General features: G+C 46.1%; 2 protein-coding genes and 2 long non-coding RNA genes across 5 annotated transcripts; 3 read left to right on the top strand and 1 right to left on the bottom strand.

The window, feature by feature from the left end:
* Positions 1–120,014: 120,014 nt before the first annotated feature.
* Positions 120,015–137,478, bottom strand: LOC134511034 (uncharacterized). 2 transcript variants are annotated; one of them, XR_010069773.1, is made up of 5 exons: positions 137,381–137,478; positions 128,944–129,086; positions 126,500–126,739; positions 125,407–125,655; positions 120,015–124,459 (listed from the first exon to the last, which is right to left on the bottom strand). It is a non-coding gene; the product is annotated as an uncharacterized LOC134511034 (long non-coding RNA). The 2 variants fall into 2 exon arrangements; XR_010069772.1 differs by having other exon boundaries at positions 120,015–125,655.
* A 3,297-nt stretch (positions 137,479–140,775) lies between these two features.
* On the top strand, positions 140,776–244,734 carry ACVR2B (activin A receptor type 2B). Its single transcript, XM_063324353.1, has 12 exons — positions 140,776–140,900; positions 141,326–141,523; positions 225,616–225,823; positions 229,545–229,654; positions 231,000–231,151; positions 232,627–232,770; positions 233,875–234,018; positions 234,925–235,073; positions 238,771–238,885; positions 240,418–240,556; positions 243,250–243,380; positions 244,520–244,734. The coding sequence occupies exons 2-12, from the start codon at positions 141,472–141,474 to the stop codon at positions 244,712–244,714; spliced, it is 1,539 nt and encodes a 512-aa protein (XP_063180423.1). The 5' UTR covers positions 140,776–140,900; positions 141,326–141,471; the 3' UTR covers positions 244,715–244,734.
* Positions 244,735–255,217: 10,483 nt separating this feature from the next.
* On the top strand, positions 255,218–277,478 carry EXOG (exo/endonuclease G). The gene is made up of 6 exons (XM_063324352.1): positions 255,218–255,402; positions 256,655–256,804; positions 259,404–259,543; positions 261,326–261,402; positions 265,404–265,518; positions 276,889–277,478. Exons 1-6 carry the CDS (start codon positions 255,258–255,260, stop codon positions 277,348–277,350), a joined length of 1,089 nt encoding a protein of 362 aa, XP_063180422.1. The 5' UTR covers positions 255,218–255,257; the 3' UTR covers positions 277,351–277,478.
* Positions 277,479–281,924: 4,446 nt separating this feature from the next.
* On the top strand, positions 281,925–286,417 carry LOC134511032 (uncharacterized). The gene is made up of 3 exons (XR_010069771.1): positions 281,925–284,048; positions 284,392–284,512; positions 285,833–286,417. It is a non-coding gene; the product is annotated as an uncharacterized LOC134511032 (long non-coding RNA).
* Positions 286,418–286,789: the final 372 nt, after the last annotated feature.

Genomic DNA, 286,789 nt, shown 5'->3' with positions numbered 1-286,789 from the left:
AGAAGGGCAAGTGCTCCAAAAGGTGGGTAAATATTCCCAGTACTTTCATCAGTGCTTGTCTCACACTAGTCAGAAAACAGCAAAACGATACCCATGACTGCAGAAATACCAGGCATCCCTGGAGTTCCCTGTAGCCTTTCAGAAAGACAGTCTAGCCAGGAAAGGAGAAGTCACAAGTTATTTTCCCTTATAAAGATACAGAACGGTTGGGTCTCACATAGTTTGTATCCAGCTCTGAAGCTCTGTTTGTGCTGATGACTCAGTTTGCTGCAGTGATACTCACTGGGAAAATGAAAAAAAAAAAGCCCTCTCAGAATATAATTTCTGAGAAGAAGAGGTGGGCTCACCTGAAAATCAGCTGTTGGTTGATAAAACTTGATCTGCTGAATCATGTCTTTGTGCAGGGTGGGCTGATCTGCTGTGACCTAGGGAGGTTTTTTGGATCTGAACGCAGAAAGCTTTGGCATCCCTGATCTGCTACAGAATCCTTAAACACAAGTTTCATCGAGAGCGGTTGTTACTGCAAAAAACTCTGCCTTGCTTGCAGTATGTTTCATGCAGTCAAGGTCTAGGAGAAAGTTATATAGCAGACAGTAAATCCCACCTACACTTCTTTCTTTTTTTTTTTTCTTTTTACAGACAGATGTCAGTGCCTTTGAGTGTATGCTACTTTTCAAAGTGGCTTTGTAAGCTGATAACACATTCTTCCGAGGCTACACAATACTTAGCACTGCTCTAACAATTTTTATCTTCAAAGTGCTCTCCCCTGTGCAAAAGGAAAGTCAGTCTCTTCCCTGAAGAATTTCAAATCTAAAAAGACAAAAAGGGGTTAGTGGAGAATGGAGCTACATGAAGCAAGTTCTTAGACAGTAGCTGACTTGCCATAAACAAGTCATTTTTGGCTAACCTGGAGCTTGGCAAAATCATGCCACATTTTCAAGGTTTTTCACTCCCAAAGAACAAAAATGTTTTCAAACATTTTTGAAAATACTGCAGTCTTGCACCTTGCTGTTTGCAAAACGAAAGCTTTACATCTCAAATCAGTATTTTGCTTGGAAATTTAACTAATTATTTTTTTTTTAAAGTGTAAAAATAAATAAAAAAAACCAAACAGAGAATGAAACAGATCTTTCATTTTGGATAAAATGAAATAATCTTTATGTTTCCTGGTTCAGCCACTGAATCAAGAAAAATAAAATCAATGCTAGGAAGAACCTTTATAAGAGAAAAACGTTATAGCCCCTCCCGTAAAATGGAGAAAGTAAATGGTAGTGGGTATCAGTGCGCTGATTTTTATGGTCGACCTGCTGGCTACCCTTGCCCTTCCCAGACCTATGTCATGCATCAAAGTCAGCTATGCTATACTCATGATTTCTTAAGCATGGCGCTGAGATGCAGCTGCATTCCTTCATTTTGTATACACCAGGACCCTCGCAGGAATGGCTCTGCAGAGCACTTGTGTTTCTGAGCTTCTCTTGGTTAAAGATCAGCAGGCAGCAGAAGGAATACAGGAGCTCCTGTAGACAGTAAAAAATACAGTGCAATGGGTGCTGCAGATCATTTTTGTGGTATGACCCTGCCGGGTAAGTACCAAAGCCCTTAGAAGGTGTGCTGGGCAGTGCTGAGATGTGAAACATCAGCCTTCACTACAGGAGACCTCTCAGGTTTGGGCTGGGCAGCCACCGAGTTGAGAGTTTTAGGTAGCTGGTTGCCAGACGTGAGCTTGAAACTCATCTTAAGTGTCAGTGGAGACACAGTAAACAGCTGCGTTGGTTGGAGGGAGCGCTTGGACCCTGGTCAGCATTCCAGTCTATTGGGATATGGTTGATAACTACATGAGCTGTTTTCTGTAAATGAGTTTGGCAATGACCAGGGAAAAAAGCTCCTTTGTGAGGAGGATGAAGCATGTTCCTTGCTGGAGGAGCGTGGAGAAGGTGAAGTGTGCTCTCAGCTGCATTGACCCAGGAACATGCAGTCTCCTTGCTTGCTTTGAGATGGCACTGGTGTTCAGTTTGTGGACCTCAAACTCCTTTGTCTCCTCTTTTGTAGTTGAGGCTGCTTGAAGGGACCATGAGGTCCTCTCCTTGTCTCCTAAAGCAAAGAGCCTAAACATGGTTCTATCCTTGAAGGAGGGGACCTTTTGTGATTCTCCCATCCCACAAAGGACCCGTAGTATGAAATGCATCCTCCACCAGTGTTTGTATGCCCTGCTGCAGGCAGAGGTTGTACAAGGGTGCTTGCGAGCATGGTGAGACTAAGTAGTGGGACCTTCCTTTGCCTTACAGCATCCTTGCTCTGCACACCATGATAACCGCTCACACTGCAAATTTACGAAAGAAGCAATAAAAGATCACCATGAGTACTCCGAGAAGCCCCAGCATAAGGCCTCAACCTTAAAATAATTAGTATTGATTTGCTCCAATAACTCGGGCTCAATGTGATAGTTCCACAAGCTACATCTGCCTAGAGGCTTTGTGCTCAAAATAGCTTCCTTTTCCGCTCTCCTTCAGCTCCCGCTTCCTTCGCTCCTCCAAATCACTGCAGAGTAGTGTTCTGCAGGGAGCTATGGGGAAAATCCCATTATAGACTGTGTGGGAGCTCATAAGATATTCAAAAACGTGAGCCAGGTTAGGTTAGGTTTGAGTATTAGAAGACAAATTACTGAAAACCAGGCCACGCTCCCGCGGTGTCTCACGGCAAACAACCAAAATCAGTGCTGACAAAATCAGCTCTGTTAAAACTCTGTTTCAGAAGAGTAAACACCCTGTTTTCTGCAGACGCTACAAAACTGGCTGGAAGTGTTGGCGAATAACTTTTTAAAAATCCCCGTTGCTCACCATTGCTGCGCTAATGGGAGAATAATACTCCTTGGTCTTACCTTTTCAGGATATAATCCCTGCGGTGTGAGGATATCTGTTTGCATTTTCCCATTAGTGGCTAGCACAGTGGGTGCAACGAAAAGTTTAATTACGATTGGGCTGAGGGAGACAAGAGAGCCACAAAGGGGAGAAAAGGTTCTGTAACCAGCCACGGTTTCTCCTCCTCCTCCTCCTCCTCCTCCTCTGGTTTCTCAGAAAACCTCAGGCAAGTTCCTCGTACTTCTCCCCAGACTGAAGGGAAAGGCTTTTAAAGAAAAATTTGGGGGAGGTTAGAAGAAAATTGGTTCAACCTGTTCTGTCAGTTGGTCTCCTTATGCAGCCATTACCCTCTACATTGCTTACCTTAAAGGTTTTCTGACGTGCATGATTACTGGCCTCCAGAGAGACTGAAATAACACATTGCACAGTGTGATGCTGGGGCTGTCCCTGGGCTCCAACTCCTTCCTCCCGTAGCTGGGCACTCCTCATCCCCCACATACATTAATACACTCCAGAGTGTCCCATAGCAAAGATTTGGGGATTTTTTCCCTTCTATTTGCCTACTTGCAAAGCCAAAAGAAATGAAATAAAATAAATAAAGGCTCAAAGCTTCCAGTATAATGCTATAAATCATTCGGCTGTTATGTAGTAAAATAGTCAAGTCCTGAAAAACATGCTTATACCGTTCGTATGCTCTTTTGGGAAACTGTCCCACTCTGCAGTAGGAAAAAGGTCTCTTCCCAGAGGCTTCCAGAGATGCATGCCCCCAAAAGGGAGAGGAAATCCTCCCAGGCAGCTAAGGAGAAGCAAAATTCGGGATTACCATTTAAAAGAATAAATGTTATGGCAGCAATATTTACCATGCAAATGAGAACTCAGATGTGAGGTTGTAGGGGATGAAACTGCACCAGCATCCAGATCCAAACAACAAAATAAGGGAAAGTGGGATCCAAGTATGAGATTAACACACCAAACTCCCTGGTTTGGGCCTTTCAGGTTTTCAGATCTGTCTTCAGATTCAATTTTACCTCCATTTTTAAACTGAGTCGTTGGGGCCTGAGGAGGCGGAAGAGCAGGTACACTTCACCTGCTCGGTCCCTGTCTTGTTCAGAGGGAGCCAGCCTTGCTTTTGATCACACCTGAAAGTTTGGCAGCTGAACGGATGCCAAAATAGGAGCTGTTGTCTTGAAAATCTGGCCTCTAGTGACCAGCTTTAGTGAAAATGAGGAGACTTTGACATTTTTGGGTGGGATTCAGCTCACAGATTAAGGCACACAAGTTTAAATGTCCATCTGTCCAAATTCCCGCTATAGCCAATGCAGGTCAAGGATGTCATACAGTTTCTTTGTGAAAGGCATCATCTAGTGCAATTTTAAATGTCCCTTGGTATCTGAGATATCTCCTTGGGGCTGGCAAACATTGCCCAAAATCTATGGTAAACTTGGAGCTGTCTGGAGCAGCAGCTGGGAACCAACCAGGACACCCCAGAGCCTTTAATGGTGCCAGATGCTTCTTTTATGTAAAAGAATTTCTCCCCTGATCAATATTACATAGATCCAAGAGAAACGGACTTCTACAGATGATCAGCGTTGATTAGATCTCCATTGGCTATAAAAGAAATTAAGCTCATAACACACCTACATTTAAGAGTCAGTCTGACTCCTGATCCCATAAATAAGAGCTAATTTTTGTGGTCTACACATTCATAATCCAAGTGGAGCAGCCCTGGACTCCAGCCTGGTGGCCCTTGTCCCAGACCCCAATGCATTGCAGCAGAGCAGATGGGAAACCTATCGGGTCTGGTTCTTCTGGGAGATCCTGGCTAGTTCACGAGGAGACAGTAACGAAGACATGGCCTAGGTGGCTCCAAAGGGACCAGTGGCACGGTGGACCAGCCCAGTGGCCAAAACCCCAAATGGCTCTGGCTCACAAAGCTCTGGAGCAGCCAATGCCCAGCTCTCTATGTATATCCTTGTCCTGGCGTTTCTCTTCTGCTATGGTCTGTTTCCATCATGTTCTTATTATCCAGGTTTCAGGTGGTGGTCATGGTGCTTTCTTTCCCTTGGAAGTAAGTTTTTTGCTTAATTTTAAGGCTTACATAAATTAAAGAGCTAAGAAAGTGTATATGAATATGACCTCATTTTTCCCTCCTACCTCCCCCCACACACTTCCCCAGTTGACATGTTTGTGCAAATGTTGGAGATGAATAACGTAAATAGACTTCTTTAACAGTGATAGCTTATTAAAATAGCATGGGTGTGTGAATTTCTACAGCTAACCGGGAACCCTGCTGCTTACCAGTTGCAACGCCATACATGCATTATTCAGCAGCTGAAAAAGCCCATTGTTCCTGTGTTCTGGAATTAATCAGTTGAGTATGAAAATTACCTGTCACCAAAATATCATGTTTACTCAGTCCATCAAAACAGCCTGCTCTGACAGCAGTTGGATTTCCTCCGTAGAGTGTTACGTGTTAAAATACATGTTTATAAATGCGATAGGGACCTAGTGGTGTTAAGGAGAATGCAAGGGAGCAATCTTTTTCATCTGTCTTGCGTGCTGGAGTTTAAAAGCCTGTTGTGGAGGGAAGAGGGATGAAATGCATCGGGCAAGGAGCACCTGCGAGTTATAATTCAATCAATCTGAAATGCAAAGAGTTATTGTGACAGATCTAAATCCGACTTTCAGACTTAAGCATTTTCCAGCTGCAGCAGAAGCATGTGAGGTCCTTGACTTCATTATTTTGCTTCCATGCAGTTTCTCAGCTCTGGTGCTTTTCTTTACTGAAAGCTGTGTCCTTTCTTCCGTTTCTCTCCTCCTGGCCCTTGACCTCTTCACTACGTTTGCTCCTCTTGTTGCCAAAGTGAAAGTATTTGAACACCTGGCCTTGCCTATTTTCACCACTCTGCTGTATCAGATTAAGGAGGCACAACGTTGAACTATGCTGTGGCACACCTCAAAAGACTATCGTGGACAGTCTGACTGAACCGAGCCCTGACCGAACACCGACAAAACAACAACAACAACAACAAAGTATGTAAGAGAGGCCTACGTAGCTTTTTTTTGGCTTCTGAGTGTCCAGGATGTTTGAAATAGGCAGGAATGTTGCTTGCACAAAGTATCCCTCTTTTTTTTTCATTTATACACAATTTTTCCCCAACACATACATACAAAAATATCCATAAAATAGGATCCTACACCTTCAGACACATGTGCGGTTGCACAGTCTCATCTAGAAACAAGTGCCTTTCTGAGAGGTGATGAAGGAGGCGGATGGAGTTGTCCCTGTTGTGTCTCCGGGTCCTTGCAGAGCCCCCGCGGGGCAGAGGCAGATGTGCAGCAGCAAGGCGCCGCCTGCCTCTTCGTCTGCAGAGGCACCGGTTTCAGCCTCTCTCCTTTAATTTGCCCAGATGCTGCTTTTAATTAAGCTCCAAAAATTTCATGGTCGTTGAGACCTCTTTCACTCCGTCAATTTTTGTTGAAGCTGTCAGGCAGCGTGATCACAGACCTGCTTCCTCTTAGATTCAGGCTGAGGTTTGTGAGTAGATGCGGCAGTTTCCAAGCAGGGTTAATGCATTCACCTGGGGTGTGAAATATCAGCAATGTTGCATGTTTCCCATATGACCTTGAGTCTGAGAGTGACTTGCCATATGCTCACTTAAGCTGGTTGCAATTTTTTTCCCCCCTCATTGACTTCAGTGGGTGTCTAATCAGGGTCCTAATCTCTGTGTGCCTGTAATCCCAATCAGTAAATGAGGACGCGCTATGCTTTATTTAAAATACAAGCTCCCCACCATCACCATTTGTACACCTTCCAGGACGACGATGTGGGGGCCGGTGTCTCCTTCTGGATCACCTGTACTCAATAATAAACACCAAGCCTTGCTACCCACCCCCGAGGGATGCTCTCCCGTGGCCATGCTCCTCTCAGGGTCTTTCGTAGTGTGTCACTGTCCACCTCTTACAAATGTATATCAAATGTGACCATGGCAAGGAGTCTAAAGCGGAGAACAGGTTGGCCTTGTTCAGCGGGGGGTATGTCCCCTTGCAGAAAGGCAACGGTCTCCATGTCTGTTTGCTCTTAACCAGATCAAGTCTGTTTGCTTTGAAAGGATGTTTTAAGGATGCTCTGCCATTCTTTAAAATTCCCAAGGAGAAAACCAGATAATTTTAATGGAGAAAACCCAAAGAAAGGTAATGGTTTTAAAAAGTATTGTGGAAAAAAAAAATATAATGATGCTGCTGTCAAATTTTCCAATTAACGCTTTCAGAAAAACAGCTGTCCTCCTCACAAGCGGTTCTTTGGTCTTTTGACTGACTGAGACCCATTTTGTTGGTCCGAATGCTGGTATCTCTGCTCTTACGATATAGAGCATGTCCCTGGCCTGGCCATTTGAATTCCCTAAGCTAGAAACAGCTTCATTCATTGCAAGTATGTAAGCTCTGCTCCAGGCTCTGTAATAATAACTCTTTCACTTCAGCTGATGAGATCTAGATATCAATCTTGCTGAGGTCACCAAAGGAAAAAAAAGAGCTTGGTCACTTCTCCATTGACAATTCAACACAAACCATATATCTACGCCTAGGGGGCCTCACACTTCTTCCTTGTTTTAACCGAATTGCACAAAAAAAGCACAACTGAGATTTCACTGAGTTTAAAAAAAAAAGCCCCTCCGTGACACTGTTCATTTTTGGTACCTACAATGTCATAGGGACAAGTGACAAAAGGCTTCTCGTTTTATTAATGCCAACCGTCCCTATTCCAAAGAAGCTGTGAGGCTGACCTAAGCTCTTCTCGAACGCAAAGCACAAAACTCCCTGTACCCACAGACATTACACAAAGCCAGTAACAGCCTTTTCTCTGGTGCTCGCTACTACTGAGTAGAGAAAAGGGAGCAAATGAATTCAAGTCTATTTATCCCCATCTGGTTAGATGATGTGTTATTGGCAGGCCTGGCTGAATTTGCTTTGTGTGGCACCTTATACAAGACACCTAAGGCATATGTCTTCCAGATAAAAGCCAAGTCCCCTGATTAAAGGGTCAAAGCAGAGTGCTGACAGTAGGAAGATGAAGCAAGCTGTTACTGAGCTCTGCAGAGGGAAGGGAGTGGAGATTTCAGAGCAAGACAGTGAAAAGCTGAGAAAAGACGTATTTCATCCCGGCAGAGATACCAGCACGGAACGGGCTGCACGAGGTGCAAAAAATGTACCTGCTGTTCACCTCCGAAACGCAAACTGGAAAGAAATGCCCCCCCTCTGCCAGGGTCCGAACCTGGGCAGTGGGGAGTGATGTGTGAAGGAGACCTGGGAAAGGGCAAGCTGCTGCGACGTGCTCCTGGAGCAGCTCCAGTGTTGGTGGCCTTCACATCCCTCCTTCCACCACCCGCCCCCGCTGCCACCTCCCCCTCCCTCTTCACCCACTGCTTGGAGCTAGTGATAGGGACCCCAGGCTTGTGAGCATGCGGGATTTGGGCTGACCCAACAAAAGGCACTGACCTTTATTAGATGGCTTCAGGTCACCAAGCTGGACCACCACCGGGGTGTAAGAGCAGTTAGCATCACCACCATTTGTCCCTCTCTTGCCTATATTGCCCATACCTGCAGGATTTTGCTGTTTCACATCTCCCCTGGGGACAGAAAGGCAAGTCTCGGTACATCCTAGAAGTGGGGAGCTGAATTTCCCCGTGGGGGCAGTTTGCATCTCCACGGGCAGCCACCAGCGGCTGGCATGCCCCGGCAAGCATGGCCCCACTCCCGGGGACCGGCTCTTGGTACCCTGTGGAAGAGACTGCCGTACAGCATCCCCGAAGCAAAGATTAATTAATGAGTGTTTGCACAGCACTTTAAAGGTGTGAAGAGCCATATAGACGCTGCTAAGTATCATTGTTAATTATGATTAGGTGTAATATTGTAATATATCAATATTGCACAGTAAATAGTGTGAAGAGCATGCGAGAGAATTTCTCATCAGCCACGGATATTTTATCTTCATACCTGGAGACGCGTCTACCCATTGGACATAAACCTGGTCTGGGAATTTAAAGAGTACAAGCAGTGGGGGACAGAAGCCAAAAAGTTATTTTAGTGGTAGACTACCTTGTGTGGACTTTTGTGGGGAGGAGGCAGAACAAAGCGGCATTTTAAAACAAAACAGAACAAAACATAACATTGGAAAAACTGACTGTTGAATGAACGTAGTTTCTCCAGCCCATTTTAAGGAAACCACCACCTTGCCAGCCTTCACACCTCACCAACAGCAATGTTTTTGCCAAGATGTATTTTTTCCAAAGGCAGGTTTTATACTGCTGAGCACTAAAAAGGGTGACTACAGCCCAGGGATGGTCCCCAGGGTGGTCCACACAGCCACTTGCAGCGTTTCCCTCCCTGTTATGGGAGCTTTGGTGGCTGCAGGGGGGCTTCTGTCTGCACCTCTGGGTCTCTGTGCCAAGCATTCAGGCCTCCATCTGGGCAGGCAGTGATACATTCATAACGTCTGTTCTCAGCTCCCTGGGTTTGGGGTTGCCTGCGAGCACTGGGGTTTGTGTGTCCACCCACCAATCACCCAGAAGGACCTGGGTGGATGGAAACCACCCCCATTCTCATTGCCTCTGGCTGCCTCTGTGCTCAGGACGAGCAAAGGGGCTGTAAATCTGAGCGTTAAGCTCTTGAGACAACACACCTGACAGTCTTGCAGTTTTAGGTGAAATCCCGTTAAAATCAGACACCTGAGTATCCCTGAGGCTGGGGCCCTCATTTCTCTGTTGCTCACTTTCCTCACCTGTAAGGCTGAGGACAACAGTTTTGTTTATGAAACAGGCTGAGATGTACGGCCAAAGGGCCTGAAGCCACGGGAAGTTAACTTTTATTAGGTGGATTCTGAAGGCCAGGAGAACCGTTGTGATCGAAAGGTCTTGTCCGTATAACCTTCTTCTGCCCATTCTTTGTACTGATCCTTTAGCCTCTATTTTAGTGCTGGTGTGTTGTTATCCTGTGCCTTCACCCATCCCTGGGACCTCAGCCTGCCTCCCCCAGTGCCACCCCAGAAAATGGATCTGGAACCTGCTGCTTTTGATAAAAGGGTTTCCGCGAGGATGAATTTGCTAATATTTGTAGGGGGTTATAATGTGATGGCTGAGGGGTAGGTATATTAATCAGTGGCATGTGAATGCTATTGAAGACCAAATTTGCCAGAGAGAAAAGAAAAGAAGTGGGTAGAGCAGGGAATTAGTACATGATAAATCTACTTAATATACAGAGAGAAAAACTTGTAGGGAGTGAGCTGCTCTGCTTCCTCTCTTCTTTCTGTTGTTCATGCCTTATTAATAATGCTTGTGATGTTAATTTTCATCTCACACAAATGACAAATAAAAAGGCCTGATTTATATTGTTCTTGAAATACAAAGATTCATACACAGCCTTGGAGAGAAACTCTGATCATTCGTTCCGCCGCCCCCCCCCCCCCCCGTAAACATAAATATTCAATAATTAATATTGAATTTTTGGAAGGCTGATCTGTTCTTTTGATCTCTACAGCAGCCTGTTGACCCTGTCATATGTTATAGGCAGCACGATATTGGAAACTGAGCCTCATCCGTATCTGCACGTACCCAGTGAATCTATTCAGTCCCAGTTAGAAGGTGATATATTAACCGTCTCTGACCTGCTGTCACTGTGTTACTGCCTTGCTGAAGACGCAGCCCCCTGACTACACCTTTCATGCAATCCTTTGGAAATTGTTTGTCCTGTATTTGCTCAAGAGAGTCCTTGATTTCTGAACCGTTCCAGCACGCAGAGAGAGCTCTGCTTCACAACAGAGCCAGAGTGGGATGGCAGGAGAGCCTGGTTTTCCCGGGACATGCCCACTCTTACCCCAAAGATCCTGGGTGCCTTTGAGGTTCACTGCAACTCTCTATCTTAAATTTTTGTCTATACCACATGGGGGACATCTATGCTTTCTCCAACCCTCTACAGAGTGCCCAAGCACACCCTTGAGGGAGGGACATACCCTGGAGGAGAAAGAAAAGAAGCATCTGGTTCAGTCCTGCAGGGAATTTGGACCCGACTGATTCCTTGGTGCTGGTGGGCAGGGACCAGCCTTCCCGGGAGCACAGGAAGGAGAGCAGGGAGTTGACTCTACAACTACCTGAAAGGAGGGTGTAGTGGGGTGGGGGTTGGTCACTTGTCCAAGTGACAGGCGATAGGACAAGAGGAAACGGCCTCAAGTTGCACTAAGGGAGGTTTAGACTTGATATTAGGAAAAATTTTTACACTGAAAGGGTTATGAAGCATTGGGACAGGCTGCCCAGGGAAGTGGTTGAGGCACCATCCCTGGAGGTATTTAAAAGATGGGTAGATACAGCGCTTAGAGATGTGGTTTAGTGATGGTTTTTGTCAGAGTTAGGTTGATGGTTGGTCTTGATGATCTGAAAGGTCCCTTCCAACCTAGGCGATTCAATGATTCTGTGGTATTTTGGGCTGGTAACAACTGCTTCCTCCAGCCACGAGGACAGTGGCGAGCAAAAGCCCGCCCATAAATTCTCCCAGCTCAGCACAGCTCATTGCTTCTGTGATTGCAGTTTTTTAGATCAGCTACTCTTGACGGCAGGACGTCAGCACTTCTCGAGGCTGAGTCCGGAGTGAGTCCTCTCTCAGCCAGAGGACCATTGCTGTTAACTCACCAAGACCCACCGACACAGAAACCTCACGCGACCTGCCGTGTCGGCTCAGAGAAGAGGCTTCAGCATTCACTCTTTTCCAGAGCATCACTGCCAAAACAGCCACAGAGGAGGAACATGGAGAAATCAAAGGAAGGAATAGCTTCCAAAACATGTTATTTTGGAAATGAATGCTATAAAAAAAAACAACCAAACAAAAAAACCCCATGAAATCAACCCCAAAAACACCCTCAGCACAACAAAATTCCTCTCTGGACTCCCTGGTGGTTTCATCAGAATTTCTTCCTCCTTGCTTGACCTCTCATAACACTGCTGAACTATAAATAAACTTGCGATAGTTATGACACGAGCCAGGCTGCCAAAGCAGGCGTGGAAGGTGGATGGAGATGCTATGAATGATCTCTACTATTTGAAGTGTTACTTTACTGTATTTCTTCCCAGAGACCAAAAGAAGAGAGCAAAGCAGTTGAAAAATGTCCTCTTATTTTGCACTTTCAAAATCGTTCCCTTTTTAAAAAAATGCTTTCAAATGTATAGGCAGTTTTCTGCCTGTAAATAAATGGCTCTTTTGTGCAATAAACATGTAAATTGGACTATCGAGCATTTCAGATACAAGATATTTCCTTTCGGGTATCATAAATACCACAGTGTAGCCCCTGCCTCTGTTAGCAAAGTTTCTGTCTCACAGTCAAGACCTAGGAAGAATCATTCTCACAAAAAATACCTTCTTCCCTGAAAACGGTTTCTTGTAGGTTACCAATCAATCCTTTAAGAGTCTGTAGGCAGACCCTTTCTTGCTTTAAATTGGTGTCACTCCACTGAAGTCAATGGAGATTATATAATTCGAGGGTCTGACTCCATGTGTGTGTCTCCCACTCCCTTATGCATGGTGCGTTTTAATCATCCGAAGTAGTGAGCTTGCTGTATAACCTATTTGAGGAAGGAGAAAAAATAACATTAGAGAAGTGATCTTCTTTATCTAGGGCATGGATTTTCTGTTTGAAGCTTGGGCTTGTGGTGATGACTGGGAAACAGCTTGTTGGTGAATGTTTGCAGGTCTGTATGCGACTGAGAAGAGCACTCTTTTAAATATTCTAAACAAATTTTCAGGGGTTCCTTGTTTATAAAGTGTACTTCTGCTGGTGGCATCTCTGACCGCAGGAACATTACTTGTCCGAGGCTGCGCTCCCGAGTTCTGTTTGCTGACCCATTACTGCATCAAAACTAAAGAGATTGAATTTAGTTCCAATAAAATTGCATTAAGTTTGCAATAGACGTCTTCTCTTTCCAATTGGATATGGCAGCTCCCTTCTACGAGAAAGAACCAAGTACAGCATTTCCAACAAAAACCTCTGGAGGTCTTACCTGTGACCTTCTCTCCAGAACTTTTAGCAAAGTCCTATTGAATTAGGTACCTATTTTGTTATGAAACGTACCTTTGAACTAGTATCCATAAATAATTCTGGGCTGACAACACTTAGAAACTTACTCTTGCAACGTAGCTAGTCTCCTAGGCCTGCCTGGAATACCACTGAGATGATCTTTTTTTCGTGGATTAAGGAGACCATGTACAATAGGGTGTGTGATACCTATTTCCATAAGTATCTATGGGAAAGGGGGGCAGTTTGAACGCGTTCTTGCTCTTGTATCTGAGGATCATCATTACAACTAGACATGACCCAAATGTCTCCACAAGTCTTTGATATCCAGTGTACAACAAGTTTTTAGAAAACAATTGTCAGTTGTTTAGTTTTTAAACTGTTCTGTACATCCATTACTTCCACTGGGTGATTGGGTGATATCTGATTAAATGAGTGCTCTAAACGGGAAAATAATAGGATAGTGAATTGTGCATTACTGAGTAATGAATATTATTATTATATCCTGGCACAATTTGGAAACATTCTGGGCATTGTGTTTATTTTTTTGAATGCCCAAAGTCGTAGCTCTACTTGTTTGCAAAGAACAAGCAAAGCAATTCCACAAAATACCAGGAATCAAATTCAAGCTGTTTTGTTTATACTTATTTACCAAATCTGTTTCCATTCTCTGACTAGCTCTCATTGTAACTAGAGTTTATCAACATTTTTCAAATGCCAACATTTCAGTGAAACAGATTTGTTTGGGGGGAGGGAGAGGAAATGTTCATTTCATTCCAAAAAAGAAGACTACTTATGAGTCAAATTGTTCCATTTGATTTTTAAAAAGTCCTATTTTCAATTATCATTCCACTCATCTTGCGGGTTTCTGGGGTGAATTAGATAGTTTTCAAGACATTTCCAAAAGACCCCTAAAGCTGCTGAATGACAATTGCAAATTTCACTTTTTTCTATTCAGTGAGAGTGATGTTTCTGAGAATCCCTGTGTAGGACAAGTATTTCATTTCTCTTCACATCACCGGTGCTTCAAAGTTTAATTATTATTTATTATGAAATTATCTAGAGCTGTGAGTGTACATAGACGCCCTGCGGACTTTACAGAAACAATACAGAAGGGATCAGAGCTAAGAGGGAAAAAATCAATATGTTCTTGTCATTGCTTAGAAGGTGATACATGTCACGTTATTGGCTTCACCCCTTATCCTGACCTGTTTCCCTACCTGATTGCAATCGCTGATGTACATGGTATGAGTAATCTGTGGCATAGACTTGTCTATAATTCCTCATTCTTACTTGATCCAGTAAACCCAAAAGATTGTGCAGTGGCTTTGGTGAAGTGGAGCCTGAATTATAGTTGTGGTAAGAGCAGAACGTGGTAAGAGCAGAACTGAGCCCGACATTTATGGTTGGGACTGCTGATCTCTAGCATTACTGATTATTTAATATCAAACATTTTGTGTCTGAAATAAGTTTCCTGGTAGTTTGACTTAACAAGTACGGTCTGTACAGCCCACATACTTTTAAAATAATTATTTTCCTCCCACAGCTATTAGTGAAAACTGTGACATCTTCCCCTTGTTCGCAGTGATATGTCATCTCTGCTTCAGCACCAGATGGTCCAGGAAAATGAGCAGGAGAAATAAGCGTGTCTATTTTCCCCTTCCCTAACATGGCAAGAAAATAAATGCGAAATAAAGAATGTGTTACCTGTGCTAGGATAAAGCCTCTGGGTGTGATGGCTCTCTCTGCCAGTTTCCTCCTCTGCTGTTTCCTCCCTGACACCTCCACCAGTGCAGTCACTGCTGGTAACTGGACCTTATGCATGGACTGGTCGGTCCTTCCCCAGGCCCTCCTCCTGGAGCTTTGGGTGCAGGAAACACTCCAGCTGTCTTTTTTATCAAAGACTGTTGCACATCATGTGTCTACCTGACCCATCCCATGATTAAGGCTCTCTGTTGGAAGAACTAACTTTGGTTCCTGACTCTGCTATGGGGATCCCCAATGACCTTAAACATCGTTCATACTATGCGTTCCCCAGTTGTCAAGAGTTGACAGTGATTCTTGCTTTTTCTCCTGCCTATTTAGAGACAGGGCTTGTCTATGACTCCCAAGTTGGGCAATCAGATTAGGGATTTGCTCCCCTGTATAGAAAGGTGTTTCTTAGACTCACACCTGTGAAGCAAAACTCAGAAATGTGAACTGAACATACTGGAGGAAAGAACATCCATATACGTGGGTAGGCAACTGACACAATAGTTTTGAAGACCATGACTAGGGATTCATCACCCCACCACCAGACTCAGAAGCCACAACGTCCTGCCATCCATGCCATAGCTTTGCCTAAAAACTGAAGATGGCAGTAAGTCCCAGCAAATATGCTCTGGTTACTGGATTAATAGGAGAGGGCCTTTTATTGGCCCTCAGTACCTTGCCTTAAGGGTTAAAGAAGACCTCTTTTTCCAGGGGGGCCGGACAACCATTCTCCAGGCTGGTGTCCCAGCTGTCTAGGAGGGTTTGGAGCTGTGGTGTCCCCCTGTTGTGTTGTTCCCAGGCCTGTATTTACATTTACCCAGTCTCAGTGTTCAGAGATGAGGGAGAAAAGAAAGAGGAGTTGAGGATGGCCTTCCCAGTTCCCCTGCAGCCAGGATTCCTTATACATTGAAGCTGTTTTCACACATCTGCTGTACAAGAAGTTCTTCACTCAGGCTGGAATAAGAGCAAAGGGAAGGTAACTTGGACATTAGATCTACTTAGCATCCAGAGCTCCATCTTCCCTTTTAGCTCGAGCTGGAGCTGCTAAACCAGCTTAAAATCCAAACTGTCCTACCATTTCTGCCGTAACCTGCAATGTCATGTTACCAAACCATGCAAGGGACAGCCACTTTTTTTACTGAAGGCACGTCCTTCATGCCCTGGTGGAGGATCTGATCTCCCACTCTAATCTGCTTGCATGGGAGGTAACAGCATTCGTGAGGATGTGGACATGAAATTCAACTGTGAATTGTCTGGCCGCTTGTTTTATTTTGCTGCCTGCTCATCACAATGTTTGTTAATCTTCATATTCCCTTTGACTTCTGCACCAGTGATTACACGTCTCAGAGTTTCCTAATACACATTTCTTGTTCTCTTTCTTGGAAGCCCTGTCATTTATCAGATAATAGAAACAGTATGACTGAGATGAACCACAACCCAATAAGGAAATAAAATATTCTGAGTGAGCATCTTGTGAAGAAAGAGGTCCTGAACTTCCTTCAGCAATAACTTGACAAAAACACAGGAATGAAGAGTATCTTTGCAAAAGCATAGATTGGGTCATAAGTATTTTCTGGCCCAATTTACAGCTGTTTATCTCTTATAGCCATCCGTCACAAATGGTTTGAGCAGCCCCCCATAGTTCTTATTCTTGGCAACATGCCATGCTTCCATTTTCTTTTCATTACTGACCTACAATGAATTGTACTGATGTCCCAAAAGCAAAAGTCTCTCCCGTCCATTACCATTCCCTAGAGCCATCTTTTCAAATGTAGTTAAACCTGGATCTCTCTTGCCTCTGAGGCCTCTCTCTGTTCCAGACCATTTTCCATTCGGATTGGCTGAAGCTCTAAAAGGTTGAATGACTTGGCCAGGGTCATACAGCGAGTCCGTGGCTGAGCAAGAGAGAGCCCCTGCACATGACGACGACTGCAACCTTCTTCCCTACCCAAGCCCCCAACCCCAAGCCCTCAAGCAGTATAAAAGGATTTTATAGGCAAAACTTCAGCTTGGAAAATTGCAGGCTCTTAAACAGCAGAGCTTATAATGAAAATACGAAGAGAAACCTGTCTGTAGCTGTGGAATAGTAGTAATGCATTACTTATTCCATTAATGACTGTGTTCTTAATAGAAACAGGTTCATTACATGGTAAGAAGCAAAGTTTGCATTAAATAGAAACATCATTTGGTGTTTTATTGATTAAAAGGAGATTAGATTTCCATGATGTTCTTTAGCAAATAGGATGCCTCGGAGGAAATGTATATATTTATATTATAAGGAGGAGGGTTTTATTACAGCATAATGGAAAGAAAATGTATCTCATAATGATAGTTTATATCACACAAGGGATCTGATAACTAAAAGTTTAACTCTTAACCTAACAGTGAAGTCCAGAATTCTGTATTAATGTATTAACGCAAAACCAAGGTTTTTCATTTGGATAGCTTATTGTTACATGCTGCACGTGACAGCAAGGTTAGACCCTCTCAGCTCAACTAGAAGACCCAATCAAACCTCTCCCTGTGGACTGCAACGGTGAGGGCAAATTATTATGCTGCAATATCAGCATCAGCAGAAATATAATAATCTCCAATCGGTGAATACGTGGCACACCCTTGTTTTGCTTCTCCCTGGATCCTTAACGGTAAAAATATCAGCAATGCTAATTACCCACCAACTATATTATTGCACATGTGGCTGTGAAAGTGCATTTTTTCTAAGCTTCAGGTCTGTGGGTGACTGCCTGAATTTCAGCTGTGTAAGGGCCACCTTTCCATCTGTCCCACCATTGCAGATGAGTCGATCCCTGATATCCCAAAATCACCACAGAAGCTTTTGTTAGCAGATCAGAAGCGTATCAGCTTCATCTGGAGAACATCCCGCTGAAGGTCAGGGTGGGCTGGGGCACCTTGCAGGCTGCTCTGACTTGCACCTTGGGCCAGCCTCCAAATGCTGCGATTCATCCTACCCTAGGATTGCACTGAATTCAGGCTGATGGGTTTAAAAACTAAATCTTTAAAACACAGCATGGATCCCTGTGCTGATGTGAGCATCGGGATGTGTAAGCTGACTTGGAAGCAAGCACCTCAATGCCCCAGTGTGTGTTTCCCGTTCAAGCAGAGAAGACGAGCCAGGTGAACACTTCTTCAGGGGTGGATAAGATTTTACTGAGTACTCCAAAGTGGTTGGATTTGTCTGAAATACTCCCTCACTGTGCAACTTCTGCAGGACCATGTCCCTGTAGCAGATGTCTCCATTCATGTGTATATGGATTGAACAGAAACCCATCAATTTTCTATCTGCCATGAGTCAAATCCATCAGGTCAGTCAAGAGTTAATTGAAAAGCTCCCATTAACTTCAATGGGGCCAGACTTTTCTCCTAAATAATTCTGAGGAGTTCAATTAATGTTAATGGACGCCTAATGCCGGTAACTAACAATCTACCTTTAACAACCTAATTATTTCTTGACAGATGTTGGACTAGTAAATAATCTAGTGGTCTTTGGTGATAGCTGTTAGACAGCTTTGGAAAAATGCCTCTCAAGGCAAAGTAAAAATGGTTTTCCACCAGACGCCCTGCAGATGGTCAGATTTTACAACTTGGCTGTGTTTTGATGCCCTTTTTTTCTTTTTTTACTATGGCTGAAATATGCATGATAGGAAGGAAATACTGTAATGGTGCTTGGTTGGCTCTACCGTTCAGCCAGAGCACAAGATTATAGTTCCTAAGTGCTTACTGGCAAGTAAGACCCGATCATTTGTAGCCTCGTTTCTCTCTAAATGTCCTTAAAATGGGGCTGAGGACTCCTGTGCCTGACTATGAGCTTTACCCAGCGAGCAGGCAACAGCCCTGTCACCAAGTGATGCATGTAAGGATGTGGTTGTTTGGAGATAACAGTAGTTCAGTGTTACCAGACAGGTGCAAGGAGTGAGGTGGGAAGAAAGACCTTCTTAGAGGTCTCCCCAATCCTTCCTTTCTTACCATAAGAAGTGCCTCTTTCTTGCAAATAGCCATGCACAAAACCACTGTCATAAAAGTAAAAACATGTTTATTTGGAAAATGTGTTGGAGAGACTTGAGGGAATTACAGTTGACTTCATCCACCGCTCTCTATGGCCCAAGTCCCTGTTGTGTTGTCCTTTTGTGCTGCAAACAAGGGTTCCCTAAAGGTAGCTCACATTTGTCACACAGGATGTGATCCAGCTGGTCTGTAGGTAATGGTGACAGTGATAGGAGCATGGAATAAATCAAAGACAGCTCCAGAAGACGCTGCAGCATTTCCAGGTGAAAAATGACAAATTTCTGAAGGGTTTATGGAATATCTAAATTTCTGCTGAAAAATCAAGACTCTTCTACAAATGAGGATAGGGAGGCATAAAGCTGATGTTTATTGTGACTTCCCTCGTTTTCACCAAAGAACCATAGAGTTTGCACCCGTAACACACTCGAGCTGTGAGATCAGTGCAGAATTCAGCCTCCCTTTGCATTTGCCTGCCTTTGAGGTGTAACCTGTATGGGAAACCTCCTTCACTCACAGAAACCTTTTTCACCAGTCTCAGAGGCTGGATCTGGAAAAGGCCATTTCTGTAACCATGTCCCCCTCCTGCCTGGCAGCCTGCCTTGTGCTATCTGGCATGGGCTTTACCTCCTGGGCAAACAACAAAGCTCTCAATACTTATTGTTTTTATAGGAACAAGGCATAACGACGATATTTATATAGTCCAGTATGGGTCTGATTCAACTTAAACTGTGTGAGGACCTTTATTAAGGAAATAATTTCCTTTTGGATGGTATTGAAAGTCTGCTCAGTTTGTTTAATGGTGCTAGACCTGGACAGGAAAAAGGCAAATTCGATACGTCTATGAATTCTGTGTGTTCAAGAGCCTACTGGGGAAATGCCAAATAACTTCCCGACACAGACCTACCTGAAGATAAATGATAGGGTGCTTGTTCCAGAGTGTGCTTGAAGGCAACAATCCCGTATTTTGGGGGGTTTGCCTGGCATGGGAGTTAGCGAGGTGATCAGACGCAGAGGTTGTCACTGCGGGTTGCATCGCTTGTGCTTCCTTGCTGGCACCCTGGAGCAACCACCACTGTGGCAGCATCTGTGACCCAGGCTGTTATGGCAGTTTTTCACCAAAGGAGTGGAGTTTGTGCTGATGGGGATCAGGCAGAAGAGAAATGTGCAGCTCACCCAGCAAGATAGGGGTCTGTGGCTGAGCTGGTCACCCATGGCTTCCTTTATAGCCAAAGTAGAGAAGTGGGCGTGATTTATCCGACCCTGAAGCTGTCTCGTTTAGGATGAACTGAACTGTACCATAAAAGTGTCTGCTTCTCTGCGCGGATATGGAGGAGTCAGGCCATTCAGCTCTGATGGAGACATTCACACCATCAGTGCTAATGCTGGGTCAGATGAATCTCTCCCACCAGGCTTTGGCCACTGATGTCACTCAGATGACTGTTATGCAGTGGCTGGACCAAACAATGTTAGCCCAGGCCAAAGATGACGATTTACAGTTTGTCACTGTGGTGGATTGACCTTGACTGGACGCCAGGTGCCCACGAAGCTGCTCTATCACTCCTTTCCTCAGCAGGACCAGAGAGGGAATAAGATGGAAATAAGATGAAAAAAACCCTCCTGGGTCAAAATAAAGGCAGTTTAATGAAGGAAAAGCAAAAGCAAAAGCAAAAGCTGTGCGTGAAGGCAAAGAAAACAAAAAGATTTATTCTCTGCTTCCCATCGGCAGGCGATGTCCTGCCACTTCTTGGGAAGCAGGGCTTCAGTACACATGGTGGTTGCTCTGGAAGACAAACATAATAACGAACGTCCCCCTCCCCCTCCTTTCTCTTAGCTTTTATTACTGAGCAGACGTCATTCCGTATGGTATGGAATATCCCTGTGGTCCACTGGGCTCAGCTGTCCTGGCTATGTCCCCTCACAAGATCTTACACACCCTCAGCCTACTGGTGAGGGGGGAATGTAGGAGAGTCAGCCTTTGTGCTGTGGAGCACTGCTCAGCAGTAGCCAAAACACCGGTGTGTCACCAACACCTTTCCAGCTACCAATACAAAGCACAGCACTAGGAGGGCTGCTATGGGGAAAATAACTCCATCCCAGCCAGACCCAATAGTCACTCACTTCTCTGAGGGCTGTGATCTTCGCAATACGATTGCAAAAGAGATGATTCCTGTGAATTAATTCTTTCACTTGTTGACTTCTATTGCTTCAGTAACTTGGTAAAACACTACTTTCACTTAGTGTCTTTTGATGCAGCATCAAGTGTAAGTAGTTACAGTGCAAGACATTGCTGAGAGCAATCCTGGGACACAGAGCAGATGAGGAATATTGGGTGGGATTGGCTGAGATGCAGAGAAGAAAAAAACATTATGATCAAAGACATAATGCTTATGCCTATCCTCATAAATAAAGCAGGCCAGGGCCTGTGATCTGGTCCTAGAAGCCACTGGCATCTCAAGGCTTGTGTCCATGCATCTAAACTCTTATACTCACAATTAGGCTATGAAGTGCCCAGACTAGATTGAACGACCTAAAAATCTTTTTTTGGTAGATCAGCTGTGGATGCTGATGATTTCCTTTGATTCATATAGGGATGAAGAAAACACGAAGCTGTGATCTATGAAATTCAGGAGTAGATAACAGGGGGCAGAAAGACTATACCTCTCTTGTCAGACATGGGAAGGTAGGTATTGTTGGTGGCAGAGGAGGAGCCCATATGAGGTTTTAGGCATGCTGTTATCTGCTGGTACAGGGTTATGTCTCTGGGTGAACTTCCCATTTTTTTATCCAGGCTTTCCTGAACAGTCACAAGCACTGGGGACTGTCCTCCCGGTGACAATTTTGTGATTCTGCAAGAGTGCAGAACTTCATGGTTTCACAGAATCACAGAATGGCAGAGGTTGGAAGGGCCCTCTGGAGATCATCTAGTCCAACCCCCTGCCAGAGCAGGGTCACCCAGAGCAGGTGGCACAGGAACGCGTCCAGGCGGGTTTGGAATGTCTCCAGAGACGGAGACTCCACCACCTCTCTGGGCAGCCTGTGCCAGGGCTCTGCCACCCTCAAAGTAAAGAAGTTCCTCCTCATGTTTAGGTGGAACTTCCTATGCTCAAGTTTGTGCCTGTTACCTCTTGTCCTGTCCCCGGGCACCACTGAAAAGAGCCTGGCGCCATCCTCCTGACACCCACCCTTTCAGTATTTATAAGCTTTGATAAGATCCCCCTTCAGCCATCTTTATTATTTATGATTTATGATTTATGTTGTGACAATGTGTCAATCTACATCTGTGAAGCTTCACATCTGCACACTGGCTGGTATTTTGAAGAACATCATTTTATGGCCATGTTTGACTGCAGATGAGGATTAGTCCATTTCCAAAGTAAGAACAACTCTAAGAATGAGAAGCAGACATGGGAGAAGAGGATGGAGGCACCTGGAACTTGTCAATGCTGAAAAAAGTAAGGAGAGATTGTTTGAAGAAGTGAGATTTAAAGACAGATTTGGATGTGTGAAGATAGAGGCCCAGATTCTCAACTGTTCCCAGCTGCTCTTGAGATACAGCACAGCAATAAAATTAGGATTTGAAGCTCTGGGTGGCACAGAACTGGCACATCCCTGGGGGTTTTTTATGCCATTCACTTCAGGAAGAAAAAGTAGGAAATCCTCCTTGCTGGAGCAGTTCCTGAAAATCACATCTATAAGTTAGAGAAACTCTACTTCTCATGGATTTGGGTTGTAGTTGGAGTAACTCAAAGCCATTAATGCTTTCTTTTGATCATCTACTAGAAATACTTCAGTGGTCTACAAGAATGTGGCCCAGGGAACGTACTACTGAAGAAGGTTGGATTGCAGAGCAAAACAAAAACGAGAATAGGAAAATGTAGCGATAGAATTAAGACGACCAAAATAATCACGGAAGAGTGTGGAAAAGGGACAGATGAGGTCAGAGACGTTACAGAAGGAACAAACTGTATTTCCCTGTCCCCTTACGGCGTCTGCTAACTAACACATTCTCTCTCTCCTTTTCTCACTTTCATTTTCTGCACAACTCAAAGATGAAACTGCTCAAGACTTTATTTTTGGCTTTTCAATGTCTGTGTCCGTATGAATTTTACTCATCTGTATATCTCAAATGAAGAAGATATGAAATGTAATTAACCAAGTAAATTAAATTAGTATGATTTGTCCTGTCCTTGTTCTTTGCCTCAAGTCCATCTCTTACATGTTACCATGAATTATGGTTTCTGTGGGGAACGAGATTGAAGGCCTAAAAAGAATAATGTGTTGAAATTAGCGTGGTGCCAAGATAGGATCCTTGATTTAGGCTCATCGCACATTAACGACATTAAAAGGTCAAGTTCCACCCCCTCACCCCCTGCTTTTGAGGAGTGGCTGTTTCCTAGGGTATATTTATTTATGATGGGACACAAATGAGGAAAGATGAAGGTATACGGTATACCTACCCATACTCCTGCAAGAGATGCTCTCACAGTTCAGCCCTGTGGTATAACCACGAGGTTAATGGTAAGGTTGAGTGGGTAAAGCAGACGAATGGTGGCAGAAGTCAAGAAGCCCTGTGGGTTTTGAAGCGAGGAAAAAACTTTAGGTGAATTTTGCATTTTCATCACACTCAGAGTAGCCTGGGCCCCTGGAAAGCTTTTCCCTTGTATTTCCCCCCAGTGTTTAGAGCTGGTGACATGACTGCTTTGTATTTTGCATTTTTCTTTATTTTTTGTTTTCTTTATGACAATGTAGTACCTTAAAACGTCAGGAGCCCCTTGTTCCCATATCCTTTTCATCTCAACATCGTGCACTTCTTCAGGCTGACAGGTGATTTGTCTCAGCATTATGGCACTACAGTGTTACGAAAACATGAACCTATGGGACAAATCTGCTTTCCAGGTTTCTTCTTAAAAGTCCCACTTGGCCTCTGGCTCATGGTCCCTTGTGCCTGTCCCCAGTGGTGCTGTTTTCTGTTTTATTATTGGGGTTTATACACATGGGGGAATGATGGCGAAAAGAGGCTCTAGCAGCCTAGGAGAGCAGTCAGTGGCCACCAGCAGGCATTGCAGGGGACAGTCAAAGAACCCTGTGGCAGCCAGAAGACGACCCATCCCCTAGCCAGGTTCACACCTCAGTTTCCCTGGTTGGACATGGCCTGATGCCCTGTCTGGTGCAGGTTCATGTCCTTCGCTTTATTTCATCTGGGAAACAGTTATTTTTCTTTCTAGTGATTGTTGTGAAAGGAATGTCAATAATACCTATTGTTTTTAGTTGTTGCTAAGTGATGTTTATACTATTCAAGGACTTTTTTCAGCTTCACATAGAAACATAGGCAGAACGGTGGAATGCCCAATGAAATATTCCATACCACAGATGTCATGCTCAGTATATAAATGGGGGTTAACCAGGGGGTGGGAATTCACAATCACTGCTCAGGACGGTGCCAATTCACCGGGCGGTGAAAGTGACCCTTGTGATTATAATTATTATTTTTTCTTTTCCGTTATTGTTTCTATTAAACTGTCCTTATCTCAACCATGAGTTGGGTTTTTTTCTCCCTTTCCCCTCCTTTTTTTCTTTCTTCCCCCCACCCTTCTGGGGGGAAAAAGGGAGGGTGTGAGTGAGTGGTTGTGTGTCTCTAGTTGCCGTCTGGGGTTAAACCACGACACACTTCCACTCTGCTCACTTCCAAAATCTGTGCTTTAATTAAATTTATGGCAAGTCTGGATAGTCTGAGCTCTGTTTAAATTGCTTTTCCCTTTTCTGCATCCTTCTGAGCTCTCAGCCTCGGTCAAGACGTCATGGTTTCTTGCGGTGTGGCGTGCCGTCTCTGAATTACACATGGTGCCAAGTACCATTCTCCTGCAGATTTTGAATTTATCCTGTAAGCTATGTGATATCTATTAGAAGTTGTACCGTCCTTGCCGACCAGTTACTATTAAGGGAATACTGTTACCTCAATCTAGGCTGCCTAAAAGAAGAATGGAGAGCTCTTTCTGATTCACCACCTCCTCCTACTGCCAAAGCTGATTTTTGTCTTTTACAGCCCCATTTGCCTGTTCTTTAGGGCTGTTTTTTTTATTCACGATGTTTTGGGAGAGACCACAGAAGGACCACGGTGAATTGCCTGACCCTGCAGAGGGAGGTGGAACAGGTCCTGGGGCTTTTCTCCTCCTGCTGCCCCTAAGTACTGTGTCCAGCTCTGGAACCTTCAGCACAAGAAGAACATGGACCTGTTGGAGCGGGTCCAGAGGAGGGCCACAAAGATGATCAGAGGGCTGGAGCACCTCTCCTATGAGGACAGGCTGAGAGAGTTGGGGTTGTTCAGCCTGGAGAAGTGAAAGCCCCTGAAGGGGGCTACAGGAAAGCTGTGGAGGGGCGGTTTGCAAGGGCATGTTGCGATAGGACGAGGGGCGATGGTTTTAAACTAGAGCAGGGCAGGTTTAGATTCGACATTAGGAAGAAGTTCTTTGCAATGAGGGTGGTGAGACACTGGGAACAGGTTGCCCAGAGAGGTGGTGGAGGCCCCATCCCTGGAGACATTCAAGGCCAGGCTTGATGGCGCTCTGAGCAACCTGATCTAGTTGAAGATGTCCCTGCTTAGTGCAGACTAGATGACCTTTAAAGCTCCCTTCCAACCCAACACATTCTATGATTCTAAGTGTTCAGGGTAATTGCTTCAGTGGTCCAGCTTGCCTCTGGGCTATGAGATGTGATCTTCCCTTTGTCCCTTCCTGCTGTCAGTGCTCCTGGCCCTGGGGCACAGACAGGCTTTAAGGTGCTTGCTGCTGGAGGAGTGTTTGCTTGGCTCTGGCCACTTCTGGTAGTGGTAACGCGATGCAGTGCTGTCTGTGACAAGCTCATTAACCGCTTTACATATTGGCTCTTACCTCCTCCTGAAGAACTTCCTGCTAGGACTCTCGCTGTGCATTAGCTTGAGTGCTGCTTGTGTGATGGGAATAAAGTGTCTCAGACAGAAACGTGAAGTGTCCTCTTGTGGAGTGCTTTAAACAAGACACGAAACTGAATTGTGGCCTAAATGTGGTTCCCCTTTTGTCTGACACAGGAGGGGGACAGGAGCAACTGGGTAATGGCCACCATGAACACAGCCAGCCTGGGTAGTGGAGAGCAATTAACTTGCATGGTTAAAGAAAGATGCTTTCAGTCAGAGTTGTTTGCAAGACATGGGCAATGCCAGAACAGAGAGGAAAGTCTTCCCAGCAGCACTGGGTTATGGAGGAAGCATAAGCATAAGCAATTAATACCCTCTGCAGGCAACCCCATTGTCTCCTTCATCATCCTGTCAAGAGAAATGATGCCTCAGAGAACTTACCTTGGGATCCTTTGGTTAGTGCTCATGGGTTCTTGCACACATGGGACATGTCTTACACAGCAGCTGAATGATGACGAAGAATGCAGAACTCTTAACTGTGTGGAAACACAACCAACAAAACTCCTTCTCGGAGGGAAATAGGACCAACTGTCACAGTATTGGCTCCCTCAAAGCTCCTGGCGGCACTGGTCCAAGTCATCCCCTCTGTAGTGCTTTCACCGGACACAGCAACAGTGATAAGCCCCTGTCAGGTCTTCTGACACTGAGATTTGCTCCTGCCTCACCAAGGACGCAGCAGTCCATTCACTTCTCATCCCAGCTGCCTGTCACAGGGACCGATCACTGTGGTGGGTCTGTTGTGTTCCCCCATATCAGAGGGATCTTCAGGTTGACTTTCCACCCCAAAGGAGCACAGTGGGCCTTTTGGGAGTGTAATGATAGGACACGGGGTAACGGCCTCAAACTGAACGAGGGTAGATTTAGATTGGATAACAGGAAGAAATTCTTTACTGTAAGGGTGGTGAGGAACAGGTTGCCCAGGGAAGTTTTCAATGTCCGATTCCTGGAAGTGTTCAAGGCCAGGGCAGATGAGGCTTTGGGCAGCCTGGTCTAGTGGGAGGTGTCCCTGCCCATGGCAGAGGGTTGGAACTAGATGATCTTCAAGGTCCCTTCCAAGATGAACCATTCTGTGATTCTGTGTGTGCTGACACCTCCATAGCACTTCCTCTACTGCGACTAAATCCCAGTAGGACTCTCTGGGTTTTTGTACATGGAGCAATGAGTTTTATGACCACAGAGTCATAAGTCTTTGCCTGGGTCTTTGGATGCTTCCCTGTGAGAAATATGTGGATGGGATGCATTTGCACTGTTGCTGGGGAAGCCTGTACAACTTCAGAGCCACTTCCCACATGCGAGGACTGTGTCTCACACCAGCTGGTGCTAATGGCTGGGTGGGTGCTGCTCTCTGGGTCAATCCCAGTACCTTGCTTCGGCACCGTTGCCAAACTGGGATCACTGGAGATTGGAAATCTATAATACTGTGATGGGCTGAATGTAGGAAAGACAGGACTCGCCATGGAGATCTTTTGTAAAAGAACACAATGTGCACAAACCTGGCTCAGGACCCTTTGACTCCCAGTTGTCTGAGCAGGTTTGATGATGCATGTAATCTGGCTCAGACACTTTACCGAAAAAAGTTGAGTCACGGCAGCAGACTCCAGCACAGCTTGCACTGCGAGGATGCTGATGCCTTTAAGCCGTGTGCTTTACAGTTCTCTCGTCTCTGCATAACTCTGCTCACAGTATGCGTAAGGATTGGGGTCACACGTGAGCCTTCATTAATTACAGATGGCAACGTTGTTACGGGAGTGGTAGGTTTTGTTTTCAGTTTTCTGGGGAGAAGCTTTGCCTTGCTTTCACCTTCACACCGCATCAATTCATCCCGATGTTCTCCTGATCCCCCCTCCCTCCACCCCGCCTCGTTAAAATAGTTGCACAATAATTGTAAATTTTATGGCGCTCAAATTAGATTATTTCCCTTGACACAGAAACAAACAGACTGCTAGGAAATGACCATTTCAGATTACTGGAAGAGTCACACAACGCTCCCGAGCCCAGGCCAACTGCTGTTCTCAGTCGCACATGTGCAATCCCACGGATATCATTTAGGGCTGCGCACATGAAACGAGAGTGCGCATCGTGCCCCAATGTGCATAAATAGCAGTGGACCCCATCCTGTGTGCTGCTGTCATCGAGTCCAGACCGCTGTGCTTATAAACCAAACACAGTAAATTTAATTAAAGGATGATCCCACAATGCTAATCAGATACATGTGCAGACCACAACCGCGGGATCGGGCCCAGGTCTCTTGAGGGCTGAGCCCCATCCGCCGCCACGGGCTCGTTTAGTAATTTTGGGGCTGATGAACCACAGAATTGGGCTTTGGGTTGTTTTGCCGCTGAACCAAAGCCCGTGCCAAGAAATGGCACCCAGAGGTTTTTGCCTCCGTCCCCGCGACGTGGTGCGAGGCTGGCAGCAGCAGCGAACAGAGCTCCTTCCAACCACGCCAGGCAGGCAGCTTGCCCAGAGCAGTGCCAGGATGCCAACTGCTTTGATCCAGCACCAGGCTACGCCTGGGATGAATTTCGCTCAGACCGGTGCTGGATTCGCCATGCCACACAGCAGCAAGGTTCTGTTCAGCTCCCAGCAGCTGCCGACACTTCAAAAGGAATATCAACCTGGCATGAAGCCTGCTTGATGCTGCACAGGGTCATCACTGCTATGGCCATGCTATACTTTGAAGCCTGATATGCACTTGGCTCCTGGCTTGGAAACGATGAAAATGAGCGCGATGGGAACAGTTTTACCATTATCCGTTGGTGAGCATCATCCTCATAGGAACCGTGACAAGAGGAGGACATCGTTTGCTTGCATGTGGAGACAACACATTCATTCGCATGGGTTAGGGGCATCTCAAGAGACATGGGAGAGGTTTGCATGACTCTTACCTGCGCTGGGATTAGCCTGCAACCTCTGCACTGAGCCCCTGCTGTATCTGCATCTGCTGCGCTGATCCCTGTGCGACGCTCTTCGGTGGAGGAGGAGAGGAGTTCGGTCTGCTTTATTCAGCACCTTTCCTCCTTTGACAGGAGGATGAAAAGCCCTGCCCCGAGTCCTCGTTGTGCAAACACGAGCAGGGAACCCCGTTTTCCACGCGTGGTGCACCGCAATGCTGCCGTGAGCTGCTGCGAGGAGGGATCCAAGCTAATGATAGCAGTTATTCCAACAACGTTAATGATTTGTAGAAAGATGAATTAAGCAAAGAGGGAGAGCTGCACAAGTCTATTATTACCCTGTGCCTAACTCTATTAAAAAGAGCTGAGCTGTTCATCCATTTATGAGCCATTGACAGGGAGGCATATATCTCCATGAAAAAGGTCAGATTGCTCCAAAATGGTCATGGGCACATTTCTTTTCAAGGAGGAGCTTTCTGTGACAGAAAGTCTGTGTTTGGCAGAGGGTTTCCAAATGCAAGGCTACCTGAAAGACTTCTTTCCTGCCTGCTGTGTGCACAAGGACTTCAGCTTTTGAGGTGCTGGGACAAGAAACCCAATTCAGCCTTGACTGCTTGCTTGTACCTTCACATGGCAAAGGCTCCCGCGCGCTGGGAGAGGAACGCTCTGCATCTCTGGGGCTGAGACGGAGGCAAGGCGCCCTTGAGGAAAAAGCTGGGTGTTTTGGATGAGTGTCATTCTCCTGCCCCGCTCCAATCTAACCCATGGATTTTGCCTCGTCTATCTATCTCGGAGTATTTTAGGAAGCTGTCATTGCGGTATTGAAGTGCCACTTGTTTAGTGCAGTCGGGATGAGACAGACCTGAAGTTCCCTATTGATCTGAAGAAGAAAAACAGCCTCATCAGCAACAGGGATAGCATCGCCGGCAGCGGTGCGGGGCTGCCTGGGAGGCGCAGGCAGCTGGCTGCCAGGCTTCCCCCAGAGCAGGAGCTGCGGTGCTGGCTCCTCACCCCCGTAGGGTGCATGCACATCAGAGAGGACCCGGGTAAAGGGCAAGACAGATTTGGAAGAAACACCACTGAGCTCACTCTGAGTCTGTTTTCATCTAGCTGTTTGCAGCACTGAGAGCAGGTTGGCCATGACCACCCCAGTGTGGATGCACCAGGGTCTATCTGTCCTGCCCTGCGGTTCTCCCTCAAGCATGCAATTGCACTTCTCTGGCGGCTGCAAAGTCTACTGTTGTTTCAATCCACACTGACAGTCAGGTGTCAATGGCCCTGCTGGAAACAGTGACCTAGAAGTAAAGCACTTCATAGAATCATAGAATCATAGAACGGTTCGGTTCGGAAGGGACCTTAAAGACCACCCAGTTCCAACCGCCCTGCCATAGGCAGGGACACCTCCCACTAGACCAGGCTGCTCAAAGCCCCATCCAACCTGGCCTTGAACACCTCCAGGGATGGGGCAACCACAGCCTCCCTGGGCAACCTGTGCCAGTGTCTCACCACGCTCATAATGAAAAATTTCTTCCTGTTATCTAATCTAAATCTACCCAGTTTCATTTTAAAACCACTACCTCTCATGCCATTGCTCCACTCCCTGATAAAGAGTCCCTCCCCATCTTTCCTGTAGGCCCCCTTTAGGTACTGGAAGGCTGCTGTAAGGTCTCCCCGGAGTCTTCTCTTCACCAGGCATATCTCCTTCTGTTTAACGACCTGACGTCTGGTGCAGTTCTGTTCCTCAGAGGAGCTTAGCGATGACGGCAAAACCCAGCCAAGCTGCAGGTTCGGCTGGTTTGTCTGTTGGAGGCTGTGAAACTTGTGCAACGTGTGATGCGCTTCGCAGGGTCTACGCCTGTCTTTCCCTGCCAACTGAAAAGAGGTTCAGGAGCGGCTGCGTGTGCGCCTTGAATTTTTATCATGTCTTGATTTCAGCATGTTGTGTCACTTCTGTTATGTCGGGCCATGGTGTGTCATCCCTGATGCCATGACATTATTTGCTGACATCTAAGGAAATAAGATGGAAGAGGGCTTTCAGCTGTCAGTGCTGCTTAATATTTGCACTATGGTCATGTCTGGACAGCTGAAGTGAGACAGGGCTCTTCAATGATGGCAGCACAGCAAAGACGAGGTAAGAAGTAGACCATTGCCTGAAGAGCTTTAAGCTGAACATGAAAGACAAGGCATCGGAGGAAGGAAATAGCCTGTATTTTCTGATGGCAGCCTGGGCCACAGAGAAAAAATGTCACTTATCAGGATCACAGAAGCCCTCAGCAGGGGAGCGGGACGGACCCTGCTCTGCCTGATCCCACTTCCACGCTTCATTAAATCTGTCCATCCTTGTCTGGCAGTAAAAATAGAGGCTGTACCAAAAAGGGACTCCGGCACCACACTTTACCCTCTAAACCTTTAAGAGTATTCTGCTGTCTAGGTTAGGCACGCAGGGATGAATATTTCCTCTGATATTTCCTCTTATTGATAATGACGGGCAATGCAGGGTAAGTCGCTGCTGAAGACCAAGTGTTTTTCATGACACACAACCGAATTTGCCCACTTCCTGCTGCCAGCTGCAGCCATGACGTTGGAGCTGCTTCATGCAAGGTGGGAAAGTTGCTTGTGAAGCTCCTTTCAAGGGACATTGCTTCCAAACCAAACCAGTATGTAGGTTATGGAAGGTTGTTCTCTGAAACCAGTGATGGGTGAACAGGTTTGAGTAAAATAAAAGTCAGCCCAAACCTCTCCTATCGCTCAGACTTCACCTCACCCAAGCAACAACCACCTCTTTACTAAGCAAGTTCTGAACTCTATCTGCAGGATTGGCAAAACTCTATTCAAAAGCTTGTATTCAAAGTCTGTATTATCTGATTTCTTGTGGGGTTTTTCTGGGTGGGTGGGAAGGGCATATCTCTCCATCGTGTTAGCTCCATCGTGTTCACTTAACAGGTTTGACAAAGTCCTGTTAAAATCCAGTAGTGTTGTGGGGAAGAGACTAGATTTTGTCACGTAGCTCCAGATCTTATCGTGGTGTTTCATCCCTCATCAATTACTGCAGTTCAGACAAATGTCTTTTTTGCTAATTCAAACCAAATGATCCTAGAAGACACTCAGTTGATATCCTAAATAACACATGCCATCTGTCCATTACTCATTGCACACTGTGGTGTGGCTGTAGTTCCCCAAAATCGATGCGCCTCTGCCCCCATGGTACTAAAGGGCTCAATTCTACTTCCACACATTTACGAGTTACTAAAATCACTGCACTAGATCTCTGGGGATAACAGTGAAGGTTATATTAATGAAGATAAAAAGGTTTAAGCGGGGTTGCTTGATGCTTTTGGGATCCAGCCCTATTTCCCCTTGACACATGACTTTCTGTTTTGTGAGTAGGAGTTCATAAAGCAGTTAAACAAATTAAACAAAGCAACAGGTTGAACAAAGCAGCAGGTTCCCAGCTTGAGTAAAGAGTTTGCTGTGACCTGAGAAGTCCTTTCATATGACTGGAACTGGAATCTTCTGGGGTAAATGAAGGTCCTTAATGAAGAAAATGAGGATTGCCAGCAAATATAGTTGGGCCGCTATTTTCTTTCAGAGCAGATTATAGATAAGAACTAACAGACACCAAGCAAAATTGATTTCTGTAACAATTAAACCTACTCACCTTTAAGGAGTTTGTTACAACCTCAGAAAAGAGGAGATAAATGCTTAGGAGAGCTGTAGAAGGTGTAACAGAGTATTGTGCACCACAGCCAAGCAATTTTGTCGGCTTCTTTGAGTTTCATAGTAGGATGAGGAGACGATGTAGCTGAATATGTGGCAGAGCTGGAGGGGCTAATTGAATGTTGTTTGATTAGCAACCTCCTGAGGGATCTGCTGTGAGACAGATGGAATTTCATCATTACGAGTGTCATAAACTATTGCTGATTGCTGGTGGAGGAGAACTTCACCTGGCCCAGAACAGCACTGTCAGCAGCAGCGAAGGAGGAAACTGTGAAAGGCTGAAAAGACGGGTGTTTAGAAATACCTGTAGAAATACCCAAACAACTGAGCTGATCAACCATAAAATGGGAAACCTTGACGAGCTTTTTTTCTACTGGAAAAGAGCAGCTTATTTTGTAGCAAAATCTATGTATGAAGTAGTCCAGGGTCATATATGCCTCAAGATGGGATACGCAGACAAAAAAAAAAAGCAATGTCAGCTCTCAAAAACAACTTCTCAAATCCACTATTTCATCCAGAGGTAAAGGAAGGGAGCAGGGGGCTTTTGATTTTGATGAGGTGGAAGATGCAAGAAATAGATGCCTTCTAAAAGGCAATGACGGACTTTATGGCGTAAATGTAGAGTTAAACTGCCTGTCAGCTTCCACAGAAGCACAACAATGAATATATACCCCGAAGGGCAAGAGAGGACTGAATCCACTGCTGAGTGCCACTTTGATATGTGGGCTTGCTTTGGAGGACTCCTTCCGGTGACAGTCTCTTGGTTAGTTTCTCTAAAACATAAATGGGGAGATAAAATATGTATTAGTCCTAGATACCTGGGACAAACCCAAAAGCTGTCAGGTAGAGATTGCTTGCAAGTATTAGAAGGCAAATGTCAAACTAGACCCCATAGATATACTACTTGTCTGTGAAAATACATGCAAGCATTTATAAAGGGTTAGGACATTTAGAAGGGAGAATAACAGGGATTTATGTGAGGATGGGCTCACACCGAAATAGCTCCAAGTAGGGTTAGCTCCTCACACCCTCAGAGGAAGGATTGAGGAGGGGTGGGGAAGGAGGACATCATTCACAGCTCCTCTTGTCTGCCTGGATTGCACTTCGAGTCTCTGTGTTTGAAGCAGAAAAAACCAGTTTCCTCTGCAGTGACTGTGCACAAAGCCACAGTGAATCAAGTCTCCGGAGCAGGCAAACATCCCATCCCTTGGACACAGACCGTCAGGGCAAGGCGAGGTGGGGGGTGAAAGCTTAGTGGAGTGGGTACATAGCAGGGGTCTCAGAAGGCTGGGCTGGGTGAGCACGGTGAGAATCTGATTACCAGGAGAGTAAAACAGGCAATGAGGAGCCTTGGAGATCCTCAAAGAGCAAATGCAACATCACTGAAAGGGACCCTGTGTTTTACAGTGAGACGCCCTCAAGTGCAAGAGAAGATATTTCAATCTCTGGGGACAGCAGGACTTCATAACCAAAATCTGCTCTCTTGTGAAACCAGAAGTGTTGTAAAATCAGAAGTGTAGAACATGGGATACGCGGCAGGCAGGGAAAGGATTTGCCCTATGGCTGTTCACTTGTGGCCTTTAAATAGGCCAGCCGTCTGGGAGGCAACTGATTTATGATACACACTTAAGTTGGTTAAAAATTATTACTGGAGTGGCTATCAAATATTTAAATTCCTTTAGAGTCATTACATGAAAACCTGAGGTGACTTGGTACCAGTGGAAAAAGGCAAAAGGGGGATTATGAGAAATCTAAAAAGCTATGAGGTCATGGGAAGTGCTTTCCATTTTGACCCTCGCAAAGATCATCAGTGTCATGTCCCGTGACATTTTGGTATGCAACGTGAAGGCTACTGGAGGGTGGACAGATGGCTTCGTCTTCAGGTCAGTGACTAGGGCAGAAAAGACTAAATTAGCTGATGAAAGAAAGGCAAGTTGTTGTTCTGGGAATAAAACATCTCCATCACTGCCTAGATGGGAAGTACTTTATCCTTCTGTCAGATCATAGCCTACTTAAAGGATTCTTCCATGGAAACAAAGGCGGGCTGACCAACACGCCCGGCCAGCTGCTCTGCCGGGTGTTATCCTTTCCCATGTAGGAAATAGTTTGTAAGGTGAACGCTAACGTAGAGGTCCTCCCTCTGGCAATGGCTGGTACTGCAGAGATGGAGTCACCCAAAAAAAGAGAGGACACATCCTTGCCCAGCAAAGGGAAGGGGTAACTTGGACGCAACACATGCTGCATGCACAATATACACTATTGTACACTCAGAGGCAAAGAATTACATCAAATGCACAGGGCATTTTTTGCCTAAAATCTTTGTGGAGGTGAGGAGGACCTGAGAAGTCCATCAGCACGGTTTCTTGCAAAGAGCTGTCTCCTCCTACCCCTCCCCGGGATCACTGGCTTGCTCAGCATGTAGCGTTGACCTCTCCTGATTTAAAAATTCATACAATAGGACATATACATCTGAAAAAACAGGGATGTCCCTGGGAACCTCAGTGACCTCCATGGCTGTCCCCAGAAAGAGTAAGCCAGCTGTGGCTACTCAGACACAACCCCTAGGGATTGCGGGGGCTGAGATGTACTGAAGACTTTCTGAGCAAGAATTGACTTAAATGTTCTCAAGCATTTTAATACAATCCAGCTTCAAATGGTGTATCGGAGAGCTGCTGGAAAGGGGGTGTGAAGGAGATGATTAATGGGAGCTTGGAAAAAGATCTGGATAGATTTCTTTTGAACTATGCCTCAAATTACAATGGATGTGAGCCTGGCCTAGCTGTTGATGAGCAGGAAGATAACACTCATTTGGCCTTAATCTATCCTGTCCCGGGAGAAGAAATAAAGCTAGCCTCTTAAATACAAACCACTCGCTTTCATGCAAAGGATGAGCACTGTGTAAAGACCATCCACATAAAAATGCCAGTAGTTGACATTCTGCATTATCTCTGGGTATTGCCTTAAAGTAATTGGACTCTTTCTATTTAAGTAGCAGCTGAGGCTTAAGATTGTATCAGGACAGTGTGTCTACGGGGTGACGTTTAAATATTGGAGCTCGAGCCCCTCTTGTGTGAAGGAGCTGAGGCCAGGAGATGTGTGTGTGCGCTGCTTGGGCCAAGATAGAGGCACCTTCTCAGTTCCTTGGCTCGAAAAGGGGGATACCTCTGCCATGCGCAGGAGAGGACGAGAGTGCTATGGCGAACAGGTACGAAATAGGGGACAGGAAAGAGCCTCTGATTTTTGACGTCATGCACATGAGCTCTAGTTAACAACCTTGGTTGTTAATGCAATGGAGGGATGGAATAAAGATGTCACAGAAGTGTTAATGTCTTATCCGGGGCATTATGGGATGCAACACCCTCATTTTCTGTTTTCTGCAGCTCTGATAAATAAGGCAGCAGGTTCCCATCTGCAGTGCTGTGAGCAGAGTGTTTGGTTTTCTTCAACCAACCAGTCACTTTACTCAAGGAATTGGTTTTTTCCCCACCTTGATCGAAGCCCTGAGGAGTCTGATCCTTCTCGGGTAAACTTGTTCCTTGGATGTATGAAGTTATTTCTTTTTACTCTCTTCTCTTTGTCTCAAGGAGAGCAAATGAGAAAGGCTGGCCCGAAACCTGGGCTAGTCTGGAAGACTTTTATCTGCTCCCTGGAGGGACATCAGTCGGTGCAGTAGCCCTGGGGAAATGTTTGCGATTGCGTGGGTGCCAGATGCATGCCACAACCCCATCTGCCCTGGTTCTGAGCCTCCAAGTGCTGTTGGGGGAAGATATAAGGACCCACGCAGGGAAGCTGAGCTAACCTGCCGATGGAGACGGGGAACCCAGTGGAGCCTCCTCCTGCCTCCACCCCAACGTCTGCACCAGCCCCTACCAGCGGGCAGGAAGAAGACCATGCAATGGAAAAGTTTGAGACCAAACTCGCATTGAGCTGATTTATGTTTTCAGCAGCAGTAAAGAACCCCCCCCCAGCCCAGCGCGTTGTGTGGTTGTGGGTGTGCAGCGAGGAGCGTGCTTGTGCGCGGGCAGGGGCAGCGCGGGACCGCAACCTCCTCCCTGCCACCTTGTGAACGTGAAAGAGCGCGGTTTGTCTTAGCAGCTGCTTTTTGGAGTTGTCTCTGGCTGTCGCTTTTGGGGATGGACGGGGGCAGGGAAATTGGGTTGGGTGGCAGATGGTGTTAAACAGGAAGGGAGGCAGTGTTTGTTTGCAAACATGGCGAGGTGTCGTTCCATTATTGCCCGGCGCTCTTGACAAAAATCAGTGTGGGAGCGTTCTGCCAGCTACCGCGGCCCTGCAACGCTGCGCGGCAGATGAATCAACGCCAACCAGGGATCAGGTCCCTGCCCCAAAAGTCCTCCCTTGGGAGTGCGACAGGCAGGAGCAAACGTGGCAGGAGATGCGCTGCCAGGCACGAACGAGGACGGCGGTGCCCTGTATTTCAAGGCTAGCATGGGGCGCCTGGGGAGTGCCTTCAGCCAGCCTGCGTCTCTAACTGCTTGTTTCTCCCCCTCGCCATCCTCAGAGATGGAGTGATAGATGCAGGGAGACAGAAATGCCGCCCGCCGACGTGCTGGGAGGCGGCGAGCGTGTGTCTCGCTGCGCCCACACGGTGGGTTTCAGGGGTTTGGGAGCAGCCCTCAGTTCCTGCGTTTCACCCCATCCCCGTTACAGGGTTGTGGGGGGATGTCACAGCCCTCCAGTGGTGGCACAAAGGGGCAGAGCTGATGTCCGCAGCCGTGGCGGGTCGCCAGCAGCAGGGATGTGGATGCTCATGGAGACCCCACCTGCATGGGGAGCATCCCTGCACCCTTAGCACCCGTTTCGGCATGCAGCTGCTGAAACCTCTGCGTCCTTTGCACAGAAGGTATAGCTATCGGCAGCTCCTACAGACGGAGGCTGGAGTCTGGGGAGTCTGGCATGTTTAGGAAAGTCAGCTTTGCCATGATCACAAGCTTACTGACAGTGGGGTTGGGAAGGACGCCAAGGGTTTTAACCTCTCCTATCGGCCCCTGGGTGGCACTCGCCCTGGTGCCGTGCCGATGGGTTTCGAGTTGCCATCCCCGGCGCCAGATGTGGGCAGCACGAAGGACCCAGCAGTGCTCGGCTGAGCCTGGGGCAGTTGGCGTCTCCCCGCCTGCCACCCCATGGCACGGGGGGCGCTGGGGAGTTAACACCCTGCTGAGCCTGGGGCTGCAGCCAAGGCTGCCTCCACGGGGGCCGAGCGGGTTACGGATTAAAGAAGAGATGGCAGCTTTTATGAGGATCCTCCTAAGCCACCACAGGCCCTCCTCTTTTTTTCTTTTTTTTAAATTTTTTTTCCTAAAAACATGGTGGTTTAGGACATTGCTGCTTGTGCTTCTCCTTTCTTCTCCTGCCGAGAGAGCCAGGATTGATGACTCAGAAATTGCTAAAAACATCACGCTCAGCACTGCCACAATCAGGAGACTGGCATAAAAATCATGAGATTTCTACCAAACAGAAATCAATTCTTTTCCCTTGTCCCTCTGGTGTTTTTGACTCTGAGGTCATTCTTCAGTCCTTAGCTCTGAGGAATGCATTATTTTACTTCGTTTGATGTTTAATGGAAAATGGGGTTCCCGTCTTGTCTCTGGAAAGGAGGGCTTGAGCAAAGTACCAGGCCTCGTGCCTCTCCCATGGAAAACGTGAGCGCTGCCCACATCCAAGTGTAGGAAATACCAGGAAGGACGAATGCAAACACCCAACTCTGCACCATTAGCTCTTATATGAATATTAATGACCAAGGCACCACTGCAGTGAGTCAAGATCCGGGGAGCCAGGTTGTCTCCAGATCCTGTGACCACTTGCCAACAGGAAAAATGAGTGAACTTTCACTGGCTGTTTTTCAGGGCTGGATATTGTACTTTAATGAACAATCAGAAGGCAACTAGCTGGAAAATAACTGGACCTTTAACAGCCTTGGTGCTTAATTTACCATGTACTTTTTCTTGCGTTCTCCCCCTCATTGCTGATATTATATCAGCATGGCCGCCTCTCCGACACCGGTTTTATTCAAATATTGCTGTTTCATCTCGCCTCTGCTCCTCACCCTGCTTCCCTGGGCTATTTCGCTGTGTCTGCCTCACCTGTCAGAGCAGCCCATCACTGCCTCCTCAATCACAGCCCATTAGGAAAGGCTGCACGCCGGACACCCCCATCCCCATGCTCACGCTCCAAACACCATCTCCTCCATCGGATTTGGGGCTGGTTACAACGCCGCCCAGCCCACCCTGCCTCGGCGGAAGGGGGGCCGTGCGTGGCGGCTGTTTGGATGGAGTCATTTAAATCCGTGATTTATGTGTTCTTCACACTTTAATTGCATCGAGGAATCTCTCACTCTGGCGGTGTCTAATCTCTCGACATTTCACATGCTCTGCCTGCGCGGCGTCAGAAGATGAATAGCCCATTCATATGGGGAGTGCTTCACATCCAGATATGCTGACTTACAATGCTGATAGACTGGAGCAAGAGATGAAGGATAGCAGCAGGGACTGGGTAACTTGTTGTGCCTAGCAAACCTCATTGGTTCAAAAATAAAACGCACTCGGTGTTTACCTGGAAATGATGGCATTTTTACTCGCTTGGCTTTTTCCTCGCATCTTCCAGCAGATCTCCTCCCTGTTTGCTTGTCTCTAAAGGAGCTGCAAAGCGTGTCTTTGCCTTTAGGGTTTGCAGGGTGGTGCTCCCAGAGCCAGCTTTGGCAGAACAGGCTATTGAGGAAACCTGAAAGCTCTCTTTAGAATATGTATGTGAGTATTGTTACTATTTGGCACTGAATCTGTCACCTGAAATGCCTGAGATTTTCTTAATGGTGCACGCACATTTTGCTGGCTCCTTTTCTCCGCTCTCCTTAAAATACGTTTGTTCTTGAATACTGTAGGGCTGAGGTCCTGGATTTATTTTTTTGGCATTGTAACAAATAGGAAGAGACCACAGCATACCATCAGACAGAGTGGGAGGAAAGAGGTGACTTTATCCTCATCTGCGGAACGAGCAGATTAAATAATTTGCCCAAGGTCATACAGAAAGTCTGTATCATCAGATCAGGGAACTGAAACCAGGTCTTTTTTCAGAGTTTTGATCATAGGACAGGTTTTATCATCCCGATCTGCTATATTTTCACTCTGAAATATATTACTTACCTTCTAGAACAAAGACTATTTGTAAGGAACGTGTCCTCATCCAGTCAGCAGATCCACTGTGGGTGACTCCCGGTTTTCTTCTGTAATTTGTGTATCTGCACTGAAGAGTTTAGAATAAATGAAGGAGTTCATCTGTATTGAGATGTGATACAGCACTGGCAAGAACAGTCATATCAGACAAGTTTAAGTTAATAAATAGACAGATAGAAGCACAAATCAGAAGCTGGCTGATCTGAAATCCCGGTGCTTATAAACCAACAAACGTGAAGGTCCAGCCGAGGAAGGAGTAGAAGGGAATGTGTCTCTTACACTGAAATCGTAATGTCCTGTTTATTCCGACCACCCAAATGATAGCTAGTAAATCTTATTTGATTGCCTAATAAATGCTAAGTTACTTGTACAAAAGAGAAGCAGCTTTGGCAGAGTTTGAGGCTTAGCCTAGAGCAGTCCCCAGTCTGGCTGGGACTGGTTAGAGGAGTCTCCTGCACGACTACTCCTTGGTGATTGAGTATCTCCATAATTTTCAGTCTGGAGCCTTTCTGTCATGCTCATGTGAAAATTTTTGGAATTTTGGAAACATTCCTGAGAGAGGAAAATCATTTTGGCCCACATCTATTCTTGAAGTCTGAGGTCAGGAAACAGCACAGCGATGACATCAGAAGGGAGGGATGGTTCTTGCATTTCAGTTGCAGTCTTATGAAGCGCTTATAGCATGAAAAAGTGATGTAATTGCGTATGTTTGAGCAGCCATAACAGTGAAAGGCAGGATGAGCGGCCTGTTTGCTGTAACACAGGCATGGACCAGGGAAGGATGCGTGTATTCAGCTGTCAGAGATGCAAAAGACTCTCCACTCAAACCCACTGGCTGCAATTAAGTTCCCAATGTTCATTTTCTGGGCTGAAGTTTCCTGGCCATATCTCTCTGCCACTGCATAAACTGCCTTAGAAATGTTGACCAAATATAGCTTAAATGATATCTCTTTCTTCTTCTAAGAACATATGAAAATATGAAAATCTGGATTTATTTTTTTTTAACATGGAAGTCGCAGTTGGAAATGTTGGCCTGTGTTTGAATAGACCAGCAAACAACTGCCTTTAAAAGGGGGGATGGGGTTTGGAAATGGATCTAACAGTAAGATTGCTTGTTTATCATTGCAACAACTAACATGATGAGATGCTGTCTACTTTAATTTCCACTAATTTGGCAAGCGACTGGAGTAACTCTAGGTCCAGATTTTCAGAAGATCTTGGAGGCTTCTGAGTGTGTCTGAAAATCTGGCTCTTATTTTAGGTGTCTAAATGGGAATCAAACACTTGTAAAATAATCTAGCCCAGTTGTGGGTGCTGAGCACTTAGAAGTCTGGCCTTCAGTTCTCAGGAAAATGTGGCTGCTAACATGTTTTAAGACAGAGAAAAGCATGGCTGGAACATCAAGCCAAAGGAAACAATTTGTCTTGTAATGACAGGGTTGAGAGGTAGATGATATTCTTTTAAATAAGTACAGTACCTAGGTCTGGATGATCTCTGCTTCCAACTAGATGAGGATATAAAGACACTGGTAATGAGATTCATTACAGCAGCTTTCTAATCTCTTTCGCTACAAAATACATTACATTTGGAATTTAACTGTGTGTGCAGCACACCAGGTGGCCAAGCTGCTTTTACTGGGAGAAAATAAAGAAGCTGAAATGCACTGCTATATAGTGCTCTTAATGCCTAATAATGTCATGGAGGAAGAAGTATGTTCTTGCTCTCTGTTGCTGATGACTGCCGAGCGAAGCACATGTTATACAAAGTCACATATGCTGGAGAATAACGCTGCTGTGGGAGCCCTTAGCTCACTGGTATGTGACACTGCAATGTGATTAGGATAGAAATTACATACTGGCAAAGAGCTTTCCCCCATTTTGGGAGTGAGAGAGAAGAATTACCCCCTTGGAAATGTTATATCTGAGTGAATTTACTTTTCCACGGGCTGATATTCTTCTAAAGAAGAAGGATGTTCTAGCTGTTGCTCAGCAGAAAGGACTTTTTTTTACTTTATTGGCCCGAGGTGGTCACGGGGTCGTGGACCAAATTTCACCTTGGGTGAAGCGGGGAGCGTTTCACCAGTTTCAGGGTAATTTGAGTCTGAGGTTTGAGTTACGCTGAATTTGAATACGGAGACTTAAAAATAGGGCTTCTAGTTCACATCCCAGTCTCTGAGGTGTTCTTGCTAACGGTGGAGGTGTGTTGACATGGCAACTCCCTAAATCTAGCCCGGAATGCTGTAAGCTCTAGCTCCTGGCCTACCAGGACTCGAAACTCTCCTGAATGAAAGACTAAGTCAAGGCTTTCTGTCCACTGAGGGTGACACTTCATCACACAGGTGAAGTTGGCCTATGTGGGTTTTTCTCCTAACCTCATAAAAGCCCTCAGAAATTTTGCGTTTTCATTTAATAAGGACAGAGCTGGGCTGCCCACCTGTAGTATTTGGTCGTAATAAAGCTGTGGCAAACACCATTTCTCCTCTTCTAGTACCTAAGCTTGCTTTGATGCAAAATTACCTTTCCCCGTCACCCCACCCCCCTTCTCCTTCTTTTTGGTGCTGAGCAGCAGTTCTGGTTGGTTTTGGTAGGAAGCTGCGGACGGGCTGTGAAGCACAGTGCGACTATTGAATGTTCTTCCCAGCTGCTTGTCGTGGATCAGATTTGCTCTTTGTCATGGGCTGGGATCCAGTTGCAGGACAGATGCTTTACAGTTTTGTTTATTGGATTTGCCACACAAAGGGTTGTGCTCCGCATTGACAGGGAGCAGGTGGCTTGTAGAAAGAAAAAAAAACCCCACCATGTTTTTGTATTTTTTTGACTGTTTACAGATTCTTGTGACGTGAGATACTGATTGCAGCTGGGTGTGCAAAAAGGCAGGGCTGGAGGTATCCATGCAGCCTGCCATCCTGTATCACTCAGACACAAACACTGATGCACCGGGACTTGTGCTTTCTCCAGAGCTCAGGGATGCTCATGCCATGGCCCATGGGTGAGCTTGGCTGGCTCATAACTTCCTTTCACCTTACCCTCCTCCCATGACTTCTTACTCCTCTTAAAGCTGTGGACCATGTGGGTGTCTACCACGTCAGGTGCCAGCAACGCTGGAGAACCCCCTGTGAGTGACCAAAATGCACCCAACCCTCACCATGTACTACCTACGTACACACGTGTGTCAGGTCGTGTAGCAGGTCTGCTTCCACCTTTGTCATGTACAGGGGGCCTGACTGTCATTGCATGGAGGAACCTTTCATTTTCTTGGCAATTATTTTGCATGTCTCCTTAGTCTGTCTTCACTGATGTCATGGACGTTGGGAAAAAAAATTATCAAACTAGGTAGGTAAATGAAGGATTGATTCACGTGAAAAGACAGCGGGAAACTGAATAGAGCACTAAAGCCTGACTTTTGGTTTTGGCCCCAAATAGAGCTGAGCGGTGGCCATGGTCCCTTCGTGACCTTCTGTTTCCTCCATCATGTAACCTTGTGTGGCCAAAATTTAGGTGTCTCCCAATCCTTGCTGGATCCCTGACCATAACAGTCATATAAAGGTACCTGCAAGAAGTTCCCCTTATGGGACTGAGGGATACCTACGTGAGGTCCATGTGAAACCCCACTTCCCCAGGGACTCCAAAGGAAAGAGAAACAGCAGCAAAACCAGACTGCTTTGGGTAGCAATCCATGGAATGCCTTCGCCATATAATTTTAAGGCAAAATCCAGGGGGGATATGGAGGGCTGTCAAAAAATAACCATATGAAAGGCCGAGGAGTCATTGCTGTCAGGACGTTTCCATGTCTGCGTGATTTCTCCACGCTACGGTGGCTGTGCAGAGCACAACTGGTGATCTCTCAGGGACTTTTTCCAGCGGTGCTAGCTGGTTATAGAGAAATGCTTGGACAGTGGGACAGGCATTCAGTCAGACCCTTGCTCATATAAACAGAAGCTGGAAAACCACACTACCATGTAGTATGACTGCCATGCTGGTGTGCTTAGCAGTGCAATTATTTCTACATATCAAAGCGTGGATAAGAGCACTTTCACTCGTGTATTTGTGCAAGAAGCACTGGTGAAGCCACTTGAAAATCTCCACACCCTGTTCCCAGCTTATGCAGCTGAAGGGTAGGACGGGACACGTGGTCCCGGCAGCACGGAGAGCAGACGAGGAGCCAGGATCCTCCTATTCATAGCTGCGATGATCAGTGTGTGAGCAACCCTGATGTCAGCATAGGTTTGTATAAACCAGTTGAGGTAATTAAGTGTGACTAGGTGCGGATTTGGGAAAGATCAGCCTCTACCAGCGGCAAAATCACAAACAGGAAAAGGAGCTGACTTTGTGAGACTGCTCACAGCCAGCAGGTTGCTTGGCTCTGGGCATGACTGAAGAGCTTCTGCGGAAATTTAGGAACTAAGGAGAGAAATTGCTTTCCTTTAATATACAGGGAGGTTAACAGGCTCCCACTGGAACACTTTTAATTGGCAAGTAGTCCCGTGGAGGCCGGGACACGTTAAACAATCGTCCTGGTAACCCAAAGCACAGCTAGGCTGAAAGCGTTCACATCTATCTTGTGAATTCCTTAAATAATAAACACTGGACAAAGTTCAATAAACAACCAGATCAAATCTCGCTGAGGAGGCACTAGGAAAGCAGCTAGACAGGAGCGTCTATGGGGCAATGCGCTGCAAAGAGGAGAAAATCACACAGAGACACAGGCTGGAACCGATGTCTGCTCTGAAAGGATTCGCTGGCAACGTGAGGTGAAGGGTTTGGGGCAGGCAGGTGCTTTTTATTCACGTTTTGAAGCAGGAGTTAGAAAACTTTTCCAAGGGCTGAATCAGCCTTTCAGACTCATTTGGTAGACCAGAAATGAACGTCAGTCCATAATAATGCCAAAACCCAATGTGTCCGTGAGCTGTATGAAATGGAATTGCAGCTTGAGGAAGGACCACAAGTTCTCCATTCCCATGTCTAAAGTATGTGGGATTCAGTGCAACAAACCTCTTTTCTACAGCTTTCTTCTCTTTGGTGGGGAAAAGTTTAGTGTCCCTAAACCGCCATCAACTCAACGCCCTCCCTGAAGCATGATTACAGTTCCTTGCTAATTAAAGCAATTTTCTAAGCTCCTGGCATGCATCTACCATATCATGCCTTCAAGAAACCCCATAGCTGGGATGACTGGACCAGCCAGCTCAGTCCCAGCTGAGTGGTAGGGATTAGATGCTGGGGCAGGATGAGCCCAAGCAGAGGCAGCTTGGGGGTACCCACAGGAAGCAGCTGTAACCCATCCCATCCCTCTCTCCTGCTGAATCCCAGTCCAGGCCTGGTGGATAAGGTTTATGGGATGATAGGTAGCGCTGGGAGGAGGTGGGCTGTGGTGTTGTGGAGCTGGGCGTAGGAGTGGGTGGGCTTTTGGGGGCATGTGGGGGATGTAGACCATGGTGGGGTCTGTGGGGTCACGCACAGGAGGGCAGGGGTGCCGTGCGTGGGGCTGAGGGAGGTGGGTAGTGCATAGGGGAGGGCTGTGGAGCTGTGTGGAGGGGTTCACTTACAGACATTGTATTGAGGTTGCTGACGTATTCTAGATAAATATCACTGTGACATTACTGTCCTTGAAAAGGAAAATGTTTCAGTATATCTTTTTTAGCCGAAATGGAGATCTTTGAGCCTTGTGGGTATAACACCCTTGTCATGTTTAACGAGATGCGTGTGAACTGTTGGCTTTCCTGCAGCCTACCTGCGCTTTTGCCTAAGCCGTTATGCCAGGCCCCTTATCATGCAACACTTTGCTGTTTGCACCTTGCTGATGAGTTGTCAAGACAGTGCACGGGAATGTCACCGCGCAGTTTGTCACCGTGCTGTCAGAGTGGCAGCAGGCGGCGGTGACATGCAGGTCTCCTTCCCTGCCCACCTCCTCCCTGCTCTGCTGCTCATGGCAACATCCCCATGGCTCCTTCCAGCTCCTTCTCTCCCCTTGCAGCAGGCAGACTTGACTGGGAAGGTGTCTCTGAGTGCTCCAGGTCTCTCCCGTGGGATGGAGGATGGCGTTCAGCCTTTCCCTGCCATGGCACTGCGATTCCCAACCACAGGGCAGCGGCACGTGGAGGAGCGCCTTGTCCACACCGTGAGCACTGGAGCGGAGACAGCCCACCCAAACCCACTGTGGATTTGGGTATTGATTTCTGCAGGGAAAAAAAGGAGAAAAATCTTCTCTCACAGTCTCATTCTCTGCCATTGTGCCCAAGCGCAAAACCAGTTAAAGAAGGAAATAATATTGCTGCCCTCGTGGCAAGTCGATATTTGGGCCTTGCAAGGTTGTTTCTGCTAGGATGAGCAAGCAGCAATGTGGGCCAGGTACCAGACTGATACTATTTTATTTATTCACCAAAAAATGCCAAAAAAATCCTGTTTCCCTAAATGCAATGGAGGCAGCAAACAGGCAGCCCCTTTGATCTAAGAAGCTCTGAGTGCAAGCAGCTTCTCTTTTTGTCCCTTCTTAAGACCCTGCTTTCATAAGACCTTGTGTCACCAGCATAAATCCTTGGCTAAGCATGGCCAAAAGCAGGGAATTATTCCTTTAGGAGGCTTCAGACGCAGGCAGGTGGAGCTGATGTAGGCTGAGTCCATGGGCAGCACTGCACGATCAACACAACTCGACCAAAGTCGAGTCCTGGCGGAGTTCTTGGTACAATCGGGTCAAGTTTGATAACTCATCCAAATCCTCCATATCTTGGTGAGTTGCTCCCAGGTGCCTGCTAGTGTTGTTACGGCAAATGGCAAGTGAGTCCCCGGAAGAGCTGGGAATTGACCCTGTGTGTCCTGCTGCCATTCATCCCCTCGCCCAAAGCACCTGATATGAGCAAGGAGGACCCTGACTCTGCAGATAAGCTCTGGAAGGTGAAGCAGTGGTGAGCTGTAGTTATTTACGCATGGAGCCTAAATGGAGAAGCAGCACTCATCAAATCAGCCAGGTTGCTGGCAGGGCTGGTTGTAAACAAGCTAATGCTGAATTGCCATCAAGTCTCAAAAGGACAATAGCGTGAGTAAAACACCAGTTTATGGTAGTGGTGGGCTTTGAATGAAGTGACCTCTACACTGGGCCTCCAGGAAATGAGACAGGGGAAGCCAGATGGGAGCTGGATCAGACAGGTTTCAGTTATGCCTCTTGAACATAGAGAGCACGCCAAAATATTGCTTAGAAAGGTGAAAGGGAACACTTGCCATGACCTGAAACACTCTGTTCCCCACCTCAAAGCTATTTTTAAAACAAAAGGAGAATATCAGACCTTTGTCTTGCATGAAGAATGAGTTAATTTCCTATAAAAGTAAGAACATTTTGCACGACCAGCAGAGCCAGCCTGGAAAGCACAGACTTATCTGTGCAACAGTGGGTAATATGTACACTTTGCTGTATGCAGTTGGTCCTCCAAAAATGTTGTCACTTCCCAAATCTTGGTCGTAGGAAAGTCACTGGGATCCCTCCTCCTGCATTCAAGGGGTGAAGATTCATGGTGCGGAATTCTCTCTGGATCTAGCTCTGCAGAGTGTGTTGGGTTGCCCTATGGAGGTGGAAGAGTGGTCACTTGTAGAAAAGCCTCCTGCTGCTGCCCCTCTGGGACTGATGTTCCCAGAGAGGGGACCAAGTTCCTACGTGAAATGGAGTGGAGGATTTACAGCCATATAACTTCAGATGAAATTAATCGGTCCTAGTTTATGCATCTAAAAGACAGTTTTAGATGTAAACTAAAAGTATGAGTTTGAAGCAGTCAGTCTGGGCTTCCTTTATAGGCAAGTGAAGGGGGAAAGGGAATTCGGCTCCTCCATGAGTTCCCACAGAGCCCTTGTACCATTTGAGCGCACGTCTGACCACCATAAAGAGAAAGCTCTGGCCCAGATGTCTAATTTACAGAAGTATTTGTGATCAGATCCAAATCAGCCTGATCAGGTCTGTTCTCCTTTTGTCTTAACGGTACAAATCTGAGGAGGAAGCAATGTGTTGCTGCAAGAATAATGCCAGCAGGATTTCTTCATTTCCTATGTTTCCTAGCTCCAGGGGGGAACAACGAACTGCATGGGTGATGAGTCAAGGTTCCTGATGCTACCTCCCTGTGTCAGCATGGATCCAGTCAAGTGCAGATTTGGATCAGCTTGCTGGGAGGGTGAGAGGGACCTGAAGTGGACCTTGCTTAAACAAGATAGAATGACCCTGGGGTGGAGCAGCACCTAGAAGCCCCTTCATTTTGTTTTTTTACCTAAATCTGACCATCTGGAAACACTGACTTGTTGCGTTACTGCAGGTAGAGCCCGTCTCTTTACACAGCACAGCTCAGCTGGTCCTTCTCAGAGCTCTCAGCATCTCTTGTGGGCTGGTCCAGTGTACGCATGTAAAAGTTTTGGCCTCTGTGGGATTGTGTAAATGTGTCTTTCTCAAGTTGCCCTTGAAAATCGACCAGATCCCTGGATTCAATTTGCCTGGACCTAGCAGACAATGGGATGACAACAGGAGGGATTTATGGCATGTGCATTGAACATCTCTGAAGTCAGCATCCTCACAATACAGGGACAAAATCTGGTCCTGGCTGCAGTAACCTCGGGCTTGTCGCTGTATCTTGTAGCACCATCAGAGCCACACAATGTAAATGTTTATTGCCTTCTTTTCACGGGCCTGTGGCTTGTGTTTTGAGTTTCATGCAATGCAGTGAGGAGGGCCTCCAGAGTGCGGTGTTATAAAAGAACCAGAGGCCAGATGCGTATGAGACTCCAGCCCAGAGAAAAGTCCCCGCAGTTGGACTCCGTCAGGGCAGCAGGGTATTGAGAACAAGGGAAAACTGAGTCGGCCGTAGGATGCCATCCGGTCTTTAGGGCGGACAAATGCATGTAATCTTGGTCGGGGCTGTAAAAGCAGCATTGCTAGGCTGGAGGAGAGGAATGCGTGGCCGGGGAGCTGCAATAATGGAAGGAGGAGCTCAGAAGAAAGAGGAGAGGAGCGGCGTTCGCTTTCCCTATCTGTGAACTTGATGCAGAGAGACATTCACAGTTTCCAATAAGCAGTTCATTTATCTTAACTTAATACCTTTTTACTCCATCGCTAGAAGAGTGATCCCAATTAAGGCAGCACAGCAGGGCTTCCTGTATAAACCTCCTAACACCGCCAGTTATGTTATTTGCTACAACCAGCCAGAGTTATGATCACCAGTGAAAAATAAGCTTCCTCTCTGGCAGCTGGCCAGATTCATCCTAGCGAAGCGGCAGAGTAGAAGGAGAACTGGGAGAGGGAATGCATTGAAATGTAAAACAGTTAACATTTCTACAATATATGTCAGCATCCACCAAGCAGTGTGGGCAATTAAGTAATGTTACATTGTACACTTCACCTTGGAAGAAAAGCTCATTTTGATGGAATAAAATACCCAAATGCCACAGACTCTACTGCCGATTTCACATCTAAAGCAGTGTTTTCCCTTCTATGCACAACGCTTAGCACAGAATTAAGAGGGAAAAAAAAAGCAGCATGATTTTAGACTTAGAAGATAAGTAAAAGTGTGGGCCCTCTGCCAAGTTTCTCACCATTTAGCAGCGCTGAGATGGGATAAAGAGCAGATTTCTGACTGCTTCCCACAGCCACTTTTCTAGTTTTGCAGGGCTGTTTTATATTAGAAAACTGTTGAAGATCTTTCAGTGCGTCTTTTCTTTCCTCTGATTTAAGGGATCTTCGTGTCTCCTCCTCCCCCTGCTTTCCAGGGGAAGTGGCCGCTATAGGGGCCCTGACCCCGCACTGCATGGGAGCGGTTTGCTTGCAGGAATGATAACGCTCTTCGGCAGAGTGACCGGGGAAATTGGTTGTGGCTGCATATGTCAGTCCTGCTGCACTATTTTTTATTTTATTTTTTTTAAGGTGGAGGTGTCCCAAAATTTAGCGTGATAGGACTGCTGGAGATCTTCCACATCACCCTATGGACAGACGTGAAACTGGGCGGTGACTTCACCGAAAAATAAAAGAGTGTATGTGCACCTGGGCCATTAGTCTGAATAGCTGAACCCGAGAGATGAATGGAAATTGCCTGTTGCTTGGGTTCACCAGAAGGGAAAACCTGTCTTTCAAAAAAAAAAAAAAAAAAAAAAAAGAGAGAGAGGAAAAAAGGGATATAAGCAAAAAAATGTAGTCTCTAAATTCCTGTGGGTTCTATTAAAATTCTTCTTCTGCTGGCATGTTATTGGAGAGCCTTTAGCTTTGAGAACTGATTGTCCAGTGCTGCTGGCTTGTCTTTTTTAAAACCTGGATGCTGACTGGAACCAGATGAAAAATTTTAACTGAAATGTCTACTAGGGAACTAATTCTAAGAGGAATTCAACAGTCTTTCAGTCTCATTTCTGATACACTCAGATGCCAAATTGGTAAGGAGATACTGCACACGCTGCAGAGCAATAGAAGGAGAGGAATAGGGAGGGAGAGAACAAAAACAAAGTGACGAAAGTATATGCCATGCTATGAGGTGGAGGGGGAACACTTTAACCAGGTCTTCTTTTACCTTTGGTCCATGGATCTCACGAATGTTACTGTTAGTTCAGTGATTAAACATAATAAGACCATGGGATTCAAGGAGGAAAGTTCCTATTTGCAGCTACGCAGAAGTTTCTGAGAAGGATTTTGGATACACAAACTGTTGTTATGCAAATATAAAATGGCTTTTTCTTTTTTTTCTAAACCTCCCTGTTTGGGGCATTGGAGCTGCATCTTCCTTTGGTGAGGTATTTTGGAAATTTGTTGGGCTCAAATTCTGAATGCAGGCTCTGCTCTCAACACTTTGAGGGTGTAGGAGGCTGGCTTTGATATTTTGCATAGGTTCTGCTGAACCTATTTCAGGCTGCAGTTTGATGGTTTACACAAGAAAATATCCTGAAGAAAGTGACATTTAAAACCTTATTTTCATGAACCACCAAAGCCAGGAGAAACTTTGTGTAATGGGGGAGCTGGGAATCCCAATGTTGTAGATTCCTTGCTGGTCATGAATTTTGAGCCTCTGAATAGTCACTGGTCATTCATACTAGCCAAGAAATTCTTTTCTCAGACCTCTCAGAATACCCTGAAGAGCAAAACTGGGTTTCTCAGGCAGCCAGGACCAAATTACTCACAACAACACCATGTCTAGCAGTGGGACAATTACTCAAATAGCAACAGAAAGTCCCCCTAGAAAGCACCCGTGTGACATTAGGAACGTCTGAGCCGCAGGGACTCCAATGGATTTAACTGGCGAACACAAAACGTCCTTCTGCCACCGCTTCACCATGGGATATGTTGCCTCAACCTGTTAATGCCTTGCTGTTACGGACATGGGTGCAAATTGTTTTCTGGGCTTTGTCTTACCATTTATCTAGAGTTTTTCTGATAGCACAAAGCCTTCTGTTCTTTGTTTGAGGTACAGCTCAGACAGACAAAATGTCCAGAAGGTCTAAGGCACCGATCCTGCAAGGACTTAGCCCTCCAAACACATTGATTTAATTGGGACTACCCAAGCTTATTGTTAAGCGTACACCCAAGCCTTTCCTAGGCTGAAGCCTTGATTAGAAACCAAGACAATAAACTGCTGGTGGTGGCTTAGAATACCAAGTAGCAGGTTTAAATATTTAGATGTCCGGGACCTGAATCCAAGGAAAATGGATCCTATATTTCCATATTCTGAACTGACCTGTATGACATGGGGTCTTTTTTAATGTTTCTGCAGCACTCTCTTAGTCCCTATTCCTTGTATTAACTGAAAAATGAAAGTAGTGCCTGTGGTAGCAGCTTGGTTCATCTTCATGGCATGGCTCCGGTTGCACACTGTCTCGAGCAATAAGCTAGCAAAATCTATGTTTTTCCTGGGTTATTTTCTGCTGTTTTCACTACTATCTTATTTATTTCTTTGCCCGTTTAGCAGTAGTCACGTTAGTTTACAACAACATTCAAAGACGATTATGTGTTTTCAAAAATCTTTGGATATAAATCACTCAATTAATTGAATGCTGCAGTTGTCAATGTGCCCTGCTACACCCAAATCATGAACGTTATAACTCTTATATCCTTCTTCCAGACTTCTCTGTGTTCAGCTAATACCCTTCTAATGCCTTAATCATCTGAGGCTGTTAATGGTGGCAACTCCAAGCACCTTCTCATAGAATCATAGAATCATAGAATGTGTAGGGTTGGAAGGGCCTTTAAAGGTCATCTAGTCCAACCCCCCTGCAGTAAGCAGGGACATCTTCAACTAGATCAGGTTGCTCAGAGCCCCATCAAGCCTGATCTTGAATGTCTCCAGGGATGGAGCCTCCATGACTTCCCTGGGCAACCTCTTCCAGTATTTCACCAGCTTCATTGTAAAGAACTTCTTCCTAATGTCTAATCTAAACCTACCCTGCTCTGATTTAAAACCATCGCCCCTCATCCTATCGCTTCATAGCCTTGCAAGCAGCCCCTCCCCAGCTTTCTTGTAGGCCTCCTTCAGGTACTGAAAGGCTGCTACAAGGTCTCCCCGGAGCCTTCTCTTCTCCAGGCTGAAAAACACCACCTCTCTCAGCCTGCTGTTGTTTCCCATATGGCTTCCGAAACAGGATCCAGGAGCTTGAATGGTGTCTAGCTATGGAAAATCCCTCCCACAGACAATGGGAGTTGTTCTGTGAAGGAGAGTGGGTGATGGATCATCCCAAATCAACCAGTCACTCACGTTTATAAACACAAATGTGGCAGATTGAGGGACACATGGTCAACTCCTGCAACGGTGCTTGTGAGGATTTAGTCTGCTCCCTTAAAAAGTAATTCACATGCTGTTCCTCAGTAAGATTCTTGGTCTGTTTAACAGGACAAACTCGTCCTCTGCCTGACCTCGGTGAGTTTTGTAGCAGCACTGCGTGTAGGTCCCTGTGCTCAGCCGCGATAGCTCTGGGTAAAGCCAGCAGTGGGAAGAGCTGCTCTGTCATTTGCTTAAGGATCAGTGCTACAGGCAGAAAATACTATCAGCAAAATGTCCCTAAATATGAAATCCTATTACATGTTCTGGAGAATGAATACAGAAAATAGCTCTATGTAAGCTGAGATGCCCAATACCGCAATACCCTGAGTTCTAGTTCCATGTGTGATGTGCCGGTGTTATTTTAGTCCGAAATAATTCACAAAGACTTCTATGAGCAAGGGGCTCTTCTGTGTACAAAAAGCCCGCGTTAATCTGTGATACGGAGAGAAAATTCGGCCCATGGCCCCAATGCACTATGCAATCTCTGGGTTTCCTTAGCCCCTGTGAAATTAGGTGAACCAAAGCCCTGGCAGCCCCAGCACACAGTGGTCACCCACCAAGCAGCTCATATTGCCCTCGATAGAGCAGGGCTCTACCCAAGATATGGGAAGTTCCCATTCCTTCTTGTCCCAGTTTCAGCAAGGGGGGAAATGAGGCTTAAAGCCTGTCGTTGCTCTCACTAATTCTAGTTCTCTTGGCTAGATGGGTAAAATTCATCTCCACTATAAACATCTTCAAATATTTACATACAATAACAATTATGGGCATTTTGATTTAAATGATTAAAACACCAGGCTTGACTAGACACTAATTGCTATTGATTGTTTAATGATATTGTGGAATGGTAATGCAGGCTTCATATTGACAGTCAAAAGCAATTGACCGAAAAGTCATTATCCATTTTTAGCCTTACAAGTAAACTGCCTGAATTTTGATTGAAAAATATTGTACTAAATGTAGAAAACCTCCTAAAGAAAAAAGGATGAAAACTCTAACCTCCGTATTATTGAAAGCATTTAAATTACTCTTCTGACCACACAGAGGGAATACAAGAAGAAATTTAACCTTCATTTCCAGAAGGAAGCTTTGACTACAGTCAGTGGTTAGAGCACTAATCTTTTGGTTCTGGGACTGGGATTTAAGTTCCTTCTCTGAATTTTATGTGCAGTATGTTTATGGCCTCATCTCACTCCTATAATTGGCATTGCATTTCATCACAAAACCATTATACATAATTTAGCTGTGTTCTTCATAGGTCAGACCTGAGTAGAAGGTCACATTGGAGCTACCTAAACCATATGCATTCTGGAGATAAACACTGAATCTTGATTTTCATTTTGCTGCCAATTCCTTTTTTTTTTTTTTTATGGGAAAGGGGGAAGGGAGGATGCAAGGAAAATCCTGAAAAATGTTCTATTTTATCAGTAGCAGTATACTTTTAGTGTTCTCTGTGTGTATCATTATTCATGCAGCTTGCAACATAATATAGAAACCTACGGGGTAAGATCAAGGGTCCACAAACTCACTATCTTCTCTTTGATCATGATGAGTATGGGAATTGTGATGATATTATTGAAGATAATGTTCCTCAAAGGTGTACGAATTAAGGCAGAATCAAAACAGAACCACAGACCTACAGGACGCTAAGCCATTGGGAGGATCAGAGCTGGCCCAGGGCTTGTACAGAGCTAACCAGTTCCAAAATAATCACCCTGAAGTTTGTCAAGCCCAACTTCCCAATCTCATGTCTCCCGCTCCTGTCAGTGGTTGTCCAGGTTTCAATCCAGATCCAAACTCAGGAAGCAGAGTATTCGTTTCCAGAGAACTGACTTCACTGGATTTCAGTTCAAAAGTTGAATTCTGTTCCTCCTAGAAATAGGAAGACGTAGCTATTGTGAAACAGGAATGAACCTTGAATTAAAGGAAGGATTTGACGAAATGAGCATTTTATTTGACCTGGTAATTGTAGGGTAGGCATCAGCTAAAGGATCTGAATGTCCAGAATCCTCCAGCAGTTTCCCACATGGGTGTTTTCCAGGACTTCTATGAAGGCGTCAGAACGTGGCTGGGTGACTTGCAGTGGTAAGACTGGTGGGCAGAGCCACGAGAAAATCCAGCCACGCACACAACGTGTAGCCTGGCACCCAGAAATATCCTGAATATTTCTTTGTCTTTTAGCTGTTTGCACCGGGATGAGTCCGTCTCCCATGCTTAGACGGACTTGGTCACAGTCAACAGGAAAAACACAACGGCTCTGCCAATAAACTCAGGGCAGAGAAGCACAATTTGTGCACTTAAATTAATTAAGAAAAACATATCTTTTCTGTATCATTTATTGGGATGCTCAGGAATCTTTCCTAAGAAACTGAACAGAGTCAGCATTGTAATTAGGACACTGAAGTCTCATCTTCTCTCCTTGTTCGAAGTACGAAGCCATTTCGTTCCAACTCCGAGAGGCTGGGCTGCTAAATGGGATGCCTCAGCCAATATTAAATCACAACAGCTTTTCAGGGCTTTAAGAACAAAAATACACACTTTGATAATTGCGCTGTGACCCAATTATATGACAGGTATAAACCACTGCTGCTAATGACTTGTCATAAAATAATATGAAAGCAACCAAATCAACTTATAAATAGTAATTTTGTTTTGAAACAATTCTGAATATATTTTCCTAATTGGAATATTCAAAAATTACTTTTAAATACCTTTCTTCAGGAAATGTGGAAAATATTTGCATACGCTACAATTTAGAATATTAACAGGTTTTACCTGCCCATCAGGCACAAATCGTGACCTTCCAGCCTAGGAATGCTGTGAGGTTTGCTTCAAGGTAAGAGCAACATTTTCAAATATCTGTTTTCACTGGCAGACCCCTAAAATCTAAACACACTCAACTAAAAGTAGCCTGATTTTTATAAGACTGTGGAACCTTCAGAGGCTGTAGAAGCTGAGAACAAATGCTATTAATTTTTAAGGCTAGAAAACCTTCAGAACAGTTCAGGAAAAAAAAAAATCACATAGTTACCATTCCAGTCCTAGTGGTATATCCAGCTAAAAATTCTCTTCCAAAAAGAAATCTAGTTTTGGCTGGGGTAACTCAATCAATGGAGAAGCTTTCTTCATCCTTGGTATTCTGCTAAATTTCTGCATTAGTTGTCTTTTAGGAAAGGAAAGGAGAAGAGGCATTTTTCTATTTAAAAGAAGTTGAACTTCCAGGTGCTGAATCCAAACAATAAAGTTTCTTTGCTAAAAAGCCCTTTAAGGTTCATAGTGAGGGAACACCAGGACCTGGTCTTCTCTCGCTATGAAGATACTTGGTGATGCGTAATTATCATTGGGATTGCTCAGTTTTAGGCTCAAATATAAGGAAACGTCAGTCCTTTCTTGCAACCTTGCGGAGACTACTGCCCTATTTGGGAAATGAAGGGAGAAATCATTTCCTCCAGTGGTCAGTGGCAGTGAGAAGCTGGGAGTCAGTTACTCTGCGCCCTGCTTTTGGATGATAAAGGAGATGAGCCTAATATGGGATGACGGCTGCTCTGATGTGTGCAGCTCTTCTCTAACACCGTGTTCATTCCTTGTGCTGTTGTTCTTACATGAAGAACAGGCGCGAAGCAGATGGGCTTGTCCTCTCTGCGAGCATTTAATGGTAGGGTGGAAAGTCACTGGCCAAGCTTGACTGCTTGATTTAGATGCTATTTCATTGGAATTTTGGGTGCTTTATCTTGAGGAATAAGAGAGGTGACATAGACCTAACGTACCTAAGTACCTCTTCTTATAGTAGAGTCTGACCCTTCTGAACAATTGCAGAATAGAGTCCAGCCTGCCTAATTTTGAAGCTTTCTTCCTCCATGCTTAAGAGATCTTTTCTATCCAGAGGACAATTAAATCTGCTTTTGCCTCTTTGCCTGGCAGTACTGGGAGGCAGCGGGAAGCCCTGGATGGCACCACTCAGCGGGGAATCTGGTCTGCCACACTAAAAAAAAAAAAGAGTGTGTGGTGCTATTTTGTACAGTAGCATATCCAGCCAGGAAGAAGACCCTGGCCTCTAAGCTGTGCTCAGCAGGAGGGGGATGGCACCCCTTCCATCCACCCCAGTGTGTGCCCAGTAGTGTTGGGACTATTTCTGTCTTCATCCCTCTCCTAGGGCTGCAGAGCAGCCAGGACTGGCAGAGTCTTAGGGCTGGACAGAAAGAAAGAGAGGAGGAATCTAACTTTAGCCTAACCGTAAGGAGTCTTGGCTGGAGGAAATCAAAACTGGGCTCCAGGCCCAGCTTCCTGGTAATCCTGTGCAATTTTCTTTAACTCATCAGTGGGGTAACAGTGAAGAAGAAAAAGAAGAAACCTGTAGCAGAGAACTGAAGCCTAGGTCTTTTCCCTTGACCACCAGCTACTCCTTTCCCCATTTTTTGTCTAGTCCTTGGGGAACGTCTTTCGCCCTCTTTTTTCTCCTGGAAATTTTTGCATTCCTTCCTGCAGAAATAGCCCAGCTGCAAGAGAAGAGTGCAAGAGCAGGCACTTCTGGACTATCTTATCTCCTAGTGGTTAACGACCTCTCAGGAGATAAGAAACGGGGAGATTAGTCTCCCCTGGGCTGAGCAGACATAAACTACGGCATCCCTCTGTGGATGAGCATTTAATGGCCAGAGAAATGGACTAGAGGCTGGTGACACCTCCAGCATCATGTACTGCCATTTTCACTGCAGCCCTAATGACATGTAAGGGCTCAGGTACCACCTACCTGCACCTCTATCAAAATATGAGACAGCAACCATCCACCAGATTAAGGCCATCTGGTGACGGGTAGGTGACCACAGCTACGCAGCCAGTGATCCTTCAGGCTTAGTGCGTTTAGACATCTTCAGGGCAAGGCAGACTTGGTGTACACACAGGCTGTTTGAGACTTTTGATGAATTTAAAGTGCTTGGGTCTCATTTGAAGCAGGATTTGAGCTAGCTAGACCCCTAAATGCCTAAAATTGGTTTATAGGTTTGTGCCTTAATATGTGATCTTTTGATAGGATTTGCAAGTATTGGTCTGGGAAATAAAATACTTTTGAAACGTCCGGCTAGGAAAATGCAGTGGCTTTAATTCAAGTCACAGAGACTTTCTCTGTTTATACTAGGACACTCAGTCACCACTTCTGGTATAATCCTATGCGCACTGGAATTAGAGATGGAGATAAGAGCTTTATGTGTTTCTTTCCAAGATCTCTTTTTCTTAAGTGATTGGTTCTTTCCCCTTAAATTGAAAAGTTTCTATTCGAAGTGCGAAACTTCAGTTATGGGTAGTGGCGTCTTCTGTGTACGCATTCCATCTATCTTTATATCTGACTTTTCTGGTGTTAACAAGAGACTTACTAAGCATCTAATAGGTAAAGCACTCTGAAAAAAAAGCATGTAGGCACTTTTACTACAGCTTTGTTTTTACTGTGGATGGAATAAGCTGGAATGCAATGCAGATATTAATTACAATCCCTTTTGCTGTGTAATCAGAATAATATAGGAAATATTTTCCTGACAGTGGCCCTGATCCAGCAAAGCACTTAGATGTAGGAATTGTCCCATTTAAACAGGCAGGAATTTTATAGGATCAGAGTCGAAACATATGTGAAAGGGATTTTTTTGTATGTGTGTGAAGGCGCATATGCACACACATATATAATCCAGATGATTTTTTTTTTTTTGTTAAATTCTTAAAAGGCAATTCTTTAATTTCTGAATATTATGGACAGATCTAAAAGGAGGGAAACGTTACTGTTCATTTCACAGCTGTTGCTGTGAGGCCTCCGTCTGTTTGATAGTGCTCTTACTAACCCACATGCAACGCCATGCCAAGGTGGCCACATGGCCCCTGGAAAAGAGCTGGCTGGTGGGATGAGTGGAAAGAAGTTGTTCGTCCATCCATGTAGCCATGCCCTTAGTCATGCTGAGTGAATCATATTTTAAGGAAAAAGCTGAATTCCTGGATGAGAACGTCCAGTTCTTTTGGATTTATGATAGCACAGTCTGCAGTTAGATCCAAAATTCATGGCTGACTCTTCCCTCCAACGATCCAAGCCAAAATTCTGGACAGGAATAAATATCCTGTAGCTCTTGGAGAGTTTGAGATCCAGATCAAAATTCTGCAACTCACATCCCTCTCCAAGGGATTGCAAGGTATTTTTTAATTGAATGGTTGTTTTCTTTAAATAACACAAGGCTTCAGAATTTGTCCTTTTGCCTCCAACTCCGCTGTGTCACTTGCGAGCAATCTATACTAACACGTCCAGGTCAGGCATCCAAGGCTTACAAATCTGGCTTTGCATACCTCTCCCTCTTTCCTTGTCCCATCTTGAAATAGTAATAAAAGCTCTGCTTGCTAGTAAAGTGCAGGGAGCTGATGCTTGCAGCAGGGCTCATAGCACATGGGTTTCGTTGTTTCCTTTGTTTTTTCAACTAAGAATGAAAAAGAAAACAAGCCTAGGACTTGTATCTGTTAAGGTCTGTTTGGGCACCACCACCAAAACAGGGAGCAATCATGGGTGATTAGGGGGCCAGCACTTTGGCTTCCTCCCTAGACCTCTTCTGATTAACTACGTAGACATTCTCTTGCAGTCTTAAGGCCTCAATCCTTCAACAATACACAGCTTTGCTTAATTTTGCATGCAGAAACTTGATATATGAAGAAATCTGGGCAGGGTCAGGGCCCCAGTGAACAAGGCATAGACTGAGAGAAGTGCAGCGACGGAGCAGATTGCTCATGGCCAAAACCAACTGGGAATCGCACCAGGAACAGAATTCTGTTCTCCTTAGCACCAGGCCAACAAACCCTCCCAAGTGACTCCTTCAATAAAGAAGTGTTGTCGTCCTCTCTGGTGGACACTGTGTTGTTCTGCCACAGGTGGTTCTTTACACCTGGAAATGTGCAAAGCCAAGCTCTGGAGTGGGACAGCCAGATTAACTCAAAGAACATCTAGAGGTCAAGTGCAGCTGATTAGACTAGAAAGCAGGAACATTGCCTTCTCACCTCTCCAGAAGAAAACCCTGCAAGACCCTCTGGACTCCCCTGATTCTGTAACGCCTGGCAAAGGGTTAAGCACTACGGAGGCTCCAGCCTAACAGCCATACTCGCTGTGAGTAGTTAGGAGCTCTTTGGCCCATTCCTCACACTTTAGGAGGCCCCTCTCAAGGCAAACATACGTCAATAGTTTAGAGGCAGAAACTATCAAGTCATGCTGTGTTACTCAGAAACAGAGAGAAGAAACTGGTATAATGGGAAAAAGAAATGATCTCACCTGCCTGGTGGTAGAGAGACATTTCTCACAACATTTAATCTAAGAACTAGTCTTAGCCGCTGGCCATATCTATCATTCATCCTGACTTAATGAGAGAGGAATTGTCTCGCATTGGGTGCAGAGCTGTTCGACGGCAACAACAATAAACATTTTTGCACTTATAGTGGAATTTTCTTATCTTTCTTTTTTCTTTCTTTTGACATATTCAGCACCACGCAGTGGGGAATAGCTTTGCTTTATATAGAGCTGTACGCTGGCTGTGTGCTTTGCAAAGTAATGGATTGGTATAGTAACAACGATACAGTTGTGCTGCTTGGACTGTCAGCTCAGCAAGGGCTCACTGGTGGATGTGGAGCCTATGGAGATGCGGAGTGCCGGTCAGGGCATGAGAGATATCCTTCTCCTTCATGCTTTTCAGCGGTAATTTACCAGCAGGATAAAAATATGAGTTGCAAAAATCCCACTGAACCTTTGTAATCCTTTGCATTTGAGTGCTGTTCCTGAGACTGGGGCGCAATGGACAGACCACTGGTTTTCAAACAAGCAAGTTGGGATACTGGATTCATTTTCGCTAGAGTAGCATTGCGGTCCATGCAGACTCGTAACTATCTGCCTCTCCATTGTAGTCCTATGGCAGAGCATGTGTCTCTGAAGGGTCCCCGTTTTTCTGATGCCCTACTTACTTGGGGAATGAGGTGAAATGACATCCTTTGGTCACTTCTTGTTTTCCCTATGCCTCCTGCTCGTATCAAGTGAACATGGAGGTATCACCTCATGTCCGAGCATGCTTGCAACGAGTGCCTTCCAAAATTCTCTCTCTGTCCAGCCCACTGTGTGGTACAGGACAACGTGCAGTCATGGCTAAACCTACAGAAGTGAAGGTCTGATACAAGAAAGGCAACGGCAGCCGAGTTATCATGAAAACATACAGAAAAATAGTACCCCACGGGTGTACAGAGCAGAACCAAAGAGGTATCAAAATATGTTGTTAGTTTTTTAGTGATGTCAAACCCAGCTCTCCAGACATTTTGCTTTCTGGCACACAACTGGAGTCGGAGGAATGACAGCCTCAGATTTTGGTAGAAAAACACATGGCAAAACAGCAACAAGGTGAGTGCTTCTCAAAAGGTACAGCACACCCTGGGAAGGGAAGGGGACTCAAAACACTCATAGGCTCTTTAAGAAGATGGCCTTACCTGCCATGTAGCCCATGCTGTCCCTCCAGGGTACAGGGATCACAGTGTTTGCCAGATCTGTGGTCCACCTAGACCAAAATACAAAGCAGCACTTAAATGAACAAAGTGTGAAGTGAAAAAGGTTTCTCATCTGAGTAAATGGTGCTTTCTCTCTATCCCAAAATCTATAGTTCTCTAGGCAGAGATCGGAACAGAGGATGAAGAAACAAGAGGACATCTAAAAGTCACAAGCAATTATAAAGTAGAAAAGAGGGTCTCAAAAATTCCACCCTTCCTCCTAAATGTGAAGCCTCTCATCCCAAGGAAAGGGGCGGTGGGGAGTCTTGGAATAAAAGGATATCAATATCTAATATTAGCAAACTGGACTTTTTCCCCCCTCTTTTCCCCCAAGAGTGTTGTCAGAAAAGTCTGGACTGCTTTTGATTATACTGAAAAGAATTGACCTGAGGCAAACACCCAGTGTGGAAACCCTTTTCTTATACCACCAAAAGTTTGCAGAGTTACAAGAAATGGAAAGGAGAACATTTTAATGAAAAGCATTGGGTTAGATTAGTAGTACGCAGCGTTAGCTTCCCTAACAACGATATTGTTTATCCACGGATGAGATTACAAATAACCACATTTCTAAGTACAAATCATGGCATGTGCATAGGAGCTGCTCCAAAACCCCTTGAAGTCCATGAAAGTCTTTCCACCGATTTCACGGGATTTTCACTTGGATCAAGCCCAAGGGGTTGAATTTGTTAAAACAGCTTAAAACAGGAGAGTGTTACTTTGAGCAAAAATTTGCAAGGTAATTATAAAAATAGTTGGCCGTTGAAGTAATGTACAGGGAAACCACTGTTTGTTAATGAGAATAGCAATGGGCTTAATATGTCTAACTGGAGGTAATAAATAAATCAGTCTCCAATTGGGAGTCTGGGTAGTTACCTGATGCCGGGGCAAAAGAAGTTCTAATGTTCTTATATGTGCTATACAATAGGGACTGGATTTGATGTGGATTTTGGAGATTTGTGTAGAGACAATGGAGCTTTAATAGTCGAGTGCTTTTTTATAACCCTTCTTAAACTAATGTTACTTGAATATATTACTGGATTACATGCACCAGCTATAGATACATTTGCAAAGAAAATACTGGATTTAAAAAACGAAATTCTGTCAAGACTCCAGTCTCACATTGTTTGGCACAAAGCATCAAAACTCAGATCTTTGTAACTCCTGTTCCTATCCATCTTGTATGTACAACCCATTTGAACTTTTAGGTGACTTTGATCCAATTCAAATAGCTTGCTTCCTTCAGCCTATAAATTTCAATCTGTTTCAATATACTAGTGGAATAGTACAGGTTTCTTCCAGCAGATAAAACAACTCCTTTAAATTCCTGTGGGTGTTAAATGTCTACTACCCCAGTGGTAGTTGTTATAAAAACTAATTCTAAGCTATGTTCCACCTTGAAAAGCTTTCATTTGAAATTTCTTTAAGACTTATTACAGTGAGCAGGTTATTTGGAAGTTTTCCCTTTTCATTGCCTGTATAAATTCATAGACTGTGCGTCTAATTCCTGTCTGAAGGAAGGCACAGGTCTCACCCTAACGGTGTCTGGAACTGATTCTTCAGAGCATCAGCCAAGGCTTGGTTTGCTTGTACTGGGCTTAGCAGAGGGAGTCCTTCACCATGACTAATGCAGTGTCCGACTCCTCCTGTACATTTTTGTACAGCTTGGCAAAAATAGAATTAAGTAGCGGAGAAAATATTGAGCAGGTCTGGGTAACAGTTCAGTGCTCTGTGTGGTCACAGACACTGGTGAGGACCCGACCTGCAAGTGTGGGTTGAGCTTCATGAATACTGGGGTGGAGAACACAGATCCATACTACATGCACATGTATCCGGTGTGGTCAGTGGGCTGGATGCAGCACCCGTGGCATCCCCTATCTATCTCTTTACTTGCCAGATATGAATGAGGACAGTCTTTCTGGAACATCCCTACATTGCAAGCTTGGGTAGGATTTACTGGCTGCTGCTGCTTGGTTTGTCCTTTGGGAGGACAAGCAAGACTGCTTGGAGCTAAGGCAAGGGACATGAGGGACTGGAGACAATCTGTCTTTCGGCAAAATCAAAGCAAGCTCTGTGTATTCAACAGGTGCTGCAGCCCTTGTCATGAACAGGAGATAAATTCAGACCTGTCTGCTCCCAGCTGAACCTGAAGCCAACACTCCTTCCTTCTCCTCTGGCAGTCTTGGCCCGAAAACAGAGGAGATGTATGAGTACTCATGTCCTGGAGTTGTCCTTTCCTTTTATGAGCCCTAAACACACTCCCACAGGCAGAAACACGGAGATTGCTAAATCAGGAATGTTCTCTCTTTGTAGGTGGGAGAAAGAAACGGGAAGGAAGAAGATGTACCTGGAGACAGGGTGGGGAAAAGCTACAGAGCTAATTTAGGAAAGATGTCTTACTTAGCACAGCATACAAACACTCAAAGGGACAGCATGCGGAAACACTTACCACCCTGGGGTGGAAGAGAGAGCTCATTCAAAAGAGCATTTCTAGAATAGGACTGCAAGTGAGGACACAGAGATGTCCTTCTTCCTCTGTATCTTATCTAGAGTAGTTCCTTCTCAGCCATCTTCCACCTTCTCCCCCGCTGTTTTTTTTTTTTTTTAAGGGTAATAATTAAGGAGAGTGAGGGAGAAAAAACCCTAGCAGTTAGGATGGGTCAGGGAGGTAAAAGATGTGCTTCTCCCATTCTTCTCTTTAGAGCAACGAGTCAATGTTGAGACAGGTTGAGGTTGGTGGTGGAAAAGGATGACCTTTCTGCACCTGTCCCAAGCCAGGGAGAGGGGATGTGACGCTTCTTGGGAGGAAGGGATCTTGAGGCAATTTGAGGCATTAACTGATGGGAGATGACATAGGATTTAGTAGTTGCAGGTGAGGACACAGGGTTAAGGTGAGTGATGGCAGAAGGTCTAGCTGCTAGGCAAGGAGACAGGCAGAACTGCGGGTGAGCAGAATGACGGAAACTGTGGGTTTTTCTGGGCTTTCCAGATGACTCTGAAGGCATGTGGAACAAGAAGAGTTGCTTACTAGAGGTGTCAGAATGACCTTTGCGTCTTGGCCAGTCTTTCCCTTGCAGACCGGCCCATCCCACTGCATATCTAGGACATTTGAAAGGAAATAGGTAAAATCCACAGCTGTTGAGGGGGCGCTTGGCACAGCATGATGAGCAGCACAGCCACAGCAAGGACAGCCCTAAAGCTTGCTGTGATCCTTCTTCTGAGGAAGCATGCTGCTACTGAAAGATCTGCAGCTTCTCAGATGGGCAGGGCTGTTGGGAAAACAGCAATGAAGTGGTTGAGCCAAAGATTTGAAGCAATAGGAGTTGGGAGAAAGACATCTTAGGAAGACGGGTCTGATTTGAATATCGCTGAGCAGCTGAAGTGCAGAGGCACCAGCATAAACAGAGCATCTCTGAACACCCAGCTTTCCCCTCTCTCCTCCAAGCTACACGAGCACGGTTCACATGTAGAGCAGAGAGGAAGCCCTTCCAGCTGTCTGCCTGGCACGTTCACAGCAAAACAGAAATCGTTTTGGCTTTCAATTTCTAGAAAACCCTCATACTTCTTAAAAAAAATAAGAAAAGATCCTTTTTTAGCTGAGCAACGTGGGCACAAATTCTGAGTCTTTTCATTGTCTCAGTCATCTTTATTAATAAGTAAAAATGCTAATGGCCTAAATGTATGTGTTGTGGAGATGCCTAGTGCCATTCTGGTCCATCATCTTGCTGATGCTAAAAGGACGCAGTAAGGGACAGCGATGCAATACTGCATTCAGCATACTCTGGCATTATTAATATTGCATTGTGAAAGGCCTTTATCAGCTAGATTAGAGCAGCAGTGGCGGTAACACTAGGAAATGCCTGCGTATTATCAGTACAATAATAATTATATAATTGTGCCCCAGAACTATGCTGTCATTAAAGAGAACTCTGAGATATAGAAAAATCCAGCAGCTGAATTCTAAAGAAACTCATTTGGCCGAAGTCCCTCTCATCAGTAACCTATTTTTCTGACTATTGAGGAAAGAGGCTGATGATTTCCCTGCTCTGCTCATTTAAGGATCACCTCCAAAATAATGCCCTTTATGAAAAATTTCAATCAGGTTTCAGACCTTATCATAATGCGGAGGCAGCTCTTCTCAGGGTCAGCAACGATTTACATATGTATAGTGTGCTGATCGCAACTTACTGTCAGCTGTTTTATTTTTGGATTTCTCATCTACTTTTCACAGGACAGACCACACAATCTTGAGCTCAGCTTGAGGAAAAGAGACTGTACGATTTCCAGCATGGCTTTCGGTGGGTTCAGCCCTTACATTACCACATCCACCAACTGATTTAGCAAACAAGATGGGATTTTTTTTTTTTTATTATTCCTCCCACAGCTTTGCCTACCAATTTCCTGAAAATCAAAGCTTTGGGTTCATGCTTTAGTAGAGATAATATCTTTTGTATTGGCAATTAAGCAGCAGTAGGACTGAGGTGCGTGTGAAGTTCAGCTGTGTGTCTCAGACCATTGACACCGATGCTAACGTATCACTGAAATACCTCTCCTACCGACACAAAGCCACGTACTCCTTGAATCTTCCGCAGAAACGGCATAGAAATGGGGATGAATTTTCCTCTTTGCTCCATCACTTTTATATTGCTTCTCTCCTTTTCCTCCTTTTGCACAATTCAGTTGGAAAAATAGGATCATACCACTGAAGCTTGTGTTCCTGTTCATGAAGTCATTGTGTGTTGTTATGAAATACCATTTGATACCAAGTGCAAAACCAGGACTGGAAGCAGGCTAGGACCTCAAAACACCTTATTGCTGCCTGAGTATCCTAACCAACAGGCTGCAGAACAAGGTCCCTTTTCTGAGTCATGAAACTTGCATTCATGAAAAGCGGTCATTTTCAAGTCGTTTACTTGAAGCACGTGGACCCATATCCTGGCACTCCAAGGAGGGAACACGGCTCCCATTTAGGGCCTTAACCCCGCTGCTGTCACTGTCTTTGAGAGAAAATAGTTACAAATTGCCTTATTTTTAAGGGTTTGTGTCTTGTTAATGTGAATTAGGAATGCTCAGACCTACAAAGCAGGGTCAGGTGGGTATCCAGCAGTATGCAGTAGGTGTGCATAGGACAGTGCTTGTTGACATGAGTGGAGCTGGGACAGGTATCTGCTATTAAGATGTCTTTTCTGGGTCCGGGTCTTTTTTTTGCCTCATTTACACTTCCGTAAAAGGGAGGTGATGACTGTGAAAGGCACTTCAGGGACTGAGCAAGTCAAGGGCAGTGGTTTTTCCTCTTTGCTGCACCAAAAAGAAACCTGTTGGACAATGGAAATGTTTTCCCTCAGAAAGCCTCATCTTCGTGAAACTTCACTGTGATATCAAGCAAGACATGCCCTGCATTGCCCAGTGTACACAGCCTTTGATTAATCCCATTAACTTCAGGATCCTGCTCACATGCTTAAATCTAAACACGTGCTCGAGTATTATTCTAAACTGGGATGGTGGTGTCCTGCTTCTCTACTCATAAAGCCAGATTGGTTTTACGGCAAATTCACGTGAGCTTCCTGAATCCATTTGGAAAACAGCAGCCTAACCTGGAGTACTTTACTTTGCTTTTTGTTTCCTCTGTCTCCTTGAGCTGGGTAAGGATACAAGGCAGCAAAGCGTTTCTGACCATGCAGCATCCAAACGTGACATGTCAGAGACTTTAACGTTGTAATTAAACAAAAAACCCATAAAACCAGTTGCCTGATTTTTACTTTCCCTTGTTAAACCTCGCTTCTCCTCCTGTTTCTTCTTCTTGTGTCTCATGATAGCACCTCAGGGCTTCTGTCACGGCAGAGGTCTCTCCTGCTTACACAAATGCTAAGAGAGGATTCCTGCTTTGAAGTGATTGCGTCTCACGGAAGATGATGCAGGAAAGACACTGCAAAGAAAGAAGGAAAGGGAAAAAAGCAGCACTGAGAGGATGAGGAGGACACATGATGGTTTAGCTGGACAATTAGACATTTTAAAAAAGCAATAACCAAATAGCGTAAGAGCTGATGGGTCTGTTACACCTTTTTAATTTCTTTCAATATTTGTTCCCTTACTTTAAAAAGGGTTGAAGCTAGGTTTGGAGGATGTAATAGGCTGAGTTTTGTCCTTTTTTTGAAGAGAAGAATGTTGTTGTTCTTTTTTTTTTTTACCCTTTCATCTTTTTAACACCTCGCCAGGTGTCCAGAATTTCTAAAAAAATAAGTCAGTAGGACAGCAAATTCATCAGTAAAGCTCCCTTTGATCTCCTCAGAATGGATGTCTGCAGATATTCCCTCAAGTCCCCTGTCCACTTCTTATTGACAGATTTGACTGCAACTAAACCGTAGGAGGCCAGAAATAATCTGTCAAAACTCCTTTTTTTTTTTTGCATGTTTCAGTAAACACAGCTCTTCAGGGATAACATCTGCTTCCTGAAGAAGACTTCCACTTTGGAAGAAAGGCGCAGGCATTTACAGGCAAATTCCCTCTCCCTTCCCTTTTCCTCCCTTGCCCTGCCTTGCCTTGTCTTCCCTTTATGAATTTTTCTCTTGCCATCCTCATGGAGTCGATGTTGTTGCCCATTACCCGTAACTCCATCCTTGCACTAGAGTTCCTTGGCAAGTGAAGCAATCCAGAGGAGGCTACAGCTCCAGCTGCTCTGACCTTATGATGGAATAAAAGGCAGCGGGAGAATGAAATTGACTGTGATACAGTCTCTCAAATGGAAAAATATGCAAAGTTTGGGGTCTATGACTCTTCCCTTATTTTAAAATCAGTAACCCTTGCTTTCTGTGCATTTATTCTAAAAAGTATGTTTTCAAGGTAGGCTGTTATACCTTGTGTTCATCTGACTAACTGGATCTCAGCTGGTCGCCCTCAGCTCCCTCTGCAGTCCGTGGGGATCTAGTCCAGGGAGACAGTGATTCATTGTCATCCTGAGTTAGATACTTAAAATGAATGAGAAAATCGTTCCTTAGGTGCCTGTTTGTCTCCATTGACTATGAGGGAATGACTGTCCGAGTGACTAAGTCACCTGCAGCCATCTACTCATAGATGTCTGAAGGCTGGTAAGGCCGGCCCTGCCTTCTCTGACTGATTTGTAAGGTTTAATTTAATTCTATCTGGTTTTGTGCCACTTCATTCATTCTTTGTTAACTAATGAACCTAAATTCTGTCTTCAGATGCTGCGAGATGGGCCTTGGAGGGTTGGATTTAATTATTGCGAAAGTTGCAAATATTTACATTTCTACTAGTGTATACTGGCAGGTGTGCCTTTTCTTGTGGAAATACATCATTGCATTTGTGATATAGACATCAAAAAATCTGTTTCATATCCAAGTGGTTTTATTTATACCAACTATTGAGAAAATAATTATTTACCGGAGAAATAGTTTCTATTAATATTCATTATCATATGCCTTGAAAACCCATACACAAACTGTAATCACAGCCTGTATTAGTTCTGTAATTTGTGCACCTGACATGCAGTTATTTGAGAACCACACTGGTAGTAGCATTGACAGAAACTCTCCACTTGCAATGTTTGACAGTATTTGGATGGAAAAGGAAAAAATGGTAGAAAGATGCGGGTTATTTCCATCGCAGAGAAGGCAGCCAGGTCAAGCAGTCTGCAATAACGGAGAGCTTAAAAAGCTTTACACGGAAACTGGAGGAGCAAGAAGGTCCTAATGCACTGCCGAGGTACATATATACTGAAAGGTTTGACTGAAACTGAGGAAGGGTTGGAAGATTTTGAGTTTGACTCCAGTTTGGAAAAGGAATTTGGAAAATAAACACCAAAATGTATTAGTTTATGATGGTTCAGTTGTAGATGGAGGAAAAGTGAAGTAATAGCTAACTCAAGCAACTGATTTAGTGTTATAGCACGTTGGAAACTTAGCAGCAGATACAAAAAGGAGGAAAAAGACTTAAGGGTGAGATTCATCTCTCCTAACTTCAGGGATAGGCTCCATCTCACTGAAACGTGGGCGTATAGAGAGTGATTCACTGACCAAACGTAGGAGTCTGCTTTACAGTGAGACAAATCGCTTCCTAGGCTCCGCCGACCACGTTGACTAGATCCCCAGCGCCGGCAGTGGGAGTGCAGACTTCCAGCTCACATGTAGACTCTTGCATTGCACCATCCTACACTACCTCCTACCCAGGCTGGCTTTAGGGATGGGATTCACTTCGTCTAATTTCAGACATCTCCACAGCACACAACTACATCAAGCTGGTCACCCCGGGCTCCCTGCACAGTCAATGGAGAGACACAGGTATTTTTAGGGAATGAGTCATGACAATGCAGATCTGTCCCTCCCAACTTTTGGGCTACAAAACCAAAGCCCCTCTTGCTTGATCCTGTGGTTCCTGTACACTCGCCTATATTTAAAAGAAGGAAAAGGAGAGGCCATCACCCCAGTCTTGCTGTAAGGGAGATGCAGGTTCAATTTTGCCGAACAAAGCTTGGAAGCCAGTTTTTCTCCCAGTTCCCTTTCCCAAGCTGCAGGTCCTCCTCAGCTCAGTCTCTGTGTCTACAGCCAGCTCTAGACATACAGTCCAGAAGGTGGCATTGGTGTTGCCTTGTCCTCAGCCCTGATTCAGGCACCAACGTCTGCAGCCCAGTGCAATTCCAGACCTCCTTTCGAATGCCCCGCTCTGTCGGTTCAGAGCTTGAAGTACCTCTGGGCTCTACCTAAGCGATGCTGGAGCCCAGCTCTGTACTGTGGCTCCCTCACCATGGCCAGGTACCCAGAAGTGTGTCACCATACACTTCAGTTGTGGGCATGCACATCCTTTATGGGACTCAGAGCTCATCTAGGTCCTAGTCTTGCTGAAACTATTATTTCAGGAAGGTATTTGCTGGAGGGAATTGGTTATGGAAAAGTTCCTTGTGATTTTGGCTTTGTTTTCATAGCATTATTAGTTTGGGGAAACTCTGCTTTACCTGTTCTCAGCTTCTAAGATCATGTGCCAACAGTGCTCCCAGATGCGAGACCAATAAAAAAGAAAACAAAACCCATGATTTTCGTATTGCTTCTCTCCTTTCCCCAGTTCATAAGGTCCTGAGGAGCCTTGTAAATGGCATATACATGTGCACAGAGGAGACGTTTAGCCATCATTCAAAGGACGGTGACTATTCAGCAGCCAGTTGGACTGTTAAACTGCTGTTTTGGACAGGAAGGGAAGAAAATTGCTAAAGGCCAGGGAAAATTGAGGAAGAAATTTAGATAAGTGGGACATAATTACCTGAGCTGGGACTAAGCCAGGACACTGGAGCAAAATATCTTCATTGTTTGGATTCACCAGCGCCATCAAATCTTCCTGGATCAGGACTTTGGTCTTTTGCTATGCATGAAAGGGTTGGTTTCTCCCTGAGCAATGGCACCGTTGGTGGGCTACGATCTGAGCCAAGAGCCCCAAAATGTTTCCTCGTAGGACTTTATCCCTTCCACCTCCCCGAGCCCAAATTTGCTCAGCTCAAATAGATGCTTGGAGTCACTTTTTCTTGAACAAGCAACTGTTAATTTAGTACTAAGCCACAGTTTTTCCAAGTGCAAAACACAAAATAGAACAAGCTACACATCTGTCTCTGCATGGAGGGATGCAGCCCAAATCCACTGGAGACAGGAAGAGCTAATTCAGCACTCTCGCTGAGCTCCATTAATCCACATATTTAATACAAACACAACATTAGAACTAATTCTGGCTCTGATGTAGAAAGCAGATGTAAAGGGTATATGTGTGTCAGAAAATCCAGCTTTTCAGATTACCCATCATTTGTGGTTTGGATGTTAATGTGGTAGTCAAACCTCTTAGGATTATCTACCTGTCAAGAAGAGAAAAGTAGTAGCATTTTCTGTCAGGCAAATGTTAAACCACATAAATGAAGCTAGTCCATTGCCAGCTGCCTTAGAGGATTGTCTAAGGATCCACTGTGGTTATCCTGTTTCAGAACTAAAACTTGTTTATCTAGTTAAGTGAATTTAATTATTTGGATTATGTATGGAGGGCAAGATCGTGAAAGGTGACTCCATTTTCTGTGCTTCAACGTCTGGGTGCTCAGCGAGGTAACACCAGAGGAGGCCAAAATTTGGAAGCTGGCGGCATACCCAGGAGCTCAACTGCGCCGAGTGCTCTACGGGCTCAAACGCTCGGGCAGGTACCTGAAAAAAAAGCTTCAGTTCCTGAGCCAAAGGCACGCAGAAATGTGTAGGGCAGCGAACGAGCTGTGAACACCTATAAATTTCTTTCCCATCCTTCAGGACCTGACCTCTTGAATTCCCTTTGTGTCTCGACTGGCAGGTCCTCGCTGCCACTGAGTGCAGTTTGCCCTTGAAGAGACGTATGCGACAGCGAGCGGGGAGGGAGGCGACTGCTGGGAGCAAAGCTGGGACCGGTACAAGCGGCGGTGGGGAGGAGGTGGGATGAAAAATACAGCTGGAGTATTCAAAGGTGGCCGGCGCACAGCTTCCTGAAAAGTCAGTGGAAAAGGTTTTCCTTTCCTCTAAGCCAAAATCTAGGAACCCCTCCTCGTGTGGAGGCAACCGCCCCGGTGCAGAGTAGCCGGGGCAAGAGATTAGTCCCCGCGCTCTGCAACGCGTGCCTCTGCTCCTGGGAAAGACAAGGAAAACAAAGAGCAACATTACCATAAGGTAAAAACTCTTCAGTGGGGGAGGGATATTTAGTGCTGGTTCTTGTGATCTTTACCATCTGTAGAACAGATGGAGCTTCATTATGAGGAAGGGAACACCTTGAGAAGCATTATAATCTCACACCAGCCCGGAGAGAAGCAAAACCTGACTGTAGTCAAGATCTCTCTCAGGGAGGATTTCGGCTTGTGTTTATGAAGGTTTAGGGAGCAGGGAAAAGAGGCTAAGGAATGATTGGCCAAAAAAAAATATGCTGCCATTAATTTCGTTAGCATCTGAGATGAGAAGAGCAGGAGGGGCTTTATTTAGTTCCCTGTCTGAAATAGCAGAGTGTATATTTTTTTTTAATCCTGGAAGCAAGCCTCACGCTTGCACCTCTGAGCTGAAGTTAGCTGGGTGGTTTTTGTTTGCAGGGTTTGGCGCAAATGTTTTTATTTTTGTTTGTTTAACCTTTGTGCCTTCGCCCTCCGTCTGCCCTTCAGAGCATCTCTAAATCTGGCACGCTTGCAAATCCCAAACTCGCAGCAAATCTCAGCTCTACCCTCTGTGGGTTTTTTTTTCCTGCGTTGGCATGCAAATACCAGGAAACCGCAGGATTCGCCCAGCTCACAAGCGATGGATGCAGCACAGACCTTCAAGAAGGCTGTGCGGCCATTCCTGCCTCGCACGGCCCGGCGACAGGGGGCTGCAGCAAGCCCCATGACGGGGGGCAAGTCCCTTTCCCCCTGGCAAGTCAGCACCTGGCTTCTGCCCCGCAAAGCCATAAATCAGCTGCGGGATGCACCGGTGGCCCGTGGGTTCCACCACCCTCCTGACAAAACACAGCTGAGCTTCAAGTGTGAAATGAAACCCAGGTGAGTTAGAGGGCTGCAGAAACAACCCAGTGAAACTCCAGATCCCTCAGGGTGAAGAAATGCTGCTTTGCTCTTCGTGATTTCCTAATTTCCTAAATTTAATAAAATTTCCTAAAACTCCCCTCCGCTAGATCCCATGGTCAGGTTTTGTTTTGTGGGAAACTGAGCCTGAGAAGTGTAGCCGCCCAGATAACTTGGCCTATTCTTGTCACCCTCCAGCGATTGCTGTGTTTGCCTACTAGAGGTCTGAGAAGCTTTACGACGGAAGAGCCTGGCCCACGAGATACAGAGCGCGGGGCAGGGCAGCAGGAGCCCAGCTACAGTCTTTCTCCGGCTTCTCCATACGGCTTATTTTCCTTTACCGCTCTTCAGCTGTCTTGTCTCTTCCTCGGTGTTTATGCAGTGCCTGGCACCACAGGGCCGGGGTCTCAGCCGAGCCTCTAGCAAGCAGCACCATACTACAATAAAGACATGATCCTTTAGAAACTCTACCACCTTCCGTGAATAGCTGCAAGTTTGGTTCCAATCCAAGCAACCTTATCCACAAAGTACAGAGAGAACCTGTCATGGTGTGAAATACTGAACTCTGCCTCTATTTGGAGGAAAGCCACAATTTATCAAGCTGAACACCACTAGGAGCGGATCCGTCTGCCTACCTAAATCTTCCTTGCTAGTTAATAGCTAGGCAGGGAGTTTTTTCTCTCTCTTTTTTTTTTTTTTTTTATTTTTTAAAACTCAGAAGATCATTTATTCAAAGTGTAATGACTGCAGTAGATGGGACTTGTAACAGATTCAGAATTAACATAATGATATTTGATAATAATCATAACATTTCATAATATTGATTGCCGGAGAGAACTGACAGCAAAAGAATGTACCAGCTGTCTGTACGTGTAACATCTCCCAGCTTTTTAACTTTTTGTCTCCTGATGAAAAGTATCAGACGGAAGCTTTATTTATTTATTTATTTATTGGGGTTTGTTCATTCATAGAGAGGGAAAAAAGAGACGGCAGAAATGTGAACTTTAAAGTACCTTCCCAGGAAGGTGAAGACCTTAAAACCATTATCTTGGCCCAGATGGCAAGTGCAAGGTCCTGCACCTGGGTCGGGGCAATGCCAAGCACAAATACAGGTTGGGTGGAGAATGGATTGAGAACAGCCCTAAGAAGAAGGACTTGGGAGTGTTGGTGGATGAGAAGCTCAACGTGAGCCAGCAAAGTGCACTCGCAGCCCAGAAAGCCAACCGCATCCTGGGCTGCATCAAAAAAAACATGGCCAGCAGGTCGAGGGAGGGGATTCTGCCCCTCTGCTCCGCTCCCATGAGACCCCACCTGGAGTACTGCGTCCAGCTCTGGGGTCTTCAGCACAGGAAGGACATGTGCCTGTTGGATTGCGTTCAGAGGAGGCCATGAAGATGATGAGAGGGCTGGAGCACCTCTCCTAGGAGGACAGATTGAGAGAGTTGGGGTTGCTCAGCCTGGAGAAGAGAAGGCTCCGGAGAGAGGTTATAGCCCCTTCTAGTACCTGAAGGGGGCCTATAGGAGAGATGGGGAGGACTCTTTATCAGGGAGTGTAGTGACAGAAAGAGGGTTAATGGTTTTAAATTGAAAGAGGGGAGATTTAGATTAGATAACAGGAAGAAATTCTCTACTGTGAGGGTGGTGAGACACTGTCCCAGGTTGCCCAGAGAAGCTGTGGATGCCCCATCCCTGGAGGTGTTCAAGGCCAGGCTGGATGGGGCTTTGAGCAGCCTGGTCTAGTGGGAGGTGTCCCTGCCCATGGCAGGGGGTTGGGACTAGATGATCTTTAAGGTCCCTTCCAACTCTAACCATTCTATGTATTTCCTGAGCTCATTGCCTTTTGCTCAGCCGTGCATGAGCACTCTGAGGAAAAAGCCCTGATGCAGCCCCTCTAGATGCCCTTTGGGACCCCATGGCCTCCAGGAAGCTGTGCCCAAGCCCACGGATGGTGCCTGTGGCTGAGGCTGATTTTGAGAAGGAACTGCTCCCTCACCCTGAAACCAAGTGGGATGGCATACTTTATACCTGAATTGCTAAAAGCTTTTTTTCTCTTTTCTCCTTCCAGGCTGTGGCTGTGTCCAAGCTGCCTCCTACCCAAAGCCGGGTGCACAAACCCCTGAACCGTGCCGAGGACAGAGCCAGAGAGCACCAGCCAAAAACCACCCCAGGGACGGTGCGGCCGCGCGGGTCACTGCAGGCCAGCCCAGTGCATGAAGCCATGATTTTATTTATGGGTACACATGGAGCCTGCATGCTTCACGGGTCCTAATTCAATGGCACATTTAATCCTTTGCTAGACAGGGCTGCTGCGGTGGTGGTGTGGCTTTTCCAGTGGCTAGATGCTTTGAACTTCTTCATTTTTATTGTAGTAGATGCCTGCAGATGCCAAGCAGGGATTTAACTTTCCAGGTGCTTAGCAGTTTCTGAAAAGCTACGTATGTCAAGAGGAACATTCAAAATCACTAGTCATATCAGCTAGCATTGTGTGGAAAAAGTGAAGTGTTTCCTGAGACTATGCAAGTTTGAAGGAGGGAAATCAGCCTACCTCTCTCAAACCTTACTCCAGCTCTTTAATTATAAAATCTTACAATTGGCGAGCTTCTTTTGACCACTCGAAGGAGAATGAATTGCTAAATTTGTACTGTGGGGAATTTGTATTGTGGGAAATTATTGCCACTCCTACCGCAACGTAGAGGTACAAGTGCTTTTCCGTGCTAAGAAACAACTCAGAGGGTCTGTGCACAGGGACGTACGCGTATCAGAGAGCCCACTTGAGCTGCCAGCCCCCTGCTATAATTCTTTACCTACATTCTCTGATAAATTGTATTGCAACCCTGGAAGTTTTTGGTGAGGAATTTGTTATGTGCATGCAATGTAACGAGGCCGTGGCAGCATCTGCGGCTGGCATTTTCGGTCACGCAATGGAGTTTAACAGCAATGTGAAATCAGGGCTGAGAGGCATTATCTGAGAGAGATGGGGAAGGAAGGAAAAGAGAGAGAGTCTGTTGACTTAAGAATCCCTCCAAAGAGCATGGGATAAGAAAATAAGGAGACCAGTGGAACAGTCAGTCCCTGTTTGGCTGGCTGGCTGCAGATTGAAAAGATCAAATATTTACCGGTGCTCCCAGTGCAGAAGAATAGCTGGATCTCTGGCTGATTGGAAGCAAAGCGATACTGAGTGCTGTTAAAATAACATAATGCTTAATGCATAATGCAGCTTTTCAGCCAGTACTCTGGTATTCAGCTGTACCTGTGCTTGGGAAAACTGTTCATCACTGCAATAATTTTCTCCTTGGAGAAAGGTGAGTTAGGGAAGAAAATACACATTAGGATTGGGGAGATGAGTGATTTTGTAAGGAAAAAAAACCAGAAAGCTGCTGATGTGAATGGAAAGGAACCCTCCCAGAGAAGAGTTCATCTGATGCTGGCAATGCAATCCCTTCTGTAGCAGCTGGCTGTACTACGGTCAGGAGAAGATGGACAGACTCACTCAGCACCCGTCCTCTGCCTGGTCCCCACTGCAACGCCCACGGCTCCGGGGCTGCCACCAGCCTACGTGAAAACCCGCTTTTTGCAGGGGATACTGGAGAGCTTTGACTGGTTTTCATTACTGAACTATCCAAACCCATGAAAATGAAGGGCTGGTGAATGAGAACGTGCCCCAAGCAACCGCACTTGTTTTAGGGGCACCTGGTTTAGGAGGCGGCAGCGGTGCCAAGGTACCAACCTGCGAGTTGTGAGCGGTGCATAACGCGGGAGATGTTACGTGTCTGAAGGTCCTCTTTCTAGTAATCAGGGAAACAAGAGGAAGTAATAAAAGGCACACCCTGAATTTCAGAGTTGCTAAGATCCTCTGGTCCAATGACTTCAGATGGATTCGCAAACATTTGGCACCTCTACGGGATCAAGCTTTGCTTCTTGGGATGGTGGATATAAAACCAGGAGGACTGCATTAAGCGTGGTAGGTGAAAGGAGAATGAGGCTCAAAAGACACATGTTCTTTAGCTTGGCATTCTCCAGCCTTTTAAAGCCTCGGCAAAATCCTGAAGCTTTTACCTAACGTTCATTCGTCCTTGCTCAAGGAAAACATTCTCTTGTTGCAGTGGATAAGTTGCCAGAGGAAATTCTTAAGGATTTGTCTGATAATGAAAAGATGATCGGAATGGCCGTGTAAAAAGCCTAAAATGGTGAGAAAGTAGCAGCAGAGTGGTTTGAGAACAATACATTTGCTTCTCTGTGTGTATAGCTCCACTGCATCTTTTGTGTAAATTCTCGGCATTCCTGGAAAAGAAGAATATCAACCAAAGGTGGCATTTTCCAGGAAACTCTTTGAAAAGAATCATCCTCATATTCATTCACTGGAGACCACCAATACACTTGTGGTGTATTGTGGTGTGAAATTGTGAAGCCTTTTGAGAAAGCAATGGAATTAAAGTTTGAGGTTGTTGATCTGTGAGACAGAATTTTTCCCAAATATATTGTGCTATAATCCCCTCCTTTTCCCTGTTGGTCCAAAAGTCGATCAATGATAAAATGGATGATTATAAGTAATTAGTCTGCCCAGCACAGTTTCTTCTACGAACTAGAGTTGAACCAATTCCTAAACATAAAAAATGGAAAATATTGGAGCAGAAGGACTTAAAACGTTGTTCAGAGATCATACACCAAAATTTAATGCAGTGGTTCTTTCAGATGCTGAAAGGTGAAAATTAGTATGTTAAACATTTCTTATGGTTAATTATCTGTGGATCCAATAACCCAATAATTGACTTCGTGGTGGCAGAGCATGAAAACGAAGGAGCCGTGAATGAGAATGAGAGAGTGGTCCGCTCTGCAACAAACTGCTATGCTTAAATTCCTATAGCAGATCATCAAGTCAGGGTCCCTGCTAATGAGCTACAGCCTGCAGTTTTCACCCAGCATGCTTTTAATGCCCACGTGTTTCATTTCTCTTGAGGGACTATGGAAGAGCCAGGTGAGAAGTTCTGCTGCCATTCAGCCTGCATGCAGCTGCAGACTTCAGTCTGAATCAGCCCGTCCAGGAGACACTGATTTATTGAAGAGGATTGAACGCATTAGAGATGGTCTGCTGAAGAGGCAAGAATATATCAAAACACTGGGAGAAAATCCAGGGTCAACAAGATTCAAAATGGAAATCACAGCTGATCTTCGTTAATAAAGTATTGGGAGAATGGCAGGGGAAAAGATGATTTTTGATCTTGCCAAGCATGTAGACTTGTTGGTAGGATGGCCAAAGCGCCTCAGATGCTCTCCATAAATGTCAGAGAGAAAAAATGCACCTGCTGGGGAAAAATTTGATGTACGTGAGATCTGAATGCCTCGCTGGAGAGTCCTGCCTCCCTCAGCTACAGAAACAGCCTGAGGTGATTAAGTTTCCAACTTAGACGCCCTAATGAGATACCCAGTGAAGAATCCTGATACTGCCACGTCCACAGCTGGTTCCTGGGGAGGGTGAACTTAGCTCATTGCTTTTCCGTGCCGCGAAGGATGGCTCCTTGGGAGAGGGAGGAGGAAGGCTAACGCGATGCAAAGGGAAGGGAGGTTTAGAGAGCTGCTGAATGCACCCTGGTCGCTGCTTCTCATGCTAAGAAGCAATTGAAATATTAAAGGTAATAAAACTTGATTTAGTTCATGCTGTGAACTTCAGTTATTTACTCCAGTTCACGCTTTGCATTTTATCTGCTGGGCCTCAGACTGTCTATGTTGATAAATCACCATGTTCCAAGTACAGAAGGGGGGGAAGAACACTTTATTTCATAACTATTCAATTATGAAAGCAGGGGAGGAGGGAAAAATGCATGAATCAATATCACTTTTTCCACAGTTATCAATATCTCTAGTGTCATCCTTATTTTACCCTTTCTCAACCAGGGATCCTCATCCCCATTTTAAGGACGGGAGTAGTGACTTGTCCAAGAAGCCAGGGATAAAAATGAGGTTTCCAACTATGGTTAACTTTTTCCACTCTACGAAACTGCACAATAACACTGTGCTACGGCTGAAAAACATCCCCTCCACTCCAGGGAGCGTCTGGACCCAGATCCTCCCTGCTGAAAACCCCAAGCCACACTCAGAACCTGCAGCATGAGGAGGTTGTCAACAGCAGCACAGCGACGCTCAGAGAGGAGCTGTTGTTGCAGCTTTAGGCGCCTACCCTTAAAATGACGAATTGTGACACTAATTGACGGAGTCCCCGATAATTAAATGGAAGGTTGAAAGTGATTTCCTTTTTTTTCTTGCATTTCTATCCTTTTGCTACCCCCAACAAAGGACAAAACGTCAGTTATAACTGGGACTCAGCAGAGCTTTGTCACTTTATCTCCACTGTAAATGTTATTTGAATGTTAGCCTTTTACATTTGCTTTCCTTTATTTGACAAAAAAGGCAAAGCGCTCATAATAGGCATAAAACCATCATGAGAAGGTCATAAAATGCATATTGCTTACTGAAATGAAGGGGTCATCTCCCATCCTACCTGGTAAATAAATGCTGAAGGAGGTTTCTCTATCTTGCTGTTGTTTATACGTTTTTAAGTGTACTCCGAGCTGGTATAAAGTGCCAGATTGACAACTCTGCTTGTTGCCAGAATAGTGACAGCATAGACTGCAGGCAGGGTGAGACACCGTCATGCTAACATGTTTCAAGCCTGTTTTGGACCAGACTGGGATGAAAGAAAATATGTGGAGTGAAAGATCCAGTGTGTGGCCCATGTAATCTTTTGTCTCTATAGTCTAACATAGATGGTGGCGGTATGTGCCAGATTACAGAAGAAAAAAAAAAAGCAGGGGTCAGGGAGGGGAAGGGGAAGAGCTTGTCTTAAAATAATTACTAAGCAAAGACTTGGCCAAGATTTACAAATACAGTGATTTCAGTGTGGTTGGGTGCCATCATTTCTGGGTGTGCAAAGTGAAACACCTTAGAGAGCTGATTTTTGCAAAGTATGGAGCACTCCTCCTCCATGAAAACCGCGCTTCTTAAAGAGCATACCTCTCCCTCAAAACCTAAATAACACTTCTGAGTACCCAGCTTACATACAAACAGGACATGAAAATGCCAATAGCTTGTGGCAAGTAGGAAGTTTCTCTCTGTAAATTGCCTTTGGATTCTACCCAACCAAACATTCATTAAAAAGGAAAGAAATCCCTAGACCCACAGGTTGCTAGGAAGTCCTTTTGAAACCTGAACAATTACTTGGTACCAGATAACATTCCCAGCCCACGAGGCAAATAAGTGTTTTGGGGACCTTTCCTGCTGCTCCTGGTTTTGTCAAAGTGGGGGAGATTTAAAACTGTCTAGCGCCTCATCAGTTTTCACTGATCCAGCGTGTAACAGGGAGCCAAAAATCAGGTCATGTCCATGCTGCTGCTGCTGAAGATTGCACAGAAAAGTACATGTATGCATCTATCCATCTATCTATGCATTATAGCTACCAGTGGGAACAGCAGAAAGGGAAAATTTCCTTCACCTCCACCCTCAATTTGGGAAGAAAAAGGATGAAAAGTACTTTTTTAAACAGAAAGGTTACATGACTTACTGGAAAATTGTTATTTAGAGGTCTGATGAGAATATCTTCTTTAAATACAAGATGTGGTAAGCTAAACCAATTCTTCCATTTTTTAAACCCACAGGCGGCACATCTGATAGACAAAGCGGTAACATGGGTGTTTTTCACCTTGCCTAGGTGGCAGTTCACGGGCCAGGAGATGTCAGGTCAGCTTTTGGGAGCCCAGTTTCATAATAAACTTCAATCTGTTGCTAGAAAACCTGTAAGCCCTCCATTTATCACCTCCACAAGAGTTGCTCTCAGGGCAGAAACATCTCAGCAGAGGTGGGTGTATGCACAAAGGCTGGTGCTGGTGTGCTCCCGCAAGGTCTGTACCGACCGACGCAGCTGCGGGAAGGGGGAACCCAACTGTGTTGCTTCTTCAGCTCTTGCAATTAGTTGCATCTAATCGCAGGACCAAACAATAGCAATTGATGAATTAATGAGTCGGCAAGAGATGATCAAGAGAACATAATGTGGCTTTCAGAGCCTTATGACTGACGTTGCGATGCGAAAAAGAAGGAAAGAAAAGAAGGAAAGAATTAATGTTCCCACCCACGCACCTTACCTTCCTGTCCTCGCGAACTGGAAAGGTTACTGGGCGAAGAGGAGAGCTCCTACAAGAGTTAAGACACATCATGGGAAAGAAACCTTGCACTGAAGAACCTGCAGTAGATAAAGGAGCAGAGATGGATGGGATGGGAGAAGCGCCGTATCATTTTCCCCATAGCTCACTGAACCCCCAGTCGGATGCACTAACTTGCACTTCTTTGTGCAGGAGATCCATGGCAGAGCCTTGAATTGAACCCACAGCTCCACATTTAGGACAACTTGTAGACAAGTGCTTAACTTTACACGTGTGCTGAAGTTCCCTTCAAATGCTTAAGAGCTACCCTAGGAACCCAGAAACAGCAAATGTAGTTCCCTGCCTTTTTAAGTGACCACACCTCTTTCAGAAATTGGTTTTCCGCCATCTTTGGCCCACTGGATATTTTGCTTAATTGCATTCTTGGCCACCACTGACCAGTTGCTTTTATATCAGGAATGTCCAGATTACCCTGGACAACGATACTGCCCTGAGTTGAGACTATGTGATCTTTATCATAAAATCTTCTCTCTGATTCATTTTTGTCCTTTTCTTTTACATATTGTTTTTATTCCCATTATTTCTAAGCTTACACTGCTGGGAAGCGCTCTGGGCTAGGACACCAAACACATTCACATGCTGTTACACATCTCCTTCCTTCTTTGTGGTGGAAGGAGTCAGGGAAATTTGTGTCCATGAGTGGCAATCCATTGACCAGTTTGGAAGAGGAACCGTAGACAAAATGTTAGCCTTCGAAAAGCCATGAGCTTTGCAGACCCCACAAGGCTTCCCATCTTACAAATCACATGCTCTTTGGGGAGGGCAAAGTTTTGGTGCCGTTCTTGGCATATATTCCAGTTCAGATGTTGTGTTAGTACCCACTGGACACTTAGTCAGGATCCAGTGAGCCAAGGAAGCGCTTGGCTGAGCAAAGGAGTCATTAGGGGCTTGAGTCACGGTGGAAATGAACCTCCCTGAACCTCGAGGCCCCAGCCAGGATTGTGAAATCGCTGTGTGTCTGAAGATCTCTCCTCTTCCGTGAATAACAGCTTTGCCTAGTTGACTTTTGGAATCCATCTTTTTTGTCCTAATAATTCTACAACAACATCTTGGGGGAATTGGTCTTAATCCACAACATGCTCATGTTTCTGTTCATCATAATCTAAATTTAGCCAAAGAGAAAAACTACAGTCCACTTATCCTCCCTACTGAAAGAGAGGCTAAGAGGGAGCTTTTACTATTTGCACAAGCTAATGGAGATACATCTCCTAATTCCCTCTTTGCTTCACAGACTTGAAGCTGCTTCTTGCTTGCTGTTAAAGCTGGTAACTGATAACAAAGGTGGCATTTATTTTTACATTACAAGATGCCCAGTACAGTGGCAATGCAGCAGCCTCATTACTAAACAGTACTCAATATTTATTCATGTATGTAAATTCCACTGGTCAAAATCTTGACATATTCACAGCATCACATATTTCATTCAGTTTATCCTCTGTAATTGTCCCCAACTGCTCAGCGGCTCTGAACGATGAGTCCCATTGAGAGCAGGAGGTACAATGAGTGTAGTGGCTGTTGCTTCATAAGTAATCTCAGAAGCTTGAGGACTGCAAACGACCTTGTTGTGTTTGAGCTTGGAGCAAGGAGAGCACTGCTGAAGAGCTGTTCAGTGGTTTTGACTTTTATACCCTGCATTTACATATGTGTTTCATTAGTCTGTCTTCTTGAGGAGAAGATGGATGGCACAAAGGGATATAGAGAATGCGAGGTGCAAGAGGTCTGTGAGAGTCATCGCTGTAAATAATAAATTTGGTATTTTGACTCTGGTTTAGGGTTTTTTGAGTATTTATGATACAGAATCACATTGTGCAGTTGGTGGGAGCTGATCTAGTGAACTACGTGCATATCATCTATTTTGGGAACAAAAATGTTAAAGAGGATGCACCACAAGAAGGGGTGGAGATTGAAGAGCAACAGGTTAACATATGTTACGGATGATTCTCCGTCTCTGTCTGGAAATCATTTTGGCATGATTCTGACTACATTCAGAAGGACTAGTTCAATGCAATTTCAAGATCCTGTTGGTTCAGAGTCTGAAAAGGTGGGCATAGCAACACCCGGATTTTTTCTTAAAACTGTGCTCACATTAATGGCACTGGCATAATTAGAAATGCTTGGTAACTATTCCTGAGATGCCTGGCATTTGCGCTGCAGAGCAAGTAATGCTTTGCAGTGGTGCAGTCAAAGATAAGCCGGAGAAAATGGAGTTCTCACATGTTATTTGGGCAACGTGTTGTTTACTTACTTCTTGGATACATCAATGCTGAAATTTCACTCTGTCCTCACTGCTGTGCCCCAGGGCACTGCCTGCCTCCTAAAGCATCAGCTAGTTCAGACGAGGGAGAGAGACCCCTCTGAGAGATCTGAGCATTAATGAGACACAGATTATTCCTTCCACCTTCACACAGGGAAATTTGGAAGACGCCACTGAACATGTTGAAAGACGAAATCAAGAGACTAATATTTTCAGAAGGCAAATCAACACCAGCACAAGGAAAGAAGAACAAAACACCCAAGGTTTCTTAACATATCTGCAGCTTGTTTGTTGCTTTAAGCAAGACTTGGGCATTGAAATGAAGCCCAAAGAGGAGGTGGAAGAACACAAACATTGTTATTACTATGTGTAAATGTGGATGTTTTTGAAGGGAGACTTGCCACAAGTAATCACAGACTAGAAACTTGCAGTGGGGAACCAAAAAGTGAATGGCTGGAGTCCCAAGCCCAGACAAGTGAAAGGTAATCAGCAGGCTCGATCTCGTAGAAGGAAAAGAGTGAGGAGACTTGCACTCCCATTTGAAAACAAACAAAACTGATCTTGGCACAAAACTGATCTTGGCCTTATTATTACCGCCTAAAGTTTAAGAACTGCATGGTAGTGATTATCGTTTCATCATGGAAGGAGAAGGAGACTGCTCCAGGCTCTGGCTGAAATTACAGCATCTTGTCTTCCACGTACCACTGCTCTGCGTTTCCAAGATCGCTGCCTATGTGGCAAGAGGCTGTCGTTGAAACCTTGGCACGGCCACTGCCTGCTGCAGACAAGACACACTTGCTGAGCTGATGTTCACGGTCCTTTGACATTTGTTCTTTTTTTATTGTTTTCTTTGAACTAGGTGATGTTAGACTGAAAGCATATGTTGGCTGTTTGTATAAAGAAAATCATGACCAACCAGCACACATAAATTACAGCTGGTCTTGTTACTTCTTATTAGCAGGAACAAATTTGAGGGGATGTGGTTTGCACTCACCCTGACAAGGTTCTTGCGTCGCGTCTGTCTCCAGAGCAGGCTTCAGAGCTAAAGAGTTTTGTGTTTCTGCTCTTCCATGATGTAACCTGGCCCATCCGCTGAGTTCAGGCTGCGTCACAAGCTTAGCAGGAGTTACAGTGAAGAGAGGAGAGTATGAATGATTAAAAGGAGCCTTGACCAGCTAAACTGCGAAGGCATTTGACAGAAAAAAAGTCTATGTCGCTGTCACAGTAATTAATGCTGAAGAGCATTTTGGTGCCATGAATATTGTACTCAAGGAATTATATCAGCACGTTAAAAATGCAACATGAGAGGGCACATTTAATTTGACTTAGTTTCAAAAAGGAACAACTAATAATACAAAGACATAAAACCATGCCAGCAGGGAAAATCATCCTTTCTTCTCTTAGGTTGCTGTAACCAGACTCCCTCAATTACAGAGATCCTGAGAATGTTCCCAGTTATTGAATTTAAGCTTATCAAGATTCCAGCAATACTGCCCGGTGTTGCCAACAGCTTACCAGGTGTCTCAGATGGGCGCGCTCGACAGAAAAATCAAAGCTTTCCAAAAATTGCGTGCTGAAGCAAAGGTGTTTGACCGCTTCGTTTACAGTGTGCAGCTCTGGTCCTCCAACCCCCCCATGTCCAGAAGGGTCCCTTAGTGCTGCAAAGAAATGGTTCTAAAAAGGTGAGAAGGTTGGTTACAAATATAAAAAAGCTGCATTACAAGGAGGCTGCGTCTGTGCTAGTAAATTAAATGGTCTGGGACCCTGAGGACAGGTAGTCCAGCACTGCTTTCACGTGTATAGCTAAACCCTTCTTCTGCAACAAAACAGGTGGGTCTGCTCCCTGCCGCCTCTTGGCAATCCCTGTCTTGATCTGTCCTGGGGAAGAAGTAGCATCTTCATTATTGGAGAGCTTAAAGAACAGGTTAAAAAAAGTCAGGAACAGTTAAGCTCTACCTGAGCCTGCCTTGGGGCTGGGACTCAGTATCTTCCTTCCAGCCCCGGTGGTTTCAGCTCTGGCAGTTTATAAATATATCACTTCTTGCCCTAAGATGTACTACAATTTTGCTAGGCATTTTTCAAGTCTTACTTTTACCTCACTTCTGAAGGGGCTGCAGGAGGTGGTGAAGTAATCCTTGTTCATAACAATCTTTGTATTGTATGTCTGCACACAATGTCCCTTGGGATCCAGCCCCAGTACTGGACGTGTACTAGACATGACTATTTTAGCCATCACTTTTCTATTCAAGCTGTAGGATGCTGCTCTGCTCTTCCTTTCATTTGATGACGTCACCTGTCACCTGCCCTATTTTTATTCCAGCTTTTTGTTTGTTTTGTGTTTGAGGAATGTTCCTTGATTCTGAACTGAATAGAGAGGTCACTAATGGAAACCCTGCATCCGAAACACTGGGAGTTTTGGAGTTTTTCTCTCACTTGAAAAACTCTGCCCGGGTTTGAGGGACAACTTCTGGTTGTTAGGATGCGTTATGAAATTGGCCTTCATTTTCGGGCCTGTGGCATGGGAGACGACCTTGGAAGCATGGGGACAGAGACTAGTCTAATCTATGTATGTCAGGTTCGTGGATTAATTTCCCGATGACCCGTACCTTGAGCAGTTATTTGCATCAGGGTGTACCAGCATCCGCCCCACATGGCTATTGATCTTCATGGGGCAAAGAGCAGCAGCCTTCTGGAACAGGCTGCCCAGAGAGGTGGTGGAGTCTCCAACTCTGCAAACATTCCAAACCCGCCTGGACGCGTTCCTGTGCAACCTGCTGTGGGTGACCCTGCTTTTGCAGTGGGGTTGGACTAGGTGATCTCCAGAGGTCCCTTCCAACCCTATGATTCTATGATTCTGCTCCCTTATTCTATAGGAAGATGGGTGGAGAGGACGAGTGACACAAGGGGACAAAGCTGCCATCTGGGGAATGAGGTCCCAAGAGAATAAATGTTCCAGCTGAGTTTTGTGCTCTTCCCCATTAAGTGTTAGATGCTAAGTCTGATTAGTACAGCCTTCTCTTGCCTTGTCATCGAAACCTTTGGTGTTGTCTAAATTCATGAAAAACATGTTTCTTTTACCAACAAATTGATTTGATTTTCTTTGATAAATTATGAGTTATCATAAAAGAAGAAGCACTTTGTGTGCCTGGTGACAACTTCCTTTGAGGTAGAGCATATTAATCTACATACCACGTTTGCTTTGAAGTCAGAACAAAATCCTGAATCGTGATGTGTGTGCATGAAAAAGAGACAGACGGCAAGCTCAGCTCTGCTCTGCTACATCCGTGTAAATCCGGATCAATGCCAAGGCTGCAACAGAGATAAGGATTGGGCCCAGTATGTTATCTCCATGCATAGCCTGTGCTTGGTTGGAAGCAAGAGACAGGCAAGAGAGAAGTGAAAATTCCCTATTTTAGCTGTATATCATCTCCCCAGTGAATGACGCATTGACTGGAGGATGATCTTGCACATTAAAGGTAATATTGTGTATCTATACAGAACAGCTTAAAGTGAACTAGAAATAAAAAAAGTCAAAGGAAGCAGTTATGATGGTAAATATCAGTGCGACACAGACAAAATAACTCAAAGTGCTTTTTACTGACACAGCGTCAGCAAGATGTAGAGCCTGTTTCTCCACTCGTACCAGTTTTACAGCGACATAACTCACCCCATGGCAACAGAATAATCCTTGATTTGTGCTGGTTCAAGAGGGTCAAGCAGTTACCCAAATTTCTTAGTCCAGCCCTCTCATTTCCGTTTGCCATAATCTAACCTCTTCCTTACCAAAGCTGCTGTTGCTGAAGCCCGTGGGGCTCCTGCTCCGACAGCTCCAGTGCTGCAGGACCAGCTGCTGGCGGGAAGGTCCTCCTGCACTACGTTAGCATCCCTGAGAAAGGAGGCAGACCCCATGTGTGGTTGCCAGCATCCCATTTGCAACAATCTTGTTCAAAGGCAATGTGTACAACGCTGAATATAACGCTGCGGTCCATGGAAACCTAAGTGAAGGAAGCGTTACAGTGGAAGGGAGATGTCTTACCTGTTGTTCACCGTTCATCACTTTTCTTGCTCTGATCTCCTCTCACTTTTACTCCTTTGCCTGAAGTATGGACCTAAATGTCACCCTTGACTTTGGCTATCTTATAATTTGGCTTATGATTTTTACTTCCCACTTGTCGCCAAGCGCACCTTGGTAAAGGAAAGCTGCTGGGTGGGAGGAGGTTAACGCAGAGAAGATAATGCAGCGGGAAAAGCAATCACAGGCATCTGTGCTTGGATAACATGGGAAAACCACAGAATAAAATAAAGAGGTGGTGAAATCATTGGAAAGGACTGGTTTTATTATCGTCATTGTTGGAGTCTGTACCACAGCCTGTAACGCCCAAAACCACAGAAGCAGCTGGTCCACTTCTAGCGAGAGAGCTCCCTGCATCCAGTGTGGTGGAGATGTGCTCCACGATGGATGGAGATATTGTACCCCCACCCAGCACAGAATCGCTGAGGCGCTGCAGCTGGAAGGTGCCTCTGGGGACCGCCTGGTCCAACCCCCCTGCTCAGAGCAGGATCAGCAAGAGCAGGTTGTCCAGGACCTGTTCTAGCTCGGTTGTTAATAACTCCGAAAGAGATGCCACAAACCCTCTGGGCAACTTGTTTCGGTGTTTGACCACCTTCACCGTAAAAAAGGTTTTTTTGAGTTTAAATTAATTAACTTGAGTTTGAATTTAAATTAATGGAATTATCTGTATTTCAGTTTATGCCCATTGCCTCTTGGCCTGTCACTGCATAGCTCTGAGAAGAACATGGCTCCATCTTCTTTACACCCCCATCAAGTATTTATGCACATTGGTAAGAACTTCCTGCGTCTTCTCTCCTCCAAGCTGAAGTGGGAGGTGTCCCGGCCCAGGGCAGGGGGAGTGGAACTAGGTGATCTTTAAGGTCCCTTCCAACTCTAACCATTCCACTAGACCAGGTTGCTCAAAGCCTCATCCAGCCTGGCCTTGAACACTTCCAGGGATGGGACATCCGCAACTTCTCTGGGCAGCCTGTTCCAGTGTCTCAGAGTAAATAATTTCTTCCTAATATCTAATCTAAATCTTCCCTCTTTCAGTTTAAAAATATTACTCCTTGCCCTATTGCTCCACTCCCTGATAGAGTCCCTCCCCATCTTTCCTGTAGATCCCCTACAGTACTGGAAGGGGCTATAAGGTCTCCCCAGAGCCAACATCCACTGCTCTCCCCTCATCCACCAAACCAGTCACCTCATCGTAAATGGCTGTCAAGTTAGTCAGGCATGATTTCCCCTTCAGAATTCCATGCTGATTACTCTCAATCACTTTCTTGCCCTTCACACATTTGGAAAAGGCTTCCAGAAGGATTTGCTCCATCTTCAATCCAAGGATCAATGTAAGGCTGACTGGCCTACAGGTCCCCAAATCCTCCTTCTTGAAGACCACGGTGACATTTACTTTCTTCCAGTTCTCAGGAACCATTCCCAGTTGCCATGACCTTTCACAAATAATTGAGGGTGGCTTCACAGTGCCATTGGCCAGGTCCTTCAGCACTCGTGGGTGCATCCCATGAGGTCCCATGGACTTCTGTATATTCAGCTTTTTAAAATGTTCCCTAACCTGATCGTACTGTATCAAGAGCAAGTCTCCTTACTCCATACTTGGATAAAGGTCTCAAGGTCCTGGGATTCCTGAAGGCAAGACTTATCAGTAAAGACAAGTAAAAAGCAGCACGACATCTGGCAACAAATAACAAGGCAGCCTGCCATCTTTTTTTCCTTGTCAATAATTACAAGAAATGCTGTATAAACTGAGATGAAACTAACTAGCATGTGGAGGCCAATCTGAAGAAGATACTAATGCAGCTCAGTCCTCCCTAGTGGTCATGTGATTGCCAAATAACTGCTTTTTTACTAGAATAGCAGCCTCTTTGACCTATCAAGAATGTTACAACCACTAATGCCACAGCTTAGCCTTGTGCATTTTCCTTACAAGCCTATAAATACTGTAGACTCTTGCTTATAAATACTGTAGAATCTTGCCTATAAATACGCTAGAGTCTTACTTACACAGAAGGCAATTGGGGTCTTCAAATGGCTTCCCTTTAAACATACCTCGCTGTAGTATTTGGGGTGCTTCTCAGCATGCGGTAGTAAGTGAAACAACCAGAAAGGGAAAGATGCAATCTGGATGGTGTTGGATCTATTTCAACATTTCTTTGGTTTGCGTTATACGGAAGAGATCATTTGCATCTGCACCATTTTTGGCTTTTCTTTTTAGAAAGGAAAAAAAAAAAAAAAGAAAGGCTCTTTTTTAGTAGAGGGAGGGTGAGAGGGGAAAGAATTGTTTCTGAATCTTATCAAGAAATAAAATAACACAAAGTACATCTTACGAAAGAAGAGGCATACTGTGCCTTTTTTTTTTTTCCACTGGCCTACTGCCTAAGGGAAACATTCACTGGCAAATCCAAAACTTGTTCAAAACCCTTTGGAGAAGCAGACTATTATTAAATTATTTATTTTATCTTTGAAGTGTTTCCATTTTTATACTGTTAAGGATTTCTCTGTAAAAGCCGGGGTGCCTGAGAATATTTGGCCTGTAGTGATCTTTGAAACACAAGCCTCTTTTTTTTTTTTTTTTTTTTTTCCTCTCTGTCTTTTCTTCTCCCCCACTCTCTCCCTCCCAGTTTCTTCCCAAAATGAATGAGGATCTGTCTGATGCGGAGAGGCTCTACTCGTTGGGCAGATGTAAGGAGATCTTTAGTAGCGGGAAGTGACTACAGCCTGGTTTGCACTGTGTTTGCTTAATTATTTTTTTTTGAGAGAAACAAACCTGGCAGAATCAGAAAGGGTGGGAGACATATTCAAACGCTCTCAAGCGCTTATTAAAATGTTATGTAATTAAATGTTAAGATCACGCCTGTAGCAGTGGCCTTTGAAATAACAGCACTAGCTGGGCCTTCTGAAACCAGCACAGGAAAGAAATTCATTTGCAAGGTTATCGGCCATTGAGGCATATGCCTTGGGGACCTAATTTAATGGGAGAACTCCCATTGACTTGCGTGGGCTTGGACAGGGCCTGAGGAGAGCCCTGCTGTTGTTTCCCAACGTGGTCCTTGCAGACTGTGAGGATGAAAAATTGCGTAGCCGTATGACGAGCTCAGTGCTTCACGTCGGGGTGAGGGGTTGGTGTGACCCTGAAGGGGGCGGGTAGCAGCAGGGAGGGCTGAGCCCTCCATGGGTGGCGGGTACAGGGCACAGGAAGGATGCTCTGCTGGATGCTGGATGAGGGAGCTGCACTACTAGAAGACGCAGGGACCATCACTGTCTCTGCCGGATTTCTTACTGGATAACAGAAAGAGGGGATACAACACACGGGGCTAGCACGTGAGGCTGGTAGAAATGTGCCTTTTAAAATAGCATTTTTGGGCTTTCCTTTCCAGTGGTGGCTTCCCAGTTACCAAAAGGAGAGTACCTCTATTGATGCTTCAGGATGAGGGAACAGAAAGGGTCCGAGTGTTGGGTGAACTGGGTGTAAAGGTGCAACCAGAGCATCCATGTGCCAGGGAATCCGTCCCCCAGTGTGGGAGGTCCCACGCTAAGAGGGTGGGTTGTGGGGAGTTGCATATGTGGAGGAGTTAGATAGTAAAAAGGATGGGTTCTCCCGTCAGTGGGATTAGGACCGTGTGCGGAAGGGAGAGTTTCTGTGCAGCTGGGCTGAAGCTGAGCTCAGCAGTGAGGAGTTAGCACAGTGGCAACGGGAGGGGTAGGGCAGGTCCCAGTGCAAAGGGGCTGATGAGGCTGTTGGTGCTGCTTCTTGAAGCAGCTGACGTGCCATCTAGTACTAACCCATAATGCTCCATGAGCATCCTGGGGAATTCCTAGCTCCCAAGATTACTGGTAGTGAGATGTTTTCCCTTTTAGCTAGCTCACTGATTGAAGGGCACAGCTAAAACGCACTGAAAGCCTGTACACAACGCTCCATTTATGTTGCTGAACTTTATTCCACAAGGGAGGGCTTCCGTGTTGGTCTGTTTTGTCTTGTGCAACCTCCTTCTTGCTGTCTTAACTGCATACGATGATTAGGTAAATGAGTCTTTTTTTTCCGGGAAGTAATGGGCATCTTCACTGCTCGGTGCAGTCTGGGTCGCAGTGGATCATCTCACACTTTTTCACTCAGCATATTGCCTGTCATTAGAAATCTGCTCATCCTTCCGTCATTTCTAAGGCCAGTTAAGCGCACATGGCTGCAAATGCCTTCAGGTGCTGCCTCTGCTCCCACACCTCTCCTTTTACAAAATATTTGAGACTTAGCATGCCGAAAGTGCAGCTTGTGAAGGGACACTCTGCTGCCACAAATTTAAAACCACGCTTCCACGATCCCTGGTGTCAGGTCTCTGCAATGCCAGATCAGCCACCTCTACAGACCTGAGTCTGAGCAACCACGTATCTGCACTTCCATGAACTGGCGGGAATGGGACAGGGTAGAAATTACCCTCCCAGCTGTGGGAAGATGAAACACATGATCTGGCAATACAATTCCTGCTGTGGGGTGAACCTGTGAATAGTTTTGGACAACTACTGAGCCTCTACCACACCAATGCTGGATGCCGCGTGGTCTTTCAGATCCAGCACTTTGATCCCAAAGCCAGAAGCGAGTCATCAAACCATGGCTTAAGCTTGCTGCAGGATCCATATTATGATGGGAAAGCATAAGTCTGTAATGCCAGGCAGTCCACTTTATATTTTTTGTGAAATAACCTAAGTGAGTGCAAATAATGATTGTGGGACCCAAAAGCAATATCAAAATATTAATAATTGAGAGGTTTGCGTTATCCTGGGTCGCCAGGACAATGGGTCAGCTTGTGGTTCCAGGGAAATCAGTGGAAGCCAGTGAAGCCACATTTCAGCCCTCAAAAAGGCCAAGTTTGGAAGGGCCCCGGTAAAATCAAGGGAATTGTGGGGTGCCTGGCAGTGTCCCTGAGGCAACTGCTTCTGCTGGACTGAAGGGTTTGCAGAACAGGGTACAAGGAGAGAAGGAAAGCCTTTTTCCTTGTGTACAACATAAAAACCAGATCCAATAAACAACATTATTTTTATATCCCCTGAATAACATTGGGTGTTTTTTTCAGGCTTTTAACATTTTCATCTACTGCTTGCAAAGCCCTACACTCTAGCTCCCTCTTAGCAGATGGAAATTGGAGGAAAAAAAAAAAAAAAAAAAAAAGACTGTATGTGCTGGCATATCCATATGGCATTCAAGTGAGAAATCACTTGGAACATGGGGCCTCGTGTGGGGTCACAGCCTCCATACGTTCTTTGATGGGTGCAAAGGGTCCCGAAACTTGTTGCTGCTCTAACAGCGGGGGAATGGGGTTGGTGTAGCACAGGCTGAAAATCCCTGACAGAGAAGGAGGGGAAGGCGAGAGGTATGAACAGCCCCCAAGGTGTTTAGTTACCTGGCTGCCCCTGAAATCTCAGGCGCTGTTGAGAAGCCAGGCCCGAGTGCTTTCGAGTGATTTGCAGCCTTTTGCTGTAAAACGATAATTACATCAGAGCAAATATATGCCAGCTTTATCATGCATAATAAACTCCATCTGAGTGAAACCCTCTCCAGCAGGGAGGATCTGCAGAGGATGCTACGCGATGTGTGGGGAGGGTTTAAGGGATGCTGGAGCCTCGTGTGGGCTCTCTGCCTTACTCAGAAGGACATGGGTGGACACGGGTACGGCAGGAGCACAAGCGGATAAAGGAGATGTCTGTGCGTTGTTCTGAGCGGCTCAGTCGTCTGCTTGAGTCGTCTGAGCAGCTACTCGAATGCCAAAGGCTGACTTTCAGCGAGATCTTTTATCCCTTGCACTATCTAAACCTGTTCTGGAGTCATGCAGTACATCCATCTTTGGCTTTTCATTGACTTCGGCGAGTTTGGCATCAGCCCTGTGTACACGTGTATCTGTCTCTGTAATTCTCCTAGCTGTTTACATATCTGTCTTAGGTATTTATTTTCCCCAGTACCCACCACTGCAATATATAAGGCAGGAATCATCCTCCACAATGCCAGTTTCTTTTGGCTTCTTTCCTGTGCGTGTTTGGCTTTGCACTTTTCCTCTAAAGTTACGGCTGGGATTCTCAGTTATCCTGCGATGTTGCTCTAACTCTGCTCAGACGAAGGGTCTACCGACAGCTTCAACAGTAGACTCACAGCAGGGCTGAGTTTTTCTAGGTACCCTGCCCTCCGTGTACGACAGAAATAGCCTGGAGTTGCAGTGTATCCTCCCACAAGCAAAAGGCAGTGGACTATGACTTTCCCAGAAAATCAGAAGGGCTTCAGAGACCCCGCAGATCATTTCCCACCTGGGCAGGCTTAAATGTCAGTTGTTGCGTCTCTAGTATGGAGTTTAAATAGCTAAAAGGGACATATTTTTTGAGAACAGAATATCATGTCTAAAAAGGAAACTAGCTGTATTCAAAACTTTATTCAGAATCATACCCGCAGCCCCAAACTCCCATGTATATGAGTAAGTCAAGGGAACAATCCATTTGTTCACATTCAGAGTGCCAAGAGGAGTCTATGGAAAAGTCTCGAGACTGCAGCGCTCGCAGACCTCGGGATGTCCCAAGACTAGCTCTGGTTTAGCCTGTGTTCAGCCTCTTGCCAGCCGGTCGCTGTGATCCTTCCCAAGCTCCTTCACAGGGAAAAACACACAACCGACGCTCCGAGACCCACTGAAGCGATGGGGAGTCTTGGGCTGAAATCCAGCTCTGTGCAAGACTTTCATCTAACCAGAGCCAGCCATTCAGCTCCAGGCCGACAGATAGACATTAGCTTTGTGGCCCTCAGCGCACTTTCCCGAAAAGCTGCTAGTTTACATGCCCTTATATTAAAGACTAATCTCAGTTACAAGCTCTGACATGGCCTCCTCATTAGTAACCACCTATGAACTTGAACTGCGTCAGGTCGAGTCAGTTGTTACTTCTAATTTTTCAAAAGGAAAGAGCTTTGTGGAACATCACCCTTCTCTTCATTTCTTTGCTCGTGCCTAACCGGCCCTTAAAGAGCCTTATAAGGGGTGCGCACCTGTAAGGATGTGTTCGTTTAGCAATGAAACAAAAGACAACCAAGTCCAAACGCAGCTAACACTTGTTAATCTATTGGAAGTACAAAGAGCCAGTCATTACGTATGGACAGCTTTATACCAGACATAAGTATTGCTTGGCATGGGTCCTTCTTTAATTGCATTATACAAACATAACAGAAAATTGACCCAAAGGGGGAAAACAATTTTATCCTTAGAACACTCTTCTGACTAAGTACAGAGCTTTTAATTAAATTCTCTATACAAAGTGACTGCCTGTCTCTCATGTTGAGCCTAATTGATATCAAAGCCATCCTTAAAATCAATATTTTTTTCTGGAAAAAAAGAGCAAATACCCTCTCCACCCCAACAGAATTCAATAAATAATTTGATAGTACTTGACTCCTAACTGTAATCTTTGTCTCATTTGAGCAGAATATAAAGTGAAAATTTGTCCCCACCGCCCCCCAGCATTCCCATTGCATCACAAATCAGGCACCACAAAATGTCAGTATTCCTCCTCAGCAGGTCTGCCGGTTCCATTTATTTCAGCGAACCACGCCGAGCAAGGGAGGAATTCGAAATCTTCAAGTGGCAACACATTTACGCGGCTGTTGTTACCTATTTCATATTTTTCGCTTATTTGTGATTACGGTTGCAATTGGATCCCATTAGCAGTCTCAGTAAGATCAAAGGCTCGTTAGAGCGGGCAGTAGACAAACCCATGCTCTTTCAAAGCCGCTCAAGAGGGTTTGCAGTCCACCCTACCCCTGCCGCAAACCCGCGAGCAGGCGCTTCGCTCTACTACTTGGAAAAAAGGCGTGCAGGTCCCTGCCAGACGGGGCCCTGCTTTGATAAGACAAACACACAAATCAAAGGAGCGGGCCTCGGTCGTTACCTTTGCTTTCTAAACAGTCTCCTTCATCTGTCCTTCTTGCTTTGCGCAGGAACCCTGTCAATCCATCCCGTCAGAGCTGGCAAGGGAGCCGGTCCTCTTTGCCAGGAGCAGCTTAGAAAACCGAAGGAAAAAGAGCAAGAACAAAAATGAAGTTGATCGTTAGGGTGGTTGGGGTATTTTTTTATAATTATTCGGCCAGATTTAGCGAAGCGGGGAGCTGGAAGTCTGGCATTGGTTACTGCCCCATCAAAAAGATGGTCTGACCGTAAGTCAGAGCACAGTTAGCACGTGCGGTCCTTTTGCATCGCCTGTTCCTGATAAAAGCAGGAATAATCTCTGCGGAGACCCCTGCCTAGCGAGGGAGCACGGACTTGAAAGCGCAGCCCTGATCTTCGGTTTCTGCTCTGTAATGTCTCTCTGTTGATATTGGCCCTCGGGGACTCTTGCTACAAGCACAATTTTCTTTCAAGAGCGTATGCTAATTGTGGCATTAGGGGTGTATTTATGATCTTTAGCTGACTGTGGCAGGTAAGATTGGGAGGGAAGTGATACTGAATCTGCAGACAAATCACACTCATAAAGCATGATTTTGTGCTTCCCGTGCGCTGTGACACCCTGAAGCAGGAGGGATTAGCATAAAGAGAAACCTGCCTCGGCGTCACTGGAATAAAAATTCATCCACGATTTAGGGAGCTGAGCCAGCTCCGTGGACCTCGCAGCACGCTTGTGCACCGGGATAACGACCTGAGACCTGGTTTTCACAGGCAGCCAGCAAAGCAGGCTGCCGTCCCGGGCTTTGGCGAAGAGGAGAGGCTGGGGGAAGGCTGGGGGCTTGGAAAGATGATGATATTTTATGATGTTATGCCTGGTCCTTTATTTCAAAAAGCATCATTCATTTTAGTCCTGAAAATTAGTTAGCTTCCAGAGTGGTCCCGTGCCTTCACACCTACCCTGCGGCCCACCTCAGAGGCAAAAACCTGGTGGCTGCAGAAAGGTCACCTTCAGGAGGGGTTTCTCATTTGGGGTCTGCATCCCATGCATCCTTTCAGTGTCTTGTTGCTGGCTTTGGCAGAGGGTTGGTTTAGATTAGATATAAGAAGAAATTCTCTACTGTGAGGGTGGTGAGACACTGGAACAGGTTTCCAAAAGAAGTTGTGGATGCCCCATCCCTGGAGGTGTCCAAGGCCAGGCTGGATGGGGCTTTGAGCAACCTGGTCTGGTGGGAGGTGTCCCTGCCCATGGCAGAGGGTTGCAACTAGGTGATCTTTAAGGTCCCTTCCAACCCGAACCATTCTATGATTTTACGTGATCAAAGCACTGTGTGAGTGTGTTTGTGCACACCTAAGTTGCTTCCTTAGCTGTGATTGCAGCCGGCAGTGGGGAGCCGAGACAGCACCCGCCGTGGAGCACAGAAGGCCCTTGTAGATGGCGTGTGTTCAAATACGCCACCATTTCTCACCTAACATAAACTTGTTTCAGCTACATGCAATACAAATAAAATATTTAGCAGAGGCTGGCCGTACATCTGAATGCCAGCGGAAAAGTGAGAAGGGCTGGAAATAAATATTGACGTGAAGGCGCCAAGGCTCGCAGTAAGTCAGTCCAGGTGTATGTGTCGCTATTTTATAGGCTCTGCTAAATGGTCAGAGCCTGACTCTGCTCCCAGCTGCAGCGGTGTAAATCTGAAATAACTCCGCCGAAGTTAGAGTTACACCACCTCAAAACTGGTGCGTATGAGCCTTTGTCCAAAGGGGCTGAGCGTTTCAATGCAGTCAGGAAGACGCAGACCTCCCTTCCTATCAATATTCACGCAGGACTCCTTAGGCGTCTTTGGAAGAGTCACCATAAAATTTCTGTTGCTGCAGGGAGGGCCCTGAAAGAACAATTTGCAGGCAGTTATCATCATTATTAGACATGGTAATTGAATTAGTAGTTATTTTATTATTATTATTAGTGTAATAAATAGTTCTTGGCCTCCTTGGTCCTGCAAAATGCAGCCTGAGGAAATGCCAGGAAGAGGGAAGAGCCCCATTTGGAAACAGCTATTAGAGAAAGGCTGCAGTGAGGGCAGAACCAGAGGAAATATCCATACCCACCCGGCAGGCAATTTTTGCAGTCTTAAATATTGCAGAAGACGCCACTTCCAGAGGTGTATTTTGGTTCAGGGAGGAGTTACACTGGGAGCTGAAGCTGTTGATTTATACGTACATCTATATGTTGGGTTTCGCTTCGTCAAATATGTGGCATAGAGGCCCCCGGTGCAACTGGTTAACTTTTCCATGGATAAGTTGCTTTGAGTGGTGAGAAACATTTACTTACTGATGGAGAATGTGTGGTGACAACACAGCCTGTGAGGCAAAGCAGGTGGAAGGAAGGGCCCGTCTTGGCCAGTCTGTAGCACGAGCCCAAGAGATAAGTGTTTCCAATACAGCATGCCAAAGCGATGCAGGGAGATTTGTCTCCTACCCAAGCTAATGATGGAGCCATGTCACCATATGTGTGGTTAGTTTCCAGCAGCTCCTCACTTTTTCAGCACGAATGGAGGATGACAGATTGTATATTAGACAAATTACTCTTCTCTCGAAAGCAGCAGTCACAGTGATATCCAAGAGCCTTCTTCACTCTCCCCTCACTGAACAATTTCTGCACCATCATTCAAAGCTCTTTGCAATAAAAAGGTGGTCGGTAAGCAAGAATTACAGTGCGGCTCCTTAGCTCCCAGCCAGCGCTTCCCGAGGCTATGCCTGTACCAGCGACCGCAGCAGGCTGCCGTCCATCCTCTGATCTTCCTGCCAACTGGCACGGCCATGCTGGCACCCACATGGACAAACCCTCTTCTTCTGAAAAAACAGGGTGGCCACATCCCAGCTGCCCACTGAGAGCAGCCCTGCAGGCTCCAGCCAAATCCCCGCCAGGGAGGATGTTCACGGGGACAGTGACGATGTCGCCAGGCTGTGGACCTGTGTCCACCCTGGGATGGGTGGCAGGGGAGTTCTCCAGGTGTTAGCAGGTGAATTGAGCCCCTGACCTCAGGGCTGCTCCCAGGAAAGTCTCCAGAGAACGAGATCCATCAGCACCGTGGGAAGGAGACGGGGAATTGTGTCCTCAGGGGAAGCCTTAGCGATTGCCTCAGACAGCAAAGCCAGTAGTTGCCTTAGGGGCAAAAACTGGAAAACAAATGTGCTCCTTAAAAATACCATGTCCCTGGTTACGCTTTGGTAGAGATTGACTTTTCTTCACCATGTTTGCATCTTTCAGGGATAGATGGTGATTCCCCATGCAAGCTCAAATTTTTAAGGCATTTCTGACATTAAAGGCTCACCTCAGTTATCAGTTGAACCCCAAGTTCCCACTGGTCATTGCCTAAGGATACTGTGTGCAGGGTCACCCAGCTGGTGAAGACAACTGGTCTGTGTAGAAGTACCCTCTTGGCCTACCCTCCTGTGAGGACAGACCTATAGATACCATCAGCCATGTGCTGTTAATGGTCTGGTGCTCCACGTTACTCTCCATTTGCCTGCGTTCGCTTTTGCCTCGCATCACTCACATTCCAGCACATCTTCCAGGCACCACCTGAATCACAGATCTAATTCTTGCATTTGCTCTTCGGCTATCCCTTCTGCCCTTCTCTTTGCCCCCTCCTCAAACTCCTGCTGCTGCTCCCTGTCTCCAGGACATCCCTATGGATAGTGCCTTGCCCTCTAATGGATAGATTTCAAACTGAGCTCCTCCACCGACCAGAACTGTTGGTAGGATCCTTTGACGCACTAATGAGGCAGAAGACTTGTTATCCACATCCAGGCCACTTTCTATCCCCTGCTTCCCTTGAATCAAAATAAAATACTTTTTTTTTTTTTTTAATAGCACAGACATTGAACTGAATGTTGCAGCTACTTTTAAGAAGAGGCAGAGGAAGTCTGTGCCAGTATGAACCCTGGATCCTTCATGTCCATGAATGCTTTAATTGGCTTCAGAGTTAGGAAAGCATTAACAAAGCTGATTTCTGTGATTCCACGCATCTGGATTTCAGGGTGGTTTTTTTTTAGCTTGCCTAATCCTGCTTAAAGTCTTAAGATTTGTTTGTATGTTTATAAGATGCTGCTTTTCTCATTATATGTACATTCTAGTCACCGTTAAAATAATACAAACAAAGGGAAAAACAGAATGGACTTGCAAGCAGCTGATAATTAATTACGGAGAACTTTTGAAAGGGTGGCTTAGCATCTTAAGCAATTCCTTTTGCTGCCAGATACATGGGCTTGTTTTATAAACTACAATCAATCTGCCATTGGGGGGAAAACTGCAAAATGAACTTAGTCATCTGAGCTCATTTTCAGTTTCAAAAACCGAAAGGCTTTGGAGTATAAAGCACCCTCTTCTTTTAATGTCAGTAAATAAGTTGATCTGTTTATATGGTTTTCAATACAAGTAAACTGCTTGCCATTTAAACAGGTTCAATCAGCTGTGAAAATTGACATTTTTAACCATAAAATCAGACTTCATCCTACCATGATATTAAATATTAAGGAATCATTTAAAGGACGGTATACATTTCAGAAACCTGCCTGGAGAGATGAATGCCAATTTCTGCCATTCACAAATAACATACCAAAAAAATGGCCCCTTGGCTTGGGGCCTGCTGCTCTGCAAAAGCCACTTTACAGACTTATTCCAACATGGCAAATCATCGTTGCTCTGAGAAGACATTCAAGCTTCACATTCAGCCCTTGTGTGGCAAAAACACGTCTTCGAAGAGGATGGATGGAAAAAGGGCATCGTATGGTGATGTTCTCCTTGGTGTTGGCATGTCCGGGTCTGTGGGAGGCTGCGGGAGGCTGCGGGAGGGCTCAGCATCCTCTGGTCCCTGCAGCCTGGGAGGCGTCTGCCCGGCCGTACCCTGCCCGTGGAGGCGAGCGGTGGGATTTCCAGCTCCCCTTGCTTATACGCATGGCTGCGCTCGCAAGTGGCACTTGGGAATGGGGCATTCCTACCATCATCGAGACTTCAGGAGGTCTGCACATACTCCTCTGGCCCCTGCCTTCTTTTCTTTTTTTTTTTTTTTTTTTATTTTTTGCTTTTCCTTCCTTTTTTCCCCTGTTTCTATCCAATTTTGGGGACAAAAAAACCCACGCCGCTTCTGACCGGGACTATAAATGACGCGGCTCTTCACAGCTCAGCACCCCCGGTGTTTTGCCAGTGCCAAAGGGGTCTCATTGTGTAAGGGGTTTCCTTCTGAATAGGACAAAGCAAAACAGCGAAGCAGTGGGATTACTGGGCTGCTGAAGGGAGACAATGGGGAAACAAAACTCGGGCCGGAGAGACATTTATTTTTCGGAGGGGCATGGCTGCCCTTACACAATCCCTTTTAAAGCGCTGTGAAGTTTCTCTAACACAATCCAGTCCTGCAGCCAGGCAGAAATCCAGCGCATTTGAAACCTTTTCATTCCATCTTTAATTTAAAAAATGTGCACCCATTTACTGCCATAAACTGCAGGGGTATTAAGGTATAGGGAGATCTGACAACAGGCTTTGGGGTTTCTCTGCTCGAGCACCTCTGCACGTTCCGAGCACCAAACGATGACGGCGGTCGGTCTTTTCCGTGCTGAGTAGCTGATGTGGAAATCCAAGGGGGTGCAGGTTTCGGTGATCTGTTGCCTGCTGACCGAGCACATCTCTATCGTTCCCTGTCCTGGACTGGCTCACGTTTGGCTTCCAGCCTGAATTTTAGCTCTAAGTCCCCTCAAATAGCCTGAGGCTTTTCTGCCTGGGGGCAAGGAGGAGGCGCAGCCCTCTATGTGTGGCCGTGACAGTGATCCGCATCCACGGTGGGGTGAGATTGAACAGGGGGTCTTAAATCTGGGGGTGATGGGGTGCTGGTAGGCTCCAGGTTTGCTCCTTGTTGGGGATTCAAGGCTATGACTGTGGTTCTTTCCCTTGAAGAAATTTTCTCTGGAGCCCCTCCAATGCTGGGAGTTGACCTTACCCATACAGGACCACTCCATGCTGTCTCACTTGTCACAAGTGCCCCCCAGATCAGCCCGAGGGATTCATTTCCTCTCAGTTTCCTACAGGCCAAGCTGTGGCTCTCTCCCTGCCCTGGGCGTATTTGGGAAAATGCTGGCAAGAGAGCGCTACCACAACCCACGGGGCCGCCTGCTATAGGGCTAGCTCTTGGCGCTCCTTTGTTCCCCTACAAAGGCATGTGGGATGGGGAGAAGCCAGTCCCATCATAAGTAAACAAATGCGCTGAGTTAAATTTTTTAAATGGAGTCATAAATAAAGAACTATCATTGGAGAAGTCCCTAAAGACACTGTTTTTGCGAGGGTTTTTTTAATGTTGGCAGCTTCAGCAACTTTTACGGAGATGTCAGAGTAAATAGCCTGCGATCCTACAGCATCTTATAAAAGTCTTTAACAACAAGAAGATTTTTATGCTTTCCTATTAGATGGGTTCCTAATAGACATTCTGTTCATGTCTCCTTGTTTTATGTAGTATAGAAAAAAATAATAATCCCTGTCTGCAGCATATCTTAAAATGTACATCTTTAGCGATTTCTGACTTAAGGAAGAAAGAACTAGATGCCTTTTGGACAGAAGACGATCAGAGTTTTCCGGGATTTGGAACATCCTGTAGCTTCTGCACCAGCCATAAAGGGGGAGGGAGGGGAAGAAATGTTTATTCTGTTTAACTTAACAAACTGAAATTTAAGTGAGACTTAATCACACTGCGCAGGTAGATTTCCTGATATGCTATTAGAAGGCTCTTTCATCTTGCAGATTAAAGGCTACCTGGGGAAGCTATTGCACAGAGAGGTAAAGGGTGCATTAACTCTCCTGGCTCAGTAAGTACAAGGTGGGCCATTTCACTTTCAAAGCGGAGTAAATTTTCTTTCATGAGGAGAGTTACTACAAGAAGCATTAGTACAGCGTGCTGTATGTTTACAACTTGCGTTTGGGATAGGGTTGATTTCCCCCTATAGAAGAGGTCAAAAAACATGATGAGATACAGTAGCTGAAAGCTGAATCTCTCAAAATTCAACCTAAAAATGAGCATACACTCTTACCCATAGGCATTTTTAGCTCCTGGAACAATTTAACTAAATTCCCCATCATCTGACAGCTTTAAATTAAGTCTGGATGCATTCCTAGAAAATATATCCTAAATCAGTTGAGAGTCGAGAGCCTGACGCGTGATTCCTGCAGGGAGGGTCTACAGCCTACGTTATGAGGGAGGTGAGACCAAGCGAGCAGAACGGTCTTACAGCATGTCCCACACCACTCTCAACCAACTGCATCTGCCTGCAGAGCGAGTACCTTCAATAAATCACAGGGTATTTTTTTCTTTCTGTATCAACCACCTGTTTCAACTCTGGAGCATTCTCAAAGGGAAAGTTATAGAGGCCCAAAATCTCCACCCATGGCTGAAGTGCAAACATGATGACAGGGTTTTAAAACATGGAGCTGGTTTTAGTAAAGTCTCCTTTCTTCCTTGTGCCTGGAACTTATCCCTAAAACCTTCAGGCTCCATCCTTTCCTAAATCTACTTCCAAGATGACAGATAAGACAGATAAGGTGAAGCCCACCCAGACTACCTTTGGAGTTGTCTACATTCCTGATGTCCACCTGACACAGTCTACTACCTATAGTGGAAGGAGAGAAAAAAGCCTTGTAAAGAGTGAGTCTTCTGAACAACATTTGGGCAAGGTGAAGAGTGCCCTGGACTCCTTTGGATCTGCCAACTGGACTGGCAGTGAGCGTATGAGGACCTGAGGGTGATGAGCTCGGATAGACATAGAGCCACGAGGGCTTGCATCTTGGAACAATCATCAAAGCAGAATTCAGCACAGCCCAGTTGGAAGGGGGAGGTGGTGGTGACAATTTTTTGTTAGACCTACCGATATCTCTAGGGGAAACCCCAGATAAGCTTCTTGGAGTTGTGCTCCTTCACCAGGCCTGGCAAGAAACAGGCTCCAAGGCAAACACCAGCTAGCTAAAACTGCTAATCCAATTCTCTACACAGGTCCATCTTGAAGACTAGGTGCTGAGGGCTGTCAAGAGGTGCCAACTTCCTAGGAGCACAGTTCCCTGCATTTGCAGGAGCTGGACTGGCTGTGTCTATGGGCGACTCAAGCCTTGCCTGTAGTACCTAACTACAATCTTCTCTGGAAATTGGCTTTCTCTTTTCCTTTTCGTATGTGTAAACCATCATCAGAAGCTCAGTGTTCCCTTTAATGTTGTAAATAGACAGCCTGCTAGTTCCATGACCGTGTTTTTAGCCTATATAGTAAACATTGTTCTCATGGATCTCTATTCTCTTTATTTCAGGCAGTTATCAAATCAGCATGAACCGAAGATACTTACAACACTTTATAACGAGGTAGGAATCTTTTAAGGCGCAATCGCATCTGGTTTTGCTGCAAAGGTATGTCCTTTGTACTGCCTCTACGCTGATAACCTCGGAGACTTTGTTAAGGCAGAGTGGAAGTTTGGAAGGAAGAAGAGTGCCTATACCAAATCTGGAGATGTGACTGCAGCCGAGAAGGAGGCCTAACTAGCTTGGGCAGACCACCACGCTCCGGTGAGTACTGTAAGCTTCATTCAAGCTGGTGCACCAGCGTTATGTTGCACTGTGCTATATAGTCAAGCCAGACTATTCAGTAGATCGGGCATCTCACATTACCCAATTTGGTCATACTATAGTTTTTATAAGACTCTCTAAAGAGGACTAAGGCTGGGCCAAAGGAATGGCATCCTAGAAACTGGGATAATTTCTTAACAAGCAAATCTGTTACACTATGGAATGATTTCTGTTGGCAGCCCTATTGCTTGGGACATTTAAATCTAGATCTGGAAACAATAAAAATCAGCAATAGGATATGACCATCCAAAAGGCGTCTTCCAGTTCCACTTCCATTGAAAACACGAATGGAAAAATGGGGATGGATTTACCATCCTGAGTAATTCTGAGGCCATTCCTGACAGATGGCACTGGACCTGATCTGCAAGGCTACCCAGAAATCACTCTCCCCGCTCCACTACAGGACTTTAGCTTATGGCTGCTACCAGCTAGTAGGTGAATCTCATTTCTTAAGCAAGGTGAACGATGCTGTTCAAATCTTCTGAGCCAAGAGGAAGTCATTGTTCCACCAGGATGTAACAAGGGATGCTTTAGATTATCTTGTGCATATCTGTGTTGGCCCTGCTACTGTGACATCCGAGGGCGCTTCAGCATTAAGAGGGGTTTTTTTTTTAGGCAAACAGCAGGGTAATAGACAGGTTTTATTAAGTGCTTCTAAAATCTCTGCAGACAAATTTAATTCTTCAGCACACAGAGCTTCAAGAATTATCTTGGTGGTTATTGTGTCTTTGAAGCGCAGAACAGCCTGGATACCAAGCGCAAAAAGGCAAGTACCAACTGGAAGTAGACGGAATTAGGGTTGCTTAGTTGTGTGGAGATGTGAAGTGAGGCTGGGTTCAGACAAGGACCTTCTTGTTGTCGGATTGTGGTTTTCTTGTTTACACTGCTCTGCATTACCTCTTTCTGATCCAGCAGATCTGTTGTAGCCAGGCCACATGTGCGCCTGCTTATAATAATTGGTAAAAAACAGAATAGAGAGAGTTCAGCAGTAACCGAAGGCACCGGTATCCCTTGGCTGCACCTAGAACTTCTATAGCTGAGGAATATGCAGCCGGAGCAATACACTGGGGACCCATCTTATGTTCCCTGGACAAAGCAACTTTTGTACATCTTAGAAGTTACAGTCTGCAGATCATGGCAACTCCAGTGGGTCTATAAAATCACAGATCTTCTTAAAACAGAGAAGGGCCTTTGAAGAAAGCAGAAACAAATAGGCTGAATATGGGTTGACTTCCTGATGTGTGTCTCTCCTGTTTATCAGGGCCCACACCCTGTCTCATTCCCTCTATGCTCTTTATACATCAAATGGCTGAATAGCTACTGTGAGTAAATCTGTCATCACGGCCTTACTTAGCATTCAGACCAACTTTCCTGTTGGATGCAACCTGTGGGATCCTGACTTTGCAGACCGAAGACAACTTGCACAATTTGTGTTCGTATGAACAGAAGCTGGTGCGTTTTGAAATGTTACAATCAAATGATCCCATCTGTACTCGGGAGTCTGTAGCAGGCTGACTTACAGTTGCCTTTTTACAGCAATTATGGAACTTCCTTGGTAGGAAGCGTTTCGGCTGAGCGAAACCTCAGTCCTCTCGGCTTTCGGCTTCCTTGCAAGAGGAGATTTGTAAACCCAGTGGAAAATTCAGCATTTTGCATTTTAACAATCTCTAGGAAGACTGACCACTTAGTGACAGCATCTCCTACCCTCTTCAAAACATCTTCAATCATCTCCTATACTTCAAAATCCCTGTGAGCTTCCAAGGTGACAGGAAAGTATTTTTATCTCTAGCCTTTCCCTGACTTTCGGGCATTTCAATGTTTTCATTAAGTACAGTGAAGACCCAGAGAAGATTGCTCTCATCTTCCAATGCGAGCTTTGCCCATCCTCCTGATAATGAAATACGCTGTTGTCTGTTTTTTCCCTGCACAGCATTTTTCTGGCCAGAGGTGGGATATGACAAAGTCTTCATCGACGTGAACAATTAAAATAAAATTTCCCTGCTGCTTATTTGTACTGTATTTTGAAATCAGAGGTGAAGATTTTTTTACAAACTGGGTTTTCAAGGGTCTGTCTTTGAGGTCTGAATACGGGTTAATAAGCGTTTCCCAAATGCCAGTCTCCTCCTCCTGTCACTGGTGGGGGTTGCTTAGTAATTCTGAAAAATCAGATCCATTGCTAAAATGTGCTGCCAGACAGAATTTGATATCTATTGTTAAAGTTCATTAGACTGAAGCCAAAAAAAATCCCCGTCTGGTTTGGTGCAAAGCTCTTTTTCCCCTGAGTGCCTTTGGCTACGAATTCTGCATATTCTAATTTTAAAGTATCGTTCATTTTCTATTTGGTGATAAATGCTTTCCTGTGTAAGAGTCTTTTGATTGCTCTGCTAATTAAAGTGGATAGTTTCCTTTTATGTTGGGTGACTGGGCTTCTGGGTAACTGCAGTTTGCAGGGAACAGCCAAGGTTACGTGGCGGTGTTTATCACTTTCACTCTCATCACCAGCGGGTACGTGTTCCGGGGCTCCAAATTCTCAGGAAGGAAATGAATTAACAAAATGAGGAATTTGTCATTTTTGGATGCTTTTTGGTCCCCTGCTTTCCTAGGAGTGGCTTTTTATCCATTTGCTCTCCCCGATTCATTACACCGTGAGAAAGTTTTGATGACGTACAGGGCAGGGAGACAGAAGTAGGAATGGAACTTCCACGTTGTCCCTTTTTATTCCCCTCTGAGCCTATTTTGGTCAGCAGAGATATTTGTGGTAGTGGCACATAAGTGTGTGCTGGGAAACTCACTCTTTTTGTGAATGCCGTTTCAATTGCCAAATGACACTCCGCCTTCACTTCTGCAAAAATGCCTCCCTTTTGATCTGAACTGCTCTGGCAAGTGCGGGGGACTTGACCTGAAATATTAGAAAAAACACAGGAGAATACCCTGAACAGAACAGAAAGTGAATAACCAAAGCCTGTCAGGGCAATTTATTCAGAGGTAAACCTCTGCGGGTGCAGATCTAGCTACCACCCAGGGGACCACTCTTCTTCCAGGCTGGACTTCTCCGGTGATGGGTGTCAGCGACAAGCTACCAAAGAAGGGCCTTGAAATATCTTGAGTATCTGGTAAACGGCACTACTATAAGCAAAGAGAACTACTATATAAGCAAAACTCTTTCCAGTGAATGGTATTTACAGAAGGCATAACAAAAGGTCCAGGGGAAGATGTGGAAGTGTCCTTCTCTCTGGAAGGACATTCCTCACACCTTCAGGATGCTCCTGCCTGTAGCATGTGTTCCTGCAGGTCTGTAACTATCATGGTGTGTCTGTCACAAGTGTGCACGTGGCTTAGGAGTGTTTTTAAAATGCGACATTAGGATCTCCAGCTGTTTTCACACTGTCAAGGTGACCAGGAGCTCTGCTGGCGGTACGCGAGTGTTTCTGGTGAGGGGGAAGGTTCCTGTTGTTTCTAAAGTCTGCAGAAGCTGGTCTTCAGAGCTCACATGGAGCAGGAAGGGGTGCAAGCCTTAAAGGCCACTTGCAGAGCTACCATCTAGAGATCTTAGACTCAACAGGATGAAAACTCATAGACCAAAGTTTAGGTTTAATATGACATCATGATGACAGTTCTCAAGGAAGCTCTGCCAATCGTCTTACTTCAGGTGAAATTTGGAGATATCTGGAAACCCAGTCGGACTGGTCTTCTCTGAATGTTAAATACCGCTTTCAGAACCCAGTATCCCCTGTCCCGAGCAGCAGCAGGAATCATGAGCCTTGTAGGTCGCATCAGTGTGGGAAAGCAACTATGGTTGCTGCGTCTGTGTACAGGGTAGCTTGTTTCAGTCAGAACCCTGAAGCAGCAGGACCCATAAACTGAAAACTTTGTAACAGCACCGTTTTCAGACTCCACAGGAATAGAGAACACCCAAACTGAAAGTCTTCAGGCTTGAATACTTTGATCCTCACAGGACTTTACGTCACCTGAGCTGGGAGCATTTAAATCATCCTCCCAAACAGAAAAGACCTTTGAGGTTAAGAAGAGCTTGGAAAACAACACGTGCTGATAACCATAACCATGTCTGCTGAGTATCATGTGAGGGGAAAAAAAAATGAAAAAAAAATTTATATGTGCCCGATTGTTGCAGATGTAGGTCTCTGCCTGCCCTGGTTAAGGTGCCAGCTGAGATGAGTCCTACCCCACATGCAACCTTCCGCTTTGCACCTGGAGCAGCAGACTGCATGGCATGCTGCGTTATGTATAAAACTACACTGTGCTCACTACTTTGACTCGTTTATTGAAACCAGGATTTTCCAGGTTTCCAGACAGTACATATTGTCTATATGATTTCCCCAGAACCATCTCTCCTGTTGTCTATGAGGCAGAGCCACTGGGTGAATCAGCAGGAAGATTACAGAAGCTGCTATAGTCTTCTTGTTCTTCATTTCCACAGATGTACCCCTTCCTTATAAGCGGTAACAGAAACGAAGAGCCCAGACCTCAGGAAGCCACATGGTGCAGCCTCTGGGATTTTGTTTACACATCATTCCCCATTTCTAGGAGCCGGTGACCTGCAAGAAAGCCATCACCTCCACCTGCAGGGATGCTCCGGTCTGGAAAGCAGAGCACATTTATACAGGGGGAATCATGGCTTTCCTAGTCCATAGCCCTAGTACTTGCATTTGCAATGATAGATGAGCATTGCCACATCTTCAAATCATAGAATCATCGAATCGCCTAGGCTGGAAGGCACCTTTCAGGTCATGGAGTCCAACCATCAACATAACTCTGACAAAAACCATCACTCAACCATATCTCTAAGCACCACATCTACCCATCTTTTAAATACCTCCAGGGATGGTGCCTCAACCACTTCCCTGGGCAGCCTGTCCCAATGCTTCATAACCCCTTCAGTGTAAAAGTTTTCCTAATATCCATTCTAAACCTCCCCTGGCTCAACTTGAGGCCGTTTCCTCTTGTCCTATCGCCTGTTACCTGGGAAAAGAGACCAACCTCCACTTCGCTACAATCTCCTTTCAGGCAGTTGTAGAGAGCGAGAAGGTCTCCCCTCAGCCTCCTTTTCTCCAGGCTGAACACCCCCAGCTCCCTCAGCTGCTCCTCATCAGACTTATTCTCCAGACCCCTCACCAGCTTCGTGGCTGTTCTCCGGACACGCTCCAGCACCTCAATGCCTTTTTTGTGGTGAGGGGCCCAAAACTAAAGTCTCAGGCAGGTACCTTCAAAAATCCCTTCCTTACACTTCAGGGGCTGGTTCCCAGGATTTTGCCTTTGGACCATCCATAGACAGCACCTGCATTGCGATTGCTGAACAGTGAGTCCAACTTTTGCGACACTGTTCTGAAGCCTCCCTTAAAACGTGGAGGGAACCAAGGGAAAAAAAGACTCTGCAATAGACAGGCGAGTCCAACACTCGGCCACTCTGGGCCGTAATGGCTGTAACAAGTTGTCATTCGTTACCAGCCAGTCTTAACATGTGAAACAAATGTTGTTCACCTTCCAGGTATACCCTTGTGGGCACGATGCCGACTGCCCTGTGGAGGTTAATTGGCTATTTAGAAGTGCCACTTTAGGGTAATACTCTGCTAATCGGTAACCCACAGGTCCTGAAAAGTAAATATTCAGCCCAATAATTCTAGAAAGCAGAATTTCGCTGGGTGTTATGGAGTCACCATGAATCCTCTTAATAATGCACTTTAAGCCTGGCTGCATTGGTTCACTGCAGTTGTAATTCCAGAGCGCCTGTAGAGCTGATGTGGATCTGGGGAGCTGTTTAACAGATGGTTTCTTTTGGAAGCTGCATAAGAAAAGCTGCCTGTTAGGTACAGGACGAGCAGCTGTGTGAGAGTATTTTGAGTGTTCAGGTAGCCTTCCAGCTCAGCACCTCTCTCTCTGAGGCAGCAAGGTTAGGAACGGGACAAGAGACTCAAGCCAAAACTCTGCCACCAAGATGTAGATTAGAGGCAGTTCCAGGCCCTGGGGACAGTGGTGTCCTCTAAACCCTCAGTCAGGGTTAGAAGTTCCTTTCTGTGATTCCCTGATCTTATCATGGGATGAGCATTGTAAAGTTGAGGAAAAACACTGTATCATTGCCCATTTCTTTTTAATATAGCACAGATCTGCATCCTGGTGTGTTTATTCTGAATGACTGAGTCCCAAGGTCATTGGGGAGAGCCATTACAGTCACCTGCAGTTCTGCTAAAACCAGAAAAGGGGGGCTTGCTCAAACCAGGTTCAAAATTTCTTGGTCTTGTAATGACCGAGAGGATGCGAGCCCCCATGGTAATTGTACCATCCATCACCGATGGTTGGTGGTGATTTTCACCACCGAGATTTTCAACAGAGCCTGTGTGAAGACTTTTGGTCTATTCCTGCCTTGTGAAGTCCTGGAGTTGATCTTACCTTCATACAGCTGTGCCCTTATCTCCTCCAGTTCTTGCAACCACAACTCATTGGCAAGGAAAGCCGCCTGCTGTGGTGGGCTTTTTGCCTTCTCTGTGAGAAGACAAACTCAATGGCAAGAACCAGAGCTGTGTGGGTTTGTGATTAAGGGGAAAGAGTTCTCATCGGCTTTGATGGACATTGGTTTGTGTTTCATATCATGCAGTCCAAGAGGGGAAAAACTAGTTCTGGAAGAAACAATGTTTGCTGTTCATATCACGTCAGGCATTTCTGGTTATGGCACACATAACCACGTGAGTTGGGTGCCTCTCATCGATGTGAACACTTTTTCTATAGGATGCTTTGTGACACCCTAGTCAAAGATCAGACAGACCCCTTAAACCCATTGCTAGCGCTGTGAACAGCATCATGAGGAGCAGGGGAAGTTTTGCTGCACTAGGAGTGTAATTGTAAAGAAATTCAAATCAATATAGGTCTAATCTAAGTTAAACTGAGCTTTAGGGATTAATCAAATCTTAATTACAGACCAAACCACACAGCCACAGTTATTTCTAAATTCACTGGCTGAGCATTCATGCGGGTGCTAGAAACTAAATATCACCTTTTTGCATTACTATTATTAAACATCACACATTCATAACCTTTTCGGTTGTAAATTATTAATGTGTGTAGTTTTACTTTTAATTAAGACAAACTCTTAGGGACAGATTCTACTACTGTTATTTATCTTGTGCCTTTTCCCACCAGGAGTTCCCTTAACTTCAATGGGATGGTGTATGTGATAAGATACTATTAATTTGTATTTATTTTTGGAAGAGTAATAGCGTATTAGACCATATATTCAACGAGGGAACATTCATGGCCAAAACAACTTGAAACCTAAGATGAACAAGCAAGAAAACACAAACTAAAAGAGAAGAAAGAGTGCTACAGAAAAAGGATGGACAAGCAAGATGGTAAAATTTATAGCTAACATCACTCCTGTGTCCAGAATAGGTGATAAAGAATTTCTGAAGGTCATAACTGAATTAGGCGACTGGACAGCGTGAAGGTACATGACAAGTTAGTATTCGCAGCAGTATTATTCTGTGGGCTTACCTGTGGATCAAGGTCTTACATTGCTAGGCACCATATAAACCCAGATCAAGGTAAGAGTCCTTGCCCTGTTATCCCTCAGTTAAACCGTTGTTTGTGAATGTAAAATAATCCATATGAAAAGAGTGGAAAGGAATTTGAGTCCACTTATTAGTTGCAGATGCCGCGCTATTGCAAGGCTGTTGCAATGATAGATGGCAGGAGATCTCAGGGTAATTTAAAGGGACTTCAAAAGGTTTACAAAAATCTTCTATTAATTAAAAAAATACTAATTAAGGCAAACCAAACTGAGTTATGTTGGCTCAATACAAGTCCTCTGTGGGGGCTAGTGAGTATTTATCTCTGCAGCCACTAATTACAGGTGCCTCTGGAGGACCTGGAGGACCTGAGCTGCTGTCAGCAGTGAAAGGTAGTTAGCAGCTCCCTGTCCGGAGTATTGCACAAGGAAAGATGAGCTCCAAAGGGGGATGCACTTGCAGAAGGCTTGAGAAACAATGAAGCGCCTCAGTAACAGCACTGACCAGCTGAAAATATCTCTGAATCATTATTGCACCCTTCTCACTTAAGTTTTCAGCTCAGGGTACAGCTTCTGTCAAAGAGGCAAACAAAAGGTTAGGGTGTGTAAGAAATGGGATGGAGTAAATTTCAGCGTGGTATAAAACCAAGGCTTCTCTCTCATCTGGAATGCTATATGTCACTGCCAAGGGAATTAAAGGATGTTCAGATAAGGATGACAAGAATAATTTGAGACCTGGGGAAAAAAAAGTCTTATATGGAGAGAGATTGAAAAGATAAGTGGTGTTTACGGTGGAAGCGAGCTAAATAAGAAGGGCTGTGATAAAAGCTCGTGCTGTCAGGGCTGTGGCAAGGGAAAGAGGGGGAATGGTGAAAAGGAACCCAGGAGGTGTGAGCGTGCCTGAGCCTGCGGGCAGGGGTGCTGCCGAGCCCGCTCGGGAAGACATCAGGCAGGGTGGCAGGAGAGCCGGGGGCATCGGGAAGGAGCCAGAAATCCTGCTAGGGCTGAGGACGTGACTTGGGCTCCGAAGGGAAGGGACACAAGCTGGCTGCCAAAACTTCCCGCCCTAACTCTATGCACTAGCAGAAACAGTGAAAAGGACGCTGGCTCAGCATTTACTTTTTTTTTTCCATGTTTCCCAACACAAGGCATAAAATAAAAGAGTAGAAGGCAGGAAATTCAAGATTAGTACAAATTGCCACTGTGGAAAACATGATGGGTTTGTGGAGCTTAGTTCCACTGGAGGTTGTAGTGGCTGAGGACTTGAAGAGATCCCAAGCGGGACTGACCGTTCTCATGAGGAACTAAAACCCAGTACTGCCATAGTGAGCATGAACAGACTATTTGGAGCAAACAGGCATTCTCCAGCTCCAGGGGTTACACCATCTCCTAACTACCAGGAGGTGAGATGAGGCTTTCATGCAGAACGTGGTCTCCAGAGGGTTTCCTCCGACACAGCCTGAGACAAGGTCCAGGGCAGGATGGAAGCAGGTTGGTTTTGCTGTCACCAGCTGCCTGTTTCTGAGATACAGGCTGTGTGAGAGAGGCTGTCCTCCGAGAAGGTCAGCTCTCATGCAGTTATAGTTTTCCTCATGGCTTGGGGAAAGCTCAGCGGCTTGGCCCCGCAGCTCTGAATGAAGAAGAGGAGCCCTGGTCTGCGCTTGCACCTTCACCACCAGTTCCTTGGGTGCTCTTCTCCACACCATCATTTCCTCACATATAAAATGGCATTAATGATAGTGACTGCACTTGAAAGTTTGATGATCTGCTGCTAAAAGGTGCCACACAAGTGCTAATAACATATATTTTTTGGTCACATAATGTGTGCTTATCTCCACAGCAGGAATTTGTTCCCAGCAAGAAGCTCTAGTTGTCTTCAGTGTCACCATCTTTAAACATTTCCTCTCCCTCACCTCATTCTGGAAACCATTCCAGCAAGAAGCTAAATCAAGTTTACCCAAAAGCATTTAATTTAGCTTCGCTAAGACAGTTATCCTATATTAGATAAATACCCACTGGGTTTTAAGAGCATATTTATTTGAAGATTAACTACAAGGCAGAGTTATTTATCCAGCGGGGCAACTGGATTAACGAGGTGAAAACTAAAGCACCTATCCTATTATACTACAACTGATGACATAGTTTTGATACTTTGGTGTTTTTGATTTATTCTAAATCACTTCACCTTGTGCTTCTCCTGCTCCTCCTGTCTAGGCAAAGCTGCTGACCTCAGTCTGTCCAGCTTCAGAATGGGGAACTCAGTTAAAAATGGCTCAGTGGGGTCAATGATATTAAAGGAGTCTTTGGGATGCAATCTGGGGTCTTTCTCACTCTTCCTCCTTCTTGCCCTGCTCCCAGGACCTCCTCCTCCTCCCATCTTTCTGCATTACAGGCTCTCTGCAGATCTCAGATCTCTTCAGCTTCTTCTGACACTTCAGTCTTTCTTTTGCAGGAGGTTTGTATAAATTGGGTCAATGATGTTCCTCCAAAACAAATTCTTTCCATTAGCCAGAGGAATTGACTCATGGCTGTGTTGAGCGTGCTTCAGTTGCCTGAAGATAGGTGTCTAGTGCCACCTGAGATGGTCTAGCATCTCCCACTTGCTGCTGCAGAAGAGCACAAGTAGATTTTAAATCATACCTAACTGCCTCAGATGTCCTGGATATCCCTACATCCATTTACCACATACCTATTTTTTGGCAACTAAGTCCTGCATTTTTGTGCCTAATTGGATGCCTCCTCCTTCATTTTGGGATACGAGAAAAAGAAATGAGGATGTGAAAGCATTATGGCTGCAAATTTAGACTTTCAAAGCAAAGGAGCTAAGTGTTGGCTCCTGTTGATTTTCAGTATATTCTATGAGTTTGTTTGAAAATACCAGCCGTGCTCCTTACAAGGCCACAGGCAGCAGCGCTACCCATAGCATCAACAGCTTGGCATCCCCAACAAGCCATGACAGTCTTGCCTGAGCCAGTCTTGAAGAGCTGCTTTAATCACAAATCCAGCAAAAAAAGTTCACCTCTCCAAAGCAGTGATAAGGAAATAAAAATCTCTAACCTACCTCTAATCAGGAAGACCTGAGGTTTTTTGTTGTTGTTTTCACAGAAGAAAACTGATATTCTAGACCAAGGATGTGCAGCAGACTAGTCCTTATGGGCATGAGTGGATCTAACTCCAAATTTAATGCCAGTATGAGTGGGGTTTTGATCAGAGGGCTTCCAGCATTCCCCATCAACCTAAACAGTTCTCTCATCTTGTTTTTCATGCAATGACACATGGGAAATGATGAGGTAGTTGGAGGAAACATGAATGAGCAGTAGACTATAAGAAGGACAAGGAACTAGCTTGAGGAGAGATGACATCAGTTGTGCTGAGCAGTGACCTCTTCCATGGGACAAAAGATACAGATAGAGCTTGGCACCAAAGGTAGAAGTAGGGGGAAAAGAAAATGTGCTGGTGATACCAAGTTGAGACGCATTGCCAGTTCCAAAGGAGCTCCAGATATCCCACAGGGAAGCCTGGAGGAGCTCACAGATTGAAACAGCAGAAACGGGATGAAACTGTAAAATCCTGAATGCGTGACCTTGCACTTTGCATCAGTTCCTGCCATAATCAGAAATTCTGTGGATTCTCTGCGATTGCGGAGGAGAAAGACCCAGATGTATTGGTTAATCACGAGATGCCTGAGCTACCAACGTCATGTCACGTCATGTCCGACTAATGCAACCCCGAGATGCATCAAGAGACATTTCTAGCAAAGACACAGCTGTATTAACGCCATCGTACAGGCGGCTGATGAGGCCTCTTCTGGAACAGCGTGTACAATTCCCGTCACTGGTGTTCAAAACTGATGAATTCAGATTGAAACAGGAAGGACCACTGATCAGGGAAACGAACAAACTGCTTTGCAAGAGGAGATTACAAATTCGACTCCTTCAGCCTGGGAAAGACCAACGTATATAATGACTGCTTAGAAACGTAGCGGGGAGCTAAACATCAAGGTGGGGATAGACCTATTAACATGAAGGACAACATTGGCACAAGAATAAACAAGAATGAATCGGCCATAAATTTAAGCTAGTAAGTAGGAAGAAGTGTGCAAGTGACAGGAGAAGTGTCTGTAGCAGCCTCTTCTCCGAACCATGGAGGGGAAAAACCTCGTTAAGCTTTAAGTTGGAGCACAAGAATTTCTGAAAGGGAAAGTGTGGAATTTGCCTGTAGGGACTTGTCAAAAAACAAGACAAAAAAACATCAAAAATGCAACAGAGGCACCTTTTAACCTGGAATCACCTCTTTTTTGTTGTTGTTTTTTTTGTTTTGTTTTTTTTTTGCAAGGCCTCTGCCCCCAATAATGTTGCATGGGTATGAAAGGGGATGTCAGCTCTAGGATGCCTTCTACGCAGAACTCTAGCATCCATACTAAGAGAAAATCCTCACAGACATGTGGGCATGTGGTGTTGCTGTTGCTTAACTATTCTTCATACGCTGAACCCCAAAGCCCCATTTCTCCAGGCATTCTGCAAGTGAATAGGTGCAGTCCCTGCCCAAAAAGCTTCCAAACTAAGGTAGGACTTCTTGCTTTGTTAAAAACGTTTTATGATGTCTCAGGATACTTTCCAAAGGAGGCCAAACCATTGAAATAAATTCACAATATGCTTTTAGTGTTTGACTGATATATTAAACTGGATTATAGACTTGTATCATAGGAAATTATACTTGCGCTTTAGTTCCATTAGCCTACTTTAAACATTGGTATTAAAAGCGGATACTTACTTAAATACCAAACTGTGCCTGGGTTATAATCTGTTTCTCTGATATCATAGATCATTTGCAAACCACAAAGCCCCTTTGATCTTGCAGAATGCTCAACTGAACTTAAAAGGAAATTAAATGCAGAGCTCAATTTTTCATTAAATTGTCACCCACTGTTTTAGAGTTATGACTCTTCAGATCTGTTTCTTCTAACAGGTGGACAAACAGAATGTTAATACCGTGGTATCTGTGGAGTTATAAAATCTGCACTGAGCAAGAGATTTTCTAATTATCATTGCTTCTTTATTAGCAAGGCTAAAATCTCATTTTTCCAAAAAGTCTCAGGACGCTCTAACACACGACTGAAAAATCAGGGCTTTAAAAAACCGGGGACAATTCTGTAGCCTCAGATGGTTTAAGGCAATAAAAGCTGAACAGATTTTAGAAAATTGGAGCTGCAAAGATCAGGGCTTACATGCAATTAAATAAGTCCTCGATGGGCGTTTTGCCTTTATAAAACCAGATATATATACACTCCTCAAGATCTGCAACACGGTCGCAGATTTTGATTATGAACCTAAAACTGCAGCATTAAATATTGTGGAGGCTTTTGCCAGGGACACCAACGGGTGCAGAACCAGCCTCCGGGAGAAATCCCCGAGTCACTGTATCTCACCAACCAGGATGGCAGCAATCCTTTGGCACCTTAGAACTTCATCTCCAGCTCCCCGAAACACCGGCTGCGCAATGCCTCGAAGAGGCTGGAGCAGGAAGCCGGGTGTTAGAAGCCATAGGTGTGTGTTGCATGATTCTCTTGCTATCTCATTCTCTGAGAAAAGATCTATCGCAGCTCCATCCAGACAGCCTTTGGTGTCTTTAATCCAAACTGTGGCAGCTCACCATTTTAGGCTTGAAAGCCTCCAGGTTTGGCAAAGGCTGTGGTCGTAATAGATAGACTTATCATGCTTCCTGTTAAGGTCACAGTCTGATGCTGCAGCTCCAGCAAAGACTGGCTGGAGGGAAAGAAGGAGATTAGGAAGCTGCCTGTTGAATGCATCCATTCGAAACATCCATTCTTTTGGATCAGGGTTCGGGTCGAGTTAGGCTGAGAGCTAAGCAGAATTAAAAGCTGACGCGAATACGTGAATTACCCGTGCTCCAAACTCCAATTTATTCATATCGGAAAGCTGCCGGTGAAGGGGAATGACTGCGGTGAGTGAGGCTTGTAGAGCTTCGTCTGGATCAGGCACATTTCTCTGCTTCTTATTTCTTTGTTTTGTAGCTGGACTTTGCTTACAACTGGGATTTTAATTTTTTTTTATTTTTTTAACTTTTTAATTACAGCAATTTTTTAATTGGAGGAAATTTGGGGTGGGTTCTGTCAGGTCCAACAAGCCCTGTTGTTGGAAATCTGGTTTTTTTGGCAGGGTTTTGTATAAATCTCGCTCTGGTTTCAGAAAACTTTCTCTTTCGAGAAGTTGGCTGAGCGTTTGTTTGTTCGCACAGTTATCCCTCTCTCCCAGGAAATGCGTTCGGATCTAACGTCTTCTGTGAACAGCCTGGTTGGCTCACCGGGCTGTTCGGAACAGCGTGCTGGCTGCATTCACTGCTTTTATACCAGAGCCTTAATACTCTGACAAGTTGAGAAATGAAGAGCAGAAGATGTTTTCGAACTGTGGAAGGAAAGAAATGGTGAGGGCGTCTGGGCCTAGGTGGGGAGACAGACACCCCTTTTCATCCTGAATTTCAATGAGACTGTGAAAGCACAGCTATTATTTCCCCAAAGAGGAGTTTGGAAATACTGGGCAGATGCTTTTATTATAGCAATACAGTCAGCGCTAGTACGATAAAAATTAAAAGCAACCGTTCCCTCTGAGGCAGGGAGAGAGAGAAGACACTCTTTGCGTGCCCTCTTTCCCCAAACACTGGTGGAAGGAGCAGTACTTCACGACGCTTTGAAAAGCAATGGATTAAAACACAAGTGTATGAATTTCCACGTCCAAGACCTATTGCAAAGCACTGTTAGTATTACAAAAGATTGCAACTGCGGTCTGTCAGCCCAGGCTTGTTTTACCCCAGCACTGCAGAAACTGGGGGTTTTAACTGTGGCCTAGTGGAAAAAAGCCCAAAGAGTTGCCTTTTCCAGGTATACATCTTCAAGATCATAGCTCTCCTGAAAAAAAATTCCAAACCAGAGGGTTGTAAGTGGATCACCTCTGAAAAAAAGCCCTCTCCACACTCTCGACACCTGAGTGAGAACAATTCTACTGACGTAGACTCGGTTGATCCTGAAAGAGTTCTGTCTGATTAGTTTGGAAATCTTTCCTTAATTGGTAAATGAGTGCATAAAGGAATAGCTGCACAGAATCACAGAACGGTTCAGGTTGGAAGGGACCTTAAAGATGATCTTGTTCCAACCCCCTGCCATGGGCAGGGACACCTCCCACTAGACCAGGCTGCTCAAAGCCCATCCAGCCTGGCCTTGAACACCTCCAGGGATGGGGCATCCACGGCTTCTCTGGGCAACCTGTGCCAGTGCCTCACCACCCTCACAGTAAAGAATTTCTTCCTGATATCCAACCTAAATCTACCCTCTTCCAGTTTGAAGCCATTATGCTGTGTCCTACCATAACACTCCCTGATAAAGAGTCCCTCCCCATCCTTCCTGTAGGCCCCCTTTAGGTACTGAAAGGCCGCTATAAGGTCTCTCCAGAGCCTTCTCCAGGCTGAACAATCCCAACTCTCTCAGCCTGTCCTCACAGCAGAGGTGCTCCAGCCCTCTGATCATCTTCATGGCCCTCCACTGGACCCATTCCAACAAGTCCATGTCCTTCTTGTGGTGAGGACTCCAGAGCTGGACGCAGTACTCCAGGTGGGGTCTCATGGGAGCAGAGCAGAGGGGCAGAATCCCCTCCCTCGCCCTGCTGGCCATGCTTCTTTTGATGCAGCCCAGGATGTGGTTGGCTTTCTGGGCTGCAAGCACGTATTGCCTGCTCATGTTGAGCTTCTCATCCACCAGCACCCCCAAGTCCTTCTCCTCAGGGGTGCTCTCGAGCCATTCTCCGCCCAAGCTGTATTTGTGCCTGGGATTGCCCTGACCCAGGTGCAGGACCTTGCATTTGGCCTGGTTGAACTTTATGAGGTTATCACAGGCCCACCTCTCAAGCCTGTCAAAGTCCCTCTGGATGGTATCCCTTCCCTCCAGTGTGTCGACCGTGCCACGCAGCCTGGTATCATCGGCAAACTTGCTGAGGGTGAAGGTCCAAACTCCTTTTGAGATTGTTATGGCTTGGGTCATGCTCCCATCCACATTCTTCTCCAGTAGTAGTAAAGATGCGGCAAGACTAGGAGAAAGGTCTTGAGGTGGTGCTTGAGGTCTTGCTCATCGACCATCCATTGAGCCTCATCATGCTGTGCACATGTATACATACAAAGAGAACATCCCTGGCTAGAAGGTAACTATAGAAGGAGGCTAAAAAAACCCAGATGGGTGGAAACAGCAGGGAAGGAGGAGGCAACAGCAAGATAGCTAAAACTAGCTTGAAAATACCTTGGACCTCTTGACCCCTACCACATCCCCACTGTGGTCTTTTAGCTATTGCATGCAAAGAAAGAGTAGGGAAGAGAAGCTTTAAAAATGGCACTGCAGTCAAAGAACTTTTTAAAAATTCTTTATGCTTAGCCTCTATTAGGCTTGTAATGTTAATTAGGTCTCCTGGGAAGTAAATGTTCTTACAGGACAGCCTTTTGCTGGGAGGCAGAGTATGGATTGGAGGGAAGATGATAATTCTTTGGGAACAGAAGGCTCAAAAATCCCCTTTGATAACTGGCAGGTCTGGCTAATTTGCAGATTCCCCATGATAATACCTGTCTATCTGGGTGGGAGAACCAAAATCCAGGAAAACCAATAGCGAGGGTTAAGTCTTCCTTTGTGTGGTCATAATTTTTTACCTTCAGAAAATGATGGGCCCTTACAAACTAGCCCTTAGCCTCTAGCAGTTTGCTGTTGAGGGCTCCTTTGGGCTCTGACTATCATCGATGATGTGTTTGATATGTTTAATGCTTAGATTCCACTAGTTAACTACCAATAACTAGCCCTTAACCAGCATTACTTGGCCTTTGAAAGTGAGAGAGGAGGAGATACACGGTACTTTGGTCTCGGTGCTTCAAAACCTGTGATAGCAGGAAAGGCTCCATCCAAGAGGATGACCATTTGTATCATGGTGCTTACAGGGTCTTGATGCATTTGAGCATTTCCAAGGAGCAGCTTACTGACAAGTGAAAAAACTTTTCCCCATCTTCCAGGCATAGGAGAGCAAAGCTACCAGTATATTATATGACTACATCACATAACCTCCAGACAGAATACGTTATTAGGATTTATTAGGGTATAATCCTTTTTTGATTAAAAATTATAAATCAGCTCATGTTTGATGTTAACCCATAAATGCATAGCACATGTCAAGCAAAGCGTAGTATATGTGGCCCCTGGGCATGCATGGAGGAGCCCACCCTGCTGTTTCCATTGCTTTGCAGAAAATAATGGACCCGATCAAAGGAGTGTGGCCCGCGCCGTGTCGGGGACATGGCTTTCAAGAGGTTAACTCTCAGAGATGGAGCATGCTAAGCTGTTGCGTTTGATTTATTGTCCCTCCTTTCTTCTTGTTTCTCCTTGAAACATAAAAGCTTGCAGCCCACAGACTCTTGACATTTCTTTTAAATGCTCTTGTCATTCAGAAATTGCCACAGTCATCTCCCGTAACTTTGCACTTAGTGTTCCCAGCCTGTTTGGGGTTACTTGCAGAAGTTGAAAAGGAAATACAAATAGATTACAGGGCTCAATCCTGCAAGGTGGAGAGTCTTCTAGCTCCGAACCAATAAAGCACTTAACCATTTACTTAACTTCAAGGGTAGGAGTAGGATGACAGAACTGTGTTACCAGTAACTGAATTATAATCTTGAGAATGAAATTGTGAAGATGTCTGCAAAATAAACAGCCACTCCAGCTACTGAGGGCAGGTGACACTGTGTGGGATTTTTAAAGGATCTTCTTGATTTATGAGCACAATTATGGCTTGCACTGGAAATCGTCACTTAAATGCTTTTCTAAAAATCTGCCTGCCTGCAATTTGGGGTTAGGTCCCTGGGCTCCTTTGACACAGCAGGACTGTTTTTTCTGCTCATCTTGACTGTACCACGCAGGTCTCCCCCTCTCTAATGCATACTAATGAAGGATGGAGAGTCTTTCAACATGCAAGACAGTTCAAGAGGTTTGCAACTTATCATCCCAGACCCAAACATCTCCACGGGAAACTCAGTCTCTGGCCTTTGTAGCCATCTCAGGTTCTGAATAAAAGTTGAGGGTTAAGAATAAAAGTTAAGAAAATCCTGGGCTTTGGAGAAAGCACCTTTTTTTACTTCAACACCATGCAGGAACGTCAGGCGGAGCTTTCACCCATTTATGAGCCATTGAACTTACAGCACGGTTTTTAGCTCTATTAGCTACCCATATGAACAGGGATAATCACCTTGTAAATGGCGCCGCATTCCATATGAAAACAAGCATAATACCACCTTCAGTATCACCTTCTGAAAGGCAGCCAAACAGTGAAGACACCTACCAGGACTTTCACCGATCTCTGATTGATAGGAAAGGTCCTACGGTTCTGACCTGGGTGGTGCTGTTGATCACAGATAATGCATGGGTCTGGTTTCTTACCTGTTGTGAACTTCATCCTCCACCTAGTGCACATCTCCAGGAAACGTTCCCTGTGATCTAGTCCCTGTATAGAATATCTTCTTTCTTCCCTTAGAAATGTTCTTGATTTATCCTCTCTGGTAGAATTTATTTTTTTGGTGACTAATGCTTCCAAAATCCTTTCCTTTCAGCCCTGAGCACTAGGGAACCTGAACACTAGCCAGCTCTTCCAAGGACACGTGGAACTCGTATTTCCTAGCTGAATCCTGACAGTTCACTGGGCAAGAAATCTTTTTTTTTTTTGTCTCACACATGTTGTAAATTGGAATAAAAATCTTAACTTTTTCAAGTTGCTTGTGGCTGAATGTAGCAGTTGTTTCAATGAAAAGGTCACGCAAGAAAAGTATGACAGGGTGGTGGCAGATGAGGGTTTCAGACCTCCTCAGAGGAAGGAAACAGACCCAAGTTTTCAACTTCTTGGGTAAGTGCTTGAAGATGAAGTTACTATGGAAAAAGAAATCCCTTCTCTTTTCACTTTACCCTTTCAAATGCAGTGCTGCTGGAGTCCAGAGAACACCTTGCCTTCTGGCTAGGGCATCCTGGGCATTTCGGGCAAGCAGCAGTGCTTGTGGACACCAGAGTGCGGGTATGGGACCTGGAGGGGCTTAGTGAACACGGGGACATCCCCTGGCACGGGGAACTGCAAAACTTCAAAGAGTCTCCTCGGAAGCTTTTGCCAGGGAAATGGAGACACTTACAAACTTTGCAGGCACCCAAGTGGGATGGCATTATTTTTTCCACAGATCTCTCAGCGCAGCCGAGGTGTCTATACTCTGTGCGACTGTTTTAAATGTTGCCCTTTGTGATTTGCAAGATGAGGCCTCAGGTGGCTTCAGGAAGCCGTGCTGCACTGAAGAGGCACAGCTTTCGCTCAGTAATCCTAGGTAAGATAGCAGCGACGAGTGACATGAAAGGTGCATTTTTCATGACGTATGTGGAAAAGCCAATTACGTGTAATTAATGTTGGTTAAATGCTTTGAAGATGAAAAGCTTTTATATAAGTGTGATTAACATCTATTCTGTCAAAATGATTGTCTTTCTAATGTTTTAAGAAGCTTAATAGCAGGCTTCAGCTTTTCAGTGTTTATCTGGGAGATGTGATGACCCCATGTAAAGCATTCACGGGAAAACTATATAAGAAAGGCCTTCAGTGGGAGTTGATGTTGGCCACAAACCAAGAGTAAAGACTGAGACGCTGTGGGACAGAGATGATTCACCTGTCAACAGCTCAGTCTCTTACAAAGGTTCCTAATCAGCAAACCAGTTGAGCGATGCTAAAGTATTGTCCTGATACAAGGCCTTAAATTGCGAGCGCTCGCTGCAGGATGGCTCACGGAGCCCATCAAAAGATGGTCTGTGCACGCTGGATCCAGTTTTAGAAGGTGTATGGTAAGGCGCACCAGCTTACGCTTAGCAGGCGCCTCGGACCTGGCACGGGAGTCAACAGACACCTCCAAATGGGAATTTTGCCACCGATTTCAACGAACGCAAGAAATGTCTACGTTTTAGCATGCACAAAAATAAGCTGTTATTGACTGAAGGCTTATAGTCGATTGTCTTGCTCCGACATATTTTGCCTTCCACTGTAAATAAAGTGGATTTCATTGTAAACCACTCACAGGAGATGAGAAACAATAAGGGCCGGACACTGAACAATAGGCGTTCTGAGAAAATAGTGAGTTCATACATTGGCAGTTGTTGTTATTTTCTGAAAATGAGTGCAGATGTTTTAGTATGCTGAAATCACTCAAGACTTTTATGGCAGAAAGAGGCCATGGAGTAAATAAACTGGTGACAGGTATAATGAAAGGCACTCAGTTTATTCCCTTGTTCAGAGTTATTTTATTCAAGGGAGCCCTGTTTTGCCTACCACAGGCAAATCCTCGCGACGGTCTTGCAAGAAGCATCTCCCTGGAAAAAAGAATCGTGCAAGATCATGTAGCAAGCCCAGGGCTTCTGGATGACAATCAACTGGGTTACTTAATTCTTTGTAAGCAATTCCTAGAAAGCACCAGTTCCCAGAAGAGATATATACGAAGGCTCCGCTCTTTTATTTGCTGGTGGGGAAACACAAGGGCTGTACCTCCAGTAGTGAGAGGAACGCCATTTGAATCGTTCGTGGTGCCGCTGCCAAGAAAAGTATCCAGATATCACCAAACATCACGCTATTAAATGAGACAGCTATAGGTCAGGGAGGTCTGCAGGGCTATAGGAATGGGCAGAGACAACGCTCTTTCCCTCCACCAGTTAGCCCCCTGGATAAGTCGATCACCTGGTGGGTTAGGACCCGGTTTTCCCTGTATGGTGGAGGTTGCAAGATAGCTCTGAGGGGTTGCTGGGATCACCTTTTTCTCCACTATTCAGCCAACCTAGCAAAACCCTTCCCCGCAGTGCCCTCCCGGCAGCGGGTGTGGGGGTCAGTAGCAGCATCACTTGCAGCTGTGTTTGCTATTGAGCACCGGGGCAGGGTCACTCTGAGCTGCCGTCCTTTAGGAACCCTCTCTTGAGGTTCAACACATCCCTCCGAAGCGCCAGTGACGTGGCAGCGGGGGGTATTCGGGGGTCACAAAGTGCCACCTCTACCCAGCCACAAGGTCTGTGCTTACCGTGTCAGTCTACACGTGGCAAACCAGGTGAGACAACCCGAGCTTCGCTTGGACCTGCTAACACACATGGGAGATGGCTGAGGTCCTTAGGGCTTATCTCTGTCAGTTCACATGTTATTAATACTTTAGCTGCTTTGCTTTCACTGGGATTTTACCTCAGGTTAATTACTCTGTATTTGTTGATGCCATGTAGGAACAGGCATTTTTTCCCCCCTGGTGAAGAGGAGCTGGATCCAGAGAAGCGCTCACCTTTAGTGCAGCTCGCCGGAGCCTTGGCAGCTTCCTCTTTCGAAAATGCAATTGGTAAAAATGTCAAAACCGTTTCCACGAGGCTGTTGCCGCAGGTGGGGATTCGCGCGCGCTCTCCCACCGGGCACCGAGGTGTGCTGCTGGAAAACGGGCACCGCTCAGGCTGTCCCCCTCCCTGGCATTTACCGTGCATCAGGTTTTCAAGTCCACCACCTTTCATAAACACCAAATGCCCTGAAAAAGAGTTTTAGAGGAGAGAGCTGCAAGGCGACCAACCTTTCCCTCAAAGGGAGGCGTATGATAACTTCAGCTTTTGTTCCTGTGACCTGCCCTTGCAGGACTGAAAAGAGCTTTGAGCACACACCCAGGAGAGCAGGAAATCTCTCCTACGGATCACTTGCAAAAAGGCCCGGTTTGAAAAAACACGCTGCAGAAAGAATGAAGCCTGACTGCAAAGGAGAGTGGTGGGTTTTTTTTTTTTTGCCCGTGAATAGGATTTCAAACTAGCAGCCAAAGTGAATCATTATACATCCTTGCCATATGCCACTTTCAATCAATAAGGCCTTATGCTCTGCTAACAATCATCCTAAACTACACCTATTAACAAGAATGCACATTTTCATAGTAATATTCCACGCACGTCACTGCGCACAGACTGCAAACAGTCGAGAGCGATCACAGCCGAAGGGAGACGGAGTTCCTGAAACAACGGGCTAAGTGTGTGGACGTACACCACACTGTAGAGGCTGCCGCTCTTACACGTGTAGGCTGGTTTTTGCTTTTAATGGCATACGCTCCTACAGACTGACGTGGGTTGTTTCTCTCTTCCAAGCGTACGCTTTCTTGATGACCCAGCCAGTTTCTCGCCTGGTGACCCAAGGCTTTCTCAGAAGCGGCTGATGCGCTGAGGATAGATAGAGCAGCAACAGCCAGAGGGGGATGAGATGTGACTTCAGCAGGACCCCTTCAGTTTGGAGGGAGAGAGATGACAGCAATCATCATGACCTAACCACCAGAATGATTATTTCATACCTGAACTAATCTCTCTGTGAAGACATGGAGACCTGCTGTAAGGGATGCAGGGTTGGAGGGACGTGGTGCAGGAGCAGGAGGCGTAGACTCTATTTCCTACTAATCACAGGGCACCTGCCTCCCACTCGCCATTTCTTTTGTCTACTTACATTGCAAACTCCTCCTGACGGGTGTCGCTTCTCCCAAAATACTGTGCTTACTGCAGAAGTTATTGACTGAAATGCCACAGTCTGAGCTGCTCAGAGCAGCCAAGTCTTACACCTTGGGCGCGAAGCTCTCGGTGGATTCACCCAACTAAAGCAGAAATCTGCACTTGAGGTAGTCACCCGTGGCTCCCCTGCTAGTCAATGGAGAGCCAGTCAATACAGTCGATGGAGTCTACGGTGATTCATCTCTTCCTAAAGTAGATGGTTAAAACAGAGCGGATGAATTGCATAATAAAAACACTTATTTCTTCTTGCTGCCTGGAAAGCCCAGTGCGACAGCTCGCATTTAGAAATCTACTCTGTAAATATCTGAAATGAGGGGAGTCTAATCCCACCACCGCCCTCACGACCTCCCCCTGCCCTGATGCGGTCACCTGCTGGTGCATCCGGCCCCGCATCCTGCAGCGCAAAGAGGGTTACGGCTGGGCGGAGGGATGCCAGAGCAGGGTGGTACTCCCACCTTCAGGTAGCTGAAACGTCCCACCCCTGACCAAGAGCCCACAGCCCCAGGCCCTCCCGTGTGTCCCCAGTCCCAGACACGACTCAAAATCGCGTACGTGAGCTGCGCCTCGGGATTGCATCAGCCCTGGGGGTCTGGTTGCGCAGGAGCTCGGGCTAGACTATACAAAGTTCTCCCGTCTTTGGATCCTGGATTAGTAGAGCATGTACAGTATGGCATGTCCCAATACAACGGCCTTCAGGCGCTACCACATGAAAAACCCTTTCTGTCTTTCCCTCAAAGGGCGAATTTAATCTTTGCTTATTTCTATGTTTTATAACTAAAGGCTGTTTTTGCAATCCTTGGGTAGATACTTACACGTGGTCTATGTGATACTCTTCATGAGTAATCCTTGCGTGTTTTGCAAGGTTCAACATAAAAATTCTTTGCTAATCAAAAGGCATTACTGCTCGGATGTTTCTGTGCTGCAAAATAACCCCCGGTCAATCACAAACCCTTTGAACAACCCCTGCCTATGCTTGCTGCTTTGGAACCTTGTTTTCTACAGGTGAAGGCGGGAAAGGAGAAGGTGCTTACCTTTGAGCAAAAAGCCGCGCAACTCTGGGCATCAGTAACACCGCCGAAATACAGCCAAGGTGCTGCCGTGCCCTTTTGCTGGCTTTCTGTGCCAGCACGTATCCGTAATAGCACCGTTTGTTGCAAAGATTTCGCTCAGTTTCTTCCTCTCTGGCACAGTATGCACTCATTGAATCTTGAAGTCCTTATTCCTCAGACAATTCCTCTTGCCTTTGATGAAGATTTGTAACGCTGGAAGGGCTGTGCAAAATTTATACCACTAATTTTTCATATTTGGAGATATTAATGATGTACGAGTTACTGGATGATGTACAAGATAACCGGCCAAACCGCTGTAGTCTATTTTATATGTGGAGTAAATATAAGTGATCAAAGGATAACTTCTGGCTTGAAAAGGCATTCATACTACCAAAATCAGCTGAAGTAATTAAACTGCTTGTATTTGTTTAAACACTTAGTGTAGCTGTTGACCCTATGGCATCCTCTCCCTTGTTTTTAACATCCATAGACATTTCGACATCAGTGGGATCTTTAGGAATGAGGGCGGTAAAGCTGGGCAGAAAATGAGTTTTCCCATCACAAGGATGCGCAAGATCATGAAATAAACACCCTCTTATTCCAAACTGGGATGAAAGCTCAAAATCACAGCCCCAGAATCCAGCCCCGGCGATGACAAAAACACACAGGGTCCCGTCTAGTTTCACATCTGGAAAAGATAGTCAAACGCCTCCGAACATTTTTGGCCGCCGTTTCTGGCCGATGGAAGATGCACCTGCTCCCAAAGCAGCCCTGCGTCCCTGAGGATCCCGTGAAGGCACGCGATGTGGAGGACAGGTGCTCCCTTATGGAGGGTACTTGGGGATGAAGTCAAAAGATGACCTTAGCTGGGTCTGGGCAAACAAGGTGGGTGGGTATTTCACATGGAAAGGTTCCTTTTAAATTATTTTAAAGGTCTGTGGCTAATTGAAAGGTAGATCTGCATCTGCCCATGGCAATTCATCCCGACCGTGTCCCCAGGCATGACGTATTGCATGGTTTGGGCCACAGGGCTGCTTTCTTACACATGTCCTCTGTGCCTTTTTAGGAAGGATGGGAACTATGAAGATAATTATTTCGTTCCCTCGTACTACATCCAGAGATGCAGGGCAATCACGTGCTCTTGGCCTGGTGTTTCAGACGCAGCCAGTGGGGCCGGCTCTGCATGGACATGTCGAGCTGAATTTAGAGCCAACTCAACTCCCTGTGCTGCAGCTAATTAGAAGGTGCTTCCAGTGGGTGAGATGCTGGAGAAGAGCTTTAGCCACAGCAAACCGCGATCTCCAGCCAGATTCAAATCTACACTCCCCCCAGCAAGTGCAGAGGTGTGTTTTCTACGCTGAGCAGACCACATTTATTAATATTGGCGGGTCTTCAGTTTTTTCATCCTTCATTTCCCTTTCCATAGTTTTATTTTTCCCAGTCAATAAGAATGATTTTATTCTTCTTAATTAGATTTTTTTTTTTTTTAGGTTTCCCATAGTAATTAATGCACTCTTCTTCAGCAGTATAACCTATTACAGCAGTTAAAATATTAAATCATGACTGCTGCCAGATATAAGGGACCAAGAAACGTAGGTTTTTCAATAGCCACTTTGTCTTAGTCTTTCGAATTAGTTTGCAGCCTGCTTTTCATTTTTTGGGTAAGTAATAAGATTTGTTGATTTGAATGAAGAACGATATAAAAATAAATTGCATTGTACTTTTAATTACACAGTCTTAATTTTTGTGGTGACACTCCAGGCTCTCATATAACGTTGCTTAATGTTTACATCTCTTTATTGATTTGATAATTTAAATACAAAAATGTCATTTAATTTGCAAATTTAGTGCTGTACTCGTTAAGGAATCAGGAGAATTCTGTCTTTTCCCCCATCTCTTTCATGCACAGGCAGGAACGTATGTTCCATATTTGCCTTTTCTTAGCCATCAAATCCCAGCTACAGAGATGCTTTTCTTCTCCACCGCTGTGAGACCATGATGATCCCTACGCTCAACATTTCGAGCCAGGGGACTTGGTGTGAAACAGGATGCTGCTCCAGGGAGCCCTTTTTTTTGGGACTCCATAGAGGTGTCCATTGAAGATAGTGGTGGGTAGGTCAAGAGGCACCACTGGACACGCTAGCATTGGTGGGCTCTTTCTTCACCTGGGAAGTCAAACACCCTCACAGCGCTGAGAGTGGTTTGAGTCCACCCACCCCCTGCAGAGGACATGGGGGAAGCAGATCCTGAAAAAGTCCCCAGAAACCGTAGGATGAGCCCAGTTAGGTCTCCCTTGGTTTAGGGTGAGGATGATGTCCTTACCGCCCTCCAGATATAGCTATGAGAATCCAACCAACCAACAGTAAACCTTCAAACCTTCCTTCCTCCATCAAAACCAACATCTCTAACCTACCTCTTCCACTTACCTCAGCTCTCTTGGAGAGGAGCCACGGACATTGCTCCATCCTACCCCAGGCAGTGTTAGTCACTTGGCTAAATTCCATCTTTGTGGACTGTTTTTGAAGTGTTTATCTTTTAGTTTTAGAGCTCCGGGCATATTTCAGAGTTTCTAGAAGTTAAGCAAAATTAAACTTTTCTTTCAAAAATTCATCACCATAAAACTGTTTTCCCCCCGCTCTTCATTAATGATTTACTTTCTGTGGAATAAATGCACCAACTGAGGACAGAATCATTATTAAAATCTCAGTTAACAACACAATATTACTTTGGTCCTTTCATTTCCTCCACTATTATAAAATTCAAGATTCATTTCATCTATTAATATTAGCAATCTATTTTTTTTTAATTTTGACCAGGCACAAATTAAAGGGGGAATGATATTATGGAAGCGGCGCTAGAACTTATTCCTTTTTTTTTTTGGTAAAATCTATTTTTTCCCTTCCATCGGTTCTTTCTTTGCATCTAATATTGGCTTCTTTTGCATTGATATTCCCACCGACTTCATTTGATACCTGGCATTGCTCCCATGGAAGTCAACTGGAAGAGGCCAACAGACTTCCTTGGAAGGTGATTAAAATTAAGGGTCATTGAAGAGCCGAAGGCTGGCACGCGGGTTTGGGAGCAGGGGAGCTGGGTTCTGGTCCTGGCCCTGCCACAAAATTGCTCTGTGACCCTGAGCAAGTCATTTTATTTCTCCGTACTGCAGTTTCCGTGTGTTTAAAATAGGAACAAGAGCGTTTGCTGCTCATCGTTCAAGTCTCCTAGCAAATAAAACGTGAGGTGTAAGAGCTAACCGAGCGAGAAGGCACAGACCCTTCTCTCAAGAAATCTGTCCTAGAGACGTGGCAGACAGTGAGGACAGGGGCAGAAGAGAGATGCTCTCTATTTTTCCGAGAGCTCACGAATCGCTCCTATTCCCTGTAAAACAGATCACTGTCAGGGGCTTCTAACGACATTTCCTTTGTGCCTCTCTAACGCTGCACAGAACTGCGGTTTCTTTGCAGTATTTCCCACGGAAAAGCTCCGCTCATGTGCAGCGTTTCCTTGTCAAAGAAAGGCTGGATTTTTAATGCTCTAGAACAACCGGCTTCTGCAGTTACGGCACACTTATTTCTATCTTGTTTCTGCACCCCTACAATCCCAGGAGCTGCCGACCAGCTAAGTATGCAGGGGAGAGCTCTTGCAATCTCCTTGATTGCAAACAGGGGATTGCTATTGTGGCAGGTCTTCCCAAACGCTGAAGTGCTGAATTCCAATGATTTCAGTGGCAACTGGAGGAAAGAGGAAAAGAAAGCTGGATAAAGCCTTCTAAGAGCCCCCCCGGTACAAGCAACAATACCTCGGGCCATCCCTGCAAGATCTTTCCCTAATGCCTTCCTGCAGTGACAATTCCACAACAGCCTGTGGGAATATCCCTGTGTGCTGAGCTATCCATAGCACTGGGAAGTTTTTCCTGGTCTTTTCCTTACGTCTTTCCTGCTGGAGCTGAAGCCCATTCCTGGCCCTACTTGCAGAAGGTACGAGGACAGGTTGTGCCGCTTCTCTTTTGCATCATCCTTGCAAGTATTTGGCAACTCGTTTTGTCCCAGCTTGGTCCCCTCTTCAGACCACACACTTCTCTCTCTCAGCCTTTCCTCAAAGGCAGGTTTTCTCCACCTCCAATCACTCTTTTTGCACCTCTTTGGGCTTTTCCCAGCTGAGCCGTATCTTTCCCGAGGTGTGGAAACTGTTCTCGAGCCAAGACCCTGCCACTGCCAAGCTGAATGGAAAGATCATCCCATGCCTTCTGCGGTGTGCCCCTCTGAACAGGCATCCCGGGAGGACTGCCGGGTTTTTGCGGGGCTGGCTTTCTGCTCTGCTCCCAAGCATCACAGCCCCGCATTTTTTTCCGCACGGCAGCAGCCTGGCCCATTGCTCCTCATCTTGTATTTGAGAAATTGATTTTAACTCCCCTGCCAGGGAGTGCAACATTTTAATTACTTCTGTGGATAAAGCCCGTTGCTCCCGTTCTGATCAGGACTTAAGAGATAAGTAAAGCAAAGCCTATCAGAGATCCTGCAGAAGCTTGAGCTGGAACCCAGGCTACCGGAATACCCCCAACCAGTGCCTCTGTCATATGTCCTTCACCTTTCTCATCCTTGTCCCACGCCGTGCTTGGTATTTTTTAAAAATCTCTCTTCTCCCTCCATTATTATTGAATTATTTTTAAACCTGGTGTTAGCAGTCACTTGCAACGAGTTAAACCTATGGTAGGTGAATAATTAAGGGTCTGTGCACTATCCCACAGCACGGATAGGCCACGAGAAATGGGAAACAGATTGTGTGCTTGCTGGATTATTGATAATTTCCCTGCTGACAGTTCCCGCTTCTCAACACACACGAGTGGCATTTGGTGGCAAAAATAAAAGGGACAAGATCAGTGAGCAAGAGACGGCTGGGTGGATACAGAGCCAGGAAAGTCAAGACATGAAGTGCGGTCTTCCTGCCAAAGGATCTAATCCCAATTTAGAGGACACAAAGACACCTACAAATAGATAAAAACTTGAGGCTGGCTACAAAAATATTTCTGTCTCGTTCTTCTGAAATCCATGGAAAGACACTGCCCATGCCAGGAACGCGCAATACCCTGGCACAGCGGCCTGCAGGGCTGGCTGCTCTCATTTGCGAATACATTTATCACTGATAATATGCCAAAATGTCCAAGAGTTGAACGCCGGGGAGCTCTGGGAAGGAAAGCAGGTTCCTCTCACTGGCATGACCGAGCGTTGCGGGACCTGCATCCGTATTGGCAATGTGTCACTCCTGTCTCTCTACAAAACTGATGGACCAGTGGCGGATTCTTAACAGAATAGTTTTTATACTTTGTACTTTTTATGACATGTGGTATGTCCTATGCTAAGAAGCTAAGCAAACAGTCTGACGAAGGGCATTAGGGCAGCTAGGCAAGAAGCAGAAGGGTAAAGAGGTAAGACCAAGGTGGAAGCCCATGAAGCCCAGAAATTGCTTGAATGAACCCAAAAGGGATCGCATCCCAAAGACCTGCAGCGTAACTGGGAGGGCTGAAAAGAGAGAAGTCCCCCAAAGCTGAGGAGCGCATGCCGGAGATGGTGGAGTCTAGGACTATGTGGTGGCTATGGTGAATGTCATGAGGCCCAAGGGCCTGGAGCAGTAGGGCAAGGGGTAACGGTTTTAAAGTAAAAAAGAGTAGTTTCCGCCCAGATATAACGAAGAAATTTTTTTACGATGAGGGTGGTGAGACACTGGAACAGGTTGCCCAGAGAGGTGGTAGATGCCCCATCCCTGCAAACATTCCAGGTCAGGTTGGACGGGGCTCTGAGCAACCTGATCTAGTTGAAGATGTCCCTGCTCATTGCGGGGGGGGGGTCGACTAGATGATCCTTAAAGGTCCCTTCCAACCTAACACATTCTATGATACAGGTCGAATAAACACTGCCAAAGGAAGGAAGATGGACTGGATGACACCTGGAGATCCCTTCCAACATTAGCTCCCCACTTGCACATTGCCAGCTGCCAGAATGTGGGATGAGTTTCCTCCAGGCAATTTGTACCAGCTCTTCCCCACGGTGAGCAGCAGGGAAAAACACTTTACGGTGTAAAAACAAACTCTGGTCCCAATAAACACAAAAGGAAAACTACCTGGCTAGTGATGCCCAATTCATTACTCAATCCCACGTAACACAATAATATTGCACTTCAAACTTAGTGCATCTGCCCCGCTCTATTTATGCTGTGGTCTTGAGTGTTTATCACCTCCTGCTAATGGCAGTAGAGTATTTGCCACAAAAACTTAATTATTTGCCTTCTTTGAAAGGGTATTTTTCCTGATTAAAGCCTTCCTGAGAGCAATGCAGGAAGCATTCAGCCTCACTGGGCATTCTTATACCCTAACCACTGAAATCTGGGACAAAGGCCAATAATCTGGGACAAACTCTAAAAATACAGGACGTATTTTACTGGTCCTTCCACACATGCCTTGAGCGTGTCGGGAGGCACGAGGCCACAGGTAAGAGCAGCGAAAGCAAACCCTCCAGCGCGGTCCAGCTGGCTGCAGGAGGGATACAGATGCTTTTCTCAGGCTGAGCCATTTCAGAGAGAGACGCGGCACCTCCGCACGAACCTTCCCGTTGTTAAAGCTCAATCGCAACCGGTTTAAAACCCCCGAGTCTAGCTTTTTAAATAAAAAATTGGAATTTGAAAGACGTTCTTCTGCCAACCAAACACCTTGGGGAGGGAGGGAGGAAGGCGACGGAGCTGGAGAGATGACAAGCCTTGGCTCTGGGCTGCTGTAGCCACCATATGCACTTTAAAACACCTGCGTTGCATTTGCAGGTAAAACATCAACAGCTGAAGACAACGTGGGTAAATACCTACCATCTTCTTTTGGAGGATGGTAACTTAAATGGATAGGGTTAGGGAAGAGTCTAAGGGCAGTGACTGAACGTGCTGTTCTCACTCCGTAGATTTAAGGGCTGTTGTATTCCCCGACTCTTTTTTAGGTGTTGCAAAACCCCAGGGGATCTGCTGGCAGCCACCCAAAAGAGCGCGGCACTTAAGGCTGCCCCAACCTGGTCCGAACACGCTCCAAGCACAGAGCAGGTTTTAACACCTTGCCCTTCGCCTGCCACCCCCAGCCGGTGCCAGTAATGCCGGCTGTCGCACAAAGCAAAGCAGGACGACCAGGGTGACTCGTCAGCTCCTGAGCCCCCAGCTCTCAGCTCTGTCCCCTGGCTAGCCTCACCTCCAGGGTGGGACCCTTTTCTTCTGCCCTTCTGCTTGTCCATCTCACATAGAGGGTTTGTGGATAACACAGAATCACAGAATGGCAGGGGCTGGATGGGACCTTCGGAGATCATCTCCTCCAACCCCCTGCCAGAGCAGGGTCACCCAGAGCAGGTGGCACAGGAATGCCTCCAGGCGGGTTTGGAATGTCTCCAGAGACGGAGACCCCACCACCTCTCTGGGCAGCCTGTGCCAGGGCTCTGCCACCCTCACAGGAAAGAAATTCCTCCTCGTGTTGAGATGGAGTTTCCTGTGTTCCAGTTTGTGCCCGTTGCCCCTTGTACTGCTGCTGGGCACCAGTGGAAAGAGTCTGGCCCCATCCTCTTGACATCCACCCTTTAGATATTGATGAGCATTGATGAGATCCCCTCTCAGTCTTCTCTTCTCCAGGCTAAACAGCCCCAGGTCTCTCAGCCTTTTCCCATCAGAGAGGTGCTCCAGTCCCCTGATCATCTTCATAGCCACCACTGGACGCTCTCCAGCAGTTCTCTGTCTGCCTTGAACCGGGGAGCCCAGAACTGGACACAGTGCTCCAGATGTGGCCTCACCAGGGCAGAGTAGAGGGGGAGGACGACCTCCCTCCACCTGCTGGCCACACTCTTTTTAATGCACCCCAGGAGACCATCGGCCTTCTTGGCCACAAGGGCACGTTGCTGCCTCATGGGCAACTTGTTGTCCACCAGGACTCACAGATCCCCCTCTGCAGAGCTGCCTTCCAGCAGGTCAGCTCCTAACCTGTACTGGTTATTCCTCTCTAGATGCAGGACCCTGCCCTTCCCCTTGTTGAACTACGCACGCAAAAGGATCTGATGATGGGACCTGTATTTATTTACCTTCAGCTTTTAACGCAAGGAGGACAGAATGTTTTATGGGCACAGAGCAAGAGATTAATAGACTCCCGTTACTGGAGGCTGTCACAGTTACAGGATTGTCACCAAGAAGCGATTCCAGTGCTGCTACCACCAATTTGGGAGCACATTTTCCTGACAGGCATCGAGGCAGTCTCAAACATTTCAAGCAGAAGGGATTTTGCTGCCGTGGCAGTTGGTAATCTGTTCGAATGGTTAAAGTACCATCGGCTGGTAGAAACATCTTCCTTCCACCAAATTTAAGATGCATTGACTTCAACTTGCTGCAACATGCACTCCTGGAAGTTAGAGAGATACTTAATTTTTTTTTTTTTAGGAGCTAAGCACCACCGATAGTGAAATGACTGTAGTTGTATTTCACAGGGACACTGAGGCAGAGAGCTTGAAAGCAGGACATTAAAATGAACGTCTGCGAGCCGGCACCCCAGCCCGCTCACTCTGCTTTTCCTGACTCCTGGCCACCAGCTTTTGCAACGGCCAGAGCTTTTGTACCAGAGGTTCAGGGAAATCCCTGTGTGAGCGGAGAGAGCAGCACAGATTGGTGTTTCCGGGGAATCTGAATGCTGGTTTCTCGTCACTAAAAAGCACAGTAGCGCTCAAGGGCATAAGACAAAGCCGGTGGCCACAGTATCCTTAAGTACAGTGAACCTCAATGAAGAAAATACCTGAAAGGAACCTCAAGCATCAGGCAGACCTTTGACGCTACGTCCTGGGTTAAAAAAAGATAGAAAATGCAGTCCTTTACCAATTAAGCATATACCGTCATTGCAGAATTAGTCATATGATGGCCGTAATCCTCCTTGTCTGAGCACAGAAGTCTCCAACTCGAGCGTGGGCGTGCTTTGGTTCCCGGCGAGCTGGCATGACTTGGGGGCATGGATTAGAGCCTGGATTCTCCCTTACTTTTTTTTTTTTGGCCGGGGGAGGTAACACGCTAATGATACAGCTGCCGTCCAGCACCGAGCATCCTCTGGACCCTTCTTGCAATTAAGTTTCCCGCCCCATAGGCCTGAGAAGTTCTCCCGGATTTAAAGGGAAATAATTATACGACAGCTCTGCTGGTTACAGCGGTAAAAATAATGAGCTGCGCCCCAGAAGTCCGAACAAAATTCACGGACGAGTAAAACGACGCTAAAGATCCAACCTGAACAAAGCTTTGGCATGCGGCTCTGACACTGAGCGACACGTGCCGGTTGCTGGGATTTACACCTTAATCAAAATACAACCAGAAAACAAGGGAAGAGTTGAAATTCTAGAGGACAACAAAACTGCGGGTTTACGGCATCTCGGTAACGGATCCCTTTGCCTGGTATATTCCCCCCTATCTGTCAACATCTGATGCTTTGCTCTTTAGTCTGGAGCTAAGAAAAGCTACCAAAAAATACCTTCGGACAGTTTAGGGCCCATTCTGTCTGCCATATCACCCGCTATTTTTACCGGCCGCGCTGAAGCCAGACCGCAAAGGGCAAATTTGTCAACGTGGGTGGGCTTTTTTAGCGCAAAAACCCAAGGGCTCGTACAGCCAGTAGCAAAGACCATCTGCATCCACGTCTGGAAGTTCGGGCTCTAATTTAAAGCTGCTTCAAATAGAGAAATTCCAGCAAGGTTAATTGTAGCTGCGTTATGGAGAGGTGACAGCAGCGAGTCCTTAGAAAGCCGGGGAAGGTTTAAATCTGCCTGGGCTCTCTTCCCTTCCGAGTCAGGGAAAGCCACCGGGAGCAGAGTCAGGCTAATACTGGGTATAAATCCCACTGGGAAATTCTGCAGGTGAGACACCCACCGCACGGCAATGGGATTTCTTGGAAATAAGGATAAAGTTCTTCAGCAAAACCACCACGCTCTCCACATGTTAAGACCCGTGCAACACCGCCCTGCCGTATTAACTGGTCTGTGCTTTTAAAAGCTTCCCTAATTCGGCTCACAACCCAGAACTTCGCTTACCGTTATATTAAGAAACCGCTTCATAGTGTGGGTTGGTTATTACTGGGAAGCACTTAATTACAATAAAATGCGTAGTTAAAGTGACAATTTATTTACTCAAGGTTATGAATATAAATTGTTTGGTTTTGTTTTTTCTTACCCAGGCATTTTGAAGCGGGAAGGTTAGAGGCTGGGGATGCCAGGGGTTTCTTTAGGCTGAGCGATTTCCTACGAGCAGCTTTAGGAACCGGTGTGGGAACTGCAGCCTGTGAGCCAGTTTGCGTCTTGGGGCCGCAGCACACACCTTACAGAATCATAGAACCATAGGGTTGGAAGGGACCTCTGGAGATCATCCAGTCCAACCCCCTGCCAGAGCAGGGTCACCCAGAGCAGGTGGCACAGGAACGCGTCCAGGCGGGTTTGGAATGTCTCCAGAGATGGAGACTCCACCACCTCTCTGGGCAGCCTGTGCCAGGGCTCTGCCACCCTCACAGGAAAGAGTTCCTCCTCATGTTCAGGTGGAACTTCCTATGCTCACGTTTGTGCCCGTTACCTCTTGTCCTGTCCCCGAGCACCACTGAAAAGAGCCTGGCCCCATCCTCCTGACACCCACCCTTTCAGTATTTGTAAGCGTTGATAAGGTTCCCCCTCAGCCGTCTTTTTTCCAGACTGGAAAGACCCAAATCCCTCAGCCTTTCTTCATGAGAGAGGTGTTCCAGTCCCCTCAGCATCTCGGTAGCCCTTTGCTGCACCTTCTCCAGCAGTTCCCTGTCCCTCTTGGACCGGGGAGCCCACAACCGGACACAGTGCTCACCTGTTGCAGATAATGCAAGTTTTGCTGAAGACGACTGGAAACGGGTCCCTTCAACTGCACCAGAGCTCCGTAACCTGCAACCAACCGACGCCGCGCTGAAAAATAAATCCCCGTTAGTGAATACTTGACGAGATAAAGGAAACGCTGGGTCCCCTTCCCCCCGTATTTTCCATGTTTTATAACACCTCTGTCAGTATAAATTTCCATTCACTGAAGAAATTACATTTCACGAGAGCTACAATAGGATTTTAAGATAAATGACATGCGAGGACTGCAGTTTTGTACCGGCTTAAGTGATCCAAGTATCTTTATCACGTGCGGGGTATCAAAATACATGAATTTGACTTGTTCCAACAGTCACGCGAGAAAGATTGAGTGTCATATGAGGCTGCAAAGCATAAACCCATCTCAGCTAGAATTTATTTTAGCGCGGGAGGGCTTTTTAACTGGGGAGTATAATTATTTAAAAAGGGTCTGAGCCGTGCAGCTCTAATGATAACTGGAAACGGGAAAAAGCTCTTGAAAACACCGCTTGTAAGGGCACTTCTTGCCAGCACTGCCTGCTCGTAGCACTTGCTACCTCCGCTCGTTGCTATTCCCAAAATTCTTGGAGGGTGACGAAGTTTTTAAGTGTCATCTTGGTAAGGCTGTAACATTACCTCCAGGGACAATACCCCACTCCCCGGCTTTTATGTTGCAAGCAGGGAAAACATTTTAGCTTTCCAGGAGGGTGAACGTCCCCCTGTGAAACAATGTAAGCAAGAGGGGGCGGCAATTTAATAAATGAATATTCAGCGTATCATTTATCCCTGGGTCAAAATCCCCCCCCGCCCCGGGCGGCCAGCTCTCCCTGGGACATCGCCGGTGCCACGCAGCGGCACGTTGTCCAAGTGCCAAAGGCCACCCTACGCCCGGCTTATTGGGCGGCTTTACGACGACATCCCAAGCGCCCCGGGCCCGTTTCCTCAAAAGCGCTGACAGCCGCCTGATAAACGTGCTCCCAGGTTCTCTCTGCCTGTAAAGCACAAACCCGGGTGCCGTGAAACGGGGCTTTTCCTGGCGCAGCGAATTAAAAATAGGAGCCAGGGAGCGTTTCAGCCTAAGCAGGGACGCAGCCCGAGCCCGCGCTGCCCGCTCCCGAGGGCTGCTCTCTTCTCGGTGTGAACTAAATGTCTCGTTGTAGCTAATCATGGGGAATGCCACTAGAGTGGAACACTGCGTCGTATTCTATCGCCCTACACATTTCTCCGTACTTCAGCCACTCGGTAGCTGTTTAAGAACTTACTCCTCAAACGAAATAAGCAGAAACATTGACGCGTTGTTTGCTTTTGAATGAAATAAGCAGCCTCATAGTAATATTGACCCATTATGTGTGTCTCCTCTTGAGGCTCTGAATGCACCTGAGCTGCTGCAGCCCACAGCCAGGACATTTACTTCTCCTTTGACCACAGTTTTATATTCCTTTTTGCACCCTCCGGGGCCTTCAAGGCCAGGCTGGACGGGGCTTTGAGCAGCCTGGTCTGGTGGGAGGTGTCCCTGCCCAGGGCAGGGGGGTTGGAACTGGATGATCTTTGAGGTCCCTCCCAACCCGAACCATTCTGTGATTCTCAGTGATTTGTCCCCCAGTGACAAAATCAGTCCTTGCTGCCTCCAGATGAAAAACCCAAACCCTGCTTGTGAGTGCTTGTTTCTGAATAAACAGGGATCATCCCTGACCCGTCCCTTTGACAGACACGTCTCCTTATTTTCCGTCTGTGGTTTGACCAGCTGGGTGACGCTACCCACCTCGCTTTTTCCGCGCCACAAACGTGCCCAGCGCTAGCTCTTCGCGGGCTGTTTTTTGCTGCTTTTTGCTCCAAAAATTATTTTCTCGAGTGTTTTTGGTAGCTTTACCAATGGCATTGCCTGTCGGCGCGCACACTAGCTGTTAACTTTGCCCCGAAGAGTATCATTTTTAAAGTCGCAACCACTACATTCCTGCCCCTGTATTCCTCTTTACTTATAGTAAACATATGAATGAGGTATGATACCATGAATGATACTCTTAATCAGTTTATTGCATCTCCACCTAGGAATCCCATTCACAGTTAAGACCTTGTTGTGCAAGTGCTATACATATATAAAGAAAGTCTCCAGCTTCAAAGAGGTTACAAGCCCTTATAAAAGCCTCCTGAAGTTTCCTGCGAGCTTCTTACTGTAAAATAAATATAAACATTTCTTCTCCGAACGTAACGCTTCTCCAACTTTTAAAAGAACGATACATATTTACTCTTATCTCCCTCCAGAGGAAAAAAGCAAATGGTTTTTGGAAACATTTTCAGCCTTACTCCCCATCGGACAAATGAGAGGACGCAGGACCGTGCGCGGGAGCTCTGCCGGAACGCAGCGTCCCTGCCGCGGCCCTTTCTCCCCATGAGTCCATGGACCCGTCAGACCCAAAGTCTTGGGAATGACCCAGCTTCAGCATCTTCCCTTCCCCTTAAGATTCCTTTGGCGCTCCCTAATGCCGTATTATTTAGTTATAATTAAAATAAATTGCGGAGAGAGTTCAATTCCTGTAACCCTGGCAATAGAGAAAAACCTTATTAACCCTGAAACTGCCTGAAAATTGATGCTGATGAGGTGCCCCTTCAGCCCCGGACACTATCCCGGACACAATCCCTGCAAGATATTGGGGACGAGGGACTTTTTTGGGTGCAGGGGGCTGCGGGGCAGGCGGGACACCAGCAGGGAAAACACATTCCACCAGCCTGGAAGAGGAGGAATGTGTTTGGTGGTTTGGTTTTTTTTTTTTTTTTCTGCAGGGACCCGGTTTTCCTGCCCCCGGGGGGGCCGCGCTGCCCGCTCCCCAGGGACAGGCGGCGGGCACGGGGGGGGGGTGTGTGTGGGGCTTCCCGGCGGCCACCAACAGGCCGCGGTGGCTTCGCCCTGAGCCCCTCCATCCCTCCTCCTCCTCCTCCCTCCTCTCCGCCCCCCCGGGCGGTGCGGTGCGGTGCGCGGCGCTCCGCGGGGCGCGGCCGTGACGGGCAGCGCCGCTCCCCACTCAGCGCCCGCGGAGCCCCCGCGCCGCTCCGCCCCCCGCCAGCCTCTTTGTATCAAACATCCGGGTTTCCCCCGCTGGCTCCGCTTCGGCTTCTCCCTTTTTTTAGAAGCCATTTTGGACTCGGTTCAGGTTTTTTTTTTTTTTTTTAAATTATTAAAAAAAATAAATTAAAAAAAACCCACCCAAACCTCCCCTTCCCCCCCCCCGCTTTTTTTTTTTTTTACGCCTTTTTCAGTTACCCCCCCCCTCCTTTCCCCTCCCCTGTACATGGCAACTCCCGACCCAGCCTCCGCTCCCGCCGCCCCCTCGCTCCGCGCCCCGCGCAGCCCGCGATGCCGCCAGCCCCCCGCCGCCGCTCCGCGCCCGCTCCGCGCCTCCTCCGCGGGCTCTTGCCTGCCGCTCCGCAGCCCCCCTGGATGCGGGGTCGGTAACCTTGCAAAGTTTCCGCTGCTGCCGGGAGCGCCTGTGCGTTGTCGTGTGAGTGTGCGTGTGTGAGTGTGTTGCACGCCTTGCGCACGGCTGCGCGGGTATTGCGCGGGGAGGGGAGGGGAAAGGGGAAAGGGGAAGGGGGGGGGGGGCTGCGCGCAGGCGGGCGTGTGCGCTCGCCCCTGCTGCTGGGGGAGCCGGAGGGGCTGGGTTGGGAGGAGGAGGAGGAGGAGGAGGAGGAGGAGGAGGAGGAGGGGGAGTCGGTGTGTGGTGCACGCCGCGCTCCCAGCACAAAAGCCCAGGGAAAGAAACTCTTGGAAAGCTCGGAGCAAACGCCGGGGCCAGGCAGGAGCAGGTCGAACCGTCCGGGGCTGTTCCTTCTCCGCTGGATACATTTTGCAACTGCGAAGGAATTAAATCCGATTTTCTTCCTTTTTCTTTTTTTTTTTCTTTTTTTTTTTTTTTCCCCCCCGCAGGATTTTTTTCTTCTTTTTTCTTTTTAAGAGAGAGAGAGGGCAGAGCCTCGCTTCTCCCCCCTTCTTTCGCTCTCTCTCGCTTTTTATTTTTATTTTTGTTTCCCTTGGGGATAGAAGGGCACGCGAGGGAAAAAAAGTAAAGGAATATGATTGCTTCGTGGCTGACTTTCGCCTTGCTTTGTGGAACTTTCTGTGCAGGTAAGTGCATTTCTGCCTGTTTACCTCCCGCTCGGGCTTGCGGTCGCTTCTCCAAATGCAGAATTGAATGGGCCGTGCAATTACTTGCAGCCACCCTCCGAAACAGCAGAGCGGCCAGCGAGCCTGCAAACCGGGGGATAACCCCGCCGCTGCCATCTGCTTCATTTTTCTTTATTATTATTATTATTTTTTTTTTTCCTCCCGCTTTTCACCCCTTCACACCCTCCCCCCCCGCCTCCGTTTTCTCCCTGCTCGCAGGACGAGCCTTTCCGTGCTGCTTTTTGTTCCCTTCGGGCAGCCTGTGGGAATTAATGGCAATGTAAACACGGCGCGATATCGAGGAAACTTTACAAAAATGGGCATTTACTTCTGGGGCGGGTGCTGCCGGAGCGTGTGTGTGTGTGTGTGTACTGGGGGGGGGAAGGAAGCCGGGGACGTTACGGGGGTGATGGTGGTGGTGGGGAGGGAGAAGTTGGGAGGAGACCCGGGGGTCGCTCCGAAATGGTGCGGAGCCGCTCAGGTAGTGGCCATGTGTGTGCCCCGCTCCTGCCGGGCTGCGGTTGTGTGACCCTGGCGGGGGTGGGTGTGTAAAGGACCCCCCTGCCCCGAGGGGGACAGCCCCCCCCCCCCCCCCCCACCCCGGTCCCTCCTTCACCCCCTCGGGACGCTCTTAGCACGAAACGAGCCGTTCGGGGCTGGCTGGCGCTGCGGGGAGAAAGTTGGGAAAAAAGGGGGTGTGCGGGGCGCGGGGGGTGTGTGTGTGTGTGTGTTCCTGGGGGAGCATCCCCCCCGGTAGGAGGCTTTTGTAGCGGGGAGGGGGTGTGTGTGTGTGTGTGGTGGTGGTTATTTTCTGTGTTCTTCATCCCATTTCTTTTATGGAACCGGGCTGGCCCCCAAACTTCCACGCCGCGGGGTGCGCGTTGTGCCGAGGGGCGCGGGGTGGAAGTTAACCGACACCCGGGGGGGGGGGGGAAACCGGTCAGCGCTCCGCGGGCCGGGGGGGGGGGACGGACGGGGAGGGGGGACGAGGGACAGGACCAGGGGGTGCCCCATCCCGTAGCCATGGGGTGGGCGGGAGGGGTCAGCCCCCCCTGTGCCCTCCCCCAGCACTGAAAACGCGGGCACGCTTGAAATCCCCACGCTCCCCGCTCGCCCTCCTCGTTTTTATTTTTTTTAGTTAATGTTGTTATTTATTTTTTTTTTCCCCCCTCCAATTCCATTTAATTATGGCTGCATGTTCTCCAAGAGAAACTGGGGCGGCAGCAATTTTGACACCCCCCACCACCCCCCCTTCCTTTTGCCTGGTTACCACGACCCCCCCCCCCCCCCCACCACCTCAGAAGGGGCTGAGCCAGCCGCCCCCCGCCCCGGCACCGGGCAGTAACTTATTCCCTCACCCCCATTCCCCAGCCAGGGGGGAGCGGTGTGGAGGGGGGGGGTGTGTTTGTGGCCCGGGGGGGGGGGGGAGTGCAGCGATGCTGCAGCCGTGCCCTTTCCCCGCTCCGCGCTGGGCAGCGGGGGAGTTCCCGGTGGTTTGGCCATCGTTGGATTGCAAAGCGGGTGGGAGCGGGGGTTGAGATGAGGGGGGGTTTCCCCGCGTGTTCTCCTCCCCCCCCCCCCCCCCCTCCATCCCCGGGAAGGGGCGGCCCGGCGGGGCCGGGGCACGGGGGGGAGCGGGCGGCGGAGCCGGCCCCGGGGCGCTCCTGCAGCCGGGCTTCCTTTGTTCCGAGTGCCCATTAAATATGCACTGCCACCGCCTGCCTTTGGCATTATAAACAGTGCCATCGCTTAATTATTTGTATTATTTTTTTTTTTTTTTGAAGTCACGCCGAAAGTGTGTGTGTGTGTTTGGGGGGGGGGGTGTGTGTGCGCGCGGTGGAAAGCAATGAAAAGGGAGCGGGCAATAAATAATAATAATTTAAAAAAGAAATTATTAATTTGATGGTGAGCCAAGCCAGCTTGGGCTTTTTTATCTCGGCGCTGGGACACTTGTACGCAGCTTTGTTTCCATGTGTTAGGAAAGGGGGGGGGTGTGTGTGTTGGGGGGGGGGTGCGGGATGTATTGACATAGCAGTGCTGAGGGAGAGCAGGTATTTGGGAAGAAGCAGGGGATGTGTGTGTGTGTGCCATCAGTATTCCTGGGGCTCGGCGTTGCTATCATCACAACAGCTCTCTTGGCTGGAAAATTCTATTATGTGCATAAAGGAGATTTATGGTCAATGTATTTTCTTTCCATATATCTTGGAATCCTTTTATCTCGGGTGATTCAATAAAAGAGATGGCTTCCGGGTTTGGGGGTTGGGTGGTTTGTGTTTTTTTTTTTTTGTTGTTGTTGTTTGTTTGTTTTGTTTTTGTTTTGGGTATGGGGTTGGGTTTTTGTTTGGTTTGGTTTTGTTTGGGTTTTTTTTTTTTTTTTAACCTGCTCCTATAGCTGTGTGCTACAGTGGTAGAAATCTAAGGCGGGGGGGGGGGGGAAGCAGTTGCTTTAAAAAAATTAACCCTGAAAGCTTCTTAAATGTATCGTGATATGAAAAGGATAATCTGATAGGGCATACTTACGCTGACTTGCCCCCCACCTGTGAAAATACAATAAAGAAACCTCAGAAAATGAATATAATTCCGTTTATTTGGAAAGGTCCTCTTGGATCATTAAATCAGCGCATTCGCAATTCTGGAAATCCCTCCCTCTCTTTTAAAGCCTTTTCTGCCTTTCTTGTGATATTTCTGAGTGTTTATCAGCACGATCTTCATTGTCTAGTTTTTCCCACAGCTCTTCAGTCAAAAAAAAAAAAAAAAAAAAAAATTAAAAAAAACATAGTGAAAACAGCCCCGAATCCCCAAAGTTGCAATGTGTTGCTGGGATTCGTAGCACTGGGCTTTGCTTGAAGTATGTCTTTTGTGTGTGTGTACGCGTTAGGACTGTGTGAAAGTGGTGGGCTTTTCGAAAATCGCTTGACCTCCATTGTTGGTGCTTCTCATCGCTACCTTGGCTGGCTGGAACAAAGCAAGCACGGGCTGCTATTCTTTTTTTTTTTTTCTTTTTTTTTTTTTTTAAAAAAAATAAAATCTGTTATGCTTAATTTTTGGAATAGTGAAGATTCACTGAGGAAAACATTATGTTCGTTTTTAGCCCTTTGTTTGCAAATTTTCTGCCGCCCAAATGTTCAGAAATCGTGTTTTAATCCATGAGCTTTGGAAAATACAGAAGGTGTAAAAGGATTTGTCTTGCAGAACGCATTGCTGTCGCGTTTTCCCGAGCCATTACGTTACTTTTATTTGGGTGCAAGTTTAAGTAATGCCATGCAGCAATGAACTGTGCTGCAAATGGATCTGGTCTCCTCTTTCACCGTCTTGTGTTTATCCTCTTGTGCTTGAGAAAGGGAATAAAACTGGCTTCATTAGCTTGCTAATTAAACACAATGAAGTGCATGGCCCAAGGTTAATGGCAATGGCCTTTAAAAACACAAAACTCTTGAACAGGTGTTTGGGATATATATATATTTTTTTTTAATCTGTCATCAAATCGAGATAATTATACCACCGAGATAACCATAGTCACAGTTCTGTGGAGAAGAAAACGCTGTGTTAGAGAGCCGAGGGCGCAGTGTATTCTTTTTTCGTGGCATTATTTATAAACACCTCGCCAGGTCCTGCGCAGCCTGTGGTTTAACTCCCCCCTTCTTCCCCTCCCTAACCCCCCCCCCCCTCCGTTTCAGAGCATCTTCTGCACCTCCCCTGCGGTGTAGGGTTGGGTGGATCAGGCGGGGGTTACACGCTCAGCATCCCTGGAGGGGAGTCGGAGGCTGACCTGAGCCTGGGCAGTTACCTCAAGTATTTACCCGCTGAAATTTCTGCCATTTCTTGTGGCTTTGAGCAGCCTGTCCAGGCTGTAAGGCTCCCGCTCGCTTCATGAGATGGTACGAAACGGCCAATTAAAGCGGAGGTCTCTTAACTCCCCGCGCTCGAGCTGTCACCAGCCTCCTGTCCACTCTGGTCTCCATCAGCTAAAACACGCTTGTCAGGTTTTTTTTTTTTTTTTTTTTGTGCTTTATGTGACGCAACAGTTGTAGACCTCCCCTGCTGCTGCTGAATAGACGGTAGAGAAGAAAGAAACGGGCCGGCCTCACTTTTTTCCCTTCCCTTTTTTATTTTGGGTTGGTTTTGTTCTCTTCTCTCCCTCCCACCATCTAACCCCCCTTCCCCACCACGCACGCACTCCTTGCTTTGTAGATCAACCTGGAGGGTTCTCCTGGCTTCCCAGCTCTGGGAAGCCAGTTCAGATGGAAGAGGAGCAATTTTTGGAGCCATTAGGACCAGCCCAGGAATCCCAGTGCTGTGATTTCCATCGTGTTTGGACACGGGGTGGGTTCCTCTGCAGGTGTAAAAAGAACTAAGGGATGTTTATCTTCATTTCTCAGGAGAGAAGGAGGTGAATGGAAGAAGAGATGCTTGGAGGCTGGGGACCTAGCAGAGGTGTACTTGTGTGCTCTCTCCACATGGTGCCCGTTCCTAGAAAGCCAGGGCACCTTTCCAATAAAATAAAGAGAAGTCAAAGTTACTCCACTCTTGGGCCTTGTAGTGGAAGGTGTTTTGGCTGTCATGTTTCAGGGCCTACTTTTAGAAGCATTTCTGAATAGTTAATAGTAGTTGACCAGATGGAGCTGCACTAGAATAGTCAGAATTAAGTGGGGTTTCAGTAGCTCTGCATCTTTTAAGCCCCATAAAATATAACACCTTTCCACCAAACACTCCCCGGATGGTTACTTGGAGCTTAACCTAGTAGCTCTAGTCTAAAAGTTGTGGAAGTGACTGGTAACTCCCCGGCTTCTGCCTGTGTATGGCCAAGGCAAGGTCACTTAGAATCATAGAATCATAGAATTGTTGAGGTTGGAAGGGACCTTTAAGATCATTGAGTCCAACCATTGACTTTGCTGGCCTCCCCTTCTCCAGGGAGTACCACAGCCAGCAACGGGGACATGGCTTTTCCTGGTGGCCTGTCCCTCACCTGGAAATCCCTGTATCCAATCCCGTCAGCCGACCCTGGAGAAACATTGCTGTAACTTGGGGTGGGTGGAGGCAGGGGAGAGAACCTCGGGTTGAAGAACCCAACTGAAAGCCTTGGTGGGGTCTTACCCTCACGGGCAGCTTCGACGACCGAAGATGCTGAGACTTAGGTGCTGAGAAGGTCTTGCGAAGGCAACTCGTAGGAAGTCAGGGTTGGTCGGTACCTGCTTCAGAGTTGGCTTTCTCTTGCTGTTGGGCTGAAGGAGCGGGGTCAGGAGGGCGGTAAGGTTTTCCAGGTTCCTTGGTGGGCTGCGGGCAGCGTGGAGCCGTGCCCTGGCACTACGGCAGTACCCGGCTCCCGCGCTCTCCCCGGAACAAAACATTGTGGGAAGTTGGGAAATGGGAACCGCCGAGCGTAATCTCTGCTTTAAAGAGGTGTTGTCTTTCCCTTTTATCCCTCCTTGGCCTTTGATTTTAAAACTAGCAGGGGGGTGTGATTTTCTTGCCTGGCCAATAGCGCTGCCTGGATCTGAATTATTCAGTGTAGCACTTGGCATTCTGCGCCCTGTTCCCACTTAAGCTCTTTTTCGCCTGTTCCTTCATGTGGAGATTTTCACATCAGTGAAATTGGATGTGTTTAAGAGAGGTGTTTGTGGTCGCAGCATTCACCAGCATAAGCTCCCCTCTCCCCTGCCTTTCCCCTCCATTAACCATTGAGGATCAACTAATGTCTAATCTCTTCTCTTCGTTATTGCTTCATTCTGAAATAATTTTGTATCTCTTTAGTCACTTGTTCCTTTAAGGTATGTTAAAAAAAAAAAATAAAATACATCGTTCCACCCCCCCTTAAATCTTCCTTGTAAGTCAAAGGGGCAGAGAAGTAAATTAAAGATGAAACACTGCCCGCGTTCTGCAAACCCAGCACATTTCGTGCTTAAATTTGAATATAACCATTGGTCTTTTCCACCAATTTTGTGTTCTTTTCTCTCTGTCATCTTCCTCCTTTACTACCGTATAGCTTCAATTCAACCCAAAAGTTAAGAGCAGCAATTGTCAGTGTACACTGTACAATAATAATATGCTTCCCTCCAGCACACAAGTGCCTCTTATTTTGCCAGTATTCGAGTCTTGTCGCTCTGATTATGTTATTGCATGTGGCATCGGTCCATCGTGCTACTTAAGGAAAAAAAAAATATGTTACTGATGTCTAGGTGCCTTGGAAAAACCACAGCTCCTCTTTGCAAAGGGCTGTTTGTGTAGAGAGAAGGTCCCTGCCCCAAAAACACCGAGCAGAGCGGGCCAAGCACGGGAGGACGTTACTGCCTGCAAGTGCTCCCTGCTGCATCGTGAAATGCCTCACCTAAGGTCACACCAAATATTTTGTACTTATACTAAAAAAAAAAATAAAATAAGGAAGCTGCACGAGGAAGTCTTTCTGTATCGGGTAAAATCAGGCTTTAACCTGGCAGTGTGCTCGATCCGCCTCCTGTGATTTTTGTTTTTATTTTTTTTTCCTTTTCTTTTCTTTGGGTGGCTTTGTTGGAGGCGGTTGGTGTGTTTTTTGCTGGTAGAGAAGATCCTTCCCTTTTGGGTTGGGTTGCCCGCAAGCAAGGGGACCGGCTCATGCATACGGGTTTGTCAATTTAAATATAAAAGAAACACAGCAGAAGGAGGGAGCCTGTTTGTGCTGGGCTGGAGGAAGATGCCAATTACCCGTTTCTCATTAGTAATTCTGCAATTTCCAGCTCGGTGTGGCATTTCGTGGCAGGTTGGCTTTCAGATCTTCCGGGAGCTCTGGGGGCAGGAGGATGCTTGGAGGATGCGGGGCTGCAGGAGGCAGCCCGTTTTTGGGGGGAAGCACCATTTTTTGGCTCACTGCTGGGTTTGGGGAGCAGGGGTGTGTTAAGGAGCTGACATGAGCCGGTTAAAATGTTTGCACAGGAGCTGTTAGAAGTAAAACTTGTATCCATGGCTGTTTGCATCCTGTTCCTATAGTGCATAATTTATGGGATGTGACAAAAGTTTATGAGGTATCCCTTTCTACTCTGCTCTGGTGAGACCCCACCTGGAGTACTGTGTCCAGCTTTGAAGTCCTCACCACAAGAAGGACGTGGACCTGTTGGAGCGGGTCCAGTGGAGGGCCATGAAGATGATCAGAGGGCTGGAGCACCTCTGCTATAAGGACAGGCTGAGAGAGTTGGGGTTGTTCAGCCTGGAGAAGAGAAGGCGCCAGGGAGACCTTATAGCGGCCTTCCAGTGTCTGAAGGGGGCCTGCAGGAAAGCTGGAGAGGGACTTTTTACAAGGCCGTGTAGTAATAGGATGAGTAATAGGATGGCTTCAGACTGGAAGAGAGTAGATTTAGATTGGATATCAGGAAGAAATTTTTCACTGTGAGGGTGGTGAGACACTGTCCCAGGTTGCCCAGAGAAGCTGTGGATGCCCCATGCCTGGAGGTGTTCAAGGCCAGGCTGGATGGGGCTTTGAGCAGCCTGGTCTAGTGGGAGGTGTCCCTGCCCATGGCAGGGGGTTGTAAATGGATGATCTTTGAAGTCCCTTCCAACCCAAACCATTCTATGATTCCCACTTCTTTTATGGTGGGAATGACTTCTCTCAGATCTTGGAAGTCAATGGCAGGGCAAGAGTGTTGCTCCCCAGCCTCTTGGGTCCGTGGCTGGTGCTCTAAGCACTGTATCATCCTTTGTTGTCCACTTGGAATTAAATTTGTTGAGAAAAATGAAACGTTCTGTTAATTTTATGAAACCGGAGGTATCATTTTATTTTCTTTCTCTTGTCTCAGTCTCACACTAATAGATCCGTATATGAGTTCCTCCTCTTTTTTAAAAAGAATAAAGCGCGTTCATGAAAAGATGCAGCGCTTTACAGTCTGAGCTACATTAATTTTCCATCTAAGTGGATACTTGTGCAAATTAAGACATGGATTTTGAACTCAACTCTTCATGTCTAATGTCTACCCTTGTGTGACGGTGGAAGAAGAAAAAGGGGCTCACGGGAGCAGAGGCAGTGTGTTAATCCTCCTTCTGGAAAGCTGGAAATTGAATGTATTGCTGTTGCTTTTATAGAGAAACAAACAAAAACTAGAAGAGATGAGCATTTCTCTGGCACTTTCCAGACCAATATGAAATCCCGGACCTGTGCTGAGTGATCCCCAAACCACGGCGGCAAAGGTGGTCATTTTAAAAAGCCCACAGTAGCTGACACTGCCCTGTAGGGTCTTGGGTGCCGTGACAGTCCCTGCCTTTTCTTCTTTAAAGCTTTTCTCATCACAGAACTTGTTTCCTAACTCGTAGCAGAAGTTTAAATTTTTCCATGCGGTTCCTGTAGCGCTAATGTAATGCTGCTTCCTAATTTATTGCTCCAAGGTGTGAGATTATAAGCCTTTGAGTGGATGAGAGGGATAAAGTTAGCTCCATTTGTGCCTGATCTATCAAATGGTCTATCTGGGCGGCTAACCCTTCTTTCCTCCAACATTATCTATTTAAAACGCCTTGTGTAATGCGTGCAACTCTTAAAATTTGGCTTTTAGGAATATTTTGCTTATACATAATTTACTTGCGCAGGCAGTTTTGAATTCCTGGGCAGGGAGGAAGGCAGCCGTGGATCTGAAGTTGAAGAAATGTTCAATCAAGCTCTGTCTCTTTTTTTTTTTTTTTTTTTTTTTGTGACTTTTTAAAAGCATTTCATAAAACGTGTGAGTATTTTAGGCCTTTTAAGCCTTTTTAGTGCTATTCTTGTGTTTTCCAGTCTCTGGCTGGCTTCTGTGGACTACTGGTGGCTGTTGGTGCAGTTCGGCTGAGCTGTCTGCAAACTGCCCTCTCCAGTGGCTCTGTTTGCCATCGATACTTAATTTTTTTGGAAAACGAGGGCATTTCAGCTTTATACAGTTGAGGTCCAGGCTTTTCTCTGAGGCAGCAAGCTGAGCTTTACACCGTTAAAGTTGTAAGGAGAGTATGGTACCCGTCTTGGAAGAGCCTGGGAGCTTTGTAGGCGCTTGAGTGCAAGGAGGCCTTTGCTTTGGTTGAGGCGGGCGTGCTGCCGCCGGGATTTGCAGAAGTCCCTGGACTCAGCAGAAGGAAACTACGGTTGACTTGAGATGTGGCAGCTCAGTAAAGAGTGGATTTTTGGTTATTTCGGTGGTAGCCTTGTCCTGGCGGGTTCACTCTTGGGATAACCGAGACGTGGCAACGCAACCTGCGGGCGCGCGCCTCGCTTGTTTTTCCAAGTCTTTATTATTCTTTCCCCAGTATGACAACAGAAACACAGCGGGCTTTTGTATTGCTGCTTTACTTCCTGAGAGTAATTAATGGGTTGAGAATGCTAATTCCCTTCTATATGTGCAGGCTGAGAAATTCAGTTGTCCTTGGGCTTTCGTGGTGGGAGTATCCAGTTACGGCTCGGCAGCTATTGGGTGGCTCTGGGGTGCGCGCAGTTTGAACTGGGAATCCTTTCCTTTCGCATGCACCCACAACTTAATCAGCCGCTTTTATTTTTATAGGAAAGTCTCTGCTAAAGAACACTCATACCGCCGGGGCAAGGCGTTTTCTCAAACACCTATTCCAGTTGAGCTGGATGACGCTCGTCTGCTTGGCTCCTAAAAAGCAGGTTTGGGGTGGTGGTGTTGGGCACCTGGAGCAGTTCCCTGCCCTGAAATTCCCCTTTAAGTAAGGTGCCTGGGCTGCACGTGAAATAAAGCTTAGCACAGCCCGAAGGAGAAGAGGAGGACGCTGTCGGCTCTGCGGGGATGCCGGCAGGGCGTGGGGTGGTGGTGGCCATGCCCGGCGCCGGGGATGGTGCCGCAGCCCCGGCATCTCCACCTGAAATGCTGCGGGTGGGGATGCTCCCCTGGCTTCCTTTGAGATATTCCAATGACGCATACTTTTTTTTTTTATTGTTTATTTTAAAAAACAACCCACAAACACGTAATGGAGATGAACGTTTGTGTTTGCTCACTGTTTTGGGTTTTTTTTTTTTTTTTTTACTGCCTGGCTTAGTCCCGTCCTCAGGCTCCCGGAGCATCTTTTTGAAGTGAACGCGTGAAGCAGGGGCCTGCAGAAAGGGCAAGCTCGCCACGCTGAGTTACAGCAAGAAATTACCGTGTAGATTTTAATCACCTTTTTAGCATCTTGGAAGCAACGCGGTGGCCCTTCCTTCTCGATATCCAGGCTTCTTTGCGCAGGCGGTAAAGAAAAGCGGAGCCTGATGGAGCGTTTCTGATGAGCACGCTTGCCGTTGCTGGGCAGTTCCCCTCCTGGCTGGTGGCAGGAAGCTCATCCAGCCTGAATTTTGAAGGTGATGGATGCAAAAAAACCACAACAAAACAAAACAACAAAAAAAAAACAAACAAAAAAAACCCCACCCCAAATCCACTGAACGTAGCGTCCCTGCGGCTGTCGCCTGGCTGAAGCCCTGGCACCGTGCCTGTGCGCGGCGGCGGGGAGTTTGGCCCGATGCGTCCGTTCCTAAGGGGGTATTTTAACATTTATATTGTACCTGAGATAACTGGGGAAGTCTTTTACAGATAATTTTTATGGCTATAGATAATTTTCCGCAGATAGCTTCTGCTATCGTCTAATGGGACGGAGTTAGTGCTGCTAAAAGCAAACATGAGAAACCTTTTTTTTTTTTTATTGGTAATAGAATTTCCTTTCCTGTGCGGTCCTGTACAGATTGGCTATTTATTATGTAAATAACAGCTAAAAGAAGCCCTTCTAAGGTAACTGTAAGCCCCAAAGGTAAATGAGATGGCTCCTACCCTCTTAGATAAGTGAGATGCGAGTGTATCTGCCGGGGTAACTGTGTCTATAGGCTCCTTCCCAATGAATTGCCGATGAAAGGAGAAACCCTGAGCGAGGGACGCGCCGTTCTTGCAGCCTGCGCTGCAGAATCCCCCCCGCTCCTGTCCCCGAAGCTTTTTTTTTTTGTTTTTTTTTTGGTGCCTGGAAATGGATTTCGAAACAGCTAACGTGCAAAACTTTTTTTTTTTTTTTTGAAGTGCGGTACGACCAGATAAAGTCGGCTAAAAATAGGTCTGAATATGAAAGCCGGGCGAAAACTCGGAGCGGGGGGAGCCGAGGGTTGTTTTACAGGCATTGTTGATAGAGTTTCAGGGTCCCGAGAAGGGAAGATGAATGTCTTTCTGTTACAGTAACAGCTGCTCTCTGTCCATCGGGATCTAGTGTTTGCCCATCCAACTCATAATAATTAAACAAAAGAGTTATTTCATAGCAGCCTCGGTGGAGGATTTGTGTTGGAATTTTATCTTTCTCCATTTAGGCTTTTCTGCGTCTGTATTAAAGAAAAACACAAAGTTAACCTCTCACCTGGACTGGGTCTGGCCTCTTGTCAGATCCAGCTAATGACGACTGGGAGGAAGCTAGCCGTTAGCTGGGCGTTCAGAGATATATTAAAAAAACCCCCACAAATCTCCAAGTTTCACTAATGCACTTGTCCTTAAAGAGCTCTTCAGGATTTTGGTGTCCCGAAGCTCTGGGCGGTCGGTGACTCTGAGCAGGCTTGGTAGCTCCCTTGTATGGCCGCGTAATGCAACAGGCAGATTTCTTTTCTTTTTTCCCCTTTGTTTTTTAGGGATTTTTTTTTCTTCCCCCATTTTGAGAGCTAACGGCTAGTGTGAACAAGCAAATAGCCCCAAAGAAGTCCCAGATGCAAAACATAGCAGCGTTTTGGGAATGGATCTACATCATGGGGCTTCATTCTGATGAAGTCTCTCAACAGGCTGAGAGAGTTGGGGTTGTTCAGCCTGGAGAAGAGAAGGCTCCGGGGAGACCTTATAGCGGCCTTCCAGTACCTGAAGGGGGCTACAGGAAAGCTGGGGAGGGGCTCTATCAGGAAGTGTTATGGTAGGACATGGGGTAACGGTTTCAAACTGAAGGAGGGGAGGTTTAGATTGGATATCAGGAAGAAATTCTTTACTGTGAGGGTGGTGAGACACTGGAATAGGTTGCCCAGAGAAGCTGTGGGTGCCCCATCCCTGGAGGTGTTCAAGGCCAGGCTGGATGGGGCTTTGAGCAGCCTGATCTAGTGGGAGGTGTCCCTGCCCAGGGCAGAGGGGTTGGAACAAGATCATCTTTAAGGTCCCTTCCAACCCGAACCATTCTGTGATTCTGAGTTAACTCTGCAAACGCCCCTGGCGTGGGTCACTCTTGGAGGAGCCACAGAGGTGTGGAGCAAGGCAAAGCTTAGTTACTTGGTACATGGTGGACGACAGGATGGCCATGAGCCAGCAATGTGCCCTCATGGCCAAGAAGGCCAATGGCATCCTGGGTTGCATCAAGAAGAGTGTGGCCAGCAGGTCGAGGAAGGTCATCCTCCCCCTCTACTCTGCCTTGGTGAGGCTGCACCTGGAGTGCTGTGTCCAGTTCTGGGCTCCCCGGTCCAAGAGGGACAGGGAACTGCTGGAGAGGGGACAGCAAAGGGCTACCAAGATGATGAGGGGACTGGAACACCTCTCTTATGAAGAAAGACTGAGGGATTTGGGTCTTTTTAGTCTGGAAAAAAGACGGTTGAGGGGGGACCTTATCAACACTTATAAATACTGAAAGGGTGGGTGTCAGGAGGATGGGGCCAGGCTCTTTTCAGTGGTGCCCGGGGACAGGACAAGAGGTAACGGGCACAAACTTGAGCATAGGAAGTTCCACCTAAACATGAGGAGGAACTTCTTTCCTGTGAGGGTGGCAGAGCCCTGGCACAGGCTGCCCAGAGAGGTGGTGGAGTCTCCGTCTCTGGAGACATTCCAACCCCACCTGGAGGCATTCCTGTGCCACCTGCTCTGGGTGACCCTGCTCTGTCAGGGGGTTGGACTAGATGATCTCCAGAGGTCCCTGCCAACCCTATGATTCTATGATTCTCCTGTGTTCAGCCACAGCTTTTACAGGAATTTGAGGTTACATCTGTACTCCAGAATAAAGCAGTCCCTGACCAAGTGGCGTGGCATGGCATGACTGGTGCCACGTACTTCAATTCTCCCCCCACCCGGGCAGGATGGGCACGTTGGAGCCCTGTCCTTGTCCTGTCCCATCACTTGGGCATGGGCTGGGAGAGGCACCAGCCAGAGCTGTGTCACTTGTTCCTCCTCTTTGCCGATCTCTCCTGTCATTTTCTGTCATCTGCCTCTGTCTCCGCAGAGGGTTTCCAGAAGATCGCACCTAGAAAAAAGCTGGTTTGTAACTTTTTTTCGTCCCTGTGGCACAGCTTTTCTTAAAATACGCTGAAGCTACTGTTCCTTGAAGATCATGGGCTTGAATTTATCCGGTGCTGAAGCACCACGAGAAGACACCTGAAGCCCAGGGCTCCCATCACAGGCCTTAAAGGGATACATGCCTCCGTGTAGCTGCCTTTTGAACCCCGGCTGTTAATTTAATACCGTTTACCCATCTCTGAAGGAGAATAGGCCCAGTTGGATGGTAAGGTTAAAACCTGAGCTGCGCTATGTTTATATTAATAATTTCCACTGGTGAAATATGGATCTGAGACTTTCCTCATTCATTTAAACCTCATCGTTAATAGGCAATAGTGGAAATGTACCATGTGCATGATTATTGCAGTGACCCGATTTCACATGCATTTCTGATCTAACTTCTGTTTAAAAAAAGAAAAAAAGAATTATATATAAAATTGATTTTGGGAGCCCTGGGAAAGAGAAGGAAACCATTTATTTCAACCCCCAAATTCCTTTGAGCTGTAGAAACATTGTCAAAGTAATTGTAGCCTTTTCAGTTTTTTTTTTCTGCGTAGATTTCTTTCTGTGTAGTCTCGGAAAAACTGTGCTCTGTTGATGGATGTCACTGTTTTTTCACTTGTGACAAATATCTCCCAAGGTATTGTTTGAGCGATGTAAAATTGGTTCACGTGTAAAATCCTGGCTTTTCATGAATACTTTATCGTGGATATGCGTATGCCAGGTTCTTCTGGATTAAGGTGTTATACCTTTAGTGGTTTGCTGCGGGATATCATCTTAATCATTTTTGCTGTAATTTAATCATCTTAATTAAAACTGCATTGAATTGAGGAAAGTAATTCGGGTCTGGAGAGCCGTGGGTTTTGTATTTGTAATTTATTTTTTTTTTTTGGGTCTTGTTAGAAGATGGTAATGGTCTTGGCAAGATTCTGCTAAAAAATTAGCGCAGTGTACAAAAACTCATGTTGCCAAGTTAGTACAGTGTTTCTCCAGCTAATTGTGGCCTTGAAGGGTATAATATAAAAGGTCATCTTTGTTAGTGAACCGCAGGCTTCTCCTGCGAGACAGAAATCCTTGTCCTTATCAAGGATGAAATCTTGGCTCCTTGGTTACACAATTGAGCTTTGCTATAATTTGGACATCATTAGGTTCTTTATTAAAGCAGCGGAACACTCTAATCAATCTTGGTGCTTTGCTTTCTGAAACGTACTTCTGTATGCGAATTTCTGTTACGGCTTCCCTTTCTTTTCCTGCTCCACGAACCCCATGAAGGGGGAGGGTCTGAAGATGAGGTGGGATGAAAAGTTGCTGGTTTCTCCTGTTCGGGGTGTTCTTTGCCCAGAAGGTTCCCGTTTGCGACGGTGGTTTTGAGAGCTGAGATGTTCGACCTCATCTTGTGTTGAGAAGAACCAGGAGGAGACCATTCTGGGAAGAGCAGCCACTCCTTTTGGTTTGTGCTGTTAAACTTAAAATAAAATGCACAAAACTTTATGAAACCAAAATTTAATTTAAAAAGTGTTTGGCGTTACTTTCCTCTTACTTTAAACCCGAACAAAAGGGTTTAATTTTTTGGGGTGGGGGAACAAACCCAAAGCAGAACTCTGTTTCTGTGGCGCAGGGTCATAGGGCAGAATTGTAGGGTGGAATAAAGGGGGGGTTTGTGCTTTTGCCCCTTTTTGTGTTCTGGGTTTTGTTTTCATTAGGCTGTTGGTGCTCCCAGGACTGTATTTTTGTGGCTCTGACTTGTGCGTTGTAAAACAGAACCGGCGCTTACCATCTCTTTGTTTGACTGCTGCTTCTTTAACCGGCAGATATTTTGGATGGATAGATAGATAAAAGGATCTTTCCCACTTGCTTGACAGTTAAATGAGATTTTGCACAGCTGTAAAAGTTAGACTTGTGCTTTGGCAGAGCTTCATTCGCAAGGTTTTGGAGACTCTAAAGCTTGGTGCCTTCCATCACCTATATTTGGTTGCAGGATGTGCTGGAAGTGCCCGTGTCCTTGGGACACTCACCAGCCTTAGAAACACTTGCAGAGGCAGGAACAGCAGCGTGGGCTCATCTCTCTAAAGGACTGTCTTCTGCAATGTATGTGCCAACTTCACTTTCATTCATCTTGAAGATGATAGTCCGAGAGTACCACTCCAGCGGGACTTGGAAGCGCTGTTATTCGCACGCACAGATGAGGACCGGAGCAGAGACACGTGCTCTATGGGAGAGATGCTCAGATCCTTGGTGGTGGTTGGGCAAGTTGAAGTCAGTGGTCCCTGATCCCCAAAGACAGGGGGGACCTCTAGGTTCCCATCTCATGTCAGTCCAGGGAAAGCACTGGGACGCAGATACCTACAGTTACTATTTTAATAATTTACCATAGAGATGGCTTCACCTCAAGCATGGATGCTGTGACAAAGGCCTAGATTTGCAGTCGGTTGGTGTATGTGCTGTGCCTTTTCTCCGAGTAACATGTTATGGCCTTAAAAAATAATTAAAAACTGGAAAAGAGACTGTGTTGTGCTTGCGGATGAAGAAAGCCCTGTCCAGAGGCTTTTGGCATCCGTCAGCTTCTTTTCAGGAATCCTGTTTTTCCTTGAACCCGCTTACCGAGGGCTCCCGACCTCGTGCCAGTACCACCGGTGGTGCCTCCTTGCCGCGTGGATGCGTGCCAAAGTGCTCGGTGGCGTTTGAAATGGGTTGTGCACCACCTCGTTTACAACCCCCTGGCTGGTACTTGCCTGGTTTCTGTCTAACAGATGCATGGTCTCTTCAGGAGCTCTTCCCGGGTTTCGCTGGTTCGTGCAAAAATTTGCTCTTTGAGCAATTGCGAGAACCGAACGTTTCTGCTCTGAAGGGGTGAGCTTTCTTGGGCTGCAGGTTTTTAATGAAAGCTTTAGGTTATGAATGTGTCATCATCTCATTACTGTTCCTTACCGCGTGGCGTCCCGTTGGTCTAAGCTAGTTTAACTGTCTCCAGCCTAAATTGAGTGCTGCCTTCAGTATTTATAAACTCTACAACTGTTAAAACAAACCAAGCCTCCAGTTGCAGGAATGGCAACGGGGTTGAAGACAAGGAGTTGTCTCTGAGGAATATAGTCTATTATAAGTTGGGTATAAATCAACCTCTGACTGGTGGGCGTTGGGAGGAAAATTTCCTTGGGGACTTGTAATCCAGAACCAGCCTCCTATAAATCTGCTTGGATCTTCTCCTGAAGCGCGTGGCGGTACTGGAGAGCTGATTATGGATGTAGAGCGTGGACCTGGGGGTGTGAAATACTACTGCTCCTTCCCTTCCATCACCACGCTGGACAGATGGGTCTGAGGAGCAGATTATTTTCAGTATGTTAGAGGCCATGAGTTCATTGTCCTGTTCTCTCCCTCCCTCCCAGTAAAACCTGCAGACTTGGCTTGAGATGCTGGGAACTGAAAGCAAACAACAACAACAAGGAGTAAAACTGGGTTGGTTTTATTTGCTTTCTGGGGTTTCAGGTGCAAGAACGCACATTGGTTGCATTTTTTTGCTTTTTCTATTTCTTTTCCTGTTCCTTGAGGGCTGGAAAAGATTTTTTTTTTTTTTTTTTTTTTCTTTAATAGGTGGTGATATTTTACATTTTCTAAATGTCCCTGAGGGATGAATTTGTAGCAGACAAAAATCTGGCTCTTCACTGGTTGTAGCAAGAAATCTTGGGAAGGAAGAACAGGGCAGGAACCGATGCCACTGTACCTGCAGGGACAGCCAGCTGGACATGATGGTGTGTGAAGTTTTTCATTGCACACTTTCTTCAGCCAAAGGGGTTTTTTTTGGGTCTTTTTGTGATGTCTCCCAGTTGCTAGCAGCTCTCTTAGTGCTGCAGGTTAAGGTACTGCTTGAAGGATGGGGTTATGTGAGCAGCTCTGGTCCTTTGGGGGCTTTCCATGAAGAGCAGAATAGGGTTGATGTCCCTGGAGGTCTTTGTAGTTGGTGAAATTTTCCCCAGAAAGGTAAAACCGTTCTTACAGGAGCTCTAAAATGTCGCCCTACTCTGTGCTAGAAGAACACCAGCCTTTAGGGCAGCTTTATTCTCTTCAGTCGCCTGGTGGGTTCATCGCCTCCAGGTCCAGGAGGCTGCAGGATGAGGCACCTCCTGCAAGATGTAGGACTTGTCCATACACCGTGTTGGTCACCTCCTCTTCATCCCTGCCTCCATCCCAGCTGGCGCGCTGCTCAGATGTGGTGTTTACAGGAGGTTTCCCCTAATGGGGAACAAGGCCAGAAGCAAGCGATGTATGGGCTTGGTTTGTGGTTTTTTATTAACCTTTTTCTTTTATGTAACTTCCCTACATCTCTTCTTGCTGGTTTTCTTTTTTTTTTTTTTTTTTTTGGTTGTGCTCTCTCCACCTTTCTCTCTCTTTAGAAGAAATTGTCTGTTCCGACTTCAGTAAATGTTTTCTCACTTGTCAGAACAAAAGCAGCTGAGCCCGGTGGGTTTGCGTGTGTGTGTGTGTGTGCAGGGAATGTGTCAGGGGTTTTTTGTTGGTTTTTTTTTTTACGGCCACTGCTGCCGAGCTTGTCAGCAGTGGCAGGGCCAGGAAAGCCAGGCTCCTTTATAGATGACATGTCTTTACAGATTCTTATCTCCAGTTTGGAGGGAAGGGTAGCCTGAAGTCAGTCTTGACACTTCAGCAGAGGAGAAGGCTTTAACCACCACTCAGGCAGTGGCTTTGCCAACTGACCCGTCCATCCTCCTGCCTGCTGGGAGAGGAGAAGGGTGATGGGTGCTGTGGACGTGGACCCTCTCGCAGCATCTCCATCACCGGAGAGGTCCTCCTGCGGTGATGGTCGTATCGATCCTTCTGTGTTTGTAATGAACTCTGTTCCTTTCCCCTCCCCTCGTGCTTGTTGCTCCCCACGGCTGGAGGAGCCTAACTGGAAATGGAGAAACCTGTCCCTGCCTTTCCCCCTCCAGGGGAAGGTCCTCTCCAACTTGCTCTCTGGAGTCCTAGTGACAAATGTTTTGTCATCAGTCAGGAGCCCTTAAAACTGTGCCTGATAAAGGCTTTTTTATTTATCTTTCTCCCAAGTGGCTGTTTGGGGGTGGATGCTTGTCATTCCTTATGCATATTTCTTCTCTGCTCCTTATGTTCAAAGGACCCTGGGAGGGGCCCTTTCAGAGAAGGGCAACAAAGTTGGTGAAGGGTCCGGAACACAAGTCTTATGAGGAACGGCTGAAGGAACTGGGGTTGGTCAGCCTGGAGAAAAGGGGGCTGAGAGGAGACGTTATTGCTCTCTACAACTGCCTGAAAGGAGGTTCTAGAGAGGTGGGGGTCGGTCTCTTCTCCCAAGTAACAGGTGATAGGACAAGAGGAAACGGCCTCAAGTTGCACCAGAGGAGGTTTAGATTGGATATTAGGAGAAATTTCTTCACTAAAAGGGTTGTCAAGCATCGGAACAGACTGTGCAGGGAAGGCACCATCCCTGGGGGTATTTAAAAGATATTGTGCTTAGGGACGTGGTGTAGTGGTGGGCTTCACAGTGATAGGTCAGCAGTTGGACTTGATGATCACAGAATCACAGAATGGTTCAGGTTGGAAGGGACCTTAAAGATCATTTAGTTCCAACCCCCCTGCCCTGGGCAGGGACACCTCCCACTAGACCAGGCTGCTCAAAGCCCCATCCAGCCTGGCCTTGAACACCTCCAGGGATGGGGCATCCACGGCTTCTCTGGGCAACCTGTGCCAGTGTCTCACCACCCTCACAGGAAAGAATTTCTTCCTGATATCCAATCTAAATCTCCCCTCTTCCAGTTTGAGGCCATTACCCCGTGTCCTACCGTAACACTCCCTGATAAAGAGTCCCTCCCCATCCTTCCTGTAGGCCCCCTGATTTTAAAGGTCTCTTCCAACCAAAATGATTGTATGATTCTATGGAGAAGAGTAAAATCAAACCCTCTGGGCTGGAGCACCCCCCACCCCAAAGTGAGCTCCTGTTCCCAGCATGACCGCGCTTGTCCCAGTTTTCTGCGCAGCCTGGCCGGTGCCTGTTGTGATTCGATGCCTTTTGGCTGCGATTTAAAGATGTTACAGGGTCCTCTTGCGTGTACGAGCATCGACACTCATCCCTCCTCCTCTTCCCCCGTGGGGTCTGGGACGCCGTTACCTGCAGCAGTTCTGTTGGCTGGTGGAGGATGAGCTGTCAGGAGTTGAATCCAAACAGGCAGCAGGTAACTGGACTGAATTAAACCGGGAATGCCCTACTAAACCCCTTCTCCCTCCCCGCACGTCTTTGGAAATGCTATTTATCTGGACTGTAAATTAAATTATTGTTGTTGGTGTCACTTCAAAGAAGCTGCAAGGATGAGTCAATGGGAGCTCCTGAGAGACGTCTCCCAAGAAAGGCTCCTCTGAGTAAAATGTTGAGGCATCTTTTTTCCTCTGTTCTGTTCTAACTTTAGAAAATTAGGGAAATAATAATTCTGTCTTTTTACTTCAACTTTCATGAGACGTTTACAAAGAAAAAAAAAATCCCTATAAATGTCTTAAGTCTTGTCTTATCTTGCAAGCTTCATCATAAAAATATTTATTGAGACCTCACTGGCTGAAAGTGTTGTGGTCAGCATCATGAAAATAATGGTTTTGTGTGGGTTTTTTTTTTTTTGGTTTTTTTTTTTTTTTTTAATGGTACTTCAAAAAAAAAACCTAACCCAGAAAACCCTCATAGCCTGGAAACGCTTGTTTCCCTGGCTTTTTGGTGTTTCTTTACCAGATACGAACCTGAAAAGGAGCAATTCCTTTCCTTTGTCCAAGCTGAGCTAGTGGTGGAAAATGAATGTTTAAAATGATGCTACAGTCTAGAAGGTTCTTTAAAACACGTAAGATATAAAAGGTACACTTTTTTTTTCCCTGTAGGTTGGGTTTTTTTGGGGGGTGGTGGTTTGTTTGCGTGTTTTGGGTTTTTTTTGTTTGTTTGCTTTTTGGTTTGGGTTGGTTTTTTTTTTTTCGGTTTGCTTAATTACATTGGTTTTGGAGGTGTGGAGGGCCTGGTTCCTGGGGAGGCTGTTTCCTCCCCTGCCTCCGCATCTCGCTATCACGCGACTTAATGCTTTTGATATCCGCATCTCCTACACGTCTGTTTGTCCCTTTGCTAACCCTCCGGCTTTCGCCCGTCGGGGCTGGCCGAGTGCCACCGGGGCGTGGGGTGGTGCAGGAGGGTGGCGGGACACGCCGGGCGCCAGCGTACCTGGTGGGGGGCCTGGCTTACACAGGGGTCATTGGGATGCGGATCAGTGATGGTAAAAGTCACGGGGAGGCGTTCTGAGCTTTCTCAGCGCTGATGCCCCCTTTGAATTTCTCATGGAGAAATTAATGTTTGTTGCCAGACGTGTAGGTTGAAAGCGCAAACTGGCGGTGGGGCACTTGTGGGTCCCAGAGCACCACTTGGAAATCCCTGGTGTCAGGAAAATATGGGGTGGGGGGAAAAATAGCTTGGAAGGTATGCAAGAGTCTCAGGCTGGTATCTTTTTATGAGCTAAATTTTTCTTACTATTTCCATCTCCGTAAAGACACGGGGCTCACCCCTGTCGTGAGCTGTGGTGGCATTTAGACAGGGCTGGAAGCTGCGACTGGTGCTGACAGTAACTGAGATCAGATTTTGGGTGCAAGAGATGGACTTGCTGGAAGTGGCTGACGAACTAATTCCCCTCATTTGTCAGTGAAAGTACAAACTTTGGAAACTGTGCCCCCAAGCCAGCCAAGAAAAGACAAAACCCAGTTTCTGTAACGGGGATATCGCTCCAAAACCCAGCAGCGGTTTCTTGTTTCTTGCCTGCCAGAGCATGCTGCAATCTCTCCTCCTCGAGCGGTCGTGGTGGCTGACACAAACCCTATTTTTCAAGTACGAAATCATCTTTTCCGCAAAACGCAAAGGTCGACATGTGTATGTGCAAACCTTCCGTCTGTGAAGGGAATAACGTAACCTCTGTCCTTTCGGGCTTCACCTCAGTTGATCTGTACCACATGTCCTTCAAGGTAAGCTGGGTAAGTGGCTAGCAGTCAAGGCAGGGAAAGAGAAATCCCATTTGAGACTGACCTGATGCCATCTGACATTTTGCTTATTTGAAAAGAGGGAGGTTTGGTATGGAAATGGCGGGGGCTAGTTCTGAGTTGCCGCAGCCCCTTGCGACGTATTCATCTTCAAGGTGAAATAAAGCCTTATAAAACAAGGTTTTTGCTCTGTGGTAGAGACTTTTCTTCCACTGACCGCCGAAGTCTCCTTGGATCCTTGATGTGCTCGCATGCCTCACTTGAGGAATGTTGAGAAGCCGTTGTATACCTAGTTAAACATGTGCATTAATTCTGTAAAGTTAAAGCCTCCTTAATTATCCCCCTACTTAGGTTTTATGGATGACGTGGTGAACATTCGCTACTTGTAAGCGGAGCCAATATATTCTTGCTCTCTCTTTAGCCCTCCTTCTTGGAGAAGCTGAAAGTTTGCAGCGTGCTTTGAAGACGAAGCGGTTACCGCTGCAGCCTGTCGGCTCTCCGGCAGATGCAATCCCTTAGGAAGCATTCAGCTAGAGGTTACAGAAAATAAAGTACCTCTCCGTACTGTAATATTTTTGTTTTAAAAGGTGTCTACAGTTTATAAGCTTGGGTAGGAAATGCAGATGTCTGCTCTGCTTGCTTTTTTGGTCTTTGTGAAACGGCGTTAGCTTTGAGGTACCTTGATACTTTCTGTTGGGCTCATGCCAGGGCGAGGGTTTCTCAAGCCTGCCATCCAGTCTTCCATGACCGTAGGGTTTGGAGCGTGCCGTCAGCACACAGTGGATACGAATGGTCCCACCTTGCCATGGGAATCCTTACGTGCCCTGCCCTCATTCCAGTTTGTGGGACTTGGACCTGCAGAATAGGTGCAACCACTGCGGAGGAGCTGAAGGCAGTGAAAGCCTGTTGTTGGGAACAGAAGTTACTGAAAGTTTGTGGTTTTCTCACTTTTGATTGGCATGTGTGGTGCCTCCAGGAGGAAAGGCAGCATCTTTTCTGTTCATCTCTTCCCTTCCAACAGCCAGCAGCTGGCTGGCGAGGTGGCTGCTCGCCCGTCCCATCCATGTCCTGCTTGGTGCACCAGCATGCTGGGCTGGGGCTGCATTTCTCATCGTGCCCTCCACTGGGTGCAGCCAAAGAGTGGGAAGAACCAGAAGAAAGATCTGACGGTCCCCATCCCATGAGAACATAAGGAAGGGAGCGTTGCGGCCGCAAGCGAGCCGGGCGCTCTGCCGTTAACGCCTTCTGCCCACGTCCCTTTCTGCAGTTGCATCTCGTCCAACATTCCTGATTTTCCTTGGCCCAGCACTCGACTCCGTGATACCCCGCTGGGTGCTCTTTAAAACGTACTGTAATCCAGACATTGGCTCCGCGTGGTCTACGGGCCATGGGCCAGGCTGTGGGACGGGAGCTGCTCTCCGAGGCGAGGTCCAGGCCGGCCGCCGCAGGAGCAGGTGGACCACAGCCGTGGCCTTGGGGACATCCACATGGCCATCCCGCCCCAGACGGATGTCGGGATGGGCCAAGGGCTGATGAAGACGTGCAGTTGGTGGGTTGTGGGGTGCAGCAGGAAGGTGAAGACATCTGGGGATCCTCAGCGGAGGCATCCCAGCAGAGCAAGGGTCACTAGCTCCCACACACTTGGAGGGTGCACATGGTGGCTCTCCAGACCCCTCGTCTCCAGGCAGTAGTGTGTATTTCAGAGAGTTATTCAGGATTTTCCTTCTTAGAAGGGATTGCATTGGGTAAAAACCCCCGCGTGGAAAAGCTGCCGTTGTCCTGGTGGGATCACATTTGAGAATGCCCTCTAATTCAAAATCACAGCTGAACCAAGACTCGCATCTATTTTTTTTTTGTTTTGTTTTGTTTGCATTCCTAAAAATCATCCTCTTTAAAAGCAGCAGTGCTGCAAACTTCTCCAGCTGCCGTTACGAAATGAGTGAGTTATTCTAGCTAAATTGAGTAGATTGGACTGGAAACACTTCTGGAAATACTGTGCAGGTTGTGGACCAGCTGTTGGCAAAACCAGCCAGGGTTTCATACACACTGGGCCCCAAAAAAGAAACGGTATTTTGCCATAGTGATTTCTTTTTTTTTTTTTTTTTTTTCCTTCCCTCTTTATTCTGCTACAAGCACAATCCTGCACTTTTTAATTAAAATTTGAGCTGTCTCAGCACTGGGAGAGGGCTGTAAGTCGGCGGCATGAAAGGGCAGTTGTTTCCTTCATGGTGGCTGGTTTCTCTGCCTCCATCGGGGCGGTTGGTGACCTGAAACAGTAGCACGTGTGAGTGGACAGGGTGGGGGGAGCTTTTTCCCCCTCTGATAGCAGGGTTTTCTCTGCCTTTCCAACCCCCTTCATGAGCTGACTCTTCCTCTGCTGCGCTCAACGGGTGGCCCAGCGGCAGAGGGAGCAAAGGAAGAGTTCGCAATAACTGAGGTACCTCAGCAGAGCATCCGTCGGGGAGCAGGAGGGGTCCGTTGGGGACAGGTAGACCCAAGCTGATCTTAATCCAGGCTGGCACTTGTGAACGTCTCTTGTTTCCTCTAGTGGGCTCTCCACGTCTCCCTCGGTCGAATGCTCTCGGGCCCGATGCAGGTTTCTTGGAAATTTTCTGCCTTCCCAGGAGTATATCTTAACTCTTCTAATACAGGGCTGTGGTTGTGCACGAAGGCTTGTGAGCCTCCTTCCCTGCCGGAGCAGCTGGGGCAGGCGCAGGGGGTGGGATGGGGACTGAGCACAGGGCAGCCCCGGTGGCTTCTGAGTTATTTTTCCTCTGGATGCATAGTCAAAAATTCTCCCAGCAGCATCTCCTCTTTCTCAGGGGGAGGAGTATTATCATCAAGCGAAATGGAGAGAACCAAATTCTTCAGCCTGCTGCTGCAACTCTTCTTGTTTGTGAAGCATGTGTCCTGTTTGACTCCCTTCTTAAACTTTTCCCCTTTCCAGTTTGGACCACCTCTTAATCCATCAGGTTTTCAATTGGAGGCACACAGATAGAAATTTTCTTCTTGTTTTCTTGTGGGACTTGCTTGTTGTCCACTGTCAGGTATCCGGCCACGTCAGCTGGAGCCAGCTACTCCATTTTTCTATTCCATACTCTATTTTGCAGGAGCAGCAAAATCCAGACACAGCCTTGCCACCACTGGCGAGAGCGAGCTACCGTTAGTTTCTGAACGAGTTCAGCTTTAATGCCTTGCTGTCAGGGATATTTGAACGTAAGAGGGACCTTTTCCTCAACCTTCCAAAGGTAAAAACCCTAAACGCTTTAAAGCGTTGTGTTCAAGACTCTGCGAGTTTCCCCAACTGGTTGACAAAGAAGTTGGCAGAACTGGTGAGATGCTGCTGTTTGCGTCCCATCTGCTGCTGAGATACTACAGAAGTTTTGACTCCCTTAGAACAATTTGAATTAGTCTTTGAAGATTGAAATGTTCCTGATCTACACTGAATGTAGCATTTAAAAGCAAAAGAGGTGGATGCAAGCCCCTCTGTCACTCTTTCTACAGAAAACCTTGGAAGTGCTACAGGAGGAACCACTTCCTCCCGTTCCTTGCAGTCTACCTTGGCCAAAGACTGTCCAGTTTTGATGCATTTTAGCAAGAGCATGACATTGGGAGGGTTGTCAGTTCATTTCTTGTTGCAGAGTAGAGGCTGTACGGTGCAAAGTCCAGCAGCTAACTCTGCAGCACCAAACTAAGGTTTTGAAACGTTGCTTGTGGCCCAACAGCACGTGGCTTCAAACAACGGCTTTAAATTAGGTCACGCTCTGATTTTGGGGAAGACAAGGCAATGGGGAGCTGTGACTCTGTGGCTGAGTAGGTATGATGTAAGAGGGAGATAAGCTACCGCATCCTTCCTCCTCTGCTGTACGTTTTACTGGAGATGAGACATAAGTAGCATTCATGGTGACATGGTTAGGTGACCTCCCAGGACCTTGCTTAACAGTGAGTGAGAACCTCCCCGCTTTGCCTTTGTCACGATTTTAGGGTGGTATAATTGTTGTGCAATTGTTACCTTATGGTTAAAAAAACCCATTTTGGGGGGAATTTCACTCTTTAGCTGCTTTGTCTGAACTTGCTCTGTAGCTTGAATGAAAACACCCATTTCATCCCTCTGTGCACAGGGTCAGAGACCCTGCATACCTCGTCTGAAACCCAAAAGCACTCGGCGAACTCCATAGCGAAGCTTTACTAGGTGTACTTGAGATTGCGGTGCGCTGATACGCGGCTTTGGAACGCCACGTGAGCTATTTGGCTGGGACTTCTGGTTATGGGCTCCACGTGCTTTGAAAAGCGCTGTGCTCTAGGCAGGAGAAAGGAGGATCTGAGGGGGCTCAAATTGCCACGAGCGGCCTCGGAAATCTTCCGCCGGACCATGCTGAGCGAGACCCTCGCTCCTGGCATCGGTGGGGAGGGATATCGCCCTTTGGAAGGCTTTCAGTAGCGTGAAATGCCGTCCCACCCAGCCTGCCCACCCCGCAAGGCTGAATTTTTCCCCTGCCCCCTCTCGCCGGTATAATTTTTATATGTGTGAAAATTTTGCCTTGAATTGTTCGTATTTGCCTTATCAGCACAAATGACTTTCCCTTCTCTCTTAGGTGTAAAAAACCCATTTTGAATGGCCGATCTGCTTTCCGAGGAGTTATTTAAGCGCAGTAGGTCATCAATGTATTGCACATATTACGGCCATGCCTTGGCATTTGTTTTGCGTTTGTAATCCAACACCCAGCTGCTTCAGCCTCCAACTCCAGGCAGCTATTTAGTGGCTCAGCTAGTGTTGAGGAATGCATTGTGGTGCTGTTTACTTTGTTACGTGCAAGGCTTATATGGAGTACAGTGAGGTTCAATTAAAAAAAAAAAATAATACCCCAAACAACCAAAAGCTGAAAACCCAGACTAAGAACTCAAAGCTTAAGCCAGATGTTAACCCAAGTCAGGGTAGAGGGACCCAACAGAGAAAATTTCGGTTATGTTCTGCAGTCATTGCAAGCATTCTTGATGATGAGAGCGGAGATTACTTACAGTGCGATAGGGAACTGGACCAAGAAAAAAAAAAAAAAGCATCCATCTACTCCTCTGCTGCAGCTGTTCTGTTGCCTCTCCATCGCTGGCTGAGCAAAAAGCGCTTGAAAAACCCCACCCAGAGCAGTAAATGGGGCTTCCTTCTGCGTACGCTCGGATTTTGCTGGTCCTGATCTAGCTTTGTGTTTCAGTTGTAGGGTTTCACCCAGCGTTTCCACATCCCCAAACTCTCTAGTTTTACTGAGCAATGGTTTTAAACTAGAGCAGGGCGGGTTTAGATTAGACATCAGGGAGAAGTTCTTTACAACGAGGGTGGTGGGACACTGGCCCAGGTTGCCCAGAGAGGTGGTGGAGGCCCCATCCCTGGAGACATTCAAGGCCAGGCTTGATGAGGCTCTGAGCAACCTGATCTAGTTGAAGATGTCCCTGCTCACTGCAGGGGGGTTGGACTAGATGACCTTTAAAGGTCCCTTCCAACCCAACACATTCAATGATTCCATGATTCTAGGTGCTGTGGGGCGAGTTGCCCCACGCCTTAATTTCTCTCTAGTGTGGTAGTGAAAGTGCGTGAAGTCAAGGCGAATTGAATTCATTACGTTTAGCTGGATAATTAGGATGCTGCTAGCTGGTTACGTAAAGCGCGGTAGTAAGCAAAGCTTTTGATCAGCTGATGAGGATTTTGCATGTATTCCTGCTGAGGCTCCTTAAGTCTCCCGGGGGGGGTGAGGAGCCTCTTAAGAGGATATAAGGTACTGAAATCTTGCTGCTCTGGGAGAAGGGGCAGAGGGCAGAGCTCTTCCCTCTCCTCAGCAGGTGGAGATTGTCATGACGGTGTCTTCTCATGACAGACGAGTATGTTGTCTCCGAAATGAGGAGTGATTAATGGAGGGCTATTCCCGTCCCCGTGCTGCAACAGCTGGCGTTGGAGGAGGGAGCCGAGGATACGGAAAAATTCAGGGAGCTCAGCCCTTGTCCCTGACCATCACTCTAATGGACGAGCTTGGTGGGGTCCGGGTGGGGGTGGTTAACTGGACTCCCAGTTTGGGTTGACCACAGCAGGGAACGTGAACTGGGGTGTTGGCAAAAAGAAGGGAAAAATGTGCTTTTCTGAAGTGGAAGTGCAGTCTCTTGGAAGAGCCACTACACTGCAGTGGTCCCTGTCGATGCTCCGGCAAACGGGGCGTGATGCTCGGTCACAGGACTTTACTGGTCCAAAGTGTTAGTACCCGGCTGCGTCACTTCGTGTTTTTGCTGGAAGAAGAGAGCGATAACCTTCTCCTCCCGCTTTATATGCGTGGGCCCGTTGAGCTCTGATTTCTTTAAAAAATAATGTATGGCCTGAGAAGAATAAAGGTGTGATTAGGTTATAAATCTCAAGGCTGTGTGACCTGGGCACGCTGCACAGCAGGTTGTTTTTTTTTTTTTTTTTTTTAAATATTGGGCTAGAGAACAGAGCAGCCATTCGAGCCATTTTAGGCTTGGTGGGGTTTTGTGGAGGGGGGTTTACCCATTTGTCACTGGGCTGTCTAAAGATGATAGCATCCTTTTTAGCCTCTCACGGTTCTTGCGTGGAAGAAACATGTGCCATTCCCTGCAATGGTACAAGAATACATCCAGGTGGGCAGCGAGGAGGTCTGGGGTGCTGGGTGGCCGCAGCTATCGAGGACAGCAGGTTTCAAATGCATTTGGTTTTGTTTGAGCAAAAAGTCCCTTGGCATATGTAGCCGCATCTGACTTGGCATTTATTTTTTGGGTTCAGAGATCCGCTTTAAAGCTCGCGTTACCACCGACAGGTTTTGGGGGATGCCGTTATATCCAGCAAGCAAACTGTGCTGGGCTCTAGGAAGGGTTTAATGAGCAAAGGTTGGAGCAGTGACCTTTTCCGCATGTATTGTTTGGGATGTGATCCTGCCGTAGAGCCTGCTGTCTGACCGCCCTGCGTTTGCGGCTGGAGTCAGGGCTTTATCAGCCTAACTCAGTATTGCTGATCAAATCCCGGGACAGGATTTCAGTTTCAGTGCCAAAAGGAGAAACTTTTTTTTTTTTTTTTTTTCCCCCCCCCCCCTCCCAGAGGAATGAAACTTGAGGGCAAAGATGGAGACTGGTGCTCTCCCGCTCCCCTTCCCAGGGCGTCGAAGTGATGGAGGCTGGGCAGCGCGGTGGGATTCCTCCCTGCGGGTCTCCTGAAAACGGGTCCAGAGGCAGCATCCTTTAGAAACAGATCTCTGCGCCATGGTCCCGTGTTGAAAAGAGAGGGGGGGAAAAAAAAGAAATCTAAGCCTATTTGTAACAAAGCAAATAAGACTAGTATTTTATTGAGAAGGGACTGAGATATCCCTTAATTCCAATAAGCTCTTTGTCCTTTACAGCGGCAGTAAAGAAGGATCTTCCTGCCTCAAAGCTGATGCTTCCAGAAGGGTTTTCTCCCTGTACAGCAGCAGTCTTTAGACGCAGAGAGGTGTTGGGTGCTGCAAAACATCTTCAGCTGCGAAATGGTTATTATCCAGCTATTTTTGTAGCAGAGGGCATGTAAAAGTGGCTGTGTGGATTTCATTTGCCTGTTTTCCCTGTCAGCGTAGGTTAGGTATCTTGTCATACTCTGCGGTGGCTTTCATTAAAGTGGTTTCCAAGCAATAGCACTTCAGTGGGTTTGTTTTCTTTTCTTTCTCTCCCTACTTTTTCTGTTGGCACGTTTCAGGTTTTGAGAAGGGTGGAAGAAAGCCGGGCGTGTTTTCGGTGCTTTCTCACCTAGCCTGAAAAATCCTTCCCTGCCACCGGGGACCGACTCCTACCTGTGCCCCATTTCTCCCGGCTCCCAAACCTTTGCGGTACCAGGCTTAAAAAAAAAAAAAAAGACAACCTCCTCGCTGATGCTTTCTTCTCTGTTATGGGATAGTCTAAAAATAGCACGCTGCCCTTTTTAACAAAAGCATGTATTATTAAAGAAAGAATGAATAGGCGATGGAACGGGGTGGGGGTGGGGGGGAAATCCCCCTTTTTCTGGCTGAAGACGAGCCTGAAAAACCTCTAAGCCAAAATATTTGACCCTTTGGAAAATGGGAGCTCCTCCTCGGGAACTGCAGTGTAAACTTTAAATTTCTCAGCAAGCAGTGAGGTGGTCCTTTGCCTTCGCAAATTTAGTTCACAGGTGATGGGTGGGTTTTGTTGGGTTTGGGTTTTTGTTTTGTTTTGTTTTGTTTTTTTTTTTTGAGCTCCAAGAGGAGCAGCAGCAAGGATGGAGCTGGGACCAGCATTTTCCGAACAACTCTATGCCCTTGCATTTCTGCCAGGCGCTCATAGGTGGTTTATATATAGCGCTAATGGGGCTGATTTTGTGTTTATCTTGCCTGGGACGTAGCGGTATAAAATCCTCCTAAATTGGGCTGGTAGCATCTGACACTGCACAGCCATTCACGCGGGTGCTGCGGTGTGTAAAACGATCCCGTGCTGCTGCGGTAGCATCTTATATTGGCTGCCGGCGCAAACGAAGCGAACAAGATGCCCTGTGTCTTTTTTCTTGTCTGAATGACCGGTTGGGACGAATTATTGAAGGGTGTTTGTAAGCAGCGGGCTCTTCCCTTTGGCTCAGTTTTCTGTGTGTTGCTGGTTGAATAACAGTGTGTATAATAAGCAATTAACGTCTATACATTTAATTTTAAAGGACACTGTAAATAACAGGTTTTACTTCCCTCCCTCCCCCAACTGTTGCATTGAATTTCATTCCCTTTAATTATACTAACAAATGTGGAAAAAATTATAAATATTTATAGTGGACTGGGTGGCTTCATTCCACGAGCGAGTGAATGTCCCAAGGTTGATTATAATCTTCCATTCAATCACAAATCAAAAGTATCTATTATACAACTTCAAGAATGAAACTCCCAACTTCTGCCAAAGGCAGAATGAGGCAACATCAGATGTCGGGAATGTTGTTAGTACGAACCATGGTGCGACTGGCCAATACGTTTTTGTTATCCCTGTTTCTGAGCAGCTAAAAAGTGAATTATACGGCTGTGATTCTGATGTGACAGAGCATTTCAGACGCTGCCAATAACTAATTTTTGGAAAACAAATGTCAAGCATTGTGCTTTGACACTGACTTTGATTCAGCACGCCTTTCCGAGTTTTAATTTGTTGAAGGATATTTAGCCAGGCGTATGAAATGGTGGCTACACAAGTATTTTTCCCACTTTTTTTTTTACTTTTAGTGTAAAACCTCTACTTTCAATATTGCATTTATATCCCGGGTTTCTCTCTGACAGTCAAGTTTCTTCCCGTATCCTTTTTATGGGTGCTGGTGACAGGAGAAGCCATCCTCCTGGCAGACCAGGGTGCTGCTGGGAATGCTGTATATCCGTTCATCTGGAAGAGTATTAGCAGCATAATGCTTCGTATGTCCTCAAATTTTATTTTTTTTTTTTTTTTACCTAGTTTTCTGCCTTTTTTCCTCACTTGAGAAGTCCTGTGCTATTACAGAGATGGGTCTTCTCTTGCTGCAATAAGAATATATAGTTTCAAGTGGAGCCGTGGAAGGGTCGATGGATTGTTGGGAAATAGGAGCTAAAAGTTTCATACTGTTTAAAACTGGTTATTTTGCGTCAGCACATGCCTGCTTTTGCTTTGTGACTGTACGGCTGAGAAGAAAGGAGGAAAAAAAAAAAAAGTATCTCAGCGTTCACCACTTGAACGTTTGATTGTGGCTTTGGTGTTAGTGCTGTGAGCAGCTCTCGGCAGATGGATTCCACAGTCCCTGTGCTTCGTCTCTGCTAAACTGCCGGGACCGCTTCTGGGGGCTCTGGTTGTGTATCTACACCAACCTGCTCCAAAGAGCACCTAGCTGAGCTTTTTACAAACGAGAGGAAAAATTATGTATGTGTAAGTGTGTATATATATGTTTATATATAAATATAAATATCTATAAAAAAGCATTGCAGTGATAATCACTGAATAGTGGTCTGTTTGATTCACATGTTCTTTAAAAGAAGAGAAGACTTTCAAACCTTCTTTCAGGTCTTTATTAGCTATTCCTCTTTGTATCATCCGCCTGCTGTAAGCCAGCCAGGTAGACTTTTAACGGTACGGATTGTATTTTATAAAGAGTCCAGCATAATAGAGTCCTAACTGGAGCCCATAATAGAGACAGTGATCATTATTGGCAATAAAAGCTGGCAAATTTGCTGGAAGTGTCTTGTGATTTTATAACGTCAGATGTCTATCTTACATTATGCTTAAATAAACGTGTCTCAAATTAGGAATTTAAGGTTTAATTTAGATTAATATTCCCACAAGTTTCATGATTTTTCTTTTGACTTTCAAGAGCTGAAATAAAATCACTTTGTTTTTTTCGCGCGTCTCCCCCCCTCTTTATTATTGAAGAGGACTGAAGTGACTGTTTTAAATTTGGTCAGATGAAACGTTGGTCACGTAACTTTTTAATAGGCACTTTCAGCTGCAAATAGCGGGTTTGAGTTGAGGCTTAAGTAGAAGACGTGTCAGACAAATTTCTATCCTTTTTGTTATTTTTTTTAATTGTTAGTTTTTAAAGTAAGTTGCAGTGATGGGCAAATGTTATATCCTCACCCACGTCTAGGCTCCTGGCATTCGCTCCTTTGGCCTCTCCTCCCCAGCCACCAACCCTCCAGCTGTCCCACTGCATCACTTCTGTGAACATCATAGAATTGTTGAGGTTGGAAGGGACCTTTCAGATCATTGAGTCCAACCATCAACCCAACGCTGACAAAACCACCACTAAACCATGTCCCTCAGCACCACGTCTACCTGTCTTTTAAATACCTTCAGGGATGGCAATTCCACCGCTTCCCTGGGCAGCCTGTTCCCCCAGCCTTTCCTTCCCCCCTTTCAACATTTCCTTCATCCCCAGTATCACACGATCTCTTTTTAAGATCCTTTTCCTCATCTTTAAAGATTCTTCGTGGTTCCCTCTCCGGTCGCTTAGGTGATGTGGTGCTTTGCCGCGTCACTCAGACAATGCCAGGCTTAATCATCCATTTGTCTGGCTCTCCTGCCGGAGTCCTCGGCTGCTCTTTCATGTGCTCCTTAAATGGGTCCATAAAGATGCTTCTTTCTCCTCCAAATTGTTCTTTAATACTCTAGGGAGCCTACAGAGAGTTGGTATTCACACAGGCTAGGAGAAAGGCCCTTTTGATTTGCTCAGGTAGGTAATTCAGGGAATCCTGGAGATACTGTTCCATAGGAGGCTGAGGGTTTTAACTTTCCAAACCCCATGAATTTTAGATGGTGCCTGTGTAAAATCACATTATCTGTGTGTCTTGTTGTGGATTGCTGTTTTTATCTCCCTTTCCATTGTTTCTTCTCAAATTAAATTGCAAATGACAGGGTGGCAGCGCAGAGGAGGAGAAAGGGCAGGAACCTTATGTGCTTGAATGGTTCCTACCACAGTGAGAGCTTGGTCCTGTTTCATGCCTTTTAATACTACTTTAACGTAGACCTTTTCATTGAGTGACATGGATAGTTCCCCGACTGCACCGTCCACTGCCACCTAGCTGTCCTCCCTGCGTGGGCGGGCAGCTTTCACCTGTCTTTTGTATAGAGCACAGTGACCTTGAGATACTCAACAATAACCCGTTTTATTTTCTTCTGGCCCCTTCCTAAAGTTGGAGTAAATGACGTATGTGGTATGGTTGCTGGTAAGGCTCCAGCTAGTCCAGCTCCATAAGTCAAACGAAATCGGTCGTGAAATGCTTCCCCTGTATTTCAACCTCAGGTTGTGCCACGCTGGGTCTCAACGGCCATGCGGTGGGAAAGAGGACTCGTGCTCACCACGCCGGCAAGACTCGTCGCGCTCTGCTGTGGGCATTTGCCATGTAGCTTTTGTCGTGTGTAATAAAAGTCATATTTATGGATCGGTAGCGCACACTGTCCTGCTCCTGAATAGGGCTGATTTGTACTTCACAGCCCAGGAGGCACCCAAGTGTGCGCCGAGGGTGAGAGCGGCCGGAGCTAACCGGGAGCCAAGTGCAAGAAGGAGGGGGAGAAAGCAAGGTCCTAATTTTTCTAAAGGAAAGCATGGCTGAACACCTGCTGTTCCCCAACAGAATAATATGAATTTGCATCAAAAAGGGGTCCCAATCAGTTGTGCTGGCTGCTTTTGAGGAGAGCAGTTGTGTCTGGAGGCATTCTGTTGGGGGAGATGTCTTCCAGTGAAAGCATTTTCCACACAAGGGCCGTGGGGCCCACCCCGCGGCTGGCATTTAGAGAGGGGTGGAAATGCTATTTAAATTTCAAATGGACTCAAGTTTTCACAGTTGCCATGTCAATAGATCAAGTTCCTTGAAATACATTTTAAGCGGAGTTTACACAGAGCCGCAGGAGCCCGCATTGACTCCGAGGCCTGCCTTTATTGTGCCTCCAGCAGCGGTAAGTCAATATGGCATATTGAAAGCAGCTCTGCTCTGCCGCCGAGTGAAAGTTAGCAAATTCCCCTGTCTCCTTCCAGTTCTTTTCTTGGGTAGCAGCATGTTTAACTAACCAAAATGGTCTTCCCCCCCCCCCCCCCCTTCTTTCTTCTTTTTGACTTGTTTTGGGAAGGCGGTAATTAGATCAGGCTATCAAACTCATCACACCTGCCAAAAGGCCCGTCCAGGCAAAGTCAAGAAACCAGTGTGATACAAGGGAAGGTAACAGGAAAACAAGTGGGGGACTGGGGCGGTGCTGATAAGGGCCGACAGTTGCTTAGTACAGAACAATAGAAAATAAAACTCGGAAAACAAGACCGGCCAGAAGAGTGGTCCTATTTCAATGCGGGAGCTGATAAAGGTTGCAAACCGTAACTCTGGCGGTTCCAGGAACAACATTCTCTGGGAGTGACCTGATCTGACCCGCCCTCCAACAGTTACCCTTGCCTAATTGTGGTTCTCACTCGTTTATCTTTGCTCCCTACCCAAAATACCTTCAAACCCCATACATTTAGGGCTTGCAGCAGGTGTGGGTTGTGGGCAGAGACTGCTGGAGGTGGGGTTGTCTCCAAACAGAGGAGGGATGGGAGCTCCCAGCGTGGCTGGAGGTGGCTGCTTCTGGGAAAGGCTCCGGATCTTGTCATTAACTTCCCCAGCGGATCCATCAGGGTACGAATGTATCTGACATAAGTGTCATGGGTTAAAACCACTTGGGTTTGGGTTTTTTTTTTCTCCCTTTTTTTTCCTGGGGGGAATGGTGCACGGAGGAACACCGTTGTGCTTCTGCGTACTGTTGCTCATGGCTGATGCTGGAATCAAATGTTGCCTCTGGTCTTCTGGTGTGTGTCTGCATTTGGTGCGTGGGTGCGTGCAGTGAGTCTGCAGCGCTGGAAACTGTCGTCTTTGATTTCTAGAAGACATGTTTGAAATGCTTCTGGAGATGTTGTGTACACTTCCTTCTCCATCACTCACTCATGCATGAAAAATAGTCATTTCTCCTTGGTGTGACTACCATATGCAGGCTATCCCTATTAAAGATGCTCATTAACTATTTCTTGCTGGGCTTTCCTAATGGATGTGTGAATCTGAACATCCCCATCCATGGTGAGTGGATGACAGCAGGTACTTTATTTTGAATCATAGAATTGTCGAGGTTGGAAGGGACCTTTAAGATCATTGAGTCCAACCATCAACCGAACACTGACTAAACCATGTCCCTCAGCACCACGTCTACCCGTCTTTTAAATACCTTCGGGGATGGCGATTCCACCACTTCCCTGGGCAGCCTGTTCCAATGTTTGACAACCCTTTCAGTGAAGAAATTTTTCCTTATGTCCAATCTAAACCTCCCCTGGCGCAACTTGAGGCCATTTCCTCTTGTCCTGTTGCTTGTTACCTGGGAGAAGAGATGGACCCCCCCTGGCTACCCCCTCCTTTCAGGGAGTTGTAGAGAGTGAGAAGGTCTCTCCTCAGCCTCCTTTTCTCCAGGCAGAACAATCCCAGCTCCCTCAGCTCCTCCTCATCAGACTTGTTTTCCAGACCCCTCACCAGCTTCGCTGCCCTTCTCTGGACACGCTCCAGCACCTCAATGTCTTTTTTGTGGTGAGGGGCCCAAAACTGGACACAGTACTCGACATGGGGCCTCACAAGTGCTGAGAGCAGGGGGATCATCACTGCCCCAGTCCTGCTGACCACGCTGCTCCTGATACAGGCCAGGATGCTGTTGGCCTTCTTGGCCATCTGGGCACGCTGCTGGCTCATGTTCAGTTGCTTTGGTGTTTTAAGTTTGACCCGCTTTGGTGTTTTAAGATGTGGCATGTTGCGCACTATCTGCGGTCCTCCTCTTTGCGCTGGTGTAACGTGTGAGGAAGCTGGAGCAGTATGCAAGCTGGAGTCTAGACTTTGAATTTTAAATGCTCTGGTATGAGTTGTTTTGTTTCTGTTTGGATTGCGCCTACCACTTTCGTACCCTAGTGCTACTCTGCCAGGATAAATCACTCTCGAGGTGACCACGCATTTCCTGAGACATACTGTTAATTTAAGCAAGCAAACGAATGACCTGGCAAATAGCCGTGTGATGTTGGGAACCGACGATGGAGCCTTTGATTCTGCAGCCCAGGGAATGTTCCTCTCCCTTTTCCAGGGCTCTGGTATAGCTCTGTGATTGTGATACCCGAAAAAGGATGGCTAGATTTACATTCTACCAGAAATAGAAGGTGGCATGGGAGAAACATATGCCTCGATTCCTAAATGGGGGAAAAGAAAATATTTAGGAAGGAAAACCAGTTCTGTGACTAATTATTTTTAATTGTTTTCTTTATAAAAAAAAGATCAAGATTGTTGGAGTGCTTCTTCCCCTCCAAAACATCCACAAGTGATCAGGCTACCAAACAGACTAATTAGATGTCAAATAGACTTCAGTTCTTAAATTGGTTTAGTTACACAATGCAAAACATCACATTGGGAAGCAGATGGCGTGTCATTTTTAATATGTCTTGTAACTTGCCTGAAACCACTTCAAAGTTTCCTTGAAGAAAATGTTGCTACTACTGACCAAAAGAGATGCCACCGAGTAACTCTCAGCGTAACAGCAAGCTGTTGGGCCAGTGTCTTGAAGTATTGTCCGTGTCTTCAGAGGCTTGGAAGTAGAGGCGTCTTTTTACAGGGGTTTATGTTCAGTGGATGAAGAGCTGATGCTCTCGTAGAAAACTGGGATCCTTTAAGGTTGGGCAAATTGGACACCTAAAAAAAAATAATCAAGGCTATAACATAATTAGTTTTGAAAAATCTCTATGCGCAGACCGCGTAATAATTCAATCGGCAAGCCTTTCGGGCTATGCCTTCCTTAGAAATGCCCGCGTGGCACTGGCATCTTAAAAGATCCGTTGAATGGAGAACGAGAAACCCCGGAGCAGTGGGGGGAACTGTTAGCCTTGTTTGCAGAAACATGAAAATGGCTCAATATCTTGTAACTCGAGTCATTACAGCATTAATAAAAACAGCATTAAGTGTTGCCAGGCTCTTCCGTTGCAACCTTAATTACTGAAAGAGTAGGAAATGAGTGTTTGGGTGAAAAACAGGTTTAGGATTGTGGTGGAGATTAAGTAAAACCGAAGTGGAGGGAGAGCTCTGCTCAAGTGATCAAAACTAGGAGATAACCTCAGCTGTGTTTCAAATCCCTGCCCAAATATGCTTCAGTGGCTTCGGAGGGTGTAGTTTGTTGCATAGGTAGAAAAGGTAGTAGTAGTAGGTGAAGAGCTGAGATTATTTTGGTAGGCTCTATTAGATATAAAAAGTCAGTTTGGGTAACCTCAGATGATTTAATGTTTGAAGAAACACATCTTCCCGTTATAGGTTTCATTAAATATTTTTAGAACAATATTGGTTTGGGTTGGGGTGAAAATCCGAAAATACATCGGTATAGGCAAAACAAGGTGGAAGGTTTAATTTCTGTCTAATCTTCTTCGTTCATACACAGCATTCATTTTGTTGCTTAAAATTCATATTTCTAAAGGAAAGTGATAAATGCAAAGGATTAGTTCCAAATTACTGTTTTAACCTGTTGTGCAAAGTTTCTAAATATCTTCTTCTTTCATCACAAAATAACCCGAAACAGTGGAGTCTCCTCCCTCCCTTCCATCCCTCCCTTCCCGAGCTCATAGGCGTCGGGAGGAGCAGGGTAAGCTTTGCCATGGGGCATCCTCTTGTCAAAGATGCGTAATTGCCTCTGAGTCTGCTAATCTAATATATGAACAAATACCGAAGCAATTAATTGTGTTGATTTGAAAGCCATTTCCCCTCTTTTCTTTCCGCTTCCCCCTCCCCAAATCTCTTTCCATATTCATCCTGTTGGCGACGGGCCATCGGTTGTGAAATTGGGTAAGATATTGACCTTTTTGGGTTGGAAAGCTGCAGCTTGCAGGCTGAGCGCTATTTTAGGAGGGAAGCAGGAGGAGGAGAAGTTGGTTTGGACGCGTTGGCGGTGGGGGATGCTTTCTGCTGGGATGAGGTGTGATCCAAAAACCGCCGTTGGATGCGGGACCTTTGGTCACCCCCACGGGGAGAAAGGAAAACCAGGCTGGATGACACCTTCCCTGGGCAGGGAAGAGGGGAAGTGGCCCTTTTGAGTTGTTTTCGCACCCTTTAGTCCCCCTGCTGGTAACAGAGTTTGTAATTAACCTCATTAATACGGTATACAGGGCCTCAATCAATCTCTAGGCGATCGCTCCCAAGGATATCTTGCTAAAGGACTATACGATAAGCGCGTTTGGCACCACAACGTGCTGAAGATCTTTGTCCGTGGCGCTAATTGCTTGTGTCATCCTTCTCCCTGCTGCCAGCTACACACGGTTCTGGAGATTTTCCTGAATGGCAAAGAGTTTCCTTGGAAAGGAAACAACCTTGCCTGTATTTTTGATCATTTTATACGGCAGCGGTTGGTTTTCGGTGCTGCTCAGGGGGAATCGAGGAGGCGGAGGCAGTTTGGAGGGCGACCCCCTGAGAACCCGGTGGAGAGCTGGGTGGTTTTGAAAGGTGCTTCTCACCTTTGGGTGCTTTAGAAAAATCTGTTTTTAAAAGGAAAAAAAAAAAAACACCACCCAAACTGAAGGCGTAAAACAAAAGAAGAAAGGAGCAGGATCGCTTGCCCTTACTTTTTTTCTTGCTTCCCCGAAACGGGAATGCATGGTAGCATGGAGCGGCATCAAGGCCACAAAGTTTGCAGAACAGCAGCCAGGTGGAGGAGAAAGGGAAAGCGAACACAAAAAGACTGGGATTAATTTGGGGTCTTGGGGGAAAATGGTTGTCCGGGGTGTTTCTCTGGTAGGCTGCTTTCTGTTGAGTGCAAATCGAGTCATCTCATCTTATTTGGCTCTTGGCATGACTTTGTTTTTTGGTACCTGGTGGGTTTCATCCTACGTGGCTTTGTGGACCCTTCCACATTTTTACCAAGGACTTACAGATCTCGAGGAGCAGCTTTTAATACTATTGGCAATAGAGTTGCTTTTATTTGCTGCTTTCCTTGACCCTTCAGAAGTAGTCTTGGGATTCCTAAGGGTCTTTGCCATCAGTAGTTTAAAACTCCTAATCCCTTGAATTATGGTGGTGCTTCAGCTGGAAAACTGGGACCCGTTCAACTCTTTTTCTTTTTCTTTTTTTTTTTTTTTAATTCCTAAAAGGCAGAGCAAGACTGGAAACTTTATTTGGTTGCAAGGGAGTTACAGAAACCTTCAGCACGACCGCAATTTTTATCTCGCAGCGGGAATAAAGATGCCAGGGCATTTAAAAGAAATCTGGGCCAGGGGCAGGGGGGGAGAGTTGGATTCTGGGGTGCCTTTGCTGGGGGGCGGTTGTGGGTGTTTGCTAACCTTCTTCGTGGCGCTGGATTATTGGCTTTGTGTGATCCTGGCATGGGAAAAGGTGTTGGAGGAGGAAGCGAGGAGCAGCTCTGTTGCCCACCTCACACACTGAGTCCTGCCTTGCTCGTTATTTTAATGACAAATATTTTATTTGTCCGTTTGTTGGCATGGGGGCTGGACCCTAGCAGTATCCCCTTCACCATACACTCAAACGAACAAGAATGACCCAAGAAATCTGACCTACCGTTGTCTTTCATTCTCAAACCTGTTTTCAGTAACTGTAGTAACTGTGGTTTTTGTTTGTGCTACGTCTAAAAAAAAAAAAAAAAAAAAGCCTTTTAGCAGCCTCCACTGGTGGGCTGCAGGAGGATGGGAAGGCCCCGTAACCATTTCCCCCGTTTTATTTTCCATTAAGTGGAAGCATTTTAAACAGAAAACCTGACAAGTCATTTCCTATCATGCGTTGTAATTATCTATTATAATATGGAATAAAGGATTAATTAGTTTTCAAGCTGCAGATATGATTTAATTAGTTTTCAAGCTGTATCTGAAACACCTGTCTCGGCAGAATCAAAGCGCTTTCATTTAGGGGGAAAAGAAAAAGGGGAGAGGGAGAGAACTATTCCCCAAAATCTAATTTTGAGTGTCCTACATGGGATGCGTCTGCTGACCCCAGGGAGGTCGAGGCAAAGAGGAAAGGACCAAAACCCACCATTTTTTGTGAAAATCTCATCTCCAGTCACTTTGCTGGGCAAAGTGGTGGCCGTGCAGCTCTCCTCTGGTCGTCGATTTGGGGGCAGTTCAGTGCTCAGTGGTCAATTGAGGTGAAATGGTGGGGTTTTTTTTTTGCTGTATGTGAGCGGCAGCTGAAGTCTCCGTCACGGGCAGCGGCATCGTTCCATGGGGATTAAATGTGGTTTGGGAGGAAAACGGGTGTAAACCAGGAAAATCGAGGGGTGGGTTTTACCGTGGCATCACCGCTAGCCCCCCGGCACTCCAGGATGGCGTGGGAAGATGAACCCCCCGGCTGCGGCGTTGCCTGGGGGGCAGCTCTGGCTCTGAGTGAAACTGCAGCCTCTCTACTATCTTTTCCAATAATAGCACTAGCAATAATAATAATAATGACAACAACAATAATAATCTGCAAGAAACTAAGCTGCTTCTTCCTCCCCCCTCCCCCTATCCCACCTACCCCCCACCAAACCCATATTTCAGGGTCACTCCCTGGGAAGAGATTTCCAAAGAAATGAGAGTTTTGCTTTTTGGAGGTGGGAAAAATGGACCATTCCTGGAAAAAAAAAAAAAAATAATCCATTTTCTTTTCTTTTTCTTTTTTCTTTTTTTTTCTCCCAGTATCTAAAGATTTTCTCGGAGCGTATTTTTCCCACCCTTCCCCACCCCCCCCCGCATCTCCCTTTCTCCCCACCACTTTTGTTTTGAATTCGGGCTCCCAAAGCAGCGCTACCTCCCCGGGCAGAGCCAGGGTGCAGCCTGCTTTCTTCCCGTAGTAGTAGTAGTAAAGGTCACGCTTCCCTGCGGTGGCTTTTTTGGCCGGGTTATTTTTAACTCCGAACAACCCATCCCCGCTTCTTCTCCCTCTCCCCTTCGCACCCGCGACGGGGTCTGCCGGAGCGGAACAACAAACCGCTTGCACTTGGGTTTGTTTTGTTGTTGGTATTTTGGTTGGGGTTTTAATTTTTTTTTTTTTTTTTTTTTTTGGAACCGCTGGGGCTCTGCGGTTGGGTTGCGCCTGGTTGGTGGCTCGCCAGCGGCTATAAATAGCCTTGTGTACAAGCAAAGAAGTGCCTGAATGAGGTTGAGCGGCAGGAAAGGAAAAGCCCCTTTTGGCTTCCAGCTGGCTGCCGGCCAAGCAGCGCATTGCTTCAGCAGATGAGTGTTTTGAGGTAGCGTGGGAAGGAGAGAGCAGTGAGTAAGATGGTCTTTCTCCGGTTAGAGGTGTGTGTGTGTGTGGGGATGTCTGCCTGTGCGTGTCTTTTGTTGGGGTTTTTTTCGATTTTTATGAATGGCTGCCCGCGGGCAGGGCCGGGGATGCCGGTGGGGGAGATGCTGCGGCTGCCGGCGGCTTCCACCCGAGGTCTGATCCCTCGAGGTGTTAATGAGCGAGGCTTGGGATGGATGGAGCGGTGAGGATGCTCTGGAGGAACCCTGGCGAGGTTGGGGTCGGGTTGGGAATCGGGCAGGTTTCGCTTGTGATTTTGCCTCTGCTGCTGATGGGTTTAATGTCGGTTAAGTGTCTTCTCCCCTTTTTTTCTGGCCTGGAATCGCGCCATCACATTCGGACTGGGGTGTTGCACGTGTTGAAGGGTGTCTCATCTCCAGCGCTTCTCACGGCAGGTGGTGATCCTGGTGGGTTTTGGACTTCCAGGCTCAGAAAATGGGAACGGTCCTTCTGCAACGGGAGGGGTGGGACCCTTGCGCATTGCTCCCTTTGCCCCCATCGCCTCCAGGGTGAGCCACCGGTTGGGCACCCTGAAGGGCACCCATAACCCCAAACCCCCTTCCTTGCACCCAGGCTCTTCTTTCCTGCAGGGTGGTGGATGGTTTCTTGCATTACCCTGGCACCGAGCAGACCCCAGTGCAATTGGGGCTGTGCAAATTGACTAGACACTCAAAATCGACCCTTGGTACATATATATTTTTTCCCTTCAATGCATAGATAACTTAATTTTAATCAAGGACTTTGCCTGAGAAGTCTTTTGTCTGTACATATATTTAAAAAAAAAAGTGCCTTTAAGTGCTATATATAGAAGCATGGATTAAATGGCGTTGTTACTGTTGAATTAAATGAGTTTTTATCAGAACGCTTAGAGACACTTTTTCAATAAAACCTGAATTGGGCTGGGGGAAACCTGACTTTTCTCTGTCCAGTTGTTGGAGCTCCGCTGAAAGGCTTTCTAGGAAGAGCTGCGGCTGAGCCTGGAGCGTCTGCCAGGGCTGTGGGAAGGAGCAAGGACGAGGGGAGAGTTTGCTGTCTTTGGCTTTCAGTTTTAAAAAGAAAAACCATAAAACAACGCCACCAAATTTCCTCTCTGAGTATAGATGGAATTTGCTAAATTTTCGTCTGAAACTTGAGTATTTCAAGGAGTTTATAAGATACTGAAAACAGGGGCGAGAGGTAGAAATATTTAGGGAATTTATTCACTCTCCCCTCCCCCTATTACAATTGGTTTGCAAAGAGTGAGAAACATTTATGCTAAAAAAAAAAATATATATAAAAAATATAAAATTCTTTAAGAGGTACAATCAGTGATTTACTTAACTGGGTAAGATTTCTTAAAACTTCCAAACGGACGAATTAGCATTGCAAACAAGTGAGCAAGGTGTTAGGGATCGGCTGATACGCTGACGTAGGCCGCATTAGTTTTTAATAGCGATGGTAATGAGTTAACGATTGCTTGTATGGCAGAACAATGTATTCAATGTTTATGGTCGTCTACGTGGTGTCATGCTATGAGTTAGCAGTTGCTGTAACCATCGCTGCCCGGAATAACCTCAGACCTGCACAGTCGGCTTCAGAAAAGCCATTTACTGGGGGGTTTGCTCTCTTAAATATTTTGGGGACTCAGCCTGGCTTTTTTTTTTAAGCATCCTGCTAATCGTCTTGCTCATCCTGCAATACAGATAATGCGGCATTAATTTAATAAATAAATCGATTTCCCTCTCTTTGGTTTCATAGCTATTCAAATGTTATAGCCGCATTATATTGCTGGATATTTTTTTTTTTCCCCCTTCTGTAATTGAATAGTCTCGAAATGCAGAAACGGCACTCTATTTATTTGAACAGTTTAGAGGAAAATTAATTGGGCTATTTTGATGATTGGTCTTTCGTGTCACGGTCTTATTTTTCACTATCTGATTTATGGAGCTAGAGTAAAAGGACCAGGAAAAAGATCTGCCTCATTTGAATTGCTGATGTTTCGTTTTATAGAGGTTTTAAGTTGGGATTTTGCGATTTCCGCTTTCGGAGCAGGAGACAGAACTTGTGCAGGAGAACCCGAAATATGAAGTTTCTTTTGCGCTGGCAGGATATACCCAGTTTCTTTTGCGCTGGGTTGCTTTCATCTCCCATGGTGTAATGTAAGATGCTGCAAAAGGAAGGGTTGCTCAAGGGACTGAGGGGGGCCTTTCCCCCCCTTAAATTCTACAGACTTAAATTCTACATTCATCAGGGTGGGACCCTCCGGAGGGCGCGGGACGTGGTGGGGGACACAGGCTGGAAATGCCATTAAGGGAATTTGAGCGCCAAAGGTCGGCAGGCCCCTTCCTTAAATCCAAGTGAAGGTTGTGACCTTCTGGTCTTGGTGGGGCACCGTCCCCTTTGGAGGCTGTGGGATCGCCCCCAGGTGAAACCGAGCTGTGGAGGGCTGGCTTTTCCCTTTTCCAAACTAGACAGTTTCTTCTGCATGGGGTTTCTTGCTAAGCCAGGTCAGAGATCGGACACCAGGCTGAGCTGGGAGCTTGCAAGCGATAGTTTGGGAAGTCTGTAAAGAAGTGGACACGGGAGCACCACCTTCCACACCAGGTTTGAAGCCTTCTCCTGAGCTGTGCTTTCTCCCTGTTGCTGGCCCTGTGCATGGATGTGGGAGGTTTCTAGAGGTGCAGACCCAGATTTTGGTGTGTGTGTGTGTGTATGTGTGTGTTTGGTAACTGGCAATTAGTGACTGCCCGGCCACGCGTGTGTCCCCGATGACTTGCAATTCCAAGATGAGAAGGTGGCTTGAAGCCCTGGAAGGAGACAGGGGGCTGTCTCTGCCCGCACGAAGGAGCGGGCGACTCCTCGAAACCAGCCCTTGCCTGGCTGCACCCGGGTTATCTTCTCATCCCCATTTTTTTTTTGACTTAGCAGAGGAGTTAAAGCATAAAGTCTCATCCTTGTTTTGCCCGTAGTGAGCAGCTCTGATATAATCCATTCAAAATGTTGAAAGCTGAAAATGTCTTTTTTTTCTCCCATTTGCGGTTGTCTTATATTATTTGAAGCAGATAATTATCACCAACTTGTGGTTCTGTCCCTTTTCTCCCCTCTCCTCGTGAGAAGGTCTGTAAGGGCTTGAGCTGGGGCGCAAAGGGACTGTCCACCCCTCCAGCCGTTCCCCGGCATCACCGCGATGCTGAGCCGCATCGGGAGGTCACCGGAGGAGCCTTTTCTGGCAGCAAGACCTTGCTATCCAGGGAAACACCGTTATCTCTGCGATAAAATGCTGTTGATGTTTTTTTTGGCAAATAGCCTTCTCCCCTTGCAGTCACTGCTCCTGGAGGAGTTAAATCGTCCAGCGTGGGATGGACGCTTTGGGAAGACAGAGCCCAGCAAGGCGCTCCGTCCCTGTGAACTCCCTCTGCTTAGTGGCCTTTGCCCGTGCGTGGCGGCATAGGTTGTTGATAGGGAAGTGCTGTCCTCTAATAAATGAGAGATAGCGGATAAGGACGCGTTAATGGTGGAAGGTGCCGCACGAGAAACAAACACCAAAAGCACTTTGGGGGCTGCTGGTGGTGTTTCCCTTCCCGTGCCGACTTCGGTGCACGCCTGGGCTGCACAGTTTGTGCACAGCAGGAGGGTTGTTAGGAAGTTGCTGTTAGCTCTGAGGCTAAAATCTGCTTTGGCTAATTATTCTACAATACCTTTCCAGTTTACACTGTTTTTTTTTTTTTTTTTTAAACTGTGTTAAGTGTATTTTCTAGTTAAACATCTCCTGGCATGATACAGTTTTTTTTTTTTTTTTTCTAAGCACCTAAAGCTCATAGTTAGCAAAGGGAGCTAGAAGACCTTCTGCTTGGGGTGATGCCGCGTACCCAAGTTTCACTGCTCCAAAAGGGATTCCCAGCTCCCAGTGCAGCTGAGAAGGTCATGCATCAATGGAGAGAGACCGATCGAAACCACGCTGCTTGTCTGAACTGCGGGCAAAACAAAGTACAAGACTTCATGCTTTAACTCCTCTGCTAAGTGAGGAAAAAAAGGGGGATGAGAAGATAAGCTTGTTCCCATTAAAAAAACCACTGTAGCCGTATTGGTATTATAGCCATTGTAGCCATGGTTGAGGATCACCTCTGCTTCGTCCTGTTGATGAGAGGAAGGGCGAAGGAGTCATCAGAGCTCTGGGCATGTGGGACATCCCAGGTCAGAATCTTAGAATGGAGTCACAGGATAGTTTGGGTTGGAAGGAACCTTTAAAGGTCTTCTAGTCCAACCTCCCTACAATGAGCAGGGACACCTTCAACTAGATCAGGTTGCTCAGAGCCCCGTCCAACCTGACCTTGAATGTTTGCAGGGATGGGGCATCTACCACATCTTTGAGCAACCTGGGCCAGTGTTTCACCACCCTCAGTGTAAAAAATGCCTTCCTTCTGTCTAGTCTAAATCTTCCTTCTTTTAGTTTAAAGCCATTACCCCTTGTCCTGTCGGAACAGGCTGTGCTCTCTCGCAGGCTTTCCCCTGTGGTCCTTGGTAAAGTCACTTTGCCTTTTGGTGTCCCAGCTCGGAGTCTTTGAGCACAAAAAATGCTGGGAGGCTGGAAATAACATATCAGGGTTTGTAGGGTACTCAGACTATCAAGTGGAGGGTATGTACGCACCCAGCATGTGCATGCTGAAATTGTCTCCTGGTTACGTGTACAAGAAATTGCTGTTGTGATAAACCCATATGTGTATAAGGTACTTATTTTCTGAGATGATCAGCTTGCATCAGCTGGGTTGAAGGGCTACCAAGTCATGAGAAGTGCATTCAGTATGCGAAGAACGAGGTGTGTCATCCCCGACCAACAAATTTCTTCTTTGTTGCTACTGTTACGTACTTCTTGTGTTTACTTATACGTACGTGCACTGAAGTTATGGAGAGGGTTTCGCCAGGGTTATTTTAGGAGCAAAAGACCGTAAGTGATCTAGATGCCTGTGGTCACTGGAGAGAGTAGATTGCAAGCATTGCTACATCATGTTTCCTTTCTCTGTTTGAAACTTTGGCATATGAGGCTGTATGGAGTTGTGTTTTTGACATGCAAAGAAGTGTCTTTGAGTGTACGGTGTAATTAGCAGCGTAATTAGCCTTCTAATTAACGAAAGCCTTGATTTTGACATCCACAATAGTGTCCTGATGGTTGAGAAGAATACATATTGATGTGATGGGGTTGCGTGGTGTCCCTAATGACCGTGTTGAGAACTGCTGGTCCAGGGCACTCCGGCAGAGCTGCCACAGGGATCCCAATGAAATATGTAGGGCAGGGCTGCGTGCTGTTAGGAGAAAGATGTAGGCACACTGCCATGGAGACAGGGGTTAAATCGCTGTGGCCTAATGCAGATTGGCACTAAACCTTGCCAGATTAAATGTTCAACCTTTCCTCTGTCAGAGGTTGCATTAACCAGTGGTGTAATTAAGAAAAAACCCAGTAATTTTGCTCCGAGAGAGAGTTGAGAGGGGTCTTGTACCTTGAGTTGCAAGAGTGAATAATGCGAATGTCTCTCGAATTCGCGTGCTCGTGCTAACAGGTTTTTACCAAAAATGAGTCAGTAGGGAGAATTAATTCTAATGCCAAGCAGAAGCTCCTGCTGCAAAATACCTTGGCCTAAAGAAGTGGAGAAGATGGTGTATGGTTAAAAGGAAAGGTAAAAACGCTCTTTCCGTTAGTGAGGTGTCGATGATAATTGGCTGTTGGTTGGTTGCTTTAGCTGTATCAAACGGGCATAGGGTCAGACTATGCCTTCTTGTTACTTGTTTTTATAAACTGTAACAAAAACCCCACTGATTTTAAGCCATTTAAACTAGATTTTGGTTTTGCGTTTTTCTTTGGCCCTGCATCATTCATTCCCCCCGGGGAAGCCTGCTTGGTCTGGAGGGGGCAGGAGCTCCACAGGAGCAATCGTGCTGATGTGGTGGCCCAGACCTTCACTGGATTTTATGTTCCTCCTGATTACACTATTTTTTTTTTTTTTTTTTTTGAAAGCTCCTTTCTGCCGTAGCTATTCTGTGTCACCTCAGCAGACTGTACAAAACTGAGCACCTTGGTTGCAATGACTTTGCAATGCTGGAAGGAAACAGTTTGGTTTTTGTGTTGGGATGACCTGGTGAGTACCTGATCCTTTCTCTGCCTGATGAGAAGAATGCAGCTGCATTGCAACCGAAACTTTCTGTGGTGTGTGCATGGGGATATGGAGGAGGGGAACACCCATTTTCTTGGGCTGAAGGAGAAATACAGGAGGAGAAAACCTATTTTCTCGTGCTGGAGGAGCAGTGTGAGGGCAAGAGACTGTTTTTCTTTGGCTAGAGGAGCAGTGTAGACTCAGTGGAGGTGGCATTCTGCTAGTGAGGTTACAGGCAGCTGGTCTGCCAGAAATCACAGAATGACAGGGGTTGGCAGGGCCCTCTGGAGATCACCTGGTCCAACCCCCTGCCAGAGCAGGGTCACCCAGAGCAGGTGGCACAGGAACGCCTCCAGGCGGGTTTGGAATGTCTCCAGAGAGGGAGACTCCACCACCTCTCTGGGCAGCCTGTGCCAGGGCTCTGCCACCCTCACAGGAAAGAAGTTGAGATGGAATTTCCTGTGTTCCAGTTTGTGCCTGTTGCTGGGCGCTACTGAGAGGAGTCTGGCCCCATCCTCTTGACACCCACCCTTTAGATATTGATGAGCATTGATGAGATCCCCTCTCAGTCTTCTCTTCTCCAGGCTAAACAGCCCCAGGTCTCTCAGCCTTTCCCCATCAGAGAGGTGCTCCAGTCCCCTGATCATCTTCATAGCCACCACTGGACGCTCTCCAGCAGTTCCCTGTCTGCCTTGAACCGGGGAGCCCAGAACTGGACACAGTGCTCCAGATGTGGCCTCACCAGGGCAGAGTAGAGGGGGAGGACGACCTCCCTCCACCTGCTGGACGCGTTCTTTTTAATGCACCGCAGGAGACCGTTGGCCACAAGGGCACATTGCTGGCTCGTGGGCAACTTGAACAAATCTTCAAGTGGACTGAGACTCCCAGGAGCCACGTAGTTACTGCTAATTAAGCCCAGGCTCCGTGAAGATGGTCTCAGCAACTGTGCTGGTCCTTTCGTCTTTCCAAGGTGACCCAAGCGCTGTCACGGTTGTTCAGGTATCAGGAAAAATCCCCAGTTTAATGGCACCATCCCGACGGCTGCAGCATCAACCCCAGCTCCGCCAGGAACAGCCCCTGTGGGTGTTGTTTGACTTGACGGATTGAAGGTGCTCCTTCAATTAATGCTGCATCATGGTTCGCTTTCAGTAACGCGGGAGGTGTCAGCAGTTTTGTTTACGAGCCTCTGTGCTCTCCCGGTTTAAGTCATTCCCGACAAAAGGAAGCTGAAATGCTTGCATTGATTCCTGGCTCCGCACTGCAAAACATCCGCACGTGGCAAAGGCGCGGAGATTTTTCAAAGCAGCCTAAAGGATTTAAAGTGCTTTTAACATCTCAGGCACTGAGCTCCCAGGCCTTGGACCACTGCTTTTAAGCATCCGTAAGTCACAAACAGATTTAGAAGATAAAATGCTGGAGGCTATTAGTTCTCTCAGCGCGTACTTTACTTGTTATTTCTTTTGAGGAAAGCACGCTTACTAAATTTACCCCTCGTAATGTTTAGAGATTGATATTCACAGATTTGGCCTTTCTAAAAAGCCCATTGGATTTTGGAAAGAACGTTATGGCTTAGAAGCCAGATTTCTGGAGACTTTTTCAACAGTCTCCTCCCTGTCACTGAATAAACTACCCAAAAATGTAGCCCTTAACAATTGCATACGTGATACATGTAAGAAACTAAGATGCTTTCTAGTTTTCAAGTAAAAGCTAGTAGCGTATCAGGGGTGTGTCTTTGGTTTTGGCTTTTTTCTTTTATTTTTTTTTTAGCAAAGCCAGGTTTTTAAGAAAAGTAGTTATTTTTGTCTGCTTTTTTACGGACGTAACATGTTCCATACTTGAATGCTTCCTGTGACATTTTTTGAAAAGGCTAATTCCGTGTTTGCTGAAAAAATTTGGAATAGCGTATATTAAGAAGTCCCAGCACTTGGGGAAAAAGGTGGAAGGAGAAAAAGAAAAAAAAAAAAAGAATTTCAATTTGAAACTATTTCACATGTCAGCTATATTGGAGTTAATTGGCTTTTTTATCATGTTCATCCGCAGTGGATCTACCAAAATAGCCTAGATGATTGCTCTGCTCCATCTGGTTATTATCTTGCTTCTTGTGCTATCCTCGTGCCATGCTGTTGTGGCCGGCCGCGGCTGAGAAAAAGCTTGCTGGAGATTCCTGAAGATCTGCTCTGTTACACGTTACCAACTTGTCAGGGACTCATTTGACAAATTGAAAATTAGCCAAATGCTTTTCCAAGCCAAAAGTAGCCTGAGATGATGTCTGTGCATCATACCAAAGAGCTCTTTTTAGTTCCTTAAGGTGACTGACTCCAAATACTCCTCAGATTATTAATAGTGCCCTAATAAACCTGGAGAGCGATCCTATAAATTTCTGCATGTTCGGGGGTCAAGCAGTGAAGTCAATATTAATTAATAGTCAAATGCAATGTTTTATTTCATGTAATCAGCCTCCTGACAGTCTGAGCAGTCTTGGAGGTTAGTTACGCTCGAAGAGTGGGAGCGATGCCAGAGCATCCCATGCTCTGTTGTTATAAAATAGCAAATAGTCTCGAGCTGTTGCATGTAATAGCTGCAGATTTAATACATCGCCTGAAATCACAGAATCATAGAATGGTTTGGGTTGGAAGGGACCTCAAAGATCGTCTTGTTCCAACCCCTCTGCCAAATGCTCTGTGCCCTTTCCTAGGGAGCGCTAGGAGTGATGTTCTGGTGGACCACATGGTGGTTTCTCCTTGCCCTCCCCACCAGCTTTCGACGCGGGAGCAAAGCAACGAAGCAAATCAATGGGAAAAGTTGGCTTTATCATGAGGACAGGAGAGGGGCGCAAAGAGCCGGGTGTCAGGGTGACCTAGGGTGGTTGGTAGCTTCAGTGGCTTCATGGTGGCAGCTCCGAGGCAGAAGGTTGCAGGGAGAAAGGAAGGACACGTGGAGAAGCTCCACACTCATAGCACAGATGGAAAAGGAGAGGGGGCACAGAGAGAGGGAAGAGGATGCCCCTGATGTCCGCTCTAGTATAAACTACATGACTTCAGAATTGTTTAACGTGTGCTACTGGGAACATTTAAAGGATTAACATTCTTTTTTGAGGGAGAGTTGTGTTTGTGTACCCGGACTGTCAGATTGCTGTGCTCCAAAGCAAATCCATTTATTTGAAGGAGCGATTTATAGATTATTCTGCCTTTCAATAGCTGCTCTGCATGCAGCTCCTGGAAATTCCTCATAAACTCTCCTCCTTTGCCTGCCCGGCAGTTGGCACCGTGCCTGGATTTGGCTGTGGTTTAGAGAGACCCTTGGTGGACAAGGGTGGGTGATACCTAGAACTCATTGCAGGACGTTTGATAATAGAAAGTCCGTCTTGGTCAGAAGTTCGGCCTTCACTCATTTTCATGCTACCTTGAAACTATAAGGTGCCCCAAATGCCACCCTTCACCCCTCAAAAAGGGCTGAGGGGGAAGAAAGGAAAAAGACTATTTTCCAGGCAGATGCACGGATTCCTCTTAGCTGAGGGTATTTGTCAGTGCAAAGACAGATGCTTCACCCAGGTATTTGTATTTTTTCTCCGATCCTTTATTAGAGTGAATTAGGATACTTTTTGGCTACCATCTCTTCTCCAAGTGGCAGGCTTCTCATAAGTTATTTATGTGGGATATGACACCTTATTAATTACATTCCTATATAACCTTACGGGGCTGATGCAAAAGGGTTCTCCAGCGTGAGGAGGATTCACGTGTGATGGAGCCGGGCTGGATCCACAGCGCTCATCTCTGAACCTGCGCCATACTTCGTTCTTGGGGAAGAAAAACCTAAAAAAAAATTGCAGAGATCTGTGGCCAGTTAACCCAGGCAATACTTCATTTTTGCGGAAGAAAAAAAAAAAAGGGATTTGTGGCCAGTGAAAGGTTTACTGTTGAATTTTTAAAGTATCACGTTTATACACGTGCACGCGTAAATACAATGCGTGAATATAAAATAAACATATGTTCGCTGCCAGTGCTACTGATGGCACGTTAGTGTTTCAATTAGGTTTAAATCCATTTTGCCTGCCATGCCGTTGGAGTTGGCGTTGCAGTCTCCGGGTTGCAGCATCCTCAGTGGAGTCCCTCACCGTAGGACAGGCGGGTGGTGGCCCTGCAGGGTAGAGATGGGCGTGTTGATGTTTCAAAGCAAAACTTCTCTCTCTCTTTTCATTTTTTCCCCCCATTGTTGAAGCCGATCAATTCCCTCAAAGAACGTGAAATTTTGATTGAAGTCTTCCCGTGGCCCAGTTTTGGCCCCTGTTCAGTGGAGCACATCTTGTAGCCCCGTCGTATGTTTATCGATATTACCCCAATGTCGTGGTTGAGGCCTTTGCTGAAAGATATGGACTAAAACGTGTTGTCTGAATGCTCTTTGAATCGGGGTTTTTAATAACATTAACCAGATGTTAGGCAGCCTGTTTTTAGGGGGGTACGAGTGGGAGCTCTTTCTATCGTGCTCTGCTTTTCTAACGCTTAAGGACACAGTTGTTCATCATCCACATTTCTATATCCAGATGCAGATGAAAATAAATGTTCCTGGGTTTAACTGTTTTTCAACAAAATTGTTTAAATCCTTTCTCAAAGCTTGGGCTTTCCTTCCATGAACTTTCCAAGTGTTTCCTAAAGGAGACCTTAGGTGATAGTGTTACGTCTCTGCCTGCTCTGTTCCCGCTCAGACTTTTGATGTTGGTGTCATCTCCATGGATGAAGTTTTCAAAGGCAATGGGTGTTTCTATACCTATCCCAAGGAAAGGCTGGTGGATTGAGAGAGTTGTGCTTCTGCCGCCGTCTTGGCCAGGTATTTTCTCCCATCTGGACCGTTTGGGGTTTTGAGGTGCTGCAGATGGAGCTGCAGGAGGGATTGTCCCACGGGTCAGCCCTCCAGTGACCACTTCAGCAAACCTCTGGCCGAAGGGGCTTCCCAGCGCTGGTGCAATCCTGCATGTTTTCACAGTCGCTGCCTTTTTCTGCGTTTTTTGTTTTTTTTTTTTTAAATAGTGTCTTGACTTCATCTCTGGCTGTAATGGATTTTGTGCAGTTGAGGAGATAAACTGAGATGCTCCACTCGAAGGTACCTCATTGATGGCCTCTCCTCTGCTGCAGGAGAGCTTTCCCTTCCTGGCCATGGGTGGTTTTCAGCTGTAGCGTCTGAGTTTCGAGTGCGTATTGTCAAGCACATCGCAAGGCTTTTCAGTTGGCGAAGCGCGTGTGCACGCAGCATTGAATCACCCAGCATTACAATGGGTTTTCTTCTAATACCAACTACATCAAAACAATTTAGCCGGATCCCTTCTTTCTACAGTGGTGGAAAAGCACAATAAATAACCGGAGATCGATTAATTTGGGAGACAGGCTTTTGGTGGGAGTTTATTTTCCTTTTAATCCATGGGGCCGAAAATTGGTCTTGGCTTCAGTGGGGATGAAGATGTGTTCCTGCGGTGTGGATTTAGATTTAGCTGCAATCTGGTATGGCTTCTCCTAATGAGAAAGCTGGCTGCCACCTCTACCCCGTAGCGTTTCTTGCTCTGTTTCTTGTCTTTTTTTGCTGTTTAAGCGTGCGCCTTCCACAAACCCAGCAGCTCGAGCATCTTTTAGTCTCAGTTTAAGCACGTGCTTATGTGCTGCCTTGGGTAGGGAAGGATTTAAGTCCTGAACTGCCACTTTCCCTGAGAATCTGTCTAAAATATTAACACAAACCTCCAGCTTTTTTCAGCTACGCCTGTGACATGAGTAAATAAACAGCTCGGTGATTTCCTAAAGGACCAAAATATATTCCATAACTATACCCGATAACTCGCATTATGGAGATAGTGGTATTTTGGGTGAGACCAACCACCCAGCTGGTATTTTTTTTACTGATATCGCCGTGCTTAAACTGGAACTTTGATTGCCGTAGCTCCATCAGCCAGGGATGGGACGGCTTCAATGCCAGGGGAAGTACCACATCAGATGTTTGAATGGTTGTTTTTTGAACAAATTCCTCTGTTGTGGGATAGGTCTGAGCGGATGGAGCCTGATTAATGCCACCCATTGAGTTTGGGCATTTGTGCCTGAACTCCAAGTGTCATTTTGTAATAGGGGGAGGCAAAAAAGCGGCGGCAGGAGCTGGTTTAACTGGTGAAGTGTTGGTGTTGTGTGGGAGTAAGGGGCATGGTGGCCAGGAGACCAGGGTTCCCACCTTGGCTGTGTTTTGTTCTCCAAGATGGGAAAGACGTCGTACACCTCAGCCATAAAAAAAATAATACTTAAGCATCTTAGTATCTTGGCAGGTCTGAGCCTTAGAGCTGGTTTTCCAAAGGGTGTCAGACCCTTTGTGTGGTTGTTGGGTTTAGGTGGTATCTGCCCAGGCACCTCCAAGTTTGCAAGCGGGTGTTGGAGTTTGGCCCTCCATTTTCATGGTTGTTTTCTTACCGAGTGCCAAGAGGCTTTAGGTGGGATGCTGAGACATCCTTTCTCCAAATGGGTCCATCCTGTTTAGATGGGATATTAGGAAAAGTGTCTTCAACCAAAAAGGGTTATCAAGCGTTGGGGCAGGCTGCCCAGGGAAGTGGTGGAATCGCCATCCTGGAGGTGTTTAAAAGACGGGTAGACTGAGGGACATGGTTTAGCGGTGGTTTCGGCAGCATTCGGTTGATGGTTGGACTCGAAGATCTTAAAGGTCCCTTCCAACCTCGACAATTCTATGATTCTGTTTGCAGGGGAGTTTGAGTGCACGTGCAGAGACAGGATTTAATGCGAATGCATCCACCGTCAAAATCTGTATTAAATGGAAATAGGGCTCGTTGGACTCCCCTGATCTCTGGTCTGCGTGGCTGAGCCATGGAGAGAGTCTTGGCCTACTTTGAAGCGAGAGGAAGGGAACGTGTAAGGGGAAGCAGGAGCTGGAGTTGCCAGGGAAACACGAGCGGGGATGCTCGCATGGCTCTCACCTGATCCCTGCCGCAGCAGCGCCGCGGCGCAGGTTCCCTTTCATGCAAGTGTCATGTAGCCTCCTGGGTGAATTCACGGTCACAAAAATCTGCGGCAACTGACCCGTCCGGAAGCATTTCTCCCCCGAGGCTCGAGGGGCAGCAGCAGTGCCCAGCAGGACCCCAAGGAGACAGGGGACAGGCGGCCAGCCCCCGGGCTGCTCCGGGGACACGCTGCCCATCGGCGTCACGGCCGGTCCCCGAGGGTTGTGCTGGGGAATGAGGCAAATAGGGGAAAGAAGGAGAAAATCCTCCCACTTTTTGGGAATCGTGAGCTCTCTCTCGCTGGGAAGAAACGCAGCAGGTTCGGTGGTTCTTCACTCGTGCCCGTATTGCGGGACATGGGGACGCTGCTGGACCCACCTGGGTTGTCCCATTTTCATGGCTCTTAGGATTGTCATTCCCGTTTGTCCCTCTGGACTACAACTCCCAGAGTACTTTGCTATTTGAATAATCCGTGCCAGGCCGTGCGCCTCGTGCTCAGCACACCCTGTACCAGGAAAGGGGACTTTCATCGAATTTGTGATTACGCAGGTATTTCCTTGCCTGCAGATGTTTTATTTATTGCAGTGGTTATTGATAGCTGCACTTACCAATTCTGTTGGGGCAAAACAACCTTCTACAAGTGCTTTTTTTTTTTTTTTTTTATTTGGTGCGCGTGATAAAAATCAATCCTGGGAAAAATTTGAATATCTGGATTCCTCTTGGCTTCCCCACCTTGTAAGATTTAATATCTTGTAAGCGTGTTCGTCAGCTGCTCCTGTGTTCTTTAATTGAGCACAGATGAATCTTGAGTGAATGGGTTTTGTATGACTGGGTGGGTTTTTTTCCTGTTTAGGCAGCGATCCGTTCAGTTTAAGGAGTGAGCACTTTGGGGGGATGGATGCGGGACTGTTTGTAGTGTGATTATTTTCTTAAGTTTAGAATTAAACAGTTGAGGAGGAAAGCAATTGAAACTTTCCTGTGCCGGCTGGTTCCTTGGGAAGCAGCCTGTACCGTGCAGGAATTGGAAGCAGCTGGCTTTGCTTTATAATTAATCAAGGGAGCGATTATCTTGTGATAATCTTGCCCCCTTCATCTCCTGTTGCATAAGTAAACACAACTTCGGCTTGTATAAATTGAGTTTTGGCCTTCCACCTTTTGCTACCAGAGGTGAAAATGCAGGCGTGCGGTGACGAGCTGCCCCTCGCCTGGCTCCTGGTCCCCGGCGCCCCGCGGCTGAGCCGGGCTGGCTCTGCCGGCAGCAGCGATGGAGCCCGGTGCCAGCTCACGCTGCTGGGATGTCCCCAGCTCGGGCGAGCGGGGACCACGTTTCACAGCCAAACAGTCGCACGAGGAGAAGATGTATGTGGGTGCTGCGGGGCTCCGCCTGCGCTCTGTGGGGGTTTTTTGGTTTAGTTTTTTTTTTTTTTTTTGGTTTGGTTTGGGGTTTTTTGTTCGTTTGTTGTTTTTTTTTTTTAATTATTTTTTTTTTAAGTAAAACCTGGTGTTTTTTTTTTTTTTTTTTTTTTAAATATAGTTGGAACTAGATGATCTTAAAGGTCTCCTCCAACCCATACCATTCTTTGATTCTATGAAAACGAAGCATTTCTAGCCAGAGGCTGCTGCTTTGAGCTTCCGACAGAGGGAAGGGGCTGATTAAACAAGGCAAGGCAGCTGCTGAGGGGCGAAGGTGGGGCTGGTGCCGCGGAGTCAGCATCTCGCGTTCAGTAGGGTGGCGCTGGGTGAGATGAGCTCAGATTAGCCGAACTCCTGTCCTTAAGAGCCTTGGTTACATCCGAACTCGCGATGGACTTGAGAGGCGGTTGGCACGCACACGGCTGGCTTTGGGGCAAAGCCTCCAATCCCTTCTGGCCAGCTCGCCCGAGGGCTGCGGGGGGGTCAGCAGTGCCGCATCTGCAGATCCCGGCACCCCACGTTAGGGCTTTGCCTTCCCAGGCTGCTTTCGGGTCCCGTGTGAAAGGAAGAAGGCGCGTTTGAATAGCAGACTCTGCATTCACCTCTGGTTTTATTCCTTACCGTTCCCCTGCGGTATCTTCCCGCTGGGAAGGTGAAACCACGAGCTGGAAGCTTGGTTGCTTGTCAGCGGCGCCGGCGTGGCCGGTTTGCTCGCCCGGAGGCGGGGGATGCTCAGTGCCAGCTCCTGGTCAAAATACATTTAGTTTCTAAATTAAGACGGGGATTCTGCAGAAACACTTGGCATAGGTGAGTTGGAAAAAGGTTTTAAGGGTAAGCAGGTTATTTATACTCTGCCTCGCGTGTCCAGCCTATGTTTGTGCTGCTAAGTCGTTTATGTTTATTTTATGGAGAAAGACCTCTGCCATAAATATTCCTCTAACCATCAGTCAGCAGCAAGCGCAGGGTGGCCGTAGGGCACGGCGTCCAGCTTGGATGGAGGAGTCTGGCTCGGGGTGGGGGTTAAATGGGATAAAACCCCTTCCCAAGGACCGTATCCTGCACCGTACAGCAACTAAGAGGGAGCTGATGGTGCTGAGACGAGTGGTCCTGCCCTGGGTTAGAGGTTAGGTCCATGTGCACACCTGTACGGTTGTCCCCAGCCTCTCTCCTCCATCTCTGGGCAGCTTAATTTTAAACACGGGAAAGATTTTCAGGCTACTTGGGCTGGGAGCAATCACAGGCTCTTGCATATGATAATCTTTTAACAGGGATTAGTATGTTTATGTGAGCCCTGCTATGCAATGGCAACAATCCCACTTGTAAAGTGCCTGGAAAGTACTGTTTAATCCACATTTTCCTCCTCTGGAGATAGGTATGAACTGGCCATTGAGCACTCAGACTAGTAAAAGGGGTTTGGAGGTGCCTCTTGGTTCAGGAGCAGCGGAAAAGGGGTTGTCAGGAGCTGAAACCTGTGGGTTATTAAAAAAAAATCATAAATCTTTCCATAAAATGTCTGCCGGGACATTTATCCTCACATTGGTCTCCCGGACTCTAGTGGGAAAGAGTTAAATGTCTACTCACATGTGTTTGTCACCGTAGCCTTGAGGAGATTTCTCCTCTTCAAGAAATAAACGTAGCACGTGTTCAGCTAAAAATATTGCAGGAGGAATCCTGCCTTGGCCACAGCCCCGATACGGCAGAGCAGCTGTGAGTCGCGAGGATTTTGTTTGTTTTTAAACTTTATCTGTCTTCAAAGTGGTGCTGTGGCGGTCGTGGGGCGTTAGAGGAGCCGAAGTCCCCATTGACCTTCATAGAATCATAGAACCATAGGGTGGGAAGGGACCTCTGGACATCATCTAGTCCAACCCCCTGCCAGGGCAGGGTCACCCAGAGCAGGTGGCACAGGAACGCCTCCAGGTGGGGTTGGAATGTCTCCAGAGACGGAGACTCCACCACCTCTCTGGGCAGCCTGTGCCAGGGCTCTGCCACCCTCACAGGAAAGAAGTTCCTCCTCATGTTCAGGTGGAACTTCCTATGCTCAAGTTTGTGCCCGTTACCTCTTGTCCTGTCGCTGGGCACCACTGAAAAGAGCCTGGCGCCATCCTCCTGACACCCACCCTTTCAGTATTTATAAGTGTTGATAAGGTCCCCCCTCAGCCGTCTTTTTTCCAGACTAAAAAGACCCAAATCCCTCAGTCTTTCTTCATAAGAGAGGTGTTCCAGTCCCCTCGTCATCTTGGTAGCCCTTTGCTGTCCCCTCTCCAGCAGTTCCCTGTCCTTCTTGAACCGGGGAGCCCAGAACTGGACACAGCACTCCAGGTGCAGCCTCACCAAGGCAGAGTAGAGGGGGAGGATGACCTTCCTCGACCTGCTGGCCACACTCTTCTTGATGCACCCCAGGATGCCATTGGCCTTCTTGGCCACCAGGGCACATTGCTGGCTCATGGTCATCCTGTCGTCCACCAGGACTCCCACGTCTCTTTCCACCGAGCTGCTCTCCAGCAGGTCAGCATCTTCTTTTGCATTCGAGGGTGGACACGGACTAGGACTTCTTGGCAGCTATTTGCAATGTGGGTTGGAGGAGGCTGTTGGTTTTGCTTGCAGTTACCTGCAAAAGAAGCCAAACTGGAGGTTACTGGGATGAGTTGTGCTTAGGTGCCTGCAGGATGGAGCATCTTTGGGGTTGCTCATCAGCGTGACCATCTGCTGGTGCACGGAGGTGAAGGGCGAGGAGAGGCGTCTCAGCTTAGCTTTGGGCAGGAGTCAATCTGCAACACCGAACCTTCCTCATCGAGCAAGCACCTGCTTCGCTGTGTTAACGGGTAAAATGGATATTGACCCCGCGAATCGACTGTCTTCTTCTAACCGTGCGTGCCTTTGATCAGTTCGCTGCTTTTAAAAAATCAAACCGCTCCCGTGCGTCTCAGTGGGGTGGGATTTCGTGTGTTTGGCTTAACCTTCTGCTTTAGGGCCTTTTACCCCTGCAGGTAATTTCGGCTTAGTGTTTCCCTTCTTAAACCCGGAGCGTGGGGTTCTGGCTGCCTGGAGGGATGGGTGGTGTAGGATGGGGCTTCCTCCCCGCATCTATTAACACCGCAGGTGGATGCTGCTGCTCATCATCATCGTCATCACGAAGGTGCCGGGAAACTGCACTCCAGGACTGGCATGCCCTGTGCTAGCTGCTCCCGCTCCCAGACAGATCATTTTAAATTGTGCCTTACTTTGCATTGTAAAAGTAACCCTCCCCTCTTTTTTTTTTTTCTCTTTTCTTTTTTTCACTTCTTTCTTTTTTTTTCCTTTCTCTCTCTTTTTTTTTTTTTTTGGGTTTTTTTTTGGCATTGCTGGCCGGTCATTCGCCCACCACCCCAAATCCCAATTGAGACCTGACGCTGAGGGGCAGATGAGGCAGCGAATGTATTCAGCCCGATGATTTCCACATGAGCAGGGCTCTGTGCCGGTGAAAGACGTGAACTCATTGCAGAAACCTCCCAAGAACAAAGCTTCGGAGAAAGGATCAACCTTATTAGCACATTTAAGAAGAAAGGGGGTTTGTCACTGTATCAGTTTATGCTTCAGCACATTAGCGTTGTAAATCTCTTTGTGGAAGGACTGATTAAAAAAAAACCCTGTATTTACTCTCCCTCCTAAAAACCCAGAAAGAAAAAATTAAATCCCCAGCACACTAGTTTGCTGTAAGTCTTTTAAACAAACTTTATGGGGTTTGAAGCCTCCTGCAAGTTAAAATGATTTTTTTTTTTTTAATTTTTTTTTTTCCCAAGCAATCTTTTGGTTTCCCAAGTATTCTTCTGGCCTTTTCACTTGAAAAGGCAAGGCAAACTTTCATGAATTGAGCGGGGGCACTCTTTGAATGAAGCGAGGGTCAGTGCTTCTCCAGGCTTTTCTTCCCATTGTTTGAAGAATACACTGAGGATGCTAGGAGCAGATGTGCTGCTTCTCTCCGGGCTTATTCTGCCCCCAGTATGGATATGAGCTGCCTTTGCATTAATTCCTCCGATGGTTGCTGGAGTTTAGTCCGTGTTACCAAGTGTATTGAGGCTGTTGGTGAGCACAGGACGAGGCTCTTCCGATAAAGAGTTGGTGCTTTTCCTGGACGCCGTCCCGTATAAAAACAACAAGGCGGAAAACACCAGCAGAAGGAAAAATGGGCAGAGATCTTTCGGTTCTGTGATTGAGGTTGCGGGACGCAACTTGGGACCCCTCGTAGAAATGTATGTGCCCTACAGATCCCTGCCGCAGCTGGGATGGGCAAACTCAACCAGCTGCGTTAGCGATGGGGGGCGAGCCCACGCAGCGTCCGGCCGTCGATTGCTGAGTATGAAACGTCGTTTGTAATGCTGCCTGCCACTGGGATTTAATTCCAGGAAAAAAAAAACCAAAAAAAGTCAAAAAAAGTGGAAGGTGAAGGAGATTGCGTTCAAAATAAACGTATATGAATGATTTATTTGTATTTCATAATATATAGAAAGATTAGCCATGCTTTGAGCACTAGGCTACTAATGGCTTTTGTTTGGCCGGTGACTCCCAGTTTAACCGTGCTATAAATGGAATGGAGAATGGGCGCTCGTGGTCATGAATGTTTTAATGTTAACCAGGAAAAAAAGTATGTTTTTTATTAGGGTAGAGGTTAAGCAGTCTGGCTTTGGCGCAGAGGTGCTGCATGAATTGAAGTCAGCCAGAAACCTGGTGGATTTTTTGCTTTTGAGGGGAAATCCTGCGAACAAGGGGCTTGCTTCTGACTATTCGAATTGACGTGAGAATCTGAGCCTTGCGTTAGTTACAGACATGGCATCCTCGGTTGGGCTCTGTCCCATCGTGGAAATCCGGTTATGCCACTGCGTGTTGGTGGCTGAGTTCCCGCTGCTACGGTATCATTTAAGGTGGGTTTTGTCTCGTGGGCACACGTCATTGCAAACGCTGCCTCAAGGACAGCATCTCTTTCACGAGGACCGTATCTCTTTCACCTTCGGAATCTCACATCCTCTTGAAGCAGAGCAATTGTTCAGCGGAGAATGTAAAGTACATCCTCGTCCCTGCCCGCCGTTAATGATGGAGGCGGTTTGTTTCGGTTGGAGGAAAAAAAATAAAATGCATATAATTACTCATCTGTTCGTCTCCCTTTCTGTCCCATTCCTTTGCCTTGTTCACGCACGCCCATGGGATGCATTTTGCCCAGGGGAGAGGGCAGAGCTGGGCTCCGGTCTGTGCGACACGGGACAAACGCGGGTGGGAAATCCCCCTTGCATGAGCGGTGGCTCCGAAGAAGCAGCTCCTGGTTCCGCTTGTCCCCTTGCAGCGGGCGAGGAAGGATCTTTACCCCATGAAACGCCCACGTGGAAAATCTGTGACGTGTGTCCCTCTTCCCCGGGGGGGGATGCACTGGGAAGAAATCCCGGTCTGCTCCGGCGGAGCTGCCTTTGCCGCAGCCCCCTCCTAATTCAGCCTCGTCTGAAGGAAATTACTGGTTTGCACCTGATTCGTTATCAAAAAATACCCACTCGCGATGAGGCTGGATTAACCGTGACATTTTACAAGGCCAGCTGGGAGAAATGCTTCGTGATTAAGTGAAGCTCATTTCCACCTGAGCCATGTGCCTTACTCTCCAAAAATGTCTCATTTTTGGAGGGCAGGATGCGTTATTTCTCTCTTTCTGACAAGTACATTTTAAAAACAGGGCTAAACTGCAACCAGTCAAACTGACTCCGTCCCCTGGTCAAACAGAGTCGGAGAGATGCTGTCTTCAGCAGGATTTATGATGCATTTCTGTGCTTGGAGGATGCTGGGAGACCCCGCCATAGGTTGCCTGTCCGGGGAAGCGGTTGGATGACAAAAGGAGTCACCCAGCAGAAGCTCAGGGCGATGGGCTTGAGATCTTGTAGATGTTAAGGTTGTTGAAGAGGACCGTGACACACTAATTTAACTTTCTATGTAGCATGGACAGAGGAGCTTTATCTTCCAATAACCGCAGCCTGACTTTTTTTTCTATTGGGTGCTCTTCAGGCTTAAAATCCGTTCCAAGATAAGAGTCTACTTAAGCCTCTAAGATTGCTTAGCACTTAGTAGAGCTGGAAACAGCACGGTCGGCTGAGGAGCAAAATGATACTGGGTATATTGGTTCCAAATCCTGCGGGGATACCCGTCATGTGGCAGAGGCTGTTGCTACCGACGGAAAGCTCTGCCGAAGGAATGGGACCAAGAAATCTGACTGTAATGAAACCTAATATCCACCCTGGTGTTTGAGTTGAAAACCATCTGCTGGAGCTCTGCAGCTAGTCCAGCATGAGAAGTTTGTGTGCTTCCAAGAGGAACTGTGGAGAAGTGGGAGGGTTATTAAGCAATGGAACAGGCTGCCCAGGGAATTGGAGGTATTTAAATACCTGGAGGTATTTAAAAGACGGGTAGACATAGTGCTTAGAGATATGGTCGAGTGATGGTTTTTGTCAGAGTTAGGTTGATGGTTGGACTCGATGATCTGAAAGGTCCCTTCCAACCTAGGCGATTCCATGATTCTAAGTTTTGTCTTTCGTCCACAAGTGGAAGATGGAAATAAGAATTGGGAGATAGAAATCTTCCATCCTAGGATAATGAGATGAGAGAATATAGCATCGGGAGAAAATACCTAGAAGACACATGTGGCAGATGCAGGGGAGTCCTCTGAAAGAAAATAATTGTCAGTCTTTAATCTCCTAGTGAGGATCCCCTGAGTTTGGGATTCCCGTTGTGCCCCAGAAAACATCTTGCGGATTCGTCGGGCTTCCCTGTGCGTTGAAATGCATGAGAAGGAGTCGCTTGCTTTCCAGCACTGCTGCCGTGTGCTCAGCTCTTGCTATCCCTTAGGCGGATGGTTTGCACGGTGGGATTTCCCAAAAGCGCTTGGTATTGACTCAGCCCTACTTCCAGTAGCCAAGGGAATTGTCTGCTGAGGCACTTGGAAGCCCCTCCTGGAGCTGCTGAGGTCTGCAGGGACTTCCACACGTGCTTTGATCTTGCTGCCTGCTGCTCTTTGAAACAAGGATTTTGTGGAGAGCAGATAGTCGGTGTTCCTGAAGAGTTTTAACTTCTGTTCTGCAGCAGCTCTCAGTACGTCTTGCCTTTACGGTGACGATCCTCCATCCAAGACAACTTTGACGCTGTCTCTGGTGTACACCGGGAAGACAAGGAGGGCTTCCCTGGAGCTGTGAGTGGGGTTTTCGATACGGACAAACTCCGGGCAGCAGCTTTTCGGTTTGCAAACTCTCTTACTTGATGAGCAAGAGGACACCCTGCAGAAGGGGACGAGACAGGACGGCGGGGGAAGTTGGATGCAGCCGGCAAGTCTTGGCACCAAAACAGCGGGAGCGGCGGGGAGGATGTCCTCGTCTGAGTGCCGCGCTCTTCGAGTCCTCTGCGGGGAGGGTGGCTTGCTCCGTCCTTCACCAGTGAAATCGCGTCCACGTGAGGCTTTTCTCCAGTGGCACAGACCTGCCTCGCGCTGCTGCCAGCAGCTCCTTGGATGCTGCGTTGGGAAGAGCTCTTTGGACTGCTGTTGTAATGCTCTCGCTCGACATCGCCCGTGTTTGCCTACCCGGTTTAAAGTGTTACTAGTTCCTGAATACAGAAACTATTTGCAGGAGCTCATTAGTTTCCCTGCTCTCGAGCACTACGGCTTTTAAGAAGCGGCTGCTAAAGCTGTGGTCAGATATGCTATTGGAATTAAAACGCAATATGAATTTAGCGTGAAATAAACGGCTGCATGCACGTAGATATTCCTAATCTGGAGCGGAGATTCATTTTTTCATCTGTTGTGTTTGATTGCAGTATATCCACGAGGCTAAATTGAAACAAACCAGTATTATTCCAGCATAAACACGCTCGCCTGCGGGTACTGGGGAGGAACGGGAGCTTGAGCAGCTCGGCTGGAACAGCCCCGTGTGCGCACAAGCCGCAAAGTGATTGCAGGCAGCAATCGTCGGCTGCGATTTGAAGAGGGAACCCATGATGTGGAAAATCCTTTGCAGCTGATATGTCAGTCATACCTGGGGATCAGCCAGGGAGGAGGGATAACGGCGCGTTTGCTTCCCAGCCGAGGGTGAGCAGCGTGCCAAAAAACTCAAGTAAAGCTGGAAACAAGGTGCTGGGACCGAGTGGGGAATTGCGGCGTGGTGTATAAGCAGGTATAATGTCGGAGAGTAAAAGGTGAAAACACTTGGGGAAAAAAAGAAGTGCTCCTCATCTTGATCAGTGTCTAAAAGGAGTAAGGTTGATCAAAATTTCCTGCAAACCATTGTTTTCTGGGGCATTTGTGCAATGCCCGCTCCCTGGCTCTGTGGGAGGTGTCTCTGCAGGAGCTGATTGCACCCAGGGTCATGCAAGGGGACCGGGAAATTTCAAGGTGGTCCTGGAAACTCATTAGGCTGAAAAAAAAATGAAAATCTGTGGTGGGTATAAGCGGTCCCTATATTTTCCCCTTTTAACGTGCCTGAGATGGGCTCCCCCACCCCTCCGTCATCCTCTCCTCTCCTGGTGCTCACCTGCGTGCGTGGCTCTGGGTGTCCCAAACCAGAAACGCTCCTCCCCGACCCCTTCAGCCAGATTTTGGGACAGGGAGAAAAGTTTCCAGGGGAAAGGTTTGCAGGGGTTGAGATGCGTTTGGGATGATGCCTTCACTCTGGCAGAGGTTTTCATGGCAGGCTGCCTCCTCATCCTCCCTCTGCCTGTGCTGGTGGCGTTGGGCTGGTTGTCCCAGGCGGGTTGGGTGGCCCCAGTGCCGGTGTCCCCACACCCAGCGCGGTTGTTGCTGGGCAGGGGGGAGAGATGATGGGCATTGGTGGCACCTAGGGTGTGTGGCCATGGGGGCTCCTACAGCCACCGCGCTCCCCGAGATCCACCAGTTGGAAGCAGTGCAGAATGCCACGTTTTCCTTGATGGAGTTAAATCATGGGTTTTTTCTTCCTTTTTTTCCCTCTTTTTTTTTTCCCCTTCTCTTTTCATGGGGGATTGTGATGCTTTTCTGCTTCAGCTATTTATACATCCTGCCTGCTAGTGCCGGTCCCGATTTTAGCACAGCCCAGCTCCTTCCTTTGAGGTTGCCTTCACCTGGTTTATTTTGTGATAAAACGAGCCCGTTTTTACCCTGGCTTTACCTTCAGGGCTGTGAGTTATCTGAGTTAAGAGCGATGATATTTTTCTCATAGTCTTACAGAGCTGGTCAAAGCCCTCGTGCTAAACAGCATCGATCCGAGGACGGGCTGCCCGGGGTCGTGGCTGCCTGTGGGAATTGGGTGAAACATCTCTTGGCTTTTTGGGCTTATATATAAATTGGTTTTGCAAATTGGAAGAGGCTCTAAAAACTTAATTCCCTGTTTTGTTGCTTAAAAACCCACAATCCCATCACTTCAGAAGGGTGAAGAGGACGGGTACAGGGCTGCAGCTGAGATGGCGGCTGGTGTCAGTGACATGTTGTGGGGTCCTGGTCTATCGAGCGTTGTCACACCCCTGTGGCATCTCCTTGCCGTAGGGAACCACTTGATTTCACCTTAGCGAAACCCACCGGGTGGTTTGTGCTGGGGGGCCGGCGATGGCACATCAGGTATGTTCCTTGTATTTGGTACTGTGCTGTGTCACCTCTAGTAGAAATTGGATGCTTTTCATCTAGCCCCAGGATCACCTGTGCTAAAATGGTTGATGACTAAGGTGATTTTTCCCTAAATTCAGGGAATCTGAGCAGAAGGTTGGAGCAGAGCGGGAAGCCGCAGCAAACGCCTTCTCTCCCTCACGGGGAAAGATCCTCCTCCTTCCCTGTTCAAAAATTAACAATAATGAAATAATTCCTTTGTACTCACAGCTGGTCAGAAATAACTTGCCCATCCCAGGGGTCTCCTTCCGTGTTTGCTGAAAATCTTTTTTCAGGATGGAGGGCTCCCTTTTTTCTAGTTCAAGAAAACTGCATCCTCGCTGGGAACGACGCTGTAATAGCGTGTTGATGGGAAAGCGATCCGGGCACTTTGGTTTTCTCTCGTATTAAACGTTCCAGCAGGTTGGAACCGAGGGGATTTCAAATGAAAGCGGAGACGTTCAAATGAAGAGAGCGCGCGGAGCCTGACGGTGATGGGAAACGGTTGGGAGACGTTAGGGAGGGCAGCCTGAAATCTCAGGCAGTCAGAAGGCAAATGAAAAGTAAAGACAAAAAGTTCCTTAGAGGTGTTTGCTTAAAGAAGTGAAATTTAAAATAAAGATAATCTCGTGGAAGCCGTTTGGTGCTAACCGCACACCCGAAAGATTTGGCAATTCAAAGAAAGGGAATGCTCAAAAAAGAAAGGCATTAAAATTCCTTATATTGTTTGACAGGCAAGAGACTGCCGCCTCAGAAGACGCGCCATTGGCACGTGTGGTATGTTCTGAAATTGCTTGGGAGAGAATATTGAACCGGGGGGGGGGGGTTGGGGGGGGGAGGGGGTAATGGAGGGAGAGACTAATTATATATAATCTTAAAATGAATTAGGTGATATAAATGTAATGAAAGCAAATCCTGTTCCTGGAGAGACTTTTCAGTTTGCATTTTGATATCCTAGGGCAATGGCGTGTTGCTCTCTGACAGACAACCATTTGATTTGGAAATATGTGAATAATTGGGAAGTGGAACCTCTCTGAATTTGTTACTTTCCCCTCTAGCGTTTGAAGGACTAATTATAGGAAGAGCTGCAGAATGCCCTTTGCGGGCACGCATGCAGCCAATTTTCTACTGTGCCGGTTGTGTGAGTCACTGCGCTGCATCCTGTGCTCTTTGATACGTGTCCCTGCTTTTAAAAAAGTTATATATTTGTTTTATAGATGGAGAGATAAGCGCGTTTTATATACTCCGGGTTGCTCAGCCCTTGCTAAAGATACCGGCGGCAAAAAAATGCACAGCCGCTCTGCGGTGGAGGCTGGGGCCGGGCCGGGACGTGCGGGCGGTTGGGTAGAGGAATATAAACACAACGTGCGGGCGATGGGAAAAGTGAGCGGCTGAAAGCTAAAGCATCTTGGCAAGGCTCGTGCTGCCTGCTCGATTGAGAGGCAGCGCCCTATTTTCAGATGATTTTAAAACGGGTTTGAGGATCCTCCTGTCTGCAGTTCTCTGCGTACCAGCAGCTGGAGGCTGACCCCATGCTGGGCAGGAGGGACCATCTCCCCCTGCCCAACGTGGCCACCGCCAATCCCCCGGATGGCACGAGCAAAATTGAAGCGACCGACTCAAGCTCTCCAGGGAGAAGACGGGGTTAATCAGCTTGCATGGCTTCTCCAGGGCACTTGGTCTCATTTATCATCTCTGCCTGTGCCCAGCCCCAGGGTGGTGGGTTTGAAGGGGGGATATGTTCAGCCTGGAGAAGAGAAGGCTCCGGGGAGACCTTATAGCCCCTTCCAGTACCTGAAGGGGGGCTACAGGAAGGGTGGGGAGGGACCCTTTATCAGGGAGGGGAGCGATAGCGTGAGGGGTGGTAACGGTTTCAAGCTGAAGGAGGGTAGATTTAGCTTAGATATTAGGAAGAAATTCTTTACTGTGAGGGTGGTGAGACACTGGCACAGGTTGCCCAGGGAGGCTGTGGCTGCCCCATCCCTGGAGGTGTTCAAGGCCAGGCTGGATGGGGCTTTGAGCAGCCTGGTCTGGTGGGAGGTGTCCCTGCCCAGGGCAGAGGGGTTGGGACTAGGTGATCTTTAAGGTCCCTTCCAACCCGAACCATTCTGTGATTCTGTGATATAGGGCCAGCATCGGGGTGAGAGACACTGCGTGCGTGAATAAAAATACTTCTCAATCTGGAAAAAACAGTGTTTTGTGGCTTGGAATAACTCACAAATCCTAAATACTGTATAAACGTGTGAATGTCTTAAAAATATATGAAGTCCTTCTCTCCCACTGCAGAGATGGGAGCAAAACCACTGCTGGGCTGGGCTGTGCCGGGGGAGAAGAGAGGGGCAGTCATAATGAGGTGATGGAGGTAAAGCCACGGGCCTGCGTGCAAGAGCTGCTGTTCCCGAGCTGTGCTCAGCAGACCCGTTATAGTGTCTTACGTTAAGCTTTTGCTGTTTAGGTAACATGGAAAGTTTGGGATCTTCTGACATTGATGAGTCAAATATTCCTAGTGGCTCGTTGCTGACCCGATGTGTAACCTTGGCCTTGGAGCTGTGCCTCCTCCTCCGGCTCTCCCCACCTGTGATCACTGGGATAACGACATTTGCTGCTGTTTGTAGAGCAAGCCCTGGCATGGAGGGCTGCAAAATGAACCAGGATGCTTTGCCGGACTAGGATGCGGGAGGTTCTGCTCGTGGTTTCGGCCAAGAGATGATGCGGGAGGTCGCTCAAGGCTCGGTGCATCCTTTGTCTCAACTTCTTTAGGCAATATCCTCTTTGGGAAGAGAGTAGCGCAGCGAGGACCAGATGTGCGTTAAGCCCTTGGGGCCATATCGAAATGCAAATGGAAATGGAATAGCGTATTACTTCCAGGAGCAGTAAATGGTGGTATAAAGATGAAAACGCCGTGTGAGTAGGCTGTGCGTCAAAAGGCGATAGCTGGGTGTCAGCCCTGACGATGCTTTATGCTGTTGGGAAACCTGCATGCAATGCAATGTTGTGTTTGGGGTTTTGAGGTCATTGTTACACAGATTATTTAAGCCTGGATGCATTTTTAGCTGGACTTTGTCTAAAAAATAAACATAGCCAGGGCTGTTTTCCAGTCATCAGCTAAACAGCCAGATCAAGGGCTTGAGTCAGCGATCCTTGCAAAACGTTACTGGCTCTCTTAAAAAAAAAAATTTCCCGACACTTTTTGCTTTTGAGAATGTAATCGTGCATAAAGGGATGCATGTTATTTTTACTTCACAAACGATTCCGATGCCTGGACCTTGTCTCTGTGTGTGTGTGTGTGTGTGTGTGTGTGTGTCTTGGCTCTGCTTCTCACTTGTGTGTATGGTGCCCCGCTTCCTACGTGCGTCCACGTGTGCCTGGGGGGGCAACGTAAGATGGGACTAGTTTTCTTCCAAGCATAAAAGAGCTTAATTATCTCCTGAAAAACCAGTGGCACAGGGACAGGAGTTATATTTTTGCTGCACTAGGGACGTGTGGCTTGTGTCGGCACGGCTGACGTGTAGTCCCTATCCCACTAGGAAATTCTGCTGTAAACAAGGGGCTCCAGCTCTTGCTGCTGTAGGTCTGCTCTTGCTTTTGATTTCAGTCCGTGGAATTGCTTTTCAGTGGAAAAGCCAGTATCTTTCAGGTTTTGGAGTGAAATAGCTAATCCCCCTTAGTTATCCCATGCTAGAAATGTACCTTTTATGGCAAAGGCGACAATATGTCAATTCATTCCTATGCCGAGATCAAAGGTGGTTGTGAGACAGCGGCTTGGACTTGGCACTATGGTGACTTCTCCTCTCTGCTTAGATTTTTCAGATCTTAATTTGAGACATTTTAAACGTTTTTGTTTTTTTTTTTTGTCCTCCCAAGAATCAGGCACGTTTTCAAGATAGTTTAGGCTGGCTACCCTGCATGAAAACCTTTACTCGCTTTGAAACTCTTGGCCCACGTCTTCTTCCAGAATACAGCCGGACAGGCACGGAGGCTTCCTCAGCTTCAGTGTAAAGGTCACTTATGATGTGTTGTTAATGAATAATTACGAGCGCATGCTTCCCTCTTTAAATGGCAGGGGCATCCTTGCTACATAAAACATTAAAAACTTGTTAAGGTGGGAAATACCAATGAAGAGATAAAAAGCCCGTGCAGAATCTCTGCCCATTGGGAACTGGTTGCAAGTGTTGATCCGAAGGGGAGCGGGGATGGGCTCGGGCAGGGAGGAGCTTGTGGAGGCGTTGTGTCCTTCTCCCAGCAGCTGTTGGCTCCAAATGGCACTTCTGGGCGTGGGGCAGTTGTTCGAAGGGATTGGGTTCCTCGAATCCCAACATGAAAAGAAATGCAGACTGTCTGGATAGGTCAAATGGAAATCAAGAGCAATGTCACAGTCGATAACATACTGCGTTTGGTTTGCCAGTAGCTGCTTGGGTCTTGCAACCTTTGAAGTATTTTTAAATTATTTTTTTTCGTTTGAAGACATTTAGCATAGGAAATGGACAATGGCCAGACTGGGCCAGAACAAAAGGCCACCCAGCCTGGTGCCCTGACCCCGTCTATTGCCACAAGATGCCTGGGGAGGAATCGCAGAACAAGCAAGTGCACGTGGTTCTTCTTAAAACATTAAGGGGCATCTTCTGAGGAGGGGTTCCCCGCATCACCTGCATTTTGAGTGAGGAACCGCCTTCTCCATGTTTGTTTCGAACCTGAATCCCACCAGCTCTTTGTTTCGCTCCTCATCACTTGGTTCGCTCTTCATCAGTCGTCTCACCCTTGGAAAGGAGCCATCTTGGAGATGGAAGAGATTGATCAGCAGTATTATTTTTCCAGTCTTAATTCAGCATTAAGAAGAGCGCATCTCTTAGTGCTCACCAGCGGTCCCAGGACAGCTAGAATGATAGGTCATGTTTTGCTGGGGTTGTTATATTAAAGACAGTGGATCCTGTACTGGAGTATTTATATTGAAAAGCTTGAAGTGTGACGTGATACCCAGGGGCAATGCGTACACGTAGCGGTGGGCTAAACCCTCCAATAGTCTTACCTTTGCTCCAACCTTAAGAAGAAAGATATAACACATGGAGAGCTTCCCGTCCTTGCTGCTGCCTAGCCTGGGGCAGGTGTGTTCACCTCCTTGTTGGTGTGGAAGCAGATGGACGGTCCTGCGCCCTCCAAAAAGTTATCGCAGGCTTTGTTTGCTCTTCTCGGATAGCTGCAACGCCTTACCAAAGTTCAGGGAAATTGGCTGAAGAGCACCGAGACCCCTGGGTTCAAACCTAGTGGGTAGCTTCGTGGTTTTATTGCTCAACCGGCTGCTGTCACAGCGAAACTTTTCATGTTGCCTGGGAATTTTTTATTACTTCATTTAGAGAAAAATGGAATTTATTGGTGGTATGTCTTCCATTTTTGTTCCTGCTGATTAACAGGAGTGTGCGGTAATGTTTCCTATGGTACCTTTTTATTAGAGAGGTGGGAGTAGTTTGCACGCCTGTGTCCCTGGGTATGTCTGAGCAGGGGGAGGCAGTGAGAAGATGTGTTCAGGGTTGCAGTTTGCTCATCTCTGTGTAGCTGCCAGACCTCTGTGTGTATGTTCCTGCAGGCACCTCTCTCATCTTACAACTCATGCACACGGAGGTAAACAAGTGATTACTGCATCTTGCTGATGAAGCTCTTGAGGAGAAAGGAGAGGGTTTGGCTGCAGCCTAAAATGGTCATGTTGCAGGTTATGGAGGCAGTATTTGAAAGATTTTTTGCACGGTGGTTTAAACAAGGATGAATTGATCCTTGGTTGGCTTCTTACTGAAATCTGGAGGAGAGGGAATAGAAAGAAATATAAAGTATCTTCAAGTTTTAAAGTGGTTTGCTCTGTCAAGGTCAAGGTCTGACCTATTCTGTGATACCAGGAAAGGTGTCTCCACTGAGTGTTCAGGTTAGTAGGGGGAGGATTTATATAAAAAGATTGCTTAGAAAATCACTTACATCCTACATAGTGCTTTAGACACCGATGCCTGTTGATAGTCCTTTTTATCTACAGGGAAACCAAAGCATGGCAAGTCAGGGGTGACTTGGGGCAGTTAGTGGCCTTGTGGTGTAATCAGGATGGTGCCTTTGGCAGCAGAGCAGTGCTGTGTGGTCTGGGTCACAGCTGGTAACACTCAACATGATGAGAACCACCGGGGATCAAATGTCCTCTTGTCACCACAACAGCTGGACAGTTGTGTAATCGAGGCTGGCAACCATATACGGTTGGGTTTTTTTCAGATACCCGACTGTCTCTGTTGTAGAATCGCAGAATGGTTTGGGTTGGAAGGGACCTTCAAAGATCATCTAGTCAAGCCCCCCTGCTGTGGGCAGGGACATCTTTCACTAGACCAGGTTTCTCAAATCTTCATCCAACCTGACCTTGAACACTTGCAGCGATGCAGCATCCACAATTTGCTCTGGGCAACCTGTTCCAGCACCTCACCACCCTCGTCATAAAAAAATCTCTTCCTTAGGTCCAATCTAGATCTACCCTCTTTCAGTTCAAAGCCATTGCTCCTTCTGCTGTCACTTCAGGCCTTGGTAAAAAGCCTCTCTTTTATACATTAAAAGGTTGCAATAACGTCTCCCCGGAGCTTTCTCTTCTCTTGGGTTCTCTTTGCATTTCCAGTGATAAATCCCTCTAAATACTCTGGTGTCCCTGAAAGGGCCCAGACAAAGGCACCTCCGTCTCCTAATTCTCATACGTCGGTATCTGAATACTTGGGAGCGGCATGAGAGAGATGGGGCTTGTGGAGATTCCCGCTTATCCGAGGTTAGGAAATGGTCTAGGAGTGCAGTATTGAATCTTAGAATATTACTTTATGTTGTTTTACGTAATATTGGAGCCTGGTCACCATGGGAACGGGCGTCTAAATAGAAAGTTGAACTGGAAGGGAGCATACCCCGTTTCTGGGGTGGAGCTGTTGAGCTCGTGCCATCCAGAAAGCTCGGACATGGATGTCGGGGAAGTGCTTCTCCTTCCATGCCACGTGCGCACTGTGGTCCAAAGGGTTTTAGTCTTCCTTACGGCTTGAGAAAACTATAAAACACCGGGAAGGAGAAGACTTCTCCAAGAGCACACAATTATTTTATTGCTCTCCACCTGTGAAACAGGCAGAATTTCAACTTTCCAGGGCAATCTGCTCAGAAACATTTTTATTCCAAAGTGGAATACGGACACTGGTGAGTGCATGTAATCAAGGTGAAAGCTAATAGGTGACTTTATTCCCACCCCCCTTTACATAATATCTCTTCAGCGTCTCTTTTATAAGCTGTCTTTAGAGAATCACTGCAGTTATCCAGCCGTTTCTCCCGTGCCTTTCATTATTGTAACAGAAACAATCACTGGAAATTGCATGATGGTATTGGATTGTGCTACATTCCTTCCGTAGGTCATTTGACAGGAGCTTTTTTCAATAGACCCAAAGGAGAAAGGTACATTTCTGTAAACATGAGACAAGTCCTAGATGTGCTGTAGCCACTTGGGAGAAATCCCCATTGTAAAAGAGGCTTTTAAAATTGCTCATGTGGGATTTGCCATTAAGGGCGTAAAGACCGGAGAAATGGACTTCTGATTCGGCTGACAACTTGCTTCTCATCCTCCGAAGAATTTTAGGAATGTCTTTGCTTCCTTTTGGAGGGCTTAAGGCTAGTGTGCGATTGCAAGGGCTAGAGAGTTGCTTTTCTTCCTGCCTCCCTTCTCTTTGCTGGGTTCAGCTGCCTTCGCATGCCTTGACTGAAGCTTATTAACTCTTGAAATACCAGCGTGCGCTGGGAAAGGGGCTTTTAAAAGTCAGTGGTTTCTTCTTTTGCAGCGCCTGAATGATCCGAAAATCTAGGATGTAACGTAAAAGATCTCGCTTGCTTCAAGGAGTTATCAAATATTTTCGTACGTGCTGCTGTGGGCCGAACCCAGGAAGCTCTGGCTGGGATGTGGCACCGCATGCTTGTCTGTCTTCAGGGTAACGCTGGCTATAAATTGTGCTGGTGCTTGTTTGTGCACTGTGCTTCCATCATATCCTTACCCTTGGAGCTCAAATGCCCCAGGGTGTCAGAGCGCCAGCGATTGCTCACGCGCTGGGGAAGGCGTGTCGGACCAGCGGCTAAGATTTGCATGTTTTATTCTCCAGAACACAGAGAAATACGGGAATTCTGTCATAGTGTATTTTGTATAACATGCAAATGGTCTGTGCCCAAAAGGGCTTAATTACCCATCAATACATTGAACCCTGGAGCGTGCTGGGGGGAGCCATGGGCGCTGCTGCGACTCAGGGCGCTGCCTAAAGACCTGGGCGAGCGTCTCCCCTGTGGTCCTGCAGCGTTTCTTCTTGCTGAAGCCCTTGGTTCCTCCCAAGCAGAAGTTTGGTTTTCTCCGGTGAATAAGGTAGAAAGCCCAGTTGGGATCAGCCAGCAAACATCCGTCATCACACTGGAACTGAGGTTTGAACTTAACGTATCTGGTAAGATTTTTGTGTCCGCTACTGCCTCCCCTTTGGCTGGCTGGCAAGGGGAAGCTCGGTGCCTGTAAAGCTGCGGAGCAGCAGCAAGGTAATCTTAGAAACCCGGTTTCTAGACAGAGAGAATCAACTTCTGCTGATGGAGTTATCAAATTAATTCTTCCCTGAGTTTCCCACTTGCTCATGTAATCTGCTGATGACGTGAGTCATCTCTGCGGTGTGTTTGAATTTCTGGTCAATGGTGGAGTTTAAAACAGTGATTTGGAGCCCTGTCCCACAGCTTAGAGTGATTGTGCTTTTTTTTATTTCCTTTCTTTCTTCCACCCTGCTGAGAAGACTGCCCAGCTCCGAGCTTTGATTATTTTAAGTGGAAGAGGGTGACACGAAGACAAACAAACATCATTTAGTTCTTGGGGGCACGCTTTCCTGATGCCTGACCTTTTGGACTTCCAACATCTTCTTGTCCATTTACATGCATTACAGTTTTTCCAATTACCAGTGAATTAAATTTGGAATTGTGGTATTTGGAAATGTCAAGCAGAATCAATAGAAAAGCACTTGGGGCCCAATCTTAGTAGACTCAGCACATTTTAAAGCATATTTGAAATGTCCCTGCTGATGAGTCTCAGAGGACCACATGTAGGTTATGAATCGAGGTGCCGCCGTTTGGGTACCGAAGCCCTCTGTAGCTTGCCAGGTGGGCTGGGGTGTGTTAGGCACACATCAGTCTCTCCCTGGAGAAGACCTTAGAAATCGGGAGCTCTGAAAAGCATTTTCCGCTGGTGGCAGCGGCATGGGAGGATGGGGACGGTGGGATGGAGCAGGCACACGTGAAAGAGCTGCGAAAGGTATTGCCACGTGGTTGTTGCTGTTCCTTAAATCTCTGCTCTCCACAAGGAGATGCTCCCGTATCCTCGTCCCTTTGCCTGGAAGGAAATTTCTTTTGTAGGCTTGCTTTGAAAGCTCTTCAAAACTTCGCTGCGTGTGGGGAAAATATTTATGAACATACGTGATTTCACTTCCACCTCCCCTGCTCTTTGGAGACCCCATGCTGGCTCCTGAGGAGAACAGGAGAGAACAAATGATGATGTTTGAAATGTCATTTCAGAATTTGCTGCATATTTTACTTAGCGATATGTGGTATCTGGTCAAAATCTGCCCTCTATTCGATTTTTAGGAGCGTAATTGGAAATATCTTAATCTTGTCATTAAACTCTAATATTTTCCATCACTGAGGCTGCGAAGTTTGGGGGCTGAGACAACCTTCTCGGCAGCTTATTTGCACAGTGCTTAGCTCACGAGGGTCCATTTTTCATGCCAGAGAGTAGTCATTGCTGTTACAAGCCAAATAAATGGTCTGCCTAATGCTTTTATAAATGCGGACCTCAAATTTAAGAAAAAGAATAAAAATAATATCCAGATAACTCTATGCTTATTTGAAAACTCGTGGTCTGGGGCGGGGCGGGAAATGGCAACACATCCTCTATGGAAATCCCATATGGAGCAAGGCATTTTCTTAGTGTAGTGGTGCAAAGGAAGCCAGGAGGTGCCTCCTAATGGGCAGGGCGGATGGAGGAGCAGGCGGCATTCTCCTGCCGCGCGCGTGGCTGCGGTCCCGCACGAGGTGGCATCCTTGGGGACGGTCACAAACGGAGGAGAGCCAGCAGCTCAGGAGGTTTGGCCGGGCGGTCTGCAGCTTCCAGCGTTCTCCCCCCTTTTGGATGCGTAACTTTGTGTTCGTCGAGGCTGACTTGGTTTTGTTTTTATCCTCTTGGGTGTAGCGGAGGAGTGTGTATATCTGTATTTTTTAAAAAATAAATAAATAAAAAAGAAAGAAATTAGGCCTTTTTTGTGTGTTATTACTAATCTGGTTTGAGCTCTGCTGTCCAAATTGCCTCGTTTGTGACCCAACGTGCATTTAAACATGAACTGCAGAAGCACCACGGCATTAAATGCTTTTGATTGATCTCCCTGATGGTTTTATTAAAGAACTAAAACCTTTTTTGGGGGAGACAGATACAGTTAGCGATGCGCAGGGAGAAATCTAATTACATTTTGGCTTTGTCCTTAACTGAAATGCTACAAAATAGGATTTTTCTAATGGATAACTAAAATGATCTCTTCTTTAAATAAAATAGAGAGGTGACCAGCTGAGTTCAAGTCAAAAAATGCACTGCTTCCAAAAGTTGATTAACTGCTGGCAACGTTGCTGTCCTGCCGCACGCCAGTCCGGCCGGTGACCTGGCCAAACCTCCTTGGATCGCTCTGCCTGGCCGGAGGAATGATTTACTAAACCTTTTCCTGAGTGATCCTCCCCTTTGGGCCAAGAGATTAATCTCATCAGCTCTGTGTGTGTGCGTGCGTGTGTGTGTGTACACTCAGTATTTCACTACATCGAGTAACACCGTCATCTCACTCAGCTCCGTCTTCCCTAAACAGGAATCCGCCTGGTTTTATGGACGTGTAAGGAGCTGGGATGCTGCATGTCCTTCTCCGGATCCTTCTTCTGTCCACCCTGTTCCACTTCGAATCCCAGGGAAATTATTCAGAAGAATTAAACCTTTTATTGCATCCTTTCCCCAAGCTGGTAGTAATGACTCTTAAAACATGCTCCCTATATTTTACAAAATGGGTTTTACTAGCAGTTTGGGGGAAAATTCTAATAAAGATCTAATTCTTCTGAATAATTTCCTTGTTATCTTTTACTGACTTAAGCCCAAGTTAAAAAAGAGATATATGGGGGGGGGATTGCTACACAGATGTCCGTGGAAGCTGTGAAGCGTGAGTCATGGTGTGAATATAGAAGCCCTGAGTTGTCATCCCTGGTGAGCGGGGAGGATGTATTTCTTAATATTAAAGTTCCTTTTTTAATTTTAAAAGAAAATGACTTAAAGCCTCCTGTCCTTTTGAGACTGGTTGTCAATGGCATCATTGCAGGTTACCATGGCAATATATGCTGAGATAATAGATTAACAGCCATTGATTGACTAGAAAACTTAGAGCTCTTTTATCGTGGGATATGCCAAATGTATTGACAGAAAACAGAATTCCAAGTAATATCCTCCCTTGGCGTTACACCGTTGCCGTTCTCGAAGCTGCATGAGCCTGGTTTTACCTGATCTGGCTTAAGAACCAAAACATTTTGCGATAGTTGAGGCTTTTTTTTTTTTTTTTTTCATTACCCGGGGCACTGCTCATCCCTGCACCCGTCTGGCTGGAAGGGGCAAGCCGTGGGTATCTGATAGCTCCGTGCTGGGCTTACGCCGGCCATGGGGGTCCCCGAAGGTGGGGTGAAGTTTTGGGTCGTTTCTGTTACACGGGGCTCGTCTCTGTTACGTGGGGCTCCGCCGTTTCAAGGCTTTTGTGAAAGAACGGGGGAGACAAGCACGGAGTCTTTAAATCCTCATGTACAGTTACGTACTCAGCCACAGATGTCATCGCTAGTTTGATGCTTTGCCTAAAAACGTATTTAGACCCTATTATTTAAGTACAGCAGGAATGAAATCACCCCGCTTGGGGAATAAGTGCTGGAGCAACGCTTACTAATTGCAGATTCATTATCGGCTCTGTAGAGATGCAACTGGGTGGTCTCTCCGGAGCAACATGTTCCAAACTTTCCCAGTTGCGAGCCTTCCCTGCGGCTCGATTTTGGGATCCACAATGCTGGCAACGACTATTTGATTTCCTTTAATTTGCCAGTCCTGCACATAACTTCTGGGCAGGTGTCTGGGAGAGGGAGAGCTGGGGGGGTGGGGGGCAGCAGCCCTCTTTCCCTGCCTTTCCCTCCTCCCCGGTGCCTCCCAGTGTGCTCTACACGTGCTTGGATCGTGGTCCCGCCACCGAAGGATGTGCCAAAATGCAGCCCTGGGTTCGGAGGGGGCTGGTTTAGCATCCCCGCGGGCGCTGAGCAATGGGAAGGGGAGGGCATGAGCTGGCGCGGAAGATGCTGGGCTGCAAGGTGAGCGCCCAGCAGCCTCGTGTTTCCCAGCTCTGCTCAACCGTGCCGTGGTTTGAGGGATAGCTCTGGAAAACAAACCCAAACCTCAAACAAAGGGCCCGACTTCCGTAATCACACATGCAAGAATGCATCCGCAGTTGCTTAATTGCTACATGCAATTACCCTCCAAATTAGAGGGCAATTACCCCGATTCAGTGTACAATCTCTGTCGTTTTATATTATAAAATTACATGTACAAATAGCTATATAGGGACATAACTAAGTGTTTGCAAATAACTTCAGTTGCATACACAGTTTCGTGTATAAAGCCCGGTGGTTTTGACAGTTAGGCAAACAGACTGTCTGGTACATCACTCAGTGTTTATGCAGACTATTTTGACACATCCCATCTTTTCGTATATACTTTCATTTTAGGTTTTAAAAAGGGGACAGGCAGAGATAAAGAGCTGAGATTTATAGCAGCCTTCAGCCTTGGGGAAGATATTCCCTACGTATCTAATTATGAGGTAGGAGCCCAGCAACTGCTAACACCTAGACCCGGAGTTGCTACACGGGATCTTGGCTATAATTTAGCAGCTGTTGGATAATGACACAGCCTCGGTGATCTGTCGGCAGCTCCAAATTAGGAGAGCGGAGTTTAGCCTCAGATCAGCAGCGAGGTCCCGTGCCTCAGCAGGCTGAAGTCCTTCAGTTCAAGAGGACCCTTTTTAATGAGCTCCCTCCGTGCCTTGCAACTCCCAAGTAGAGGAGAGAGGTCTTCCCGCGTCGCACGGTGTTGCCGCTGCTCTTCCCATCATTACATGCCTCGGATGGGTGCTGGGGGTCTTGCTCGGCAAAAACCTAGTGATGCTTCAGTCGTTTGGAGCAGAATGTTGACCCAAGGGAATCGACGAAATGATGGTTTCTCAGGGCTGAGGTCAAAAAGTTGACTTCCACCCTAAAAATGGGTGGTGGTGGGTAGACTCCCTCTGCCTTCGTGATGTGTTGGGAGGTATTTGGGCCTGGTGGTGTTTCGTGTAATGATATTTGTGTGTGGCTTTTGTTTGAGGAAGGTGTTGAGAGAAGCCGCTCTGCATCATCTCCAAAGCACTGGGTGGATGCAGTGGGATGCCAGAAACCCATCTGCTCCTGCAAAGCCTAATTCTGCCTTAGACTTCGATTTCAAACAGCACTTCAGACTTTATTCCTTCAATGACTGTTTGTGGATCGCGGTATGAAAATGTTGATCGTTCTGGCCCGGCTGCTGACATGAGGCTCTTTTCCATGGAGACAACTGGAGTACTGTGTCCAGTTCTGGGCTCCCCGGTTCAAGAAGGACAGGGAACTGCTGGAGAGGGCTACCAAGATGATGAAGGGACTGGAACACCTCTCTTATGAAGAAAGGCTGAGGGACTTGGGTCTCTTCAGTCTGGAAAAAAGACGGCTGAGGGGGGACCTTATCAACACTTATAAATACTGAAAGGGTGGGTGTCAGGAGGATGGGGCCAGGCTCTTTTCAGTGGTGCCCAGTGACAGGACAAGAGGTAATGGGCACAAACGTGAGCATAGGAAGTTCCACCTGAACATGAGGAGGAACTTCTTTACCCTGAGGGTGGCAGAGCACTGGCACAGGCTGCCCAGAGAGGTGGTGGAGTCTCCGTCTCTGGAGACATTCCAAACCCGCCTGGACGCGTTCCTGTGCCACCTGCTCTGTGTGACCCTGCTCTGGCAGGGGGGTTGGACTAGAGGATCTCCAGAGGTCCCTTCCAGCCCCTGCCATTCTGTGATTCTGTAACGGGGCTGCTGGAGATGCCGTGCTCCTGCCCACCGTGCGTGCTCCGGCTTTGCTTGCTCAGTGTTTTTTGCAAATTGCTGCCTGTGCAGCGAGGTGGGTCTGCCTGCAGCAGTTTCCGCAGTCATGGTTGAAACATCTCCCTTGCAAAGTGCCTACGTGTAGCAGGGGCCAGCAGATCCCACCAGCGTTTGTACTTCTTGCCTGTACCTAATGGGAGTCCCTGCCGGGTAGGAAACAGCTTTTTTCCCAACTTTTGCTTTGTGGCTGGTGGAGTTGGGTTAGGTGGGAGGGGAGCAGGGGCGCAATGAATTAAACCAAGTTCCGACAGCGATCTTCAAACACTTGCTTAGCAAATGTTTTCTATCTCGTTCCGCCCAAGTCCTGTTGACTTTCTGCCAAAAGCCAAGCAGTTCCCCGGTACGTTTATTTTCCACCCCACACGAGCTGGGTGTCATTGCCAGGCAATGCCAGCTAATGAAGGAGGTCAGGAGGTTTCCTACCACCACGTACCAATGCTGGCATGAGGGACGGCAAGAGCGTTGTGGGGAGGGAAGGGCACTACCTGGCGGACACAGCCCCTCAAGCTGTGGTTTGTGACTGCACCCAAAGGCCTTTTGTTTCTGGAGAGCCTTTTTGTGGCCCAAATTAATCTTGTCCCTTCCCTCAGGTACTCAGGTTTGGTTCAACACCTCCTTTGAGCCAGCTTGTGCTGATGGGCATTGAGGGAAGCCCACTCAAGTCCCACCCAACCCTTCTTGTTGGCCCATGCATCGGCTGTGGCCTGTGGAAGGAGACGAGCGCTTCCTGACCCCATTTTGGGGCAATACACTCCCATTTTTGTGGCAACTTGAAATGAGAAGCAGGACATGGTTGATCTGCGCCTCTTCCACCAGTGTTACTCTGCAGACGTGTCCAGCTTGGTTTTTCTTACAAACCTCCAGTGGCCTTGGGGGAATGGATGCTTCCATGCCCATTGCCCAAGGAGGGAGGAGGAGGCAGGAAAACCCGCATGGCTTCCCAGAGATGCAGGAGGAGAGCTCAGATTTCCTCCTCTTAGTGACCACCACCCCACCGCTCTCCCTCAAAGGGCCAAAACCCGGTTTCAATTCCCCCTCCCTCCATTCAGGTGAGGGTTTGAACGCAGGGAGTGCAGATAAGGCAGTTAGCTACAACCTTTGGGCTCTGCGTGATCCATTACAGAGCAAGGTGTGAGTGTTTCTCAAGGAGCTAAAGCAGCAGGTAAATTAACACCCAGTCCTGGAGCCAGGCCCCTTCCTGCTGAGACCGTCTTGGGCACAAACAAAAGGGTTTCTTGCAGTCCTGAGCACCGAGCAGGATGAGGATCCTTACCAAAGGGCTTTTTAAAAAGATCTGAAAGCAGATAGCAAACAGGCAGGTTTTTAAAGTATCTCCTTAACCACAAGCATCCTTAGGAGCTGTTTTAAGGAAAACATACGTGTATTTAGTCATACAAAACTTTATATGTGCTTTTATTCAACTCATCTAAACTTTGACAGCGAGGAAAAAAAAACTGCGAAAGGCCCTTTTCCTGGCGCGGTTGGTGTTTGCAGAGTTGGGTTTGTGTGTTTGCAAGCAGAGCTTAGTCTTCAGCTGAAACTTGTTCCAGGAAAGACAACTGTCTTGGGGGAAGGGAGCCTGGGCTCAGCACAGGATTTAGCAGCCGCGGTTTGCCGGTCCCAGAGCCGATAAAGCTCCTGCTTCACGTCTTTTTAACATTCTTTTTCTCAAAGCACGGTGGAAACACCGAATCTCGCGGCAGCTCGGTGCGTTGCGTTGGCCTTCGTTGCAGGTGGAGAAAACAGAGACTGCCCCGCATTGCTCGAGGTTAACAGACGGAGGTGGCTGAGCCAGGATTAGATTTTGGAGCTGCTTCCCAGGAAAATGATTCATTAAACCTTCCTTTTTTTCTGGGGGGTGGGTTTGGGAAGGGAAAGGAAATTCCCATCTAGAGCAAAAGCAGGATTCGTTTGGGGATGATGGAAATAATATTACAAAATGTATTTCAAGGACTGGACCAGAAGGTGATAGAGTATTAGCTATTAGGTATCAGCTAGAAGCCACGTGACGTATGACAATGAAGCTAAGATATTTACTCATTCCTTTATAAATAAAAAGGTATCTCCCTCCCCACACACAAGACAATGCTCCTTCGCTTTGCTGCTGCTTTAACCAGTATTTAGCAAAAAGGCTTAATCTGCCCTAACAAAGCGTGGTGCAAGTATCAAGAGAACAAATATCAAGGCTTTAACAAGAAGTGTCAATATTGACGCTGTTCGGTGTTGAGGGATATTGGTAGGTTGTTTTTATTATAGTAAGCAACTTGTCAGAGGAGAACTCAGACGGAGCTTTGCAAGTGCCGATAAAACCTGCGGGTGCTATTGAAATTGAGCTCTTGCTCGTGTGTGCTTTGAATATAATTTCCAGTTTCAGAAGTCAGCTTTATGACTTTCTCATAGCCCTCCTCCCTTTCAGTCTCTCCCACGGTGCCGATTAACCATTCTTCCCAAAAAAAGAGTTATTGAAGAGTTGAACACCTCCTCAACTTGCAAAGAGATCTTCCCAATCTGATGAGTTTGCTCCATACCATAAAAATTACCCATCGCTGAGCCCAGGTGTCAGTATCAGGAGCAGGTTGGACACATCACGCCTAGCTTGTGTAGAAACCGTGGTTTCTCCTGCCACCTTCTTGCTGTTCCACTTCTGCTCCATCCCAGGTCATCTGCACTCTTTATATGACTGTCGTGGTTTGAAAATTAAAATTATGGAAAGGAAATTGGTTCTGTTTTACCTCAAACCAGGAAAATGACACCTGTTGGCAGCAGAAGGTTGATTCCCTACAGCAGATGAGGCTGCATTCAGTAGCTTGAATGCATTCTCTAGCTTAAGCGCCATCTCTGAAGTGCTCTCCATGCACTGCAGAATTGGAGGTCAATCCTGCCACCAAGTAACAGCTTGGAAACTTGGCAACTTGAGGAGCTGCAGGCCATGGAAAGGCAGGTGAGGTCCAATTTCCTCCTTGCTTGGGACGAGTTGTTTAATTTTGGAGTGTTGAGTCTTCAGCTGGAAGTAATGCTCCCTTCTGGCTGGATGTTGGGAGGGTGCCTACATCAGTAGTGGATGGGTGTTCAGGTGTGGAAATGATGAAGCTACAGAAGGTAACCAGGGCCTGGAGCTGGTGCCTGTGGCCCAGCTGGGTGTTTTCTCTGCTGCTCAGTGTCTTGGGAAGACTGAATTGCATCGCCTTGTAGAGACCTTTCAGAAGTGGCTGGGTTGCCATGTTGAGTGGGAGTCACAGCATTGGGTTGCATTTAGGTCCTCCAAACTTGTCCCTGACTGCCTTAATCTCAACATTAAAGGTTGCATGGCCTTTGGAGAAGGTAGAGTCATGAAAGCACTGGAAAATTTTCCAGCCAGAAACTTAGTTCTGCACTTTGCAATAGGTCTGGCTATTCTGGGAGCGTAGCACTTTCATTTCACTATCCTGTGGGACCCATTCATGTTTTCTGCCCAGTTGTCAACACATTTTATTGGGATACTTACTCTTTCCGTGATTGCAATCCATCAAAATAATGGCCAGGTCTGGCCTTGCCTAAGGTTGGGTATTCCCAAAGAGAGATGGCTGCAGGGCATCTCAGGATTTACAAAATCACAAGCTTCATGGTACCTTTTCTGGGTGTCTGCTTATATGTTGTGTGTTTCATTCTTCTTCTCATTTTAAAAGAATCCTCAAAATGCCAGAGTGCAGAGCATTTCCAAATGAAGAGAGGATTTATGAGGCTTAGGACAAAATGGGTCACCTGCAGATATCAGCGTTCGCTTACTTGACTCTGTTTTTAATGGATGTGTCTGTAACCGTGTTTCAGCTCCGGGCCATGGTGACCATCTGGGAATTGTTTCACATGGGGCGGTAGGAACTCCTCGGTCCTTTGGTACAAGGCACTAGTGGGGGAAAGACTCACAGGCTATGAAGACTCCTTGGTTTGTGGTGGCCAAAAATCTGTCTGGGGTGGCCAGAGTTGTTTGGGAAAGAGAATTGCTTTTTGCTGAAGGTCTTGCCTGGGTGGAGAGGCAGCGTGAGCTGTCACCGCAGCTAAAAGCATGGCATTTATTGTATGGATACTTATCCAAATAAGCCCGAATTGGGATCTAAGTAAGGAATAGGCACTGGTCTGGCCCTCCTGTGCAGGATGAATATTATCTGTTCTCAGTTGCATCCTACCGATGTAAGAAACCATTTATTTTTAGGTGATGTTTCCTGAAATAGTGGTGGAGCGGGAGGGTAACTCCGTTGTGTGACATCCCAGCAAGCGGCAGGTAGCTCCCTGGGAGGTTGTCTTTCCTAAACAGGGTTTCTGTCATTAGAAAGTAGAACTGGATATGGGTTGTACATCCCCCTGGTTGGGTTCTGTGGCTAGAAATTACTGGGTATGGTTTGTAGATCCCCTTGTTTGGGTTCTGCAGTTGAAGCACTGGCTGGAGAAGACCTGAGGGGAGTCTCTGCTGGGCTCTTGACATCCCCATGAGCTCCTGTTTGAGTTTAGGCAAACCTGACCTCTCTGTTCCCCACCTCACACCAGCAAAGGAGAATAACCCTCCACACCACGCCGTAGCTCACAACCATGAGCTGCCTAGCTCCCGGGGAGGCAAATGTATGCCATCACCTAAAGCATAGCCACATGGAGGTGTGACTCCCAGGACCTGTTTCTCATTTTCCTTGAACGTACTTGGCGTTTTGCATTTCGCTTCAGGACCAGGCCATGGTGAGGCTGAGACAAGGGAATGCATTTACTACAACGCCAACTGGGAGCTGGAGAAGACCAACCAGAGTGGCGTGGAGCGCTGCGAGGGGGAGAAGGACAAGCGGCTCCACTGCTACGCCTCCTGGAGAAACAACTCGGGCTCCATCGAGCTGGTGAAGAAAGGCTGCTGGTTAGACGACTTCAACTGTTATGACAGGTAATAGCCTAACTGTTTTTTCTGAATACAGGTTTAATTGTTCCTCTAAGTGCAAAAGCTCATGATTTTTGCGTCGAGGAAAAGAAAGCAAGTCCAAGTCAATTGGCCCATTCATCCCCTGTAATTACTTTTGTTGCTAATGCAGCTCTCAGAATTGTCACTTCTCTGTCTTGACTTTCTAAATAGAAGCTGCAAAAGGCATTTTTAGGGTTTTTTTGTTGTGTGGTTGTTTTTTTTTCCTTAGCAAAGCTTTGATAATTCTGGCATGCGTTGAGAAACGTGTCCTGTACCATCAAATGAAGAGCAATATGTTCTTCCAAGAGCATTTGGCGATACAAAGGAAAGCTTGGAATCGTTTGAAGCTCTCTAGAAAAGCACAGATATCTGGGGGTGTTTAGAGGTTGAGATATTCTGGCGTTTGTGATGTTGCAAAAAGTTTTCATTGTTGTTTGGCTGAGTTAAGAGACGGGCCAGGAGAAAGAGTGGGGCAGCAAAAGCAATATGCGTATTTGTGTGTCGCTGCCTGTAGCGAGCTGAAAAGGAGCGGGGTTATGTAGTACGAAGGCTCCAGCCTCATTTAATAGCTGGGAAAATAAACTAGTCGTTTCTCATTTCCCTTGATGCAATTCTACAGAAGGGAAAAGAATTACAGCTGGAGAAAACAGCCCTCTGAAGTTTCACAGTTTAAAGGATAATGTTCAGTAGCTCGAGACTCGGTGTTTCTGTTAGAAAAGCCCACAATGACCAACCAACCAACCCAAACCCACCCCTTTCAATAAGGATTAACAGAAGATAAACTTCAAGGATTTTCCTTGATATAACACCGATGTAGGTTGATCTCACCTTTGTGCAATTCCCAGCTGTGCATCTCTGTAGCTTCTCATTCCGAAAGCGTTAGGACATCTGGTCCGAAGCGGTGGGCTTAAGCTGGGACTAGACTTTGTCCCATGGCTGGAGAGTTTTCTCCCTTCAGTGCTGTACACTGTCCCTGCTTCTGTGCCCGTTGTCTCAGCTCATCCCGACTGTGAGTCGTTCCTCATCTTCCTTCTATTATTAGCGCCGGGGTTACTTTCCCACCACACCTATTCCCTTGGCAGTTGCGTAGCCAAGCTCTATATATAGTGAAATTTTTATTCTTTCTCGATAAATCAATCCTCCTCGGCCCATTAGTCATCTTAATGCCGATCCTTCTGAGAACAGAAGGTCACTCGAGTTTCCTACTTCCAAGCAGAAGTGTTTACTGTAAACAGATTTCTCCTTTCAGTGCCTGCTCTTGTATACAGTGACACTTGTATTGTCACTGAGTGTCTCTGTGCAGGGATGTAGTGGTTCTTAAACTTTGTCATAATGTGTTGCTCTCTTACAACAGTAAAAAGTTTCCAGGGCTCCTCACAAGCCTTTTCGCAGCCCTGAGGTTGAGCACCCATTATCCTGCAGCCTGATTCTTCAAAGCCACAGTTCCAGGGCAAAGCTAAAAGATCTTCTGAGAATTAACAAACAGCACAAGTGTTGAAAGCAACATTTGAAATAAAGGTTAGCTTTAATTAAATAAAGGATGTTTAAATGGAGTCTTTTTTTTTTTTTTTCTTTTTCCTTCCCTTGAGCGCCCTCGGCAGTACTTCATGCAGGTAGTGTTGCATCCTGAGATGGGAGAAATGGCTAAAAAGATGATTTTTCAATCAACGGCGCTGTGCTGTTGCCCTTTCTGTCTCTATCGTCGGCAGCTTTGGGTGCCGAGCTCCCGGGTGCAGCCTCCGGAGATGCACCTCTACCTGTATCTCCAAGCGTCCCCCGAATGCGGGGCACGGTCCCGCTCTGCCGGGCTGCAGCTCCGCTCCGAGCACGTGCTGCTCCCGGCCAAGCGCCGCCTCCTCGTCGCTGAGAGGTGGAAAATGCTGGAGCGCGAGGGTTGGGACGCTGAGGGTGATGGCTCCTTACTCTGTTCTGTATCTTGAGGAAACAAGAACGCGGCATATGTACATTTAAGGCTATGGGAAAAAGGTGGTGTTTAAAAATCGCCTTGTGCGCTCTTCCTTCATGCACACAGCCCCAGCGGAGAGGTCGTGTTCACGTTCCCTCGAAGAGCACGTGAACCGCTACGAAACGTGCCCTCGCTGCCGTAGAAAAAGGTGTCGTTCTCTCCCACCGTCTCATTTGTAATATTTGCTAAGTATAACATGTCATATGTACCTGGATGGCTGCCCTGAGCGCACACCAACTCAAAGACAGGGATAACGAATTGCAGATGTGGAGTAGGCTCTTTTCCCTCATTAGCTTGATTTCTTAACCAACAGATTTAGCAAAGGATGTGTTTTCTATTGAAGACTCCAATACCGATGCCGTTAAATCCAAACGGCTTGTTATCTGATTTCACAAAAAAGCATCTGGAAGCATTGCTTAACTTGTTGAAACATCTTTGTTCATTTGAATAAGTCAAATAGCTGCTTTTTTTTTTTTTGTCTTTGAAGTTTGAAAAAATAAAAGCCTGAAAAACGAACCAAGCGCTTCCCAGCGGAGACCTTGCAGGAGACATTTCGGCTATAGCCGCTGTATTTTTTTCCCCAAAAGAAACGAAGCATCGAAAACTGCCCTGTGTTATGATTGAAGAGAGCCCTTTCCGTTCTTCTCGTGGCAGTATGTCAGTGATACCACGGAACGGGAGGCTTGGCATGGGTTCATAAATGAGTAATAATGTCAAACACATAGGATTGTTTTGCTACTTCCTCCGAGCGGTCGAAGGAAGGAAGTTATGCATATAATTTAGCTGGGCTTCAGGAAATAGTTTGATACGGTTCTCTGCGGAGAGCAGCTCCGCAACCCTAACAGCTAAAAGCAGAGGGTATCGTAGGAAAAGGTGGCAGGGAAGGGAAGCGGGCATTTAAGAAAGGGAAAGAAATGAAGCGCTGGAGCACTGCGAAAATCACTGCACGTCGCTTTTGGCGCTGATCTGCGGGAGAGGGAGGATGTGCAGAAGTGGAGTTGGTCTGATCCGCGGAAGTCCCCTAACGCCCTGCACGGTGTAGAAGGAAACCTCGGTGCTGAGAAGGCCGTGGCGCTACCCGGAGAACGGGCAGATACGAAAAACAGGAGCTGCAACCTGATTTTCGTAAGGGCTTTTGTGCAGGAATAAGTTTTTCAAAGGAGAAGGAGACGGCACGTGAAAATTAAACTTTTAAAAACAACCAAAACCTGCAGCCTCCCTCCTGCCTGCAGCGGGACTGTTGTCGCTGCTGGTGTCTGGTGTCCTTCTGGTGCGTATAGCGATGCTCGAGGCTGGGAGAGCCTTGAGCCTCATCATACGCACTTCATGGTACAATGTTTAATTGCATGATCGAATACTCCTCTCCCCTGGCAGCGTACATACAGGCTGTGGGAAAGACACTGTCTGGGGAACGAGGCATCACTCCATCGTTTTTTGGCTTCTCGTTCAGTTAGCGGCGGCGACCGTTATTTATTACTCGCCATCTAATGCCTTCGGTACCTATGGAAGCATTTGTTTCCTTTACGGTCTTTTCAAGGGTCTTTGCTATCCACTGGGGTATTTGAGGGCCAAGTTGTTTTCTGTAAGTGGAGATGACCGATCCGCGCGGTGTGACAGCAGGAGAATTGCGTGGAGAAGACAATTTGGGGCAGGTCAGCTCCCAAAAACAAGCGGCAGGAGTTGGCTGACGTTGTTTTTTTCTCTTCCTTTTGTTGCCGTGTCTGTCCCTCCCTGACGCAGGCAGGAGTGCGTAGCCACAGAAGAAAACCCTCAAGTGTTTTTCTGCTGCTGCGAGGGCAACTATTGCAATGAGAAGTTTACCCATTTGCCTGAAGTCACCGGCCCAGAAGGTGAGTGACTGGGTGAACAGGGCGAGTTGGGGTCCCCTCCTCTAGACCCAGTCTGTGATGACTTTGGGTTGTTGCACGTTGAGCAAAAAAATCTATTGGACAGGACGCAAAGTACCTTTTTGGTTACAAAAGTCCGGAAATCCTCTGCTGGGATTTTTCAAGTATAGTTTTTTAATGTTGTTTCACGCTGTGGGTAAAGTGTGTTGTACCAACACCTCGTATACCATCGGAAAGGATTAGATTTTCCTCACGGTGGACATTCACACTGGGCTCTTACAGAGCAAAATCCCACACAAGGGGAAGAGGGCGGTGTGATTTATACAGTACGGATCAACTCAAACTCTTAAAAGGTATTTGACACCTTCTTCATTAATTGTCATAGTGGGCATCAAGGATTTTTACATGCGATTGGTCTTTTCTTGGTCTGGGGATTGAAAGGGAATGGGTACGCGTGTCAGCTTCCGGAGTTTGTGGATATACTTCAAGGAAGAAAAGTAATAGCAGGTCCTTCTTCAGAGGCTAATAGAAAAATGATGATTCTTTTAGCTGTAGGCTTGCTAAAGCATCATTCAGTAGAAATTATGAAAGCAGGTGGATCTTTTCCTTGGGATGGTTTATTTTGCTATCAGCTACCTGCATTTACTGAGATATTCCAGTAGACCGTTATCAGATTTTCCTGGGCTTTCCTGTTAGGTTTTTAATTGTTTACATGAGTTTTATTATCTCCTGTTATTAATGTACCCGTAGCAACCTAGTAGCAAATATTCTTTCTCTCACAGTTTTTTGTTTAATTTGGCAAGTCTTGCTATTTTTTCCCTCCCTGTCTCCAACATAGCAACATGGCTCCATTTAGTATTCCCATTGTTTGTGTCTCAACTGCACTGATGTAATTTGGAACAAGAACTACTGTGGGAATAGCACATTTGATTGTGGCTCCGGCAGCATTTTACTAAAAACTGACATCTTGTCAATCACTGTAAAAGGCAACGCAACGCTGCGAGGGATTTCGTGCTCGCTTAATACATTGGGAAGGGTTAAGAGGAGGAAATTTTCTGCTTTTACGTATCCCAGCAAGAAATACCCATCTTAAATAAAGGTCAGGTGGAGGCCCGGATTGCAAAGTGTGGTTTGGACCGTTGTAACTCCATTGGTAATAGCCATATGGAAAAGAGTAAACCGCGGAGCTGTATGAATACTGTTGGATGTGAGAGGACGCGCCAGTGAGCATTGTTGACTTTGGAGTAGAAGGAAGGATGGGGTTTAGTTGCGTCTGGCTGTGTAGCTGACAGTGCTGTTGCAAGCCTGAAGGGTCCTTTCCCTCGTTTACCCTGCTCTTTTCTCGCAGTCATCTACGAGCCGCCGCCACCAACGCCCTCCCTGCTCAACATCCTGGTGTATTCGCTGCTCCCCATCGCTGTCCTGTCCATGGCCATCCTCTTGGCCTTCTGGATGTACCGTCACCGCAAGCCTCCCTACGGCCACGTCGACATTAATGAGGTGAGGGAGGAACCGTGGGCTTCTCCAAATTGCTCCCCTGTATTTGGATCTTACAAAAGGCACGGAGGCTGCTCGGTGTATAGAATCATAGAATCACAGAATGGTTCAGGTTGGAAGGGACCTTAAAGATCATCCAGTTCCAACCCCCCTGCCCTGGGCATGGACACCTCCCACTAGACCAGGCTGCTCCAAGCCCCATCCAGCCTGGCCTTGAACGCTTCCAGTTCCACTTGACCTGTTCCAGTGTCTCACCACCCTCAGAGTGAAAAATTTCTTCCTGATACCTAATCTAAATCTGCCCTCTTTCGGTTTGAAGCCATTAGCCCTCGTCCTATCACTACATGCCCCTGTAAAAAGTCCTGCTCCAGCTTTCTTGTAGGTGCACTTCAGATACTGGAAAGCTGCTATAAGGTCTCCCCGGAGTCTTCTCTTCTCCATATGTTCACATCCACTTTTGCTTCACTCTTATCAGGTGGCCTAACTTTTCTTCTCTAGCTTTTTGAAGTTGGCCTCTGTGGCAGTATTAGCGTCCCCTATTAGGCTGGTGGGTTTAGATGCGGTTATCACCATGTCTGAGATCCCTAAGGGATGGAGTTACACAGCCCTGCTTGGTGGCTACCCTTCTCCCCAAACACTCACCCCCCCTGCCTGATTTCAGCCGACTTTGCAGAGGAGCAGAGATCATAGAGATGATAAAGCTCCTGCCGATGGGGTGTCGGGAGATGTTTTACGAGCCATCAGAGAATGCAGGCAGGCGGTCATCCTCGTGGCCCAAAGCTATCGGGAACTGGTCCTTGCTGGCTCTGCTATGCCTTGAGCCTTCTGGTATCTTCTGAAGGGCTAAGCAGCCACCTCTCCCTCCCTCCTCTGCCCATTACAGCCCATACTGTGAACCTTTCCCGTCTGAAAGCAGCTAGGACAGAGCTCCAACCCCACGCGTCCTGCGGGGTTGCGTTGTTCTCCTGGACAAATGCAGGGTTTAAACAGATATGATCTTTATGACGCTGACAGGCCTGTTTGCTGCCCATTGCCGGTGTTATGTGAAACGCGCCTAATGAAGTGCAAAGCAGTGGGAGGTTTTAGGTGTAGTTGGCTGTTGGGTCACAAAGATCAAAAAGTTCCTACTTTTGGCAGGAGGTGGCCTTGAGGTCATTGGTGTTTTACAGCCCAAAATAGCTCTTGCTTTGAAAACCTAGGAGAATTCAGGTTTAGCCCGAGGATGGCAGGCAGTAGTTTGACACACAAAGTGACACTGGGAGGCGTAGATTGTTCTATATGTTCTATACAAATACCCTGCAAAGCAAGATAGGGAATTTGGGGCTGCTCTTGCCGCAAACTGTACATCTAAATAATTTGCGTGAAAGAAAATGTCACTTCTTTACGCCTCTTTCCCCTCACGCAGTCTCTCCATCCCTCCCCATCCCTTTGTTTTACAGTCCAGCTTCAGCTGGTGACAGTGTTTTTCTCTCGTGCAGGACCCCGGCCCGCCACCCCCTTCTCCCCTGGTTGGCCTAAAGCCTCTGCAGCTCTTGGAGATCAAGGCGAGGGGACGCTTTGGCTGCGTGTGGAAGGCTCAGCTGATGAACGACTACGTAGCAGTGAAAATCTTCCCTATTCAGGTGAGAAGGGCATTGCATTAGATTTTCACTTATCGGGCTTCCTCACCGGTGCGGAGATGCTCTAAGTGCCTATGGAGGTGTTTTTAAGACCATAACAAAGATGCATTTGGACTCTTCTGCTGGGGGGAAAAGTTCAAGGACCCGCCCTTCCTACACTTTTCTCTGTGTTATCGCATTACTAAATGCTTCCTGCAGTAGTAGTTGTTGCAAGAAGGGCAAAAACCAAGCCCGTTTTGAAATCTACAGGGTATTTTAACTTTGCTGCAAATGTCCGTGTTGTTAAAAGCCCAGCGAGGCAGCACGCAGCTGCGGTGCCCCGACGTGCGCACAAAGGACCAAAGCCCCGGCTTTGTGCATCCAGACCCATTTGTAAATCCAGACCCGAACCTAGCAAAGAGTTTGCAGCTTACAAAGGCTCAGCCCCGTCGCTGTGAAAGCTAATTGCAGTGCAGCGTTTCTGTCAGCTCGCATCTTCTGCTCTAGGAAACCTTTGAACGCTCCTGACTTGACTCTCTAGGAACTGCAGATGGAAAGAGTAAAGCAATCAAAAGCCAAATGAAAGAAGAACGACCGGAACATCTTTGTGCTCCTCTGCTAATCTCCTCCTTCGTTAATTTTTCGCCCCGTATTTGTTGTCATAGCGTTGCTAAAGGAGATCTGCACATCTTCTGTCCAAGCCAGCTGTGACCTGCTAGTAAATATTCAATGGAGCCTAGATTAGGTTTTGCAATCGTAACAATTACAGCTACGAGGCAGATCTGGGTGCTGTATGCACAGGCTTTATTCTTGCAAGCATCCTTAGGAAATCTTGACAAATCTGATTTCTCAGTGAGGCTGGGGTTGGATTCCTCCCCCCCTCCCCACACAGAGGTGCTTTAGGAATAGCCGAGGATCATTTTGGAGAAGGAAGACTGAGAACAGCAACTTCCAGTCTTTCCCCAGCGTCTACCCTTTAGGAAAAAAGCCTCCTTTTGAAGGGACACATCACATCCGAACGCCGGAGGATGATATTAAGAGGAACGTGAGCAGCTCTGACTGAGCTGAAGGAGCTGCTTGCTTTAAAGGGAAGTGTGATCTTTGATGGTGCGTTTCTCCCTGCTTTAGGATAAGCAATCTTGGCAGAGCGAGAGGGAGATTTTCAATACTCCTGGCATGAAGCATGAAAACCTTTTGCAATTTATTGCGGCAGAGAAAAGAGGGACAAACCTAGAGACAGAGCTCTGGCTGATCACAGCTTTCCACGACAAGGTAATGTATCGTTGCACGTACATTTTGGGAAGACAGAGAGGCGATGGTTGTGAAGTAGCAGGATTTGGTGTCTAATATTCGCCCAGAAGCTCCCCTGTAATCTATCCAGGCTGTCCCTGGTGAGCCATGGCTCCGTGGTAGTGAACCGCTCTTGCTCCCTTCATTCAAAGGCTCTTCCTTTAGCTTTCAAGGCTCTCCTACGCAAACAAAGGATTGATAAAGGTGGGACGTGGGGAGAGGGAGAGCCACAAAAGGCCACAGCTCATGTCTGTGGTGGTCACCATCTCTTAACACGCGTAGATGAGCACGTGGGAGCCGGGGGTCGCAGACCGTCGCCGTCCCAACTCGCCCCTTACAGATGGGCTCCGTGTTTGCTTTTGAAGCTCGGGGCGTATCTCCCATTTCATGGATTGCTTTAGTTATCAAACACGACTAACACTTAAAACAAAACAAACACGCACAAATCCGGGGTTGAGCCAGCAGCGTTATCCCTCTGTTTAATCCAAGGTCTACTCAGTCAATCATTGCCGCAACCAGCTGATACGCTGCATCACCTTCTTGCATGGAAGGTTTTCCCCTTTCTCAGGTTAGGTGAATTGCTCTGTTTTGAGATTATTTTGTCCCTTCCTTATCTCCCTGTCCTTCCCTGGCAGATTAGTAGATTCCCTTTTGGACATCCAGATATTTTCTGTGCTTTCAAAGGCTGAGGAGTCATGAACGCTTCTGGGTTTTATTTCTTCTTTTCTGCTTTCACTAGAGATTCCCCCCCTTGCCCCCACCCCCCCCGTTAAATCAAGGTTCAGATTTCTCAAGCACTCATTAAAACCTTTTTCTAAACTGATGAGTTGGCACATCTGTCACATAGCAGGATCTGCGATTAAGAACATACGATGTCCTGTTTCGCAGGGCTCTCTGACGGATTACCTGAAGGGCAATATTATCAGCTGGAATGAGCTCTGCCACGTTGCAGAAACGATGGCCCGTGGCTTGTCCTACCTTCATGAAGATGTCCCTTGGTGCAAAGGTGAAGGACACAAACCTGCTATAGCACACAGGTACGGCCTCTGTCGTTGGTGCCATTCAAGTGCTGTGTTCAAATGTTCGCGACCTGTTTGAAATGATGCTGTTGAACGGAGGAGGAGATTGTGCTTTTAGGAATTAAATGCCTTTTAACCCAACAAATCCTAGGCTAAGACAAGAGTTTTTTTCACCCACGTATGAAACGGCGAAGGGCAAGTGAGCGTCTTCTCTGCGAAACAGTCAGTGTGGTTGGTTTATGGCGAATGGTTTATGGTTTGTGGCAAATGTCTGAAGGGTAGGTAGGTGCTTGCCTCTTCCATCAACTCTTCTCTTGACACGTATTGGGAAGGGAATCCTGGTTCCTGCAGAGCTGCTCTTTGAAAGGACCGTACTTGATAAATCACATTATAATCCGTGTGTTTCTATGGCCATACCAAGATTTGGGCCCTATTTTTCCCTAAGCGTTTTAAACTGATAATTCCGCTGTGTGTCTTCCCACAGGGCTTTTGATCATTAGGTAAGAAATGGAGAAACTGCGGAAATGCAGAAAATGGCTGCTGTTTATTCTTCACAGTGGTTTTATAGTGCCCGTATCACGCCAGCATGCTTATAAGAGACACCAGGGGAGACTCCGGGGTGCCTCGGAGACCCCTTGGCACCCGCTTCAACCCACCTGGGTGGCAGCACCGTGGGGACAGTGGGAATCTAGAAAGAAGTGGGTTAAACCATCCTCGTTACACCAATATTTATTGTAGCCCTTCTCCGCAGTCCCACGTTGCTCACCCTGGACTAAAGCATCTCTACCGAGCGGTTTGCTAGTGGCATGGCAGGAGGGGGGAGTTCTCCAGAAGGGATTTATGTGGGCTACACGCCGTAATCCGTGGCCGTATTCCCCCACCACCCACCGCATTTCATCTGGGAGGGACTTAAACCCCCCCATCCAGCTGCAGCAATTTGTGCCCGATCTAGCGGGGCCGGATAATCCCTGGGGTTGCAAGGGTTGTCCCTGCCCCCCAAAACAACCCCCCCTCCCCGAACCCGAAGGTTTCTGAGAGCTGGGGGTTGTTGAAAGAGCCTGCAGCTGCCTTTGTGCCGCTCCTGGAGCTGACCCCTGTGTCCCTGACATTTGTCCCTGTGGAATAAAGGCAGTGGTTTAGACATGAAAATTCCTGAGGGTGGGGAACAGAGAAAGGCTATAGAAAGGCTTTAAAGCAACAGATCGTGCTCGTTAGTGTCCCCATCCATTTAGCAAATGATAAAAGATGGAGAATGCACCATTTGTGTGAATTTAGCACAGTACCTATGGAAGAGGGATTTCAGGACACAGGGGATTTCCCTTGGATTACCCCACTCCTTTTAGTTTTATTTTTCTTTTAAAAGAAAACACGAAATACATTTTTAAAAAGGGGGGGGGGGGCGGGGGGTGTGTGTGTACTATTTTTGAGCGGCTTCACAGGCTGCGTGTGAAGGTGGGACCCCGAGTCAGTGCTGGGCAGGGGTTCAGCTCACTCCTTGCTGGCCCCCGGCACTAGGAGGAGGATTAAGGTTATGGGATCACTTGTTGGTGCGAAAGTGCCCCCACGTGGAAGCTGAAAATAAAATCTCCGGTGTCTGAATCGAGTTAACGCGCCCGAGGTTCATAATCCGCTCACTCTCTTATTCACTAGTTTGAAGGATAACATGGAAAAAGGTATTTTCTTCTTTCCAGGCCACTTTCCTTTATCCGTGACCATTTTAGGATGGTCTAATGCATGCGGCGTTGGTGGGAATTCTACCTGGCATGGCTTGGATCGGGTCTTTCCCCCTGGCCTGGATACGTTTGCATTGCAGCTCACATTTGCCACTTCAAGGTGGTTTGTGGAAGGAAGGAAGGAAAGGAAAAAATGAGGGGATATATGGAAATAGGGGGAAAAAAGAAAGCGCAAAGGGAAATCTCTACATCACATAGGAAAATGTAGTAGTTAACTATTGCATGCCCACGGAGCAGGGCAGGTGAACCACAGCAGCAAACGCCCATGCAGTAATCCTGCTTTACGTCTCGCTTCCCTTTGGAAAGGTGTCGTTCGGGCAGACCGTCTAATAATTTCTCTGCGGTCCTCGTTGAGCCACTGTTCTGCAAAAATCTCGTGCACAATCTGGAGGGCATAATCCCTTAATGCTGACCGAGCAAAGAAGTTTATCTCTGTCATTAGATGACGGCTGTTTTCTAAGCCTGTGGGGAAACGGCGATAGCATGGAAGCTGTCAGCCTCTAAGATGACAGGTATTAGGGAAATGGTGGGTTTTCTGTGTAACGGAGGGGTATAAATGTTTTGCAGGCTCTGCAAAACTGTGCTGTGTCCCAGAAAACCCCGTGTGTCCCCTTGAGGTGAGGGAGGCTGGTTTCTGCTGGGGTTCCCTGGCTCTGTGGTGCTCTCCAACTTCATACCTGCTTCCCCCTCTCAATCCGCAAGCCAGAAATTCCCACCACGCTGTGTTTAGCTTAGAAAGGAAAAATCCTTTCTTCTGGTTTGTTTTTTTTTTTTTTGTTTGTTTGTTTTTTAAGCTCAGAATCGGGGGCTGGGTGGTACAGGATGATTTTTGCTTGCGGTGCTTTGAGCTGGTGCCCTGGCATCCAAGGCCGCAGCGAGCAGTCCTTCTCTGTGGTCCAGCAGTTTCTCTCTTCCCAAAGAATTTTGACAGGTCTCTCTAGTGTGGACCAATTGTATCTGCCCTCATTAATTATTTTGTGCAGGCCTGCAATGTCCTGCAATCAGCAGGGTCACTGAGTGAATTGATGATAGGGAAATTATAATGCTGAGCATACAGGACAATTGCCATCTGCTGTCTAAGGTCTGTAATTTAATTACATTGCCAAACATTCCTTTTCAGATGAAAATGCGGGAAGCCCAGGGAACAGGGCTCCACTGGTTAGGCATCTCGACCCTCCTCCACCTCCCGCTTTCCAGCCCCTGCAGATTTACCTGAGCTGCCCTGAAACGATCCCGCTGCAGCACAGGACTGACCCAAATGTCCCCTTAATGCCACCTTCAAGCACAGACCCACCGCCTCTACTGCAAATGCTCACTCCTGCCATCAGCTGCCCGGTCCCACCCCGACAGGTCGTCTGAGTGTGGGCTCACCCCCTCCCCTGCTTACTTGCCAGCCCCCTGAATTCTCCTGGGAAGGTCGGTCGGCGATTAAAACATAAGCGTAATAGAAAACTATGGCAAAATCTGTTGGAGTGTGTAGTCAGGGTGAACAGAGCCCCACCGACATCTGCTCATTTCCAGAAAGATCACATTTTGTAGATGGGAGCAATCCGCCTTACCAGGATAAAGAGTAAATTCACCCCCTCAACCTGTCTCGCGTTTCTTGGTGGGAGCGAGAAATGGAAGAAGAGCCCAGAGGCGGGGGTCTAGAGCTGGTGCTCAGAGCAAGAAATAGTGCCTTATAGCGCCTGCTCTAATTAAAACACCCCCTTCGTGCTACTCCTTGCTTTTATTTTGAGGTTAATTCACCGTATAGTGGGGCTGTCTGCGTGCCGGGCAGCCCAGGGCTGCTTGGTTGTGTTTTAGGGACACGGGGAGCAGCCGAATTTGCTAGCGCTGGCCGTGCCGGGCAGGCGGGGAAGGAAAGAAGGAGCTGATTTACTGGGGGCTGCTGGGCCTATAGACTTACAACGTGTCGCGATTTGATTTAGCCGCGTGCCGTAATAAACCCTTCCCAAACTTGCTTTTCGGCTTGTCCGTAGGGACTTCAAGAGTAAAAATGTCTTGCTGAAGAACGACTTGACGGCAGTGCTAGCCGATTTCGGACTCGCCGTACGGTTTGAACCTGGAAAACCTCCAGGGGACACTCACGGACAGGTAATCATTATCTTTAACAATAACATTTTAAAAAGTTGGGCTTGCCGTAGCTCCTCGGGAGTAGGGCGGGTAATTTGTATAGATGCATTTAATTCTCTTTGAGATATGTGTTTTCCATAAAAGCTTGTGCTCGGACATAAATTCCAGGAGCTGCTTTGATCTGGGTGAGTCGGGAGAGTGCTCGGACCCTCCCGACGGGCTCCCCCAGCCCCGGGGACAGGCGGCTTCTTGCTTTGTACCCGGGACTTGCTGACTCTTTATTGTCTCGGCATTAAATATTAATACTCCTAAAATTATTCATTTATTTTTAAGAATTCAGCCAGGCTGGCTGCTTGGGTGACCTTTAGCAACGGCAGATCTTGCGAGCTGGCCGAGCGCTGCGTAAACAATTTACTGCGTTTTTATGGGTTCTTAATTTTCTGCCTTGGCGTTGCAGCGAGCGGCCCCTCGTTCTGCTCTCGTGCCGGGCCACGTGCCATCCCCTCCGTGTGCCTCTGGGGTTTTTTCAGTGCCCGTCTCCAACGTAGGCTCCCTTTGTACCCTTACCTCAGAAGGAGTGAACGCTTTTCTGGGTTATCCCCCTCCAGTTTTCCTCGTTTTGCCCTCTTTTTTTTGACTTTTCCAGTATTTTCCACACCTTTTCACATCCTGGCTTCCCCCTGTCCCCACAGCCTCAGGTAACCTCAAGAACAGATGAGAATTTCCTAAAGAAAAATATTATAAAGGCATTTCAGTTCCCATGTTGAAAAGGTGCTTTTGCCCTTGCTCTCCTCGCTACTCTCCTACATTATGGGCTGTAATTCTGCCACGTATATTACCACAACTACACGAGGAGCTCAGTACGGCTCTACCTGGACTAAACACAACAAGATCGGCACTATAGTGGGGACTGAATCCCTTCAAAGCAAGACGGGGTTTTTTCCAAACCAGATCATGGCAAGCCAGGGCCCTGTAGACTTTGCAGCGTTCATCCTGTGGATGCAGGAGACTTGTTTTATCCAGGGCTGTCAAACCAACACCTTTTCCTACCATTTCAGGATATATCAATTTTACTCCTCTTTTTTTTTTTTAAAATAATATATTTAATTGTTTTTAGTGCAAGGGGATTGAACTTTCAACGACTATGATAACCAAGTCCGCCTTGACCTCAGGGTGTTTTGCCTGTCTCCAAAGACAGCTTTTTCTCATGCGGCGTGTGGTGCTGGAGCAAGATGCGGTGGGACGCAGGGAAGGGAGGATTTCGTCCATCCTCACTGTGCCGCGCTGCATTTAAATTAGACCTGTAGCGTACGCTGAATGAATATCACACACGTAGCCATGGACTTTGGCTCTTTCCTTCAGGTAGCCTATCTAGGCTCGAGTGACCTTAATGAGAATCTGCGTCAGAAAAAACAGTCCCCGTTTTCCCTGTTTTCCAAGTGAGGTGTAACTTTAGCAGAAGCAGCCTTAAGGCTAATGAAACCAGCTGTCGCTCATCTCCAACCAGCGGAGCCCCAACTGGAACGTAACTTGAGTTGTTTCTTTCTCTGTAGGTGGGAACAAGGAGGTATATGGCTCCCGAAGTGTTAGAGGGAGCAATCAACTTCCAACGAGACGCCTTCCTGAGAATAGACATGTATGCAATGGGACTGGTGTTGTGGGAGCTAGTCTCCAGATGTAGAGCAGTTGATGGTAAGAATAAAGATCGTCTCTTCCCTGGGGAGGGCTCTGTTTCAGCATGGTTTAGCCGTACAGAGAACGGGCTTGGCTTTGTTTAAAGAAAAATAATAATCAGTTTTTACTAAGCATCTAACCTGTTTTTCGCTTGCTTGTTTTCTAACATAAGCTGTCGTCCTCTGTAGGTAATAACCTTTATAGTGTTCAAGTCTCACAGTGCTTTTAATTATGCTGGTTACATTGCAAATTGGCTGAGAACACAGAGGGAGGAGGAGCAGGTGATTCCTCCATCAGCGGTTTGTGTCCTTTAGTCCTGAGCCTGCTCTGTGCTGCTCTCCGTGGCACTCTGCATTCCTGCGTGTGACCAAGGCAGGCTTTGAGCGCCGGAGAAGAGCCGTGCTCAGCTCGGGCTTTGCTGTCCCACCTCACTTCTGCAGGGCAGTGTGGTAGCCTGAATGGAAAGCCCAGAATCATAGAATCATAGAATGGTTTGGGTTGGAAGGGACTGTTAAAGGTCATCTAGTCCAATCCCCCTGCCATAAGCAGAGACATCTTCAACTAGATCAGGTTGCTCAGAGCCCCGTCCAACCTGACCTTGAATGTTTCCAGGGATGAGGCATCTACCACCTCTCTGGGCAACCTGTTTCACCATCCTCATCGTAAAAAAATTCTCCCTTATACCTAGTCTAAATCTCCCTTCTTTTAGTTTAAAACCATTACACCTTGTCCTATCGCAACAGGCCCTGGTAAAAGAAGTGAAGCACCATGGTGAAATAGCAGGAACACGGGGCTGGAGGGATCTTCTTGGGTCAACAAGGCCATTTCCAGGCTATCATAAGTCATTAGGTATTAATCTTTGACTTTTGCTGATCAAGCCCTCTCTCAGCAGTGGGCTGAGTTTGTTGTTCCTTCTACAACTTTGGGAGGTCTCACTTTCTCCTGGGTGATCCAATAGAATGAACTTTCATGCAGTCCTCTTTCTCAGAGTTTTAATCTTAACATAATGCTGCAAAATGGGGCATCATTTCTGTCCAAGTAGCACACCTGCTCTTTGGTGCCACCCTTGCCGTTTGCAGGACCTTGCCGCTAGCTGGGGAAGCGGTCATGTTGTTGTAGTAGCTCTAAGGCTGCTTGCTCCAACTTCTTTCTTCTTGTGTAGGTAGAGGTGCTCTGGACTGAATATCAAGTTCAAAAATTAATAGTGCCTCACCCAGACTTCAGATGTTTTTGTTAGTGTTACAGTGGGACCGGGGAGCTCGATTATAATTAGGATGTCTGCGTAGGTGTGTGGTAAGAGAAGGTCTTTTCTTTAAAAAGTTACTATCTAACCAGATAAAATGCTGGAGGAGCAGGGAGGTAGGAGCACAGCGGGTTGAAACAGTAGTACCCAGATCTCTCATGAAAGAATAACCCTTCTCTGTGAGGCCCCACAAATATCCACTTGGATTTTTGCCTGTCGTGTTTGTGATCTCCTTCCAACTCTTCTCAGGCAGCAGCTGGCCAAGATACTCCAGGTGCCATACACAGCACCATTAAATCAGCGGGAAGGCTTCCTTTGGGATGACGGGGAGGTACACTGAACCTCTTCGGCACTTCTATCTCAGAAGCGATGTGTAAACAGCAGATTTGGCTTGGGGATCACCAGTGCAGCTCTTCATAGCTCTGATTCCTCTTAGAGGAAGAGGAAGGGAAGGTCCTGAGCGTTATTGTGCTATCCGTTGGAACGAGTGTTTCAGTTTGGTTTAGTGACTGGCATTGTGTCAACAAGAATAACGATAAGCTGTTTTAGCGATTTCATTTTTTTTAGAGTACCTAAACATCATGTTGTTGGTGTCACAGTTCATGACCAGCTAAAGTAGTCAGCTCTTTTATTTTAGTCTGGAAAGGCCCTCTTGAAGCATCACCACCCTTGAAAGAGGTCACTGTTTGCTACCGAGAACCCATCAGTGATGCTGCGGAGCACCCTGAGAAAGCCCATCAGTTAAGCTGGGCTGCTGTTTGTAAGAGAACATCTGCGTGTTGCCAAAGGCCAAAAGACATTTCAATAAGCAGAAGTTATTGCTGCCATCCAGGGTCTGCACCGATACTCGTAACAGTCGTCTCGCTCCCATGGCCCAGGGCAGTTCACAGCCATAACTGGTATAACTAAAGCATTCAGAAATCATTTTGCACTTAGGAGCTGGTACTTGGACAAATGCATCTGGCTCCAGCGTGTCAGGGCTGACTCAACCCGACGAACAAGCCACGTCACAAAGCAAGAAATTACAAGTGTTGTATATGCTTGACCTTGCCAGTCAGTGCCTAAAATGAAATTATGGTCATGCTGAAACCTTTCTCTAGGTTATTGTGTGTTGAATTGCTATGGTAAAATGTGAGGAGGATGGGCTGATTTGTTCTTTCTGTTGAAATAAATCATGGACTGCCCAGCAAGCCTCCTCAAGGAGAGTGGTGGGATCGGGAGGCCTGGCTGAGGGTTTGGATTCGTAACTCGACAAGGTGGAAAATGCAGGGCCAGACAAGCAGCGGGGACAGCAAAGTCCATTGTGTGAAGGAATGTAAATCACATTTGTCTGCAGTGGCATGTGAACTTCAGGCTTTGCTGCGGTGGGTTGAGGTTGCTCTGGAGCCGCAGCTCACTCATGCATGGGGAGGACCGGGCTCTGCAGAGGACATTTCCGTACTAACCCAGTTGTCCGTGTGCACCTTAGGTCCAGTGGATGAATACATGCTGCCTTTTGAAGAAGAAATAGGTCAGCACCCATCCCTTGAGGACCTGCAAGAAGTGGTGGTTCACAAGAAGATGCGCCCCGTGTTCAAGGATCACTGGCTGAAACACCCTGTACGTCCCTCCTGGTTAACAGTAGAAAATGTTTTCCTGTGTGACGGGAACAAGGGATGCAGTTATGCATCACTTGTTAGCTTCAAAGGGAAGCTAAGCAGCCCAACCCAGTACACAGACCCACCCCCCAGCGCTAAAGAGAGTCAGTGCTGGGGTTGCTCAACACCTTCATGCTCCCTTTCCATTTGTCCCTTGTATTTGGAGACAAAACCAGCTGGTTAAAGTCAGCCAGTGCCAAACGCGGAGCGTGTGGTGGTTTAGGAGGACTCATTTAATATGATGAAAGAATGGAAAATGAAGTCCCTTTCATTAAGAAAATGATCCATACCATCGGAGACGCGTTCCTCACAAGCTAGATAGCGTGCAAGACTTGAACAGTTTTTTGAGGAAAAATTAATTGGATGTGAAGGCAAGCAGACAATGAAGTAAAATGCAGCGTGGGTTTCCCAGAGGTAGATCATTTCAGGCTCGCGTTTTTAATAAAAGAGGTGATTTTTTTTTCAGGCTGGGAAACTGAGATGATGATGAAATCTCCCAAGGCTTCAGTAAGAAGCTAAATAACTCTTTTTTGACCAAACTGCGGTGATTTTGGCTAGATTCAGGTGTGCTAACTCATTGCCTAGAAGTCAAGGAGAGCTGTGGGTTGTAGATAGATATGAGTGTTCCAGTTGAAATGAGGGTTCAAATAAGAGCTGTGCTCTTTCAGCAGTGTTGAATTATTTTGGGGATATCTACAGAAGTGATTTCAAATAAAGCAACGGCCTTGTAGTAACTGATGCGGTGCTGCCAGCTCTCATGGTTTTATCATGGGAATCGTAATACTTGATATCGTGTCTTTTAAAGTGTGAACTGCTGAATCTCTTGGTGTCCTTTGATATTAAAAAAAGTACTTTTGAGGCTATGAAAAAAAGCTGGATGAAACCAATCCCTACAGCCTTAGAAAGCAGAAGCTTAAAAAACCTGAAAACACATATTTAAAGTAATTTTTAAAGCTGATCTCACGATAATTTGCACAGCAAGGAGAAAATATTCTTAATTTCTCTTTACAGCATTAAGCTGTGTTAAATGGACCTCTGCAAGGATGGTCCCATGAGCAGACGTTGTTGCTGAAGGTGTTTTCTCCCCCTTGTTGTCCGCAGGGCTTGGCGCAGCTGTGCGTGACCATCGAAGAGTGCTGGGACCACGATGCGGAGGCTCGGCTCTCGGCGGGCTGTGTCGAGGAGCGCATTGCGCAGATCCGCAAATCCGTAAACGGCACTACCTCGGACTGCCTCGTCTCCATCGTGACGTCCGTCACCAACGTGGACTTGCCGCCCAAAGAGTCTAGTATCTAAGTCCTGGTTCACTTTTGTCTTTCCAGACTCAGTGGATTTAGAAAAAAAGAAAAAAGTTTAAAAAAAAAAAACACACAAAAAAAACCAACAAAAAAAAAACAAAAACACAAAAATCCAACAAACACATGAATGCAGCTGCTATTTTATCTTGACTTTTTATTATTATTGTTATTATTATTATTATTATTTTTTTGGATTGGATCAATTTTACCAGCACATTGCTCTACTGTATTAAAAAAATGGACATTTCAGCAAGCATTCAGGTGCCGACTAATGAATGCAGAAAAGGTGCAGGTACCTCAGAACCTCAACAAACTCACTTCAGTTGTTTTTGGTTTATTCAGTTTTCTGGGTTTCTCTTTATCGGTCTGTCTTCTGGGCGGAGCATCTGTGACATAAAGGAAAACCACCTACCATCTTAGAAAACGCTATGCTGCAAACTGTGGAGGAAACTTAAGACTGTTATATAAAGAATACACCTTCCTCAAAACGGATTTTTTCCCCATTTTGTTTTGGTTTTGGGTTCAGTTTCGTTTCGTTTCTTTTTTTTTTTTTTTGGAAGTGAGCTTCAAAAAAAAACAGCAGATGTGTCTTTTACGGATCTAACGGGTGTCATTGTAACATGGAAAAAAAAAAGTAACTGGGCGGAGAATGTTAATTCTTGATGGTAGAATCGAAGGGGGGAGCGTAGAATAGGGGTGGGGAGAGTGACGTTGGACTTGGCAGCATTTGGGGAAACATCATTTGCTATGGAGCTACTTCTCAGGTAACCATTAGAGGAGGGGAAGGACATTTCTGGGCAGAGTATTAACAGCTGCAGCGTATGGAGAAAGCTGAGTTAAAGAGCCAGCGGTTGGAAGCAAGGCGCTAGTTCTTTTTCCTCCAGTATCTCGGGCTTGGGGGGTAGAAGAACAAAGCAGAACTTGAATTCCTTTTATTTTTCAACTCCAGAGAGTAACAGGAATGAAGCTTTTAAGCAATGAAATTGGAAGAGGTGGGAAAGCGTGTTCTTGAAGCACTTTGGTAAAATACTGGAAGATGGGAAAATTTTTGCATCTCGCTTGAAGTGCGAGTCAGTTCAGGAAATTTGGCCTTAGGGTTGATTATCTGTCAGCCCAAGGTACCGGTGCAGATGGTGGAAAGAGGAAAAGTGTGAAAACTGGCTTTATAATTATTTTTTTTTTTTCCTTACTAATTTGGGGTTGGGGCAGTGGGGTGGAAATACCTGAACTGGTGGCCGATGGCTCCAGTAGCATCCCAGATGCCTGTGAACTGCCCCGTTGCAGAACGCAGAGGCGGCTGAGCAGCAGCAGCGATTATCGCAGCATCCCTCCGACTGGTTTCTTTGACGCTGCTTTCTCCTTACTCTGTAACGAAACTCTTTTGTCTTAAAGTGGTGCATATTCGAAAATACCGTTACTCTTATTATGCCATAAACTCGCTCTAGTCAGTGAATGTTCCTAATGCTGCTGATTCAACAGTGAAATATTTTTTTAATTTGCAAAACATGCAATGTTAAAAAAAAAAAACTAAAAAAAAAAAAATCAAACCACAAAACACACACACACACACACGTTACGTGGCTTCCGAGGCTTAAACTGAAAAAAAAAAAAAAAATTAAAAACTTCATGACCACAGACCACCTCAAACCAGAAATACCTCAGAATTTTCTACTTGTATGAGTTTTATTATATATTTTGTTAGTTGTGTTGTCTTGTAGTAAGTATATTTTAATGTAAGTTGGCTTTTATGACAAGGGAGTTTTAAAAAAAGAAAAAAAAGAAAAAAAGTTCCAAAATCTTTTAGGAAGTGCTACCATTTTTTTTGTTTGTTTTATAAAGCACCATTGTAAATAACTGTATACAGTTGTAGAATAACTGCCTATATAAGGTACCTGGGCATTATTCACTCTTATTTGTGAAGGCTGTTTCCATTCTGTGTTATCTTTTCGGTCTGTTTTAGTGAAAGGACAGTACATCTTTTTTTTTCTTTTTTTCTTTTTTTTTTAATTATTATTTTTATTTTTTTGACTTTGAATAGAACATGAATTCTGTGTCTTGCTAGACTGACAAAGTTATATCCATTGGAGGGCCAGAACTTCGAAATTTTTCTTTGTGTTAAGCCAAAATGCAGTCCTGAACTAATCACCCTGTAAGGAAAATGTAAAAAGTCTGTATTATATCATCGAATTGGACTTCTTGCCACTGCAAAATTGTCAGCGTGCGCCCTTGCACAGATATAATCTATTAAGCAGGCAAAATCGCTAATTGGAGGAAACAGAAAGAAAATTGAAATATATTTCTTGAAAAACATAGCTTTAAAACCTAGAGGTCACAAATGAGGACACGGTCCTTTATCTTGAAGAGACATTAAGATAATTGCCTTAATTTGTCTATCTGAATAAAGTCTTAACCTATTCTTTCAAGTTACTGAATGTATATTGCATATTAGTATGTACACACATGTAACTGTATTTCCCTGTGTAGGTTTGGAAGTTTCTGTTTCTTAATGTGCTTCTGTTGAGAACACCTTGACAAAACCGGGCAGAACGATACCATTTTGACCCAGCCGATGTCCCCCCTGGTGGTTGACATCTTTGGGCCTGATGCTGCAACCTGCCTGTGCTTAGCATTAAGCGCGTGGGTAGCTCTTCTGGTGTCACGACGTTAGGCGCCCACTTAATGTTAGGCATAGTCGTAAAGGTTTGCAGGATCAGTATTGTTTTCATGTTTAAATACATTTCTGCACTGAGATTTATATAAAAATGTGACGTATGTTTTAGAAGTGAAGTGATGTAAGGGTTGGGGTGGAGCGTAGAGCAGTTCAGATTGAGTGAATACTTGTTTCCAGGTGGGCTCGCCCCCATTTCCCCGGGAATGGGAGCCAGTTCGGATTGCTGCAGAAAGAAAAAAGCTGTACTGTCTTTTAACTGTTAATATCCGTCTGCTGTTCTGGATTTTTTCCTTCAGCATTATGTATTATGGCTAAAACAGGCTTATTACAGCAGTTGCTTTTTTATCCTGATTTCTTTAAAAAGCTTTAAAGTATTTATTGAAAGTGCCATATGATTTTAATAGCCTATTAGACAGTCTCTTAAATCTTCTCTTTTGAGAAAGCGTAAACAAAAATTCTCACGTGTAGCTTATCTCACTGCGGGGAACTGCGCGGCCATACAAACGTTGACCAAATGCTGATTGTAAAGTATTGCATCTTCCCTGGTGTAATGGTTCCTTATAGATCATCTTGTCAACAGGATTCAGAAACTGATTTTACAAAGAATTTTCAAATTGCACGTGCGCTCAGTTACAAATTGTAAATGTATGTAGGTACGTGTGTCTTGCTATCGCAGCAGAGAAGGAAATCTTGAACTTTTGCATATTCACAAATTTGTACCAGTTTGGCTAAAGCTGTTCTTGTAAACTGGTATTTATTTATTTTATTAATGAAGGCAAGCTCTGATTAACTTATTGGTCGTTCGGCACTTGAGCTGTCAGGCAGGTAGTTTCCTCACCGCTAATCTAGTGTTTGAACTCTCATTGACAACATGATTTTGGTTCTGCTTGGTACTGCAGGGGCTTTTTCCAAGTCAGCGATGGGGCACGTCCATAGGTGTAGCTGTGATAAGCAATCGCGGCTCTTTTCTTCTCAACACTCCCTTGAATGTGATGGGTTCGACGCCTCTTCTGCTACTTCCCAAGCACTAAATTCCACTTCCCATTCAGACTCCGAGGAGGTCACTCTTCAAAAACCTTGCCGCAGAATTTTGTTGTTGACCTTCCTCTCTCGTATGGCAGTTCTTAGGTAATTGTTAATCTTGAATATCCTGGGTAAAAATTCTCCTTGACTTTAGGAGCCAGGATTCCGCATCAATCTGGTGTAACTCCCTTTATGAATTTACTGGACTGGCTGGCCTGGTTTCCTAGGTGGAGGAAGTCTGAGTTTATATTTTGCAACTGGAAATACTACGAGAACTAAAATTGCTTTTTTTTGAGGCCATAGTACTGTGACTTGCTAATGAAATGGCATTAGTACTGCAAGGCTGGAAGTTGTGTGTGACTCATCTTGAAATATAGGCGCATGTTATAAGAAATGGCTATAAACCAGTCTCTAACCATCAGTTACGTAGCACCAGGCTTCTCCATTATGATTAAGGATTTTAGCTAGTCCTGATCATCAAATTTTCTCTATTTAACGACAGAAGGAAAGCACATTTTATTCCACCTCGTTCTCCAGCTGAAATTCTCTTACAGCATATACTAGATGAAGTTACACCTATGGAAATGCCGAGATCTTTGTGTATGTTTATTTCAAAGAGAAGGTCCGTGAGTGCCCCCTGGTAACTCCACTGCGTTTTCCTTGGCTCTCCTATCTCGCTGCTGGTTTCCACTTGGAAGCTGTTGGTTTCAGTAGAAGCAGCAGAAGCCTCAGGGGCCGCTCAGTGCGATGTTGCTGGGGGGTATTGCCAGGTTGGCTGGGTCAGGCCTTGCCATTAGGAATCCCGATCCCCCTTGGTATCCCAGCACAGAAACCGGAGAACACAGGTTTTATTCCTGTTGTGCTCCTTTCAAGGCAGGCTGTCAGAACCTGCCCGGTTTTGCAGGGGAAGGGTCTGGTTTCACTTAGTATGGAAGAAACTCGTGTTGCAGAGGAAGGTGCTGGTTGATAATGTTGCGACAGTGCTGTTGTTGCAGTCCTCTTCGAACCACACTCGGCTTGAGAAGTTGCTAAGCAGGAAGCGTCCCGCAAACTATTATCACTTTTACATACCGAATATTGTTTGGTAACATTGTAAATAAAATAGACTATATAATAGAGGAAAATAAGGACATTTTGACTTTTTTACTTTTGGAAAAATATATATATATTTTAGTTACATATACAAACAAAAATTTTACATTGTGTGAGAATTCTTTTATACCACAAATTATTTTTGTAATGTCTAATATGTTTCTGCAGGGAAAAGGGAGAAAGGTCTGTGTACGCACAGCAAATAAATAAATATATATATATAATGTTTAAATTAAGTGTGCACTACATCAAAGTCTAGAGAATAGGACAAGTTTAGCCTGGAACCAGTTTGAGGAGAAAGTTTGGATGTACTTGGACATGCTTTGAGGACGGCACTGAGTATGTGTTTAGGTTACCTTGCATGTCACGTCCCTTCTGCTAAAGATGCTTATTGCTTTTCTGTGACCATCTTCAGTTTAACCAGGGAGAGTTTTTTCGCGTATTCATGCGAGTACCCATGTGTGAGCAGCGTGTCTTTTGGCATATGCCGCGATGCTGCAGTGAGTTGTGAAGTCAGGGTGTTAAGAATTTACTTGAGACTAAACAGCCGGGCTGATCTCGCTTGCTGCCGTATCCCTTTATAGCAGCTGTGTCTGCTGCATTGACAATATGATCTGTAAGGAGCTGTTGCCAGTAAAGTCCTGATAAAACCAATTCCTAGAAGTTCCTTCTCTCTGAAGTGGCTCAACTAATCGGGCTTCAGCAGAACATGCAGATACGTGCTTTGTGTTCCCAATGTCAGATTTTACATCCTGGGTCGGAGGCACTAAAGAAAAGGAGCGCTGTCATGTCCAAAGCCCCGCTTAGAAAAAGAACATTCCAAATTTGGGTAACCAATCCATGCTATTCTAAAAGTATAAAAGAAAAAAAATGGAAATGTATTCTTTTCACTTAAGCTAACTTTTCCCATTAGACCGAAAACTCACTCCGGTCTTTTTGGTTCCCTTAACCTTGACAGCATGGTGTCAGTGGGGCAAGAGTTAAGGAAAAAAGCTTTAAAGCAAACAATACATGGTGCTACCTTGAAACTGGTTTGACAGTGCGCCTTTTGAAATTAGCGCTGAAACGACTCTGAGCAGGCTCCTGCAGTTGCTGAATCCTACTTCTGTGTTCTTGGTGAAGCCCTGTCCCTGTGAAAGTCAGGGAGAGATTTGACATCCAATGCCGTGGGACCACGAGTGTGTGCGTGTTCCTTCTCGGGGCACTTTCTAAATGCACCTGGTCCCTTATGTACATGGGACTTCTTTTTTAAAACTCTAGTTTTAGGGTGAAGCTCAGTTCCCTGAGTGAAGTAGTAACCTATCAAGTAAGCAGTAATCCTTTTTGTCAGGACACTTCCGCAGAAAGAGATCATACTTGTGTTCTATCCATCCAGCTGTTCTGAAATGTAATGCTATTCTGTTGTGCCTTTATTTTTTCATGTAAAAGCAACTGCTGTAAGCTTTTTTTTTTCCCTTTTACTGTTTTGGTTTTTTTTTTTTTTCCTGTCTAAAAAAACCACTTTTCATTGCCCAGCTGTTATTTCTGGATGCAGTCTGTGATCCAGGTATTTCAAGAACCAATTACCTCAAACCTCACGTTAAACAGTGTTGCTATCTGGATTCTCCTTGATACTACAATATTGTAACATACACAAACAGGAACCTTGCTATATATGGGTGTTTATATATATGTATCATATACGTATATACATGTATATATATATGATATATATATGTAAATGGAAAGTGATCCCCAAGGACTGAAGGAAAAAAGCAAAACCTTTTTGTTTTCCAACATTGAAACCAAAAGGGCTTCTCTGAAGCTCTGTAATGGCATTGTGCTGGATGTATATCAAGAAAGTGTTTTCTGAAAAGTGCTTCCTTTGTTAGCCTTTTATTTCAGTATTTTAATGGGGCAGATGATGTGATTAAAACACTACTTCTGCATTTTTTGGCCAATTTTGAAGCTGAGGTCTCTTAATCTTTCCAGTTGTTAAAAAAACCCCAACACCTCAGTGTACAACATTCCAGTAAGGTTAGTATTGCAAAACTAAAGCATGTTCTGGGAAGACTTCATAGCTTCTGTTTTTGTGAAAAGGAAGGCATTGGCCATACTTTAGTCAACTTTTCCACTGTTTTGAGGAACTGAAGTTTAACCAGTAACCATCCTAGTCAATTAAAATCCTAATTCAGTAGTCACCGGCATCTCTGCATTGCCATCCCTGTTAAAAACAAAACACCCCCCAAACCAACCCAAACCAAAAATCCAACCACAGCAGAGGAGGAAGCTGGAGCATTTCATAGCTCCTGAAGGTGGACTTAGCACCAGAGCAACGTTATTGATAGAAAAAAACGTGTTGGCAAGACCTAGCACTTGTCTAGCCCTTTCCTTTTTCCACCTACCTTCTCCCAAGAACCTTCTCATAAAGGCAGACCTTCAGCCACGGTGACTTCTCCTTAATGGTACTTTGCTGAAGAGAATTCTGTTAAGGATATATTTTCTGGGGAAAAACAAAAAGTGAGACCATTCTTTTCATTAACATTATACTGTACGTGTTCCCCTCCCAAATGTCTGTTTTTAAAAAAATGTATCCATGTAGCTGATGCAGCATTAGAGTCTGTATTTTACTCGGACAAAATAGTAGCTTTCCAATCAAATAGTAATGAATTTACTATTACTAGTAATTCATTGAATTAATTACTAGTAATTAATTTACTGTTACTAAAGGAAGAAAAGGAGATGTTTCTCGATCCCCATTTTTTCCTCGACTGACTAACGTTTCTATGGCTATTGATGGTTTTTGATTATCTTTGGTAAATCATTTACAAAAGTACTAAAATCTCCCAGAAGGAGGCATTTTGCAATGCTGACGGCCTTCCAATGGAATAACTATGATGCAAAAGTCGATCTGTTGGTGGAAGAGAATTGAAGGAGGTGGTTACTGCAAACTAAGTAACATTCTTGACCTCAATTCTATGCCATAAGTCCGCACAATGCCATTGTCAATCTGCTCAAACTATCTGCATATGAATTCCGCATGATCCTCATGATAGAGTTGAAAGCCTGATCTTTCACCTGTTAATATTTTCACATTCGTCCTTAAGTTTGACAAATTTTATAATGTAAAGTTGACCTAAGTACAGTTTGATGTCAATTCTTGTGGAAAGAGCTTTCTGCATGTAACATTAGACACATACAGTTAAACAACACAGCATAGTACAAAACTCACAAGAAAATGTTTTGGCACCAGCAGAAAGAAATCTCACCCTAACCATTTGTCATTTTAAACCATCTTATTGTAAGTTTTACCAGCTACTTCTAAATTTGTGCTTTATTTAAAGAAATAAAATAAAAATCCTAAGACTTGTCTAGCGTAGTGAAATATGTGTATATCAGTTTTAGGATAAATAGCTAAGTCTTATTACGCTGTGTTACTTAACTTGTATATATAGAGTATACATAAGAGTTTGCAGTAACCTGTTTCTCCAGGATTTCCAGTCTGAATGGATTTAAACTCAAACTATGAGATTAAGTAAATGATTTAGAAGATTGCAGAATAAACTGAGTGTAAATTACAGGAAGCTCTATCAGATGGTGAAATAATTTTTAAAGAGTCTTTTGGTCCTTGGCTCAAATTCAATAAGTACTGTTTGTATACCAAGATATGTGAAATGTAAATGTTGTAGGTTATATTTCACTCTTGTAGCTATAAAAATGTAGAACAGAGATAGCTTGTACTACTGAGTTAACAAAAGTTATACTAAAGTATCCTGTTAAAGAAAAAAGTATACAGAGAGTTAAGCTCGTTGCTGTAACCCCTTTTGGATTGAAGTGTGCTGATTTTTTATATATGTATATTATATATATATTCTGCAAAAGTATATATATATAAAATGTATATATAAAATGGCCTAATGCAGACATCCATTGTATTGCAGTTATGAAATGAAGACATTTTGGCAAGAACATTGTATCATAGTTCATGAATTTGCAGTGGATCTTTGTTCCTTTTTACTGTGGTATTTTAGAAATGAGTCTCAAGTTTGAAATTAGATCTGCCAAGTTGGAGTTTTGCTGCTTCAGCTTTGCACTGGGTGTCCGAATAAACCAGTATGAATGTAGTATTTGCCCTGTGTGAAGCAGCTACACCCCAACAGATAGGAGGAAAAAAAACTAGAAAGAACTATTTCAAGTTTATCTTTTTGTATATGAAAATAAACAGTAAATTACAAATAATTGCTTCTCTTGTATGTGTGACGTTAAAAATCGTTGGTATTTTATTGTCTTCCACATCTAGCTGGAGAATTTCCTTTTTTATAGAAGAATGTTTTAGTGTCTTAATGGTATCTGTGCTGTCCAAAATCCCTAACAAAGCCCTTGCAGAGGCGTAGCTGAGGCCTGTACCTCTACATATCATTTGCTAACTCCTCTAAAGGCAAGAGGCAGTTAGCTGAAATTGCTGTGTCCTTTTAAGGGTGTTGCCTCTTGTAGTACCGTGGTAACACTGCTTATCATTTCCAGCAACGTAGATGCAACAACTGCCAGTGATGGGGGGTTTAAGCTAAATCCCAGGACCTTGCAGTGAAGTGTCTGCACTTCCACCTTCCACCAGCTCGAGCAGAGCGGACAGCAAGGGATCGCTTAAATGGTTCCAACCTGATTTACAAAAACTCGCCCACTAATACCTTAACGGTTGCAGGAGGTTGAAGTTACAATGAATGTAGAGCTGCTACCGGAGCCATGAATGGTGTGAAGCAGCACACCCCTGTTCATGGTGTGCCCACTGCAAATGCACAGCCAGTTCCTTGGCGAGGATGGATGGATGTTTCCTCGGGAAAGGGAAGCTGTCAGCAAACACGGAGCATCCACAAGTGCTCTGGGGTCTGTTCCCAGTCAGGGAAACAGCTTCAGCGTGAGGTACCTACCAGTCGTTAGGGTGACTCTTCTACCTGGGACTGAGGTGCAGCTTCCATACACCATGGGTTTTAGGTTTTTTCTTTTTTCCTCCACCTGAGTACTGAACAAGATTCAGTGAGGCGGGAAGGCTTGACCTGGAAAAAAAATTAAAAAAAAAAATAATAAAAAGCTTGAGCTCTTTGAACTCATAGCAACACATTGGGCTCTGTAATCCCCCCGGCATGAGGCAAGAAGATGCCCTCAGCCACCAACTGAAGCACGGCCAGACCTCTCCAGGCAAGCTGCCTGCAGTGAAGTGATGGCGTGGCAACGCAGCCCCCATGCTTTGGTGTTTTCCAATGCTAAACTGGTCCTTTTCTTCATCAAAAATGCCTCTTGCTTGGTGCCGGGTTGGAAATGCTTCCAGTGGACTCACATGAGGCTAAGCTGAACATGAACAGTCGTGTGTGAGGAAAAAAAGTAATAACAGGGCTGGTGGCTTTCTTGACAAAGAGCCTTATGCCAAATCACCAAATGGAGACTAAACCCAACCCCGTACCATCCTTTGGCGCTGGAGTCATCAACCCCAGCCTCGCTGGCTGGGGACTAGTCTAGCCGTCCCTTTCCGGGCGGTCCCTGTATTCCCCGTGAGGCCGAGCTCCACGCCTTGGCTCTCCGTTTCTCACGGCGCTGGGGCAAACCCCGCTCCGGTCGTTCCTGCCGTGTCGTTTCCCCGGGGAAACCACAGCCGGGGCCGCCGCCGCGCTGAGGCGATGCCGCCATGGCAGCCCCGCGGCGCCGCCGCGGTTGGGCGGGCCGGCAGGGGGCGCTGCGGCGCAGCGCGCCGCTGCGTGTGTCCCCCTCGGCCTCCGCCGCCATGGCGGCCTTCCCCCGCCACCGCCGCTTTCTGGGCGGTTTCGTGTGCGGGGCCGCGGCGGGCGCCGCTTCGTGCTGGGCTGCGTGGCGGCTCCTCCGCAGCCAGAGCCAGCCGGAGCCGGTCCCCGGGCGAGCCCTGCCGGAGGGTAAGAGGCGCGGAGCAGAGGGGAGGCCGGGCGCGGCGGACCAGTGGCTCTGCCGGGCGGGAGCGGCGGCGCCTCGGCGAGGCGGGAACGGCGGCGCCTCAGGGCGGCCCCGATCCCCACAGGCCACCCCCCCCCCCCCCCCCCCCCCCCAACCCCTCTCCGCCGAGCGGCGTTGTCCCCGCTTCCTCCATGCCAGGGTGCTCAGAGGGGGCCGGGGAGTTCCCCCGAGTTCCTGCGCCGGGCGGAGGCGGGGAGGAGGTTATCTGGGGATGCTGGGGCCGTAACTTGCTTCATTAAAAACGCGTCTTCCCCGTGCTGCACCTGCACGCACCAGAATGGTGGTGACAGGCGAGGAAAGGGGTTTCCCTTTCCCCAGCACGGTGTTGTGGGGAACGTTTACTTTCGCACAGGCAGTTGAGGTCAGGCTATAAGGCTAGACAAGGCCACCAAGGAGCGGTGGCTGTTGGCCTGTGGAGGCCCTGGCCCGCTCGCCGTGGGGGTGTGAGACGTGGGGATGGGGCTGTGGGGGTGCAAGGAGTGGGAAAGGGGCTGTGGGGGGGCTCCAGGGCCTCCCACAGTGGGTTTTCTCTGCAGCCTGAAGGCTTTAAAAGTACTGGAGAGTCAGAAAGTACAGGAAGAACAGTTCTAAAAAACAGAGTTGCTGTCAAACAGATGGCTGGGGGACGAGGAAGTCAGTAAGACGGATGTAAATATTGCTTCATGAGAGAAAAATGTTACTTGCAAAAAAAATAATAATCTCAAAAGCGAAACTTTCATTCATTCATCAGAGTGTAAGTGTTCCCAGTGAGGGCAGGACTCGGGTTTGTGTTCAACTCGTACATCTCAGTTTGTGAGGAGGAAAGCGATTTCCAGCTCTGAAGGGTGAAATGTGTGTGTTGATCTCCCGTGTCCATAACTCCTTGCTGCCTGATTTGTCCCAAAATATATGATGGCTTTTCTTCTGATGGCCAGCCCAGAGCGATTGCTAGGTAGGTGTGTGTAGGCATTAGAGTGGATGAGTTAGTCCTACAGCTGAGGTCCTCATGTGAGGACACAATGAAAACCACAACTTTTCATTGTTAAGGGAGTTTCACTGGGTAGCTCTCTTAACATTTTTTAGGTTGTAATTGTGGCAGTAACCTTGAGTAGTTCCGTATACAGTATGTCCACATCCACTGAGATGCTTTTTTTACTGTCGTGTTTCTGATCACGTTTCATGTTTAGGTGGTGTTCTGTTTATTTTTCTCCTTAGAACCAGTAGAAGAGTCCCTGCTGGAAAAATATGGATTCCCTGAAGCTGGAACAGAGACCAGACTTTACACAAATCATGCACTGTCTTATGACCAAGCAAAACGGGTGCCTAGATGGGTGATTGAACATATTTCAAAACAGAAGACACTGGGTATGTAGGTATTTATTTTCTTATATTTATGGTGCCCAGAATGGGCTTCGCAGTTCACAGAAGGTGGACCCAGGAGCAGGCAGGGTGAAAAATCCTAGAGCGATCTCTAGGTATGGATATTTCTACCCATTCACAATCCGACTGGAGGCAGCAGGCCTCTGGGTGGATGTCAGCTTCATGACAGTATTAAGGCTGATGTTGCCTGTGATTTAAAAGAAATCTGTCACTGCCGGTTGGCAGGCTTGTTCAGTATTCTTTCTCTTGTTGGGACTAGTCTGGTATTGAATGTATAGCATGCTGAAGCCTGCAAGATACAGTTGGCCCAAAGGCTGCATATCAAAGGGAGGAATGAAGAAGAACTAGAGCTACCTTCCATGAAAATTTCTGTTATGAATTTATGAAACAGTCTGTAAACACCAGATCTCTGTCAGTGTAAACACTGTCAGTCATGTTGCAGGAGGGAAGCTTACTTAACTCTTCTAAACACGACTGGAGAGAAGATGCAAAACTGAAAATGAAACTTCTCTTCTGATTCAGACCTGCGAAGTTCAGTGTTATTGTTCAGGCGCATAAAATTGCTCTTGCTTCCTTAGCTTGCGTAGTTAGTTCCATGGGCCAATCTGTGTCAGTTGATATACCGCCCCATATGTCTGAATGCTTGTGGAGTCAGCTCCTTTAGTGGCCAGACTCTTTCATCTCCAGATGAAACATCCTCATCTTAAAGAGATTTGTTCAGAATGGGAAGAAAAGATGAATGTCCATCAGTGATATAAAAATAAAGCAAAGGGCATCAACAATTGTAATTGTTCAAAGCTAGATAGGGTGTACCTACTCGCTGCAGCCATTATTTACTTTGATGCAGTTCTGTTGTATTTTCTGATGTGCATTATCTAATACTCTCTCCCCTGTTCTTTATGCAAGACAGAGGCTCAGTGCTTTTTTGCTGTCAGTCGTGAATGAAATATGAGTGGCATACAGTCATTGTAAATTAAGTTTATAGCATTAGTTCAGTTTTTATAAGGCAAATTATTAGTAATGGAGGTAACTGTATAATTGTAAAGTGTTTTATGAACGCAGTAGCCCTCTAAATATATCTTAATCATTGTCTTCAAATTACCTTTCAAAATTAAAAGCGTGATCCTGAAAATATTTATAACCAACCCCTAAGTAGCATCGTTGATTCCACTTCTTTCTGAGAAGAAAGCAGTAATTCCAGGCTTACTTTCAAGTGGGCCTTAACAGCTGAATTGTTAAAATGTTTTCCAAACGATCAGATGCAACTAACCTGCAAGTTGAAATTAAGCATCTTGAGGCATTCAGCTCTAATTTATGTGTGATAGCTATTCTAATTGAGATTTGAGGCAGAACTGTGTTATTCGGGGAAGGTCACAAAAACCTTTTATCTATTGGAGTTTTGAAACCATGTGTCGTTTTGCACGCTGATAAACTTGTCAGTGTTGCTTCCTAAGCATCAATCCTGTGCTATAGTATCATGTCACATGCTTTACTAAGAAAGAAAAGTGTACCTGCACTGCATAAAAATGCTCTGATCACCTCTCTGTTTTGACATCACCTCCGTGGGCATGTGCACAGATGGTCAGCAAAGAAGAGGAAATTGCTTACAGGCACTGGTTTCCAAGAGATACATTATCCATATGCTTCCTTCCCTTCTTCCTTGTGGTCCTTGCATATTGTTGGGTTCTTCAGAGGGCTGCCAGGCGGAGAGCATGCACCACATTTTGTTCTTAGTACGGAGCACAAGGAAGCATAGGGCATGTATGTGCTCAGTGGTAATACTGACGTGACTAAAAAGCCCAAGTGCATACAGTATGCCCACTCAGCTACAGAAAAAAAGAGTAATTTTAATGGCTAGCAGTGATCACTATTGAAAATTGCCCCTCACATTGTATTGCAATAGGAAGTACTTTATAAAGTGCCAAGTTTAAGAAAATTCTCTCTTGTGTCCACAGGCCCTGACTCATGCTTAAATGAAAAGAGAATTTGTAATAGTCCTCTATATTGTATTTGTGACTGCAGATGACACCCTGGATTTTATAAAGAAAAAGATCAGTATGCCAGAGATACATTGAATTATATTTTCATTTGGGGAAAAAAATTGTGTACAACAGTGATGTTTCTCTAAGCTGCGCACTGTGCTGCTGCCTGTGCAGGCCCATTGCACTGGCACCCTTGTGTGTGCCTCTGATGCTTCTCTGGAGCACATTCCTTACTATGGATGGTCGTGGGTCCTAGACCGTTCCCTAGGAAAGATGGTGTCTTACTGGTTTATATGTTTAGTATTCTTGCCTTTAATATTAATTTGCATTTATGATAAGGCAAAAGTATTTTGGATTTATTTTTTTTCTATAAAACAGTAAGCATGTTAGAATTTCTAGTGTATAGTGGGGAAGAATTGAAGCACAGATATTTGGGTAGAATTATTCTTTTTTATAGTCGAGGAGAAAAATACCAAATTAAGACTGACATGTTGAATCCTTAAGCATGGGTCATTTGTCAAGACGTCACAGAACCAGTTCTTTTTGTCTTGCTGTTATGATGGTTTAATGATAACCTAACAATTTAGTGTGTTGTTCCTCAGGCAATGCAGACCGAAGGCACTGTAAATTCAGACCAGATCCTAACATCCCTCTAATGTTTAGCGCTGTCAATGAAGACTACCTTGGGAGTGGGTGGTCACGAGGACACATGGCACCAGCGGGAGACAACAAATTTTCAACAGTAGGATTTTTTTTCTTTTCCCTCTCTTTCTTTCCCTCTCTTTCTTTCCCTCTGTTTATGAGTCAGAAAGGGTCAAAAGACCCTTAAAAGTAATGTGTGGTGTTCCATTTGCAGTTTGTTTTGAGATGGAACATGGTCTTACTGATGCACAGAGCTGGACTTGGAGTTTCAAGGTCTGTGCCTGACTGAGCATTGTAGGATGCTCTCACCGTGTGCTTCAGGCATCTAAATCAGGTGCATCCTCTGGTGACATACCGCTCTTCATTAAATCACACCTGTGTTAACTTGTTTGGCAGAGATGGTGTGAGTATATCTGGTACTGTATAGTGTTAAGCAAGTCTTCTCAACCTCTTGTATGTCACATTGTCTGCCTGTAAAATGCAGATGATAACCTTCACCAAATAAACCTCAGAACTGTCTTCCGAAGCTCAGTTAAAGGGAGACGGGGAACGATGACTTCATCCTGACCAACAGGTGCTGAGATGTTTAAGGCTAGATTGGGCAAAGCAAAGACGCTGTTAAGTACTGTTCTGTATTGGCAAGGGGATTGCTTGAATGATTTAAAAGGCTTTTTCCTTTCTGGCAATGTGTATGAGGTAAATTAGAACCTTCTTTTGCCATAGTTCTTTCAGTCTATAAAATGTCTTCACCTGCCATTTATTTGAGCTGTAAGAAAAGCATGCCCTAATACCTTGGCTGACTAACAAAGCAGCCTTGGATTTATTGGATCCTCTTGTGAAATGTGCCTAATGCAGTAATTTGTCAATTAAGAAGCAGTTTGAATTTGTATTTCTGCCAGGCAGAATAGTATGTAGTGGGGCAGAGTGACAGCACAGTGGCATGTGGTGGATGAAGGAACCAGTCATTTTATTTCTTTGTCTTTGTAGTTATTTATTTGTGATATCTGGGCAGTGTCTGCTGGTGAGCTACCTGTGCAGAGAGATCCTGGACCTGACTTGAAATGCAGTGAGATGATACAATCTTTCAAATTACGGGATTAAAAAATTTAATTTCACAGTTTAATTAGCGCAGGTAGTGTTTGCTCATTATCTTAAGGAGTTCTACCAGCCCCTTCACTTTGAAGAAGTAGTATGTGAAAAATACTGCCAAGTACAGGACCTGTGAAGATTCTGGGTTAAGATCTTGGAAATGTTTTCTCCTGTATTTCCCTACATACGCGTAGTTTTTTAGTACCAGGTCCTTCACGTCTGGAGATATGTGGGTTTCAGTTCAGAGAGGATTATGACACTTTTTAAAGATAAAATTAAGCAGATATGTAGATGTTTGTCCGTTATGGTCTCATAAATAATTTCATCACCTGCATGTAAAGTATTTGTGAAATACTGGTTAATACTTTTAATAAAACTTTTTCTTGTAAGAGCAAGAAAAAGCTAGCCATTAGGCAGTCAAATAAATGAAAAGCATGGATGAAAGCATCCTTCCCATTCAGAAGGAAGAGTATCTGGTTGCTTCCAAAGGCATTACAAAACTGACACTGGGTAACATAGTAATTTCTGTGCCTCTAGAATTGGATGGTTTTGTGCTACGTTTCTGTAGCAAAAAAAAAAAAAAAATTTATTTTGCAAGGTTTGGACCTCAGTTATGCTCCTCTTGATCCAAAATAATTTTCTAGATATTCTGATTTAGGTTTTATCTGACCATTTATGTTGATAACAATGTTAAGACTAAACTAGAAGTGGATTCTGATCTGAAAACTTCTAAAACGTGTTTTCAGCTTGTAAATGTTTCAGTGAAATTATATGATTTTCTTTCTGTATGCAGACAGCTATGGCCGAAACGTTTTATCTGTCTAACATCGTGCCTCAGAATTATGAAAATAATGCTGGATTTTGGAACAGGTGAGAAATTACTTGTAAGTAAAATGAGTGAAAAATGTCAGGTAGTGGCATAAATCAAAAATGCTATATTTATAAAGCTTCTTCACATCCCGGTATTCTAGAGCACTTTATAAACTATCTGTAGGGATATAGCAGCTTTCTCTGAAATGAAAGGCAGCTCAGTGCTTACAGTGCAAGAAGAGTATAGCAGCTACATTAATTAGTTCTTTATTCAGTCAAACTGTAGAGAACGTTTATTTAGAATAGGTAAAATTATTTCTTCTGGCTGACGTGGGTAAAATGCCAGGCTTAACATCTCTGTCCGTAAGGAAAATTCAGTAGAACCAAGGAAAGGGCTTAGATCTTGCTTTAACATCTCTTACTCAAAAAAGCGCTTCCAGTGCGAGAGTATTCACATCTCTGTATGTGGACATTGGTTCGCTTTGAATTGGAGAACTGAGCGCTCCCCACTGAGTCGTGACTACTTCAGGTCTTAGGTGTTTCTTCGAGTGCAGGCTTCCAAGTAGCAGCCAGGCAGGTTCTCTGTCACTTGTGAGTGCCAGCTGGATCAGCTGAGTGGTTGATAAATTAAACTTTCTTCACGTAGGATTTTGATTCTTTCCTTCCTTTGAGTAGAGAAGAACAGTAATAAAAGTAGCAGTCATCCAGAGCTGCTTGCATTGGACTTACAGAATGTTAACGCTCAGAAACAGGAGGGGAAAATGATGAATTTTACAAGGTTCGCTCAAGGGAAGGTGAGCAAAATTATGTACAGTATTGTACTAAAAGTCTATCAGAAATGCATCATCATTCAACTACACACTGCTTTCCAGTTTTATAAGTATGTATATAAAATCATATGAGGCATTCAGTAAGGTTATATTGTTTTATAGACAAATAAAATGCTATAACATTTTAAGAGTTTTTTTTTTTTGTGTTGTCATACCTCAAGTATTTGAGCATAAAATTTCCTTATACCAAAGCTAGGCATTTTTAACAATCCAAGGTTGGAAACCCTCCTTATTTCTCTCGAGCAGGATTTTTGCCTAACCAGGATATCATGGCGAGTGTTTGAAAATTTCCCCTGGCACTATCAGCCCCGCAATTTAAGCAGCTATTATCACTTTCTCCCAATCCAAGTACCTTATCCCCACAGTTTAAATACACAAGCAAGGTATTTGTGCCATTTGTTTTGTCACTCATTTGTTTAGTGATAAATAGTTTTAAGGATACCTTGTCTCACATTTGTTGTATCCCTTCCTGGCTTTAGTACTCTCTTCCTTTCTCTTTTTTTAATTGCTTGCTTCTTGAATCATCTTCTGAGGTGCAGGTAGACAATACAGCTTAGTCAGTTTAACGATCTGTTGTTTTTTAAAGTGGTGTTTGCTCTCCAGCCATGTGTTTTTGCTGCTCTCCCAGTTCCAGCTCTGGTACTAGCCTGACTGCAGCAAGTCAATTCCATTTGCTAACCCAGTTAAACTGATTTGCATTTTGTTTTGCTTGGTTATGTTTCTGACAGATTAGAAAATTGGATCAACTGGTGAGTTGAGTGCCAAAGCCAACATGGAAGATGGAATAAGACTGTTCAGCTGGGGCAGACAAGGGGAGCAGTAGGAAAGGGGAGAGCAGGACTGCATCTTTCAGCCAGCTGTTAGATAGTAAGCTATTGGCTTGGTTCAGTGGTGCGGTCTAACTGCACCTTAGTATTTATTCCTCATTTTCTTCCCACCAACATGCATGCTTCTTTCTTTCCTGATGTTTAACTGTCATTTTCTGTCTTACTTTGAGTGTGATTTCATGGTCACTGTTATCTGATCTCTGTCCCTGCTGTCACCAGAAGCACTTTGCTCCCTAGCTGCGTTTATTCCCATTCCTTCCTTGTGCCAGGTGGTGTTTGTATCGCCATGCCGTAAGACAGCCTGAGGAGCTGAGCTGCTGGGAAGCAAAGCTGACAACAGCAGGAAAAAAATTGTCTTGTGGTCAGTGCTTTGGCATATCACGTCAGCTAACTATTAGCAAAGAAGAAGGGGCTCATTCCTGCTAATTCTGATTTGTGTGAGCTGATTTAACTCACTAACTCAGCACAAAAGGAAAAAAAAAAAAGATTGATGTTGTTAAGGGTTGTTGACAGATGAAGAGTGCTAAAGGTGGCCCAAGGGAGAGGTACGAGGAACAGGGATGAGACAGAGAAGGGGGTGAAACCTCCCTGTTACGGAGGCAGCCAGGTTAGCTGGGCTGATCTGTCTCATGTTATGGTCTGTTTGTCTATTTGAGTGCAGTGCAACTCTTACCTTTAGTAAAGGACCAGTGAGTGCTCACTGTGTGTGATTTCTGTAACACCTGGGGTGTTAGATCGAAGATAGGATATAATCTTTTGTTTTATGTAAAATAAGCATGATCCAGAAACCTTCTCATTTGGGCAAATATTTTATGCTAGAAACTGAATCAATTTGTTTAAAAGCAAAAATAATGTTAGTATTTCTGGAGTGACTACTTTATTTTTAAACAGTTTTATATAAAAAACCACTCAGTAGACTTGTGGGAATGACCCATAGAAAAATTCCTAAGTACTTTGAGCTATGGAATCATAGAATCATAGGGTTGGAAGGGACCTCTGGAGATCATCTAGTCCAACCCCCTGCCAGAGCAGGGTCACCTAGAGCAGGTGGCACAGGAACACGTCCAGGCGGGTTTTGAATGTCTCCAGAGTTGGAGACTCCACCACCTCTCTGGGCAGCCTGTGCCAGTGCTCTGCCACCCTCAGGGTAAAGAAGTTCCTCCTCATGTTTAGGTGGAACTTCCTATGTTCCAGTTTGTGCCCATTGCCTCTTGTCCTGTCCCCGGGCACCACTGAAAAGAGCCTGGCCCCATCCTCCTGACACCCACCCTTTCAGTATTTATAAGTGTTGATAAGGTTACCCCTCAGACGTCTTTTTTCCAGACTGAAGAGACCCAAATCCCTCAGCCTTTCTTCATAAGAGAGGTGTTCCAGTCCCCCAATCATCTTTGTAGCCCTCTGCTGCACCCTTTCCAGCAGTTCCCTGTCCCTCTTGAACCGGGGAGCCCAGAACTGGACACAGCACTCCAGGTGCACCCTCACCAAGGCAGAGCAGAGGGGGAGGATGACCTCCCTTGACCTGCTGGCCACGCTCTTCTTGGTGCACCCCAGGATGCCATTGGCCTTCTTGGCCACAAGGGCACATTGCTGACTCATGGTCATCCTGTTGTCCACCAGGACTCCCAGGTCTCTTTCCACAGAGCTGCTCTCCAGCAGGTCGGCACCCAACCTGTACTGGTGCATGGGGTTGTTCCTTCCCAGGTGCAGCACCCTACACTTGCCCTTGTTGAACTTCATAAGGTTTCTCTCTGCCCAGATCTCCAACCTGTCCAGGTCTCTCTGTATGGCGGCACAGCCTTCCGGTGTGTCAGCCACCCCACCCAGCTTGGTGTCATCAGCAAACTTGCTGAGGGTGCACTCTATCCCCTCATCCAGGTCATTGATGAATATGTTGAAGAGGACTGGATCCAGTACTGACCCCTGGGGAACACCACTCGTAGAGAGTGTGTTGCAAGAGCTGTCTGTTGCAGGACATTGATTCCTTGGGGAGGAACATACAAATCCAGTAACATGGTAGAACCTTTCAAAGTTATAATGCCATAACCTGCTGTTTAAAACAAGTATCTTACTAATCCCAGGTGACCATCAGCAGCATCTTTCTAGTGTCAAGTGTGGGAGTAAGTAGAGAATTCAGATTTTCAGGACAGGTGGTAAGGCAGCAGAAATAATTTTCAAATTTGTGGGGTAACACACACCTATCTGGAGCAAAGCGGACCTGGGACAAGTGGGAAGTATGACTTGGGGCTGCGTTTTACTTTCTTTGACTTGCGAATCAGTCACATGAGTTTGGAAACATGCTCCCAAACTGTCAGTAGTTCATCTTCCCCTTCACAGGATGTTTCAAAGATTATTATGGTATAAGTTTTCCCAGCTGACTTCACCCTATCTGACAAATATGTTCCAGAATGGAAATGTATTGTCGGGAATTGACTGAGAGATTTGAGGATGTTTGGGTAGTTTCTGGACCTTTGACCTTGCCTCAAACAAACGATGACGGAAAGAAGAGTGTTACTTATCAGGTATGTATATATGTTGCTGGGTTACTAGTGCAGTGGTAGTACTTTATTTATTTATTTAAAATTGGTACTGTAGCTTGATAAAACATAGTTAAATGTCCTAGAACACGCAAAATGTATGAAATGTCCAATACTAGCTGGGACAAGTTCAGTAGAGATGTGTTATGTCTTGCCAACACATGAAAAGGTATAATTTTAAAATAATTGGTTCTATTTACAAAGAGAGATCTGTTAAATACCTGTTCACGGTCTGCAGTAAAACAGTTTTCTGACTTCTGTGATACATGACAGTATCTAAACAGAGAGTTAGTGGCTTTTCCTGGTATGTAGGCATCTATTCAGCCATTTATTGATATATTTTAGAAACAATGCAATACAAAGGTAGTGTGGGTTTCTCAAAACTATATAGGGTGCTGGAATGCCTGTGCTCCATTAATTTCAAAAGCAGTTGTTTGCTGATATCCCGTGTGCATCACTGAGATGAGGCCTTGCAGCTGAGATTCTGAGCACAGCAAAGTCAATTGAAAGACTTTGTTCAAATTCAGTAGGTTTTAGGTGAATGCAGTGTGATCACTGGTCTGTGGGACTGGTACCCCCCCCTTCTTCTTTTGGTCCCCTGTTTTTATTACCTGCTTAAAACACTTTGAAGATTTGCACAGTCTCTAGAATCCGCCACTGATAGACTGACAGATAGGAAAGGCTGTCAAGTTGAGAGGTCAATTTATTATTCCTTATACTGACTTACTCCTTGTAAGCAGGTGTTTAGACATCTGTAGGATTTGAGCATAGTAAGGTATTCAAGGGAGGGAGTATTACCTTCTGACCCTACTGTAACGAGATATTATTGCTGTTTTCAGTTGCTAGATGAAAGCTAGCATAATGCAAAATAATAAATGCTGTATTTTGCACCTCTTGAAAAAACACTTTTCCTTGAAAATAAGTACTCAGATCAACTGCAGCTTCAGCTCGTGAATGATTCAGCTGTCCAACTCATTCTCTGAGGAGCAACGAATGAGCTTGCTATAACAAGCCCCTGTTTCAGAGGAGTATGAGAGACACAAAAGAGAGAAATGTTCAGCTTTCAACACTGGCTTGTTTGGTGGTAAGATTTAGGGGCTATTTCTCCATTATAAATACACAGCTGATTTCCATTTGATTGAACTTGGAACTTCAGTCATGATAGAATGTAATTTCTCCTTTCACCTTTTTACTTCTTAAAAAACTCCCGTATGTCCCCACCTCCCCATATCTATAGCCTTGACTGTGACAAAATCACAGCTTTGGGTTTGGGTTTGTTTTTGTTTTTTTCCAGACAGGCGTATGTTATGCATATGAAAATGCGGTAATAATAATTTGTCTTTTTCATGTTCAGCGGCAGTTCCAAACTTCAGCTCTCACCACATCTTTGTGAGCAAGGTGCTCACAAGACAACCGTGCTTATTTTCAAGTGGATAGATAAGCAATGTTTAAGGGATATGACCAATGCCATACGATAAATTAGTGGTAAAGCCAGCTTTAGACTGGCAATGGTTCCTTGCCTCCCAAAGGGAGAGTGCCAACTTTGCTATTGCCCATTACACTTCCCAGTCCTTGCCCTTGTCTGACAGTGCTGATGACTGTCAGATCCTCCCACAAGATGCTTAATTACCCAATACAATAGAAAACCATGGATGCTGGACTCTTTATTTGCTTACTGGGCTTGTTTTCTACTGTCGTAGAAGGACAGAGCAGCACACAGAGGAGTCCAGCGCTTCCTGGTGACAGCATGAGATATGTCCAAAAGCACGTAGCTGCGAGCAGGAGGGAGATGTTCCCTTTCAACAGTCTTGAGCTGAGCGTTTGGCTTACTGTCATGCAGAATGGTACTGTTACAGTTCTCCAGACTTGCACTTAGCTTGCTAGAATTTGCCTCTTCGTATCTGTCAGGATATTGCATTTATTTTTTATCCCTAAACATAGGTAGCGAAGAATTAAAAATCCTGAGCTGACTTGAACATTTTATAACTGAAAATGATTTTCCAGGAAGCAGCTGAATCATCTATCAACTGCTTCACTTCAATCTTGGTCATCTCTTTCTAGTTTTTCTCCAAAGAAAGTGTTTACTTAGAAAAGAAGGATTACATTTTCTGAAAAATGATTTTGGCTCTCCATTTTGGTTTAGAAATGTAAATTTTAGTATTCCACAGGTAAAAATAAGAGAAGGCACTGCATCTTACTGCTTTTATTCAAAGTAACTTGATACCAGGATACGGTGGTGGAATAATAGTGGCACAAAAAGTCCATGGTGCTTTGATTATCATATCGTTCTGTTCGTGTCTGTTGCCAAGATGTCTTCATCATCTTTGGGTTTGATGACAACTCTGGTCTTTTGTGGACGTTTTATCAGTTTTGGTCTTAATATAAACTATGAAGTGAAGTTCAGTGTGAGATTGAAACCAGTGGAATGATGGTATTTGTGTTTTCATTTCACCATTTGGCCACATTCATAAATCCTTTACTTAGCTTCCTACAGTGAGATTCATTTTGTAAATTGATTTGTATTTAAGTACAGATAATGCTGTCTACAGGTGGAAAAAGTAAAATGTTGATTTTGGGGATTTTTTTTTGGTTTTAAATGTTAAATTATTTGATTTAGGTCCTCTTTGGCTACACTTCTAAGTGTAAATAAATACAGGCTGAGAATTTTGTTATTTTGAAATCTCTTTATGGCGTAAGTTCTTGTGCTTGCCATTGAAGTTGTCCTTTGGGGAGAGAGACTTCAGAGTGGTGTGGTTTTGTTTTGTTTTTTTTTCTTCTTACATCAATGCATACACTTAGAAAAGGGAACACAACCTGTCAAAGCACTGGAGAGAAGTTCTTTTCAAATAGATACCTTGGATATAATTGCAGTCATTGCCATTGATTTTGGTAAGCTGGGATCCTGCCCCTAAACGAAGCGCACTGAGAGCTGGCAGCTGAACGAGAAGGGAAGGTACCGCTTACCTGTCTTTCGGAGTGAACTCTGCTAGGTTCAAACAAGTGACTTAGAAATGAAAGGCTTTTAGTCCTCATTGTTTGGGCTTATGAAGCTGATGTGAGAAGGTGTCCTTTTTCTTAGTATGTGCTGTTTAAGGAGAGGTGCCGTAGGATACACAATAGTGCTGAAACTCCCAACCTGTAATCTGGCAATGTGACTGTTAAGGCTGAGCTCCTTTCTAATGTTTTTCTTCTCCGAGACAAGAATTATGGAAAAAGAAAACGCAGAAGTACTACGGTGAATGTGTCTGCATTGATTTGTTTCAGATCCTCTCTTCAATCTTAGTTTCCTTGTTTTTAGCTAAAGGAGCGGTGAAATATGTATCCATGGCGTTACAGGCTGGTGTTTTTCTCATCAGACATCCAAAAAGGTTATTTTTAGATCACTATAGAAGAAAAACAGAGCATCGGTCATGGCATTGTTCCCAGTTCCTGCTTGGACTCTGGTACCATTTGCTGTTTAGTTCCAGAAAGGGAATTAACCTTGAACTCCTTAGATGCCAGCGTTGTTCTATCTATTGGCTGAACTTGCTGTATCCTCAGATATGTTCTGTCATTTCATCTGTCTCCAGCGGAGGCTTTTATTGCAAAGAGTAGATTGATGACCGTGCTTGGTATCTGAAAAACATATTTTGAGAATATATGTAAAATAGAATGCCAACAGGAAAAATCTGTTCTGTGTCGTTGGAGAGGCAGATGCAGGTTTTTCGGTTTTGTCCAGATCAAATCAAAATGACATTGTCTTGGTTTATACATTACTGTTCTCCAGTGACTGTCACTTCAGTGATTTTCCTCTGTCAGCAGATTTGGAGTTTGGAATACAAATTTTGCAATAATTCTACTGCACCATATTTAGTGCTCCACCCTTCTTATTCCCATTGCCATCGTAGTAAATATTAATTTAAGAAAAATTGGCTGTGGTTGGTGAACGAAGGTACAGTTTAGATAACGTTGTATTTGTTGTTTGAAGAAGACATTTTTCTGTACTTTTTAGTGATATACTAGGTTCATACTGGAATCATGTCTGCTGTTTGATTTTCAAAATTGAATGAGTTGGCTGGGCCAGAGATGCACAATAACTGTACCAGAAGATACACTTACTTGTCATCCAGTTCTGTGGCAAATAAGTCCCTGGAAAACGAATTGGACCTCTCAAATATAAGATGGTACTTCACGGTTTTCTCCAGTCAACTTCAAGAAGTAGTAGAGGTTTTCTCCTAGCCAAGATACTATAGGGGAAGGAATCCTTGTCAAAGGAGGAAATAAATCTGGGGACTATTACTATTTGTTGGCTGCTCCAAATGGGCTCAAGGCTACACAGGCAGCTAATGGATCTAGGTCCATTATACATGTCCCATAAAACTTATGTGCAAAGGGCTAGATCTTAGATCAGCTGGTGTAAATGGCTAGCTAGAGCTCTGTCAGCCCTAAATTTAGACATGATGTACAAATGAAAATAATAGACACTGGGTTAAGAGTGGAGAAGAGACACCAAAGGTGCAGGATAGATTTATGGGGTTGCTTTTATTTAGCACTGTGGCCATCCCGAAGGTTCTTTTATTATAGGAAGAGTGGTGATAGGGGCTGTAGTGGATTCAATGTTAAATAACCTAAATGGATTCTGTGGAAGTAGTAGTCTGTCATCATGTAAATACAGTATCATAATGCATATACACACCCTCTTTATTAAAAAAAAAAAGGGGGGCTTGGGGTGTTTGTCTTTTAGTGCCATAACTATGTATTTAGGCACAGCTTTTTTTTTTTACCATCTCTTTTTTTTTTTCTTTTTCTTTCTTGTTGAGGATTGCCAAATGATTTCGCAATAGCAATCAGACCAGCCAGAACAAATTAAATTTTCCTGAAGTACATACATTTGCATTTTGGAGTGCTTGGCTGTGCTGTGTTGTTGCAGATTGTTATTATGATTTTCATTTGTAGTATTTTCTGTTTTCTGTATTGCTAGGTCTGCCTTCACACTCCTCAGTTCTTCTCAATGCCATCTGACAGAGTTCTCCCAAATATTGGCGAAAAAACACTATCAACAGAATCAGTGCTGCCTAACACAAATCCAGAAGGAACTGAAGTGGAGGCAGTTAATGCTGTCACAATGATCAAGTAAATAAAATTATACTGGTAGCAAAGGGAATTTTTTATACTACCAGAAAGTCTGTTTCTATACAGAATTTAGTACCAAATTGTAATACAGCTCCGGCTTGTCCAACCTGGAGTCGTATCAGTGTGAATGATATTATCTACAGTAAAATACCCGATGGGCCTGGTCAGTATCATGCCTCAAGTTACAGCTAAAACAAAACAAATGCCTGTTCAGAGAATGCTACAGTCTTATTTTGGGTGACAGGAATGATGTCCTTGAATTCTGTCCATCAAGAAATGTGACAGATATCTTAATTTTGTTGTTGCCAGACATAGATGGAAGTACTGTTACGTAGAGAATTGTGTGTATGCTTCTTTTCAGTCAGTTCTGATTTGCAGTATGGCTTTGTTCTAAACTCGAGTTATTTTACAGAGAAATAGAGGGAAGAGATGGTTACTAGAGCGTAGAGAGAATTTCTGTAGCTATCATTTTAATGTATTTGATGATGGTACCCTCTGATGCAAGGACTCTTCAGTGTGTGCTGGCAGTTAAGGCATGATTGAGTGTGATTTCTGTTTACCAGGTTCTAAGAGAATCTCAGATAATTGCCAATCCAAAGCTGGCCCTCGCTGATGAAAGGCTAGTCCTTTCTGCTCATTCTCTTCACGGTTGATTTTCATTTTCTAGTCACTAGGTGGCAAGATACTACTTTTAGATTCATGAGTCCTTTCTTTTAAAAACTATTCCTACCCTTCCAGAAGATTATAGGTTTCTTACTACTCTGGGAAGCTGTAACAAGTCCAATATAAAATGAAAATATTATAACGTTTGTGTATGTTTTAAAATTTCTACTAAGAGTTACACTCTATTTTTTTTCTTAAATAGTCTCAAGTGTTCCGCCATTACATCGTATATATCCCTTTTCTCCTCTTTATGTAAGAATGGAGTTTTCTTTCTCATAAACTCCAAACTGTAATTTTTAAGGACTGCTTTGCCCCATATTTATCTACCACGTGAAGGTGATGTTAGTTAATGTCACACCTTTAAACTTCCCCTAGATGCCATTAGCAATTGTCTTAATTGTTTATTCTGATACTTAGGCACTCCACAGATATTATCAAATTTGTCCTTCCTCCAATTTTAAAAACTACGACCAAGAACAGTTTAATGATTTGGCCAAAATTGTAAGGAAAGCCATGCTTAAGACAAATCCCCCTCCCGTCACTTAGCTATGAGACCAAATTTATCAGCTGAACTCACTGAATTATCTTTGTTTTAAGAAATCGTGTTACTTCTGCCCTTATCTTTATCTGTCTCTGTGAGCTCTTTAAGTTTGTATGACTGCTTACCAACACGTTTGTTGTTTTAGCAATATGTAAACATCTCTAAATGTCAGGAATTGCACACATTTTAATGGCCAGTCCTCATGGCAGCTGTCCACATTTAATTGGGCATCGAGGAGTAGGACAAACTTATACGCACTTGTGGAATGTCAATAACAATGTCAATAATAATAAAAAACAATAAACACTATGCTGAAAATGACATTATCATAATACTGCATTATTAGACAACAGCAGTTCAGTGGTAGGGCTTCAGCCAGCACGAGATCACCAAAGAAAACAGAGCAAAGCAGAAGTGAAAGGAATGAGCAGCTGCAAAAAGTTAAGGCAATGAACGTTTTTATGTTGAACTGATACAGACAAGCAAAGAGAAATAGTGTCTGAAATTTCGCGTTGGTTTCCCGACTGATGGTGGGGAAGAAATATTATTAATGCTATAAAAAGAAGGCTTTTAGCTCAAGTGCTTTTTCTTTTCTGTTATGAAGCAGTTGAAAATTTGAAAGATTAAGCAAAATTTTATAGGAATAGCAAAATGGAAATTTTCCAAGGATGACACAGAAAGTTACCTTGTGGCCTGTTATCAACATGGTGTGAATGCATGTTGGGACAGCAGTGATTTTCAGCATGATTTTTTTTTTTGAATCACAGATACTATTAAAAACCGTTGCTCTTTTCCAGATGAGGCAGAGAGCTCTTTCAGGCATTGATTGCTGAAAGATCATCTGCTGCCTGTGGATAGACTAGCACAAATCAAAGTCAACATCTGTGTGTGGATAATCTTAACCCATTTTCTGTTCGGTTACAGTAGGAGCATATGCTATCTGCCTCTGGTAGGCATGCACTGTGATAAACGGGATGGTGCAGATCAGAATAGTGATTCAGACTGCTGTAGTTCGGTAGGAAAATCCTCTAGGTGGCAATAGGAAATGAATTGTTGAGTTTGTTTTTCCTACCTATTGCCTCTGTTGCAAACTTCACTTATGCAGGATCACGCTTTACTTCTTTCTCCAGGCAGTTGAGCTGTGTGTGGGGGGCAACTCTATAGAAACATTCATCTGCAGCTTCTCTGTCTACTCCCATAAAAAAACAAATTGTGGTATATTACAGATCTTAATGATGGAAATAGCAGAGTGTGCTCCAGAACTGCATTTCCTTTTTTAACAGAAGTCATTGGGTCACACTGGCTGCATAAATTGCATCCTGTGCATGGTTCACATAAGCGTTAAACTGCAGAAAAAACCATATTTATTCTTTGTCATGCATATATACTCTGTCAGAGAAACCAGGCACCTTCCTTTGATGGTGTTCTCCTCCAGCAGAATCAGCTGTGGATAGAACTTTTATGCCCTGTTTTATGGAAGGAAAGGGCATTTATGGACTTTGGCTGTTTGGTAGGCTGAAGTTTGTTTTAATCACTTTAACAGTATTAGAACTCAGTGAAGTAATTACAGAAGTAGTTTACTACTATTCAGAGGACTTGTATAAAGCCTGAGCACTACTTAAATTTTATTTAAATTCTCAAAAGAGAGCTTATGTGGAACTGAAGTGGTACATAAATTACATGTGTGGCCATTACCACCATAGAGTTGAGTTGTATTTGGAGCTACATTTCTCAAAAGGCCAACCCTTCCTTAGTTTTGAACTAGTCCTCTTTTTCCTTCTTTCTGTCCCTCCTTCATAAGGGCATATACTATGCATAAATGTGCATTATTTTACCTAGAATGTATATATTTGCATAATATTACATAAGCACAGGGTCTGTTTTCCCTTAACGCCCACTTCAGGCATTCAGCATTTCCATTTCGTACCTAACTATTCTATGTGCAGCTCTATTCATTCCCCAGCCTTTCTATCCACCCACTCAGTCCTCAGACTCAGTCCCCTGTTCCCTCTGCTAGCTCACTCAACGCACATTCACCTGTTTGTTTTACATATGCCATATACCTCCTCATTTGAGATACTTGTAGCGTCTCCATCTGCGCGTTCACCCTTCCTCTAGTCTTTTAGACAACAGACAGAGGATGCTGGTATGTGTATGTGTGTGGGAGGTGTTGAGAAGAGGAGGGAGCCGAGCTAAGGAGGACCTAGTATGTATACATGTATTTATAGTGGGGAAAAAAGTATGCGAAGAGGCCTGGAAAAGGCAGTGCGGGCCGTACTGCACAGGAATGCTGCAGGTCAGGAGATTGTTGACCCAGGGAAAATCTGGGGAAAAGGGTTTAGTCTTGCCACTCCCTTCTCTTGGGAGGCTACAGCAGCTTCAGGACACAGCATGGCTGGGCACAGCATCTTCCTTCTCTTCACCTTGCCCTGGGAGCGGGCAGGAGCGGGGGTTTCAGTGCAGGCTCTGCGAGCTCCTCGCTCCAGGGGGAGAAAAGGAACTCCAGCTTCTGCCTTCAGCAGTGTCAGTCACTGCCCGCTGTTGGGTGACTATGGAGATGTGAACTCCCTCCTCTCCCCCTCGGGGCTTTTCATGCTTCTTGGTTCCCTCCCTCTCACGCCCAAGACATTGCATGTACTCCCCAGTTTGCATGCCACCCATCTCAAACAGGTTAAACTCCCAACACTGTTCATTTCATAATTCACTTTTAACCTACCACATACAGCCGCGTGTTGATGCGTTTTTAGTGTACTTTAAAATTACCTGTGCATCAGTCAGTTTTGATTATTTATGCAGTTGATCCCGAGGAGCTGTAACTCTAGTTTCACCCACACTGAATGCTAAATGCAAAGTGCTTTGACACTCAGGAGCTCTAATTTCTCTATCAAGACGTCTGTCGTCGTTGAAAGGGAAAGTAGATTTGGCATAAGGCATTTATTTATTGCTTAACAGTTTCAATGGCTTTTAGATGTCTAGGCAGAGCTTTATTTAGGAGAAGGTTGGTGGCATAAGCAAGACCATTCTTCTAAACAAATAAAAAACAACAACAACAAAAAGTTTAAACTACAGCAAAGCCATTAAATAGCCTAGTTTAGGGAAAGGGGGAAAATATTCTGTAGCAGAGTAAAAAAATCTAAGAGCACGTTTGCCAGAGACAGTAGTGATGTTACCACTGTGTTCTTGTACAAAACATGAAAAAACTTTCTTCATCGGAAGTTTATCTTTCTCCTGAAGATATTTTCTCTGGTTTTGGTCTAACCAGTAAGACTGGTCACTTAAAAAACTGGCAACAGAGGTAGAAGGCACTACGAGCACTGAAAGAATTCATAACTGAAATGAGTTAACTATTGGAATAAACTGATGTGAACCTTGGTTCAGTAGCCACAGGCGAAGTTTACTTTTAAAAACATACTTTCTTTTGCAGAAGTGCTGAATGCTCTCAGAATAAAGCATACGTAGGAAGTGTTTCTTTTGTGATTGAGTTATACTGAATATGTGAATGGAGAAAACATGTCTGAACTGATACACGGGATTAGCTTGTAAAATACTTTCAATTAACGTGATCAGTTCTGGCAGTGAAATAAATACCTGCTTTCTCTGTGTTTTAACTGTATCTAACAAAAGCTGTCAAAAAATCAAAACAAGCAGTCTTTGCTTTTGCAGGTATTGCAAATATTGGAAACAGTACCAAATTACTGGATTTCATGTATAAAATGAGATGCCTTTGTAGTTTTTGTAAGGCGTCTGCATCTTTTTCTTCTGTTGCCATTGGAATAAATGTACGAATTTTAGAAGGGTAGTTATACAGAAGGGTTATGCAAAACTCAGTTTTTCCATGTGTGAGCCTGTTATGCTTTGTTAGCGTGACAGATTCAGTTCAGCATCGTTGAATTAAAAAAAAAAGCCTAATACAGGCTATCCCTTTTTTTGAGTACTGGGGAGATTACGTTTGTCATCAATAGGTTTATTCCCTTGGACTTACTCCTGACACAGGGTGGTGTGTCTGCGGTACACATATGCGTCTGAGCTGTTAGCAGATTTCACGTGAATTCGGAGTCCTGATCTTCCCCTGCTGGTGCTTGAGTTAAATTCCTGGGTCGTGGCCTGCGTGATATAGCAGGAAACCCAACACGTACAAGCTCTTAAGTTGAATCGTAGTGAATTTATGGAAGAAATAGGTGCATTTTCTTTGTATAGACTTATCTTCCAAGATAATGAGTCACTGAATGTACTTCTTTGTATCCAGGTCCCCTCAAAAAAAATGCTTACTTAGGTAACGTGGCTATTAAATACAGGCTGTGTGTGGGTAATAGAGATACAAAAAATAACTGACAGAAGGTAAGTTAATTTGAAATGCATATTAAAAACCACATAATTTGTCAGGTCAGGAGCTTAGTCTAGAGCCACTGTTGCTGAAAACAGCATTCCAAGCATTAACAATGTAATGCGGTATGAGAAAGGAGCTTTACCATCCCTTCGTGTCAGCTTACAGATCTACACCGTGATTAGGGAGCTGGGGTCTTGGCTGACTCCCCGTTTCTGAAGGTTCCAGTTCAGTTTGAGCCGTAACTGAAGTTGCCACTGCTCGGGGGATTTAAGTTGGGTTCGTTCTACCAGAGCTCCTTGTCACAGATCTTTACAAATATTTAGGCAGTTACTGACTAATCTTTTGACCTTTTGTCTGCATCATCCTTCTTAACAGTATAATATAAAGTCAGCAGTGTTAAAGGAGAAAGGCAGAGAACCTTCTGGGAAGGTCTCCTACCAACAGTGGCTAAAAAACCCCTGCGGTGAAGTGGTCTTTGCCCTGCTTTTCCTGTTTGAGAGGGAGATTCAGGCATCAAATAACTAGCTCATTCCTGACCAACTGCAATGAAATGGTGCTTTCCACCTCAGCGTCTAGTCTGATAACACTACACATGATTTTGCTGTGTAGCTACATGCTCTGACTCGTTTTTAGAGGTAGTAGGATTAGTCTCATTATTTTTTCCCCCCTCAACTGATAAGATCTGTATCTGTAACAACTTTCCTTTTGACAGGTAATCGGAAAGGATGATGTAGCTGTGCCATCCCACCTCTACAAGGTGATCCTTGCCAGACGGAGCAGAACGTCTCCAGAGCCCTTGGTACTGGGGGCTTTTGTGGTGCCAAACAATCCCATAGGCTTCAGTCACCAGCTGACTGAATTCCAAGTAAACATTGAAGATCTGGAAAAAATGTCAGGTTTAGTTTTCTTCCCCCAGGTGGACAAAACCAAAGATGTTGAAAATATCTGCAAGGTGGACACCTGCAAGCTGATAGGCTTCAAGGAGTTTACATTGTACATCACCGCTCGAAAAGTGCAGAGTGCCCGTACGTTGCACCGGTTGGAGAAAGCCATGTCAGAGTTAAGGGAGGCAGGACTTGAGCCTGATGAGTATCTCCTAAAGCTTCACAAGAAGAAGGAAGAAGAACTACTGCAAGAAAAACAAGTAGCAGCTAGAGAGGGGAAAGCTGGCTGAGTGCTTGCTCAAGAAGTTTCGGGTTTTGTACTTTGAAAGGGGACCTGAAGGCAAACACAAAGACAAGGGCTCTATGAATTCTCCTTTTTTTTTGAACTGTGAAAACAATAAAAAAACATTTGAAAGCCGATGGGTTCGGAATAACATTCATTCCTGTGTAACATGATGCACACACACATGGTTTGTTGCAGTACTTAGATGTGGGAAATGAAAACGACCCCTTTCTGGTATGAATAGATTACTGGACCTCCAGAAAAGGCTTTGTGCTATTTTCCAAGCGAGACGTCAGACTTGGGGTTTGTATGGAATCCCTTCTAGGAATATTATAAAAATAGACAGTAGACACCTTGGGAGTGTAACTGGAACGTGTTTAACTGTAATTCTGCCTGCAAATGTCTTTCGTTATGATGCTGTAGAAGCGATGGTACTTTCTGGGATTTTTTAAAAATTAAATTTCATTTAGAAATATTTTATTTCACACTCTTTTGTTAGAGACCTGTAGGACATATTCTGAATCCCTTACAGTCTTTACTTAGTTGTGTTAACCAAACCAGATTGTCTCTTACCTCTCCTGACCTTGTGTGCTTCGGATACTTTAGCATGTCAGTAGCTGTCAGCTGTTGTCATTTGCAGTGGGCTTCTTCCATTCGTGTGTAATTCTGCATTTTCTTTTTATAAAAATAACAGAAGCAGAGTTTACACAAGTTGCTACCGGCGTAGATTAGGTCCTCATAAAAGAATGTAAGCTTAATATTTCACTTTCACCACTAAGTTTGGATAAATGTGTTTTCTTGCCTATTGTTTGATTGGAGAGGCGAGCGCTGCTTTCTTTTTGTTTGTGGTAGTCACTGGCTGGCTTTCTGCCCGGTCTCAGTGGCTTTGGTCTATAAACTGCGCAACAAAACTTCTACGTGAAAGCAGAAGACGGACTAAAAATGCATTTCCCGTTCTATTTCAGCAGCAAACGAAGTTGCTCAGCTTTGCATCTCTTTCGGAGATGTAGTGAAATTCTTTTTTTCATTCGTTTTGTACTTTATTTGTGTCCGTCTCTTGAATTTCAGGCATATTTGTGTGTACATCTTAAATTTCAGACAGAAATTAGTATGACTTGTATCGTCTTGAGATTTTTCATCTGGAAAGAAAGAGGAAACACTGGAAATACTTAGATGGGGTTTTTTTTAATGTTAAGAACCTAAATTTGGAGTTGTGCCATAAAACCACTTTCAGGAGTTTTAACGTGAGAGTTTATAGTTTCTGAGAAGGGTCATGTAGTGCCAGCCCGAATTGGACTTCTTCATAAGGGATGAATCAGGAACATTATTTGGATGTTGTGATTCATCGGCTGGATGCTCTAAAAAATGTACGGTTTCCTTCATCTCGGTTAAGTTGCAGTATCCAAAAGTAGTTCACTTTATAAAGCAGTTATGGTTCCCATGACACTTTTGTGTTTGCCAAGAACATATTTACAAAATCCAGACATTTAAAAACAGAAATATGACTAGCTAAGGACATCATAAAAGCTTACTGCCCACATAAATTAGAGAGAAATTGGGTGAAATCCTGACACGTTTGCTCATTTCAGCTTTAGCCCAGAATTTTTGGTTGTTAATCCTATCAAATGTAACAAAAACAAGTAAATGCAAAACAACAAGCCACCTCTCCCTTTGCAGAACGTGGGAGATGTCTGTGTGTGTTGCCTGGAATAACAAAGCGCCAGATACTTCACGTGCCTCTTGACGGTCTCGCGCGTGCTTCACTGGAGTGTTACCCTTTGGAAGAGGGACCCGGTCATTGCTCTTTGCATTGTAGTTCTCTTTTCCCCATTATTTGAATTATTTGTGGTTTTTAATTCAGCCTTCCACTTTCCTTTTCCTCTTGGTCCTTTCAGCTGAGAGGTGACAGATCTCTCGCAGTGCTCCCGCACACCTACAGACGGCTGAAACAGGTCGCGGTGCTACAGATACGTCTCCATCCGTAGCGAAAACCCTGGGTTGGGACAGCAGCAGCCGTATGTGAGGAGCTCCAGGTATCTTCCCGTTCTGCCGACAGCTTGCCATTGCGACACCAGCAGAAGTGCCACGTGTGACTCTCCTTCAGAGGCTGCTGTGGAGACCAGCTGCTCCCTCACTCGGTACCTCCTCGGGCCTTCTGTGCCCCCTTGAATTCCTGCAAGCCCCAGTTACCATGACTTTCATGCCTCGTGGCTCACCACATAGACTAGACTCCCTATAGAGTTTCCAGCTCGGTTTGAGCGTGGTTGGTGTTCCTCAGCTCCCCTTGGAGGGTGGCAGCAGGTGGTGAACGGTGAAACCACTTCCAGTGCTGGGCTGTGCTACCGAGTATGTTCACCTGCTCGTCTTCTGCTGGTTTCCTCGGCTGAAGAACTGGGGAGTCTAGCATACGGCAAAAAAATGTGCTTCCTTTACAATAGGAAAGAGAAGACAAGTAACAATGAGGGGGTGGGGCCTTACACGCTTGTTTGAGCCACCTCCGTAAGTAATTGCTTCAAGATCCGTCCTGAGAACTGTGCTCATGTCTGTGTCCCTCTGTCATTCCTGTTGCACGCTTAATCACTTCCCCATGTCCATCTGTAGCGACATGACAAACCTCTGGGATGCAGCTGAGCAGCAGGAGTCCTGGAAATGGAGAAGTCTGCCCTTTGTTCCTCCACTGTTTTAATACATTTGTTTTCAAAGCTAAATAACCAAATCGCGAGGGCAGCTGACGACTGGGCCGTCCGCAGCCTGATCACTCATACAGTGATTTTCTGATATTCCCTTGACTGTCTACTCTTGATTGTGACGGCTGGTCTTGAGCCGAGGTGGTCTTGAGCCGAGGTGGACGTGGTGGTCAGTAGGAGGCAGAGGGAAGGGAAGGCAGGGCAGAGCTGCCGCTGTGCTCAAGGGCTTCGGGCTCCGCTCACTGCACTTTTGGCATTTGGCCTTTTGAGGGCAGACTCCTTCCGCGGTGTCAGTGGCCAAAAATGATGGGGGATATGAATCAAGTGTCTCTGACCCGTAATAACCGTCTTTTTGCTTGTGGTACTAAGACACCCATTTAAAATGAGTTGTTGTTGCGAGCGTTATATTGACAGCGGTGCAGCGTGAAGCTAATGATTTTTCCTAGATAAGGCTTTTGACAATAATGTTTGAGAGTGCCTTTAGGTTGACCAACCAGGTTCTGTATCTGCTCTGAAGACAATTTTAACTCCAGCTTCTTCATCAGTCTCACTCTGGGTGAGGATTTAACGCTGCGCTGATGTCTTGCAATGCTCTTGCTTTGCATCTGTAAACAGAACATACCGGGGGGAATTCAAAGTTCTGCTTGTTATTTTTGTATGGTCGGTTCACTTCGGAGCACCATTTTGCAATTTTCAGTTTGTCCTGTAGTAGTAAAGATGGGTCTCATGAGCTGGCTGTGCTAAGTGCTGCGCTGACCCGGGGAGGAACAATCCCTGTCCTGAAAAAGTAACGAGTATTAGATATGGCAGGCAACAACTGGAAGGGGAGAAGCTACACACCCAGAAATTCAAGGATTTCTTTCATCAAAGGGCTTCAGAGGTGCTGCAGCACCCAACTTTGAGTGTCCTTTCCAACACGGGAATCAGCTCCCTGACAGAGACGCTCAGGTGTCCTGTAAAATAAATGGAGGCAAGTAGGTAACAAAACCCAGAACTTGCAGAAGACGGCTAATCTGGCCAGCAGTGACTGCTGGAGGAGATGGGCACTGGGTTTCTGTGAGGGTTTTCAGTCATGAACCTTTTTTTTGGAATTGGCTAGGCAAGCTGAGCCTCTGTCATGGAAAACCATTAAATAGCGGTTCTTCTGCCACTACACCACCTGGTTCAGCGAGATGTCCAAGCAGACATGCATTCACAGCCTGCTCTGGTTCAGTTCATGGACTTGAAGCCACTGATCTTTCTAGTGGAAACTTCCAGTTTATACAAACACCACCAAGCTGGCCAGCTAGGGCCGTGCTGTCCCCAGGCTGCTCACCAGAGAAGCAGCCACATCAGCCCCGGAGCTGATATTCCTGTGTCAGGAATAGTGTGGTGAGCCGGACTAGGGAAGTGATCATCCCCCTGTACTCGGCACTGGTGAGGCCCCACCTCGAGTACTGCGTTCAGTTTTGGGCCCCTCACTACAAGAGGGACATTGAGGTGTTGGAGCGTGTCCAGAGAAGGGCTACAAAGCTGGTGAGGGGTCTGGAGGACAAACCTTATGAAGAACGACTGAGGGAGCTGGGGTTGTTTAGCCTGGAGAAGAGGAGGCTGAGGGGAGACCTTATCACCCTCTACAACTACCTGAAAGGAGGTTGTAGGGAGATGGGGGCTGACCTCTTCTCCCTGGTGACAAGTGATAGGACGAGAGGAAACGGGTTCAAGTTACATCAGGGGAGGTTTAGATTGGATATCAGGAAACATTTTTTCACTGAAAGGGTTATTAAACATTGGAACAGGCTGCCCAGGGAGGTGGTGGATTCACCATCCCTGGAGGTGTTTAAAAAAAGGGTAGATGTGGTACTTAGGGACATGGTTTAGAAGTGGTTTTTGTTAGGGTAGGTTAATGGTTGGACTTGATGATCTTAAAGGTCCCTTCCAACCTCAGCGATTCTATGATTCTATGATTTGAAGGTCTCTTGCTTTCCAGACACCTGTGCCAGTGGGTGGAACGGGTTGCTGAAATTGAGCAGCCTTATTTTGGCTGTCTTTGGTGGGAGGTCTCCATGGCGAAGATGCTCCGAAGATGCATCCCAAGTAGGACCAGCCAGGTGGATAAAGCAGAGCTGCTTAAAGATGGGACGGCGGAGGAACAGGGAGGGATTTTTTTTGGCGGCAGCTTGCAGAGAAGCAGGGACCTCTGGTACTGTAATGCCTGAGCGTTTAACCCGTGCCAGTTTGTGTGAAGAAACCCCTCAAAGTCTCCTGTGCCCATCCTGGTCCTGTGGGTTTGTTGCCCAGCAGTGGAGCTGTGGAGGAATTAGATATAAACCCCAAAGTGCTCTTGCTAGTAACCTGGATCAGTGGGGAAGCGAGGAGCAATTTTGTTATTTTTGAACCGTCTTCTGCAGTCACACGGGAAAAGCTTTTCTCACCATGCAGCAAGGAAATGTAGGAAATGTTCCTTTTTCTTTTGCTCGATTCAGGTCCATCTAATCAGCTCCACCTACACAGTGGCGGTATAGCCAGTTCTCACACGCTTCCTAATAGCCATCTGCCTGTGCAATTAATGGCTTGTCTGCTTTTGCCGTAGCTTGGAGGAAAAGACCGAACAAGAGCTTTGAGTATTTGCTTAAAATATCTGAAGTGTCCGTGTGGATGCTCCGGGATGGATCGTCAGTGCTGGCGACGAACAACCCCCACTTTCCCACATTGTAAAAAATTACAGAGCAACTGGCCTTTTCCATCATGCCCTTCAAACAGGGCAGGTTTCCCACCTGCCGTGTGAAAAATTAACAGCTGTGGCAACATAATATTCCTAAAATACTCACTTCCAAGAGCTGAACGCGAGGCTTTTGGTGTTGGTTTGAGAGGTACGATGGCTGGCATCCCGGCTTCCTCGCCGGCGAAGTCGGTAGGTGGGGAGAGATGCAGAAAACAGCTCTGGAACGAAGTGCTTCCAACTGTTTAAGAACCAGAGTGGAGGTGTTTGGCAGATCCCAGAGGTAAATTTGGTTTGTGTCAAGAATCAATATTTCCCAAGACGGCAAATAAAGACCCGTACAAGCTTTCCCTAGCAGCTCCCAGCAGCCGAGGGGACAGGGATGGTCATCGAGGGAGGATGGAGCCACCACCCACCGAGCTGCTGGTGCTCAACAGCCTTAAGTCCTGTCCCATCTTAGCATGGATGCATCGATCTGGAGGAAGACCAGCCCGGCTCCCTGCCAGCCTCCTGTTACTCCCATGCATTACAAAAACATATGCATTCTTTCCTCCACGGCTGTTTTTGACCCAGCTGATGCTCTTTGGTGCCGCACTGCCTCCAAAAGTGGGGTGGCCATGCCTGAGCACCTGGGGAGCCACGGCAGGACACCAGCACGGTGAAATGAACCCGTATTTGGATTAGACAGCCTGGCTGTAAAAATGGGCTTGATCTTGCATTTGATTACCAGAGCGTTCCAAGGTACAAGGTGAGCTCAAACTAAAGTGTGCAAAAGCAAGGCGAGAAAGCGGACCTAACTGGCGACGGTGCTCGAGGGGAGGATGCCACATCTTGTCCCTCAGCCATCAGCAGGTCCCTTGGGTTGAACATAAGCTGCTTCTGTGGTAGCTGAAGGACCTTCTGCAGAACATCGGCCCTGTGATACTACCCTGCAAGGTGGGCAGGTGGGGATGTGCCTGCGCATGTATACGCATACGCTGGTCCCAAAAGGAGCCGGGCCAGGAACGTAGGGCTTGCTGCAAGCACCGCATCTGTGATACACGCAATCTGTTTCCTTTCGTCACATGTGACTTCATTTTCCAGTCTCCTCCACCTCTGGGTACTGAGGCTTCAGCCATTGCCTGTCTAACTTTGCCTACATCTCCACAGGCTGGATTTCGTCATCTGCAAGGAGACCCCCCTCCTCTCCCGTTCCTGTGAAGGAGGGAAAGGGAGACAGCATAAGCACTCTCCTGCTTATTTATTTGGGACATAATGTTGCACCCGACTGAGCTCACCTCAAGCTGGGACGTGCAGCAGCTGGAGCTCCAGAAAAAGGTGCTGGGCTTCACCCAACTTGATTTAACTGCATCTTGAAGACAACCCTAGTGCTATGCTTTTATTAGCTGTATTGTTATATTATTAGTTTGTCAGACTGACTGTCCTTTCCAGTCAAGGGAAAGCTAATCGGAGAATCCAATAGTGCTCACTTAGAGCTCGGGAGCCCGTGGCAAGAGATGTGCTGGTGATGGGGCAGCCTTTCCCCACTGCCACCCCCTGCCTGGGGGGACTTTGGAGCCCTGCAAATACCTGCCAGGGTTAAGGAGCAAACAGAGTGGTTGCTTGGCGTGTCTTATCCTGGGTGACAACGCCTGAACCTTTCCTTTTTGCTTTGTCACAGGCGTCCTGTAACGTCAGGCAAGTGTAACCGGGAAAAGCCGCACAGGGAGAAGCTGCGCAGGAGCAGCGAAAGGCTGCGGTGAAATCTCCCCATCCTCCCTCGTCCCAGCTCCGGTCTTCAGGTGTGTTAACGTGCGGGGAGACTCCCGTGGGTGGGAACGCGAAATGTGTGTTCACGTGGAGTTAGGATCGGCGTGTGGCTGTGTGGGAGAGGAGTTTTGGCTCCAGGGTTATGTTTTCATTACGTGAGCTTTCTGCTGTAGCGAGTGGGAGATTTCAGGAAAGAAATCAATGTTCCTGCCATCGGGATAAGTCCCAGCGGTAGCAGTGCAGCACCCTCGCCATCTCCCTTGCCTGTCTTGAGCCCTTGGCGAGGAATTAGGTGTCCAAGGCAGGCCACATCCTTCTTGCCAAAGCCATGTGTATAAAAAGCAGAGGCGCGTATTGGAGAGGCTGGAGGGCAATAGCCAAACACCCCTGCACCCAGTTTGCACCGGGGATTTCAACTCCAGGTTCCCACTCCCAGCAGGAGACATTTGCCATAGGATCATAGGTAGAAGTGGGATGTGAACTCTCCTGCCAAATCATTTCTGCTGTCCCTAAATTGCTCAGAAGCTTTGGCTGTTGTTAGGCCCACGAGGGAGGATGCAGTCCTCTCGGCAGAGCTAACCGGTGGTGCGAAGTGCGAGTCTCTGCCCCGCCGAGGCTGTAAGTGCCGTGAAGAAGTGGGTGAGATTGTGCAGGAGCGTGTTTGGTGTGTGTGGGGGGGTGGTCGCACAGAGCAGCACCCTCCGGGACTGCAAGCATGAACGGGAAATCCCGTAGGATTTCCCATGGAGTCCTGAATTAAAACCAGAGACGCTCCCATTACGTGTGATAAGACTTCAGGGACTTAAAGATAAGGCCAGGTGATTATTTTTTTTAACGCGAGATGCGCTAAGCACATTATTGAGGCCAGCCATTCCCACGCTCTTTTACCTGCCCAACGCTCCCCTGAGCGTGACCTTCCTCACCCCCATGGTCTTCCTCACCCCCACATACTCTTCCAAAGCAGCAACTTTGCTTTGTTCTCGCCCCTTTGTACCCCTCCCCGTCGGAAGCTGCCATCACCAAAGCGAGCGCGTTGCTCTTACTAATAGCAAAGTAATCAATTTGAGTCACTGTATACATTAGTAATGGCCATGTAATTCTAGTGCAAATTAGGTTTGGTCAGGCTGCGAAGCCCGAGACATCTCATCTTCCTGAGCAGAGCTTGGATTTACTGTCCTCTGGGGAAGGCCACAGCGAAACGCCCCCCTACCCCCCTCGCAAATCCTCCCTTGATTGGATACAGTATGGTCGTCTGATTAAAATTGTGCAGTGGTTCAGAAAATGATTTTCAGCCAGTGCTTCACAGTAAATTACTTTTTTTTTTTTTTTTACTTTTTTTTTTTTCTCCCAAGACAACAAATTTTTACCTCAAGTACAGCTGGACGCTGAAATGAGAAGCTCAGGAAAAGCAAGACACCAGCGAGGCAAAGACGGGGAGCACCCGGCAACGGTGACACCCTGCCATGGGCCACCCCTGGTGCGCCGACAGGCATCTCCCACCAGCCCAAAGCCTGGCACCCACGCCCACGTTGATGCTGCCTGCAACACCCAATTCCCTTTTCCCACCAAGTCAGGCCCCTGGCAAGGTTCGCGGGTGCCACAGGTAGGTGAGGAGCATCTCCTGTGGGCAAATATCCCGGTACCCACCGCTGTGCCCCCCCGTGGGGTGTCCCCTTCCTGACGAGTCTCATCTGTCCCTGTCACCAAACCACTTAGGGAGCAGAGCATGTGTCCCTCCTGCCACCCTCCCCTCCACCCAAACAGCCACTGCCGCCGCTGGGGCAAGGAAAGCCCCAGAGCTACGTGCCCATCAGCGCCAGCCATGCAGCGTTTTCCAGTCCCGGGTGTTAAAACCACCCACTTCACACTGAACCGTCACTGAAGGAAATGCACAATTTTTCCTCAGTCCAAGGAATGGGGTCTCCTGCTTTCCACGTGAGCACCTGGAGACCCATCTGTCCCTGATGCCTGATTCTGCACTAGCTCGCTCATCCAAAACACTGCTGATGTTCTTCTGCACGGGGAGAGCTGCCCGCTCCCTTCTGTCCTGTGGCAAGGGCTTGGCAGGGAAGAATGTGTCTTCCAAGATGGATCTCCCATTTCTCGGGTTGCCCAAAGGAGGGTCAGGAGTTGCACCCCTCTGCCAGGGTTTCTTAAAGAACATCTTTGTTGGTTGGACTTGATGATCTCAAAGGTCCCTTCCAACCATGAAGATTCTATGATTCTATGATCTTAAGCATCTGCCTTCAGGAAGATGTCTTTGCTTGTGACTGTGATGATGGCAATACTGTCCCAATTTCAGCACATTC

The sequence above is a fragment of the Chroicocephalus ridibundus genome, chromosome 2, assembly GCF_963924245.1.
Source record: "Chroicocephalus ridibundus chromosome 2, bChrRid1.1, whole genome shotgun sequence".
NCBI lineage: Eukaryota > Metazoa > Chordata > Aves > Charadriiformes > Laridae > Chroicocephalus > Chroicocephalus ridibundus.
This window is presented reverse-complemented; position numbering and strand designations above follow the sequence as displayed.

Bases quoted from the DNA above. Each gene is read 5' to 3' on its own strand.
- EXOG (XM_063324352.1), top strand. From the start codon at position 255,258: ATGGCGGCCTTCCCCCGCCACCGCCGCTTTCTGGGCGGTTTCGTGTGC. The intron at 255,403-256,654 runs GTAAGAGGCGCG...TTTTCTCCTTAG, and splicing joins CGGGCGAGCCCTGCCGGAGG to AACCAGTAGAAGAGTCCCTG. The intron at 265,519-276,888 runs GTATGTATATAT...TCCTTTTGACAG, and splicing joins AGAAGAGTGTTACTTATCAG to GTAATCGGAAAGGATGATGT.
- ACVR2B (XM_063324353.1), top strand. From the start codon at position 141,472: ATGATTGCTTCGTGGCTGACTTTCGCCTTGCTTTGTGGAACTTTCTGT. The intron at 141,524-225,615 runs GTAAGTGCATTT...ATTTCGCTTCAG, and splicing joins TTGTGGAACTTTCTGTGCAG to GACCAGGCCATGGTGAGGCT. The intron at 234,019-234,924 runs GTAATGTATCGT...CCTGTTTCGCAG, and splicing joins TCACAGCTTTCCACGACAAG to GGCTCTCTGACGGATTACCT.